This window comes from Calonectris borealis, chromosome 2 (genome assembly GCF_964195595.1).
Source record: "Calonectris borealis chromosome 2, bCalBor7.hap1.2, whole genome shotgun sequence".
NCBI classification, from domain to species: Eukaryota; Metazoa; Chordata; class Aves; order Procellariiformes; family Procellariidae; genus Calonectris; species Calonectris borealis.
The window spans coordinates 148,810,765-149,099,122 of record NC_134313.1 but is presented as its reverse complement, the minus strand read 5'-3'; the positions used below and the strand labels follow the sequence as shown (position 1 = coordinate 149,099,122).

The 288,358-nt window shown below is 38.8% G+C and overlaps 6 protein-coding genes and 1 long non-coding RNA gene across 12 annotated transcripts in view; 1 reads left to right on the top strand and 6 right to left on the bottom strand.

Moving 5' to 3' along the window:
• Positions 1-27,254, bottom strand: part of CACNB2 (calcium voltage-gated channel auxiliary subunit beta 2) — a 251,979-nt gene extending 224,725 nt beyond the window's left edge. The window contains exons 1-2 of the mRNA XM_075143896.1: positions 27,057-27,254; positions 15,376-15,468 (exon numbers count right to left, since the gene is read on the bottom strand). Of these exons, the coding sequence (XP_074999997.1) occupies positions 15,376-15,468; positions 27,057-27,155 (192 nt within the window). The 5' untranslated portion in view covers positions 27,156-27,254. The remainder of the gene's footprint in view (positions 1-15,375; positions 15,469-27,056) is intronic.
• Positions 27,255-56,521: 29,267 nt separating this feature from the next.
• SLC39A12 (solute carrier family 39 member 12) lies at positions 56,522-92,472 on the bottom strand. 6 transcript variants are annotated; one of them, XM_075140793.1, is made up of 13 exons: positions 92,296-92,472; positions 91,060-91,178; positions 90,826-90,935; positions 86,626-86,907; positions 83,910-84,117; positions 81,302-81,504; positions 76,682-76,853; positions 73,795-73,967; positions 72,358-72,510; positions 68,682-68,745; positions 64,815-64,973; positions 63,212-63,399; positions 56,522-58,032 (listed from the first exon to the last, which is right to left on the bottom strand). In XM_075140793.1, exons 3-13 carry the CDS (start codon positions 90,913-90,915, stop codon positions 57,904-57,906), a joined length of 1,821 nt encoding a protein of 606 aa, XP_074996894.1. In that variant the 5' UTR covers positions 90,916-90,935; positions 91,060-91,178; positions 92,296-92,472; the 3' UTR covers positions 56,522-57,903. The 6 variants fall into 6 exon arrangements, with proteins under 6 accessions (XP_074996894.1, XP_074996895.1, XP_074996896.1 ...); XM_075140794.1 differs by having other exon boundaries at positions 90,783-90,935; positions 92,296-92,411; XM_075140795.1 differs by lacking the exon at positions 90,826-90,935 and having other exon boundaries at positions 92,296-92,467.
• Positions 92,473-123,128: 30,656 nt separating this feature from the next.
• Positions 123,129-155,389, bottom strand: LOC142079535 (macrophage mannose receptor 1-like). Its single transcript, XM_075143894.1, has 29 exons — positions 155,044-155,389; positions 152,841-153,014; positions 150,376-150,534; positions 149,441-149,554; positions 147,003-147,149; positions 146,120-146,293; positions 145,416-145,573; positions 144,900-145,010; positions 143,704-143,819; positions 143,132-143,280; positions 142,434-142,633; positions 141,996-142,123; positions 141,315-141,402; positions 140,603-140,738; positions 138,504-138,542; positions 138,234-138,397; positions 137,049-137,116; positions 136,511-136,611; positions 135,715-135,857; positions 134,436-134,541; positions 133,425-133,621; positions 131,715-131,817; positions 130,822-131,054; positions 129,463-129,628; positions 127,738-127,890; positions 126,085-126,201; positions 125,614-125,781; positions 124,393-124,428; positions 123,129-124,037 (listed from the first exon to the last, which is right to left on the bottom strand). Exons 1-29 carry the CDS (start codon positions 155,303-155,305, stop codon positions 123,838-123,840), a joined length of 4,110 nt encoding a protein of 1,369 aa, XP_074999995.1. The 5' UTR covers positions 155,306-155,389; the 3' UTR covers positions 123,129-123,837.
• Positions 155,390-159,514: 4,125 nt separating this feature from the next.
• On the bottom strand, positions 159,515-194,749 carry LOC142079536 (macrophage mannose receptor 1-like). Its single transcript, XM_075143895.1, has 29 exons — positions 194,597-194,749; positions 193,212-193,385; positions 191,841-192,002; positions 190,793-190,906; positions 189,556-189,702; positions 188,133-188,315; positions 187,069-187,223; positions 185,706-185,819; positions 184,399-184,514; positions 183,367-183,515; positions 182,400-182,599; positions 180,984-181,111; positions 179,600-179,687; positions 178,859-179,003; positions 176,543-176,578; positions 176,279-176,442; positions 175,705-175,772; positions 174,707-174,807; positions 174,229-174,368; positions 172,913-173,027; positions 172,079-172,260; positions 171,313-171,415; positions 168,507-168,736; positions 167,438-167,603; positions 165,947-166,093; positions 164,996-165,112; positions 163,504-163,671; positions 161,667-161,696; positions 159,515-161,100 (listed from the first exon to the last, which is right to left on the bottom strand). The coding sequence occupies exons 1-29, from the start codon at positions 194,655-194,657 to the stop codon at positions 160,856-160,858; spliced, it is 3,948 nt and encodes a 1,315-aa protein (XP_074999996.1). The 5' UTR covers positions 194,658-194,749; the 3' UTR covers positions 159,515-160,855.
• LOC142079537 (uncharacterized) lies at positions 170,206-176,262 on the top strand. The gene is made up of 3 exons (XR_012672709.1): positions 170,206-170,504; positions 175,512-175,597; positions 175,892-176,262. It is a non-coding gene; the product is annotated as an uncharacterized LOC142079537 (long non-coding RNA).
• Positions 194,750-197,341: 2,592 nt separating the features above from the next.
• On the bottom strand, positions 197,342-231,944 carry LOC142079534 (macrophage mannose receptor 1-like). Its single transcript, XM_075143892.1, has 30 exons — positions 231,776-231,944; positions 229,513-229,914; positions 228,160-228,333; positions 226,478-226,636; positions 225,450-225,563; positions 224,833-224,967; positions 223,788-223,970; positions 222,026-222,183; positions 221,252-221,365; positions 220,801-220,916; positions 220,345-220,493; positions 217,821-218,020; positions 216,297-216,424; positions 215,590-215,677; positions 214,225-214,369; positions 213,187-213,222; positions 212,908-213,083; positions 212,243-212,310; positions 210,527-210,627; positions 208,351-208,487; positions 207,213-207,327; positions 206,431-206,627; positions 205,148-205,238; positions 203,565-203,797; positions 201,972-202,137; positions 200,664-200,816; positions 200,104-200,220; positions 199,733-199,894; positions 198,519-198,551; positions 197,342-197,877 (listed from the first exon to the last, which is right to left on the bottom strand). Exons 1-30 carry the CDS (start codon positions 231,831-231,833, stop codon positions 197,708-197,710), a joined length of 4,278 nt encoding a protein of 1,425 aa, XP_074999993.1. The 5' UTR covers positions 231,834-231,944; the 3' UTR covers positions 197,342-197,707.
• A 19,162-nt stretch (positions 231,945-251,106) lies between these two features.
• Positions 251,107-285,396, bottom strand: LOC142079533 (macrophage mannose receptor 1-like). The gene is made up of 30 exons (XM_075143891.1): positions 284,982-285,396; positions 282,861-283,259; positions 281,448-281,621; positions 280,309-280,473; positions 279,880-279,996; positions 278,802-278,945; positions 277,253-277,435; positions 276,928-277,082; positions 275,934-276,047; positions 275,096-275,211; positions 274,157-274,305; positions 273,530-273,729; positions 273,028-273,149; positions 272,179-272,266; positions 271,334-271,478; positions 270,820-270,855; positions 270,562-270,731; positions 269,125-269,192; positions 267,371-267,471; positions 266,005-266,147; positions 264,350-264,464; positions 263,026-263,174; positions 261,352-261,454; positions 260,308-260,540; positions 258,515-258,680; positions 256,160-256,312; positions 255,787-255,903; positions 254,181-254,348; positions 252,965-253,006; positions 251,107-252,539 (listed from the first exon to the last, which is right to left on the bottom strand). The coding sequence occupies exons 1-30, from the start codon at positions 285,040-285,042 to the stop codon at positions 252,295-252,297; spliced, it is 4,341 nt and encodes a 1,446-aa protein (XP_074999992.1). The 5' UTR covers positions 285,043-285,396; the 3' UTR covers positions 251,107-252,294.
• Between the last annotated feature and the right edge of the window lie 2,962 nt (positions 285,397-288,358).

Here is a 288,358-nt window from a genome sequence, read left to right as displayed (position 1 = left end):
ACCCTCATTTACGGTGCCTAGAGACCTAACAAACAACAGACTGCTAGCAATCAGATAAATCAGTTCTATTCAGAAATCCCTAGTATACTCCATACAGCAAATGGGCTGTATAAAATGTTTGTAGTCACAGTGGGAAAATTTCTCTTCATTCACCCTGGTATTCTGGGTTTTCTGCTTACAAAGGCTGGGAATTATTCTCTGCATTGATATATTAACTTCATTTCCATTTCTGTCCGTTTCCAGACCTATCTCATACTGAGCACCTGCTTACCTCATAATGCATTTTTTGTCAAAACACTCTTTCAAAAGAGGATTTGATCTCTCCTTTTAGTAGCTGGGGACACCCATGCCAACGAGACAGGTGTGAACCTGTGGGAGGAATGTCTTGCAGCCCCAAGGAGAGAATGGTCCAGCCGTTGCCCAAACTCAGAACCTTCTGGGAACACACAGCAGGTTTGGTCTCCTTGCAAACTCGTTTCTTTCCAGGGAAACTACGATGTAGGGATGAAGAATGGTGCCCACACACACCTCTGCTTGCTGGGGTGCAGGCAGAATGTGCTCCAAACCCAGAGCCTTCCCACAGTTTGGGCAAAACCAGAGGGACTAAGGTGTCCAAGTTCAACAGTTTTTGGCACGACAGGGTCTTCAGCCACACTCTTCAGCCCTGGGCTGTACTGTATATATTATACATCCAAGTGACTCCTCCTATGGTCCCCTGTGGCTGAGAAGCAGCATGCAGCACTTGACCTGAAACAGCATGCCAGCAACGCACAGGCCTCCTGACTGCTGGGCTGGCCACCTGGGGCCGGAGGGGAGACCCGCCGGGACGCGGCACCCAGACCCTTCCCCTTAGAGCAGGCCGAGTGCCTGTGCAGCCCCACTGCCCCAGCAAGCCAGCGCGAGCGCACGGTCTGGTAGCTGCCAGCGTTGGTAAATTAATCTTCAGCAGCTCACCCGCTTGTCTGAGGGTGTCTCCTTGCCCCGGTGGCTGGCAAACGCTCTCACCCGCCCAGTGCAAAAAAATGGAAAGCACTTTCCCAAGTTGGCAGTGATGGTTTTACACACATTTCAGATTTTGGTAGTGTTCTGCTTTGGGGATGACTTACGTAATAAAACCAATGATGTCTTTTGGGACAAATCCCGTCTTACTGGAAACATAAGGGCTATTGTATTTCCAACTCTTGAGTGACCATTAAAATACCACTTTCACAGAAAAATGTAATGATGCGTAGACAGTTAAACAGACTTCAAAGGAAGGCCCATTAGTACAAGTAACACCAAGTTAATGTCCTGTTCCATAGCTGGCAGAACCACGTTGGTGAGACCTTTCAAAAAGCCTTATAAAGAGCTAGTAGAGAAAAATCCCTGAGTGCTACTCAGAGTAAGCAGAGAGGTAAATGTTTGCCAGATTAACTGTAAATTGCAGCTGCTTGACTTTAGGTATGTGTTCTGAAAAACCATGAATAATACTAGTCTTATAAATACAGTGAACTTGTCTTACATGAAAAATAAAATCTTATGTGTGCTGCCAAGAAAGTCTGCCTAGAAACTTTCTGTTTAAGTTTTGTATAAACTAGGAGTAGAATTTCCCCCCCAAGCCCGATGTCTACCAAATAGTCAGGCAATAAGAGGAAGGAATTCAATGTCCAAATGAAGAACTCTCCTTTTCCGATGTGTAAATTGATCCAGAATTGTAAGCTGACTGACCACAAATTTCCCAACAATAGAAAATTAAAACTACCTTGGAAACAGCAGAGTTAGTAATTTCATCCAGCCAAGGTCTGTCTCTTCTTGTAAATGGCCTGAAGAACCAACATAACTGGCAAGCCTGAACAGGTTAGTATTTTACAGCACAAAAATTAGACAAACAGAGCAGATCAATGCCACCTTCTGAACAACATGCTTCAGTCTTTAGTCAGGAGTGCGGTACAAGCAGATCCAGTTCAAAGCAACGCCAAGGGAACCATCACAGAGGACTGACTCCCTTCCCGACTGGGGCCGGGGGGAAGCTGTGCACTTTTGTTCTGCAGAGGTGAGAAAAGCACAAATGAAGAAAAGATCTGCCGAAATTATAATACCTCAGACCCTACCTGTTCCCATGGATGAACTTCTCCTTTTTCATTTAATCAAGCAAATACTGCAGCAGTGGGTTTCACTATTATTTCATCTCTGTTTCCCCTGGTGATTACTAACTCCCAGCTAAATGTAAGTCACCTACAAGCGCTTCCACACAACAATGAAACATCCATATCTACAGTTACGAGCAGGAGATGAAGTACCAAAGACACAGATTTTTCTGTGTTTCTGGGCTCCATTTACCATTTCTGGAAGAACTAACAGGACGTTCTCCAAAGCAGATACAATGGATGCATGCTGGAAATAAGCCCTAGATTTAGCTGACCCTGCTTTGTGAGAAAGCACAGGGTGTAGCATAACAAAAAGTGCATGACATCACATGTCAAAGGAGACCAAAGGATTTTCTGAGTATGGTGTACGGATTTAGCTCTGGACTGACATGATGAATCTTGCCAAGGCAGAAAGCCAATTTCTGATAGAAAGAAGAATACCAGGTTAAATACCAAATTCTGAAGTTGCGTTGAACTGGATTTCACCACCGTTGACTTTCAGGCATATAACGGAGACCAGTTAAGTAAGTTCTGAGTTGCACTCTGAATAGCAAAAATTTGCAGGAAGGATAAAATGTGATACTGCTGTGTACCTGAGACTGCCAGGAGTTTGGTCATTATATATACAGAGAGAGATATAGATTTATAGATTCATGTAAAATATGTCTAAATTACATATTTTTTTATATATATATACATCCATAGCAAAAAACCTTTCTACTTAAAATGTTCATGATCAAACTGGAAATATGTAAGATTTCTAGAACTACCAACACTTGTAAGTACAGTCCTAACAGATTCAGAGGAAGTCTCCAGGTTCTGGAAAGAGAATTGTAAGTGCAAATGTAACCACAGAGTTTTATTTTGTCACAAAGTTTCAAAACTTCTTTGGTCCGAGATGAATGCTATTCATTTTTTTATTCTTTTGGAATGAATAAGTGTTTAAATTACAACTCTTTCGCTTGGTATCATAAAGTAATTATTTATGACACCAGTCTGTGAGATATGGGTCCTTCAAAATGCATGGAAGAAGACAGGTGGAAATAGGCAGGGTGTATGTGAAGTCTCCCAGTGTAATTATAACACATATCCATTGATCTGGGATGACAACAGTCTACAAGTACTTGAAGAAAGTTAACTAATTGCCAGAAATAAGGGACAGGGATCTCTGAAACAGCGATTAAATCTAAGTTGCGGACAACAAAGGAATTATTTCTATCTTTTCTAAATTTACTACTTCCTTCTAGAAAACTTTGCCAAGTTCCAAGAGGGTATTTAAAAAAAAAAAAAAAAAAAAAAGTGGCCTGCTAAGAGTGTATAACTATTGAGTAATACAACTCCATTCTTTTTAGAAATGGAGTTTAGACTTTGATGGAGTAAAGAATAGCTCATAAATCCTTACACTGACCTCACAGATTTGTGAGCACTCTGCATTCATTCACCTGCTGAGATGGCAAGTCCCTCACAGCGTCTTGAACCTGTTGGTCAGTACGACATCCATAAAGCCCACAAAACTTACCACACATCATGACCGTGAGTCCGTCAGTTAACATGGGACATGTACATCAAGCAGACTTACAGAAACCTTATATGTAAGTTTTAAAAGATATTTAAAAGATATTTTCCTCATTCAAGAACAGTCAACCAACAAAACTTCAACAAGTTATTGTAAATTAGGGAATATCTCTCATCAGAGGCTTATAATAAATGTGACTGTGTCTCATAAACAGTTAATGGGTATTATTTGCGTATAAAGGAAACTGCATTTAGGAGATATAATACAGGCAGTGTACGGAATATGCTTTGCTTCTCAATCCTTTGTTACATTTTTAAGTTGTGGCTTAGATATTGTTCATTTTCAAGTGTGCCACCAGAGATCCTAGCTGTGAGTGTGAATAAAAGAATCCAGTCCCACTGGAAGAAAGATGACATTTCTTGGCTCTTTTTCAAGACAGAGTAACTCACATAATCTATTCATAGGGTTTCTGCAGTATTTATGGTAGTTGTGTCAATTTGACAAGCTATTCAGGCAGATGCAAAAAAAACATACAGTTGAGCAAAGAGATGAAGAAACACAAAAGAATCTACTGGATTGAGATGAGACTCTTGAGCCGGACTGGAAAAGGAAAGCCACTGTCCTGTTGAAAAAAAAAAAAAGTCTTACTTTGGACTCCTCCTCTAAATTCATCTTCTTCACAGGTAGTCTCCTAACAAGACCTGCTGGTTCATGCAGTTGTTCAGGAGTTTGTAGACCTGGACCCGAGGGTAATACTTTTCATTACAAGTTACAGTTTAGTGCACATGGGAATTAGATACCTCAAAGTGCAGAGCAGATGGTCTGCATCTCTCAGTGAAAACCTTGGATGCAGGCCTGTATGAACCCCAAGCTTTGACACAGACCTGGTGATCACAGGTTTTCTGGATGTGTGGAGTTCCCCTGCACAGTTTCCCTTCACTAGCACTTCTCCCTTGCCTCCATCCAAGCCCAAGAGATTTAGAATTAGTCACTCGGGTTTAAGAAAGAGCATGTTTTGTGGTAAACAGAAAACTTTCAATACAAAAGCTTTAATACAGCATTAATAAATCATCTAGCTAGTTTAACTAGGGATTTTAGGAAACAGATGCAAAGAGAGGGAGGCATCGGACCATCACAAAATGGGTATTAGCGGATTTGCCTCAGAGCAGAGGAAGAGAGAAGGACCTAATCTGTGGCTGACTGGTTGGCGCAAGCCCACTGTCTATCACAAGGACACTCTGGCAGAGTGATTGGCTTCAACTGCTGTAGCTAGTCAGGGCTGCACTGCTGAGAGAATGGCAAAGCATGCACTTCGAAATAAGCGGTTGTTCAAATAAGAACTGCGTACTGCTAATGTACACTGGTGTTCTTTAAATTCAAACACTACCTATGGGAGGTAATCCCAAAATTTTCTGCAAAACTGCTGACAGAGCATTATAACCTTCAAGCAGTTTCTCTCTTCAAAACCTTCAGCAATATTTTACCTAGCAATGCAAATTCAAGTTATTTTAAATTGCATGCAGTCTTTCTAAAGTAAATAAATATCACACGTAGGCTGAACACCGTGCAAAAAATTTAAGTACTGGTCTAAGTAGCTCTTGCTTATAAGCAATTAATCAAATAAGATTAGAAAAATCTTAAACCTTCCACAGTTAAGTCATTTCCATAAAAAAAGCACACAGCACACTGCCAATTCTTCCAGACTATCTCCAGTGAATCACTGCTTCTTAGGCCTCAAACTGGTGCTGTCTCTGTTCCACTTGGCTGTGTCATTTCATTCGGAGGCTTTATCTCAACACCACACTTTATCACCACACTTATTTATTATGTAAGGTGTTGACTCATTTTCTACATTCAGATTTCAAAGTATAGTAACAGCATAGTTGGTCAAATCTATTAATGTGCTTTCATTTCTTTGTCATGTCCGTAACAGCATTTTAAATACTGCTCACTTTTCTCAGATAATAACAGAAACATGAAGATTTTGCAAATTTTACCCTTCGATATCTTCAAACTGCTGATGGAGTTTGAGCAAATGTTATTTCTCATAAGCATGAGAAATTTTATTTTAACATATTATTTTAGCGCGTTATTTAACAATACAAGCAGATTAGGAAAGCATCTTATTTCCATTTCACTTTAAATGGCAGATGATGGATAAATTGTAGCTAATGTTCGGAAGAGATGTGTAAAACCAACCAACTTCTGATTATACTCTATTACTAACTGGCAATTTCCTCGGCAATTATTTCAAGGACAAGGCTGAAATAATCTTTAATCTTTTCTTATTATAAGCAAATATTTCCTTGACACATTTCTCTTTCAAAAGAATTCCTAAAAAGTAAATAAGGTCAAAGAAGGTGGACAAAGAATGATTTATTTTTCAAAGAGTTATGCATGCAATAACATGTTTTTAGAAAAGTAGTAAGGGGAGATTACTGAATATATACTGTCATTTTCATAGTTTGTAGGAAAAATAAACCCAACTAGCCATGCTTTCTACAGGAACAACGGCACCTCCCTTCAACTCAGTTCCTCCAAAAGAAGCATCTGATAAGCCATTTGAGAGCCAACTGGTCAACTATGGCTTAAAACTGTATTTCTAACACAAAAGACATAGCATCTCAAGACTTCTGCTTTTATGCTGACTTAGCTAGTTTTCATCCTGTAACAGTCTTCCCAGATTTCAGAAATACTTTCCGGTTCAATCTGCAAAACAACTGAAAACTCAAAAATATCACTGGAGGCAATAGGAGGAAAGACATCAAAGGTATATATAGATATATTTCTCCTTTTTTCACTTCACCCATCCTGCCCTCTTTCAGCTCCTCACTCATTTTCAAGAATCAGTTCTCTTCCCTACCCAAGACTTGATTATCCTATGGGTAAACCATCTGATGACAATCATTTATCATATAGGAGGCTACAGGTTTATGCGGAGCTTAGAATTAACACTATGCATCTCAGCAGGATTATTAATTACCTCCTTTGGCAGAGGTGGAGGAATTCAGATATCCCACAATATCAGATTTTAAGGAAAGGTAGCTTTCCAGTTTTTCATATACCTAGGACTGTTTCAGGTCCTACTATTTTTCAGGCCAGTCATATTTGGGAACTAAAATGTTATGTGGCCATCAATGAAAAAAATGTGCACAATTGTGCTGACATGGATGTCACACTCTAATTCAATGACCAGAAAAAAGCTTTACTGTAAATTTGTTTGAAAATTTACAATTCATTTTAGAAGTAGTAGAGCATAAAGCTTTTCAATGAACCTGATATTCACATAAAAGTCTGAGTGAGATCAGGTGAAAAAAGCAACATTCAAATATACAGAAATATATAATCAGTGTTGGAAGTACTGTCTAAATACATAGCCCAAGAGAAGATAGCTCTCTGCTGCGACTGCCCATAAAACTGGCAACTTCATGACTAACTGGACAGAAATGGCACTTGTATATGTTGTAATATATCTACTTAGTGAGGTATGACACTCCTGAGTTTGAGCAGGAACGTACTGATGGGGTATCGTGAAAGACAAAAGATTCAGTAGATCCCTCTGGTTAATTGCAAAGTACCTTCCTTTACTCCCTGAGCCCTCCCAGTGACTAGGAGCAGCCCGGCTCCGCACCGAAGAGAAACTGAAGCAGCTTGCTGCCCATCGGCCAACCGGCGGTTATTTTTCCTTGAAACCGCTTGCATTTTGGAGTGGAAGATGACATTTGCTTTACAGAGGACCAAACTGTTCCCTTGTGTCTGACATTCATTCCCAATCAAAACCATACAGTATAAATGCAAGCCCTGAATGCAATATTTAAAATGACAAAAACCATTCCAGATTTAGTTTTCCTTAAAAGGAACTAAATCAGCAGCTATGTTTACGGTGCATTCACACATAATTATAAACTTGAACTTTGCAAGTGACTTAAACCACCTTATTTCTCAAAAAAAACCCCATATTTTAAGGCCTTGTTAAAAAAAATTTCCAATGGACTGCTCCATTTAAAAAAAAAAAATTTAAAAAACCAACCGCAAAACAAATCCATTCCAACTAAATAGGCCTGTAAGAAAAAGTTGTCAATATACTGCATTTATCTTCCTAAATTATTTTTGACATTTTTTTCATTAGCTATAATTAAATATATGCATCAGAACTCTTGTCCCATTGCAGATACTTTGTATGTCTGTGCTGACTATAACTAGAAGACATCTATGATAGCATATAATAAACCTTGCATCTCACCACGATTTTAAAATTATTATTTTGAGTAAGACAATGCTACACATGAGAACTAGAAACCGCAGTGAATTTCCTGGGAGAAGCAGGGGACAAAATAAAACAGAACACTTGATTCTCATTCAATTTTATTCCTAATTTTGTTCTTAACTGTTTACAACTGTGTAGTTTTTTCTTGCAGCTCTGGCTATACCCCACCCAGAAGACCAACAAATACTGGCAAGGAGGTTCTCGGCACAGCTGTAAGGCTTTGAGAGGTTCAGCTCATGCAAAGCACACTCTGATTAGCACAAAACTGCAAGACGGAGACTGCCAGAGGTCAATTGCCAGTCATGAAGATATTTGGCCAAAGAGAAAGCCTAAAAACACAGTTAGACTTAAGCCTTTCTGCTCATTCCCTATGCCATGCACTATGATGGAAGAGTCTCCAGCTGTATATTCAGCAAACTTGCAAAGATGATGCTTTACCTCCATCCGTTTGCTTAACTGCTAAAAAACCCCTCACATCTCTGACTGCCTGAGCAGCTGAGCCCTTGCCTCCTCCTCCTCCCCCACAGCACGGAGGCAGCCCTGTCACCTGCAGAAATCCCACATGGCTCAGGGATGCACAAGTCCTGTCGCGCCCTTCGAATGCTCCACTACAAAGGGACGCATCTGATGCTGCCAAACTTGAGTGCAGGCTGTGGTAGTTCCTGAGCAGCTGGAAAGCCCCATTTCTCCTCTCCCTGATAGACCCAGAGGAGAAGCCCATAGCCAGGAGGCACACGTGAGATGGCAGCAATAGGAATGCCAAAGGAGAAGGTCCAACAGCTGCCACCAGTGGGGATGCCACCTCCCACCTCAGGGCTCGCGTCTCCCTCCATCCTCTCGCAGGAGGCCACATATGTCCTCTCTAACACCTCACAACACCCACTCATCATCTTAGCAAGCTCAAAAGCAGTGCTGGCAACAATCTCAGCAGCCATTAGATATGAACCCCATCTTCAAAATTTCATAGTTCCCACACTGCTGCTCAGAAAAGGATGTGTTGACTTCAGCTGCATGCAAAGTAACTTCAAACAGGGCTCCTATCCTTCAGTTTTTAATAAAGTATTATATTTAGTTGTTCCCCCCTGTAATTTTCTCACACCCTGCTACAAGAAGAGTAAACGGAAGTATAAGAAGAGTTTTATGATGCTTTGCCTGTTTGTTTTGGTTAGAGGGTGTGTGGTTTTTTTAAACACATGGCAGCATTTTGATTTCTATTCTTAGAAACCATTTGAGGCAAAAAAGGGCCCATGAAAGAATTGAAGTCCGCAAATGAACTTCCTTTCCGCTGGGTTTTTCTCAGCCATCTCCCCTCCAGTCACGCATGCCAAAATCCCATGCTTTACAGGGGCATCTGTTCTCTTCTCTCCAGGCCAAAAAAGGAGACTTTTCAAACCCTTTCTACAGCTGAGGAAATCTATAGCTCAATGAGTCTAATGTGATTTTCCCATGTCTACAGAGCCTAAAGTGCAGCTTCACAACTGCCACTGGAAGGGAAAGACCCTTTCTCCTCCCTCCACCCCTCCTCCTTCCAGCCACACACTCCCAGTCCAGGCCTCTTCTAAAAGCTGTCCTCCTCCCACTCCTCCATCTAGCTGGTTTTTACCACACAGCTGACGAACGGAGATATCAGCCATGAATGAAACTCTACATCAACAGCTGAACTGACATATTCTTACGAATCCCTACACTGCTCTAAGCCTTTCACCCACTCTTCCGCTGGGAACTTGGTGTACTTCCTACAACAAGAAATACATAAAAAATAGTCGCTTTCGCATACTAGTACTGCTCCTAGAGACGTTACCTAATTTTCTATCATAACAGATACAGACTCACTGCATTTGACTAAAAAACAATTGACATTGCTTGATATAAACAGCACATCACCCCGAAACTACGTTGCCTGCCCATGATTTAAGGTCACACACTGGCCTTAATGGCAAAGTTTGGTGGCTCCCGCTAACGCCAGAAGAACACAGCAGTACAGACGTCATACTCCATATACCAACCCCAGTGTAAGGTGGCTTTATCCAAGTGCAATACATTTCCTTCAAAACCTTATAATTCACAGTGAAAAACACAGGATGCCACAATTCCATCAAATTAAAAACCCACGAAATAGGGGTTCTAATGTGTTTCAAATAAGCAGGTGTTCTAGCACATATCACTTGTGTAAGGCTTCAGTGCAACCACAGTAGCAAGCACAGGCCACAAGCATCACTGCTGTGGCTTTCAGTGAAATCAGCAGAATCAGAAAAAAACTGAACCTAACAAAATATGCCCAGACATTAGCATCAGAAATAACAGATGAGAAAATTAAGCCACGCAGCAGGTACATTTTCATGTATTACAATCAGTGTTTGCACAATACCTCTAAAAATTCCTGACATAACTCGTTTTATGTGTAAAAGCTAAAGGCAAGTCTGAAAAGCTCCTTTTTTCTCTACAAGCCAAACATGTCTCATAATTAGAGGCACATAAAGACTGTAAGAATATATTAATTTGCAAATGAGCTTTTTTTTAATTATTTATTTAGATTTTCTGGCTAGCCACAGTCTTGTTCACACATAGTCTTCAAGAAGCAGGAATAGCCCTAGCAGAGAAAGCATAAGCAGGTTTTCAGCATAAGATTGTTAGTACTGGGCATTAAGACCAAAGCTAATACCTGTGCCCACTCTACACCAGCTCTTCGCAGCTCAGCCTGTAAATGCATTGCCTCACTGGCAGGCTGCGTGTACAAGCTGAGTACCTAAGCTCTTCCCCTTATGAAAAGAAAAAAATCAAAGCTAAGCTCTATATCGGGGGGGGGGGGCGGGGGGGGAAGCAATTAAAAGAAGAGGAATACATTTCTGACATGGCCCAGTTCTCTGGTGAACTCAAGATTAAGAGGCATGTTTATGAGCAAAACTAAGTCAATATTTTCAAATCATTTTTAGTGCAAATCTTAGTTTTACCATTCATAAAATTCAATAGGTAATTACACAGCTAGGCGAACGTCCTTAGAGGAAAGTAGAAGAATAATGAATTCCCTACATAATTATTTATAGCTGTGTTTTTGAGTGAACACAGTGTAATAGGCATCAAGCCAATATTTAAAGGCAAAAAAACAGGTTTGTAAAACCTTAAATATTTCAGTAAGCAAGTTCATAGTCTACAGTCTATTTCACAATCTAATCTGCCTATGCAACTTAGATGCCTCTGTGATTAATCATTAGGATTTAAAATAAAACCTTGACAAAGACAGGTCCAGAAGTGCAACCGCAAAATATGTAATGCTATCAGAACATGCAATTTGCTTAAAATAATGTTGCTGGGAAGTGCCATAGTGTTGTCTGCAAAATATTTTGTCTGATCCATATTTTGAAAAAACCCTTGGGAACAAAATCATTACCACGCATCAGTCAAAATGGCAGCAAGTAGAGATCAGATCCAATTCAGTCTTTCCTAGGTAACCCTAAGAACAAGCTGCTTATCACTCCAAAGCTCAAAAAAGATGATGAAAACTACATAACACAATGTTCTTTAGCTCCCTAAAGACAACTGATTAAAGTTAGTTGGGAGCTGATTGGTGTGCAATGATGCTTCTGCTTTCCAAATACACTGCTTAATTGCCAATACAACTTCACAACACAACAGAGGGGAAAAAAATTCTTCCCTCTCCTGCTATTGAAAAGTCAAGCAGTAGCTGCTGGCAAGTGAAAGGAAGGCCAAGTTGTTGTTATTTTTTTAAGCTTCAATATCATCACTAATATTCTGGAGACAAAACTAAAGAAGCAATTTTTTAACAAACAAATAGAACATGATCCAAAACATTCTCCTAAAATCTCATAGATTTTACAGTGTCACAAGTAAAAAATAGAAATAAAAATCTATATCAATAGATAAAATTCACAGTACAGAGGAGGTTTAACTGGATTGAAAAGAATGGGGTTTAACTTTGTATTTTATATATATATAAAAATGCTCTTGCTTTAGTTTAATACTTCTTTTATGTACATTAGAAAAAATACTGGATAGATTGCTCTGCTCTATTTCAGCACTCTGAAAAACAGATTTAAATGGAAAAGATTATTGCATACAGGACTGTGCAGAGTGCATTTCATTCTCCTTATACAACAGCAGGAATTTTCAAGCAATTTGAATAAAATGTTACTTTGTTCTCTCTCATTCAAATAAAACTAAGTTGGCATTATTTTTAGTACTGTAGCATTTGGTATGCATTGCAGGAAACTTGCCAGGTACATATCGGAGCCAGAGGTGCATATGTCCTTAAGGAAATAGCAAAATGCAGACGCAATAAAGCTTTGTCAATGTAAGTAATAGATACTAACTCCCTCCCTCCCGCAGCAGCTTTAATTTAAATGGCCAGCAGCTCTGTGGATTCAAACGACAGAATCCTATATCCTTGCTCTTGCACAATACCTCCACTGCCTTCCACATGCATAACGTTCTTTAGGACTAGACATATTTGTCTTCTTTTATCCAGCACCAATATTTTTCTCTGTTAGGAAATGTCCACTTTCCATCGATGCTTACGACAAGAACCTGCACCCCTCTCGCAGCTCTCCCAGTTTAAGGACAGGCCAGCTAAATATGACGCAAAAGCACCTTCCAAACATTTTTTCTTCTTTACGAGGAACGTAGGCAGACCTCAGCAAATGTTCAGGACAATCCCAGGATTCCTTCTTGAGTGCAGAAGGGAGTACTTGTAGAGATGCACATAAAAGTTGCAGGACAAGTTAAGACGTAAATGTGAAAGGAGACAGGAAGCGAGGGGGGAAAAAAGGAAGTCGGAGGAAAAAAAAGGCAGCTATAGGCATCATAAGCATCGCTGAAACAAACAGGTTGTGTGTATCCCACGGCTAGATCAAAACCACTGCCAAAAAAACCCAAAACCTCTTTCCAAGCAAAAATTGACTTCCCAGTTTTAAGATAGCAGTAAAATAAAGTAACGGAAAATAAATGAGTACATCATTGATTCTACTGGGTTTGGATTCATTTGTCCACTCTGCTTTTCTGCAGCTTTCACCCATCTCAGGAGAAACACCAAATTTTTGGAGTCACCTTTTCTCCTACAAATGACTAATTCTGGCAAAACAATTATGTTCATTTATACTGTGTAAAATATCCTCCAAGAAAGACAGAGACAAGAAATACACAGCACTGAGGTAGTTTCTGGGAAGGACACAGCAGCTGAGCTAGCAGAAAGTGACTGCACCCGTTCTGTTTAATATCTGGGGCACTGGGCACCCTGGTCACACTGGTGGCAATTCTTCCATAATGCAGGAGAAAAACAAGCTGTCCCAGGAGGAGAATCAGAGCAGGAAAGCCTGTTGAAGATGCAGTCCAAGCTCTGAAGTAAACCTCTCAGCAGCAACTGTGAAGAGACACTTCTCTCATACATCTGCTACCACTCGAACAGCTCTGCCTGTATATTACTTACTAGGAATGTTTTGTGATGATCTTCTTTTCTAAAACTTATTTTGGACAATCTCACATAACATATTTATCGATTGACATCCCTTCATTATCTTCAGTGACAATACCGTTTCAAAACTGAGTTTTGCTTCAGCAATCTACTGCTGAATCTATTAAACCTGTTTTTTCGTAGAAGCCTATTTCACCTTTAAGTCATTTGACTTTAAGTCATATCACTTGAGTAACTACTAAATTTGGATTTATTTCAGGGAAAAATATAAATCTCTTCTGTAAAAATCTACACTTGAGGTAGTCACACTCTATGCTCCCTCTGCAGTCCTGGCAGAGATATAAACAGTTTTTGACTGTAGCTCACCAACCCTGTTTTATATGTCTGTTTTGAAGATTTGATAAATCATGCCCCACAGTCTATAGAGCCCAACAGATCTCCACTGACTACAGGAGTCCACCTCAACACCTATATTTAGTCTGATGATCCACCTCCTTGTGCTACATCCTCTTTTCCCTGCTTCCCCTCATGACAGCAAGAAGAGATACTAGAGACCAATTTCAGACTTCATTTAGGTAAACAAGAAAGGCAAAGCACTGTGTGCAGCCAGTGTAAAATAAACACTCATACTCTGCTAAAAATGTTCCAGACTGAATTCAACATCCACGAGGAGCTAAGGAAAACAGCAACACAGATTTTTTTTACAAAGATTCCTTGGAACTGGGAAATCCTGTTGCTGCTCCCAAACACTACTTGGACTGTTTTTTTCAGAGTATTTTTAAACAGGGCAAAATATCACAAATAAGTAATTTATTGATCCAGGGTTTCCACCTTCATATTGTTCACTGCCACTGAAAAAAAAAATCCCATGATTAATTAATATTTCATGCCTATGTCCAACAGACACTGAAATGTAATAGCGGCCTGACTTTATCAAATCCACAGCCTATTATAAAACCTGCTAACATGATCACAGCAGGACAAGGCAGAAGAATTTTGCAAACAAAAGATGTGTACTGATACAACCAATGCAACAGCAGTGGAGCCATTAAATGTTTTGAGATGGAGGAACGTGCAAGACAAGCCGGTAGAGAAGGAGGTCTGATGCCTGCTTATGGCAAAACCAAAAACTTTGCAAAGAAACCTCCCAAATTCCAGAATGCCTCCAAAAAAGATGGCAAAGTCTGCATTTGCAAAACCACAGCTTAAATCAGCAGGGCATGAAGAACTGTATTTCAGACTCTGCACAGGCGCAGTTACTGTGATGCCCTGGGTACCCTTCATGCTCTCCAAGTTGTGTCAACAATAAGCACACTGAAACTCACTCTCCTTCCACAAAAGCACAGCTTCAGTAGCACTGTTCTGCAGCCAAAGACCACACTGGGCTCTGGATACCCTTCCCTACATTTTTTGTCACCTCTGTTGGCCAGATTGAGCTGTCCTCCAAGCACCCAGACAGGTCTGGGATCCCCATGAGGCTCCACTTGGGTGTCCCCCTTCAAGGGAGAGACATGTAGGCGCAGGTCACGGGAGCCTACGGCACCGCTCCATCCTCTACAGGCCTTTCAGCATCAGTGCGATGGGGACAAATGCGGCCAGGGATTTCCCCTCCAACCCATGCCTTCCAATAACACTGGGATGTGGGAGGAAAGCATCTAAGTTAACACTGCCTCGCACAGCACTATTTTAAGCAGGAAAACCCTGAGGACTGGTAGGGTTTTGATGCTTTCTCCCAAATGTTGCCACTTTAGGTGCTCCCATCAGACTCCGCCTCCTCCTCCAGCTTTAATCACCTGATGGCAGTAGACTAACAAAAATAATGAAAACTACTATACATGGAAATGAATAAGAAATTTAAAAATATTTTTCTGCCAAGATCAAAACAATAGCAACCAAATATTTTTCATTGTTCCGGCAGAGACTTCTGCTATTTCTCACGCTACAGTATCACTCTTTGATTCGATAACTTACCAAGAAAAAATAATTACTTGAACATTAACATCAGCAAGCCATCCAGTCTTTTAAAAGCTGAAAAACATACCTGGCGTACGAAACTGTTAGAGGTAGTGTCAGAAGACGTACTCCCATCTGATCCTTTAAATCGGTTTTTTCTTCTTGCCCCTTTACCGTAAGACTGTAAAAAAAAAGATTAGAGGAAGAGCATTAGTTTGTGTTGCCCAGAAAGATTTTGGTGCAAGCATCACCAACGTCTTCTAGGCCAGCAGGGATTTAGACGATCAGCTTCGTGCCAATTAATAAGCACATATTGCATAAGTAACTGATGGGACTACGTGTGCAAGTGCTCACCAACGCAACTAGGCTTGGCCAATTGAGCCCTGAACATTTTGGGGTTTTTCTCAGATTCAGGTTTGGAGAAGCATTTATAGACCTGTATAGTTGTAGTATTATTCACGCAAGTCTCAATGATTAAAAACTACAGTTTGTTTTGCAGCTACTTTAAATAAACAAGCTAGGAAAGGAGATACTGGAGCATTCTCCAGTACGTCACAGCTATCAGCCAAGTCAGCTGAGGGAACATTACACAGCAAGAAGTGACCAGCAACTTGTTGATTCAGATACAATCTTACAACCGAGGAAGAATTTATAATAATAATTTTTTTTCAAAAAGTTGAAGTAAGTAAAAGCAGTATAACAATAAAAAAAAAGGACTAAACATGTAACTGGAAAAGGGATAATATACAACTAAAAAGCAAGGGATCATTTTTGTCTATTTGGAAATCAAAAAGACACCAGGAGAAAGCAATGGTTGGCTGAAGAAAAAATGATTAAATTATGGTTTAGAAACACAGCAAATGGCCCAACCCCCCCAAAAAAAGCTGTTTGTTCTGCGCGATGAATATGGACCATCAATAAATATCATAAAACAAATTTCAAAAAACATGAAAGTTTAAAACTATGCTATTTGCAACCACTTATTTTTGTGGTGACTGTAAATCATGCCATGACAACACCTCGGACCCTTCCCAGGGCGTCCCTCCCAGATATAGCAAAATCTTGCAGATTTGTTCTGCACAACTACATTAGGAGACAGTCCTTCCTATCTAGTCACATTGTTTAAATTAATCTAAACTTACATCAAACTCATGTCTTGACTACTTCAAACATTATTTTCCTTGAGGTTGATAAATGCAATTTTTTTCCTCACTCATCATGCTGCTGTAAAGGTCATTTTACTAATCCATCTCTCTGGATCACGTCTCCTGACTTTAAATACCTCCCACAGTTCCCTGAAATAAACAGGGTCTTTGTCTTCACGTTCAAGGTCTGCCTTGGCCTATTCCCAATCTTAGCTCTCATCTTGCATTCAGCACTGAACTTTCGAGTTCCACAATAACTCAGGGGAAAAAAAAACCAACACAAAACCAAACACCAGCCTCCATCACCTACATGCTAAATTTTCAGAGAGTAATTTCATATCCTCCCCCATACGATCTCACAATTCTTCTCCCAAGAATAAAAAATCCTTTACAGAAATCTCATTGTTCTCCTTAAAATATACAACAACCAAAAAAAAACCCTTTTGATAATAAGGCACTAGTGTGCTGATATCTCAAAACATTACACTAATAAATTATATTACTTATCCACTATTATTTCCTAGAATTCCAAGTCCATGCATCTGCATCCTGCTGTTGGTTTTGGCCCTGAGCCGCTGTCAGTCCTGGGGTTAGGCACGATGAGAAAATTATCATCAGCTTACTGGAGGACGTGGCTGGGCATGTGTTACAACACAACAACCTGGCCCTGATACAGCAAACCCGGGGATAAAACTCTGCTTGGGTGAATAAAGCGTGTCCTTCTCTGGGCTCGGGCGACCTTCAGAGCACCACGCTGAGCTTTGGGGCTGCGTCCCATCGGTTCTCATAGTAGGGAAGGGTGGGCTCCAGCGCAGGCTCGGAGGCCTGCTTAAAATCTCATACTGGCAGATTTTTAGGATCATGACTTCAAAATCTGAGCTGCAGCTCTTAGCATATGGTACCATCGTATGGTAAATATGACGGAATATTTTGCAATCTAAGAGCAATCGAGGAGGACGACAGATAACCACTACTAACTTCAGATCATTTGTCAAATTGACAAATCCAGGTAACTTGCCGCCACGAGATGCACGAGAACAATCTCAGGCTTTATCTGGACCATTAAGTGTTGGCTCTGGGGAAGTTTAAAGCACTGGTTGAAATCTAATATTATACCAATCTTTTAGAAAGAATGACTCAAGTAACAATAGATCTGTCAGCCTGACACTAATTCTCAGCAAAAATAATTTAATATCTGTTATGTCACTGAACTAACAATGACTTACAAGAAAAGCAATGACTTTCCCCCAAAATACAGATTTATGGGAAAGTTATTTTGCCAAATTCATATGATTTTTACAAAACTATAAAAAAGCCATGTAATAAGTTTCTGAAAGGCACATGAACTGATACTACACACGCTGGTTGGGCAGAACTATATAAAAATCAGCTACACATTATGGGGATGAAAATATGACCTTCTCCTGAGTCTAGAACCGTAACCCAGTATGTCACAAAATGTAAAATGAAAATTGAATGAGAAATTACTTTACATGGTTGCATTTCTAAAAGGGTCTTTGACAACAGAAGAACTTTTTGATAATAGAAGGGTCTTCATAGATCTATAAGAATAAAAAGTAGATCGGAACCACCGTTACCAGCAAATTATTCAAAACATTTTCCAGTTACTGTTAGAATAGACAGTTCTATGAGAACCATCTTTTTCCACCCAATATAATACAGTATTCCACTTAATATAATATAATATTAAGGTATGTAAAATACATAACAAGTATCTTTGACGTCAGTAGTCTTCAAATAAAACAACATCTTGAAATCAAAATTTACCTCTTAAAAATGGTTCTTACTGACATGACTGACTGTAGTTATCTGCCAACATTCTGACCCTCTTTTCTCCAATTTTTGTGGAAGAATATGGGAATATACTTACAAAAAAATAAAGAATCCAAAACATTCACATAGCAGCTCAAGAATATAAAGCATCTACATAAAGATCACACTATCTAGGCAATTTCATAAATAATGTACAGTATACTATTTTGTAATCCCCAAGGAGATACTAGAAAAAATGTACACATATTCTCTTTCACAAACATATTCTTGTATTTGTACCCAGTTTCTACAATATTTATTTTATTTACAGAATCATACTGTTCAGTTTTATAACACAAAAAATTACTACAAAGGCAGAAGAGGGACCGTGTCTAGAGTGATGAGGATAAAACAAATGAGCAGAATAAAAACGCGTTACAAGCACAGATAAAATGCACACTTCTCTACCTGCATAGCAACACCTAAAAGCATTTATTTGGGGCAACATCACATGGCAAATCCAGCTCAAACTGAAACTTACTTTGATTTTTCAGTTCTTTTTTTCTGTGTATGTGCATAGCAGCATGTACATTTTTGTTCAAAGTCTTATAAAAAGTGAAAACTATTCAGGAGCACAAGCTAAACACTAACTTTAAACACAAAAAAACAGTTGATGTGATGGCAGGCCATGGCTACACAATGTAGGGAAAGTCAGTTTTACCGCTGCTTTTGTGCACACAACAACTCTGAATTAGAGGAAAGGGGGACAATTTCAGCACATGGGAAAAGTGAGATTTGATGACTCTTCTCATTATTTTAAAGGATGCTAATCTAGGATTACATTTGTCTTCCAGGCCTTTCAAACTTATTCCCACAGTCAGAAATGCCTGAAACTTTCTTCTAAAAATGAGATGTCTTCCATAAACAAAACAGATTCTTACATATTTTAAAAAATGATTAAACATCTCTGTCACATGGAGAATCATGAATACTCATCCTGTCATATTCATTATGTTTTGCTTCTTTGAGTGTATTTTTTCCATAAGAGCTTAATGCGAGAACAAGACCTTTGTACAAAAAAAAAAAAGCCTACCAGTTACTTTCAATTCTGGAAAACAAAAAAGAAATTTTTTTCACAATGAACTCAATATGTTACTGTGATTTTCATATTAAAATTAGCTGCCTTATCTGTGTTCTGTGCAGCAGTTGGCTGCAATTAGGTAGCTAAAAATAAAGGGCTGAATCATGATGTGCGGACATTGGCCAGTAAAAGCAGCAACACGGGGCAGTCTTTCTCAACCTATACCTCTACCTAACAGAGGAACCATAGGGGACCAAAAGTCTCTGCACCCCTGTGCCCAATCGTAACAACCTCGAAACCTAGCATAACTGGCTGCCCATGGCATACCATCATTTGCCCCAGCTAACTGTAATACAACCGACTCTGGCACTGCGAACAAGCCTGTTTATATAAAAAGTTTGCCAACAGGAACATTCTGACTGGATTTCAGCAGAACATCTTACACAAGTAAAATTATGTATACATGTAAGTGTTTACAAGATCAAAGCTGTAGCTTGGTTTATTAGTCAGACATGTGAAGTTGTTTTAAAATCGGCTGAGTTGCCAGAGACAAGAAGCACAACACATGCCCTTATGTTCTACAGCTTCTTAAAATACCTGGCAGACAATGGTATTGTCTTAAAAAAACACAAAGAAAGCCCTACCAAAGTAATCTCATAAAAAACATTTCATCAAAAAAGTCTTAATAAAGCAAAGAAAGACTGTGCTTTCCAACTCTGATGTGAAAGTACATTGTGCAACCTTTATTCAGCCCATCTAATCAAACAAAATATGGGAATCATATGAAGCATTAGAGGCATGCATAGCACTTTCCTGATAATTAACAGTTTCATATACAATTACCCATTATTGCAAACAGATGAGATCAATGTTGCTCAGTAAAACCCTTTAATTTTAATGAGGTTCTGCCTCAACACATGAAAAGCATGCACCCGTAAGATTTAATCCTCTAACACACACGACAAGCAGAAGGCATGGTTTATCCCTGTAGGCAAAATACTATCATCTAGAAGAGGGATTATAAAACATTTAAAATGACCAACTACCTACAACCAGGGAACTGATCTTCAGTAAAAGTCTTAAAATGCCCTTCACCAGTAACCACTCCAATGGTATTTTACATCAAAGCAGAGAAAAACAGTATACACAGGGTTGAGTCTGAACATTTACTAATTTTAGTGGGTAAAATAGCATCAGTCATTGAGACTGATACCATAGTTAGTGGCAAACATGAACCCTTCAAAACTATCCTATTGGCCTCATTCAAAGAATAAAGGAAAGGTGCAGAAGATTTAAGCACTGATCTGGAGTCAGGTCTCAAAACAGAAATAATGATGCAGGAAAGGAACTGGAGAGAACAAAAACAGAAAATAAAAATTCAAAGCTGGAATGAGGCTTCACCATCTCAGATGAACAAATGACCAATTACAAGGATCAAAAGAATACCTAAAGGTAAAGGAAACAAGCAACCCCCTGAAGGATTAGAGAATTGCTAGAAAAGTCAGAAATGAAAGAGTGCACTAAGCATTTTTCTTTCCCATGCAAAAACTTTAAAAGATATTTCAAAATGCCCATGTCCCAGACAAAGAATAGCATGCCAGGATGGTGCAGAACATGTACATCCAGCTCCATCCACCTCTTAGAAAAACAAGTAGTTGCCACTTTAATCAATTCCTTACAACGAGGCAACAGAATGTTCCTGTAGGTCAGACCTCCTGAGCCCTCTCTGGGCAATGGCCAGGCTTGCCACCCCTCAGAAACGACACCCTCCAGCTAGCAGGTGGTGCAGCCTCCAGCATCAGCTGCGTAACTGTAAACCCCCATATCCACGCTCAAGCAACACAAACTGGATGTCTTTGGATATAAAGGGTCAGCTAGAGAAAGAGACATGAATATTTCTGATCTTTGCACCACAAATCACACTAATCTCATAACCGAGGGGTGGTCAGCCTTCTGACAGTACAAGCAAGGGCTGGAAGATGTACGCAGACCTTGGTGACGAGCTTCCCAGCACTCCACAGCTCCATTCCATGATGGGAACAGGGGCAACGGGGCAATATTGGACATAGCAATATATCCTGGCTTGCCTCTGTCTCAGGGCCAGGGTTTCAGGTAAGCCTACACGATCAACACCAGTGCAGCTCTGTGACAAGCGCTCAGCCCTGTGACATACCTTCAGTGAATAAATTGTCTGAGGAGCACAGACTCATGTCCCCATAGCAGAGAAGAATCCCAAGGTTAGGTCTCAAAACCTGAATTTCTTCAAACACACACCATTTGCTATCAGGACACAATTCAGAAAAGACAAGACTTCCTTTCAGGAATCCTGTCAAAGTGAGGATCTCCATGTACAGTCATGGAGTTCACACAAGCTACAATGCTGAGTCTGCTAAGTCCATTCCACAGTCCTTTTATAAAATCTTCCACCCAGTCCTTTTATAAAATCTTCCACCTACATCAAAAAAAAATCCATCCAAACAAAAAAACCACCTCCCTAACCCACAAATAATTTATTTATCCAAACTTGCATACATAATCCAAAAATAAGTATTTGACAGATGCTCCATTTTCCCCCATTAAAAAAGAAAACCCATTTCTGCTGAGAAATCTGTAACAGGGTTAAATCTTTGATGTTCTTTTCTGCTGGCCTGTGATAAAGCCTTGCCAGTACTGCAGCTAGAAACATCCCAGTTCTCACCAGTTCCTACACTTCTAAGCCATATCCCAGTACTCTTGCCCTGGCCTCAGACCAAGTCACCTGGCAGTTTCCACCCACCAGACAAGAAGTAGGGGATTTGGCCTGCTCTCCTTCTCCCCAGTGGCTTGGGAACCCACCTCAGTGCAAATCTGCTGCACATCTCCCTGTAACACCAGCGATGAAGATGTCTGCTCGCAACTCAGCAAAACAGGAGCACACAACAGCAGTAAGTGTTGAAGCTCATGCCCAAACCCCACTGTGCCTCCTGCAGCCTTTTAAGATTGGCAACTACAGTTGTAGGCCATGTGCCTGCTCCTCCCCACCTGCTCTCCACGGATTTCTGTATTTCTCTTAGACAAGCAAACAGAAAAAGAGATCTGACTCTATGACAGAAAGGTATTTGCAGAGAGCAACAGCCAACTATGGGGAAGCTTCCCTCTGCTAAGGGTCTGCTGCCCTGTCGACAGAGACCAAGGCAAGCCCTTGGAGGGCAGGAAGGCTGATTTTGGTTACTTTGTGTTATTTTGAATCTCTTCTACCTCAGCGCAGAAAAGAACTGAGTAAAAGAAGCAGAAGAAAAGTCACTGAGACTTCAGAAAAGCCAGCCTTGGAAGAGTACAGGAACTTTTCATCCATAACAGTTTGTAATGATAAACCGCGAGACAAAAACAGATCGTCTCTAGATTGTCTCTGTCGTTACCAGATACTCAGATAAGTTAGGACTGAAACTGCTGAATTGTTCCAGAGGGATTTTACACTCTAGGAAAATGTAAAATACAATGATCATAAACTATATATGCTGACGATGTGTAATACCCAAGCGGCAAATAAATGCCTCTGGAAGAGAAGAGCATGCAAGATCACCTATTACTGATAGAGTCAGGACAATGAAAAATAAACCCGAAGAGCAGAGAAGAACCACAAGAAAAGTAACAGCTGAAACTTGAAGGGCTTTCTTTAGTGAAGGACTATTAAAATTTATTTTTGTCGGTAAGGAGTACAACACTGAATCGAGGTTACCACATCAGGAGTGAAAATACGACCTCTTGCTGAGGACCATGAGAAAGTCCGATGAATGGAGTTTGATTTCATCTCATCTTCATTTGTATATGCTCCACCGAACTGCTGCCACATTGGATCTGCCTTCTAGGGATGCTGCCAGCAGAGAGTAAAACCTTCCATGCCTCTACAATGAATGGTTATTGTTACTATTTAAGTAAGCAAGGGATATAAATTTTGTTTGTTTATCGCTTACAAAGTATTCTTGCAAGCCAGTACTGGGAAATACGCTGTCGCAAAATGTTTATTTGAAGAACAGGTAAACACAGTATGAATTGTGACAAATCAGCTCAGCTGAAAGAGAGCAGCAGAGGGCAGTGTGATTAATCTGCTGAGAATAAATCTTTGGCTATTCTTTTCATTCCTCATTACCACAAGACAGGCAGTGAGGGGATGGTGCTATGCAACTGAAAAGATAGCTGGAGATCCAGAAAGGACAACAGTCAGTGCTAGGGCCAAATAACTAAGCTGATATTCTGGCGTCACCACATGCACATTACTCTAAAATTCACGTTAAAATCAACTGCAGTCAATACAGAAGGAAAACTGAACAAGCCTGTCCCTAACCCCACGCCTGCAGTTTTACCTTCAGCAATGCAACCCGACCAGCTGGAGCCAAGCACTCCTGAGATGATGAAGCCTTTAGATTTGGAAGGGGGGAGCACGTAACAGTACCAGGGCACAGAGGAAATCTAAATGCAAGTGAAAGAGACGAAGAAAAGAATCAAGAGGAGAACCGTTTTCATTTAAAATGTGTCAGGTTGTTAGGACCTGCATTGACAGATGATGCATAAGAAGGCAAGAACAGGAGGAAGATAATAATGGGGAATAGGGAAGAATTCATCCAGGGTAAGACATCTTCTCCCTCCACAAGGTAGTCTGTAGTTGCTTGATGCAAGGTTTCATTACATTTTCTTTGAAACATCTCGTATAATTTACTGATCTGATTTGCTATGACTGTTCCTATGACACAACACAGGAAGCTTTATGATGAGAAAATAGCAATAAAAATTGAATCTAATGATTTCTGGGGACTGAGGGACTTTGAAGTAGGATCAGAAAAGAATTACATGGGAGGGAGATAGAAGAAGAGAGGCCAAGAGTTACCATGAAAGGCATTAATATGCTATGCTATAATATATTATAAACAAATCAGCATAGCATCTGAGTTAATTAAAATGATTAATTTGAATATTCGAGTAATTCAACTTCCTAGAATTAGGGGGTTCTTGAAATAAAGAATTAAAAAGAGGACTGCAGTTGATTTTTTTAAAAAAAAACAGATACTGATCATCACACACTGATGCATTTGAACGGAGTTTGCTTGTTTCATGATTTCAGAAAATCCAATGCTGATTTTATTACAAAAGGGCCACACCTAAAACTACCACTTTGCACTGACATATACCTGGACGTCACAGTGTAACTGTTGGCATATGCATTCATCTGGATAAAACTGGACATCTGAAACTACACCACAACTCCATCTGGACTAGGATCACAGTGAGTACCTAGAACTATGTTTTTACAGTAATATGGACTTAAAAGCCACAGAATTTTAGGTAACACAGCATAACACACCAATACCTTGTCCCCATTGCAAAGAACTTCCCACGCAGAGCACCGTATAACTGTCACGATCAACACCTAAAGGGATTTTATTTTGTTTGCAGACCTTGTTAGGAAAATGCATTACGAAATAAAGGCTATCTAGGAATATTTCACATATTTAACCACCTTTTAAGAGTAATTACTTCCAGAGTGTTAACTACATTCACTCCTCTGGCAAGTGGTGACAAGTTTGGCCAAAATTGGTGGACAGGCACGATCAAAGACATCGACCATGATGTACAGCCAGGTTAAAAGAAATCCTCAGCTTTGCAAAAGTAAAATTCTTGGATAAGAGAAATTTTGAGGCTTGTTACAACTCTACAAAGACTCTTCAATTATATTTCGCTAAATCATAATTCCCAGAAGTAGCATTTCAGAGAGAATACTTTTAGGAGTGATATCACTCCATAAGCTCGAATGTTGGTGTTTGGTTTTTTTTTTCCTGATGCATTACTTGGCATGAAATGTTTCTAGGATTGATACTCAAGTACCTTAGTGAAAAATATAGCGGTGGGCATAACTTAGGTACCTGTAGGCAATCTACTTGATGATTCACATGTTCTCATTAAGCCTCTCCTTCTCACTGTGAGTATGTTCTAAAGCAGCAAGATCTTACAATATTGATTTTTTGGAAATCAGGTTAAATGGAGCAAAAATTCAAATCAGAATAATTGTCTCTCAACGCAGTGCATGCTAAGGAATTAACTAACATTATTATTCAGACAAAAGGCTCTTTTGCTTCCATAATCTTATTTCCTCTACACCAAAGGTTTATGTACGTCTAGGATATGTATATATGTAGAAGATATGATTCTTGTTTTGCCTATTGGCTTTGGTTCCAAAAACTGAAAAATCTTCCCTAAACTAAAAAGCTGCATTACTACTATCTTAAAAAGTGGATCGTTTTGTCTGTGAGTGTTCAGAAACCAATTCTACAAAACAGAATATAAGAACTTTACCTGAAACCTAAATATCGTGGGTGTTAGCAAACTATCCTTCCTCTCTAAACAGAGGTTCTTTATGCCTAGTTAAAAGGCAGGGTGAAAATCAATTTTACGATCAGTATTTGACATTTGTCCACAGCAGAGAAGCACCATATGATTTGACAGCTGCCGATTCTGTGCTTAGGGCTGAAAAAGATATAAAACGGGGGGAGATTTGGAGGTCAGAAATCAGTTCCCTGGCCACTGCTTCTGGAGAAGCTGGCAAAGCATATGGCCCTACTGAAATGTCTGTTCTGCACTTGAAGGCTGCAGTCAAATTCACATCCAAAGAGACACTTTTTCTTTTTTAGCTTAACCCAGTCTCTGTTTCAGTGCCTGGATTTTGTTCTGCTGTCGCTGGTCCCCAGTAAGTAAAGATCAATTAGCGAGACTTTTGACAGACTGACAGCATTTTCCTCTGGCAATTGAGCACTTCTGTGATGAAACTGGACCACCTTCTTAAAGAAAATAAAGCATCAGAGATAGCTTTGGCAACAGCAATAAAAACTGCCACCCCAAAAGGAAAAAAACTCTGTCCTAACAAGAACAAGCATGTTTGTAATTTAAAACGCACACAGTCAGATTTTACCACCCTTTTACTGAGTTTAAAAATAGCACCATAAGTCTTTGTAGCCAACTATTGCAAACTCGAAGATATTATGCAACGTTCATATATTAAACAGGAACCACCTTTCAAAATATAAAGTCTTTACCAAGTGTGCAAACATCCATACCCTGTCTCTTCATCCATCCACCTGAACACAGTGCACATGGACCGAGTTGTTAAAATTTCAGAGATGACTGTACAGCCACCTTCTGCACGGTAATCGAGCAGCTTAGATCTGCAGCGTGCCTAACACCTTCAGCCTCCCCAAAAATCCTGCTCAACAACCAGCGTGAATCGCCTTCCCCTATCAGCACAGACTGTTACCAGCCTCTGTAACAGATGAGGAAGGTTTCAACAGTGCGTGGTTAGCATCAGGTACAGATACAACAGGTTACTGGAGCAGGGAAAAATAGCCGTAACCTGTGAGTAATACAGGCACGGAAGAGCACCTTAATAGCAACGTATTCTTATATAGCCACCTTCCAGATAACTGCAAGGTTCTTTTGACTTACGAGGCTTCTACGGCACAGAGCATCCCATTGTGCGTGTTAATTAAAAGGCATTTGGGCGTAGGGCGGAGGACAGGGGTTTCAGGCGTCTTAGGAGAGCCGTCAAACTTTTCTGGCGGCGGGGAGCCGAAGTTGAGGGACGCGGAGCTGCGGCAGCCCCGTCGCTCCCCTCTCCGCCTCTCCCAGCCTGCCGCCCGCTGCCTCAGGGCGAAGCCCTCCGAGCACGGCCCGGCCCCGCCGCCCCCGCCCCGCTCCCCGCCGCAGCCCCGGGCCGCCGGCCGAGCCCTGCCGCCCCCGCGGTACCTGCGCTGCCGCCGCCGCGGGCAGGGGGTTGTCCAGCAGCTCCATCTGCAGCTCCTGCGCGGGGCTGGGAGGCGATTTGGACATGTCGCTCTGGACCATTGGCGAGGAGAGCGGGCGGCTGGGCGCCGAGCCCCGCGGCGGGGCAGAGCCGAGCCGAGCCGAGCCGGGGCGGCGGGGCGCCCCTCAGCGCCCGGCCATGCCGGGGGAGGGGGCGGGCGGGCGGACGCGGGCGGCGGCGCGGCCCTGCCTGCTGCCGGCGGGGAGCGGGCGGCGCGGCGCGGCGCCGGGGGACGGGGCACCGCCGCCGCCGGGCGCGGGGGGAGGGCAGGGGGCGGTGCGTGGGGAAGAGGGAAAGTGACAACGAGCATCTCCCTCCCGGCGGCTACCGGGCGGCGGGCGCGGGGCGGCGCCTGCCTCCCCGCCGGGCGCCGCGGGGCGGGGGTGGCGGGCGGCGCGGCCGCGGCGGAGGGGCGAGCGAGGAAGTTGGGGCTGGGGGTGCGGGGTGGGGTCAGGCCCTGCTTTTCCCCGCCACTCGGCCGGGCCGCGGGAGGGTGCGTCGGCCGGTGGGTGTGCGCCGGGCTGGGTCAGCCCCGGCGCCGCGGAGGCCGAAGGCGGGAGGGGCTCGCTCCCGTCTGCCGTCGGTAAGTTATTCGCAAACGACGCTTCCCGCCGGTCAGACCACTCCGGGGCCTGTGGAGTGCGGACTGCCGGGCGCAGTTTGGGTAGGAGCGGTGGGAGAGGCGCGCCGCTCCCGCCCAGCCAGCCCTCCCCGCCCGGCCAGGTGCGCCCGGGAGAGCGGGGGAGGCAGGGCGCGCCCCTCCCGCAGCCGTGCGGTGCTGCTCGTCCCCGACCCTGTGGCACCGCATGTCTCAGCCCGTATCGAAGCCCGAGTCATGGGGTATGGTTGGTTTTAGTGAACAAACCTGCGCTTTCCAAAGAGAAAGTTCCATAAGTCTGTCTTGTTGATACGGTTTCTTCCTGTACTTCTTGGAGATTCCCGTGCACATGTCAGCAAGGGATGAGTAACTCCTAGCTAGCAGGCGAGGCAAAGCCCGCTATCTAATTTTATATAACCTATAGCAGCACAGTTTCAGTCGTGTTATCAGGTACCCCACAGGAGGCTTTTGAAAGACCTGTTCAAAACCTCACCCGGGAAAATCACCCTCCACCCCTGAGATGATCCATCGTTCATTTCTTGGAAACGAAACCCAACTTTGAGACTGTCCCAACAGAGACTAAACCCTCTGACCACATAAGCACGCAATGGACGGATACTTGTAGTCAGAGAAGATTTTGTAGAGGAAGACTTGTTACCTCTTCTTGTCATCTTTGGGTTGGACCTAGCTGCGCTCCACGCAGCACGAGAGGGAAACTTGTGTGATTGTTTGTGAAATCTCTTATCAGTTGATTGTAAACAGTGAATAATCAGTACAGAAACTCTGAGTGGCCTAACGTCATATACTTAAAATCACAACCATTACTAAGAGATTATAATAGTCACATACAGGAAAAGAAGCCAGCGAACCAAAACCAGCACAAAAACCTGTTCGACTTCAAGAAGTACTTTCAAGCTTTCTCCCACTTGTGTGGTTGATTTATCTCATTTTTCATAACAGCTACAAATTTCCTCTCTGAATTAGTTTACCCCTATGGATTTTCTGATATGAATAGTGAAATCATCCTGCAGGAACTACCCTTTTTTTGTGAAGGAATTGACTTTCCCTGCAAGTGGAAGTGTTCCGAGGTTTGAAGGAGCTTGAGAACTTTCACTTGTCCAAGAACTTTCACATTTCATTTTGAAAAGTTGTCATAGTATTCTTCAAAAATAATTTCTAGAATTTTGTCCAAGTTGTTGTCTATGGCAAAACAGAACCTTAATTTTAAGTGAAAAGAATGTTTACATGCTTACATTTCATAGAATCATAGAATAATTTGGATTGGAAGGGACCTTTAAAGGTCATCTAGTCCAACCCCCCTGCCACGGGCAGGGACATCTTCAACTAGATCAGGTTGCTCAGAGCCCCGCCTAACCTGACCTTGAATGTTTCCAGGGATGGGGCATCTACCACCTCTCTGGGCAACCTGTTCCAGTGGTTCACCACCCTCATTATAAAAAAATTCTTCCTTATACCTAGTCTAAATCTACCCTCTTTTAGTTTAAAACCATTCCCCCTGTCACACCAGGCCCTGCTAAAAAGTTTTCGTCTATCTTTCTTATAAGCCTCCTTTAAGTACTGAAAGGCTGCAATAAGGTCTCCCCAAAGCCTTCTCTTCTCCAGGCTGAATAACCCCAACTCTCTCAGCCTTTCTTCATAGCAGAGGTGTTCCATCCCCTTGATCATCTTCATGGCCCTCCTCTGGACCCGCTCCAACTGGTCCATGTCTTTCTTGTGCTGAGGGTTCCAGAGCTGGACGCAGTGCTCCAGGTGGGGTCTCACCAGAGCAGAGTAGAGGGGCAGAATCACCTCCCTCGACCTGCTGGCCATGCTTCTTTTGATGCAGCCCAGGACGCGATTGGCCTTCTGGGCTGCGAGCGCACATTGCTGGCTCATGTCCAGCTTTTCATCCACCGGTACCCCCAAGTCCTTCTCGGCAGGGCTGCTCTCAATCCCTTCATCCCCCAGCCTGTATTGATACCAGGGGTTGCCCCGACCCAGGTGCAGGACCTTGCACTCGGCCTTGTTGAACCTCATTTCATTCAAACTGTTCAACGGAGATGCTGAATAATCTTGAAACTAGAAAGATGCTAAAGCCTGGACGGCTTCCAGATATTCTCTTAGTGGCTATAACCAAAAAGATACTTTCTCTTTACACATTTGGTGGGAAGAATGCCTATTTCACCTTCTGATAAGGCCTTGAAGTGGTTATTTCTTTGTCACTTCCAAATTAGATTGTTTTAATGGAATTACTTTTTCTGACCATCATAATAATTAAGGCAGGATAATACATAAATAAAGATTTACAAAATAACCTAAACACAATATTTCTGTTAATGATTGCTAAGGTGGGTGTTGTTATCGAAAGATGTTGGCTTTGACTTCTAACACCTTTACAGCTTTGGAACCATTTATCCTTCTGTTTCAAACCATTCTCTATGAAAGACACTTGATCCACTGTGATTCAGTACATTTACTTGGTAAATTTTCAGGCATCCATCAGAGATCGCCCATTCTCTCTCACGCGGAGAAGGGAGTGGAAGTTACTTAATCATGTAACAGTGGTCTTTCATATTGCCCTCTGAACTTTTCACTTTGTAAAGAGTATATAAATAATACAGCTTTTTTTTTCAAGTATACCATTCTTCTTTAAGAGTAGTAGAGATCATTTTGGAAGCATTACAGTTTCTAAAACCATAAATTTTGTATCTGTGTTGAAAGGGTATTTCTACTCCCTCATAAATTAGAGTTTGAATACATCAAACAAAGTTAATTTTTTGTTTGCTAAGTCTTATACCTTTTATGATTAAAATTATGATTTTTCTTTTCCTTCCTTTATAAAAAGATAAAGGTAATGATTTTGCTTATTTGCATACACACATACAAGGGCTGTAGAAAGCAGGGACTCAGGAAAGAAGTTTTTAAGGCACAAATAAACAAAATGGAAGTCACTGACTCAAAAAAAAATAGTTAAATATAAATAGTTGTGTTGTACAGTTTTCTCTCAAAAAAATCCACAACAACCCCCCCCACACTAATCACCTCAAAATTTCTAGGAAGTTTATTTCATTTTTCTTCCTGAGAAAAAATATTCTACCTAACTGTTCTTTAGTAGCAATTATCATTTGTTGCCTTGATGTAATGAGTGGCTAGAATATTAGCCTAGAAATATAATTGGAAGTATCTTACTCTGTTTCACTCCTTTCATTTAGCAGTTGAACAGAGTTCTCTAACCTTGAAATGTGCAGTGAAAATCCTTCAGCTAAACACATACGCATGCAGTCAGCCCTCTGCGTGCTGTTTTTGGCCACATCTGCTCCAGAAAAAAGGCCAATGTGTAAAAACAATATAGAGAGGTTCCAAATTGCTCCTTCTTTCTCAAGGGGAAAACAACCTGCTAGGTCTAACCCCTTCTCAGCAGAAAACCACTCTGCTGCATCTTTTTACGCTTTTATCTGCAATGGAGAGGTGTTGTGCATGCTTATTTGGATTTTTCTAAACATGTAAATGTTAGAAGACCAGAAGAAAAGATAAGCTGTTTTGTTTGGTTAGTTTTTTGGTTTTTTTTAAAAAAAAAACCAACCCCAAAACCCTAGACTGACAAAGAAGATAACCTGATTTGGGTGCCAAAAAATAGCTTTTTTTTGTTGTATGAGATATTAGATGTTCTTTTAGAGCAAGGAGCACTGTATTACTTTGCATGTTTAATTGTCCTTTACCACCAATATAAGAATGTGGTGTCAGCACCCAACCTTTGCACCCAGGTACAGTGAGTACAGGATTGATTTAGTCTATAACCATCACTTGAATGTTCAAGAACAGGCCTAGGATGGTTGGTTGATATTTGTGTAAATGCAGCTAAAAGCTAATAACTTAGGCCCAAGGGAGATCATTAAAAACTTGCATAAATACAGGCCGGTGAGCTTACAATGACTCTTATGAAACTACTAAAATGCTTCTAATTGAGCATATGTTTAAAGTCCTGATAAGAGCGAATTTCTTTAGGCATATCAGTTAAAAAGAAGTGCTGGCCGTCTATTACTCTGTGCCACATCCTGCTTAAAATACATTGTAGCTAGAGATTCAATATTGTGAAAACACGAATTCACTCGGTTGCCTGGATTTAATATCTCAGAGCAGACATAGTTCATCATCTTCTCCAGTGATAAACTGGAAGCTTGCTGTCACAAGTGCAAACTAAAGAGATTCTTCTTATTTTTGTACTTTATCTTTCACATGACAAGTCTGAACAAAACCACTCCAGACAGGCTCGCTTATGAATCTGTTATCAGTCTGTATCAGAGCACAACACCGCCTGGCTGGATTTAATGAACTGATCCGTTCTTCCAGCTCGTGTTTATTATGCTTTATTCTGTAGGATATAGGTGCCGTGCAGCAAAACCTTGATTGATATTGTTACGATATATTTGTCACAACACGAATTGGATTGGAAGGAGCAAGGTTTCTACCTGATAGAAGATATAAGCAAGATACAAACACTGGCAAAAATGCTCCTTTTGCACAGGAAGGCTCACAATACTTGCAAAAGTCACAACACCTACTAAGCACATATTTTCAGCCCTTTGCAAAACGAGACCAAAAAAGGCACGGTCCTGCTTGCAAGCTGTTCACTTTGCGAGAGACAATTTTGTTGTCGATGGGTTGTATACAAAGTTCATGTTTGATTAAGCACTTCTGCACAAGTTGCTGGTTTCAGTTGATACTTTCTTTCCTTTTTCTTTGCCCTCCGTCAAAAGTGAGACCACATATCTCCTTTTGTATCCCCAGTCCTTACCAACTATGGTGTTCCTATTTATAGCGTTATTACTCTCTTATTATTAAATACTTGAATCACAAGAGCACAAAAAGGCTTTATAGCACTCTCACCCACAAATATGCTCAGCCCATGTGAGTTACTGACATGGGAGACAGCTTTTAATAGACCGTGCGGCCTGTGCCCAAGGACGGCATCCGAGCTCTTCTCAGCTCCTTGAGGTTGGCCTTTCCTCTACCCTTCGTCAAGCCCTGTGCTCAGCTTGGGCTTTTCTGCTTTAGGGAGACATATTTTTTTTCCACCCAACAATCACTTATTTGTGGCAGTGAAGCAAAACTTCATTCACAATAAATGGTGTAAGAAAAGACAATGACAACCTCTAATCTGTATGAGGATTGCAAAACCATCAACATGGTTGACAGTTAACTCATCATTACCAAGGTTGTTGGCAGAGTTAATATGCCTAAGAGTTTACAGATTCTTTGCCAATTTATACGTGCACAGATCTGAAGCGCAGACCGCTGATGGCACAGCTCCACGTTACCATCAAGTCGATTTTAACAGCAAGCATTTGCCAGAAGTCGTTTCCCTCCCTCCTCGCTTTGGCTGCGCTAACCTGATCCTCCATTGCACAGCACTTGTGCTTCTCTGAGCATGAGGGACTCCATTCAAGAATTAAAAGCAAAATGTAGCAGAAAATTAATTACCTTTCCATAGGGTTAATTCTCTGCTGCTTTATCTCCATGAGCCATCTTACCAGGAAGAGCAATAAGTGCAACTGCCAGGGTGACAGGGGAAGGGGGGGACAGCAGGAATACGTAGCTTAGAGCAGGGTGGCAGGAATTCCTTCCTGGCAGCACACCAGCCCTTAGAGCAGCTTAGCTATAAACATCAAACTGCAACCACGGTCAGTTTGAAAACATTACTGCAGAATAACGTCGGTTTGGCTTCTGAAAAGTAATTTTTGGTAAGTACTTTGAGTTTATGCAGCAAAAGGAGGGCGAGGAAAGAGAAATCTTCAAGCTGTTGTTTGTTCATCCTTTTCCTCCCTTACTGCTAAGCCTCTTTTACTCAACTGCCCCCCAATCTTTACCAAAATTGAAGTTCTCCTTTTGTAAGAAAGCAATTTTCAATAAAGCTTTAGCAACCTTCAAGTTTCAGAAGAAAAATTATTCTGAAAAGTAAGATATCAGCAGTCACATTAATACCGTGATGTAAATTCTGTATTAGCTACAGACAATTAATTGCCATCAAAACCATCTTATCTATTTCCAGAGTAAAATTTTGAGAGGAACATTTGTCCACCTAAAACCTGAAACAGGAAACAGTGCATAAGACTTCACCATCTTCCCCTCTGATTCTGTGCTGCCCTACATTTTATTAAGATAACTGTCCTTGAAGTGTCCTTTCTAAGAACCAAGTTTGTGCTGAGTTGATGGTTTTTTATAGTAACATTGCAATGGTATCCCATATGACTTCTGTAGAAAAAAATGCCAGAAGCCTAATAGCAACATTTTGTTCCTAGTCGTGTGCAAAGAAGAAAACTGTGGCAAGCATCAATCAGATTTACTCTACATTTGTAGCTAAATATGTACTTTAATATTATTTTGAAACCATGTATTTTAAAATACACTCTCAAGTACTTTCTATGACATGTTTCTCAAATCTGGGTGGTTTCTTTATATCAGTAGATGCTAAGGAAACAAATTTCCCTTCAATTTTGCCCTAGTCTGTTTTATAGGAAAACTAGCTTGAAATAGACATAATACCTTTTTTGCATGATGGAATTATGCTAATAAAAATAATAGGAAGGATGAACTTTTAAAATGACGTATCTATTAAAAACCAACAGCTCGTGTATTGGTGTCCAAGCCTGTGACGCCCAGGTCATTAAAAATCCAGGCAATGCCGTACTACCCCTGCTGGGTAGCACAGGAGCTGCTGTCCTGGTTAAAGCCATGGTGAGACACATCCACATCTGCTCTTGGATTAGTTTCCTGAATGGATATTTCTGAAAAAGGCAACAAAGAACGATAATGCCGAAGCATTGTTCTTCCAAGGGGGGAATGTCAGGCCATCAATGATCTCACAAAGCAGCCGATGAAAAAATGAACCTTTAATTTTATTTAAAACAATCCCATAGTAGGAAATCTGAACAGGACTTGCTTTTCCTTATGGCCTTTATGAAATTCTGTGGTCACTGAAGACACGTGTTAGTGACAGACAGAATCAACTTCAGTGTGCCATCCGAAGTCCGCCCAGGTGAATTCAATAGGCAGAGGCAGCTCCATGGCAACAAATATTAAAGAAGCAGCCTGTTAGCCAGAGCCCTAATTCTACAAAGAAACATATGTGGAGCATTTTTGCTTTCATTCTAGCACAACAGGAAGGAAAATACATTTTGGGTAGTGATAATGAGCAAAGCCTTAAAAAGTTTCCTCCTCAAGAATGGAAGTGGATCATCGTCTTTGGTAATTAGTCATTTTTCTGTACATTACATGATTTTTCCTGAGAACAAAATAAATTCAGGATGAGATTTTACAGCCTTTGTTTGGGCAATATTCAAATCAATTTCACCCAGTTGTTTTGGTTTTTTTTGTTTGTTTGTTTGTTTGTTTGTTTTTAATATAGTCAGCGTGCATCTGTTTATTCACAGCTGAACCAGGAGTTACTATAAGAACAAGAATATTGAAGCCATTTATTGCTAGACTAATGTCTCTGGACTGTTTCTGTATAATGAGTCAATGAGGACAGAAAAATTATTTTTGAGTGCCATATTAACCAACACCAACATTAAAAAAGAATCTGTAAAATAAGACACATCTAAATTTTTTAAAGTTGATACTCAGTTTACCCCACCACACAAATAAATGTCTTCTAAATCCGTTGCTGCAGCTTTCACAGTAACACACATTAATCTATGTTTCCCCATGACTGAATCACTTAGAGCTCACAAAAACAGAGAAACTCCATCATCAAAGTCTCTTATTTTCTTCTAATAACATGGTATTGGTGAGCTGGATATATTTCTGACCCCAAAAATAACTAGTCAGAGACAATTTCAAAGCATAGCTTGCTTGCTTAAGTAGTGCTTGACATTGATATGTTAAATTAACTTAGTTTTAAAGTTACATAAAGACATATGTGAAGGTTGCTGAAGTCATATGGTATTTTCCAATAAATCCTTAATCTTGTTGGCTTCCTAGCTGAGCCATCTCTCAGCAGGATCACCTGTTCATTTGCTGACATCCAGATTTGGCTAGAGAAATTGGGGGACAATCTAGTCATGTTCTAATGGCTAAGAAAAGCAGATTTGGATGCAACCCTGAAGCCCAGCCCTCACAACTAGTCCTACTGACTGCAGTGCAATTTTTCATGCCCACCTGAAGACAGAAGCATCAGAAAGGAGAACAATTCATGTTCATCTACTACTTAAGCCCTAGTTTTCCTAGATTTGTGAATGAGTTGTATATAAAGACACCAAAAGGAGTCCTGCAAATCATTCAGGTAAGTAGCTTCATTAGCTTCATAGAACCTTTCATGAGTTACAAAGTGCTCTACACTAGTTCTTAACTGGATGCCAGAATCCCAAACAATAAGTTTTCTTTTGCATTGGATGTATTTCAGTATGGCTTATAAACACTAACACAATTCTTACTTCATGCAAGTATTCCACAACACTACACAAACTAATTCAATATTTACTGCAGTAAATATTTTGATATCTTCCAAATGCTCATCTACTATTCAACACATAGCAAAAAACATGTTTTCATTTCTACAGGCTGACACAAAACATTTAGAATAGATCAAACACACATGAAAAAAGCCAACACTGTGTATTAGAGTTAGTCTTCCAACAACAAAAGAATACATTGTTGAATGGCTACTTGCATAAATAATATGGCCAATGTCATAAGAATTACTTATCAGTGTGAATCTCATGATAAACTGCTCACGGATTTGCAGTTTGGTCCACTGTGAGGTTGTTTTCTTTGAGAAAAATCTCTACTGCATGCTTTTACCAAAAACAATACTGTTTTATTCAGTTTTGCTATATATGTCACCCAGCATAAAGGAAACAATGAGAGTAAACACAGTGAGATAGTCAGGACCAAAATTTTAGCTGTTTGCAGCCAAACTATTGTTCATGAATCAACTCCTGAACTCCTGCTGTTTCAAATCCAGTATGCTAATTTAAAACAAGATTAATTCTTGGTTCTCACTCATATGTTGAGCGCAATAGTTCTCCAACCCGTAAAATAGCCATGTGGCCATTCTTTTTGCTGAGGCAGCAATGTCCTAAAGCAGCAGAGTGGCCAGCTAAGGGTGGTCACCCATTCAGTGATTCCAACTTCAGTTGCTGTGTAGTTCCTTCTGGAAGAAGCATTAGTTTGACTGCAGTGTTTGTTCAGCCACTAGTGTAAACTAAAAGGGCTTTCACCAGGAACATTTGCCAGTGTAAGTATATCAGATAATCTTTCTTTCTTTGTTTCTATTTTTTTTTTCCCTAAAAAAACAAAGTTAAAGTTGCAATAAGGGCTTTTACATGCCTTTCTTACCAATTAGTAATGCAAACAGAGTGCACACCAAAGTATCAGGCAGAAGATCTTGCTCTGAGACTTAAGAAACAGATTAGGTGCTGCTCATAAGTGCTCCTCACAAAGTGTTGCTGTCAAAACGCGTGCTACTCCCCACTGCACCCTCAGTTCACTGCGTAGCTGAGTCTCTGCTCTGTTTTTCTTGGATTGCACATATGCTGTTGTGCAATAACAGTCTATAAACTCTACTTAATTAGCATTCCTGTTGCTGTTTGCAACTGCAATAAAAGTTTATTTACCACAATCTAGTATAGTGTTTATATATAATCTCTTCATTTGCATAGCTAAATTCTGTATGTTGGAAGAAAATTCACCAGTTTCTACATTTGCTACCATGCTTCAACTAGAAAGGGAAAACCAATTTCAAGATAGGTGTCTTTCATGCACAAGTATGTGTTCCAGTACATTTAATGCTTTCATTATTCTGAATGTCTGATAGAATGAGTAATTTTTCTAATTGTCTTGCACTGTATAATTTAAATGCAAACTTTTTTCAAACATTTTTATTTACAGTTTCTTTCACAGAAAGAAACCATCCACAGATCTCAAATGTTGATTAGAAATAATAGTATAATAAGCCAGTGAAATTATAACCCACAGATCAGGAAACAGAAGTACAGAACAGTTAAATGTTTCCAAAGTCCAAAGACTGTTCCAGCTTTTTAACCAAAATAGGCATTGGATAAATTAAAATGTCCTTTAAGAACAGGAATCAAATCTCAGGATTTTCCCATCTTCTTGGAATATTCAACCATTAGATTAAAAACTAATATTTACTCTCCCCCCCATTCTTAGTCCCAAGGAACATTGTTTTCAGAATAGACCATGCGCAATGGTTACAGGAACCTCCTGATAGATAAGTAATGATGTGGATCTAAGCATCCTTATAGGTGTTTCTTAGGGAAGAAAGTTACCTGGTCTTTGCTCACAGGTGCAACTCTAAAAAGAAATATGGTGTCCATTGAGTTGAGTGCCTCTGAGATCACCTGGTGCCCCAGCAGGGCTTTTCAGGTTTGCTTTTTACTACTGTGGAACCTCAGTTCAGATCACATTTTATGAGAGTAATCCCACTGTATTTTAGAAATAGCTTAAATTTCAGAGATACTACACAACATGTTTTAGAGGAAATCCAACCTGATTGTCAAATTGAACAAAAAAAATCCAACTTAAACCAGAAAAATATAACAAAAACTTCTGAAAATACAAGTGGTAAAGAAAGCTGATTATTACATGTCTAAAAATGTCCCTTTGTGGGTCTTGGGTAATAAAACAGGTATTGGATTAGAAACCAAAGTATCCTTAAAAACAGAAACCAAAACTCTTTCAGCAGTTACTATATGTCCAGTTTGTCTATGCACATACGTATTTTTACTTGTGATCATCACAAATATTAAAAAGATGGATTGCTTGTAAATGTTACATACAAGTACAAAAAACTATAAAATAGTTTGAAAAATAATTCCGTTTCCAAAAACAATTCTTAAAAAAAAATTCTTTGTCTAGGAGGTGAAACGATGTGTTGCAACCCATCAGTGCAAAGGAACATAGAGCGTTCACTAACATTTCCACATCTTCCTGGCTAAGGATATAGTTCAGTAAGGAAAGTACTTGAGAATAAACCTAAGTAACAGATACAATATTATGAAAGGGTGGCTTCATCAGATTTTCAGAGCTCAGGGAGGTAGAAGTAGCATTGCATTCCATTCAAAGTTAATGATCAGATTGGGAGCCATATGCAACAAGTGTATAGGATGAGTTTATTACAAAACCAACCAAACAAATCCCCCTCAAAACAAACCTCAAGGTCTTTCAAGGTTTAGCATCTTAAAATTGTTTGCTGCCTAACCACTGTCATCACCCAAACAACTGGAATCGAACATCTTTAGAGTAATTAGATGCAAGCACTTGATAACTGTGTTTATCATTTGTACAAAAAAGGAGGACTAGATTTGACTGGCCAACTTGACTGACAAAAACATATAGTAAACCCCGCTTGTAACCCTTAGCCTAGGTTGAGCTGTCTGTGATCCAAGGCCAAGTTTGGTGAAAAAAAGGGGAAAAAAAGAAAAAAAAAAGAAAATTACTGGTAGAGTAAAAATAAGAAAGGCCTGCAAGACTGGAAAAGTGAAAGCACAGACAGAAGTGTTATTTGATGAAAAGCTATTGTTTTCTATAGAACATAAAACTTTTTCCAAACAGTTTTAGTCTTCACTTATCCATCCAGGCTAGCAATAGGAAAATCACGTCATTAACATGTGAACCGACCCCACTCTAACAGGCTGCGGAGTCTGCCAAGTTGTCTCATTTCGCTGGTGCTGGAGCAGTACTATAAGTCTTCTGAAAGTGCGAAGCCCTGAGGCTGTGCTGCCGCAGAAGTACAATCAGCACCCTTCATTGTTTGTTAGGTGTTTCGGACAAGGACCGCATGATCTTTGAAACTTCTTCATATTTTTGTCAGTAAGAAATGACACTTCTCCGTGGGACCTATGATTAACAAGTATCAGCCTTGTCAAGAGACATTTTCATAATCTCTATATCAACTTACATTGCTCTCTGTAAAAATACCCCAAGATGTTATAAATATTATGAATAAGTTATATCTGCAGTTAGATTGCATCTTTGTATTTCTAGAAAAAAAAAAACATATAAATTGTTAAATATTTGTCAGTCAGTGGCTTTGCTGAGAGCGAATTGCTGCAAATTGGAAATCCAAATTATTTCATCACCTTCTCGCCTGCTTCAAAATGATTTTGAAACACCACTGCTGATCCACAAGGATTTATGAAGCCAAGGGTAAATGAAAGCCTGTTGCGGAACAACAATGGTCTGTGACAGCACGGTTTAGCGAAGTGTGTAAAGGTGTCTCACGGGCAGCCAGAAGTCTGTACTGCCAACGGCCGAAGTGAGCCGGCACGGATAACAGGAAAGCAGCGGGGTTCAGCGAGGGCTGTAAGTTCAGCCTGAGCAAGCTGGTAGTACTCAGGTAGCTGGCACGCACTGCACTCTGTCCCGCTGCAAGTACACTTCTTCTCTGCTGGCCAGCTATTGTAAAACTAGCTCTGATTTATGGCTGCAGCCTGTGTGGTCCTTGGCTGTAGTGGACACATGCTGAAACTCACAGGTAAGCTAAGCGCAGGGCTCTCAGAGCACCTCCAGCGTTTCTGGTGTTTATTTTCCTTATTGTTTTGGAAGGGAGATGGTTTAACTGGAGATTGCTTCATGTGGCTATGACTACATACATGGAAACTATGAGGCCAAAATGCCCTAAGATAAACACAGCAGGGTTTCATGAATGGGAAGTGATGCTTGGCTACTCTCTGGATACTGTGAGTCTGTCTCACATGCAATGTCTGTTAGCACTAATCCCCATGCATTTAGAGCAAAGACAGATTAGACTCCTGTGGTGGTACTTTCCAGATTGCACTATAATCAAGAGAAACCAAACAGACTTCTTATATTTCCTGTAGCCTAAAAACATGTGCAGTAAAATCAGTTCACGCAAAAAGCCATGTAACTGCAGCCCTTGAACCTCTCCAGGAAACAATATACAGTGCCAAAAAGGCAACTACCACATATACCACAAAGCAAGGACATCAGGACTGACTGGACTGATGATAAAATTCCTGGAACATCTGGTAATTAATCTTAGTTTGGAAGGATTTTTAAATGTTGGCTTATATGACTAATTCCCTTTCACTCTAGTAAGTATGTATACGCCAAGAGACCTTTGCTTCTACAGCTCCTCAGTTGCTTCTCATGAAGTTTAAAAGAAAAACATGTTTAGAGCTGTACATCCTACCTAGAGAAAAGTCAAAATGTCTAAAAGCTACACTGTGCTGATAGGTACCATGGAAAAAGTTTTAGCTATAAGGGGAGCAGAATCAAAAAACAAGGTTCATCGACGTAGATTAAGTATAATTCTCCGTTTCAGAGTTTGAAATTTAACTGACGGCTGCTTATACATACCTACCAGGTTGGCATATTGAGTACCAACCAATCAAGTATCTGCGGTTTTGAAACACTGTTTGATCCAATAGCCGTTGAAGCCATCATACAGAATGAAAATATAATTTGTTACCTAATAAATCTGATCACTTTCCTGAGGCTAAAATTCCACAGTCTGCTCTCTGGTAGTTCCTACCTTTTCATCAAAGCAGCAGTTGCTCTATTGTTCCATGTTGTTCCATGTTATCTATGCCCTTGTACTCTGGTTTATTCTATTTTAATTTGTGTTATCAATGCACTTCTACCTGAGGATTTTGTTACTAGAGCCTTACAGAACTTGCATCCTGGTTATTTTAAGCATATATGGGTTGTAGCAGTCATGGAAGCTTCTCAGATTAACAATGATGCTGTGAACACACTTCTAACAGCACTAGTCTCATGTGTGAGAATGCCACTAGTAAAAATGCTACGTACGATAACATTTCCAAAAATAACATTTCACCAGAGTTGCTTGTGAGCAACAAAACTCTCCTGAGAGGCTTGTAAACATCATACAGGTGTTACCAGTGGTGTGATGGACAATCACATCATGCTGCACCAGGTCTAGGCATAACTTTTTGAAAAGGCAGTATTTTATTTCAGCTCCATAAATGTAAATGAAGTCTAATTAAGGATATATCAAGTAGGCTAGTATAATAATAATAATAACAACAACAACAACAATAGTGATAACAACAACAATAATAATACCTCTCTATGACATTAGCTGCCCTAGAATGACTACGCCTTTACCAGTAGGCCAGCTGAAAAACATCCGGTTGGGATAACTTATATGTTATTTTGAAAGACAAACTCCTATAGGAGAGCTTTGAATTGAGGCAGAGACCATGCAAGCTCTAGTTATTTTAGTAATAAATTAAAACAATCCATTATTCTTGACAATTATATATTTTATATGGATTAACTATTTTGCAATAATTATCATAAATCTCTAAGAGAAAAGGAAAACATTAACAATATAAATATGCACACTTATTTATAAACAGTCATCTCCTTTACAGGCCATAGGGAATGTTTCAAGCTACTATAGAATGCATGCTTTAAATCTGTGCTAGCATCATAATTGTCTTTAAAGTGGTGAGTCACTTGGATTCCAGCTAAGGCAGCTCAGTTTGTATAGCTGCCTGCTGGGGTAATGAGATAGGATACAGACACAAGCCACCCTTTGCCCTGAGATTTTATAAGGAATAATTTTTAAGTGCTCTTGTCACATTTCATATTAGCATGAGTGCAAGAAGGGTTGCTGAAATTAGGTCAGGTTCCCCAAGCATTGCCAGATAAGTCACTCGAGAAAGGAGATCAGATTTTTCTAGTTTGATTGTTCCAGTGCTTTGGGCTTCTATCAAGTATTAAAACTGCCATAAGATGAAGCTGGTTTATTGCAGTTCTCTCAATTTGCTAGAACTATTGTTCTTCAGAGAATTTATGACACTGACAGCTATTAGATAGCCCTTTTTGCATAGTAAAAAACCAGGTTGGAATATTGAGTGTACATCTCTTCCCTATATGGTTGCAATAATGTCGTACTGTAATACTAAAGAATCAAAATTTGGCTCATAATCAACAAACCTGAGTGATACATTTATCTAATTCCCATCCTGACACAGCTCCCCTGTACAGTCACAACTGGTGGAAGTTTGAAACCTGGGGAAGTAAGGTGGCAGTGCTCTACCGAGCCCCGGGCTGGCACTGCAGGCGCTCCCACTGCTCTCGCCCTGATACTGTCTTACCCTACAGGCTGATGAAAGAAGCAGGAAACGCTGTAGCTACATCTACTGCCATCTTTTCCATTTCTCAGTAGTAACTTCATGTGAACGCAACTTAGCTTTACTTTGGTTGTGATCCTTTTTAATAAATAAATAAATAAATACAAATCTCACTTCAAGATTTCATACCAGCCACTGGTTAAAATACCCAAACCCTTAAAATGAGCTCTATTCAGATAGATGTTGTTATTTCCTTACAAAATATCCCCGCTGAAGAGACCTGAAACATCCACCTAAGCCTCTGAACCTCTGTAAAATCTTGGGTAGAAAACAAGTTCACAGGATAATAACCTGCTTTCCACAGCAGCTTCCAAATTTTCTCTTCCATTATGTTAAAAGCCTCAGACAATTTTATCTTGCTAGGAATTCCCAAATGAGAAGCATAAATACAGTTAAAAGAAAGGAAGGCTTTAAAATGAGAAAAGCTAAATCTTACTTCAACATTTTTGAAGGTTTAAAGCCTTTTTCTCATTTGGTCTTGGCACAGTGCTTTATATAAAAAAACAAATGTAAATATTTATTGCAAAGCCTGGTTTTGTATATCCAAAAATTTTAAGGATGACAGCCAAACATCTTGTCAATTCACTGGGAGAGCCCAAATACAAACAGCCCTTCTTTGTTGTGATATCCAGTGCATAGTAATGGAGTAAACCCTCCTGCCAGAAAATCGCTATTAATTTTCTTTTCTACTATCTTGGATCTGGCCCACACCATAAATAAGTGCTTAGTATGAAGTATACAGTATTCCTAAGAATGCGTTTACTACCACTTTCATTATCTCCAGATTTTCTTCAGACCAGAAATGTGTTCTGAGGGCAAACATGCAATATACAGGTAGGGGTCACATCACTAAAAATGTTAGTATTTTCATATGATTTATGATATCAACTGTTATTTGCTATGATTTTATGAGCAATACGTATCTGACCCAGAAAAAATTACAGCATTTAGAAAACAGAGACTAGTTTCTCTAGAGAAAACATTTCATCGACTTCTGTTTTATATTGTTTATAAATAAAAGATGTCAAGAAACAATGTCTAAAAAATCCCATGGTGAAATCAGACTGGATTACAAACCAATGAGATTATAATGGATTTTATGCTAAACCCACAAACCTGTGTGGATAGGATAGGAGTTATACTTCTTACGGAAACAGCATTTTTAAGATTTCACATTAAATAAATACCTTGATATATTTATTTGGGATTAAATATTATTGAAACATAGCATTCCTTGGGTGAATTGGAGTTGTTTGCAATTCCATAGCTGTTTACAGCACAAGAAAGAGATTGTCTTTCATTTTACCACAGTAAAATATGAGTCTTAAGGCAAATAAAAGATGTTGAACATTTTGGAAAAAAGCCAACAGAAGCAAATATTGCTCCAATAAACCCACTGAATATCCTCCACTTTACCTTGTAGCACCTTTGTGAAGTGTTAACTAGTTGTAGTCACCCGATAAACCTCTGAGAAAGCACGTGATCAAAGAACTAAAAGTACTTGAAACAGCACAAAAGAGTATGTTTGTGAATTTCCAAAGAACTCATTTCAATGTTAAAGAAATAAATTCATTTTGCTTTTTTTACAGAAGAAATGTTAAGCAAGTAACTACATTTACAACTATAAATGCAGATACATTTTTGATAGCAAGAAATAAGCAATTAAGTTTTTGTTCTGGAAGGATAAATATATGAACTGACTGCTAAACTTAGAAAGAGGCAACATTTTCTATTTATCTTTTAAAATTATCTTACCGTTTCATTAGTCTCATAATTTTCTAGACCAAAGCAAAACATCTTTTTCTTTTCCTGCCTGTATAATTATGAAGTTAACTAGAGACATACAACTCAGTTGAGAAGATGGGAGACTAGCAGCAGTCCATAAAGTAAAAGCAAACTAAACTTACTTAGTGTTTGTTCCTCAGTCTACAAAATGTAAACACTTACATCATCAATACAGCACAAATCTTCACCAGAGGTTCAGCAAAAACTTGATCTTGCTACCATATTTTAGATAGTATACCCCCTTTAGGCTTTAGCCAGTCTAGATGTGCCCAGTTTGATTTTTTTTTTAATTTTTATTTGAATTTTGAACTTGAATTTTGAGAATTGGAGTGTTGGTTTGGATACTGTCATGTTTGAATAGCGTTGTGGAAGCTTGACTTGCCTTTAAACAAACTTTGCCGAGTAGGAAGATAATAGCTTGGAGTTGCTTGTTGAAACTCAAACTGCTGTTAAAGCTTTGAACAGGAGGAACTACATCTTACAGTAATCCTTTTAGCTTACTTTTCGGAGGATGTAAAAGCTGTATGATCAAATGACGTATTAATCAGTCTGTCCCCTGCTTCCTCTCTCAACTAAATTTGCCAGAGTTAGAGATAACTAAGTTGTAACACCCCTTATGAAAAGACTAGACTAGATCGAGGAGCACCACCCCAATGACTGCCTTCACAGAGAAGAGCGGCCAAACGCAACTGTTACAACAAGGGCTGAAGAAGCCAGTGGGCGAAAACCCAACGACACTTTTCTCTCTCAGCTTGTGAGGTAAGAGAGTCATCATGTATTCAAGGGGACAAAGAAGCTGTTGTTTGTGGGACAATCATTTTCTTATGTACGGTCTGCCTTGTTTAACACCTTCTAGTCTTCTCATGTCCCATATTTTACCTGATTACTATTTATCTTCTGTTCTAATGAAATACTAAATCAGGCAAAAATCCTGCTTTCATTCTACCCACAAATATCTGTGGGTCTTCTGAAGAATCACAGTTCTGCATGTTATCAATTTGTACCACACCAATTCTCTTAGATGGGTACAGATTTTTCTTATATTTGGATCTCTGAGGACACCAGAGGAGCCCTGCAGTCTGTCGGATGGTATTTCTGTTAAAATGACCCCTTTGAGTCCCTGTAGGGGTGCAGAACTGTTTTGTGTAGATGAATTTCAATGCTTCATACAGAAGTCAGGCCTGAAACTGCTATAGAAATGAAGCAGGAGCTCTGAAAACTATTCTAATCAAAGGGTCTGTGATTTATAAAATTTGTATTAAACTAAATTATACAATTATAATGCATTGAGGTCACCTTTGAGATATATTCGGTTATTATTGTAGTTCACTACTCATGTTTATCTTCAATTTCTTCCTGGTTTCTTTCAAGGCAACCTCTAAAATATAAGGGAATATTGCTTAAATTGAGGATAAAGATAAAAATAAAGAGACATCTTAGTAACTTGGCATTTTAAAGCTTATGTCCAGAGTTATGAACAACTTCGGAAAGACAAGAAGTGCTATCCAAATAGAAAATTTTATCTGATGGGCACATTTTGGGATTAACAAAAGCATGGAAAGCTCATAATACAGTCGGAACTGTGCAGTGCAGGAAACTGAAAAAGTTTATTGACAGCAATTAAACTGCTAACTTATGAAAAGAAGACATTATTCTTTGAATTTCAGATTTCCAAACAAGCTTATTAATGCACTGATGATTGGTTACTTCACATATTTGCTTGGCTTTGGCAGAAATGGAGATGGCTGGAGATGATAGGTAATAAGTAGAGTTTGCAATTTTAATTTTTATTTTTCAAAAATGTTTACTTTTTAAACTTTTAAAGCTGTATCTCTAATACTCGTACAGCATAAACTGTACTAATTTGCAGGGATGTTGACTGGCTGGGAGTGTTAGACAGGATGAAATAACTATGCAATATGTGTCTCATCTCCCATGCTCCTCCCTTCTGTAGAGTCTGTAGCAGTAGTTTGACAATGAGTACTGTACACTGTGGGGGCTGTAAGGCTGGATGGAGAGGACAAAGTCAGGGTAAGGTCGCTATCTGTCATATCCTTGGACCAAAAGCTTGTGACATTTGCTTTCCCTCTGTAACTCTAGAGCACATAGACTACTAACAAGTTTGGAGCAGGAGTTAAGCAGAACCCAAGCACCTAGTTTAAAAGCTGCAATTCTGGAGCATCCACTCATTTGATGCATAATTTTTAGAGGTACATAAACACACTGACTAACTCCCATTTGACTTGTAAGCTCCCTAAAATTCTGTTTCTGTCACAGTCTGTACAGATCAGAAGGTCTCTCTCAAGGATTCAGGATCTAGAAACTAAGCATTTTCTAGGGCCCAGCCAAGACATGCTCAAAATTGCCTAATGTGTGAACTGGCCCCTGAAAAACAGTAAGAATAGTCACTGCCTTTCCAGGGATGGTTGTGAGAGAAACACAGATCCCTATCCTTATGCAAACTATCATCTAATGCATATAGAACTTTGCTGGGAATATTGGCTTGTTGTTTTCATCAGGAGGGGGTTGAATTCCAGTCTCCTACTCCCCAAAGGACTGTACTTACATCACACTTATTGGCCATTCTAAGGAGTGGCACTCCTCCATTCCCATTAGCACTCTATAAGAATTAATTTAAGGTAATAGGTTAGAGAGAAAGCAGAGAAGGAATATGACTTGCAGGTAGTACAAAACTGGGAGGAGTAGCTGACACACCTGGGGGTTGCGCTGCCATTCAGAGGGAGCTTGACAGGCTGGAGAAATGGGCAAATGGGAATCTCATGAAGTTGCATGAACAAATGTAAATGCCAAGTCCTGCCCCTGGGGAGGAATAACCCCTGCACCAGTACAGGCTGGGGACCAGCTGGAAAGCAGCTTTGCAGAAAAGGCTTTGGTGATGCTGGTGGACAAGTTGGATGTGAGCCAGCAATATGTCCTTGCAGCAAAGAAGGTCAAAAGCCTCCTGGGCTGCATTAGGCAGAGCATTGCCAGCAGGCTGAGAGAGGTGACCCTTCCCCTCTACTCGGCCCTAGTGAGAGACATCTGGAGTGCTGGGCTCCCCAGGACAAGAGAGACATGGACATACAAGGTCAGCGAAGATCCACAAAGATGGTTAAGGGCTTGGAGCATTTGCTGCATGAGGAGAAGCTGAGAGAGCTGGTACTGTTCAGCCTAGAGAAGAGAAGGCTTGGGGGGGGATCTTATCCATGAGTATGGATACCTGAAGTAAAAGAGTAAAGAAGATGGAGCTAGACTCTTCTCAGTGGTATCTAGTGATAGGACAAGAAGTGATGTGCACAAATTGAAATACAAGAAGTTCTACTTAAACATAAGGAAAAGCTTTTTTTACTGTGAGGGTGACTGAGCACTGGCACAGGTTGCCCGGAGAGGTTGTGCAGTTTCTATCCTTGGAGACTCTCAAAAACCTAGCTGGACATGGCCATGAGCAACCTTCTCTAGCTGAGCTTGCTCTGAGCCAGGATGGTTGGACTAGACAATCTCCAGAGGTGCCTTCCCATCTCAACTTTTCTGTGATTCTGTTACTCTCCAGCCTGGTGACAAGTTTATCATCTGTGGACTCTAGTCTTTGCTCCAAGGACTGTTTCTGTATTCACATTTCATAGGCCCTGGAGAAAAATGCATAAGCAGTCTCTGGAATTGGGACTAGCTAGTTTCGGACTAGCTCTTGAGTATTCTGATTTGCCATGCTCTTTTATAACATTTGGCAGAACAGCCTCCTTCAGGCAATCTCTAAAAGAGAAGAGTGACCATGTTCAGACCTTTGGAAGATAAGGTGTGTGTTCTCGGGAGAGGATTAGATCCAGTTCGCTAGATCCAGACTGATTAAAGGATTATCCCTGCAATTTCAAAGGCCTCTAAACTGTAGAGAGAAAGGCTGGATTAAGATATTTTGCTACCTTTTGCATTAGGCATCCCTAGAAATGGCTGGTTTCTGTACAGGATATTTGGGGCTTTTCACTGACAATTCTAATCTGTTCTACTGTCCTCATGCTCTCTTCCAAAGTCTAGTGAGAGATAAGACCATGCACGTAAGGAAGTGTCTTTTGTTGTATCTAACTACTGATAAACTGATGAATTTACTAAGCCCTAGGGGTTATTTGAAAGAATCACAGATGCTGCTTAAAACTGTTGGGAAATGCCTGGGTTTTGAATTTTCCATTGAACTCTTGTAGAAGTCTTTCCATTTTCTCACCTTTCTGCAGAGCTCAACTGATGGCATAATGTGATAGACGAGGCATTAAAAAATCTCATTTGGGAAGGAACTGTCTTCTTCATTGGATTTTCCCTGAGCGAGGCTTGATCAATTATTTTCTCATTTAAGTAGGTAATATGAAACACTGTATAATTAGAGCAAAAACAGTAGATGAGTGTGTAGCCAACAGGCAGAGTTAAAGAGAAGCAACCTAGTGCCAAAACTGTTACATTGTCATTGATGATTATTATCTAGCAGTCACAGAGATATCAGACTGCTTCTTCTCTATCACTGCATGGGGTTTTGTTCTGTCTTATTTGTCTTCTTTTCATAGAGCTTAAAATTGCAAGGACTCATTTACACTGTAAGGTGCAGTACCATGCCATTTAGAAGTTTACTTTCAACTCTTTTTTCTTTTTTTCCCCTTGGAGCAGATTAATTATGGTAGAAGTATTTGCAGCAGCCTATCTGTCACCAGAAAACAATAACATAAGGCAGCCAGAACCATAGTGGTAGACTTACTGGAAGGGTATTACATGATCAGGTTAAACTTAACAAATTGAATTTGCTTCTATTTTGCTAAAAATCAGTTCTACAATGGATTAGCTAATGAAATATCATTGCGGTGACTGAGGGATGTAAACCAGATATAGGTTTGTTGAGCATGTTTGTGGACGAGATGTTTATATCTCAGATTTTAAATAGACATAGGGGATAAATGAACACGCAATGTGTTTTTCATCAAACATACTGCCTAGGAACTTTCAGTACTTGAGAAACAGTGCTGGTTGCCGGCTGTATTTCAGATGATCTCCTTATCATGTAGATCTCGGCAACAGAGGCACTGTGCAGACTTGGTTTTTTTGTTACAAAGAACGCAAAAGCCTGTGTTTTCTTTTCTTTAAAATAGTATAATGCAGGGATTATTGCTTTTAGTAAAGTTTCACTGCTATAAAACTAACCCGAGAATTCAGAAGTGGTTTATGCATTTACACGCTACCAAGTAAGTCTCGCTGATTATAAGATTATTAGAGAGCAAAGTCTGAACCTGACGTCTGACGCTATTTTGTAAACATGAATATAGTGAACATGAATGTCTCTTCTGCCAAGACTGACTGTTTGTTACCACGTGAACCACCAACTTCACTGGGGAATAAGCTTGACAAAATTCTTTGTCAAAGGTGGCCATTTCTGAAATAAGTAGGACAAAAGCGCAGAAGAGAGGAAAGGGCCTTTTTACTATTCAAATAACCATTTTGAACAAACAAAAATGTAATTCTTGAGAAAGCTAGGGACCTGTAGGTTTGTTCTTACTGTCTTGAATCTGGGATACCTTGCATGTTGTGAATTCTGGAGGAAGAGGGAAAGGTATGAAATATCTCCTATATGACACACATAGAAGAGAATCAAAAGCAACTCTTGTTAAGGCTATGGTTTACATTCATACCAGAACTGTAAACTGCAAGAGCATATTGCAAGTTCATTAGTATCTGCTTCAAGTCATCAGGAATTTCCAGTTTATATTGGCTAAATCAAATAACTATCCATTATTAGTGTTTTTCTATGTCTTCATATGTAATACTAGTAGGCTGTAAAAGTGAAAGTGATGAGCAATTGTTTTACTGAGAATTTGCAAAAGATTAGGCACATGCCCAGTGTCAGCTAATATGTCTCAGCTGGGAAGAAATAACTTTAAAAAAGAGTGATTGAAGAAGTGCAGAAGATCTGATCACTTGCAGTCTGGTGTAAACTGACTGGTGAATACCGGGGATGGTATTTGCACCATGCCATTTAAATCTTTTGTCTGGGTTTTTTTTTTTTCCTTTAAAGCTGGAGTACGCCTTTTGATACCAGCCCAAAGTGGGTAGGAACTGCTCTTGCTCTAGTTATGCTTCCTTAGAATTCAGACCATCCTTTTTGAGGTCCCTCTTGTCCATGATCCAACATACGCTATAATTATGAATTGTCTGGAAAAAGATCTTCTGACAAATTAGTTTTTCTCCACCAATACTGAAACTTAACACATAGTGGAAATTATATTGGGGGCGAGAAATGAAATGAGAGGAAGGGAAAGAAACAAAAAACCCCACTTCACTCAAGTGAAGTACATTATAATTACTTTGAAAAAACACAGCTCTGTGAAAGAGAATCAAGGTTGAAAATGGAGGGTTAATAAAGTGCAATCCAACCTAGGAATTTTGGTGGCATATTAAAATATTACATGCTGGAAAAGAATTTACAACAAATAGTCATGTGCTTTCTTAGTCCACCCTAATAATGCCAGAAACGCTATGCCAGACAGTCAGCTACTCTGTTGTCTAGACAAATGGCATATTCTTGCTAATTGCAAGTACAAAAAGCCAAATTAAAAAGTAGGGTTTATGGTAGTAGGAAATGATAGAAAATGGACTATGCTCTAATAAGCTTTTTTCCTTCTTGTTACTTGAGATGGAATTGAAATCCTGCACACGAAATTGTACAGATTTCATCAACTATGAATATGTATTTTCCAAAATATATGGCTATGAACATATGGATCGTATTTTCAATGCATGTCTCAAGTTTAAGAGTTATTAAAAGTCATCTGTTTTGTAATATTTAAACTATTTCAGTGTTAAAGCTTGACTTCTTAGACACGATATTTTCCAGCAACATTTGCAGAGAATTGTGTGGGTTTTGTGTTTACCAATGAGAATGAACTACAATGAAGAGGGGGTAATATTCTTTGTATATTTGTTGTTTGTTTTGGCACTTACACAGTCATCTACAAGAACTTTCTCGTGGACACTTCTTTGTTCTGGCTTTCCTGTTATGTATCTGTTTTTCCCTGTTTTGAAGTAAAAAGAGAGATGCTTTGTATTTGTGCAGGATGATGAATCACTATGCAATTTAGAGTGCATTGCCACTTGTATTCTTTCTTTATCAAATTACAGAAGAGGTCTTATTCTCCTTTGCATCTTTTCCTCTGAAGCCTTGTGCAAAGTGCACAAAAAATTACCATCAGTGAGGTCCTGGAGTATGACGGAATGATTCTAATACTCGTGGGACTCCTCATGTGGATAGTACCTGGGAGAAGAATTGCATTCACGGCTATAGCTCATTTTCTGAATGCTGCTATGCTGTCCCAGGCATACTAAACCACCAGATGTATATTGTCCGCTTACACCTTTCTAAACTTGCTGATAATTACAGCTACTTGCGACTGAGTTGTTGTACCATTTATATAGATGACTTTTGTTTGTATACTTAAGTGCAATACCCACCCACTTCTGCCATAAAGTAGGTGTACTCTTGCTCCGGAGCTCATACTAAACGTTTGCACACGAATATGAAGATGGCCTTTGAAGTCCTGAAATTAGGACACACTACCAGTTGCTATTGATAAAACCACCCAAGACTGCTAAGACAACACCAACACACTTCAGCATGGAATACGAAAGAATGATTTACGTGTGTTTGTGCTCAGTACTCATAGCAGTGTCTCTTAAATAACAAGAGTCAAATTGCTGGTACCACGGTGTAGATAATAGTATCTGCTTCTGTTCTCGGTGAAATTTCCAATGCTCTGTTACCCTTTCTGAACATCAGAAGTCACAAACTGTTGCAATATGGATGGTGGAGGAGAACAGGTAAGAGCCCATAGCATATGGGTTATGGTATTTGCATAGCACAGACAAGCAGCTGGGAGGACAAATGCTAGAAAGTCCGTGCCAGAAAAGCCAAAAAGAGTTTTCGTGTGAGGTCGTGTGCTGGTGGATGCCATATCTGGTATGCAACGACAGGGACACCCGGGATACCCTGAAACAATTGTCAGGCCTGAGATATGGCTGTTGCTCGCCCACCATGTACCCTGGCAAGGACAGCCTGGGCAGCTACCCAACAGACCAGCGCAGACATTGTATTGCAGTGCGAGAGGCATGGAGAGACAGCAGAATTTGGTGGGGTCTTAAATTAAGACTGGTACGTGTCATAATAATTGACTAGTCTATTCCCCTATGCATATCTCTTGTCATCTGTCTGGGATAGGTCAAGTTAGTTTCTGCTGGCCCCTGGGAGAAGGATGAGGGAGGATTCCCCAGCCAGTTGCAGTGGGACAAAATGATGTCACATATAGACATGTCTATAGCCCTGGATTAGTGGTTGGTTGGCATTATCTTGGGCCAATATGTAAATGGTTGCTAGGCAGATTTATGTTGCCAGGTGATCCTGTGTTTAATGCTCTCTGGCAATGTCAGAGCTGAGACCCTGGGGAGGAGGGATTGCCACATCGCGCTCCGTTTGGGTGCCCTGCGGCTGTAATGTGGAGGTGGACCACCCTGGACATGACAACAGGCCTTGTCCTTTATTTTTGAGAGTACCGAGGGAGGTTCCTCTGCAGAGAAGTGGCATTCCCTCGGGTCACCCTGACTGCTGAGGTCCTGTGGATTGCACTGCAAGAGCCCGCACTCACAGGGTTATCAGCCAGATCGCTTTCACAATATCCTTCCTGTCCAAAGCCAAGACAACGTGCGCTCTCCGAGAATTTGCCCCGAACTGAGCTCCTGCAGGACGGTACAGAAACAGCTATAAAACCTTTGATCCTTCTGCTACAGCTGTTGAAGTGCTGCACTGACGTGTGCCCCCCTGGAGCCCCCCTGCCTGCTCTGCAAGGGGAAGCGGCACCAGCCCTCTGCGATCCCTGCACCCCCCCACCAGGGCGCGGGGCTGCACGGCCGCCGCCGGGAGCTTGGCAGCGACTCCAATGCAACCAGATGTCTACGCGGGGTCTCCCCTTGTGCTCGGTCCTGTTATCAGAGACATAAAAGGAAGAAGGCACTTCTTACATTCTCCTACGTGACCCAGAGCCACAGCTCCGCGTGTGGATTTTTTGTTCTTTTGGGGAGAAGGGAATGAAGGTGGGTCTAGTAAAATAAATTGCAGGACTTTTTGTTTTGATTAAAGCCATTGTGTAACTACCGCTTGTATTTTCTGTAGTCACATTCCTAAGGCTACACTCACAATAGAAGGCAGCTTATTTTTAAGATGAGAGGAAGACTTGACAAAAAGATACAGTAAAGTAAGAAAAACTAACAACATTGATAAAGTATGCCCTTATAAAATTATCAGCCCTAATCCTTACTTTGATACAGACCTGGTTTTGGTTTCCAGCTGCAGGCTAAAAATTGTTGCAATGATAATATGCTTTCTCAAAAACAATGGCAACGTGAAAGAAAAGCAATCCAAATATACATATCAAAACTAACCATGTTTTCTTATATTAAAAAGGCATTTTTTGTCTCTGGAGAAATGTCACATTCACGCCTAAAGCATAAAATACAGTGAAGGAATAGATGGCAGAATTTAAAACATGCAGATGAGCTCCAGAAACTTCTAAGGGCATTAGCGTAGCTGGCTGCAAAGAAGGTACTATTTATCTTAGGAGTCACTGGGTAATGTGTAACATATACAGAAAAGAGAGGTACAAGGTCAGCTCCCTTATGCTTAGGAGCCCTGGTAGTTTGGAATTGGAAGTATTTTTTATGAGGCGCACTCTGCCATTTCACTTCCAGGAAAAAATACTGTAGCGAACTAATTCTTTCAACCCTTCCTTTTCTCTCTCATTTTCTGTCTAGGAAAGCACGATATTTTCTATTTTTTTCATCTTGAGAGTGCCTGAAAACTAAGAATAGATGAAAGAGAGAAATACTAACCAGCTTCTTCCAGAAAAATTCCTGTGTCTATAGATTCATATATTTTAGGGTTTCAAAGGAACATTATGATTATCTAGTCAGAACTGCCTGACAGGCTGTAAAACCTCTCCAGGTAATCTCTCCATCAAGCACATAACATCTGTTTGAGTAATTGCATACCTCTGAGAGAGATATCCAGTCATGATTTAAGGGCTGCAAGTGATGAAGTTCTGCAGTCCTTACTCAGGATTTGACTCAATGAAAACATTGGCATATTATGTTCTCTGTCTGTTAGGTTTGGAGGAACAGAAAGAAATACCTGGCTTTAAATAGAGCCTTGTTTAAAATCTGTATGAATAAACTTTACAGAATCTAAAACAAACAAAAAGTGAATGCATCAAAAGAATACTTGTGCACCACCACCTCTTTTGCAAGGATGCAAAACCATGTTCTTCTACGCTTTTTCTTGGGCTTTTCAGAGAACATTGACAAAACAGATGAATCCTGCAGGTGGATCTCTTTGGGTTTAGGCCGATTTAGTTTTCTAACTCAGTGACCTATAGGAATAGTTTCCAGCCCTCTGTATGATGCATTGTTCCTAATGTACAGTCTAGTCTTGTTTTATGTGTGGTAATACTCCGCCTTCGGTATCTTTTTAAAGATACTAATGTCAAGAGAATTACAGCAGAGGCACCAACTTTAAGTAGTGAGATAAGTTCTCTCACAGGTGCCATAGAAATTCGATCTTCCGTATGCTAACGAGACTTCAGGCGTTCAGCCTTGACACCAGGGCAAAATGGTGACTGAACTGCTCACTCACTGACAAACACCACAAAGGCGTCCAAGCTCTGTGGCAGAAATAAGGACTAACTGCCATTCTGATCAACGTATCTGTGCCTGCGGCGGAAGCTGTATAAATATACTTGGTTGTTAAATGTGATCAAGAAACCTGATAAATACATATAGCCAAAAGATGGCATTTTCTGAACAGATGCGGATGCAATATGTTCACAGGTCATGTCAGGATGTGAATCTATGCTCGTATCCAACTTTAAAGTACACACTGCCAGAAATGACTTGCCCTCTTTCAGACACATTAATAAATAGTAGAAAAATATTTCAGAATACAATAGCATTGCCAAAACACGATCATATTGGTAACCTTGTTTTCTGTGGTAGTGAACATTATGCATACATAAACATTCAAACTATGGTAGTGCTGCTCTTTGAAATAACAATGTTTCCAGTATTCATTTGCAATATCTGATACAAGCATGGATTTTGCTTACATCCAGTGGTGTCCTGCTATTGCTTGAATTGACTGTCACAGCTGAAGGTCATGGAGTGACTCGGTGCCAATACAAACAGATGAAATACTGGGAAACCACTTTTAAAAAATCTTACCTTACTAAAAGCAAGCACAAACTCCTGAAAAATGTAAACTTTGAAAAGAGAAGCATCAGTCACGGCTTCTCAGCTCATCTTTCACAGTTAAATCAACAGAAAAAGCAGTCATAATATTTGCACACCTAAATAAAACAAGCTAGGATTTTACTTTGGGATTTAAAACAGCTCAGTTCATTTCCCTAGTCAGATAGAGACTTCCCGTGTGACCTTGGATAAATTGTTTGGGACACGGTTTTTGAAGTATGTAAATGCCTAGATGTACATTTAGATGAGCATTGGGGTATTTGCTACAGATTCTCATAACTAACAAGTGCTGTAAATGAATGCCTATCTACCTTTAAAATTATCTTTAAGTGTTTTTTCCAGGGGTAGACTGGACTAGGGGTCCACAAGCCCATGAATCTGGGCTATTACAAACAATGAAATTCAGAATTATTTTCACTTTAAGTGTTGATGATAAGGTAGCATGGTGCCCACGAAGCCTTTGAGAACTGACAGTGCTCTAGGAGAGTAGACTCTGTTCCCCTCTGTAATATGAGAATAATTGTACCTTCACTAGGAGCTGTCAAATAAACACAGGACACATTTTGAGACAGTCATATCATGTCATAATGTAGCCATATTTCAAGCTTGAGTTAAGACAAGGAAAAGAAAATATCCATTGGCTGCATAAGGAATATATGTTTGTCCTGTAACTTGCTCTCTATTTCCACAGTGCATCAGAGGAGGGAGAAAGATTGCATCTCAATTCTCATACAAAAATATAAATTAGGTAGGGGGGAGTCCTTACGCCAAAAACTGATAGCGTGTAAGTAGCAGAAATCACACCGTTGAGTGTTGCTCAGTACCCCCTGGAAGTTGCTCAGCACCTCAGAATCAGGGCAGAATTTGTTTCAGGCTTGGTTCTGCAATACTAAATTAAATGAGTCATCCTTAACTTATGCAGAATTCCCTTGAGATCAAGAGGACTAATTACACAAAAATCACTCAAGACAGAAGGAGTTGCAGTGAGGCCCTAAGAGAGCACAACTACATGCACTTTAGGCAATTGAAAAAGCTCTTTCCACAATGCGCGTCGCATTTGTATGAATAAGATAATTGCTGACTGGAAGGCACTATTGGTGTTTATTAAAAATGATGGCTCAGAAGCAACATCTGGCTCAAGGAATCCCTTGATTTGAGGAGCCTGGAAGGGATATCAGGGAAAAAGAATTTACACATATTTCTTATAATCATTCATAAGCATTTGCTATGAGCAACCATCAGAGGAGGGATAACGCAGAAGGCGATTACTCTGACAGTTACTATAGTCCAATGCTTGACTGTCACAGATTCCATCACACATATTACAGCAGAAAAGGACATTCACAGATTTCTAGATCATAAACTTCAACATTTACACTTGTCATTTTTTACCTGCCACAGTGGACCAGTAAGATATGACCACCAAGGATCTTTATGTTGACCAAGTAGATATAATGCAGATGATATGAGATTGCTGTATGCCATTTAACAGTTTAGTGTTGCTATACTTTCTAGTTTTGTAGAAATACATTTATTCTTTGTACTAAGAGGCAATAAACTTTTCTGCTTCAAATTATTCAACTATGGTTAGTCCACTTTAATTATTGCATATAAAAGTGTTTTATTCTTTTCTTCAATCAGACTGGCAGAGATCACTTAGAGCATTCAACTAGAACAGGCTCAATAAAAGCTAATCAAAAGCTCCTGTGAGTTTGAGCGTGGGATCTGGTAAACTCAGTAACAAATAAAACATAATTCTAAACATTCACGTTTACAAAAAAAATTACAAAATCTGAACAATAAGTTAATAAAGTCAAATAGTTATCTACTGTTCAGATATAAAAATCCGAGCAACTTAATTTATGTATCACTATAGCAGATGTGACAAAATTGTGAATAATGCTATCCACTGTCATAAGTGGTACTTCAAGATTTCCAACAGAAAACTTATATTTTAATTTTCTGTTCATATATAGCCAAAAGTAAGAGGCAAAGCCAGCCTAATAGTAATCCAAGGTTCTGTAGGAGAAACATCAACCAGGGTCGCCGTGTCTGAATATGAGTCATTTCAGGAAGCTAAAAAAAGAATAAGACACCAGAATGAGAGCCAGATATATTCATCTCTGGGGAAAAAAGTCTTATGGGAAAACAAGGCAAACTTCATTAAAAAAAACTTTCAAAATGCTGAGTTTCTGAATATAGCTATTAATCTGTAGCATGTTCTGTACGTTGTAACAACGCCGATCTTGACAGTGACATATTTAAATTAATCAAATTCTTCCCATTTTGGTTCTTTTACTAGCACCGACAAGAATTATAAATAAGATTCCAAAATTTGTTAACTTCTCAATAGTTTTTAGTAATGTTATACAGCTGTCTGTAAGGAAATGCTTATTTAGTAAAATTAGTGATTCCCATTTGTGGGAATAAACTAGTTTGAGTTTTTTTGTTTCAGTACTATATATAGGGTCAATCCTGCTCCTACTGAAATAACTGGCAACACTCCTATTTACTTGGGCTTTAGTAAACATACAAGTAGAAAACAGGATTTTTAAAATATGCTTGAAAAAATTACATTTAATATTTTTTTCTGTGAGTTTTAAATCAAGTAAAGGAGCAGCAGCTGTTTATAATCACATTAAAAGCTACTTACATTGACCTTCCACCTTACCTGGTGTCTTTTATCAAAGTTTTAAACAAAATGTGTATCTCAACAGAGCCTGTGAAAATGATGCCTCAGGCTCACACTCTTTTAGTATTTATGCTTTATGTATTATAGACACCGGGGGAGACACTAACGACTGCCGATACTTTCACATCAACTTTGGAAATAAATATAGAGCAATGGCCTGGTACTGACCTTTGGTTTTGGTTGGGGTTTTTTTGCCTATTTGTTGTGAACTTCAAAACAAGAGCGAGTGGTCCTGGCACTCTCTCATCACGTTGCCTTCCTGCACCACTCACAGCCTGTGCTCAAACGAAGCTACTTATTTCCTCTGCCCTTCAGAGCCTTCTCCCAGGAGCTGTAACAGCATCAGCCACTGGGAGACAGTGGCGTGGTGCTGACCAAGGAGGCTAACAGGGTATGTTTACATCTCTTTGCTATGCTTGTCCTTCCCTCGGTCAGAGGGGGGTCTCTGGGTCTGCTTCTCCTGCACTCTTCTTTCTCTGGAAGTTGGCACGGGCCCAAAAGAAAACTATAGTGAAAAATCTGCCTCTGCATAAAAATAACAGGCAAACCCAAAGGTCCTAGATCTTCGTAACAACTAGGCAGTGGTTTAAATTATGGTACAAATTCGTACCTTAGAAACTCATGTTATATTTAATTTGTATTTAAGGATCATCAGAAACATTTAATCTAAAGCCAATGTAAACACCTCAAAGTTCTGGTGTAAATAAAAATCTGAACTGACAGCTTGTAAGTGTTCAGAGCATGTGGGTTTTGTTTTGTATATAAGTAAAAACTGCTAATTAAGACCTAGGCCTGAATCCAGGGTTCCCGTCTAGACCTTTGTTCTTTCTATTTTATCCTTATAATCAGCCTATTTTGTCCTCTTCCCCAGTGCATGAGTGAACAAGTTCTCTAAATAAGAAACTTTTTCCCTCCCACTGCAAAAGCTAGTATTCTTATTGCTGTCAGTGCCAATTTATGAGTCGCACACATGCACAGTAGGTTCCTAAGAAAGTTTTAAAAAGGAATTCTCAGCAGGTAGTACCCTTCCATTGTCCAATGCAGATCTCTGCTCCCTCCACCTAGCCTATGTGCATGCTATCAAGCACACAGACCGTTTCTATAGCCTTACCGAGTGTGACATCCCTGCTTTGAAAATAAAAGCTCATTGCTGACACAATATCATCTATGGTTCCCCAACTCTCTCTGAACTCGCCTATACACAAATGTGTGCGGTACAGCAGAGAGATGTTGTTTGGGAAGCACAAGCCTATTCAACTGGCAGATGCAAAACACTTCACAAATTAAGGGAAGATAGCACCACATCCAAGCTGTTGGATGCCATCACACTTACTAATGCTTGACGTTTGTTGGAGGCAAAAGAGTTACTGTTAATCAAGAGACTACTCTATTCCCACTCCAGCTCATGTTTTCATCGAGATCACACAAAAGATATAAAGAATTAGGAAGCAGCATGCTGAAATAAGGCATGAGGGGCTCTCAACCAAGTGCTGGCTAAAGAAGAGTTCCACCAAGCTGGGGCATATATGGCACGACTGCTGCACTGCAGCAGCCCAATAAGTCACTTTAAAAATACTCCTTTTATCTCCAAAATCGGAATGATTTTTAAGGTTAGTCAGAGGAAACCTCAGTTAGTTGCCTCAGGGAGTGGTTGGCTAGCTCCTATTTCTTGATATCCTTATTATCTTTCTTGCTTCTCTCTCCCTCCTTTCAAATTAGTCAGTAAGTCTTTCTGGTCAGGAACCGTATAAACCAGTATGATGTACAATCACTCAGAAATGATGTCCCGGTCCTTGGGGTTTAATGCAATGCATGTGATTTCATAAATATTTATCCATAATGATTACTTCATAGATACTCATTTCAGAGGCTGATACAGGATTTTCAAGCTTGTTTCCCAAGAGGAAAAGGGGACATGTTTTGTCAAAGAAACAATTCATTACGAGTGAGTTGGTCTGTTCCATTCCATATATTGGTGTCTCAAGTTTCAATTCAGATTAAAGGTATGTTAAAGAAAAGGTATATTATTAATTAAAAGATCTTTGGAAATAGTGCAAAGTTATGATTATACTTATGACCTCTAAACAGATATTAAGCACAAAAAATCTCACTATACTGCTCATAAAAAAGCTGTTTTTCAGGGGATTTAATTTTGGTTAAACAACAACTAAACCCACAATATTACAGGTGTTTACTCACATGCATATGTTGAAGCAACAAACAATTTACGTTGCAATATTATACCTGTGCACACACATTTGCGAGACAAAACACTCCTCCCTTCCACCTTCCCCAATTACTGGGAAGATGAAGTTTTGCAGAATTCCTTGGTGAAAAATGATGAAGGATATAAATAATTTTCTCTTTTGTCCTTTTCCTCGGATTTCTAAAGTGATTAGTCTACCCTGCTTGTTAATGGAGCTAGAATGCCATTTGTAGAAATGAAAAACCTTTAATTAACCACAGAATTAGTTTTGTACAACCTTGACCGCAGCAGCAGTCTCACAGTGCTGAACCTCCACCCCATATCCCTCAATGTTCCTCAATGCGGAAACCAGTGAGGCTGTTCACTTTAATTTAACTGCTCCTCTGACAAGCACAAGAATATGTGAAAGCCCATAAAACAAATACTGAAAATTATAGTTAATCTTTGTACACCATTAAGTATTTGTACACCATTGGCAGCAACATTGATGATTGCTGTTTGTAGATGAGAATTTAGCAGAGAATACAAGTTATTTCTGTGAAGAAAGTTGAAAAATACATAAAGCATGGCTGATTTCCTTTTGAAATGTACTATACAAACATACAAAATTTTCCTGCAATGATTAAAAGATCTTAAAAGATTCCTACAGTGCTACAGGAATATTTTTTTAAATAAAATAATCCCTGTGATATTCAACACTTGCACTTCTGACAAACATAGGTGAGCAACCCAATGGCAGTTCTTTTGACAAGATGCCGAGAAAGGCTGATTGGAATCCTATTAATAAAAGGGAGGTGAGAGAAATAAGATCCTCCCCTCTTTCTCCCTTCTTTCTGCTCTTCACATCAAGAAGAAGATTATGGTGACAAGCTGAGAACAAGGGAAAACATGTCTCTGTCTCTGCCTGGAACTGTGTCATCTCTTGGGAATTACAGCTGGCGCATTGCTTTGAAGACTCGGGGAAAAACATGGTGTTGTTCTAGCAGCTTGTGGATCCCTGATGGATGCTGATCCTACACTGAATGAAAAATATGCCTAAATTGTTCTTAGCCACATTAGTAAAACCATGCCTATTGAGGAGGTAGGCAGCCTCACTTCCAAATTTCTCTGTGTCAGAACAAGATGCAACTTGGTACACAGTGTTCTTGCCTGTAATTTACCACCGCAGTCAGGATTGTTGACACATCCACAATCCTTAGGCAGTTCCCTCACAAGCTCTTAGGAGCACTTTATGTTCACTTTACTTTTGTTATAGTAGCAAAAATAGACTGAAATACACGCAAGGTCTTAGGTCAATTATTACAAATAGATTTTTAAATAGGTTATAATACTCGCATGGCATATCAGGTTTAAAGTATTATGCTTGAACCTGGTAAATGATATCTCAGGCATGAGGTGGGGGGCAGTAGTGAACACAACAGAGAGACAGCCAGGCTTGGGAAAAACATAGTAATAATTTATGAAGAGACAGACCTCTTTTTTTTCCCTCTTGATCTAATCACTCAAAATACCCCATCTTTGTTCAGAAACTTGCAAGCTACTTTACATTAACACACCTTGGTTAAAGAGCCATGTGACAAAGTTGGCAAGGTCCTGCATTGTTACAAGTGTAACAGTTAGCCATATCTTCAATAAATGATGTGGCCTGAGGCATCTGCATGAGTTATGATTCCACCACATTCTTCCACAGTCCTTAGACCTTCCTCCTACTGTATATCTTCACACTTTATTTTTCTAATAGGCAGATCATTGCTATTGAACCGGGAGTATGAAAAATGTTGGGCAAATATGAAAAAGTTGAGGTAATCTGATGGGTTCTTAATTGCTCAGGGGCTCATCTAAACCTCTCTGAGAGAGAAAGGCTGGCCAGGAAGAGCACAGGATAAGCATCTTGCATTTTAGTTCAGAAACAGCAAATTCATGTTGAAACAATGGATGAAAAATAAGTAAAGAAAAGGGCAGTAAAAAGAAAAAAAGTAACCAACTTCTTCAAGATTTTAAAAAACCCTGCAGCTTCAAATGTTTCTTTATGTTGTACGAAGTAGCTCTATCAGGCCTAAAAATATATTGTTTACCTTTCCCCCTTTAAAAGTTGTTTATGCCTTTCTCATGTATTACCCTCTTAATGGCCTTTATTTCACCTTTTTATTACTAATTACACCTAGCATGGCAGCGACAAGGAACAAAACCAGACTATTGTTCTAAGCACTGTACACACACAGGGCAGACAACATGCTCTTCCCAAGAAGCCTATGAACTATTTTTCATTCCAAGTTCATCCACCTGCGTTTGTCTGACACTCATCTGTGATGTGGCTATGTTAAAAGGAAAATATAAAAATAGACTGAAGTTCTCACCATTTCTGCTAAAGATAAATACAAGAACATTCCAGCTGTAACAGTAAAAATCCAGTTTTGAATGCATGGGTCAGTTGATACAGAAAGGCCAATATAAAGTCCTAAGAATGCTGTTAGCGCACTTAGAAAATTCATCAAAATGGCAGTCTTCGTGGGGAGCCCTGTACTTAGCAGCACAGCAAAATCTCCTGCATAGAGAAAAAGACAGAAAAATTATTATTTAGCTGATAAATGTATTTGTAAGACTCTTGGTAATAAAACATGAAGGAAAATAATTAAGATATGCACAAAGATAGTGAATGATGGAGGACTGCCCTTAGATTTCTGTAGAATGAGTTATAAACTCGTCCTGTGTGAAAAAACAAAACCGAAAAAACAAAACCAAAAAACCATATTGACTTGTATTTGTTTAGCTGCTCCTAAAGATAGCATACAGTATACAGGAGTGGCTTTCTGTTAGTTCTCGATGTTCTGTGACATTTCCAACTTGGATACACGCAAAAGTGAATTCACATGCTTTCCCAGAGTTTCTAAATCTTTCTCGACTGGGAACTTGCCAGTTCAAATCACGTGAGTATATTTGCAGCATGGTCTTTCAGTGTTTTACAGGTGCTGCAAGTCAGAAAAACTTATGCCAGTCTGATTTCAGTTTGAGTTTAATTCCACTGATTTCAGACTTAATTAACTTTGGTAAATTCTACATCAGAATCCCATCACAGATTTTTCTTCCAAAATAAATGATTTCATAACAGGTCCACAGTAAAAGATTTTAAAAATTCTTCTCTCTGAATGTAGAAATGCCACTTTGACACTGGGGTACTACTGCCCCAGAATTAAGAAGGTCTGTCTTCGGAGTTAACTGTTCAGTATTTTGGTAATATCTGTGCTATGCAAACATGAGTTAACAGTTTTACAGCAATTCCCCATCCCACCTTTTTATTTGGGGATGTTTTCTACATGGACAGTATATGAAATCTTCAGTCATTTAAGAACAGAAATGACAATCTGCAGGTCTCATCTCAAACTTGCCAGCTTATATATGTTCATCAACACAATGTCAGGAACAACTTCAGCCATACTGAAAGATTTACCACAAGGACATAATTGAGGTCAATGTTCAATAGAACGATCTTCCTGTCCTGTCCGCTAGTAAAATGGGTCATATATCTTCTTTTATTATCTTGTTATTCGTGATTAGCAGCAGGAATGAGGGTAGCATGAGGAATACATTATTAAATGGCTCTGCTGCATATTAAAATTCTTGGATAGCCCGATGTGTCAGGCATGCCCATTATGCACACATGGCTCTTGCTCACAGCTTACTATTTCTTGTGGCTGTACACATGAGAATAACGGGTCACTCTTGACCTGACGGCATTTACATTTGGAGAAGGTGAGATAAAATGGCAAAAGCCTCCCCTCCTTTTTGTGAAGGGGAAAGAGAAGAAAACTGCCTCTTTATATATCCATCTCACACATTAATTTTATAGTTCATCATGCTATAAGCAAGAAGAATTCCCACTGATGTCATACAGGAAAGAATTCTTTGGGAAACCTGGAACTACAAAGCCAATCAGGACAAATACACATGTGATTTTCTTACCCATTTCATGAGGAATTTCATGGCATAAAATAGCAATAGTCGTTGTCACACCTGTTTCTGTTGAGGACGAGAATGCAGCTCCTATTACCAAGCCATCAGCAAAATTGTGAAGACTGTCACCCACCAGAACCATTATTGCTAACAAACTAATTTTCTTACCTAGGAAAAAAAAAAAAAACAAACAAACAAACAACAAAAAAGCCCAGAAGTTTTAACACAAACAGATACTGTAATTTTTGCTATGTTACAAATTATTTGGGGTTTTTCACATACAACGTTATGAAAAGTCATAATAATCAGAGGACAACAGTGTTTATCTGTTTTGTCCTTGTTATTATGCTTCTTTCAATACACTTGAAATGAAAAGAATAATTCAGAGACGCAAATACCAGGAAGTAGCTTCTTTCTTTTTACTGGGTCAACTATTAGACAAAAACTTAAGAGTTCAGTTTGGCTCCAGTCTCATGATATGTCCTAAAGGTTTCCATTAATCTTTCCTTGGTTGCTGAAATTCACACAAGCTTCCTTGCATTCTAGATGTTTCTTTTTCCTTAAAAGGTGGGAGTTTTTCCACTGTCACTCACGGAAATCCACAGCTATAATGAATATGAATATTTAGTCTCATGCAGCTGATCATTTTTAATACTGTAAAGCATGTTACTACTGAGTAATAGTTTCAGGATCTGTTTTTTATGAGATTGTATTACAGTGAAAGATAGAGATGAAAGGCAACAAGCCTCAGAGTATCACTATTACTACAGCGTTACAGCATGCTCATTTCCAACTTTTGTTCCAATCAATTAATGGCCATTATGCTCATAGTACTCTGCCTGCAGCATCACTCATGGATGCAGACGTCTGTTTTTCTTTCCCATATTGTTCTGTGACCTTGCTTTAGTGCGGAACAGTACATTGGATGTTCATGATCAGGTATCTGACATGAGAGGAAAGGTGCTACTAGTGATAAAAGTACTGAAATCAAGCTAGGGAATTAGGGACAGTCTCTCCGTGCAGCCTGTAAGCCCGACAGCCATGTAGCATGCTGAATGGATTCACGTGGAGGGATTTTGTGTCTTCAAGTAGCAAGGAGGCTCCATACATAGGCTCAATGACTAGGCTTAGCAACATATAATTGGCTCCCCTATCCTGTACTTTGTTCCGTCCATTTTATCCACAACCTTACAAGCACGACCTTCTAATGCCTCTCAGGAAACTCATCCAGCTTCCCTCTACAAGTATGGACAGAACACTTAGCAAAGGGTTGCTTTTATGCCTGAAGAAGCAGAGTTGTATTTGGGCCCTAAATGTCACGTATTTTCCTGACTTTTGGTGGCCCCACACAGACATGATATGACAGTCTAAGGAGCTAACGTGGAGCTGCACAGAACTGTCTGAATATAGTTATTACAAGGTTTCATTTGTGTACTGTTTTTCCAGAGATGACCATTTTATGGTGATGGGGGAGATGTTTTTCTTACAGAAACTGGCTAGAACTGAAGTCTTCAGACTATTATTAAAAAAAACACACAGCACATAAAAGCCTAACAACTGTATTCAGAAAATCCTCCCTAGTTGCCTGGGAGCTCTGCGGGTTCAGAAGAATTGGCAGGCTTGTTAGATTTTCCTGCCAGCTTATGGAGCCAGACGTGGATGTCCCCAGTTTGCACAGTTCTTTCTAAACACTATGGGCAGTTTATAATCAATAGTGCAGAGCATGAATTACATAGAAATAATAGATTGCTGCATTACATTAAGTTTGTGATTTGCAATAAGCACTGGCGAGGACGAAATCATGGCCTGCCCTGAGACATTATTAGTCTGTTTTATTCAAGTATCTGATTTTGAAGAAGATATACCATGTTTACTGGAACTCACTCCAGCGTGTTGTCTATAATATAACGTCGGGATCAGGTTAACATTATGGAGCAATTGCAAATGTAAGCTTTGTGAACTTACTTGACAGATACATATATAAACAAATCTGAATGTTTATCTTAATTTACTTTCAGCCTATTTTAAACCAACTTTTTTACTAGCAATTATCTCACCGCATTATATTGCTGCAATGGTAACTATTAACTTATTACCCTAACTACTTCTACAAAGCCTCTTCTTCTTGAACAATCTTACATTTCTTTTTGATAATTTTCTCTGCTTAAGTAGGGGAGCAAAACTCATAGCAAATTCTATTCCATAATTTTCATAATGGGTGCAGGACTCCCATCATAGATTACGCTTTTTAAGCTTTGAATAAGAGTTTAAAGCAAACACTTATCCATAAACAGATCTTTTTTCCAATATTTTAATTACTCATAGAGCAAAAATATTTCTCATTAATGTAGAGTCTCACTGAGTATACCAAATATAAAATGCTCCTGTTGGATCTTTTCAGATATTGATAGAACAAGCATGGATAAATGAGGAGAGGGCCAGTGAGACATCCTTTTCTTCCAGTAGCTTCTTGCTTTCTGAGTTACTCACTGGCTACCTAAAGTGACTGACTCCTCTCACAGTCCTACTTGATGTGTGTTTGCAGTGTAGTCTGGCATTTCTGGAGATGTCAGGCTTCTGTCTTAGAGCTCCAGATTCCATTCCATTTTGGGAAAGAAATGCCTAGAAGTTCAGCTCGGTATCAAAGTACCCAGGTATGTTTATGCATTTAGCTATTCATAAGAACTGTAACAATAAAAACTTTTGAAAATAAGTATTCTCAAAAAAACCCTAAAACTAAACAACCCCCCTTCCCTACTATGGTTTCACTTACTGATTTCTAATATAGAGATAAAACTGAGGTATGAGGAAAAAATGGAACCAAACAAAGAACATTACTGAGAAACTATCCCAAATTTAGTTATACACCAAATTTAGTTATGTGGAACAGATAACATTGAAATCACTAGAAATTTGTTTGTGCTTAGCAGGTACTGATGACTGAACAGAATGGAAACATCTAGAGATGGACTAGAGAGTCACACCGAAATTGGCACTGGATTGTGTACTGCTGGGTAGGTGAGACTGAAGAAATGGAAATCCAGATTTCAAATGCCTCAGAAATGGAAATGAAGTCCACAAGAACAGAGAAGAATATTAAAAACCTAGAAGAAGATAGTGACATTGTTAAATAAATTAAACTGATGACCTGAGATCTGAGATCACAAAATAAAGGGGAGCTGATTATAGTAAATAAACTGATTTCAATTAAAATGTTATTCCCTCCGTTGGATGATTGCAACTCTACTAAATTCATCAAGGTCACACAAGTACAGTCAAGGGCAGAGTTTGGTTTATGCTCTATTTTCCCATTTTTTGGACTAAGCAGCAACAAAACAGAAAAGATAGACAGGAATTACTTTGAAGCTCTCTGAAGAAAACAGATTATCCTGAAACTGAGAGCCATCATGAGCCCATAATTCCATACATGTAATAAATCATTACTGGTTTAAAGAGGCTATTGCTTTACCGTGTAAGAGAAGAAGGAAGCAGAATTATATTACTAGAGTGAGCCAGCAAAACAATCATTTCACTACCTTCAGAAATAAAAGCCCAAGCAAAGTTTACAATTACAAAAATCTGTTTTGTATTAAATTTTAATATTTCCCTTTAAGCAAAGGCTTTCAAAAAATGGTTTGCAACAGTGAGTAAACAAACACTAAAGCATGGACAGTATAAGATTAATGAACTTTACAATTACAGTGTTGGCAACTGAAGAGGTCTTTAAGCAGAGATTAAATTATATAGCCAAGCACCATCAGATGTGGTGATGTAGCACATAGCAAAGGCAGAGCTAAGCCAGCTTCACACTTTCAATTCCATCTTAGGTCTGAAGGCTTTTCCTGTTACTTGTCTAGTCTTTTTATTGATACTAACTTTTTTTGTGGATCGCCTTACTCTCTGGAGGAACTTCAGCGGACTCAGAATCTTCTGGGCTTTTCTAGTTAAAAGCAAAGATAATGGATCAGTGTTAAGGGGCTCTTCCAGCTGCTGCTATAAATACAGGAAAATATCAAATAAGTTCAAGCTTTTTGAATTAAAGATAGTCGCTGTTATTTGCATAGATATCATGAGAATAATTTATTGAGCCCTGGCAGTGTGATTGGTACTGCAGAAACACATAAAAAAGAAATCTCCCTTGCCCAGAAAAGGTTACAGTCTAATTCACGTAGGAAGAAAGACACTCATAAGCACTGTTGTAACCCAAGAAAATCATGTTTCTGCTTGAATACACAAAAATCTGAGCCAAATGCAGAACTAAAAAGGACATTATAATTCAAATTGTATCTTTTGATTTTGTCGTGACTGGATGATTGTAGTTTCCTGCTGGATAAGGCGTCTATAGGATTTCCACAGAAAAATGCGTAGACACCAGAGTCTCTTTGGAGTTCATGTTCTTCACAGTTACTCTGTGAAAACACAAGGCTAAAAAAGATGATCATAGGTAGGTTTCACACCCTTTCAAAATATAGTTTTTTTTCTTCAGGGTGGTACAGCCTCCAGCGCCTTGCCTCTTGGCCTTTAGTTAGGGCTTTGTCTCGGCATCAGACATCACTGGCTGGTCATAGGAGCTCATTACTACACTCCACTGCAAGGAGTGAAATTTACCCGTATTTCAAGTGAAGAAAGAGACAGTATCTTTGTCCTCATCCTAGAGAGTTAATCATCTGATGCATCAGCCCTAATGTTTAATTAACAGAAACTGCAAGTGTGGGGTAAGAAGAGAGAACATCTCTCCCCCTACCTCATCGGGGCTTTTCTTTCTAACTAGAGAAATTAGAAATTTGTATGAGGGTAAGATAAGCCAAAGAACTTGTTTGCTTGAATTTATAATCACTATCTTTTCTTTTTTTGGCCAAAAAAGCATATTAAAGCTATTATGGCAGCCAGTGAAGAGTCAACAGCAGCACGGAAGAGTGCTTTGTTAGAGACAGCAGCCACCACTCCGAAAACTATAGCAGAGATGTGTACTGGCTGCAAAACAGGATATGTTTCTTGGCTGGTGTTAGCTTGGTTATAATGTGGGATATGAGCTGTAGAAGAATGAGGAGGGAAGGGAAAGGATTTGGTTTTTAAATTCTACATTTTAAAGGAAAAATAGAAGTCTTTAATTCCCATGATTGCAGCCAGTCATATGAATTCCAGTAATTGTTCCACTTCTCTTATAATATTTATTCACATGCCACTTCTTTGAACTCTGAGTCAAAACTGCAAGACTAATCACTGACCTGAAGGATTTATAAGCTTTTCTTAGTCAACCAGTGTTTGTCTTACTATTACTCACATGATTCTGAAAAATTGGCCGCTCTTGTACAAACTAGCTAAGCCAGGCTAGTTCATGTGATCTATACATAACTTTAGGGGAATCTTGCAGCTGACAAGGCCGTTTATTATCATAAACAGGAAGCTATGACGTGGCTCACAAATTAGTAAACATTCTTCACTTGTCTGTCTGCTCTGCATTCAGTTGGGAGTTTCCCAACTGTGTTTGAGAGGGATTAGCAGTGGCTCATGAGGCTTTTACCCATCACAACTGCTTTAGTAAAATGGAGTTCACATTACAGAAGATCTCTGGAGATTCTGATTTAAATAACCAGGAACCTATGTATCTAGATACTACATATAAACTGGAGAGATTTGTGGAAAAAGAGAAAACACGTTAAAAGGTATGAGTCAATTTAGTTTGCAAAAATATATCTGGCTGGATACTCTCCACAGACCAATAGAAAATTATGTAACTTCTTATAGGAAAGCACCATTCCCAGATATCCAGCTTATTTATATTACTCTTCAAATCTGTGGAAAAATGCCCAAGAACAGTCCAAGATTTCATCTGTTCATTAACTATGCACTTAACTCTCACTGCAGAAAATCCTGAAGTTTTTCCCATGGGAGAGTCTGCCCTTACATATGATAAATTTTTAAAAAGAAGGGAGGAGGAAAATCTTCAAGAATTTTATCAACAAAAGGTAGTACAGGAGATGTATTGTTAAATCCATCTGATTGATACACACTTAAGAAAAGTTATTGTAAAAATCTTTGATTGAAATCTCTGTAAAAGCTCATTATAAACTTGAAAATCTAGAGATTCCTGACAATCATGTCATGTAATAAAGGACAAATCAATGAAGACTGAAAAATACTACTGATTTATTACATTAATTTGGTTCATTTTTTTGAGGAGCAGAGAAAGAAGGATATAAAACCAGGGCAGTATGTCATATTGGTAACCTACCAACGGTATGGTTGAAGTAGATTTGCCTCTGCCTGAATGTTCATTTAATTCAGATTCCACTGGAAGATCATGGGAATGTCCCCAGTGCCCATTAACTAAAGAAAGGCCCTGCTGAATGAAGATGCTTTGCAATTAGTTCTGAAACCAAATGAACACAGGTGCAGTCTTTCTCAGCCTTTTGTGAAAGTTTAGCATTTATAAGAATTTTTTTTTTCAAAACAAAACCTATTGAAAAAGATTGTTGGCTGGCATCAACGTTTCCTAATGCTTATTTGATTAAAAAAAATCAGATAAATCAGTGACAACAATAATGGTTTGATAAAACTTATTTTGTTTTAAAACTGAAGATTAAAATTTGAAGCTGAGATGGATATAAAAATTAACTTTGAGAATTCATCTAGTTCTCAGCAGAACAAGTTTAACAATTTGTGGGATGATGATAAAGCCCTTCTCTCCAAATAAGTTACAAAAAGGACTACTTTTTACTAAACAAACAAAATATCACCATCATCAAAATATTCTCATTCTATTCATCTCACATAACATTCTTATGGCTGACTCAAAGATAGCGGGAACAGGGACTCGTTGCTATGTATCTAAATCAGGCCAGTCATTAACCATTCTCTGTAAAACAGAACAAGCAAAGGCTTAGCCTTCTTAAGTGACATTAAGATAGCCTTCCATGCTGAGAAACTTAATGAGCCATCACGCTTTGTGTTACATTATATCCTTGCGCATAATCATATTTTCAGGCACCAGCCACACTGAAATAAAATAATAGAATTACCATAAGCATGGCAGTGAGCAAGGAGATATTATTAATATAAGATTGGGTTCTACTGACCGCAACATACATACTAGATTTTCAAATCTATTGGGACAGGGGTCAAAAACAATTTGGAAATTTTAAGATATCATTCTTGAAAATATCTTGTGCTTACATCTATGTCTTCCTCCTCTTCAAACAGAGCCTAGAGTAAACAACTGCCATTGCTATTTCATATGGATGAGTATGGACACATACACTTCACCTGCTCCAGTGCTAGTCATGAAAGTATGCTTATGGAACACATTCAATTAACTGTTTCCTTCTTGAGTTATAAATATATGGAACACATTCATAAAGCATACAAAAACCCATAGAGCAAAGCAAAATAGAAATTGAAGGTCAATCTCCTAGGAGCACTTTGGAAAGCAATTTTTAATGGTTCATTTAACTCATACAAATTATTTTCCACAATCATGTTAACATTTTCTGCACTGTAAAATCTCAAAATAAAAGAGATTTTTTAAAGGATAAATTGTACAAAGCTTTACCTGGTCACGTAGTGTTACCAAAAGAAAGAAACATTTTTCTATCAGAAAAAATCCATGAATTCCTCCAATTATTCCCAAAAGTTTCCAAATATATTCTTTCCCCTCATAGAAATGTTCCACCTCTTGTGCTTCATGTTTATGTAAACCAAGAGTCTAAAAAAGAGATAGAGTAAAAAAAATTAAAATGGCAATGTTTTAATTTTTATGAGAGTAATCCATAATATATTAATTCAATTTATTATTAAATTTTTTTTGCCATCTCTTTCAAATTTAAATTGTGTTTTGAGCTAATCAGCTGAATAGTAGATGGATGAAATGAATTATTAGGAGCCTCTGCTACACTTCATCATCTCTCAATAGTGAAAGTAGCATTACTTTTAGAGACAGTTTTATGAAATTGCCCTTTATATATATATATATATATATATATTTGGTATATTTTGTTTGGAGTATATTGATCTTTAAAGTCTAAAAAGTTAATTGCATTATCTTCAAAAGTAAACTTCATATTAAAAACAATCCATAAAGCTTTCTGCTGGTGGGTGTGCTTCCATTTTTTTCCCCACTGGCACAGCATGGTAGCTCTCCTTTGCTCTGAAAGTGGGCACTTTAAAGGCTACTGGATACGTCACTTAAAACTGGTGAAGGAGAATACTTTCACACCCAAAAGGTATCTCTTAAAGAAGTGCATTTGTCTGACATTCACTGAGAATCGCCTTTGTTAAACCACTCTCCCAGTTCTGCTTCTGGAGATGATGTATTGAGTACAAACAACGTTTTGACCAGAATCTCAAGTGAAGGTGTGAAGATCTTTTTCAATGACCACTGGAAGTCTACTCATAACAGCTGTGTCATATCAGAGGAGACTGAGTCAAAAATAAATGAATACACAATGGAAAATTTGGTTCTGTTTTGCACGCTATCCTATTCTTAAAATTTATTTTATTAATTTAGGAAAAAATCATAGCACCCATTTTATTACAGTTCTAGGCAGCAGGATTAATTAGGCTGATAGCCCCTGGTTCTCTGGAATAATGTGTGGAGGGGACTGTGGATGCCTCATACAACCTTTGAACAATTTCTCCTAAAATGCGGTACAGAATCTACCTCATGAAAGAGTGTAATACACATCTAGAAGCCTGGCTTGCACAGAACTTGTGGGTTTTCTGAAAATTTTTTGTGAAAATAGGAACCTTATTTTCTCTGAATTCATCATTCATTGATTTCTGCTTCTTACTACTTGGAATCTCTGTCTGAACTACAAAGTGCAGATGTAATTGGAATGCTGGATAGCTGGTTCACAGATTTCATGGAAAGCTTTATTTTTAAACAGATGAACATTAGCCAGGTTTAAATGAAACTTTTCTCTATGTGTGTGTATGCATGCGCGCGTGTATGTGTCAACATTTTAAAAACACAAAAGTGTGTATTACCTACCTGAGGAATAAGGTGTAGTAATGCATCTCCAGAAAGGGTCCCAACAGCCAAACCGACAAACAGCTGTAAAATGAGTGTATAGATTTCTTGACAGGAGTTAAATAAAATGAGGGTTGTACCAAACATAGATCCAATAGTAATAAGTAAAACAGCAACAGTGCTGTAACCATATTCTGTAGGGAAAAACAAATGAAACAAAACAAGGGCACCTTTAATCATTCAGTATTTCTATTTGTGTTTGAGTATTTGTTTTGTATTTGTATTTGTTTTTGAGGCTATGTTTTGCCACCTCTCTGTACAAGCACACAGAGGAGAAGTGATTCACTGTGCCACATAGATTTTTCTAGTCATGTGTGATACAGATGACAGAATTGGAAGCTTAAAAAACATTCATCATTTCAGGCTTTGCAGGTAATGCAGTCTAATGCTTACAAATTTCAGACCTTAAAGAGCTAAATAGACTGTGAGTGTGCAGATCAGAGACACTCAGAGCAGCACAGTGAATGTTAGTCTGCATTTGTTTCCTCTCTTAACAGATTTATGCTTGTAATTGCATGTCCACACATGCCACACCTCTGTATCTTTAAAGTCAACACCACATTATTAACCAAATCATATTCGGTAAACAAACCAAGGCCTAAAACCTCAGATGAATGTAGTAGGCATCTCATTTAGGTTCTAAGCATAAACTTTTTGGTCCACATTATGTTTACAAATGTGCTGTGGACATACACTCCTTTAGTTACTACATCAGGACCACCAACCTGTTTTTCCCAGGTTACTGGGATTTTTGGAAGGTTACTCTTATAATTCTTCAGAATTACACACTGCTCACATTCCCAACCTTTTGCACAACATGAATCCTGATTAATCTGTGTGAAAGTCTTATGATGGAGGTAAAACACTGATGAGAAACAGACATAAAGGAACTAATGCCAAAATATTCAAAAGTGTCACTTAATGTTTCACACTTTAATAGCACTGCAAGTGCTCAGCACCTCATAAAATAGACAGTAAATTTCACAGACTGCACATCCAAATGCAAGGGTATAGTAGATACTTATGGAAGGTCAGGCCTTGGTGACTTAGCCAAAACAGCACAGCCTGTCAGTAAAATAGAACTGAGTATAAAATTAATGAGCCTATGCTCAGGTCACTAGGTCACACATAGGTCAAACATGAAGTCCTTTGTCTGTCTCAAGACAGCAGAATTGTCCCTGTGGTCATGGAAACCTTCCTTTGCCACAAAGCACAGGGAAAGGGCTGCAGAAGGGGCTCTTATTAATTCCATTCTATGTTTGAATAGTTCAGCTTTTCTCATCTACACAGATCTCTCACCTTTATGAGATCATTAAAATATCGTTGATTGGGCTGATGGCCTTAGACTTGGGAGAATCCCACTCAACTGTGGATTTGCCATGAACCTTGTATATGACCTGGGTAAGTTCCTTTCTTTCTTTGTCCCTTGATTCCCCATCTGAAAAATGGGCATATCCGTGTAACATAGAAAAGATAAAAGCAGTAAAGACTCCAAGGTGTTCAGGTAATGAGAAGAGAGATGACATAAGAAAAAAGGACTGCTGCCTTCTGGGGAGTGATAATGATTCTTCCTATTCTGTATGTTTCTTTCTATAACCATTCTTGGGATATCCACGAGTATCCTTCCATGCCGTTGTCTAACATGTTTTTTTAATTCACACTCATTGTCCAATTAACCTGTACACCATGGAATGATAGCTCAGCTCATTCCCACAAGCTGCTTAACGTGTGTAGCCTAAAGTACAGATAGAATTTAGAGATGGAAAGTGCTGTTCCATAAGGATCGTTGGCCAGCAGGATGTGGGGAAAGCTTACTAGCTCCTAAAAGATCTAGTCATCTAGAGCTGGCCATGTAGATATTAGGATAAAGGTATTGAAGGCATTGATTTGTAGCCTAAAAGTGCTGCTCTAGATGCAGGTGATTATGGTTAGATGCCCATTCCTTTTTGCTCATTCCTGGCTCTCAAATCCCCCACCAGAAATTAATGCCCCCTGTAATACACCAGCACACCTAGGTTTGTAACCACTTCCCAGATACTGCTGGTTTAAAGTAAAAACAAAACCAGGAAACATATTAAGAAGCCCTTAGGTCAGATCAGATTCAGATTTTTTTTGATAGGGTGGACTAGGGATTGGTTACAGGAGAAATTGAATCAGCAGAACAGATAGGGCAGAAATCCCTGGAAGCAATGGCATGTGAGGGCTATGACTGCAAAGGGAAACAACCTGATTATACTCTAACTCAGTTCTTGTTCCAGCTCTATCACACAAGTCCTGCTGCCCATGTGACTGGTTTTCTGGTTGTTTTTCTTCCCACAGTAATATCCCCAAAGCTTCTCTGCTCTAAAATATCACAACACAAAATAGCAACATTCACACAGAACTTATCTATATCAAGCAATTGCCACATCATGGTGTAAAATGCCAGCTAGCACAACCTTGAGGCTATATGTAAGAGCAATGTAATTATTCCAGTATATACCTGGTGGAAATTTCACCAAATAGGTCATTACCGCCTAGCAACCCACTGATAAGGACCTGCCATGGCTCACCTGCTGCCTACATCAAGCAGTCCTCTAAGAAATGAAGAAAATAAAGCTTAAAACCTTACACATTGAAACAGAATTCTGTCCAGTATAAAATTGAGACCATTGAATCCCCTCACTTCTCAATATAGTACTACTATCTGGCATGTATGCTATGAAATCATAGAGTGCATAAGAGAGTGCATAAATCTCATCATGTTTTGGTTTAAGTTTATTAATGAATGAAATGTCTCCAGAAGTTAAGCCCCTGCACCCCTTTATCTGAATTTTCACAATACTTTACTGATAACAACATAACTCACTTTCCAGAGTTGTTGGTGGAAGCTTTGTCTGCTTGGAGTCAGGAAGCTGACATGAACAACTTAATAGTTGCTGAATGATAGCTGGACTGATTTGCTTGAAGTGGTCCTTAGAAATGGAGGAAGAACTATTTTTTAAAAATATCTTCACAAGTTCATTGGCAGAGAAACAAACCTATGTAGAAAAGTATATACAGTTACTGAATATGTTGCATATACCTGCATTTAATGTTGAGGTTAAATATGGAATCTTAAAAGAACACAGGGTTATACAGCCTAGAAAAAACTTGTTTTCCATATACTCTTTTCTGGTTAAATTACTTTAATTACTTCAATTACTTCTAATTCTTTTTTGTTTTTCCAATTAAAACTTGATACTACTATATATTTCAGAAAGACCAGAATCTTTGGGATGAAGTAGTACAATTTCTATTGAAGCCTGTTAATATCATGAGGATCTGACACAATAATATCTCTAAATATTTTGTTATATGTGCTAACAAAAATATTTTAATGCTAACAGAAATCATATTCTTAGCTATTAATGTAAGACTGCATTAATAGCAATAATACTGCTATTAATGTAAGATACTGCCTGTATCAAGGAAGTACTGAAATTTGTCCTTGTGCTGTATCTTTAGTAAGATATGGAACTAAGTTGTTTTTTTAAATTCTGTTAACAATGGCATGTCACTTTAAGGTCAGCAAACTAGGTGTTACATAGTCTAAATTTGGTCTAAAGATTACTTAATAATTGTATTATTAGAGGTACTTAAGAATTTCAACTACTTTTTGTTCTTGTTAGAAATGTCTCTTTGTCCAAAAAAGGAACTTTTCTTGGGAACATTTATATTTTGAAAAATTTTCATGAATTGGTTTTTCATCTCCAGGATGAAACTTCTAGTAAAAACATGAGCAGTTAGCGTTAGAACAGTTCTAGTGCCAATTTCTGTAAGAACTGTTAAAAAGAAGAATTCTAGATCAAATATGCTATCTTACTTAAAGGAATAATCTTCATTTCTTAATCTCATCTGATTAGTTGTGGTTCAATTAAAAAATAGATATTTGTTTCTTTCATTTAAATTAGTCTGCATCTGAGAATCAAGGAATTCCTAAATATTCTTTTTCTAATCACTGCAGCTTAGGTTTCTTTTGAAAGAAAATTACTGTTTAAATAAAAAAGTTGTAATTATCGTTACTCTTAAATAACCCAATTAAAACCCAACACCATCCTGCCTTTGTTCATCCATTAGTAAACTAAAATATGCCTTGTAGCTCATTAAGAAACTGAATGAATTGAGCACTGATACATTTATTCTGAATACCACATTCAAGTTAGGATAACAGGTGATCTTGCCACCTGGATCTAGTCTGTTCTGCCTCCAAGCAGAAGGAGAGCACGAAGACAATTCAGGAGCTAGCGTGTTGGAAAAGACCTTCAGTTTGCCTGTTCTAGGCAGTGGTTTTGACTCTAGAAGTAGGGAACACCAACAAATGGTATCAAGTTGGAAGACTAGCTCGTGGCTGGTTATGAGCAGCATTCCTCACTGGTCAGTACAGGGACTGATATTATCTAACGCCTTCACCAATGACCTGATGATGGAACAAAGTGCACCATATTGCATCCACAGGTGAAATCCAACTAGGACAAGTAGTCAATATACTGACAGGCACAGTTGCTATTTAGAGGGATCTTGACAACCCAAAGAAATGAGCTGACAAGACCTTCATGAAGATCAGCAAAGACAAATTTATTGTGCTTCAAACAGAATAATCCCATGCATCAATAAAGGCTGGGAAAAACTGACTGGAAGGTAGCTTTACAGAAAAAGCCTTTGGGGTCCTGACAGACAACTTGAACATGAGTCACCAGTGTGCCCTTGTGGCAATGAAGGCTAACTGCATACTGGGCTGCATTAGCAAGAGTGTAGCCAACAAGTAGTGGAAAAAGGTTATTGCCCTCCACTCGGGACACGAGTCCACATCTGGACTATGTCCAGTTTAATAACCAGCAGTACCAGAAAGACATTGGCAAATTGGGGGAAGTCCAATGGAGGGCCACCAAGATGGCTAGGGAACCGCAGCACATGATGTGCAGGGAAAGGCTGAGGTATCTGGGTTTGTTCAGTTTGGAGAAGGGTTGGGGAGTATCTTAAGTCTTCAACTATCTAATGGGGGTTATAGGGAAAATAGAGCCAGAGTCTTCTCAGAGGTGTATATTAAAAGGATGAGAAGCAATAGGCATTAGTTACAGCAGGGAAAATTCCAATTTGCTATGATAAAAAAACCCATCAAAATGAGGGCAATAAAGCACTGGTACAGGTTTCCCAGAAAGACTGTATAATCTCCGTCTTTGGAGCCATTCAGAATTCAGCTGGACACGGCCCTGTGAAACTTGATCTGACTTTGATGTTGGATAGAAGTTTTGAGAAGTAGGATAGACAAGGTGAGGTCCAGGATTACTATGAACCTAAATTTTAATGTGATTTTATTATCAGGAATTTTAAATGAAAAAGCAAGATCTCATCTGGAAAATAAACTGTCCACCCACACATAAAAAAATAATTCTTAATGCTTATTTAGTAAAATGTTCTTGTAAGACTTGAGGCATGAGGACCTGCATCCGGTTGCAAGCCCTAGCCTTTTAAGCTTTTTAACATAGGGAGGCAGAGTACTAAGTCTCTATTAGTAAAGCAACTATGTGTGTACTCCTTGAGGATGATACTGAAGAAACAAGCAAATTGAATTTGCATATTCTCATATGGAAAACTGGATGGATGTATAAATGGATGGATGGATGATTTTGGTTTCCAAAATCCATGTTTCTTTAATGAGGAATAATAAATGAATACATAGATATTGTGACATAGTTTAATGGAACTTAATATTATTGCTCTTATTAGATCATCTGCTACTTACTTTTTTATGTTTTTTTTTATTTATATGTATTTATATGTATTTTTAAATCAGTAGAGACGATGATGACTTAAAAATAAAGCCGTGACCTCTTTTCTGTGACAATGTTTTAAAATATAATTCCTATCTAAAAATCAAATTACAGATCTTAATGTAGTTAGCAAACACAAGCCATAAACGAGTCAATGCCTCATATGTAGCAGCATCTGTTACTAATGGAGCACAATGGCTCTCATAGATACGTGCAGAAAGCAGGAGACAAAATTAGCAACACAACACTGAAACAGAAAGCCTTCTAATGGAATGATATGTTAAAGAAAATAGACGCAGCTAGAAAGGAGTGGAATAAAACCAAGAAACTAGGAATTAATACAGAAGAGAAATTATCTTGTCTCCAGATGTTTCTTTGTGATTTTTTTCATCTATACAGAATATTTGGCTCTCAGTTTGACTCCCAAGCCTCAAATAACTCCCCTGCACACTTCTCTTTTGAGTCACAGTCAGTCTCAGAAGTTCAAGAAATCAAAAACTGTGTTTTATAAATTCTCCTATTGCTGGAGAACAATTTTATTTATTGTATAGATAGTATCACTACTGATTTCTGTCCTTTATAATTGAAAATTAATATGAAACACATTCAAAATGACCTTCATTTAAAATTATTTTGAGATCCCATTAAATGTCTCATCATGCTGATCAGGATGATTCTCTTTTGTGGTCAGCTGGAAAGAAATAAACATATTGGCAGAGTATGTATTCCAAATGCAATAAAATTACACAGATGAATATCTATCAGAATGGCATTTAACCAGATGCCATTTGTCTCAGTTCCACATCATAAAATGACCACACAGCAAAAGTCAATTGCACACAGACGAAACATTGAGTTAACTTCAATTGTAAAGAACTGAAAACAATAGAAACATATTCTTTGAAGTATATATTTCAAATGTATTCATCAAAATATATACAAAGTATATACTTTGAAGTCTCCTTTCTTGTCTAAGGAATGTCTTCCAGTCTAAAGGATGGAAGTCAGCTACCATCTTAATCAATGTTATAAACAAAATTTATATATTTTCAAATATTTAGGATAAGGATAAAATCACCTGCAATGAGCCACTGTCGTTCAAAGCCCTCAAAGAGGACAATGGATAGTAGCTAAAGTTCTGTCTTACAGACTCTATACTTTCTAAAGGAGGCTTCTGGACATGGCTGGCTATTAAAAGTGTTTGGAAATGCCCAATCTTCCGTTTACAGAAGCCTTTTAAAAACAACTTGCACAGAAACCTTAGTTTACTTTTTTTCCTTAGTACAGAACAACCCTTCTTTCTACAAGGTCACTTAAGGGGCCCTAGAAGCTCTGCAACATAAGAGCACAAGAAATCTCTAATAAATGTGTGAAAACGTTGAAGCCATGGTACTACAGTCCTCTGTGTCTTGAAGAAACACCTGGTTCCGCGTAACACTAACCGTTCTATTAGCTTATCCCAGCTACTTTAATCACACATTCAACACCCATAAAGTTCTTCCCCCAACTAATATTTAAACAAATATAACTATATAAAAATATATTATCAGTATCTACATGACTTTTTGAAACTAATAAATTTTACCTCAGAAATAATGTAGTGTTTGCAAACCAATTTGAACTTTCACCACTGAAATTCTGTCACCAATACTATAATAACATAAAAATAAATTAACCTGGTCCCAATCTGTGTTCCTTTCATGATCTTCAAAATAAACTTTCAGATAGTCTCCTTTTATATGGTTTCCTTTGACTGGAATGTTTCTGGTTCCAATATCTCTGATTGCCATACTATAACGTCTTCTTTTGTGACTGTGGAATTGTCCATTTACAGTGCAGGTCTTTTTGGCTGTAAGCACATTTAGTAGTTCTTGCAGTTCTAGTAATTAATTAGAAAACAGATATGTTACCATGGGAAAATATACATATAAAAGATAAAACCAAAAGTAACTATTAAAATTCTGTTAGTTTTAACATTAATTCAACTCCTTTTTTTAATATTTTTTTCTCTCCTCCGTTTGGTACTGTAGGTAATTTCTGCTTAACACCTCTAGAAGGTCAAGACACCTATATACTCAGCCTTTCCTTCTTTACAGCACCGCACTCAGATGTTTTGCCTATGACTATCTCAGAGGAAAAGAGCTGTGACTGAAAGGCAATTCATCTTCCATTTAATCATCGATCTCTGACAAAGTTAGCTACAAATTACTGCTAAATAGCTTCATTGTTCTTCAAATGTTCCCATGTAAATGGAACACCATGGCCAGGTATCCGGATAGTCCAGAAAGATCAGGAAGGCAGATCTTTTATAGGGTGTCCTGAAAGCATCTTCAGGATGCTATGCTGCCCTTTGCACTTCAGAAGTGGAACACAGGGCAGCAGATTTTCTCTCTCCTTTGGTTAATCCGGACGCATGCCTGTTTACAGTACTGAAGTAGGAAGGAGGGAGCCAGGATCCCTAATCCAAACCTGAGACAGCACAAGGATGTATCCCATGACATAGCTTGAGTGCAATGGGTGTGCCTGCTGATGAAATGTTTGGTTATATGAAGGGGCATGCTCTATCCTATCTTACTTATCACCTTCCTTCAGCCCTGCATTTTCAAGATGAAGCCATAGTGATAGTTTCTGTAAACCTGAGTTTGTCCATTGGAAACAAAGGCAGTCCACAAATTAATTTCAAAGGAATTTAGATCAATGAGATTAAGAATGTTTCCATGTGATAATCCTTTATTTTTTAATGTTGTTATTCATAAAAAGCAAATTGTATAATCTTAAAAAAGGCTTGTGATGTTTATCTACTTTCTTTGTCTTGAGCAAACAGATCTGAACAGAGCTGAAGCTAGATCTTTTTTCTAAATGTAGTCAACTCTAATTTTCTTTTTTTCCATGCTGCCAGTTTCTTGCTCTTTCCTGCAGTTACTATTAAGAATTTAAATAAATTTAAAGGGACAATTTAATTAGCTGAGGCTTAAAATATACTTAAACTGTAACAAACTGGTTAAGAATATTTTTTGTTTCTCTGAATGACATCCTGCCTGACTCCACCAACCATAAAGTCTTGCTATTGTCTTCACTGGGGCCTGGATTTCACCATATATAGCTATTTAGTAGCACTGTGCCCAGATGGCTCCATCCATTCTTGTGAGTCAATTATTTTAGAAGATCTGGCTTGGCAATTTTAAAGGAAGGGTTTTGCTGCAAAACCAGTTTATGCAAGTACAATCTAGGAGTCCAAGTTCAGGGCTGAGGATTTTGTTCTTTTTTTTTATTAGTTACTTCTGTGATTCAATGTACCTCTGTGTAAGCTAAGAGTGGTAAAAATATTTTTACCTATGCTTAATTCAACTTTTTAAGCTGTTTTAACCCATACCTATTGTAACTTCTAAAAAGTGCTTGGAAAAGCTTGTAAAGTGTTGCTATAAGCAGTTACCACAAACTAGGAAAAGTAGATGTCTTACAATAACCTTCTAAATCCATACTAGGCCCCTGAGTTGATGGTTTAGCTTCTTTAACTGCTAAGCATGCAAAATCTTTTACAGCATTTAATAGCAGCTGCTGAGAGCTCAACACTTACATTTTCTTTTTTTTTTTCATTTTTGGACCACTTCAAACTCTCCTATACTTCTATTTATTTATGATTAAGTAGCATTTCTGATACGTCTAGCAACAGAGCTCCTGAAGAAAATGAACTTTGCATATTCCAGACTCACTGATTGGGTACTATGATCAGAAGGTGGGTAGAGAAGCACAAACCATAAAGATGTTTTCTGGTACATTAGGCAGATATCAGAGAGCGTTTGGCCTGTGTCTATTTTATCTCTTCTGGGGGTACGTCTACACTGAGGTGTGAGTGACTAAGGTGTCTAATCTGGCTACTGTACATGAACTATCCCACCTAAATGAGTCTTGCAATGTATCAAGATCTGCATAAATAAGCAATGTAAACGAGGCCCCAGTGAACTCTGCCCTCACAGCTAGATTGCCACTCTTAGAGCTCTCTTGGGTAGTTCAGACTGTGCTGAGCAATTAAGTCATAAATTAATGTGACAGCACACATTTAATAATCACAGTAACAATTTGTTTTATACCTCTCAGAGAATTATCAAAATAAGGAGTTTATTTTCCAACTTGTTTTTAAATTTAGAAAAGACTACTTAGCAGCTCTAAAATGAAATGAGATTTAAATCTAAAATGAAGTGCAAAAAGTCCTTTAGGCATTTAAAGATAGTTTACATCAAATGTGTGTTGCAAAAGGCAACTAGAGACAAATAAATTGCTTACCTGTCACTTCGAGCTCAGTGGTACCGTTTAGAGAATTGAAAATATATTTTATAAAGAATTCTGGGGAGGGTAAACTTGCTTTCCCCATACAGACTCCTTGGAGAGCCAGAGTAATGATTAAAGCAGCCAGGCGTGGAAGAGTGTTTTCATCAGCACCATCTCTGTCCATTATCTCAGCATTTTTTTCCAGAGTACTCACATCAACACACTGAAATCAGGAGAAAACAGCATGAAGACAGCCCTGGTCACCTCCATTTAAATAATTAGAGTGACAGGAGGAGAAACTGGAGACAACACTTTCACAGACAGCCAGGGTAGAAAAAATACTAAGATTAAAGCTGTAATTGACAGCAGGACGCAAATGTGAAACAGAGGACATTTTCAGGAGAACAGGCAGAGAATAAAAAAGCCTGAAATTTTACTCAGTGTCTGACAGGGAAGACATATAGTCCTTCATTCAGGTTATTTTTGCTTAGTGTTATTTTCATGCTGTTTCTATTATTCCTGTGTCCTCCTCAATTGCATCTACATCTACTTCCAGAAAGTGGCAGAAAAGGGAGGAATTTTTGTTAAGGCACAAGAAATTGACTTAAATAATACTGACTTTAACTCATTATCTCAAACTTCAGAGAGAGTTCTCTTAATGTTTTTAGTTCCCTATCTATTAAATGGAATCAATAATTTGTTATGGGGCAGTTATCTGGGGACAATATGGAAAGATATAATTCTGCAGATAAAGGGTGACTTCTCTGCTGGGTGACCAAACAGGAGCAGTAGACAGTCGTGTACACCCATGTGTGTGGATGTGTGCAGGTCTGAAGTGAGGGAGCAGGGTACAGCTCTCTCAGTTACCTGGAAACTTATCCCTGTTTTCTTCCATTTCTGCCTTTCTTGTTTATTTTCACTGCAAACAGTTGGGGTTTGAGAGAAACAAAAAAAAATTGGAGAAAATTATTTGAGTTCATTTGTCTCTAACCCATATTAACTATATTGAAAAGTCAACTAGATGAGCCAGTACAGTAATAATTTATTTTACACATACTCATGTCTCTCTACATATGCCTTAAACACTGCAGAGAGGAGGCTGGCATTTCTTTTCCCATCCATCCATTACATATTTGCATTTCCAAAACCTGAAATTTCACCTCTCATTTAAAAGAATACATTAGCTGCTATGACTAAGAAGAGGATATTTTCTATGAAACCAAAACATATAAAGAGCCACTAAAAATGCTATTCTTCTATTACTACCCTGCATCATTGGCCCTTCTCCATAACTCAAGTGTTGTGATTCTAAGCATTAGATAGTCTATAATGTTTTGAGTACTTTTCATAAAAAAACCCTCTTTTCCCTCTTGTCAGTGAGCGGTGAAGTCTCAGTTACTGAACAGGCTTGACAACCGATTATACTGCCAGCATAAACAAACAGACTGCACAGTAAAGCACTTTATGGATTGTTATTCTACCTTGACATGCCAAATACCCACTGATGCCTCTTTACAGTTGCCCAGATACCACTGGAGTTCTTGGAAATCGGCACGTTCACCAAGACTCAGAACCAAAAGTACTGCTCAATGAATAATTTATGATGGGAAACAATTACACAAAGAACATAGAAAGAGGAATGGAGGCCCTCAGCATTCTGCTGCACAGCCAGGACTCCTAGCCATCTTCTGTTTGCGTAGAAAATTCTACTACAGTATGGTGTAAATTAAAATCTAATTAAATGAAACAGAAAAGGGCAAATTCAAACATTGCAATAAACCAAATTTAACTGTATATTATGAATAGATCTATGGGGCTTCTCACAGCAGGTCAATCTGTACTTTAGGAGTTATCTAATCTGGCAAAACTTATTTTATTGCCCATTTCAAGGAAAACAGTTTTTCTTTAGATTGTAAACTCTAGAATATTATTCTATTATTTTATAGACCTTACTTGAGATAAGGAATAACAAACAGTGGTGAGAAAACTCGCTGCATGTTTTCTGACTTAAAAAGAATGTTTTTAGCTGAATATACTCAATACGCCTTTTTTTTTTTTAACTTTAAATTTAAGTTTACCTGTATCACTCTTTCTACAAGGCATATTCATGCTGGTAGGTAATTAGTCACAAATGTATGTGTCCCAACTGAAGGAAACCATCATACCTTTGGACAGATTCCTTATTCCACCCTGCTTTGGATGGACATGGAAGTGCAGGGCCTGTCAAGGATCTCATCAGAGCAAAATGTGATTTTGCTCATTTCTGCTATACAACCAGATCAGTTTTGGAGCCGTTCTGCTTTATACTATTTAAATACAATCACTGCTAGTATATCTATATGAATAAATACAAGTGATGAGAAAGTACTTTCTGTCCTTGAAGCCAAGTGCAAGATCTTGCACCTACACAGCTATGCTCTTTTCCATCTGCCCTAAGCAGGGCAACTGCATCTAAATTACCTATTGGGAATGGTCCCTAATACGCACGGTCTCCCCAACCATGTCTCAGCGGATTCTGTGGAAGCGCTAGGTAGCACATGCCAAAAGCAAGTCAAGGAGAAGGTTAGCATTAAACAGCATGTACAACAAAAGACCAATGTTCAGCCTTTGCTCTCACACTGTTATTTACCAGTTTTCTGGAGGACCATGATACTGACACAATGTCTGAACTAGCTTGAAGGCATTATATCAGTAACAAATATGAAGTTATTTTTACCTATGTTTTCTTTACCTGGGTTTCAGAAGTTTTAAAATGTTGCCTTACTGCAGCCAAAATATCTTCAGTTTCATTCCGTGAAAAATAATAACAGTCTTCATCATGTCTTAAACTAAGCATACTCTGTAAGTAAAATTTATAATCCTTATTATTCAAGCTGAGTTCTGGAGAACACACATCTCTATGATGAAGAATGTAGTAGAGAAGAATAAGAGAAATTCTCTCAAATACTTCTTCGCTGAGACGGTCTTCTAAATCTCCACCAGCTATTAGTAACAAAGCATCTGGTTCAAGGCACTGTGAAAAAATAAAAATAAATTGAAATTCAACTCAAGTAACACATTGCCAGTCATCTGCAAATACAATTAGAGAGGAGTACAGGAGAATTCAACTCATATTAAGGGACCGAACCTAAGCCTACAGAGATGCAGGCTGATGGAATGGCAGGAGGAGGGTGCAGGTAATTCATTGCAGTTCTATGGCTGCAAGATCACAACACGTTTTTTTCTGGAGCCCCCTTCTGTGTTTAAGAAATGTCAAGTATCCAAGGGATTTAAGATTTACTACAAAACAGGACTAACTCTAATAAATCACTGTAGAGAAACGAAAGTCTTCCGCTGGCTTCAAAAGATTGTATTTCTGGTTATAAATATATTAGATAAGGGCTAGGGCTATTCATATTTTCACCTGTGTATTCTACATGTGTTCATATGATAAGACAAAGACCTTATCTGGACTGTAGTTAATTCAGAGTCTGTAAACAGAAGTTATATCATATTCAATGCACTGTTAAGAGACATAATTGCCCCTGCAATCATACAGCTATTTTTATTTTTTCTCAATGAATTCTGTTAACTGGGACAATTCTGACAAGTGCAGAGAGCCAGCACAAGGTCTCAACACCATTTAGTCCTCCAAATGCATTTCAGGAGGGCCTGAAATGATATACTTGCCCTGTGCAGGCTTTCTATCTGAGTATAGATTTTTTTAATACATGTATATATATATAAATCCCTCAATTTTTCTTGATACAAAGACACTTTCCAGAAACTTCTGCCAGCTCAAGCAAAAGTTAGTCTTTAAAATTAGACCTGAAGACTGATAGAGCTCTATGTCAGGCTTTGGGAAATAAGATACTGAATTCCAGAACAAAGAATCTTTCTTGAAGAGATCCTGTAACTATTGTCATTCATTGTGTAGCTGTTTTTTTCCAACTGGTTCCTTTCCAAGCATGTTATAGGCATGTCAGCTAATCTCAACTATTATGGTAGAGCAGCTGGACTGTACATTTCAGAGAAGAAACTACAACACATGAAGGTACCATGGGAGAATCAAAATTGCACTCGAATAAATTCATGAATCCAGACTAGTTTGTCAGACTAAATTGTTTGTGGCTACAAGCATGATGTGTTGTTTGGTGTCGCTCACCTTGTATGTTAGTTCATTTTCCTACACAGAAGCTGGGTAGAATCAAACACATATTGTCATGTTCAGAAGCCAATGTTCCTTGAAGCAATTGAGAGAGCTGCTACTTTTTAATAGAAATAATTCTAACAAAAATTGTCACAAATACTCAATCTAAAAAAAAAGAGAACTGTGGATGGTAATTGCTAAATTAAATATTTATACTCGTAAATGAACTAAATTACAGTATGATCCACTGTGCCCTGCCTACATTGTCTATCAAGATCTATAATTCTAACTTTTTCTAATGCATGTCTCTGAGCATTAGTATTTGCTGTAGGAGGAATATAGACATTCTGTTTTCTGTCCCAAAAGACCTCAAGTTACTCAACCAGCCTTTCCAAACACTCAATAGTAATACAATAAATGTACTGCATGTAGTGGAAGATTTTCAAAGACTTCTATAACATTTCAAAACCCAGTGAGCATAAATTGTAATCGGTGGGGCTCTTGCAAGCACTTGCTTGCTCTTGCAAGGAAGATGATTGAAAAGGAAATTGCTAATTGGAAGGAAGCAGGTGCGTTGTAAAAAATGCAGCTACTCCATAGTATATGGGTAGCCCATAGAGAGTGTCCTTTGAGGAGATGTCAAGAGGATATAAATTGGTTCATCACTGGTTATTTTGCTGTTACTAATATTTTACAGGCATAACCATCTTTATGGCCTTGGTTTAGAAATGCTTATTTGATATAAAAAGAGGCCAACTTTGAACCTGGGCACTGAACCCTGAGTTTGTTTTGTTTAATAGACCAGAAGTTAGAAAAAATTCTCTTACCACTGCAAGAAATATATGACTTTTGTGTGCTTAAGAGATAAAGAAGTGTCAGATGCCATTCAACAGCTGCCAGTCCCTGCCCAAAGAGTCTTGGGGCCAATACGTAACAACAAACCAAAAAAGGGTCTAAAAAAGTGTTAAACTTCACTGCTTTTAAATACCCATTGGAGACATCATTAAAAATGAAAGTAAAAAATCTGAAAATAAAGTCATGTGGTATGACTGGAATCCTGGATTTAGAAGGGAAAGTTGAGTCTGAAATCAATTAATTATTCCCAAGAAGTATGGGAAAGAAAATGCCAAGCTAAGGTGGGGCATTCTGTTTCAAATTTTCATGATCTTGAAGGATAGTGCTTCTCGCACAGTTTTTGCTATCTCGGTTTGCCAAATCTTGTTAAATCATCTTGGAAGATTTCAGCACGGTGCCATGTCAGCTGTATATGACTGCAAACGCTGTCTCTTTCTCATGGATTTTCTATAGACAACTGTGGTCATGTGGCACTCGCAGTGCAGGATGTGTGCAGTGTTACTGAACACAGCCAACACTGAGAATTACTGGAAATGGTGAAAGTCCTCAAATTCTTCCCACAGGAAATTTCCAAGATGAAGCCTAAACAGAGTGGAATTCATGACCAAAGTAAGCCCCAGCTAAGTTTCACTTAAATTTCTTCCATCCAAGGACACAGTGGGCATGTTGTCTGCAAACACATCACAAATACAAGAAAAAATATGGCAATCCAGAGAAGCAAAACAAAGAGGGAGAACAAGAAGGCTTAGACCGCTGTTTTGTGAAGTTTAGGAGAACTCTATACTCTTTACTGTTTAATACATTCTCAGCTTTTGATCTGGGTCCGTATCTGCTATATATCCATTGTCCATATGTGCAAAGAGAAAAACTGCACAATCTCCTTCATAAAAATTATCCATTTAGGGAGTAACAGGCACCTACATTATTTATGTATGAAATTTCACATTGGCGCTCATATGAAACATGGGAGCATTTGCAAGAAAGGGCCAATTAAGTGAGCAGTTGTCTACTGCACAGGAGAAAAAGATCTCCATTTTATTGGCTTGGCACATTGCCAAGAAGACTATATTCTGAAAGCATTCACCTTTATGATGATCCTCATAATTCTGACAAAAAGTGACACTCTGCTGTATGTAGGTCACTGAACAATGCCAGAGCTAGAGTAACGCTAATCAAAGCCAAGATTGACCAAGCCCTTTGTAGTCCCTTTCAGCTAAGTTGCTCACTTATCACTGTCTCCATCCTACCAGAACCTACGATCTTATTACACTTGTTCCTTTCTTTGTCAAATCCGTAATCAGTTCTGAAAATATTCAACTCAAGTAGACAACAAAACCTTCTGTGAAGCTGTACCCTGGACTATTTCCAGCTTCAAGTTGGATTTGTAGATTCATTGTTCTGCCTTTGATTTTCTATGACCTGAACTTCTTACCAAAACCCTCCCCTAAATCTTGAGTATTTCAGTGAAGGGGCACATAAATCTGAGACAAATCTGTCTGGGTTTTATTTTTATGAAGTAAAATCGAGAACAAAAAAAATAAGTGTCAGAACCAGTCCCCAATTTTTACCTATGTCTTTCCACAGTGGAAATCCTCTGCGTCCCAAATTCAAGCTCATGCTTTTATAGATAGATCAGGGTAAAGTAGAAAAATCTTTGTTGGAAAATAAACACTTGACAACTTTTAAAGGAAAATTATTAGTGTTATGCGACTGAAGTGTGGAGTTTTTAAGGAACGCCTGTCATGTTTGGAATATCTTTCATGAGCTCAAACAATAAATATTAATAATTCAGAATGAAACGATTAAAACAGGGACAACTTTTTGCTGCCACAACAAGCCCTTTACATGTTTAGATTTTGCATTCAGGAGAGTATCATTCTAATATAAATAATTTTAGAACTCACTGATGATCCTGTAAAGATATCCCTCATTAATTGAAGCACTAACCAGATTACAATCCTCTTGCATGCCATAAATCCGCTGTGGGCACTCAGCTCTCTCCAGTAACATTTTGACCAGTTCTCGTGAGTGGTTCATGTGGAGCTCAGTGTTGTCAGCTGAAAGAACGCGTAAAACTTCCATCAGATAGCCTCGGCTGGGAGCATAGCTGCCATCCTGCCCATGCTCTTCCCCAGGCTGTCCTTCAGCAATGAGCACGCTGAATATGAAAGCAGAACATACCACCCCAAGAGCTGGATGCTTGGTCAGAAAACACATCTCCTCTTCCTGCAGTGCGTGATCTGCACTGAATGTTGGTTTGTTGTTTGCACTTCACAGCTTAAACTCGAAACCTGAGGAATCTGAATGGTAAAGGGGAAAAAAACCCCAACCCTTTAATTAGTGTGAATGCAATATGTTTGAAAGGATTTATTAATTGGTCGGCTAAGCTGATTTGCAGTGACAAGCTGTTTTTGAACAACAGGGAGCCTGTAAGGGCTTTACAGCCCAGAACAGCAGGAAACTAAGACAACCATGGCCTTAAAACTTCTGTAGAATTACCAACAAGAGGTTGACTCAAAGTGCCCTTCTCTCTTCATAAAAGTGTACAGTTTTCATTTCAGTGTTATGTTATTGCATTCACTAATAATCCTCTTCAGTAACAACAGGAAAATACCATAGCTTTCACTTTCATTCCATTATGAAACAGGTTTTTAGTAGTAAAAATAGCTGTAAATAAAGATTACAAGTCTAATTCTGATATGAATGTGCAGTAATTATGTTACACAGCAATGATATAGAGCAGGTTTTATTTTCAAAACACTTTACCAACATTACCAAACTCCAGCTATACAACACAAAACAAGAATGAACAGAATGTACTTAAAAATTAGTGATATTTTATGAGCAGATGAAAGAATTACAAAACTGAGGTCATAATTTCATTCATAGAACTCAGTGAATAAACAAGACAAACACACCAGAAGCAACAAGTTTAACTTGTTGACTCTAGATGCAAAAAACATTTTGTACTGTAAATCTACCATGTCACTATCCTTCCTAATATACCATCGCCTCTGCTTTAACAATAATCTATCTCAATATCAAAGCACAAGAAACATTAGAGAGTTTCACTTCTGTTTTCCACAAAGAGGTTTTCATTTTGTTGGTGGGCAGATGCTGGCAGTGACATACATTTTCAGATGATAATGCACATATGTTAAACAGCCACACATAAGTTCAGTTTCTTTTAACTGCAATATGATACGTGTGTGTCTTATTTTAAAGGAAATTCTGCTAAGAAATATTTAAAATGAAAAAAGAACTGCTGAATTCAAATTGGCATTCACTCAGATAAAGGTTAGGATGTTTTTAGATGTTAGGAAATCTTTTGGTGTTTAGACATATTTTACTGTTAGCAGTTAGGAATATGTATCATTGTTATGAGGATGCACTTATTTCTAAACATTATTTTCTTACCTTCTGAAGGGAAAAAGAATGCTTGTGTATCTAGCTTTGTGGCCTTCTGAATCCTCAGAAGTATTTAGCTGCTGGAAGTCCAATGTTTTTAAAATTCCTTGATGGTGCTCTGGAAGCTGGAGAGGATTAGTTTATTGCTGCCTTGCAAAGTTTTCAGTTGCTATGGAGAGAGCTGCTCTTAAGGTAACAATGGAGGTGGATAGGAATTAGTACATGTTCTTCTTGGCAAGTTCTAAGCATCACGTTATTGAATGTATTTCACATATTTTAGTAGTTATCATTTTATGTAAACAGTTCCTACTTTATTTTAGCAGTGCAAGATGTATAAAATCTACTGAAGAATGTATTTCATTACAATGGATAATACATGCAAGCACTCTAACAGTTCTCTACATTACTATATTATCTGAGCAATTTTACAACAAACCTGAGTATCTTTTTTTCATTGAAACATTACTTCTTTTTGCAAATATGAGAACAGAACAGAAATAGAAATCTTTTCAAGCAGCTCCATAGAAAAATGGTATTTTTCTTTGGGAAACACTGTCCATAGAGAACAGGCTCTTTCATCCCCACTTATTCTGTGCCACATTTGCATCAATTAAAAAAGCTGGGATAGCTCAGATCAGTCCTATTATTAGATACTCAAGTACAAAAAAAAACCCCTCTGATTTGTACCAAAATACCTTTCATTTTACTTCACAAATTACAAAACATATTTATCAAACATTGCCAAATATGCAACTTTATGCAAACAAGAATTACAGGAATTTTCATCCCAAAAAATTATTTTTATATGAATGACTGAAAAGCAGAAACACATGATAATACGCATGTCCTCTAGCTTTTATATAATTTGCTCTGTGAAACAAAGCTAACTACGTCCAGATTTGTTCCACTAATAAAAATAATTCCTCAGATAATGAGGGAATAGCTGCCAGCATTTAATTCTGGGGATTGCTCAATCTCCAAACAAACACAGAATAGGTTTATCTGTATATAATTTGGTGTTTTGTATATAATTACAAATTGAAACTAAGAATTCATTCTATCTAATTAATGTGTACAAACAGAGGGTGAATTGTTTCAATTTGTTGAGAGAAGCCAGCATTTAAAAACACATTCGATGATTTGTAAGTATTGAAAGCTGCTGAGAGAAGATTTATATAATACTGGCTATATCTTATATTACCATTTATATGACAGAGTGATGGTAACAAAAGGAAATGTTCAGTATATTAAAAAGCAACAGATAATAGTTGCTACAGGGTACTATGGCTGATTTCAAAGGAGAATCAGTTCCCTTCTTAAGACTAAGTGTTGCAAACCTCCTCTGGCTTGTAAATGAGTTTCTCAGTGGTGGCAACATCAGTGATGGGGACTCAAGCCTCAACCTCTGCTTTTACCCCTGACACCAGAGCACTACCTGTGCTTTCAGTCATGCCGCTGTCATCAAAGAATTTTTCTGTCTACACAGCACTTGGATTACTACTTTTGAAGCTAGCATCAATTGCTAAGTCCTTCTTTCAAACCCTTCTGTAGCAGCATTATTCCCCTACTACCTTCCCATCCTGATGCTGTGCCAACTGATAAAATGGGACAGTGATAACAGACCTTTGTAGTTAGATGCCTATTAGAAGTTTGCTGAGATACACAGACAGAAAGAAATCACTGGTACAGTTTAATGTCTTAAAAACTCCCGAAGCACCTATCACTATTATTATTCTCTCACCTGTTATAAGTCTCTGCCATTTTGGCTCAAATTCAATTGCATGTCTTTTGGTAATTTTTAATAAAGGGGAAAAAAGTCCATGCACAATGGTTGTAATCCAGTGACTCTCTGCTTACTGTAGAATGATAATATGCATGGAGGAAAGAGCCCTCAGAGTAATAGGAGAACGGGGTAACTCAAATTGAAGTCACTTACCATTCTAACACTACAACAGACTGTATATAGCAAAACCAGAGGCATGATGAACCTCCTGATTAAAAAGCAAATGAATTTTTTTTTTTTATTCCATTCTACACTTAGTTAAGGACCTTGGCAGATCAAGCAAGGATCTGAGCTCAAGAATTTGCAAAGATAATCAATCATTTTTAATCAGTTCGAACAGTTACCATGGAGGGATGCTTGCAAGAGAGTAACTACTTGCTGACAGGCATAGGTACATGTCCCAGGAAAATAAGTAAGAGAAGAAATAAGATAAAAAGAAGAGTGATAAAAATGGGAACTTCTCAAAACTCTTATTTTCATTTCATGATTGGATTCCTGATCTCAGACAACTGCATATCAAATTTTCTCCACACAAATGCAATCTTTTATGACTTAGAAAGCTCATATAGTAATATTCTAACTGCCATTCTTAGTGAATTGGAGTGAAGGCAATTTCCAAATGGCATAACCAGACACAGAACATGATAAGCACACGCAGCAAGCCCTCTTTGGTTACAGGATTTTTATTTATTTATTTGGTTTTAATTTTAAGTGAACCAGTAGGACTTACTGCAGCTTATCTTATTGTTTCTCCCACCTACGCTGCTGTGAGAACAAAAGCAAGTTGCCCATTCACAAATGCCATGAATAACTGCAGTCTGCAATTTACTGGTTTTCAAAGGAACAGTGAGTAAATTATGTTGGAATAGGAAAACTCTATAAAGAACTCGCTCTAAGATGACAAGGACATTCCTATGAGCTCTACTAACCTGACAAACGTCTTAATTTTATTTGTACAGCAGAATGGGAGAGGACGTAGGTATCATTTTAGAAAGAACCCTGCTGAACTTCACAGCTTACTGAGAAATGCAGCTATATAACTCTTATTCCTTAAATATTATATAACTCGTTTTGATGGACTAAGTAAATGCGGTTTTTGCCCTTTTACTAATCACAGCAATTATGGCAAATAGAAGAGAATCCTGTGGTACTGCAGATTTCCTCCATGTTATTAATGTGATGTGTGCACATTGCTATAATTACAGCCATAGGCAGCATATTGACATATGAAAGCACTATATTTTGCATGTAATTTGTATAGAATTTCAATATAGAAAGCATCTTTGCCAATGAATTAATGCGAGTGCTGTAATAAAAAATGTCAGTGCTTTAAAATTACCACAGTCTATTCAGCTTCATTGGCCTCACATGTCAATCCTAACAATATCACATATATTAAGATTGCCAATGAATTAAAATAAATGAATGCTATTGAAATTATCTGAGTTACATATATTAACGTAGAATTATATATATTAATATATGTCTTTGGAACAAGCCTTGTATTAGTTCAGGATTGCGAAATTCACCTGTTAGTCAGCAGGAAGTTTCCTAAGAAGACCTGGAAATCCAGTTACGTTAAAATAGAACAGAAAGAACTCATGGATTACTTCCACTCTAGGCCAGCAAAGCCTCTTATGTTTTGAGAAATGTACCCTCAGAAGTGCCTTCTCACATATTACAGAATTAATCTGTGACATTTATTGTCCTAAGATATTCCTGGCATGAAAGCTTACATTGGTTAACAAAAAAGAAAGTGTTCTTTTATATGGAAAGTGTGATCTAAAACCCCATTAATTGCCCCCATCTTACTACAGACTTCTTCCTCATGCAATCTCTCCATTGCTGATTATCTGGCTGTGTTTCCAAAAAAAAAATTGGAATGTAGGGGTAACCATCAAGACTATTCAACAGTAACGTTAATTATAATCAAGAACTTAGTCACAGTAGGAGATACGAGTATCTTGGGCAAGAAAAAGAGAGGGCTTCAGAAGGATGTATAAGATGTTGCTCATTTTTAAGTTAAAAAACCTATGGGGAAAAAATGCTCTTGTGTTCATCCTTAGGAACTTTAGCAGTCTAATTTTACTGAAGGTATCTAAACATTAAAGTATAGCTACTAGGCCATCAAGTCAGCTTCAGCTATCTTACCTCCTTTTACACTAAATAGATGCAAAAATCAGTTACTAAGCTTTTCACTGCCTGTTGTTTGGTTATGTCCTGGAGCGTTTCCAGGATTTATTATGTATATTGTTTATTTCTGCTCCTTTAGGTTTCCAAAGACACTGGGCTCAAAAAACATGAGCTGATTTTACTAACAATGTCTCACCCAGTCCAAAGCATTTACAGTCCAATAACATATGTTAAACTATAAATTTAAATATAAATTTAAATACCCCAAATGAAATATTATGTAGTATTACAGCATAGAACATATTTTAATGGAAAAAAATTAAGGTTTTTAAATTGAAAAATAACCTTTTGACAGTTGTGCTATTCACCTTGTAGGAAACTGACTTATGTATCGTATGTTGCTTTTTCAGCCATTGACTTCTGACACCAACATATTGGAATGTTCCTTTCCTGTTGGACAATCATCTTATGCTTGAAAACCACTCAAAAGTCCCTTTATGTAATTCATCTCACTTCATAAAATATTTATAAATAATTTTTACTATTACAGAAATTAAGATAACAAGTGTTTACTCACATTACTTTTTGTTTTTCAAACTATGACTCAGTGTTCAGTTGTTCTAAAGAAATTCTCCTCACAATAGGGAAGAGTCATTGCAAGCAAACACCGTGGTAATTGTTGTCTGAGAGAAGGCTGATGTTTCTCAAGGCCTTCTAGTCTACCTAAAAACAAATAAAAAATACAAGTTTCTGGGTCATGAATACAAGCCAGGGTGAGGGGAGGGAAGACAGTTTCTTTCACTCTCTTAAATTCAGGAAGTTTGTAGGTGGCACCAATAGCTTATGGAATAGTTGAGTGATTAGATGGGCTTTAAGTAATAGATGTTGAAGCAATAAAGGTGAAAAGAAAAAAGGAAAATTTGAGAATGGAAGGACAATGAAAGAAGCAGTATTGATAGAAAACAATTAAATTTAACCAAATACAAATGTCATTGCATTACAGTGAACTTAGTTCCCACCTTTATTAAAACTACTGACCAACTAGTATCTCCCCCATGTAACCCAGTATTATATCCACTGTTCGAAGGTTTGGTAACAAGGGCAGTGAGAGAGGAGTTTATTATCATAAGAAATGTTCGCACTTTATGAAAGAAAGTTTTTTACTTTTGAAAGTTGTTTATCTATATATAACCATAGATAACCTAAATACCAGTATTCATAACGAATGCACATATGTAACCCTTAGATTATAAAATAAATGCTACTTTTTCCAAGCCTATGAGAATACATACAGAAAATACAAAATCAACTACTATTTTAACTTTGCAAATACAGTTTGAGTTAATACACCATATATTCTTGTAGCATTGTTCTATCCAATTTAGGAACTATTCTTATTTTCTCATCAAGAGGACACACCGTTCATTCTGCTCAGTGTTGGCCACAGAATTATTTGTATCACTAGTTCTTGGAACAGAATTGCCATATTTTAATAATACTTCAGTGAATTTAGCATCTGTTTGCCATTGGTTGTGTGGTTTGTGTTGTTTAGTTGTGGAAGAAAAAAATTGTGGGTTCAGTGTATACTATACTAAGAAGCACCAGAATAACTCACAGTACTGAGGTGAGATATTGGTATCTTCATTGATTTCCTCTCCTGTAAATGAATATTCAAAGCAGTTTATGAAGTGTATAGGATTGTATTGGGCAACAATAGCGCTCATCTATATAATTCATTATGTCTGCATGTTCTCTGTACACAAACGTATATACAAGGAGTACGAAACAAATCCAAAGAATATGAAAGAACAATAAAAAACCCGAGGTCCAATTCAATATGATTATTCTATTTCTTATGTCAACACAGCAGGTTTTTCTCCACTTACTGAATTCACCTGATGAGTATGTGTGATTATAACCGTAATCATTACTCCCAATGAAGTATCTTTACAATAATGAATTTTCACATCTTTCCTCAAAATATTTGGCTGTGTGCATGCAAAGATTACATTTGCCTCTTTTATGATTGCACAGTCTACATGCCTCACAACTCCTGTGGATGAGTCATGCATGCAGGTCTTAACCCTCCATTATTTCCCAACCTAGAAATTCTTGTTATCACCCTGTAATACGTGCTTATTGTGTACTATTATGTTTCACGTTCATGTCTAAAACTCCAAGTCTCTAATTCTTTCTGCATGAAAACCTGAATATCATCTGTAGCCTCCTGAACCAATGTCATCAGCAAACTTCATGCCAAAATTATTTAAGAAAGTATAAGAAAAGTCTAAAGACTTGAATCTTGAAAGATCTCACTAGCAACCTCACGCCAGGTCAATCAATCCCTTTTCAAAGCAACCTATAACCTTCTAGATTTTTACCCACCTTCAATGTTTCCATCTCCTTCAGTTTAATAAGTAATTTCCTAGTTGGTACCACATCAAATAGTTATATACAATTGTTATAGTGAAGTCCTGACAGATCTGATCTACTGCATCTGCTTTATCCAGAAGATCAGTCATTTAAAAACAAACAAACAAACAATTTATCTTCCTAGCAGTTTATTAATTAGTTCCTCTCTACCAACTTTTGAGTGGAAACAATGACTTATTTTTAGCTATACACATTTATTTTTTATAAAAGTAGAAATTAACAAAATATAGAATTAGTTCTTTCTAGTTGTGTAGATGCATTGAATAAATTACAATATTGAAAATATTGAACTACTGAATGTTGAAAATATTGAACATATTGAAAATAAAACCAATGTATAGAGGTAGATTGTAAGACAAGCTTTAATTTAACATGCAATGATACTGCATCAAAACACTTGGCAGTAGAAACACTTTCTCAGATTTTTTCAATCTATTTTATTGTACTCGGGCTGTTTCTAGGTAAGTAAATATTTGTATTTGTTCTGGCAAATTCAGCTGGAAGTTACTGAAAATATATACATAATCAGCCAAGTCTGAAATTGAAGTTTGCTCCAATCCAAAACAAAGGCATAGAGTAGATAGGCTAATTATAAAGACAGTTTTACTCTTAATTCCCACTAGACTACTGTTTTTTAAGAACTAAAAAGCTGTTAACTTAATGTCCTTCAACTTTTGAAGTTAACAGCACTGGCATAACCAGGGCTCCATCCCATTCTCAAATGTCTTTTCTGGTTTCTACTTGTTTTATTGAAGTTAAATACAATGCTCATTGATCATACTTATAAATTATATAGATGGTATCAGTTAATATCAATGCGAACACCATGGAGGACTATGAATTGGAAAGCAGATTTCAAGCATGGATCTTGGACTCCTCCTTTGTTAATCATCTCAAAAACCTCAGCTCATTGCCTGAACACTTTCTGCCATCTCCAGAAAATGAATGCAGCTACAGTACAGTTTTTTGCATTAAGGCTGTTCTTATATCACAAACAATAATGGGGAGCTCACTTCACTTACTAGCGAAGACACATGTAGGCATCCTAGCCATGATGACAATGAGTAGGAATAAACAAATAAATAGTGGTAATGCAGATACATTTTGAAACTAATACAGAATGCTGGGTTTCAGGACTGACGCCCATCTCTGTCAGGTACCAGAAGAGAACTTTCTCTAAAGCACCTGGTAGTGGGATAGGTATAACACCAGTGGGCCCTGAATTTCATCAAGTATGGAAAGCCTTATAATACTCAGCTGCAAATGATCAAGCACAAGTCTTTGTAACAACATCACTCATTGTGATGTTGGTTGGTATTTTAAGCTTTAATTACCGATTTTGAACTGTTATCATCCAGACAATCTACGACTAATCAGTACCTGTAATCTCCCACACACTGTTCCAAGAACCACTTGCCTGAATTTTCTGTTTAGTTCTAATTATAACCTCCTATATAGGAAACAGTAACAGTCTGTATTAAAGTTGTCTTTTCATCAAGACAGCAATTGAAGATTTAAAGTAAATAACTCTTCCAATTTTTGAACATTTGTGCCCACAAACTACTAGTTTATCTTGAACATGCTCCATACTGTGTAACTTTCACTCTCCACTTACTGAAAACCACTCTTTGAAAACTTGTTTTACTGAAAATAATGTCTTTTAGAAAACTCAAGATAAGCTAGAAGTTTCCTTCATACAGTTCCAATAAGAAATTACTTCCTTCTTAGTTTTGCATATATATGAACTTCTGTTCAGTTACATGAAAGGATTTCAACCTATGTCTTCCAGTTCACAGTTTTTAAGGACAGAAGGGATCATTTAGGATCATTACACAGTTTTGCATTAAAGCAGGACAAAAAACTGTACCCAGGAATTTCTGAAATAAGCCCATTGTGTGTTTTCATTCTAAGATATATTTATGTACAAAATTCTGGCCTTACCAAAATCTTCATTTGAGGATCTAACTCATCATCAGGAAAGTTGTTTCAGAGCTTTGTTATCCTCACCTTTAACATGTACGTGTCTTACTTCCAGCGTGGATATGTTTAGCTTCAGGTACTATGTTTTTTCACTTTAACTTCAGCATGACTAAAAATTCAATACAGTAGAAAAACTGTTACAAATATAAGCATATGCTGACCATTATCTGACATAATAACTGACATTTTTCTATGTTAATAAGCTACTTTATTTCTTGGTGGGGTTTGTTGGGGCATAACGAACTCCAGCATGGACTGGTTTGCTAATGTATATCGTCCTTTTTAGTTCTATAGATACAGATGGTTTCTCAATACCACATGAAAGATCAATTTGACTAAGATATGGTATTTAATATTAGAATTTCTCATGCACATATTAAATAGTATTTTAAAGGTCATAGCAATTTCAGTTATGATCTGATGAACCTTGCAGTTTAGTGCATTATGCATTAGATGTAAGTATTTTCAGATTTTTAAGTCAACCTTTTCTTGGATAAAGTAAGGAGATTAATTTTAGATCTTATAATAAGACATATTTCTAAGGTGTTAACTGACTGTTATAACTTTTTTCTGAATATTATTACAAGTTTTCCACATGTCTTATTGACGCTTAGAATTTTTACACCAGTGATGGTTTACACTGAGATAATATATAAAGAAAACAGAATTTCCTACTTAGTACATCTCAGCCTTTGTATCTAAAACTGTGTTCACCATCTCACGCACAGTACTACATTGTGCACTCATTTTCAGTGAATTATCCACCATGTTATCAGGTTAGTGATCCAGGGCACCGTCCCTCGTCTTGTCAGTGTGACGCCAACATTTTTTTTTTGTGTGTTTGGAAGCCTTCCTTAGATTGCTAAAATTCTCACTGTTCAATGAATGCCCCTTATGGAGTATAATGTTTCCACCATTTTTTCTGGTGGAATTTCTACCTTATCTATAAATTTTGGCCTTGGTAGTTCCTTTTTTTTTTTTAGAGCCGAGAGAAATGTTGAATAGCATCTGATCAAAAACACCCTCCTGAAAGCCTGTTCTCCTAATTTAAGGTGACAACTCTCTTTCAAGTCCTTATATATTTGTAAACTTGCCATTCATGATTCATTTAATTGAATCAATATTGCTTTATGGGATCCCACAAAGTATTTTTTTTTAAATTGCAGAGTCGTTCAGGAATCAGGTGAAAGCTTCATGGAAGCCTAGGCTTCTGCACTGTTACCTCGGTCAGACAAGTTTATAGTCTTATGAAAAACCTACCAATCACAGTTGGTTTGTCCAGATCTGTTTCCCATATAATCATATTGATTAGTATTAACTGTGCTACTGCCTGCATTCTACAGTGCCTGCTGTTGGCTAGGGTTAATGTCTGGTGAAATGGCCTATAGATACCCAGTCATTCTGTTTACCCTTCTTAAAATATTGGAACAATTTAAGCTTTTCTACTACTCCATGAAATTTCACCATGCTTCAAAATGTGTTTTTTTTAAAAACAAACATTAATGGTTCACAATGCTCTGTGACCAATGCTTCTGGCTAAGTATATGCTGTCCTGTCTGGCAGATGTAAAAACATTTAACTGAAATAATTATTTGGTTATGACAGAGTAGAAAGTATCTTTGTATCAGAATAAGGCACGACACGCACTATTTCTTTCCAAAGCTAGAATATTAATATACTTATATGAACTTACACATACATACACTTTTAAACAGTCTTATCTAGACCTTGCACCACGGCTATAATTTACTTTGGTTTTGATATACCTTTTGATAGTTATTACTCAGTACCTTGGTTTCATACTGATTACTTTGTTTTGATATACTATCAAACTTTTTTTGACCTTAAACTTAGTATCTAATGGCCTCTTTTCTTTAATATTTGTGCTTTTATTTATTCTTTTTTTTCATAAATGTTGACTCTGTTTACATACTTGTTCTCATTGCCATCAGCCTTTTTTTGTTCCTTGTTATTTTATACATTATTTGATGGCATATTTATATTGCTCTATATAGAAGTACAATTGGAAGAAGAAGAGACATGACACAAATTAACAAATGGTGTTCAGAAAATTGATAATACAAAATACAGAATTTTTGACAAAAATTTTTGTTATTTTTATTGCGTCCTCTCTTAAAAATTACTTTTTCAGACAAAGTTGTGTTCTTTAATGAATGCAGAACTTGTGCTATTTCTGTTTAATAGGACATTCTTAGTTACCAATAATCTTTCTCACTTTATTTCTAAAAACCTGCACTCATCCAGTTTTGCTCATCATTATTTTCAGCTCTAAAGAAAGAGCCTTTTTCAAGCATCAGCCATGTATATTTCGCTTAGAACTATTCATATATACATACACCTATATGAAATCAAGAAATGAACAGATGCCTATAGGCATCAACTTTAGTTCAGTGACCAGTCCACCTCTATCAGTTGCAGGGATCTTTAATTTAGAACTAGGCTATACAGATTTTGGTGAGTCTGTTGTAATTATAATTTTAGAAAATTCTGAAATGCTAACTTGAAAGCACTGTGCTAAAGATACTATGATCAGTTTAAAGCTAACAAAAAGTATGTAAAAAGAACAAGAGTTAGAAATCCACCCAAGTAAGTCTATGTCTTAAAAAGCAAAACATAGCAATCTTCAGCATAGTGACAATTTGGTACCTATGGTTCCTCTGTTAAGATTTTTCAAGCCTTTCCCTCTGCTGAACAAAATCCTTCAACCATACAGAAAGAACTAAAGTCTTTTAGCTTCTCCTTTGCTCATGTCTCATCTGTACAGATGAGGACAAGAAAAGCATCTGTAACAAAAATAAAAAAGATTAAAAAAAAATAGAGAGATGATTGAAATTATTTTTATGAGGCAAATTCTTATTAGCTCCAATACCAGTAACTATTCAGGTAGTCTTGAACTGCACTCTCTTCTAAGCAAGTGCTTGTACTTTGATTTAGCAGCTGAGCAAGCTCTCACGCGTGCTGGGGATTTATACTGAAGTGCTCAATGTCAGAAGCTTGTGAACACCAGAGGCAGAAACTTTCTTGGAACTGAGGAAATTTGCTTCCGCTACAAGCAAATTGTCTGCTTAGTATGATACTAACCAAGCCTCCGCAGCTCTGCTCTTGCTGTGATTCTTGCTCCCGCACTGCCTTCTACATACTTGGAAATGGATTTTGGGATGTGCAAGAACCACCTTTATCCTAATCCCCCTTTTCCCCACTGCCCTTTTTAAACACACACACACACACACACACACACGAGTTTGCAAAATCATAAATGTAAAGTGTAATCTTATTTTTCACTATTTACTTAGATGAACTTAAAGTGAGTATCTATTAACAATTAGATACACTTGCTTACACCTAACAACATCATACGATCTGCAGCCCAGTGTAAGCTTCAAAGTAGCCAAGTAGAACAAGTCAATGGCTGGCACTCATAAGCTTGAAAAAGAAAGCCTAAGTGGATTAGTATGCAGAGCATTTGTGCATTGAGGTAATTTTTTAAATTAACTTGCTACAAGGAGGTTTGTGCGTTTTTTAACTAGAATTTTATTTCAAAAATTCTTTTTGGCAGAAATCCTGAAAAGAACTAAAGAGGAAGCTGAAGCAAATTTATACAAGAGGAAGAAAACTAAGATTCTTCATAAACTTGAAAAAAAGGGAAGTGTGAGTCTGTACGTACCTTCAGATGAAAGTCTGGAGAATGGATACATCCAACATACTGGATTTCCTCCCCATCTTCTGAGTGATGATTCTCATTGCATTGTTTCTGTGCCTCCTTTTGAGTGACACGGAACTCTTCTACAAGCAAATCTTGTCAATTAAAGGCAATAAACGACACAGGCATATTGACTGTCTGCACACTGTGCTAACTGGGTATGTATTAACTCCAGTTTGCTCTCTTACTGCAGAAAAAAATCTGAGATACACCTGCCAAAGACTATCTTTACTGCCACTTGGAAAGAGGGAAGTATATGTGCATGAGAGAGGGAAAAATACACCATGATCCCTTTTGGCATGCTCCTTTATCTCTTCTTTAACACATCTATAAAGTTGAATTAAATCTTTCAGAATGCAAATGTGTAGCCGTATGTTGATTGATCAATTCTTTAAAAAACTACAACGTTTACGGTAAAGCTGACACCCTTAACTTGCCTACAACTTTTTGGTCTTTGATCTGAATGTTTTCCATAAAAGCTAATACATAGTTCCACAGAAGCTTTTTAACACATGCATGAAGCCCATTAATTCTCTTTCACCTACATTTTTTAAAAAAAAAACCTTTCCTACTTTTATTATACATATATGAGTATAGTCTCAATTATTTACCCTTTCTCTTTATTTTCATTTTTTCCCTCATTTAAAGAGGGTTTGTTTTGCTTTTTTTCAGTGTGATCTCCTGAGAAAGCGAGGCTTAAGCAGTCAAGATCTGTGTATGTATTCAGGATTGATCTTATCTAAATTTGGTGTCTGTGGGAGTCTGTATCTGGGCGAGTCACCCTAGGGTCCCTGTATAGTCATTGGAAAGAAAGGCATTTTAAGAGGCAGTTTGTCTGGCCTATTCTAGAATGAACTTTTGGATGAGAGGAATTGCTCTCTAGCCTCTGTGATTATATTTATGATAACTTCCTTGACAGTTAAGAGAGCCTGGAGAGATCGTCTTTGTTGTAGACATCTGTACCATCAGCTACATTTTGTCAGTTAAATCCCTCCCCATCTCTGTATGTATTCCCCAACTCCTTCCACCCCAGTAAGTCTTTAACAATTTTGCCACTTTCAAATATATTTGACAGAGGAATAAAAATCTCAAAGGTATTTAATTCCTGCAAGTTCTGTGCAAAACAAGGGCTATAAGCAGCATTCTACTAGTATCTACCTGCAGGAAGGCTGCAGACATGAGACTCAGCTATAGACATGAAAGAAACTGTAAGAAAAACATTATGAATTCCATAAACCATCTTATTCAAAACGAAGAATCCAAAGAAAAGATGCAAAGCCATTGGACACAATCAGTCTTCATTAGATCTGCTACTTGTTTAATTTATAATGGCTTTCCAATAATTTTTATACTCATGAAAAAGAATTCACTGATTGAGAGGCAGTAGAACAGGATATTGACCACTAGAATGTAATGAAGCAATCCATAATAAAATGCATCTGTGGAACTAGCAATTTACGATCTCACGAAAAAATATGTCCATTTGCTAATTCAGAACCAGATTTTATTTCATTTGTTCAAAGAAAAAAACAAAGTTAATAGGGTAGGAGGTTCAGTGGCCTTTCTATGAAGTGAAAACCACAGTAATTCTAGCCCTGAATTTGGAAACTATGTATGAGAATAATTTTCTCTTATTAATAAAAATAAATGCTGACATGAACAGCATCAAGAAAACTGAAATAAAAGATTTAACCCTGGGTTTGTTTAATAGTTTTTATTTTTACTGTTTTAGTTACATTATGTTAAAGATTATAAAAGCAGACATACTGTAATCGTCTACTTGATATGCCATTTTACCACTGCTGCCCTCTGCTGTATGGAACAGTTTCCAAGTGTTTGTATTTCGTACTAAGCTGGTGAATGATTAGTTTTAGAGACAGATATTCAAGTGCATATGCCAAGACTGCTTTTGTTTATTCCTTTAACTTTCAAAGAAATTTATTTGGCAACAGAGGAATGTGAATTTTTCAGTATTACTTAAAATCATCAAAGGAAAGAAATTATTATAAAAGATGATATATGACATATATAAGAAATGTATTCTCAAATTTATTTTGTAAAGTAGAATGACTTACTTCAGGAGATATTTTGACTGAGTTAAATATGCTGCAATATCCATGGCATTAATGTTAATGCCTTGTTAAATTTCATCTCTCAATGAACACTATAAAGGAGGAGGCAATAAGAACAGAAGAAAATCCAACACGAACAGTCTATGAATTCATATCCTTCTCTCAGCACCGTTTGACTCCAATATTTCTCTCTTTCTCTCTTTTTTTTTTAATCCATCCATCCATCTGTCCATCTGTCCTACTTGTCAACCCTGGCTGATTCTGTTGGATAGGGTTGCTATATATAGAATATATTACTTCCACTATTAACATAGTTCAGAAAAGAGCTGCTCTGGAGTGAGCCAATGTGAGAGAAGACTAGCTAAATATACTAACTTCTTTTGTAGATTCAAGTTATACTTTATTTGTCAGCATGAATTCCAGCTGCTGTTTACTAGATATGGAATAGCTGAACTGACAGGCACCAAGACATTCACAGCTGCAGTGAGTGCTGTGACCCTCTGAAGCACTGCCGCACACAAGAGTGGACGTGCCTTGCCATGGGGATTTGCAAAAGCGTGACAGTAAACACTACGTGCTAGAATAGAGGAAATGCTAGCAGTACTAGGTAACACCTAGCTGCTTAAGGGTCATAAATTTGAGTGCATACATCAACATAGCCAACCTTTGTTCTGTTAGCCTGCCTAAAACATGATCTTTGCCTGTATGAAGGCATTGGCTGATAGTTTCCTTTAGCGTACCTATGTTCCCCATCATCTGCAAGGTAAAATACTCTGTTGTTTGACAGGGATGCACGGGGGTATCACGGATGTAATTTTTAAGGTTCCTTTTGTCAAGAAAATGGCCATTCATGCTTTTAATTCTGATGGTCCTCTTCCGGTGGCTATAATCTAGACCATATGTAATAGCACACAATCCCAGCAGCTCAAAGAGGAATCTGGCCTTATCCACAGATAGGAAACTGGAGAGAACAGTGGTACACCTGGACACTTGTCCCATGACATTTTCTTTAAATGATCGTATGAAATAAACATTTTTGAAATTCAATTTCCAGCCTTGGCTATAACTCAAATTGGGAACTCATCCAGGATAATATTACCCAAGACTAAGAATTTTAAACTGATATGTAAAACATCTTCATAAGTAGTCAGTTTAATAAAGAATCCATTTAATTTGATACGAATGGAGCTCTTAAATCATGTTTCACAGAGGACCATACATGAAACATTAAGGATGACAACAGCATAATAAAAAATATTATCAAGACAAAGAATGCATTTAGTTTGATTACATACCATTGTATAAATACGGAAGACAGCTGCAACGCTATCGCTAAAACCTACCAAGCTTTCATTTTTAATTTGCTAATTGAGCCAATGAATATCATTATCTCAAACTTGTAGCAATTCTGCAGTTCATTTCTCTGCTATTTGATTTGCAACATTGCCATAAAAATCCAGAAAACGTCAAAGAAAACTAGGAGACTGCAAATTTCCCTTCTTCACACATTGCCTCTTACTCCCCATGCAATAATACAACACTATACTGAAGACCCTGCTCAGACTTAAATTCATGTCCTTTTGAAAGGGAAAGCAACAGACCACAAAAGATGTTTATATTTAGAGCTCTATGTTAATTGTATCTTGCTTTGATTCACCATAGTTGAGAGAACTGGCTTTGTATTTTTTGCTTAAAAAGATGGCACTTGCAGTTGCCCACTATTTTTCTACTACAAACATAATATAAAGATAAAACAGTAAAATTACTGAACATACCAAGTACTGCAATGATAACTCCGCATAATGATTGCTTAAGGTTGGCAATAATTCTAGATTACTTTCTTAATGGTTTAATATAAAGCATTGGATTAATGTTTAATATAAAAAAAAATTCTAATAAAAATAAAAAAGTGTGACTAAATGATGACTGCTTTAAACTGTGTAATTTTAAAAGATTTCTCTGTCCATAAGTTATTCATCTGTCAAATATAAAGTTGTAATTATTTGACACGAAAGCTTTTTAACCATGTCTGTTTTGTTTAATAATACATTGTGGGCCATGCCCAAAAGATAGAATTACTGAAACCTCTGCTGAATTTGTAAGATCGTGATGAATTTCACTGACAAAAGTGTTTGTATAAGTGCAATTTATGCCATTCCAAAACCAATTTAAATATAAAAAATAACTCACTGGTCGGGACAACATTTGCCGTGCAAAATCCATCACAACAGATGTCTCAATTCCTGGAGACATTTTCTCAAGGAAAGACTGATAAAGTACATCAGCTAGATACTCACAAATCATTGGATTTGAATTCATCAATACACCTCATCTATCATATTTATATAAGGCTCCAGTCCTGCCAGTCACTGCAGGATGTGCAGCATAGAGCACTTGACTAGAGTGAGCAGAGTCTACACAGGAGCACAAATAAACCCAGCTTACATTAGGCAAGCCTCCATTTTTAATAGCAGTGAATTTCAAATAAATTTCTCAGGGACCAGTTGTACATGGTTACAGGCTTGTTTACACGTAGGTTTCCTATTTCAGTTTTGAATGTGGTATTTAAACTGGTTTTGCTAAACCGGGAAAAAAAGGTTAGAGTATCACTTAATGTGATATAAAGAAACTATGCGTTTTTTATTTTAAACTGACTAAAAGTCAAGCTACATTTCAGTGAATATGAGGACGTCTATGCAGTAGACCGAACCAAGGTAATGATTGATTCAATTTTGTGTACAAACAAGGATAAAACCTGAAACTAATTATGACTGGAAATAGTCATTATTCCTTGACTTTTTTAGGGAGGAAAAATACAGCAACAGAAGAGCAAGAGAGGATATCACTACAGGGATTTTTGTTTGGTCCAAAGATATTCTTTCTTTTGCATTTACAGACACAAAAAAACCCAACAGAAAACAAACTTTCCCTCCCCAAAAAAACACAAAAAACTGTCAATGGCTAGAATGCTCTTGACAATATAAGAAAATATATGCCCACAATAATATATTCATACCAAACAGAATCCTAAAATCTTACCCTGTTACTAGTATACTAGTATATTCATGTACAAACTGGTTACTAGTATATTCATGAACAAACATAATTTTCTTCAGCAATTTAACAACTGGGCTCAACTGTCTTTTAAACTGCATCATGACTTGGGTTTCACAGCCATACAGTTAACAGCACATCAGGAAACCAGCAATTATGGAAGTTGTCCTACAGCTCTCTCACTCCTGTTATTCTTAACCTTCTCTATCTTCCTGCAAAATCCTTTCTCTAGCTACTGTAATGATCTCCACAAGCCCAGCTGCCAATTTCTTCTCTTTCAGTTTATCTACTTACTTCATATCTAAAGACTGTCACAGATCAAACTGTTGTGCAATACAGCCAGTATTAAACACTTGGGACAATTTAACTATCTGACAATGAGAAATCCTGCAGTGCTGCCCCTGTAACACGCATAGTCCCATTGACACAACAAATCCCTGATTCCATCTGTCCTGAGCTCAAGCCTTTCCCCTAACTACTCTTCCTATTCCTATTTTTCCTTAGATACAACTCTCGTTTCTTTTGATGGCTACCCTCCAAGATGCTCCGTTTACTTAATTTCAGCTGTAATTTGCCCCAATACCAAGCTGCTACAACTATCCTCTTAGAATAGTTCTTGCATAACCTCCTGTACAAATCATCCATCTTCCCCTTCACCTAGACTTCGGGATTGCTCGGTCCTTTGTAGCTTCCTTCTACTTGCCCTTTGTTTAAGGCACGGTATATAGATTCAAAGTGGGTAGGCACAAATACAAGAACAGGTTATAAATAAGCAAATAGCGGAGGGGTTGCTTTAGTTTTCATAGAGACCAACATAACTGTTAGCTATTCAGCAAGCTGTAACTTTAGTTCTGCCTGCCTCAACACATGCAATTTTTTGGGATAATGCCCAGCTGAGAATTTTTTAGATCCTGATCATTTCAGAAAAAAAAACCCTTGATCTTGGACAAGATTCAACAAGAGATGAAATTTACAGCGGATTTATTGTTTGTCTGAAATAGAAGGATTAGAAGACCTTTGAAAGGGGAAAAAAATTACTTTTTGAAGTCAGTTTCTTCTCTCTGAAGATTTTTACCTGTTATTGTTAGAATAGACACTTTGGGGGGATTGTCTCGATTGAAGACCTATAGCATAGTATTGGGAGACCTGGACTCAGATCATGAGATTCTACATTCTTAGGATACAAGCAACACTGGAAATCATTCTTCTCTACTTTTTTGAATTTGAAATAACTTTCCCTGTGTAAACTTCCTATCTCATATTTTCCTTTTATAATAGTTTTTTTAATTTCCAAGTGTTCAACACAGAAGAAACATTCTTTAGAAAATTCAAAATATCATGAAATGATGCAGAATTTGCCACAGATGTATAGGAAAACTTGATTCTGATGCTAAAAAAGGAATCTAGCTATAACTTAAGATTGCAAATTCTCCCTGAAAGTTAGTGGAGTATTTTAGGCAGCAAAAGAAACATTTTGAAGGAAGCACACCAGTGGACACATGCAAGAGAGAGAAGCATGTTTTATAGCCCTCTGAGATACTCAATGTAAGGTATTTAATCTCTTCATGTCTCTGAAATGACACCACACCTGCTTTTGTGAAAGCACTGATGAAGACATAAGTCTGTTGCTCAAACGTCACCATTTCCAAACAGGGTAAATACATATGCAATAGCTGACAGAGTTGTGTACCTTTTGGAAATATTTCAGGCATCTGACATGTTTATTTAAAAGATATGTCATAGAGTCATACTGAAGATACCCAAGAATTTGAAGCTTATTCTTCAGCTGAGTGAAACTCACTTCTTTTCAATTTTGTCATTAATAACATCAAGAAATAGTAGAACAAGCACTACTACAGCAGCTCAGACCAGAAGTCCATCTAACAAATTGTCTTCTCTCTTACAGAGGCTAATAATGAAGCGTATCCTGCATAATTCTTCCTTGCTACATCATCCTGCTTTCTTTGAATTAAAGATTTAGGAACTTCCTCAGCCAGAAGTCACATTTGGATGATTGTATTCAACAGCCCCCATGGACCTATCCTCCAGAAACATGGCAAATCCATTTTTGACAACATGGCAATTAAAAAGCTCGTAATTTTATTGGTTTCCATAATATTTACCCTTAATCACTTTGTCTTGTAACTGAAAACTCCCAGTGCATTTAACCTCGTTTTGTCCAGTAACTCCATCACAATGTTGATCATTTTGGTAACTGTCTGCCACTGCACATGAATTTTTAGGGTTAATTTTCCCAAAGACATTACTTTGGCTTTCATAACACTAAATTTAGTTTCCATTTTATTATCTCATAACTCAGCAGTGGACAAATCTTCTACAGGTGTCCACAGTCAAGTTCTAATTTTGACAACCATGAATAATTATGAGAAATCATTAAACACTGTCATCAGTTCTTTCTTCCAGGTGACTCAGGGTTTTTTGAATAGCACATGACCTATATTCTCCACATGCTTATTGCGTCCCTTCTAGTAGAGTTTTTAGGCCTGATTTTCCAATACAAAACCCACATCTACCCTTCTATAAACTATGATATGTATTTCCTAATTCTTTCCTTATTACTGTTTTTACCAGTCTACCTTGGAGAAAATTAGATTAGCTGTATTATAGTGCCCAGGAAACAGTTTTACAGACTGATATGGTATTTGTGACCTGTTATTCCTTTGGTACTGGAGCTGTTTTCAAGAACAGATTACGTACTAGAGCAAACGGCAATTTTGAATTCTTATAGAACAACTTCTAGGATATTTTTCCATTTTTTTCTTAAAGTATGTCAAATTTGAGGAGAATGTGATCAGTATTACAGTGACCTTCACCCAGCATATTACGAACAAGGCCTTGTGTTCTTGGGATGGATTAAACTTCTGTTGTGAGTTTTCATTCCAAAAAGCAGTTATGTATGTGTACATGTACATGTGCTGTCTGCATGATAGCCCATATGATAAATACAAGTTACGTGCAGGTAACTGAAGTCTTCCATTATTACTGCTTTCTTTATTTGAAGTCTCTCAATCTGTTCTAGTCAATAGCATCAATTCCCTGCCCACGGCAGGGGGGCTGGACTAGATGACCTTTAAAGGTCCCTTCCAGTCCAAACTATTCTATGATATTCCATGATATCTCAGTGAACAGCTAAAAGTTAAAACAGTTAAAAAGACAACAAAAAGAGGAGAAATGGAGAGAAGTACTGTTAGCAATTACACCGATGCTCTCTGATGTGTCAAAGTCATATTGCTTCTAAGTGCAACTCCATTTCACTTCTTGAAAAATCTGTAAAGAAATGAATGTACCTCATTAAAGTCTGGAAAAACATGAAAACAACAAAATGGACATTTACTGAAAGACAGTAAATGGACATTTACAGAAAGACTAGTGATGCAGTGAGGTATCTTCATCCTGACAATAAGAAAAAAAAGTTGGAAATAAAAGTGGCCATATTTATATCCCCAAGAGGGGCAAGACTGGTGTGTAAACAAGTTTCTGAAATTGAGCCAGGAGAATTCCTGTCAGTTCTGTGTCACTAATGATAATAAGCTAATGTACTTTGCTTTTTTGTAGACTTTTCCGTTTTAAGATTTAAAAGCAATTAACTGATCTCGAGAATGCTTCTGTGAGATAAACACACATTATTATCCCTTTATTAGTGAGGGAGACGCTGAGGCACACAGTTTTTGATTTGTTACTTAATGAACTGATTACCAGAACCAACAGTGAATCACCCACATGTCCTCTGTTGCTAATATTGTACAAACTGACCCTAATAGCGTATATGATGACAAATGCCTACCTGGAACATTAAAGCGATGATCCCACAAGACTTGCGAGAAGAAGAAAAAAAAAAAAAGGGAAGCAAAAGAGAAACAGAATAAAATGACCAGCATTTTACTACTTCTGCTTCACTTACAAGTCAAACATAAGAACTATAAGAAAAAAATTATACATACCTCATTAGACTAGAAAAAGAGATAATTCTAACTGGAGAGGGAAGACCAGGGCATTATCTCATTCATCATCTAAAAAATTAATTATGAAAGCTGAATCACTTCCCTCTCATCTCCACTAGTTCATTTGTTTGCCCCCAGGTTCTGCCTGCCAGGTCTCACCTATTTTGTTTCAAGCAATCCCTGCACCTGCCGGGCTGGCAGTCCCTCACAGGAGAGCGCAGCCTGCCTGCCTCTGGAGGTATGTCCTGGACAACTCCAGCTGAGGTAATTCACATGGCGCCTCATTGCCCTGCAGAGAAGAAAGTCTCCTGTCACGCCACAGAGGTCGTCTTCGCCAGCGTTTGCTCCATTTAAAACAAAACCAAATCAAAGCAGAAAAACCCGCCCTGGGCTCGCTGCCCGCCCGCAGCCTGCCGCTGGCTCGCTAGATGGCGCCGCCGGCTTCGGCGGAAGATGGCGCTCCTCGCCGCGGCCGCCATCTCGGGCGCGAAGGCGCCGGAGCCCCCGCGCAGCGAGCCTAGCCGCACGGCGGCCGCTCCGCTCGGTCCGTCTTAGCTGCTCTAATCGCCCTCATCTGCCCCCCACCCATGAACGAAGAGAGACCCCCAGCCCCAGTGAGCCTGCAGAAGGAGGCTTCCCCATGGAAGGCTGCAGAAGAGGCTTCCCCACTCCCTGCCAGTGCGTGTAGGGCGGCGGGGACGGGAGGCCGGCGGCCGCGGGGCCTGTGCTGGCGGTGCGAGTGTGGGGGGAAGCGAGAGTGAGGGATGGGTGGGAGGGGTGCGGGCCGTGCAGCCCCCAGGCTGGGACGCAGGGCGCCGCGCTCCCTGGCATTGGGGAAGGCTGTGTGTCCTGCAGCCCAGGGGTGCACATTAGCAAGGTGTAGGGCAACAGGCGGCTGTGCACGGTGGAGAGGCGTGCAGGGCAGAAGAGGAATTTTGTAAGTCTCCCTTCACTTTGGGGCACCGTTGTTTGGTGAGGCTAGGCTCGCCATATTGAATGCCAGCATGGTTGCCCATTCAGTAGGGAGGATGGCCAGGCCATGGGGTTGAGGTTGGAAGGGAAATGACCTGGTTCAGCCGCTGGCACCAAGCAGGGCTGTGAATATCTCCGAGCCTGGAGACTCCACAACCTCTCTGGGCAGCCTGTGCCAGTCGTCAAGGCACACACCAAATCTGGGCTCTTTTGCTGTGCAGAACATACGCTCTCTGATGGTCACGCCTCAGCCCACTGGCCAGAGTTATGGGGAACATGTAGAAAGTGGTCCAGGAGGGGGAGGACCCTTCCCCAAGACTTTCAGTTGCGATGTTGTTCCAGGAGGTAGAAATAAAAGCTTACTTGTCAGCTGTGGCTGGTCTTTGGTGAAGCCCTGTCCTCAGTTCCCAGCTCATGCGGTGCTGGGATGCCACTGCAGACTTGTCACCTTGATGTCTGTGTGGTCTTGTAGGAAAAGTATTTCTCCATTTTGCAGCTTCTGCAAAAAACCCACAACTTGACTCAGCCAAAGTTCAGAATAATGTGAACCATGCAAGTTCTGTTTCTATTAAAGAAGCGATCAAATCAGGAAGTTGAACAATTTCCTCTGGATGTATAGCAGACATATGAACGAGGAATTATGAAGTTTGGAATTTCATCTGGGAACTGCTGAAACCCACTGGAGAAAACTAATGTTCAGTTAGGAAAAAGATCTTGTTTCATTGTGCTTGTGCACTAATGAACATAAAACTGTATCATTTGTGTTAGTTCCAGTATTTCTCAACTGTAAAACTTTGCAAATGATTCTTAAGTTAGGTAACTGTAGTAACCAGTCCACTCTTACTGGCATAATCTCTTAATATGGCATTGATTGAAAAATGGTGATGTAATACTTTACTTTGATCTCATTCTAACATTTAAATTTGGAACTTAACACCGAACTCACAACAGTGAAAGAAAATGAGGGGGAGAAGAGAGAGTGCTTCTTAAGGAGAGAGCAAGTAACTTACATATTGGGGTTCTTAACACTGCCAGTAACTGGAAGTAGTTAGCGGCTAGAAGTTCAACTGGATATATTTTGGAGGGTGAGAAGGGAGCAGCCAATATTTCGCTGACAATATTTGAAAAAATAATTGTTGAGACAAAGTTTACAAAAATGGCACTGATTTTCCATGAGTAGGGAAAATAAATGGATTCTCCAATTTACTGAATTGCGCTGAAGACTTGCCATTTTGGTCTCTTTCTTGCTTTCCTTGTTCAGCTGGATTGACATAGATAGTATCTTCCTAGGACTACAACTGAGTGGCTTCCACAAAAGACTTTTTACAAGTATCTGGAAGAAAAGAGGACTGACACTTTTTTGTTGGGAACAGTGCCAGGAGAAAACGATACCGCGCAAGTGTTGGCAAGCCAGGTTATCAGAGGTTTGGGACTCTGAAGAGCCAGTGCCAGGTGCACAGCAAGAATCGAACTTACTCTTCGCTGGGTAAAAAACTGGCTGGATGGCCAGGCCCGAAGACTTGTGGTGAATGGAGTTAAATCCAGTTGGCGGCCGGTCACAAGTGGTGTTCCCCAGGGCTCAGTATTGGGGCCAGCTCTGTTTAATGTCTTTATCAATTATCTGGATGAGGGGATCGAGTGCTCCCTCAGTAAATTTGCAGACAACACCAAGCTGGGCAGGAGTGTTGATCTGCTCGAGGGTAGGAAGGCTCTGCAGAGGGACCTGGACAGGCTGGATCGATGGGCCGAGGCCAACTGTATGAGGTTCAACAAGGCCAAGTGCCGGGTCCTGCACTTCGGCCACAACAACCCCAGGCAACGCTACAGGCTTGGGGAAGAGTGGCTGGAAAGCTGCCCAGAGGAAAAGGACCTGGGGGTGCTGGTTGACAGCCGGCTGAACATGAGCCGGACGTGTGCCCAGGTGGCCAAGAAGGCTAATGCCATCCTGGCTTGTATCAGAAACGGTGTGGCCAGCAGGACTGGGGAAGTGATCGTGCCCCTGTACTCAGCACTGGTGAGGCCACACCTCGAACACTGTGTTCAGTTTTGGGCCCCTCACTACAAGAAGGACATGGAGGTGCTGGAGCGTGTCCAGAGGAGGGCAACGAAGCTGGTGAAGGGCCTGGAGCACCAGTCCTATGAGGAACAGCTGAGGGAACTGGGGTTGTTTAGCCTGGAGAAAAGGAGGCTGAGGGGAGACCTTACTGCTCTCTACAACTACCTGACAGGAGGTTGTAGCGAGGTGGGTGTCAGTCTCTTCTCCCAAGTGGCAAGCAATAGGACAAGAGGCAATGGCCTCAAGTTGCACCAGGGCATGTTTAGATTGGATATTAGGAAAAATTTCTTCACCGAGAGGGTTGTCAAGCATTGGAACAGGCTGCCCAGGGAAGTGGTTGAGTCACCATCCCTGGAAGTATTGAAAAGACATGTAGATGAGGCGTTTAGGGACATGGTTTAGTGGTGGACTTGGCAGTATTAGGTTAACGGTTGGACTCTATGATCTTAGAGGTCTTTTCCAACCTAAATGATTCTATGGTTCTATTATTACTCAATGAGCAGTCGGAGGGCACCTTGTTATGTTAGGAGGCACCTTTGTGAAGTACACTGCCTTCGAAAGTCTCCATCAAACTCTTGCAACAATCTCCTGCACTCTTTGCATAAAAGGTAAAATGAAAACCAAAGATTCAGGGGAATGAAGTCATACAGCAGGGGAAAAAGGAGGAGAATGTAACTAGATGCAAAATAAGTTCATTTGAAAATGATTTATTAATGCAGTTCAAGTAATGAGCCATTTCTAAACACTTTTTACCAGTGGAACATGGCATCATTTGAAAGGATTAGGAAAATAATGCTACGTAATTCATGAATGTTTCATACATTGTATCAGGACAGTGTTGGGTGGAGTGGCTGAGATACGCCAGATCTTAATGTGTAATGATGATTAGGTGATATTGAAGATTTATCTATGACTAAAGCTATGATACTGTAAACAGAAATGGGGCTTACAGAAATTAAAAATAAATTCTGTCCAGATTTAGCAGAACCAAAAATTGAACAATTCTTAGTAAATAGAGATTATCCAGCCTGATGACCAAAAATACCAGTCTTCTATTCTAGCTTAGCATTAAGATCATGAAGATAATAGGAAATGGATGGGAGAAATATAAGCATAATGTAGCCAAAGTGGGTACAGTGGTTTTATGGCAATCTACTCAGAAGAGGAGAGGGAACTTTTAGCAGCAGCACTTGGTATGAGACTGAACAGGAATTTTATGCTCAGTTTTTTCTTCCTCAACTATGTGCATCAATGGCAGAGATAGAAGCGGCGAAGCCCTAATTTCTGATGCTTGGCACAACTTAACCTTTTCAGGGGTTCACTGGTGTACTGTACACATCAGCTGCTGCTCAGGAAAACAGAATTAGGAGTACTTTAAACAGAGAGATTGTATCAGGACTATAAGCAGACACACTTCGCTGATTTCTCACCCATCCTGGCACTGGGCTGGAAAGTGTTCATGAAAGTGCAAAGGCAAGTGGTTGCCCTGAGAGTTTATTTTAGACGTAGTTTCTTTGTAGTTAGGTCAATGATTTGTGGTTTCATAGGAGCTTCTGTCAATGTTCTTAACATTTTCTTAAGAAATGCTGCCTGCTCAGTTTCCATTCTGAATTAGTATGAAAAATAAAATCAAGAGAAATTTTTGAATTTAACAGAAGTTTTGTTTCCAAAAGTAATGCTTTTCAAACAGGAGCCGAGGGGCGAATCTACTGGGACTAGTTTTGGTTGTTGTTTTCTGAAATAGCCTGGAGCTATTGACGTTAAAGGTAATCAACAAAAAAACGATTAGTGTGTGCTGTGCCAGATTGCATAAGATATCAATTAAGAATTGGATTCTGCAGCACTCAATTACTGGGAGATAATTGGTTTAGGCTTTCTCTGTGTCAGTGAGAGTCTAGAGGTTCTCATCAGGCTGTAGAGTAGATCAAGTAATTGCACCCTAATGAAACCATTTCTCTGTGTTGACCACAGTGGGGACCTTGGGTGAGTAGTTTAGCTACATAAGTCTACATTTTACATATCTACCCTTCAGGTGTCTTAGATAGCTGAGTCTATGTATGAAAGAGATTATGTTGTCATTGCAAATGATTATGATGAAAAATGAGGAAAATATTATGTGAAAATGTGTCCAGAATTTTTCTTCATGTGACTGTTGAAACTAGCCTGAAACCATTTCCACAAAACTTGTCTTCTTCTTCCTAAGACACAGTAAGGTTATTTTTAAAAATGTAACGATTACAAGTTTATTGTAATAAGCAGTTTATGCTTTGTCCAAGTGTGAAGCTTTAAAATATATAAGTAATGAAAAAAACCTTAAAGTATAACAGGGTACACTTTACTACTGTTTTCCTGAATCTTCAAAGTGCTTAAAATACTCAAAAGGCTGAAAATTATTTTTATAATTGTAATGAATGAATTTGCATATTACATATTTGATGTATTTCATAAAGGGTATCTGTAAACCACATGGCCCAGATCTGGTCCAGTCTGTTACATACAGCAGTTTATAAAGGTCAGCAAAGAGAAAAGTAGGCCCACTGATACTTTCTAAAGACTTTAATAAACAAGCAAGTAGCACAATATAAATTAATTAATCAAAATTAGTGCATCATAATTGATGGACAGTAACAAGAAGATGAATTGTTTCATGACTCTTTTTAGGATCCATTGTTTAACAGATACCAGAAGGGTGGAGAGAGAGAGACAGCAGTAAGTTTTATCATCCTGGGTACTGCATTTACTGTCTCCAGTAATTCACTAATGATTCACTGTGTCGCTACCGCGGGTCTTTCTGTTGCAAGGCATTCTAATGTGACCATGACTGTCTGCATTGGCCTCAGCTAAATGCAACCAGGAAAGTTCACAGGTAAAACTAACCATGGCCAGCAACGCCAGTCCTGTTGTCTATACTAAAATCTTCCATTCTGTCAACAGTTTAGTCCGTTATGCATCAGTAGTATCAGATAAAAAATGTTCTAACATGCAAAACCAAACTAGCACTGAAAAGATTAGTTCTTGAAAGGCTTACTTCATAATTTTGAGACAAGAAATTAGTTGTAATTCCATACATGCCTGTGTTTTTACTGTGGTATTTCGAACGCTGTATCATACCAACTCTTCTGTGGCCACAGCTGTAAAACAGAACTTTTCCTTTAGCTGCAAGAAGACTAAGGATTCTATATTTCCATTACTGAATTGCATTTTCCTGTCACAAAATGATCACAGTCTAGCTACAGAGGAGGTGGTGTGTCCTTCAGAAACTGGTGAGGAAAATTGGGCATTATTTATTTATGAAAATGAGAGGAAAAATCCTACACAAATACACACATGCACACCAGTATAAATGCTTGTATTTGAGAGCAATTCTGGGACCTGGTCTTCTATTCTCCACTCTGAAGCTAATTTAAACGAAGGCATTCATAATAAGCAGTATTTTCTTATCCCAAGCGCTGAACTGACAGTGGTTTTAAGTAGAGAGGACTTTTGAAGATAAAAGAGAAACATGCAAACAACTGACTTGGGCAGAAACGCTGGGATTAAGCATTGAAAGGGGTAAGGGTCTGCCATGTGCAGTTTAACCAAGTGCAACCCAGTCCTCTTCTGTGTCAGAGCAATGCATGAGGTGTGTGGCCAATCTCTTGGTCATATCTATATCCAGTCCAAAAGACAAATACAGAGGAGTCAAAGAGGGTTCGGATGCATTGGTCTCTGCCCCAGTGGCTGTTCAGTTGTTTAAGACTCACTAGATTGAATGACCCATCCTTGCTGTGGCAATGCAGTCCCGCGCTGCAAGCAGCGGGTAATGACGACAGTGCCTGCCTGACGCGAGCAGGTCTGGTCAGGGCTGTGGCCCTCCTCTCAGCTCCCTCCCCAGGTATGAGCGCTGCTGCACTGGCTCTCTCTGCCCTCACCTGTTTCCACTGCTGTTCTCACCACAGTGCTCTCTGTCTTTCCTGTTTCCGTAAGAGGCACTTTGGATCAGCCTTTGCAGTGTCTCAGTGTCTTCCAGGAGGATCAGCAGCGTACCTTATGCCTAGCCTGTGATCGTGTCCATTTCTTGTTCAGGCATGATATTCAGTCTTAACTACAAAATAGCTGTACATAAAAATGTACGTCAAAAGATTTTCATATGATAACACAGATAACTGGCATGCAGAGCAGCCCGACTATTGAGCTCGCTGTGCTTCCCGCATGGTGGTGACACCAGCCAGGCTCCTCCTCTGGAGATCCTAGGCTGTGCTGACTTTGATCACCAGAACACCTCTCTTACGAGCTCCCAGTTTTTACAGTTAACTTACAAATAACTTTAAAAAATTTAGTCTCTTCTATTGTATGTTTCCTTTTTTCTTTTGGGAAAGGTGATTTTAATTTATTGGATTCACTAGGCATATATACAGTAGGATCTAGCAGCTATACTGTTTGTAAGTATAGAACTGAAAAAGCGCTTTCACTATTTACTCATCCAGAAGGCAAGCATAACTATGTATTCCCAGATTTCTGTAGCCCATACCAGGAAACAATTTTATCTCTAGTCATCTCCATGGGAAGCAGGTGGTGTTTTTCTCATTTGCACAGTTCTGTGCAAAGTTCTCTCAGCTATTTCCTATTTCCTCCTGAAAATAGCAGCAACTGTTTCTCTATCAAAGAAGTTGGTATTACGGGATTTATTATAGTAATTTAAGGAATTTCTTTTTATCTAAGGGCTTTTATCTCTGGGCTTTACAAAGTGTTCAAAGGACACTAATTATAGAATTTACTTTTGGTTTACTTAATTTTAAACTCTATTTTAAATAACCTGTAGGGGTTTTTTTGTTGGTTTTGGGTTTTTTTACCAGGTCTTTTGGTTAGATAATGTCATACAGACATACCAGAAAGGGAAAAGCCGTAAAATCTTTAGACGTCCTTCTGTGTCTGTGATTGGTGAAACTTCTTTACAAACTTAGCCAAAGGTGTAGAATAATGTGTGTCCGTCCAGCAAAGGAATGCAGCGGAAAAAAATGAAAGCTCAGGAGGAAACATGTTAGCAGGGGTGCTGCATGTTTTAAGATAGTTCTTGATAAAACAACTGAAGTAAGTATTCATAGAATCATAGAATCATTAAGGTTGGAAAAGACCTCTGTGAGTCCAACCGTCAACCCAACACGACCATGCCCAGTAAGCCATGTCCCTAAGCACCACATCTACACGTCTTTTCAATACTTCCAGGGATGATGACTCAACCACTTCCCTGGGCAGCCTGTTCCAATGCTTGACAACCCTTTCGGTGAAGAAATTTTTCCTAATATCCAATCTAAACATGCCCTGGTGCAACTTGAGGCCATTGCCTCTTGTCCTATTGCTTGCCACTTGGGAGAAGAGACTGACACCCACCTCGCTACAACCTCCTGTCAGGTAGTTGTAGAGAGCAGTAAGGTCTCCCCTCAGCCTCCTCTTCTCCAGGCTAAACAACCCCAGTTCCCTCAGCTGTTCCTCATAGGACTGGTGCTCCAGGCCCTTCACCAGCTTCGTTGCCCTCCTCTGGACACGCTCCAGCACCTCCATGTCCTTCTTGTAGTGAGGGGCCCAAAACTGAACACAGGATTTGAGGTGTGGCCTCACCAGTGCCGAGTACAGGGGCACGATCACCTCCCTACTCCTGCTGGCCACACTAGTTCTGATACAGGCCAGGATGCCGTTGGCCTTCTTGGCCACCTGGGCACACTGCCGGCTCATGTTCAGCCGGCTGTCAACCAGCACCCCCAGGTCCTTTTCCTCTGGGCAGCTTTCCAGCCACTCTTGCCCAAGCCTGTAGCGTTGCCTGGGGTTGTTGTGGCCGAAGTGCAGGACCCGGCACTTGGCCTTGTTGAACCTCATACAGTTGGCCTCAGCCCATTGATCCAGCCTGTCCAGGTCCCTCTGCAGAGCCTTCCTACCCTCGAGCAGATTCCCGCCCAACTTGGTGTCATCTGTCATATTCCTAAAGGAAGGAGGTACTTCCATTCTAAGTACCTATCAATAACATTTTTACTTAGGAGCCTTTATTGTTTACTGGATATCTAGAAAAAAGGTAAAGAGTAGAGGTAATACAAGTGTGTTCTTAAGCTGCTCAGGGATAGACACAGATGTCCTGCTGCAGAAACCTATTCTATATGTGCCACTTATTCCAGATATTCAGTTCTCTTTTAAAGAAATCTTTAGCATGACATCATCTTTTTGTCAGTCAGAAACCTTAAGCACAGGGAGACGGTGAGAAATTCTGACTACAGTTCTCACAGAAGGGCCAAAGATAGAATCTGTTTCCCGTTACAGAAGTTCCGCTGCTCTAGCCCTGCTCCTCTGTATGGTTCTTCACTGAGGCCTGGTAGCGCTAGTGGCTTGGAGAAAGATGTTTTTGTAACTCAGGAGGGATGATGCATGTCTTAAAAAACGCAGAATGATAAACTGCCCCCTGAGGCAAACACTGCCATTGTGTACAATTGAAGAAAATCTGAAAGGGCATCTAGGTGGTACATTATCAAATGAAATTACAACAAAAAAATGGAAGAGTTTATTTTCAAAAAGTACATCAATGATTTTATTTATCTAAACCGGGGAGTTTAAGATATATAAGTATATCTTAAGATATATAAGATAGCGATTTATTATACATGCTTGGATTTAAAAAGGGTCATCTCTGCATACTGAAAGCATCATTACTGAAATAAAACCCAATGGAAAGATCATCTACTGTTGTATTTTTATTATTAATTTGAACCTGGCAGAAAAATGTTGATATTTACAGAATAATAGAAAAGGCTGCAGGAAATGGCATAATTATTCCCAAAGTTCAGACCAGAAGTAGGAATAAAGGAGTCTTTTTCAATTTTTTTCCATCTTTCCATCTATTTTTTGGTAAGGAAATAATATTTAATTCACAGCTGCAGGTATTATAATAGGTTTTACATGAATGAAAAGATAGTATCATAAACTGTGAAGATGAAAATCTGAAATGAGCAGCTTTTCCCATCATAGTCTAGATAACACTGAAGCAATACAGCAGGAAAAAATAATTCAAAGTTATGAGCAACAAGGAGACACTCTACATTGAGTTAAATAAAACAATTCCACATAGTAAATATCTGTCAGAGTTTCCCCCTAACACCTCTGCAGCCAACTTTTCAGCCATGCTTATTTATGTGAAAAATGTGTGTGTACTCCCCAAACTAAAAAAACCAGAAGAAACCCTAACACTTTGGAGGGATTTTTGGAGGGAGTATGTATGTGTGTGTATGTATATAACTCCATGAACTTTATATTTGTGAAGAGAGAAGACTATTATCTGCATAGGAAAAAGCAAAGGTGGCGCAAGATTTCATGGATTCATGGACGCTTTTTTGTTAGTTGGAACATACGGGTATTTTGTCAGACTACAGGTCAGTATGTGCCTCTTTTTCTTGCAAAACCACAGTTGCTTCTGGTCCACTCATTCTGGTTGAAATATGTAGTTGGTTTTGTCTTTTCTTCCTCAAGTAGAAATAAACTATACTTCCAGCTCCAACTATAGAGAAGGCTAGAAGAACGAACAGCCAAATGATGCCATCGGAAGGTACTTTCTCCATTTCTCCTTCTGTAAGTGAATGAAATGGAATCAACACCTTTGATTGTAAGAGATTTCAGAATCCAGTAATAAATGGTATTTCTTCAACTAAAAGTCAGACAAATGCAATATATGTGTAGATTTTCAGTTCAACAAGTAGTTTTGTGGTTTTTTTACCAACAAAACTAAATAAAATATAATTAAATCTGATCAAAAAGCAGTTTACTTCAAAATTACCTCTATTTCCTATATCTAGATACAGATGATGTTTGTGGACTTTTTATTTTTAAATACTCTCAAAATTAATAGCTAGAAACTATGTAATTATATTCTTGTTGTATTTGAACATCTCCTTATAATTCTACTTAAAAGGAAGTATTCTTACCTGTATTTTCTGGTGACATCTCTGTATTTTCAGGAGCTTTCAGAAGGAGAAAAAAATGTTTATTCTGAGTGCTTTAAAAAAAATTAGGCATTTTAAAGTTCCTAAGTCCAGATGCTCCTGACAATTCCCCCTCAATCCACCTTCTGATGACAACTGCTCTCCTGGAAAGATGGAGCTAAGCGTGTGTAAATTTCTAGTAGAATGCTCTGCTCTTTCATTCCAAAAGCATCTGACCTCCTCGGTCGAGATACCCAACGAGACATGACATTAGAGCCAGATTTCTGTTACTTCTAAAAGTGCTTTTAAATATGTTCATTTCTAAGAAACTGCTTACAGGATCTTTAATAATTTTAAGGTGTTTTCTGAAACAGGAAAAATTTCCTGAATGGGTGTCTCAAGCGTTAGAAATATGTTGTGACCATTTTACTTGAGCTGAAAAGGATCTTCTGTGAGTTTAGCCCCTTCTGTCAGAGACAACCATTCTGTGTGGATGTGGTTCCTATGGTAATTGCACTTGCTAAACTTGTCAGGTAAGGGAAAGGTGAACAGAAATATGAAGTTTAACCAAACAAAATGTTCATGTTCTGGACCACTTTCATCTCGGTAATTGAACTCATGCATTTTCTAGCAGATGACAATTTTGCTATCAGGGGAGTAGCAGCATTTTATTAAACATGATTCTATCACACTGTAAATAAAGAGTGCCACGAGAATGTATGATATCGTATTCCTCTAATCCATCAGCTCAGAGGACAGTAATGAAAGGAATCACCAGTTCCAGCATTTCTATAAGACAGTGTTCATTGCACTCATCAGAACAAGATTTTTTTTTCTTTTTGAGAATATATTCAGCTGTAATTAAATAAAACATTGCTGTTGAACTTAGATTGTGTGATATTTCAGGGAAAATTCTACCGAAAACTGGCTTTTTATTAAAAATGAGTGGTCTTTGACCATTCTTTTGCCTGAACATAGCGGTCTGAAGTATTCATGATGGCTGCATGGGGCTGATGGTAATTTTACAGGACTTATGGAAGATGCAGCCTTCTGAGGAGGCAGTCGGAAGCCATGCAGAGCTCCTCAGTATTTAGGCAGCTGAATCCTGCTATTAGGGTCTATTGGTTTTGCACACAAACCTATAATGTTTCACATTTTTATGTTCTACAATGAAAATACATTATCAGGCATTATTAACCTTAATATATTAGAAATGTTACTTACTTTTTGGTTTTTTACAGATATATCCTTTTTTGAAAGAACAGACATTGGTGTTCCAGTAGCCAGACAATGCACATACTTCTCCACACTCTTTATGCCTTTTCTTTGAAGGTTCTCCCATTTGCCAGTTGACAAAATCCATTGCGGATTTGTCTGCCCATACCCACTGTCCTAATATTTAAAATGAATAAATATATAATATTTAATTATATAAATATATAATATTTATATATGTATAAAATACAGGGGTTCAGACAGAATAAGTTGTGATGGGGAAAACGAAAATTTATAACATGAATCGTTAGTTAAATGTTTCAGTTACATTTCTAAGCATATGTAAGCATGCTTTGAAATAAACTTTGTGTATTTTTTATATATGTGTACTTCCAAGTATACAAAGTTGCTTTCTTTTTAATATAAATATCATCCTATTGTATGATATGATAATGTATGATTAAATATTGAAGGTATTACCTCTGTCATTTTCCTTTAGCCCTATCCAAAAGTTCAGTGATTTTCCATGGAGTATCTTAATGGTGTCTGACAGAAAGTTTGCTTCAGTATAGTCCCCTACTGATACCAAATCAGCAGCTGAAAAAATATTAATGAACACATCACAATGTCTCATTTTCTTACAGCTTAAGTCAATAAACACATAAAAGATATGCAAAAAAATACAAAAGACACTGATTCTTGCACATAATATTCACTAGTCTCGGTCATGGTTATTATATCGCTATATTGTATTTCGAGCATGACAGTGAGCTGTATGGATACAAATCAGCACGAAGACATGGATTTCTGTTTAGCCTGTGGTATTTTAGAGAAGAAAAATTGCTCTCCTGCGATACTTTTTGGACAGGTCCAACCACACCCCATAATGTGATGCAAGTAGGCTGAAAGTGGTACATATGATGTAGTCAGCACCATGCATGTTGCCACTACAGCTCCGTCACCCACCAGTGGCTGGGCAGCATTTTTGGCAGTGCCTGATGCTATGTACTGCAAGGGTGGATAGGATGTGTAAGCAGCTAGAGATTGTGGTCCAGAAGATGTCCAGAAGTAGATTTATAATTGTCATATGCCCTGGCATTACAAATACACAAAGCTGTGTTGGGATCATCAGGAAATGACCACCTTCCTGGCCTGGCCAATGGGTAGCGTGTAGGCAAAAGTGTAGGAATTTAGAATATGGACCAATGTCCAAATGTGACCTTTTATTCTGGTTATTGGTGTAATGTTTACTTTTTCTGGTAATTATGTGATTTATCTTTCTACAGAACCATTTCAGGAATTCTGTTGTCACACAGCTGTAAAGCAAAATGCTTTTGCAAAGCTACTTTTTCTGTTAACTCAGTCATAGGTCAGTGTTTTCATACATATGAGGAAGTACTGCTAGAAATCCTTGTATTCTCTCTTACGATTAAAAGACTATCACTCAGACATATAGTACTAATGTGTAGGATGTTTCCTATTCTTACTCACACTGAAATGCATGCTGCATCACAGCAGTTCTCAGTGGACAGTGAGGAGAAATCAGAAATGTGGAGTAAAGTGTCTTTTCCTCTCCCCTGATCCACATACAACTCTTCCCTCCAGATCGTAGCCAGCAGTGGGGGCTGTTCCAGAGCAGGAGCTGCATGGCTGGATGTGTTTTACCGGTTCATGAAAGCTGGACGACTCCTCCATCTCGTTTGTTGTCCAGCCAGTGAGATCCAATTAATAAACTGTGCCCTGGAACTAACAAAGACAGCTGTCCTATGAGTTTGTGTCTGCTAGTTTACACTGTGTGTGGATTCCCTCTTGTTTAGGGAAGGGAAAGCTAATGCTGTAGTCTGTGCCTTAGTGGGACTCTAAAAGTGTTTATCTGCCTACCCAATTACTGTTTTCCATAAAATGGTATGGAATTTCATGTTTTTGAGATATTAATATTTCACCTGGTATTTGAGATATCAGATGCCTGTCTTTGACAAAGTTTCGTTTTAGTGTGAAAAAGCATGCTCAGAAAAGCAACGTAAAAAGCATTAAGTTTGAAGTTCTAAAGTCATTTAAGATTTGCTTAGCAATATCACCCATTATTTTATGTGTTTAATTACATCTTCAGTCTTTCTAAAACAAAACACTCACCTAGTCGGGCACATTCCTGATGAGCTTGAGACCAGCTTCTTTTTCGGGAGGCCTCAAAGTAATAGCAGTGACCGTGGAAAGGTATCCAAGATTTGTGTCCTCTTGATTCAGGGCATTTTCCAGGAAGTTGAGGGGGCTCAGTAGGGGCCATTACTGATAAGAGATCAGGTAGTTGGAATCCAGTTATTTTATAAAATTTCCCATTGTACTAGTAAAACAAAACTAACCAGACTATATTAGGTTTCTCATCATAGAAGAAATGAAGCATGTTCTAAAAAGAGCTTGAATATGGCTTTGATTTTGTGTTTGAGAGCATATTTTGCTTCATATTTATTTATCAAGGTGATTAGGAAGATACACTAGTCTATAAGAAATATAGATTCTGTCTAATGATGATTTTTGTAATTACTCTAGTCAATAAAATATCCAGCTAGTTTTCTGGCATAAATATCTGCCTAATTAGTTAAAACTGCTATTTTTAAAATGTCTTCTGACACATCAGTCTCATTTTTTGATAGGATCAAACCTTATAGCAGAAACTGTGATTATCAATGAAAGTATTGGTATAACTAAACATGGCTTGCATAATTTTTTATTAAACTGCATCTTGAATAAATCCCATAGTGATTGATATAATAGGAAGATTTTGGGTAAGAAGATAAATGCAGATGGAACGAAAATTAAATGTTCTGCCAAATTACATTTTCTTCCTGTGAGACTTCTACAGTCTATTTCTTTCCCTATTAAGGAACATTCAGCTCTCAAATTAGATTTCCAGAGTATTAAAGTGGAAAGAGACATTATATATCAAATCTGAGGATTTTTGTCAAATTACAACATCTTAGAATGTAATTTGGCATGCAATTTTAAATGTTCTAATGATTCAGGATCTTCCATAATGTTGACAAAAACGAGAATATAGCTGAATTATGAAATCATATTTATTCTTACTTCCATAGAAATTATAGGATTTTGTGCTTAGAAGGCTCCTCAAGACTTTTATTTACTTCATCCTTGTGCTCACAGGTGACATGAAATTGATATATAATTATATCATTTGTAACAGATGTTTGTTTGTCCTGTCTGTTTTTAGCAGCCTGTAGTGATGGAGATTCCCTGACCTGTCCAAAGTATTTATTAAAGGCTTCTGTACTGATAAAATTAGGTTTTCCTTGCCGTATTTAAGTCTGTTACTCCTTTCCAATTCATATCAGACGTAGAGAAGAATTTAATTCCATTCCTTAGGACTCATTTTTAGTATTTAAAATTGATAATCTGGTTTCTCTTAGTCTTTTGTTTCTTAGTCTTTTGTCCAACTCCAGTTATAATCTTTCCTTTTAGTTCTTGTTTCCTGGTCATCTGAAAACCCTAGCTGACTGAAAGTCTTTTCAAACTTTGGTACCCCAAACAGGATACAGAATTTCATCTGATGCCTCATCAAACCAGATCTCATAGCAAGTGAATGACTTCTCCTATTAGAATGAATAGTTAAGAACTTAATGAGTGTTCAATCCTTTGTTTCTTAGGCTTTTGGTAGTTATTATTATGAATTTATTTAATTCTGGGAAGAATTCATGTCAATATTTAGAGCTAGTTAGTTAAGCTCCTCATGTCTTCCTGTATACTAGTGTATAAAACAAGTATTTTTCCAGTGGCTTATTATATTTAGCACAGTTGATAAATCTACACACCCTCTAGTTAAAACACTTATATTCGATTGCTTACCATCTGATTTTTTACACACAGAAAAGAGTTTTTCCTTGCAAGAAGCTGTCTTCCAGGTGCCATCAGTGTCTAGGTAGACACATGCTAATGTCTGTTTTGGTTCTCTGCTGGACCACTTGCTGTAAACTAATCTCCATCTGTCAATCCATTGATACTTGCCATTGGTCTGGAAGCAAAATCTGTATGGTAATTTCAAGGTTGCTGAGAGTGATGTAGCTACTACACAGGATCCTCAAGAGGACTCTCATGTAACCAGTAGGGAATCATATGCTTCCTAATGCCCCCTTTTTGGGCTTGTAAATGTTAACTGTAACAAAATGTAGTGTTTGTTATCCACAAATGTGAATGCAGAATGATTTTTTTTTCTGCCCTCCAAAAAGTATCTAACATTAATTCAGAGCATTTTTCAAGCATTGGGAAATGGAAGGAAAAAAAGAAAGGGGGCATGAGAGAAGGCATAAAACTGGGAGTCAGATAAGACATCATGTTGGTACGACCACCCAAAGATCAGCATGGAAAATGGGAGTGTGGGTGGGAGTGTTCTTAATAAGCAGTACTGATTGCCATTGCTTTTGTTGTAGTTATCGTGACTGTGATTCATGGGGAAGAGTGCAGTATGTCAAAACACACCTACCATCCAAATGTTCACTCTCCCCTGGCATACAACTGATGTAGACATCTCAGAAACAGAAAGGATTTTTTTTCCATAATATTCTAACTTGTTAATGGAAGCAATTACACCAATTGTATTTTCAAACGAAAAAATATATCCATTGGTCAATATATACCCTATCATATAGCTTCCAGGTTCCTTTAACTAATTTTACCCCTGTTTCTGTCCACAACTGTATTTTGCTACTGCTACCATAAATGAGACTACTCTAGGAGAGTGTGTGAGCATAAACACACACGTAAAAACCATTCCTTGACAGGTCTCAGATGTGCAACCTGAGATATCATGTCACTGATCACTGAGGTACATAAACACATGGCAGGAGGGCAGGATGCATGTTGTTCCTGGAATATCTTTTAGATTCCAATAAACTCAAAATGCGGGAGATTTTACAATTTATATTCGAGACCCTTTAAATGACTCCAAACAACCCACAGCATTGTTACATACTGGTTTGCAGGAGCATTTCCTTCTGCTAAAGCATGTAAGAGTTCTTAGTTCATTAAAATCTCCACTGTATGAGTCTTATTTAAAGAACTCCAGCGTAAATGGGTACTGTACTGATGTAACATGCTGTTTTCAGCACTACACTGGCAGAAATTCCTATAGCTTACAAGATAAGAGCATAAAGTAAGATCAGGTCCAGTGTCAGCTTGACTACCTGTATGTAATGTATGTGTTCTTACCGCGTTGCTGTTAAGACCAATCCACAGAGGCTCTCCATATTCCTGTGCAAGTAAGAACAACAGTGCCTGGCTATATGGGTCTAAAATGCTGGCAAGTTCTGAGGCATTGTTATTGCAGTTTTTCTGTGCTTCCTCCCACTTCATTTTGGAATGGGTGACAGAATAGCTAATGCCACCAGAATGGTCAAAAGCAAAGTCCATCACTGTTGCTGATGACTTAAAGAGTTCAGGATCTGTAGGAATAAGGAAAAAAACCACCCCAAGAACAGTTAAATCTGGAGGCCACATGTTTGACTTGAGCAACTGAAGAACATTTTCATTATTTACAAACCTAGTAGAAATTGCTAATGGAATGGAACACCTTCTCATTAGTTGTTTATAAGTAACAGATAACTTCGAAACAGCAATGAACTTTCTGGATGAAAGAAATACATTTTCAGCCTGTGAGAATTTTGAATCAGTAAGTTCACAGTATCTTATATTGCAGAGGTAAATTCACCCCATTAGTCAAAAATAACACACTCTAATGTGTTTTCAAAATACTCTATACGGCTTTGCAACTTTATGACTATCAGGTTTATTTGAATAAATGTCAAACTTACCAGTTATGATAATCTATAGATCATTATGACCTTATGTGATTAAAATGTTTGTGGTTTTTAGCTATTTAATTACACTTTTAAAAATAAAATAAAATAAAATAATTTTGCTTTCCTAAATTCCCTTCTCCAAAACATTGCTAAGTTACACTGGGATGCAAGATGGGCTCTTAGGTTTTACTGATCCTTCTCCTAAAAAAAAAAAAAAAGATAAATGATCTAAAGCATGTTGAACAAGAAAAGTGATTTTAATCCTTGTGTTATAAATTTCAAGATTAGCGATCCAGAACTCACCACTATTCTTCTGGCATATATACCCTGTGGACTTATAACACTCCTCATTGTTCCATTTTCCTGTGTCATCAGCATGACCTCTCTTCAGAGAAACACAATCAAACTGTTGGAGTAAGGGAAAGAATATGAGTACATTGACATGAGAAGTTATAAAACAAAGTACTGTAACCCCCTGGGTAGTTTCACTCCTTTTTTCTTTGAATTCTGATATTGTAGGGTTTGTATTACAACTCTGGAAACCTTCCTTTTATCTTTTTCTGTCCTTTCTGGCCTTCTCTGTGGTGGCCAGCTCCACCTTAGTACTGTCCTGTAAATCTTTGTAATCTTCAGCTCAGCCTGCTTGTTCATTTGGTTATTTTTGAGGAGATGTACTTGAAAGGCACTATTATTTTCAAGAACTTTCTGTCACACCTTCTGTCTTGACTAATGAGCAATTATCAGTAAGGTTTTTGAGTAAGAATGAAATAAAAATAAATGGAGGTCATGCTTTGTATTTGGCTTGCAAAGCCAAATTCAAATAGTGATTATTCTTGACAGAATCATCTAAATGATGGTCTTTGACAGAGTTATCATCAGCTCTAGTTCTTAGAATTTCTCTTTCAGCTACACTAGATCAGGTGCTGAGTGCTTAAGAAGCTGGAACTTCAAGTTTATTACAACCTGCAACAGCCTGCTAAGCTGCCATACACAAATTTTAGGAACACCTGTTTTAGTAGCTCTTGACTCTAGTTTCTTAAGTTTGAGTAACTTTTTGATATTATTGTTGTTATTTCACTCTTTTGAAAAGGATCCTCTGAAGGAGATAGCTGTTAAAATCTTGAAGGTGAAAGAGAAAAGTAGAATGTACTTTTACAGTCTTTTTTTTTCCCTGCTTGATATTTCCCAGGGGCGTTATTAGAGCTGCAGTAAAGTAGCAACTAAGTTTTATGCTGTATGCTATATGTCTTCCTGCATGCCTTGGCCAATGGCTAGATGGGCAAGAGCAGAATGAATTGGCTCAGGTGCACATTAAGCTGGTTGTCTAGAGGTATGATTTCTGGGTTCTCTAGAGGTGTGGATACCAAAATGAAGGGAGGATGGACAGTGAGTGGAATGACATAGTGTGAAGGGCAAGTTCTGAAAGCAAGATATGGAAATAAATGGAAGAAAGGCAATGTGGGTGTGCAAATCAGTCTGTATTGGTCTGAATATGTACAACACTTTTATTTACAGCATTCTGAGGTTTAATTTCAGTGCTCGCAGTGGAGAGGGTTTGATTGCTTTAGAAAGTAGTTGACATATATTGGCTCTTAACAATTCAATTACAATTTTAAATAGGGAAGAAGTAGGAAAAAACTGAACTCCTTCCTCTTGCATCCTCTCCTCCTTCCTTTTCAAACATGAGTTAACTTGTCGAACGTGAAAATATTTCCAATGTGTGTTAACTTCTAAAATTCTAATGTTGCATTACATTTTCTCCAAAATTAATAGCAAATTACTACTTTATTCAATCCATCCAATCTTTATTCAATCTGGCAGCAATGCCATTTTGTGCTCTGATATAGCTAGAATAATCAACCATTGAAACTTTTAATCGCTAATCCCAGTGTAAAGATAGATGAACAACGTGGGGAGAAGGCTGAGGCAATGTCTGTAGCAAAGTGAGCTGTTTACTTGAAGTGATATTGCTCCTCATATTTGACTTGATGGTAAACGCTAAGCGGTATTTACCTGTTGCAGATTGTGGCCATCTTCTGGATGTAGACTGGGAAACAACATGGGTTCTACAAGTTTTGGGGAATCTGGAGCCCAGTTTGTATAGGAGATAGCACTTCCATCAGTCCAAACAAAGTTGAGTTCACTCAGTATATCATTCAAGCCAATCCAGGGATCATTTGAAACATCCTTCAAATGGTAAGTGAGAAAAGCTGGAAAAAAAGCCAACAGAAAAGAAGATGAACATGCCATGTCATCAGCCAAGACATCAGCTCATAAACAAATCCTTAAGTATTTTGTTTCTTAAAGTCTTGTAAACACATTTTCATTAGCATTTGATCAGAAATTTACCCAAGTTTATTATTTCAGGATTATGCCAAGCCTTTGCCTGTGAAAAGTCTCAAAGAGTGAAAGTATTTGGAACTATGAAGCAAGATTGGAAAGAGGAAAGATAACATTGTGCCTGACCACAATGTTATCTAATGAGTTCACTTATTTCAACACTCAGGATGAGCTGATTGACTGATGGAAATATGTAGCTGTATACAGCTGCAAATGGAAGCCGGGGAACATAGGCAAGGTGAAAATGCGCCTTCCTCTGATATTCTACTGCTGAATTAAGTTGCAGAATTTAGGCAGTCATTTCAGAGAGGTATAGTAATATATCCCTTTCTATTTCTGGCAGAAACAGACCATGGATTCCTTTTTTTTTCTCTGTGTCTAAAACTACAAATGCCAGCTCTGGATTTGTTATTTTATGCTAATTCATACCCTATAAATAATGTAAAGCAGTTTGCATGGAAGAGGAGGAAGCAACCCTTAGCATCACTAGCATGCCCTAGACAGATGGTTCCAGTTCTTCCAGAAAAGTTTCATGCCAAGGCCATATAACCCATGTTGAGCATACATATTATAAAATACATACATTTACGTACTATCTCTTTTTGCCATGTTCTTCTTTGCAGGAAATGACCACTGCATACAGAGTAAATGCTATCTATAACCTAAAGAGCTGTTACACTATACCTTGTACTTGTTCATTATGTATGCTTGCCAGGTTTCCTCCAAGGCTCATACAAGTTCTTCTTGCAGTACGCCAGTTTTCATAGGAAGAGCCAAAAAATTTGTAACACTAGGGAAAAATGAGTATAGACTATTAGCGAGTGACAGCAAAAGGAATCTAGGTTTGAATGACACTAGTTTAAGTAGAAATTAGCCCAGCTCACACCCACAAAATAATTTTCCAAAGTTAACAGGGACTCAGCTCTGGAACCAAGTCAAAACCATTCACAAACTTTAAATTTACTCTGTGTCTTCCTGTGAGGGACTGAGAAAGTCACAACAAAACTCAAACAACCATTTGTAAACCACAGTAGGAGTCTGATGAGAATCTAATGTGTTAACTAACTCAGAGATTTTGAGAAGCCATACTCCATCATTAGTAAAAGACAAAGAAGTGCTGACTCTGTAAGAAAAGCCCAGCCCAGGGTTTCATGTGGAATCATCTGAACTTTCTGAAAAATGTTTTTGACCTCGAGCCTATGGTCAGTGTCCTCTCGTGTGTATTCAGCTTTTTTTATTTTACAGCTCTTTTATTAATGGAAATATATAACTCATGATTTCTTAAAAAAGTGCGTAGTCATCATGTTACCAATACACATTCACCCTGAAATGGTTTTGGCAATTATGAGTGTGCCTAGTGTGCCCTCTCCATGTTTACAGCTCACCCTCGGCTCTGTGGCACGTCCAGTAGCACTGTCAGAGAATTATCTTGCACAATTTGTGGAAAATAACAACTCTGACGACTGTAACAAAAATGCAAAAAAAAGTGTACTGGTATAAACTCCACTGGTGTGAGTATCCACGGGTGCTTTCATAACAGTGTTGTGTATATTAGAAAACAGAACCCTCATTTAATAAGCACATCAAGTTTGTCCCTTTTGGGAAGAGGCAAGCATTACGTTGAAGGCTGTTTGGAAGAATTTGGCCTTATTTCTGATTTGTTCCAGCTCAGATGACTGATTTTATGCTATAGTTGGTGCTTTCAGTTGAATTCCATTCAATTTTTTTGAAAGTATATAAATGTAGCAGTTTTTCCAATGTATCTCAGAGGACCACTTCTCAGGAAAACAAGTAAAAATCTGTAAAACCACCATTTTGCAAGAATGAGGCAGCTCGTTCAATTTTTAATGGAACTTTGGATAATCACTGTCAGAAGATATCTGAAAGACAAAAGGCCTTTTGCATATCTTTAAGTACCTTCCCAAGGATTAATATCATTGTGCTTAGGTGGATGTTATCATACCTGATTTTTAAATAAAAGCCAGTCTTCAGGACATCCTCCAGGAGGTGAAGGTACCGCTGAAGGAAGTGTTGCGTTTATAAAACTTCTGTGCCTCTCACAGATATAGCCATTTGAAAAACCACAGCTGACATCATTCCATAAGCCTGAAATCAATTTAAATATAGATAGTAAGACACTGAATAAGATTAAAATTTGTGGGAAAGTGGCTTGTAGGTTCGAAAGCAGTCTGCCTGGGAATGTGAGCTAACATGCTTCAGCTCAACTCTACCTCCCACCATCACTGCTTACAGGAGGACTTTGGTCCTGCTGTGACTGTGGGAATAGTGGCCATACGAGATGGCTGATATGGCAGCTCTGTGAGCTCTGAGTAGAACCCACCCAAACAGCTTTGTTGCACTGAAACATGCAAGCGTAAAGTAACACTTTATCAGTGAAAACACTATAAAATATGAAAGTCCATATATGTTCTATTTCTTTGCTAACTATTCTCTAATTATTTTTTTGAAAGACCAGTTTGCTGTTGATTGAACGTATGATGTAGAACATACTGTTTGTGCAGCTGAAAAATCAGAGATCAAATTGTCCCTGCATTCCCCATTAAAATCAATTTCTTATATTCAACTTTTATGACTAGTATTGCCCCTGAAGAAACCTCAGATGTAATGACTATACTTTATTATGCATATTTTCCCAAATTGCTGGGAAAGAATGGATTAAAGTTGGCAAGATATTTTTAACAAACAGGGGAAGAGCAGTACCCATAAAAATACTTTTTAAAAAATGCTGTGTAACTCACCATCCTTTTTGTTTAAGACCACACAATTTTCTTGAGCATCTGCAAAGTTGGGCTCACCCTGTGCCCAAGCTGCATAGTGCACCAGGCTTCCATCCATCCAACTGAAAAACAACAACAACAAAACAGTAGTGGTTACTCAGACAATGTTCATGGAACAGTTCAGAAAAATTCTACCTTAACATGCTAAAAATATTTTTTAAAAAATTACAGCTGAGTCTGTCTGTAAATTGAATTTCCATTAGGATTAAAAGGCCTTAGATAATGAAATCCCTGCATGTCAAGTCAAAGAACAAAAATACCTTTAATTTTAACAGACATTATCTATGTATTCATAGCGTATATATTCCCTATAAAATGCCATTTAAAACAGTGTTTTTACAATGTAGTTAAAACAAGGGAGAGCACACATTTCAACATGCAATATAACTCTCTGAATCTGCATTTAACTCCCTTGCGGTGGTCCCTCCAGAAGGAACTCCGTCAGTACAAAACTTCTACAATTGCTTTTTATGAATCTTGATGTAGCTTTTTTACCTACCTAAACTGTTGATCAGCATTCTGAATTAATCCTATGAGATATGACTCCAATTTGCCATTTTTTAAGATCTAAACACAAAAATGTACTTTTAGTTAGTGCTTTCTAATATTTAGTAGTTATCTAATATGAAAAAGTGTAATTTTTGTGCTATGAAAGCAAATAGATAAATACACATTGTATAAACGGTCATGTGTAGTCACCAGAGAGGACCCCTGTTGAAGTAAACACCATACAACACATACTTTTGCTTTATTACCTTTATTGCTGCTTTCCCAGTTTTGGCTTCGTTACTGGTATGGTCAAAGCTTTCAAAGTTGTGTTCTCAATTTAAAAAGAAACAAGGAAGACTTGAGAAAAAATTTAGTATAAAATTTTGTGGTACTTTCCTGTTCTTAAGCAGCCACGCAATTCTTGCGTCTCAAGCTGTCTGTCCTCTCCGCCTTTCATATCCTTTCCCACATAATAAAAGCAAGCATCTAATAGTGTGAAACGGAAAGGAGGTTGTGTGGCTGCTTTGGCATTAGTAAACCGAACAGGATTATGGCAGAGGTTTGAGGCAACATGCGTGCTATTAAATTGTTCGCATGCCCCTGCCGCGGCTTTGGCCTGTGCCCGCCAGAAGCGTCTCAGGCAACGTGTAGGCAGCGGCCTTGAAATACATGAACAGTTTTGATAGGTGTTGCGGGAAGACTAACTCATGAAGGTCCAAGTTCATCAGTCCCTGACCTGGACCAGGCTAAACCTTTTTTTGAAAAGTTTTGTTCAGCAACATGATGTGGTATGTGACCATCAGAGCTACACTGGCAGTAGCCTCACATCTACACGTAACAGTGTATTCTAGAATATGATATTCAGATGAGAGGTAACCACACCGGCAAAAGGACAGTTTTCTCAGTATACACCTAATCTGCCTGTTCATTGTTCCTTATACACGCTTGGTCATGGGCAGAACTCTGTTTAGATTAGAATATACAAGAATATACCCATCCTAGTAAATGGTAAATTCTTTTGTATTTATTTTCCTAAAGAGAAGCTCTGTTCTGTAGAATAAATATTTTTTCATTGAACATTTAAATCTAATGCTAATAAAATGTAGCAATATTATGCAAGAAGCACATTTTCCTGTACTTCACAAGCATATGCAGCAGGGTATGTAGGCCATAACAGAGTCAAATTTCCTCTTACGCATTTCCACAAAAATTTTCTTTCACTATTGTTTCCAATGGTAGCAAGATCTCCATGATTGCTTTTGCAGAATGTTCTGGCTTTCTCCATAGAGGTCTTTTCTGTGCTGAAAAAATATTGTTTGTCCCCTTTTAAAATCCAGCCATCTTCTGTGACTTCATATGCTGCAACACAGAAGAGGAATCTCTGTATTCTTCATGGTCCTTACACAAAGCTGGTGTTGTTACATGATACCACCCTTTAGATAAGAGAAAATAAACAGAAGCTTACCGGCAGAAGGGCCCAGAGGTTCTGGTTTCAAGGGTGTCCCTGTAATGAAATGGGAAAAAAATGTTTCCCAAATGTTGAGCCAGCTTAAGTGTTCAATTAGTGGAAATGATCTTAACGTCTATCAATTTTCCATATTTTACATATTCAATGCAGAATATAGTTATATAGTTTCTTCGGTGCAGAGCAAAAATGGATGTTCAGAGAATAACAGATGTATTACAGACCTACAACTCTGTCTTGGTAGATTTTTGGTAAGTGCATCTTGTACGTCCTGAATGTTGCCTAAATTAGGTGACTGAAGTTAGTCTGAATGAGTACTTGTTTCTGAAAGAAAACTAAAGAGTGAAAATACTTTACTTCAATGTTGGTATGCTTCTGAATAAGAATAAGAGATTCTTTATGGACATTGTCTTGTATCTGAACAAGAAATTCAAATACTAAACAAATTTTTGCTTCAAAATATTTTAAATCTTAGTAGTATTCATTTGTTTCTGAAACTTTTTTTTTCCTGTGAAACTACTTTGTGCAGAATCACATTTGACTGAAAATCCACCAGCTCTTGAGAAATAATTTAAATGAAAAATTTCCACATCACATGGAGTGGGATATTGGAACAATGTATCTCTAAACATGCAAGACCAAGAGCTATAAAAATGTAAAACAGATGTCACCTTTATAATTTTTTTCCACAGGAATTCATCATAATGTTTGTGTTGCTATGTGTGTAATTACATTAAACAAAGTGTGTGACACACGTGCTTGGGGAAAAAAAAGTCACATCACCTTTTAAAAATAATGTCTTGTATGGTTCATTAAAAGATTTAAAAGAAAAAAAATATATGTCTGCTCTGGAAGTATTATGACTATTTCAGCATCTTTCAGTATGACATGATGCACTGCTGACTAATGATGGTAATTTCTTCAGGCTATAATTTCTGCCATTCATACACTAATAATAGTTAACAGTATACAACTACTATTGACACTTCTGCTAAAGATTTTTAGTTGTGCTGATCATGCAGGTGAGGAATTACAAAGGAAGTACCAGGAAAGGTATCTTCACAACATCTCTGTGAGATAGATGCCTATGACTATTACTTTTTAAGCTGAGAAGCTGAGACAATGATGTGCCTCGGTTAGAATCACCAGCGCAGAAATGATCTTGTTTAGAAAAGTATCACTTTAAACATTAACCCTTACCGCTTGTGTGAAGGAGCCTAGAGAGCCACCAAAGCAACACTCCTCTTAGTCTTGGAAGTAAAATGTGCAACTCAATACAAAGCTATAATTGATTCCTCTCTTATGTTGCTGGATATCTTTCTCAACAGTAGTTACATTTTGGAAAAAAAAAAAAAACACAGGTGTATAAACGTGGAAGATTTTGCTGCTGGTATGAGAGGAAGTTGTGAGCCTGCCTTAAAGTACATAAATTTTGAAGCTTGGATTACCATCTTTTCATTACAGCAAGCCTGTTGTTACAGGAGTTTCTTTACATGTCATCTTACAAAGAGGATAATTCTAGTATGCTGGTAGTCTTGTTTAAATTGGAGTGGGTGACTAACGTGTCCTTGTGTAGCATTCAAGCTACATGTGAGCAGAGCAGTGAAGTTTCACTTCACGAAGGATACAGAGATTTAAAGTAATCCTTTTTCTGCAACTTGCAATCCTCTCTTTCTCCCTCTCTGCCCCCTTAGCCCCCAACTTGGAAATTCCCTACAAGTAAAAGTTCCAAGAAACATACATTTTCATGTCAGTCAAAGCTTCTGTTTTGACAAAAATCTGCTTTTGAGCAGAGCGGTGGATTTTATCAGATAAGCCCTTGAGGTTGCTTTCACCTTATTTTCCACAATTCTATAATTACAAGTATATTTTCATTATATTATCATATAATTTTTTTTTACATAAAACAAACAAAAAAGTTTAACAGTTAAAACATTGTATTCTGAAAGTATTTATATGTCTTGACCTATTTTTCATTATGCAAAATTGCTGTGAATCAATCAAATTTTCTACAAGCATGTAACTTGCAGAACTTCCTGTTTTGATAGATGCAGCTTAAATTTCTTCCTAAAGTGAGTTTAGAGTAAAAAGTAACCTACCTTTCTTTATTTCACAAATCCAGTTATGACTGTATTCACAGTGCACGTTAATCCATGACGTGGAAAGATCTTCACCGATTGCTCCACAATATTCAAATGCAGTATTGTAAAAATAATTATTTTCCTTATAATTCACCTACAGCAGAAACACAACTTTGGTTTTTATTCTTATCATACAGGGAAAAATGTTGTACTCTGGAAGGAAAGAGAAGTAGCACTGAAGTTTCAACTCATTCCTTACTTTCCTCCTATGGCTGTGCAGCCTATGTGGGTTATTAAAGCAATATAGTCACTCTGCAAGAAAAAAGAAAGGCTCTGGGTTTACGCAGCATTTAACAGACTCCAGCAGTCCCATGAATACTCGAATCAAATGGTGTTATAAATCAAGAGCAGGGGAAAGGAACGTGGCAATATATCACTAGAGACTAATAAAAATCAGGAGAGACCTTTCTCATATATTTGCCACTTAAATGATTGTCTCTGTAGCTGCAACTAGTACTCCATGTTACCACTGTTGGGATGGTATAACTTCGGGGTTTATTGGCCTTTTTCTTTTCCAAACTGGTATGAAGAATAACGATTTAGAGTTACCCAGTGGCAAGGTGGACATTTTGGGGAATTCTTATACAACTTTCATCCACACCAGTCATGGAAACAGCTCCAACAGCAAAAAAGTCAGAACAGAAAGAAACTGGCAAGGTCAAACACTCACCGGGGATCCATCACTCCAGGAAAGCCCACCATCAGGATCTAAACACTGCAAACCTATCCAGAAAGGCTGAGATGATGGGGATTTTTTTCTAGAGTGTGAAAAAAATGTGTCAAACAAGAAGAAGAGGTATGTAGTTAGCTCTGTTAAATTTTGCAAGTTGCATGGGACAATAACTCTCACACGTATTGAAGACTTTAAATAGAGTAGAAATTTTAAAAAGAGCAAAATGCTGTTGATCAGCAAACTCCCATTAGCAAGTAAGTGAAGTTCATGCCTTAAAATTTTCTACTTTGCAAATGGTTGTCTTGAAAACACAGCACATCATTGATTTTCTTATTGATGTTGTTATTATAGTGTTCTTTGAGAAATAAAATGTTCAGGTTTGCTGGAATTCACAATTTATTTTCAAAATGATTCAGTGAATAAACTTAGAAATTAGTCTGAAGGAGAAGCATTCAAATGATTTGGTTGTTGGGTTGGGTTTTTTTTTAATTTAAAAGATTTGTGGATGATGACAAATTCTAGGAATTCCAAAAATGTCTTTGAAAATGGTACCCATATGAAATATTTTCTCAGTTCTTTTTCTTATGACTATGGTGATAAACAGGAATATTTTTATTAATTCCTGTATAAAGTATTGTTACACCAAAATATCGATTATTAGATATTTTGCTTACTTACATTATTAAGTTTTCTATCACTGTTTGCTCTTCTTCACTTCTAATGGCAGCCAGGTCTCCTCCTATTTCTCTGCAGAAATCTCGGGCTTCAAACCATGTTTTCTTTTGGTTTTCTTCTCTCACAAAAACCTATAGATAAATTTTAAGAGAGAACACTATGTTTACAGCATGTGAAAAACAAATCTACTGACTGCCTCGTATAAGCAAAATAGGAAAACATACCATTGCAATTATCATATATAATATGGATTAAAGAGTGTGCTACTTGGATAACCTTACGTATCACTGATAGAGTGATAACTGCAGTGATTTCCATGAATAGTTGTGTAAAAGCTTACTACATATGTGCAATAATGTGCCATTCTCTGAAGTTTAGATGCCTATCTATTTGGTGCTCTTCTGTCTTATGAGTAGGATGCTTGGAAAAATTAATACTTACTCTGAAGCATGAATTAGTGCTATTGCTTGTATCCCAACCCAAGGGACATTGGGAACCAGAAATGGTTTCAGGAACAAGAGGAAGAGTAATTTTTTCAGCTAGTTTTTTGCAGAGAAATTTTGCCTTTACTTCACAGTTCCGAACATCCCATAGTCCAGCTGCGCTTCCAGTCCTTAGGGCAACACAACCGGCTTCATTCCCTTTGTGAGATATAAAAGAAAATTGAAATGTGTTTTAAAGTGGTTCCCCTGACATTTTTACAGCTCATGTGATTAATTTACAAAAGACTGTTCGAAATACTAAGTATAGTTCTGCTCAAAGGAGAAGCTTTGTAAAAAGAGGAAACCAGTGAGTGGAATCCTTCATCACCTTCCCTCCCCTTTGAAAAGCTTTACAAGGACATGAACCCCCCCTTGCCCGCCTCTTTCCTATGCCACTCACTGCAAGGATTTGGCAGCCTGTCACCTGGGCTGGAAAGGATTTCTCCCTTTCCGTTCAATTTTATTTTGCTCTTGTAAGCAATGAGGAGCCAGCAAAGAAATATTTTCATGGCAGCTTATATCAAAGACACTCCTATTTCAAAGGCAGAATGTTCGTATGTGTCATCATGGATGTGTTTTAGCAAAGTTGGGAAACAGTTTAGAATTACAACACAGAAAGTTCCTTAGTAGCATAAATTTACGCCAATGGCAGAGTACCAGGCATTGCCGCGTTCCAGTTTGTGTATAGAACACCTTCACCAGTCACCCACTTGAACATCCCTTGCTCTTCCGTGTCTGAGAGACCAATCCAAAAATACTTCTCAGAGCTCAGACCAACGAGGCTGGTCAGGTAGGCTTGCTCATATCTGAAATGACAGGAGTCAGATGGGGATTAAGCCTAGCTTTCCCTTAGTCTGCCGTTTCTCAGCATCCTAAACTACGCAAGACTAGAATGAATGGAGTCTCCATTAGGTTTCCTTGAAAGTGGAAATACGTTGCTTAACTGGATAGCAGATGGACTAGCTTCAATAGCAGGTGAAGCCGTGCTATACTGAAAAACTGCTCCTTACAGAACAGAAGCAGCTGTGGGGTTTTTTTCAGAGTAAAGTACTGGAAAACATGAATTGTAAAATATATTTAGTTAGAAAAGACCTACTGTAATTACTGATTTTTTTTTTCCAGAAAAAGGATATTCTGGTTTCACACTTTTTTCCCAAAAAATTCTCAACTATTTTATAAAATTCCAAGATTATTCCATCAGATGTACAGTTTTTAAACTCTTTTCATACCTGTCTCCTACACTTGTTAAATAACCACTGCTTCTTTCACAGGTTTTCTTTGCTTCTGAAAAAGTTACAGAGGTATGTCCAACCAGGTAGCAGTAAAAACCATGTCTTTTCCAGCCCTGTCAAGAACATGTGGAATATATTTGCAGTAAAAAGAGCATGTTATATGTTATAGTGCTTGAATTTCAGTGTTTGCTCTTAAATCAACTTTTAATATAACCTAATGTGGTAATATATTAATTTGAATTCCAGTGGACTAGTGGAAATTAAGCTTAGTAAACATCCAGAAAGAAGAGATTTAATGCATATGAGTCCCCCTTTTTTGACAATTAGTAACTGATAAATTTTAACTAAAAAAGTCAGAGGCACACAGAATGGAGAGTATTCAGAAGCAGGTGAGTAAAATACTTCCTTGCACAGAACTGAAGAGAGTCATCTGTGTTATAGTGAGATGCTGACTGAAGTTTCCTGATGTTTCTAGGCTAAAAGAACAAGAACTAGACTAATTAACTGATTTAACTCATCAGCTCACCTAAAAAGTCTGACTGAAGAGGTAGCATAAAAACTATTGAAAAGCAAAATCCTCAAAATTCCAAGTCACTTTTCACTCTTGAGCTTCTATACCAGCTCAAGATTTGCTTGCTGCATCCAAGAAAGGTAAATAAAATCTGTGTTCAGTATTTGGCTGCTGCTTAGTTCCATCTAGCGCGATGAGTCTCAGCTCTGTTCCCCATATGGGGTTGTGGGAAATGCTACTAAATATAGAACAGTAGTAAATAGGAAAGTAAAAAGAGGGGAAAAGAGAAGAAAAAAAAGCAGTAGGATACAATAACTTGTTCAAAACAAATTCTCTCGTAAAAGCAATTTGATTGTTTTGATTTGGCTTCAATAGTGAGATTTGTCGTCATCTTGCATGATGTCACATAGTCCAGAAATGGTTCCCAGTTTCTACTGTGTCCTAGATAACCGCAGATGGTTGTAGAACAATATAACAAATATGCAGAAAACTGCAGTAATGCTTTAGCCTCTTTCACAGATAGTTCTGAGACATAATGGGCCTGACTCATATTGACTAAAAATTTTTCAAAATATCTTTATTTTAAATAAGGGAATGAAGTGAAAATTAGCACCCTGAATTTGATGTACAATCACGCTTGTTAAGGAAAAAAAAAAGATTCTTGGTTAAGCTTTCTTCTTACCTTCAGGCAAGCAGGATCCATCTTTACTGTCCCAGAAACTCCTTGTAGCGGGTCTCTTCTGCAGATGTAACCTAACTTTCTATCACAGGCACTGTCTGCCCAGTATCCATCCTAGGTGCAGTTTGGGAAGAGGTGAAAAATAGTGAGGCAGAACCTGTTTCCTTTAGAAACGTTATTGATTTTTTTTTTTAATATTGCTTTAATGGGGGAATAAAGATCTGTACTTTTTAATGAATTCCAAGTGTTTGTGCTTAATTGTGAGGTTATGTTAAGCTAGCTAAGTGTCATGGGCAGACTGTTAAGGTTTGCTTGGCATATAATGTACACTCACAATCAGATATGAACATTTATCTAGTTAACTCTAATTTAATTTTAAATTTAAATTAGAACAACCATCTTTCTGAGTGAATAAAGATACCATTCCTTGGTTTGTTTCTAAGTTGCATTCATAAAAAAAGTAGAAATAGAAACAAAAATCAGATAGTATAGTGCTACACAAATGTGGAATGATTCTACCTCTCCTGCCATAATGACACAATCTTCTTGCCCGTTGATTGCATGGGTTGGTTCTCCAGGCAACCATTTGGTGTATGTCACAGGAGTCCCATCACTCCACTCAAAGTACATTTGAGTGTTGAGGTCATTCAGACCAATCCACAGCTCATCTGCAGCTTCTAAGAACAGAAATTCACCTGTGTTAGCACCCGAGTTGAAACAGTCCGTAGGAGCAAGATTTTATGGAGATGGGCTGAAATTGCCATGTTACAGTACAAATTCATCTAGATTAAATGACAGTGGAGTTTATTTTAAGATCTAATTCACATTCTTCTTTCAAGAAGTTAAAAAATGAGATACCAGCAGGAAATGAGATTCCTCAGCTTTTTCAGTAAAAGTCCATTACTATATCTACAGCTACAAGGTGTCTGAGGCAGATAATCCACCCAAATACTGCAGTAACTAAAGCTGTTATTTCCTTCAAGTGATTTCATGCAGTGAAAAACAAATGAAAATCAAACTGAAAAGAATGAAAAAGAAAATGAAGACAGCACTAATGATTTCTCTCGTGTTTTTTTGGTGTTTGTTTTTTTTATTAACCTATATATCTGTGGGCTTCCCTATAACTATTCTAATGAAACAAAGAATTTTTTTTTAAATCCTGTAAGATTTCTAATAATATAATTCTCCATTTGTACCAAACACTGCCCTGTAGAAATACTCACTGTAGCCAAGCTGAGACAGTATGAAGCCATGCTCCTCAGGGTTGTGGATACTGGCCAGGTTGCCATGGCTCTCATTGCAGGAAATTAGGGCTTCTCTCCATACTCTGGGGTCTCTATGAACCATGAAACAGTGATCTCCGTAGGGCAACCATCCTTCTGGGCATTTAACAGGCTCTGCATCCCCACAAAATGAATAGATATTTCAAGTTTTTAAACAGTGCAAACTGAAGTCTAGAATAACTGCAATTACAATTTGGAATTCCATGTATAGTGTTTTCACACAATATACCCCACCCAATTGTGTTTTGCATATTTCATAAAGGCATTATTACTGCAGCACAAGTAATTCTCTGCACGCGTGGCTTTCCATACTAAGTCTCATTAAATAAATGGGAGAAAAGTGTAGCAGAAAAGTGGTCTGAAGGAACTTGCGCTTTTTTGCCACCTTTCTAGGTTACAGGCAATCCCACTGAGAAGGTGGTTTGAGCCTATTGGTGCCACCTTTCCAAGACTTCAGTGATAAGCTGCTGTGTTTTCATTAGAATGCACTGCAGGAAGGGTGAGGCATCTGTAACTTTGTTTTCACATCCATGCAGTCCATGATATTTTTGTGACAGTGCATGGCTTAGACCAGTGCCTCTGGAATCGTGAATAACATGAAATGAAAATTCCTTGTGTGGTTACTGGGTTCCAGGAACGTTTCCAGTATTTAAATATATTTGGTTAAAGAAATAACAGTATGCTCTGTTCTGTGCCACTCATCAAAGCAGAAGAACAAATGACAATGCTTTTTTTTATTATTATTATTTTAAATAACCATGAAAAATCATTTTAGTGACACAAATTCTATCTTTATCAAAGGGTTTTTATTTGCTTGACATACCTGATGGAGGAATGAACGGATCCAGTGTGGAGTTTTCCTTTTTACAGATATAGCCAACTTTCAGCTCACACGGCTGGTTTTCCCATTTAGCATCTCTTCTGGGATTTAGTACTGCACAGAGTTTCTCAGGCCCAGGCTCAGGGCTTCCTTCATAGAATAAAAACCAAAATATTTTTATGTAGCTCAGGTTTTATGTCAGCAGCTGAAAGAACAATTTGCTTCCAGCCTTTTCATGTGTCAGTTACGGATTCATGACTTCATTGCCACAGTTATTTTTCTACCGGAGATAAGAAAATGTAATTTAAAAGTACTCATCAAAACATTTCTTTAGATGCTTGTTGCATAATTCACACTTTCTGCCATATTTGATTGCAGAATAGCCGTCTCAAAAATAAGACATTCCTATAAGTCTTGTGAAAATTGTTGGCTTGCACAGAAGAGAGACTAAACTTTGAGCCCACGCTGATGGAAGGCTGCAGCAAGTCCTTTCCTTGCCCCTCCACCTGTTTAATCAGCCTGTGCACAGGGGTCAGCCATACATCTGCTGAGGAATACGTAGCTCACAACCAGTTGCAGAATAAATTATGTTGTTGCCCAGTCAGTAGATGCTGGACTGAAGAGTGCAGACATTGAAGGGGTACCTGGTGCTGCTACAGTTGCAATGCCATACACAGACTGTAGGAAATCAGAGTTCATAGTTTCACAGCTCATGAAACATCTACTTTTATACCCAATTTGTGGTTAGGAACCAGTTATGCTAATAGGACTAAGTAATGAGCTTAAAACACTCAGTTACATTCATGAAATCAGAGGACACATTTTGAGCTAATATCTTTGGGCAGGAACACAGTAAGGCAGCATCTTAACATCGTTCATATTCAGACAAGGAATTTTACAGATGTGAAGAGAGAAGAGCGTTCTTCAGAGTAAGAGCCATCAGCTGCTAACAATAAAAAGAAATTTCAAAACCTGAAAATTAGAGTGCTAGCTCTGCATTGTAGAGCTAAACCAAGCTCAGTGAGTGAATATTATTTGTTTAAAATATGAGACACAAGCAAAATGCCACAGATCTGTGGGATATGTTGTCTGGCAGTTGAGTAGGGAGTGGTAGGAACCTAGATTGGTCAAAGCCTGACAGGGTAGGCTTCCTCTTTATGGGAGCATGTTAGATGGCTTCTAGTTTCTAGAGCTGTGTTTAGCAGAGCACAAAAATAATACGATGGAATTCCTAAAATAAAATATAAGGCACACGTGAAAACAAATCTCAATTCCACAATGCCCTTGCAGGGGAGTATTTCCTTTCTATGTCAGGTTCTAGTCCAGCAGCTTTCAGTGGTGTGCTGGAACAAAAAAGTTATACTCAGGCCCTTTGGAAAGGTCCTTTCTGCATGTCTCTCTGGCAGCTTGGCTGCAGATTTTCTCCTTGCTGCAAGCTGAGCCCCCTCACATGCCCTCACACTTGCTGTGTGTCTCTCCCCTGCCCGCTTCTGCAACTGCCCTCCAGGAGGTTCTCCAGGACTACTGTCCTTGGGAAATGGGCACTGTTTTCCTCTTCTCAGAGAGGTCCACAGAGCAATGGCTTTTTTTTCCCCCTCCCCCCAAAAGATACAACCTATAATAATTTTGCAGTAAGCTGGAAATGTGTAGATTAACTCATCATAACAGCCATCATGTGGGGATACAGAACTCCAAGAGTGGGGGCTGCTTGACCTGAGAGCCAACGGCTCTTCTCCTCTGCAAGGCTTAAGGGAATTTGACCAGCTCAGCAGAAGGGAGAAAACCCTCTGCCAGACTCAGCAACTCTGGGCTTTCCCTTCATCTTCTGTGCCAGATAAAAACAGGTGGCACCTTTGAGACTTGGGGAAGGCCAAAAGATGGAATATGTGTGCATTTATTCAGCAAGCAAACATTCAGCATTTGCTGCAACCAGCTGTTGCCATGACAATCATTAAGTGACTTTCAAAGATAAACTGCCAATGCTGTGGACTCTACAGTCTCTCTTGAATGTGAAAGAGGAGAGAAGAAAAGAGGAAAAGCATAAAAAGTGAAGGGGAAGGCTTTGAAAGACTGATGCTTGCTGACAGCTGAGTCCTTGCAGGATGGAGGGTCTGATAACCCTTATGTGAGTTGAAGAGACACAGAGGTTTTAACTGACTTGAAGGCATTCCTAGCATGCTACAGCTCAACTAGTGCTTTTCACTTTATCTACCTTTGTCTGATAGGAGATGAGTTTATTTAACTCTTCTGCTTGAAACTCCTTGTGATATATCCAGTGAAGAAAAGCATCATTCTCAGCTTTTTAATCTCACATGTCTCATAAACCTTTCAACTCCGTTTCCTCATGTTCGTGGGGAATACTACAGGACAGTAGTTAATATGCATTCAGCATTCTGGTGGGAAAGATTCATTCCAAAAACTGTTAAAAAAAACATTACTACCTTGTGCCCAGTTAAAGTATCTGAAGGGAATGCCACCGCTCCACTGCCAGCCGCTGTTGAGATTCAAGCTGTTAAGCCCAATCCAGAGGGAGGATTTCTTGCTGTCAATCAGATCTAGGTAACAAAAAGAGTGGAATTCTAATGAGATTTGTTGGGAAATGCTCTGCATTTTCAAAGTTTGGAGGAAGATAATAAATGTCGGCTTAATGATTTCTAAGTTCAGTACAGAATCCATGTTTACTGGTAATAAACTCAGAGAGTTTATTCTGTAGTTAAAGGGTAGAGAATGGCAAAAGACTATTTTGCACATTAGTTTATCTGAATTTAATGCTATTCTACAGTTATATGTAAGTAATAAGTTTTGAAAACTGAAACACTAAATTGCTATTGTTAATATTTCTGTTACAAGTTTGCTTCAGTGTGATGTAACTGATACAGAGCCTTCATTCTACAGACTCTATGCATAAATCCAGAAAGTCTTTAGATTTTTAATAGTGTTTTGTATAAAATTTGTATGGTATTTCCAAAAATCTATTTCATTAGATATATGAGAAGAATACTGATTTCCTAACACAGAAGTCATATAATGACTGCCTCCTGTAATGACTTTCCTTCTTGTAAGGTCCCTTTCTTTGATCTTTCTGGTGTTTTCTGAGCTTGAGCCAACCTTTGCTTAATTAGCTGGAAATTCTTAACTTTCCTTGAAAAAATAATAATAATAATAGAAATAATTTCAAATGGCAATTCCACAATTTACAGAATTTCCACCTATAAAAAGCTTAATTTACAGTAATTGTGCTATTTCTCTAGCAGTACATATACTATTATTATATCAGCTATTCATTGTAATGCGATTAAAGCACTGAAATATTTGTAATCAGTCAAAAAAAAACCTATTAGACACTCTTTTTACAGAGTCTTGCTTATTAGTTCACCTCTTAGATACATTTGTTCATGTATCTCTGTGACACTTAATAATTCTGCATTCTGCTGCTGGCAGCTCTTCCTTGCTTGGTGCCATGTGAGAGCTGACTGGTAGTTTATCTGGTAGTAGGTTCCTGTCAAAGGATCTGTACTCCAAAATCTGTCATTGTCTGTGAAAGAAAGGAGATTTAGGATTGCAGTTTGTTATAAACATCTTACACAAAATGTTTTGAGAAAGTTTAACTGCAAGCTTACTTGTGAAATGAGATTCTGGAACAAATAAGGCTCAGACCCCCAAAACCCATACTTTTCTGTTAGCTTGCTCTTTGTTAAGTAAAAGAAGGTTTGCTATTGACATTAGCAGATATGAGCCTTTCATCCTTTATTTTCAGTTTCCCCTGTCAAATCTGATAATCTCCAGGTGAAAAAAATAGTGAAAAGAGATCAATAAAGTAAAACTGCACCTTGGTCATTATCTTCTCTGAAAACCTGTTCAGCAGCTCCTAGGCTACGTCCGAATTAATTCTTGGCTGAAATACAACTGAAATGCAAACATTTCCAATAATGGAAAGTTTGCTTTTCAAACTATGCCACCATTAATTACATTTGCAATGCTACAGGACTGGGGAAGAGCAGCTGGAAAGCTGCATGGCGGAAAAAGACCTGGGGGTGTTGGTCAACAGCCGGCTGAATATGAGCCGGCAGTGTGCCCAGGTGGCCAAGAAGGCCAACAGCATTCTGGCTTGTATCAGAAACAATGTGGCCAGCAGTACAGGCCACCAGTGCCTGTACTCAGCACTGGTAAGGCTGCACCTCAAATACTGTGTTCAGTTTTGGGCCCCTCACTACAAGAAGGACATTGAGGTGCTGGAGCGTGTCCAGAGAAGGGCAACGAAGCTGGTGAAGGGTCTAGAGAACAAGTCCTATGAGGAGCGGTTGAGGGAACTGGGGTTGTTTAGCCTGGAGAAGAGGAGGCTGAGGGGAGACCTTACTGCTCTCTACAACTACCTGACAGGAGGTTGTAGCGAGGTGGGTGTTGGCCTCTTTTCTCAAGTAACCAGTGATAGGACGAGAGGAAATGGCTTCAAGTTGCGCCAAGGGAGGTTTAGATTGGACATTAGGAGAAATTTCTTCACCGAAAGGGCTGTCAAGCCTTGGAACAGGCTGCCCAGGGAAGTGGTTGAGTCACCATCCCTGGAGGTATTGAAAAGACGTGTAGATGTGGTGCTTAGGGACATGGTTTAGTGGTGGACTTGGCAGTATTAGGTTAACGGTAGGACTCGATGATCTTAGAGGTCTTTTCCAACCTAAATGGTTCTATGATGATTCTATGATTTTTTAAAATGTATTCCTTATTTCTAGTCTGCATGTGTTTTAGGTAATTGGAATTTAGAAATTGTGTTCTGAGAGCTCATTTTTAGCAAAACTGTTCCCTGGGCAAGTGCTAATAAGCTGTGATTACATCTTCCCCTAACTTTCTCTTTGTTGAGGAAAAGATACTGAATTTTTTGAATGATTCATTAGACTAAATGTTTTCTATTTTTATTGTGTTTCTTTATTGCTGATTCAGTTCAGATTTTTAATATTCTTTTTTAATTGTAGACTCAGGTGTTAGTGATAGTGTCCCAACAATTTTATAATGCCAAATACTTCATGTTTGCCAGTTTATATAGTAAGGATATTCTGGGATTTTTCAAGCTACTGCATGCAATATTGCACCAGGAAATAATTTTCAGTAATATCAGTGAAAATGGTGGTGGTAGTTGGTGGTTGATAGAGTTGAACCTGGTTTCCCCGTGCAGTACTCCGATCAAAATGACAAATAGTGAGTCTGTTGTATAGCACTAAAAAATTAGGTCTGAGGCAGCATTTTTAATATCTTCATTAACACGGTATTTTGGTGTCCTTCATCCTGCGCTCAGATGCACATATCTGTTCAGATAATGTTATCTTGTCATGTTATCTGAAACATTGCAAGGGAAAGGCTGATGATGCTGCTATTTCAGTAAGACTTTTCAGCCAATGTTCTTATTTTAAGTCTTTCAGAAAACAAACTACATCCTCCCATGGACTATAGACCAATCTTGTGATACAGAACAGGGGTTTGCACGGGTAGAAAAGGTTATACTACTGTTACCACAAATAGCAATGGGGCAAGGAGAATTAGGCTGTGAGTAGCATCTCAATTTTCAGATTATTTTATGCTGAATGCAGTCATATTTAAAGCATACTGGTCTTTTCCTGGGTGCTAAGCTTTTCCTTAGCTACTGATGGACACAGAGACAACTTTCAGCCTGACTGTAGACTCATAGGAAACATTTTTGTTTCTTCTGTAAGGAATGTTATAGCATAGCAGAGACATTTTTGACTAAAATAAAGTCATTACAAGTTTTTTCCCTTCCATATTAGTCTCAGTACTGATATATTTACCTAACAATATTGTGTTATAGCATCTATGCCAGCATTTGGGACTTACTGCCAGTTGGACAGAAGCCATACAAATGGTCCGCGTCAAAGTCGGGGGTTGTTGCACACCAGAGCAAGCCGTCTGACCTGCCGGCAGCCGTGCACCCGGCGTGCCATTTACTGCTCAGCTGGAAGGGGAAGACACATGGAGCTCCATTGGCGTTTCCTAACAGTGTAAACAGATCTGAGGGGGCAAAAGAGAAATGATAATATAGGTACAGGAATCTGGGGAACCCAATTCTCTACATATCTGTACTCTCCATAAGGGTATGGGGAGAAAGTGTGTGGTGGTGCATCACACCCTCCCCCTCCCCCCCACCTTTTCCCTGGGCCGCTCGTTGATCTCAGAAATTCCCATGAAACCTCGGCTTTGGTGTACTGAGTCTGATGGTTGAGTGCTCCTTGACCATATCAGAAACTTTGCATGGCTGAGGCTGGGAATATACTCCCACTGCCTGGCCCGGGAGCCATCTTATGTGAGTTGTAGCTTAGTTGTAACAACACTGAAACCTTCAGAATTTTAGTCACTACTGCCTCGGACTGTGGCCAGGATGGAAATTTACAGATGACTAAGGTCAATCATCTTGTGCACCTGTAAATGGTATCCTACGTGAGACCCTTTGAGCCCTCCTGGACCGCAGCGGGCTGTGCCCATAATCTCCCTCTGAGATGAATGCTCCTCAGAGTTTGCAAACTCTCAAGTTTGCAATATTTGGAGGACTGTCGCCGGCTGGCATGGGACCTGGGCTGTAACACTCCTCGAGGCTCAACCCTTCGCCCATTGAGAAATGCCAAGACATTTTATGTGAATATTTCACTGAACTCAAGGGGGATTTTTAACAGGTATATCTTTGTATATTTATCCGTCTTTGCATCCGTGTGCGTGTGTGTGTGAATTGATGGAAGTAACTGCTAGTAAATATAGTCTGCTAAAATCTCATGATCTATCTTAAGATTGTAAATGAACCATAGACTGCTGCTAAACACATATAATCCCTTAGACATATACCGTTGACCAAGTCTGGGACTAGGGGTAGATCCAGCCGGGTCTACTCTGAACCTCGTGACTCAACGGGAGGGTTTTCCTTAACCTTTTCGTTCTCTGCCTCTGTATAAATCATCCCAACTCAGTTCTAACATGATACCCTGGTTTTGGCTAGGATAGAGTTGATTTTCTTGCTAATAGCTGGTATAGTGCTGTGTTTTGGATTTAGCATGAGAATAATGTTGATAACACGCTGATGTTTTAATTGTTGCTAAGTAGTGTTCACACCAGCCAAGGGCTCCTCAGCTTCCCGTGCTCTTTCCCTTTGTATGCTTCATCCGTGTAGTAAGTGATAGAGTGAACCTTGCCATCAAACTCTGCTAAGTCGTGCTTTTATAAATTTCTATTAAAATCACTTTCTGTTACTGCCATCAACAGAGATTCTTTAAGTGGCCTCTAAACCACTCATTTGTGACAAAGTGTTACAAGTGTTACACCAGGGTAACTGGGGACCTACTGTCACCAGCAGCGTCTTCCAAGGAAGTTCTGGGTAGGTCTTGCAATTTACCATTTACTTATATTGCCAGTTGTAATGGCTGGAAATAGAGCAGTTTCATACTGTAGTCAAAAACTATGAAAAAACTGTAGTGATTTTTAAAATCAGATATTTAAAAATAATTTTCTAAAAATAGCATTATTTATTTTCTTTTTCATGTAGCTTAACTTCCCGTCATCCACTAAAAATAAATCAATGATTTAACTGTTAAATGTTGTGGGGTATTTTGTCATCTGAAATCTTGTAGGGGAACCGAATGGTAGTGTTCATGGAATTATTTCCTTATATTTACTAATGGAGTATTAAACGTAAAGATTTTTGCCTTTCATCCAACAATGCTAATACAATTTCACTAGTACTAGTATACAGTTAAATAAAGCACTTTGATTAAAGCTAACAATTAAAAATAGCCTAGATCCACCTTTTGCTTTAAAAGTAAAGAAAAAAAATGCACATTTTGCACATACTACATTCTCTCTGAAACTAAGCATCTGTACGTTTCCAGGATGGAGGAACGCAGGCCTGAGTATGTGTACAAATCATCCTCCAGTCCAACATTGCCTGAGGTGGAACAGCTGATGTTAGTCTAAGGGGAGCAGAAATCAAAGGACCCTATCTGTAAGGCAAACAAGTGGGTTCAAGACATCTTCAAGATTAACCTTTAAACTTTACCTTCATGGCCTTTAGAACACAAATCATCCATGGTTCCATAGATCTTCCATTTATTCATCGCCACTGCTCCTGTGTTCAGCACGATATTGTCTTCTTTTCTTTTGCTAGCACTGAGAAATACATCTTCCCCTTGGATTGCCAACGTTGCATTTCTGCACTCCCATTTCTGGAATTCACTTTTCTTGTTGCAGGGGTACAAAGAAATTTTAGCCTGGTTTTGCTTGTAGGGCACTCCCAAACATTGTGCAAATGCCACGCTCATCACCTGGTGATCAGACACCCACCTGAATTTTTGTAATTCAGTGTTTTTGTTGCAAGCAGCTGTTCTGACTGTATGAGAACTCTGAGCAATTAAACAGAGCTTAGTATCCTCATTGTATATTAAAAATATTTCATTGTCTGTAAAACAAAATAATCAGAATTAATGTATTTATTGTGAGCACATGGTGAGGGGAGCTTGTGAGGAAAGAGATGTGCTGTTGATGTTATGCTGATCTGACTCATGTCAGAAGACTGTAAATCTGAGTCACTTTTGCAAAGATCAAACAGCGTTTTCAAGAATTTTATTTCCTTCTGGGAAGGAAAAATAAGTGCAGCTCATGTAAATACAATACAGAGGAATAAGAGCACGTAAAATACATTATGACAGCTTCAAAAATGTCATCACTATAATGGAATTTTCACGAGTATAATGGATTTTATTTTCCTAAATGCCTCCTGAAATACACATTTCTTTCAAGTTTTCCAAAAGAGACATTACTGAAGATTTGGAAGTTTGCCATCACTTCATGCACTATAGATTTAGCTCATGTTACATACATCTCCACAGGGTTGCATTTGTGCTTAATACAGTTAGTGAGTGAGCCTTCTGTGACTCTTGCTCCTTCTGTAATTGGCATGTTCTGTTATGGTTTGGGACTTTTTTTAGGATGAAAAACTGTGGAATAGTGATTTGTTATCTTGCCTTGTTCCAGTATCCTCTCATTAGTACATCTATCATAAGAAGTCAATATAATTCTCACAGTCAAATCACAAAGATTCTCACAAGAACCAACACCGAGCAGCATATAGAGGTAAAGATACTATAAGTGTGTGCCTGTGTGCCTATGCATTGTAGTGGAAAGTCAATATGTGAATGCTAAACAAGCTAGCTATCGCTCCCAAAGGGTTACAGGCAGCCTTATTTAGTAATCCACCAAGCCAAGTAGGCGCTGCTGGGGAGGGCTGCCCAGCACTGCAGTTGTACTGCCGACATGTAAAGCAGGTCGTTCCGCGCTGGGCATCGCTCTGTGAACACAGCTGCCTGCTTTTCAAAACGTCAAGTAGCATACAGCTCCCACTGGCTTTGGGCGGTGAGGGAGTGAAATTTGGACGACAGGGAATATTCTAGGACCTCTGGGAGAGGAGGGCAGGGCTTTGCCCTTCAGATCTTTATGCCAGATGTGGCATCACCCCCGTATCCATGGGACAGAATAACTGAATAAGGGACAGTGAGACACCCTTCCAAACACTAAAGTAAATTTGTAGGACAAGGGCAGGATCTTAGGGCACAGCCGATGCTGAGTAGTGAACAGAGCAGAAAGTGTCTGGGAAATTCTGGGAAGCTATGACAGGAAGCATAGTTCTTGTTAGGATATCTGTATTTAGTGCTTGAGCCCTCCCAAGAAGGCCCAGTATTACTTTGACCAGTGTAGTGATCTATGGAAGTTTCACTTCTTCAGCTCTAAATTTGGAGCTAAGACCTAGTTTCTTCTTTCCTTTTCCATTTAGACAGAAAGCTTTAAATATTATTAAATCTTTTCTTTCTTTCTGCTACCTAATTAAGTGCTTTGTGTAGTGCCCTAAGTTTCACCTATTGCCCCTCGTCGTATTTTGGGATCTAATAATAGGAGTTCTCACTGGAAACTGTGAGATAGCCCACTGCTTGGGCTACCACATGGGTTTGGGTCCCAGCTCGCAGAGCAGAGGGGAGACCCCCTTTTTGCACAGGCTAGTGCTGGCACAGCTCACACGGCACAGTGTCTGCTTTCAGAAGCTGTGATTTGTACCACACTCCTCCACAAATCTAATGAACTGAAGGTAAAGGAAAAATGTCCTTGAACCTTATCACCATCCTAACATCAAAAGGGAGATGTGATCTGTCCTTGGTCAACTTCAGAGCCTTAACTACGCCTCTCATCCTTACTCTGAAAGCCATAGTGGTTATTCCAGAGCTGTTCTTGACTCTGATCTTTTTAATTTTTTTTCACTGTCATCTACTCAGCCACAGATTACATCTCACATCAAGCCACGAGCTCCATCTCATCCCACAAAACCTCATCCTAAGGCTAGGAGATACTCATACAGCACCCTATTTAATTCCTTTCTCTTCTTCGTTTTTCGTAACTTGGTCACATATACAGACAAGGACTATGGAGCACACTGTGAAGTCCATCTACTTCACAGAGCAGACATAACCAATAATTAAGTGGTATCCAAAAGGAAATCTTTATCCGCGTACATGATTCTGTCCTGACTTCTGATTCCCAGCTTTACCCCATCTTGACTCTTCCCCTCTCTTTAAAAGTGAACCAACATCTCTGTATCTGCATCTTTTTTAAACTTCTGTGGACCACTCCTGTTAGGATGGATATGAAATGCAGGGCAGTCAAGCTGCATGAAAATCTTAAAGAGCCTGAGAAACAAGCAAGAAAACAAGAATGCCCACTTTCACATCCACTTTAGCAGGGGATAAAAAACAAAGACTCACCGAGTGTCTGAAAAGCCGTGTGAACAAAAGAGAGGAAAACTAAGACTGTAGAAAAAGTGATGTGTTTCATTTCTTTCTTCTTATTCACAAAGAGATGAGCTGAAATTAATTTCTGCAGTAGAAGTCCTTAAGGAACTAGCTGGCGCTGGCTTCTTCTCAGTTTTGGAGAGTTTTAGTTGAAAGAGAAAACTCTGGGCTCTAAATAAGGAAATATCCTGTCACATGTGGTATTCTGAAATCTATAAATAATTACAAAATTCAAACTTTGCATCTGAAAGTTAAGTTTCCTTCAATTCGAATGCAAGTGGCAAAGTTTGAACAGTTCAACATCATTCCGCTGAATTATTTTTAACTTTCTTGGTTCTGCTCTGGGATTGTAAAGTCCTGACAGACTTTACAGGACTTTGTAAAGTCTGTAACAGACTTTACAGACTGTTACTTTGTCAAAGACAAAGAAGCAGGGAGTGCACTTTAAATGGATGTACTTTAAATCTCATACATACATGCCTGGGAAACTCAGAAAAAAAAAAATCCAAATTTTTGGCTAAATAGGTCTTCACTGCTACAAAAGTTGTATTCATTTAATTTGATGCACCAAGTAATGTCGAATATTTCAGTGTGAAAAATTAACCCAGACGGGACAATTTAATTTTGCTCAGTAACTTGACAAACTGGGCCCTATGTATACACCTGGCTTTTATCTTCTCCTGTTGGTAAACTGGTAAAACTACTATGCTGTTATTTCATGTGAATTTATCTCAGGAGTACCAATACAAATTAGCCGAATCTTTACAAATCTTTCTGTTAACCAGTGATTTTGACCACAAAACTGTCTTTCACAATTATTTAATCCATAAAGTACAACTGAATTTTAATACTTAATAATTCTTTCTTTGTACCAAGTGTAAATGAGACAAGCAAAGAGGAATATTCTCAAACATTACAAATGAGCTGCAGCCCTTTATTAAGTGGAAATCAACTTCAGCTATGATGCAAAATCCCTTATTTGTTTTGAAGGAAAAGGAGGAAAGATATTCAGCAGAAATTGCCCTTAGAATTTTCTCTCATTTTTCATGTCTTTATTATGAAGACAAATTTCACAATATATTATGCAAGGGCAAAATGTCACTTAATGTGAGAGAAGAAACCCATTTAAGAGTATAGGGTCTTCAGAGCTGTGTTACCAATATCAACTATCAAAATATCAAAATTATAAATAATGATATTATTTTGGGTTTGGGGTTTTTTTCATACGTTTACTGTTTTCATTTGCCTTGCCTTTATCATTAGCCATCAACCACCACTGAATCCAATTCAGTGTCAGTATTTACAAAAAAGATAAATATGGGTATGTGTTGTAACTTACACGAAGGAAAAAAAAAGGTGTAAGATCAAGGGAACTGTCAGTAAAAATAGTTTGAGTACAGAATGCCATTCATTCCCTGCCCTCTGCAATATGTTTTGTTTGACTGCAATATCTACAAACTAGCAATCCAATGTCACATGAATCTCTCCTTCCCAATGACCTCTCCTATGCAGTTCTTATGTACTTTTTGTTGTTTAGTCTGGAGAAGAGGAGGTTGAGGGGAGACCTCATCGCGCTCTACAACTACCTGAAAGGAGGTTGTAGCGAGGTGGGTGTTGGTCTCTTCTCCCAAGTAACAAGCGATAGGACGGGAGGAAATGGCCTCAAGTTGCGCCAAGGGAGGTTTAGGTTGGACATTAGGAGAAATTTCTTTACTGAAAGAGTGGTCAGGCCTTGGAACAGGCTGCCCAAGGAAGTGGTTGAGTCACCATGCCTGGAAGTATTTAAAAGACGTGTAGATGAGGCGCTTAGGGACATGGTGTAGTGGGCATGGTGTGTTGGGTTAACGGTTGGACACGATGATCTTAGAGGTCTTTTCCAACCTTAATGATTCTATGATTCTATGATTTAAGGGTCTGTTTTTCCCAGAGATCCTTGAGATCTTTTTCTTTTTTTTTCTTCAGTCTGTCATAGACAACATAGAATTCATAGAAAAGTTAAAAAGGACAGTAAACCTCTAAAGCATTTCACTAGCAAGACACTCTGGTATGCCCCACTGCCTCACTGGCCTGTGGCATGGACACAGCGCCCAGTCGTCAGTCCATTTATCAGAGAGTTGGAGGATATAAGAGAAGTCATCCTAAAATGAGCAATCAAGTGAAATAAAAACAGGAATGGATTCTTCCAGCTTTATTTGGCATCCATTTTGTTTTATAGCTTATTTATGTTTCTTTTTAGTCATATGCTTTGTTCATGTTTCTGTGTTTCCTCCTGTTAGCCTCTCTCTTAAGGTAAATGACTCATTAGATCACCAAACCGTGTAACATCTCTGCATGCTAATTAAACAACACTGAAGTATTATTATGTAAGATATAGATCCTTTATTGATATAGTTTTATATTCATAACTGATACAAAACATTCAAACTCATAGAATATGACTGAGTGTTTGCAAAGATTTACTTGTTTTGCAAAATCAGTTGAAGCCATGAATGAAGGACAAGTATTTGCATTTGACTTAAAATACTATGGCAAGGAAGATACTTGTGTAAAGAGTGTAAAACAGGGGCAATAATGGGGAAAAACAATTCATGTAAATCTCTGTTTATTCCAAACACCATTTTACTTGAGTACCAGAATGCACTCTTCAGTACGCTGTGGTGAGATATATTCTCAAAGTGCAGGCTTTGGGGCTGGGTGCTCTGCAAAGAGAGTACTCGCTATATGGTGATGCTGCCACAAATCTCTAAAAAGAGAGAGCACTAGGGTATTAATCCATAACTTTTAAATCAAATTCACAGTAGTTCTGCTATTTGTCATGCTTATTTGATTAGCCATTTTATACAGTACTGAGTCTTAGTCCTGAGAGTATCTCTTGAAGAGCATAGAGCAATAGCTCTTAATCCATACGAAAGGAATAATTGCTAATTTTAGTTCATAGTGTCTGTTTGCTAGGTGCATGTAACTTTTACTAAGATTTCCTTTGTTCCAGCTAGTTTTTTTTTAAGCTTAAGCATATGTTTTGGCTGTGTTATCCCATTAGACGACGCTGTGTTCATTTTTTTCTTTGTCGCTGGTAGAATAATTTTCATTGTCCTTTCCAGTTAGGACACAGCTGTATTCTACCAGTGTGCTGTGCTGCCTTGCCTCTCTTTCAGTCTCACTTTGAGTTTTGATCTTGAATAAGAAATAAATCATGAAGCTCATCCCTAATAAAATGATGAGGAGCAGAGTAAGTAGCATCCACATATTCATGTGACCATGTGCTTTGTCCTTTTTGGCATCTGTAAATAAATACAAAGGAAATAGAAGTGGGTGTACTGTAGCCATAAATAAATATGAAGAATACTGAAAACTATTGGTCTAATTTCCCCCTTAATTACCAGGTTGTTAATCAGCAACCCACATTTATGAAGGAAATGGAATATAACGACAACATCTCCTGGCCTTCTTCCACTGTTCTCTTGGGACAAGGATAGGAGCGTGGGCAAAGAAGCTATGATACGTAAGGTGTAGATATTATTGTATGGTTTTTTTAGGATAAGAGTTATATTAAAAATCTATCGTAATGCCTCTGTGTCAGTCTCCCTCATAGATCTTAGCATGCAAAAGAAGGAGCAAAGAGGGCGTGATCAGTTTACCAAAGCACTTAGTTATCCTGGGATGCCCTAAGTGTCTTATAGGTAGTGCTGAATTATGCTGGGAATAAATTCAATGGCAATTAAGTAAATTAAGCTCATATAAATAAATATATAAAAGACAAATAAAAATAAATACCAATTCATAAAAACACCCAAGTATTTCTTTTCATGTCTCTTTGAAACTATTGGGAAGGAAAAATAAATCCTACCTTCCACGTTTGCAGCTACTTTAAGAATAGCTGTCAAAGATAAAGACAAATGTTTAGTCAAAATCTAAAAAGGACACATTTTCATCCTAACAGTTTCATGTTAGCAAAAGATCTGGTAACCTGTGCATCAAGGTTACCTCATCACTTCTCCTGGAAACATATTTGCTAAATTGACAGAGATGAAAAGGTGTGATTGATTTTTAACCTGATATTCACTGTAATAAAACTGCAGTGTTTTGCATATTAAAACCCCCTTCTTGCTTTTTTAATAACCAAAGAATTTCCAAGCACAGCTATTTTCTGACTGGTTTAGATGGACTCTCTCTTCTCCCCTGGATAATAAATCTTGCCCTCTTCACCGGGTCTGCATGCCTGCGGAGACTGCGAAAGACTTGATCAAATGCTGAGGATATTTGACAGTTTCCCTGTACTGTACACAATTCCTTTGAGACCCAGCAGATTTTAATTTACCATAATTCATTTACATCTATAATTACATTTATCATCTCGAGCTTTCTCACGCAGTTTTTCCCGGCCGTGCAAAGAGGGCGCCATCTGCAAGATTTTTCCCTGCGCTGGGTGGGAGCTGGGTGACGGCCGGTGCAAGAGCAGATCTTCCCCGTGGGCAGCGGGAGCTGCGGGGGGGCCGGAGCGCGCCCTCCAGCGTGGGAAGCGCCAGGAGCCGGGCTGCTGCAGTAGGAGCACAGCAGCGCATTAAGCTCTGGCGTGTTTGCGAGCCCAAAGGAAATGCAACTGTTAAATTGCCCCTTGGAAGGGTGCAGGGCTCACTGTAATGTAATATTTGCTTGTGCTGAAACCCCATGCTGCTGGAGAACCTGGTGTCAGGGAATAGTCTCTGTACTTTGGCCTTGCACATAGGGGCCTCTCACAGTCGAACCCAACAAATGAAGTATGCGTTGACACTGAGTTTCTGCTTTCTGATATCTCTGGTAACAACGAATTAGCTTTCTGTAGTATGTATTGCTCTGATGACCCAAAGAAATTTAGGAGTTGCCCTAAAAGGAGAATTTTCTTTTTCAGAAAACGCCCTGACACTGCTATGAACGTGTACGGCTGCTTTCCCCACCAGCTGCAGCTTTGCTCTGCAAGGGGAAAGGACAAAACCTCAGAAACATCCTGAACCTCGGGTTGTGAAACAGGGCAGGAAACCGTGCTTTTTTGCAGAATTAACAGCTAAACTCCAAAATACCACATGGCTGCTTGGCTCACGATATTCTGATATTTCTACTTCCTGACCAAAGCAGATGGTGCTCAGTTACACAGAAACACAGTATTAAAAAAAAAAATATGCTAACCAAAACACTTCTATTACTTTCAAGGGTCACTATATGCGCTCTGGATCATGCTTCCGTTCTGTTATTATTTAAATGGAATTGCTTCATCCATCTCTTACTGGAACAGCATGTGTCACAGTACAGCAAGAGGAAGAAAAGCAAATTATTGATGCAACCCTTGTTCCGTAAAAAGTGAATAGGAATGTTAACAGGAAAATACGTGTGTAAGTTGGAGGGGAGCAAAATGACAAAGGAGTTTAGGAATTTTTCAGAAAATATTGATCATCTGTAGTTATTAATTGAATATTCCTCACAGAATGCAAGAAAATCTGAAGTTATGAAGCAATAAACCATGAACAGGGCAGACAAAAAAAAGTATAAGTCTACATATCCATATTATTTTTGTCTGAATGCTGAAACAGGTGATAAGGAAGACTGGAAATACAGTGTTTTATGTTGGTCTTTTGTAATCACCATATGGTGCTATTACTACTGAAATAAAACCATAAACATCAAGAGCAAATACTAAAGAAGTCACTTACTCTTTGGTTTCTCACAAATATAACCCTTTTGGGAAGAGCAAGGAAGGATACTCCAGTAGCCGGAGAACGCAGACAACTGCACACAGTAATCAAGCTGGTCCTCCGAGGGCTGTCCTTCACCCCAGTTGACAAAGTCTAAGGCACTGTTGTCTTGCCAGAGCAGCTGCCCTAACATTGCAAATGTTAGTAGCAATACTAATAGTTCCACATCAAAGATCTTCACTAATATTAGTGAATATTAATATTAATATTATTACTTTATTCAGCCTAATAAAGCAATACTACTTTCTTCAAAAATACCATCTGTGGTTATTTTCTAACGCATTTTATTTCTTTTGATTCTCATCTTAAAAACAATATAATTGCTTTTCCAAATTATGATTTGCAGATTCGCCAGTCATAACTTAGTTTTAATTTACAGATCCTCATATTTTTGTCTAGGGTACTAAAATTTCAAACTGAAAAAAAATAAATCTAGGCTTTTTTTTTTTTAAATTTCTAAATTATCACTTCAGCAGCAATCACTGAAAATCAAGAAACTCTTACTGTAACACTTAAACATATGCTTAGTTAAAATTAAAACATTTCTTTTTTTGCATAAACTCTGAAAAATTTTGAAGTATCAATGAGTTAAAATGAATCTAAAAAAAAAATCCTTTCTGACTGATTGTGGATTAAAACTAGTGTTGTTTTCTTCCAGGTGCATGTTTTCCACTGCACTCTTTTTCTGGTAGCCAGCAGCCTAATTTTTTCCATTCAGAGATACAGAGAAGCTTGATGCTGTGGGGTCCAGCTGGACACCGCAACTCCCGCGCACGGCTGTGAGAAGATGCAAGCCAGCCGGGACATGTTTCCCACCGGGGCGCAGAGCAGACAGGGTGGGAAAGGCTTTCTCACAGACCAGGAATAGGAGACAGGTCCTCAGGGAGGGCTGAGGTCAGAGGGATGGATATATGTCATTGGCTGTGGTCTTCTGTGAAGGTCCTTGGTGACACTGCAACCGTAAGCAGCTGTGCAAAATTATCATCAGTTACAGCAATTCCTGGATCGTTCGAATTTAGAAATGAGGCACCGTGATTGCCTCAGGTATGGACAGCTGAAATTACATGTTATATCTCACTTCCTTAAAGAACAGTGTCTTCTGTGTTGTGCTTCTCAGAAGATATTCCTATCACCTCTCCACGTCTTTGCTACTGAAGCAGATACAGACAAGATATTTGAATTGAGGCAGTCCCACACGGTGGCATGGTGGACGCATGCAATATCCAAGACCCATAACTGAAGCCAAGCAAATTTCTTTTCTACAGCCTTTCACACCCATTGGGTAAAACCATCAACTTCCAAGAATTTTTAGATTATATGCTATCAATCTATCTTTTTGTCTTTAACTAGCTTCTCTTGTACTTCAGTTAGTTCCTTAAAAAAAACAATGTCTCTTATGCGTATTTCTGTCCATTTAATGAAGTCTATTCATAGAAGTTAAAATAGTTACCATTTACATTTCTGTATATTCCTATCCAAAAGCCACTTGTCTTGCTTGTGTGTAAGTTTGCATGCTCTACTAAAAAGTTTGATTCAGCCAGATCTTCTACAGAAGCCAACATACCACCTATAAGAAACCCAACAGAAGATGATTGCAGGTATCTCCTGCCTTAGAAGTCAGTGGTAGTTACAGCCTTTGGTATAAGATAAGGTTAATAAAATCTCTCCTGCTGGTAGGGAGTAAGCAAGGATTTAAATAGAGACCAGAAAGTAGCGTTCAGCTGTAGGGGAACAGCACAGACTGTGGTGGAGGAAGAGGGCTAAGAGGATCTAAAAAGACGTGAAACAAAAGGACCCATTTCTTTTGGGCGGTATGGTGCTTCTCTTTCTCTTTCACGGCCTCCTGAAGCATGGATGAGGTAGCTGATGATTCAGCAGCGGAGGTGGAAGAGGGCCAAGGAGCAGCTCATGGTCTTGGCCAGGACCAGATGCTTCCGAGATGGGGGAGGGAAGCGTTTGCCCTCCCCTGGCTCTGCAGGCTGCCAGGGAGCCCTGCTGGTAGAGCGAGCTACCCCTTTCGGATAACACACCCCATGTTAAAAATAAGTGGTTGTTACTATGGTATTTACTTCTGCTCTTGTATAGGGAGAGATATGGAAAAGAAGGGATAAGTCTGGAAAGAGGTTAACCCATTTAAAAAACTAACTAAAAAGAGAAATTTTGTGAATGAAGAAACATAACAAGAAACAATCACAGCTGGGAAAAAACCAAGGAAAATTGATCTCCTTAATTTCAACATAACTGAAAAACAAACAGCATCAATGGTGAAAAATAAATGAGACATTGATTTCCTTTTTTTAATATGTGTAGATTTTGCAGCATTAGTTTTCAAGACTTTTTTAAAGTGATTTTTTTTTATGTCAAGATCAAAATCCTATTTTTGGGCAAAAATAATAATTACCTGATTGAACGCACTGAGTCACAGACTGAGCCCAGCTCATTTCATTGGCATTGAAGTTATAGCAGTGGCTTCGGAAGGGAATCCAAGATATGTGATCAGATTCAGGACATTTTCCAATATCCTGTGGGGGATCAGAAGGAAGTACATCTAGAAGAAATGAGATCTTATGGATGCTTTCATTCAGTAGGGATTCCAGTTCTTCAGATATTAAATCAAGTTTAAAAAAAACCTTAAGGTACTTAAAATATTCTTACACACACAGTGCTAGAATTATCAGTGACTCTGTCAAGAGTGACAATGAAGAGCAGAACTGCTCAGTCACAGCTGAATGATTCAATCTGAGCCTGCGCTCTTCTGTGTCACCAATTAAATCAAACTTGGACTGTCTCAAAGATGTTTGAGTGTTCGGGGGTTTTTCGTTCTAGTTTATTTTGTTATAACCAACAAATTTGTATAAATAAAAGATACAGTAAAAAGCAGAAAAAGAAAAGGCAGAAAATTCCCAAACCCTCAAGAAGTTCAAATAACAATTTGATTTTAAGTGAAATATCATCTAAATCTTAGTTTACTGTGGAAATTTGCCATTTAATATTTTCCTCAATACAATAAAATTTCTGAACAGCTTTAACTCTGACAATGCATGGAATAATCTGAAGCTCATTGAATATTTATGTAGTAGCCCCTCATTAGCAATGTAGCAATGACATCATGGAATGAAACAGTAACACTGTCCGTTAGTACATGCATTTTTAAAATGACAGTTGCAGATGAATAGATAGGAAGCATGGCCTGGAAAAGAAATTAAAGAAAAACTACACAAAAGCAGATGAAAAGAAACTCAGAATTTCCATTAACTCTGTGTCACTAGAGCTAACAGTGGTTGCTCTAATACAAATGAGAAAGCAAAAAGGTTCAGTCCCATCCTAAGGTTTGCCTGTACCTTTTAATTTGTAATATTCCTCAGTGACACCCATAGAATCACTATGAAGTATGAACTTTTGTTTGGGCCAATAAGAGACTCTTTTTTTCCCCAGGTACAACTCTTCCTCCTTTCCCCAGGTTTTAGAATCTAATAACAGTGAAGCCGTAACCAGTGTATGAATGCTGCTTATGTTGAAGGAACAAAATTTATTTTATACTCAGTGGACTTTATTGATTACAATCCTTCCCACAAAATTCCTGTCAGCAAAAAGTTTCACATTCTAGACTCGAAGTGAAATGGTTAGTACTCCCACAATCTCTGTGTTCTGTCTGCCTGTGATGTAGGATAACTCCTACAGCAGTTATCACCCCAGTCCAGTAAAATGGCAGTATCTTGGCTGGTGAATGACAACTCCATCAATATAAAACATTGTTCATGCAAAATAAAGATATCGACATTACATACTCAGGCTTATTATTCCTTAATATATACTTAGAAACTTGTATTTCAGTCAAATCAGATCGAGCAAGGTTTCTGCCATGAAACCGAAAGTCATCACCATAGCTTACCCTCAGATTTTTTGCAGACAGGAAAATGTTTTTCATTACAAGGTGCTGTTTTCCAGGTCCCACGGAGCTCAAGATAGACACAGGCTATTTTCTGTTTTGGTTCTCCATAGTACCACTTAGAAAAATTTATTTTCCTTTTATCGGTCCATCTGTAATAGCCATAACTCTAAAATTGAAACAGACATTTGACATAATTTTATAGACTCTTATCTGCTGTTTCAGGTAAATGGATTTATATAAATGCACATTTTTGCAGTGGTATATAGAGCTCAGTTTGTATATCTGTGCTAGTACTGTTAAAATATTGATTGAATCAGGACTCAGCAACGTAAAAGTAAGACACAGCAGTATGCCTCCCATGCTGAAACAGCCCATGAAGGTGTTTTGAAGGCTAAATGCTGCTTCCCAGATGCTGCTGGTGCTCAGTCCCTTGTCGGGCAACATTGTGAGGTGGAATCACCAAGATAGTTAAGTGCATTGAGCAACTGCATATTCACTAGAGAAGCTGAAGCTCATTTTGGCACTCAGTGACAGAGCTAATAAGACTGATGCTCACTCGAGTGTTCCCTTATACAGTGGTGGACCTGGATCTCCGCATTCACTTCTTCTGGTACAGTATAGCTTTTACCGCTTTTAATCTTTGGGACTAGGCAGGCATAACAAGGAGGGTGTGCAGAGGCACATGGTATGTCCTGTGAACCCTTCTGAACCAAAAAGTAAAGAAAAAGCTATAGTTGCCAATGATCACGAAGCACTAGCCTTAATGACCCAGTTGGTCCCTTTGAGTAGAATTCACCTCTCCTAAAATGGCCATCTAAATGTTAACCAGGTAGTTTCACCTCCGTGTCTAAGATTCCCATAGAGTTAGTAAGGAGAGGCCCACACTGTCAGAGGTTCCCATCCTTCTCCATTGCCTAAGATGGAGTTTAATGATTTAAGATGGATGAAGTTAAATTAAGTGAGTGCTGACCACCAGTCCTAGTTCCTAAACCTGTTCATGCTACTATTCTCTCTGTTGATAGTGATCCAATCATAGCATTTAACTGCACCACCTATTTATTAATCTTACCACATTGCTGTTGAGCCCAATCCATAAGGGCTCTCCATATTGCACTGCCTGCAGCAGCAGGAATATATTACTGTAATAATCAAAAATGCTGGCAAGCTCTGAAGATTTCTCCTTGCAGGCTTTTCTTGCTTCTTCCCAATTCATTTTAGAAGGAATGATTAAATAGCTGCTGTTATCATAATGGATGAAATCAGAATCCGGAGCAGTTGTGGAATGAAACAGTTCAGGCCCTGTAGGAAAGAGGTACAAATTCAAAAGGAAGGGGAGAAAACAGTGAAAATTACTAGCTACCTGAATAGCAGTACTACTTTTGAGTAACAGATGAATGTAGTGTGGCAACACAAGCAGAAAGTAAAATAATTTCTTATTTAAAACACAGGAGACATATTTTAACGGTAACTTGGAATTATTTGTAACTATAGTGTAAAGGAGGATTAAGGAGAGGCAGAGGACAAGCTGTGCGTATCTATAGACATACACTGCACCAGATGAAATGACGTGCAGGATCTCCATACCACTTCAGTCTCAAAATAGGGGTGAATTTCATTCTAAGCAAAGTTTGTGGCTCTGCTGCTGCTTCTTTCCCATGTAGGATGAAGTGAAAAAGGAAACTGTAGCTGTACCTTAAATGATATATATGGAAGTAGAAGACAAAGACCTAGAGCAAGTGATAGGGACAGAAAAAAGGACAAAAACTGCCTTTGTGTTCAGTCAGTGTCAAGAACACCCTGGCAATTGTTTTTGCTAGTGATGCCCTCGTGCAGCTTTCTGCATTTGCACGGGACAGAGCTGTGAAGCATCTGGCCCAGCTGTGGCTTCTTCCTGTATTTTTACTTGCTGCTCAGCAGTTCCCTGTTTCTATTCCTGTGGACTCTGCTGTGTAGCTGTGCTCCGGATGTGTCTCCCACCCTGAGGATATACGAAGAAAACTAGAACTTTTGCCCTTTTGATTATTGCTGATCTTGTGATATAAAAGCATTGCTAGAGACTGACAAGCAAAATAACCAGTTTAACTGACCTTAGTTAACCCCTCAGTGGGATATGTGTGAGGTTTTTTAGTGAAGGGGCATAGGTCTGGGGGTGAGAGTGGGAAAGCTGCTTTTAGAGTATTATCTATCTAGCTAAGATAGCTGGTGGAGGTCACTGATGAATTTGTCTTTATGCTTTGTATTTGCATTTGCAAAATAACCTGATTCAGATACCTATATCTCTGCTAGTTGAGTAAAGCACATATGGCTAAACTTTTCTGTCAATAGAGAAAAAAGGCATTTTGACGGCATAGCTCTTCTAACCTGTTTTGGGCATTTGCCTCAGGATGAGGCAGGTGAATCCTGCCTTCAAAGTGTCTACTCGCCATGTTCAGGCAACTGATTTAAGTGTAGATGTCTGCAGGATAGGTGAAGTCAGCCTTTGTGAGTATTGGCCGGAGTGGTGGTGCATTCCCTCCCAACTCTCCTGGGCCACTTGCTGATCTCAGAAATTCCTGTGAAACCTTGGTCTTGGTGGTATTGAGTCTGGTGGTTGAGCGCTCCTTGACCGTATCAGAAGCTCTGCATAGCTGAGGCTGGGAATGTGCTCCTGCTGCCTGGCCCAGGTGTCAACCCCTGATACCCTTATCTTGCTCACAGCTCAAGTGAACAACACTGAAACCTTGAGAATTTTTAGTAACTACCACCTGGGTCTGTGGCCAGGATGGAAATTTAGGAACGACTAAAGCCAATCATCTTGCGAACCTATAAACGGTGGTTCTAAGTGAGACCCTCTGAGCTCTCCTGGACTGCAGCAGGCTGCACCTAGCATCTCCCTGAGTCAGACGCCCCTCAGAACTCGCGGCCTCTTGAGTCTGCGAAGTTCAGAGGACCGTTGCCAAAAGCTGATGACGGGACCTGGGCTGAAACCCTTCACTCCATGAGGCTCAACCCTCGCCCATTGAGAGAAATGCTGAGACATTTCACGTGAGTATTTCTTCTTCACTGAACTCGAGGGATTTTTTAATAGGTACCTTTTGTATAAAAATATATTTTTTTATATATATATATATTTCTGTCTGTGTGTATGTGTGTGAACTAATAATAAGCATAATTTGTAATTAAGTAATATTTTAGTAGACTGTATTAACTTACTTTGTAAATGTTAAATTACTTAATGATTAAGTGCTGCTAAATTTTATGATCTACCTTAAAACTGTGAATGAACCTTAGACTGCTGCTAAACACATGTAATCCCTTAGACATAAACCATCGACCAAGTCTGAGACTAGGGGCAGATCCAGCCGGGTCTACTCTGAACCTCGTGACTCAACGGGAGGGTCTCCTTACCCTTTTCGTATTAGACATAAACGGTTGTCCAAGTCTGAGACTAAGATTGGATCCAGCTGAGTCTTCTCTGAACCTTGTGACTCAATGGGAGGGTCTCCCTTACCCTCAATTATAACACGATTTTACTTTGTATGCTTCATCCCTGTAGTAAGTGATAGAGTGAACCTGGCCATTGAACTCTGTTAAGTCGCGCTTTTATAAATCTCTATTAAAATCACTTTCTGCTAATACTTTTGACGATGATTATTTAAGGGGCCCCTAAACCACTTATTTGTGACAGTGGATATGCTGGTAGGGGAGAGGCCATAAAGCCAAAACTTTTTTGTAATCCTTATCCCAGAACGGCTTTTGTGTCTGGAATTCCTGAGCTGGGAAAGTAGCCCTGCTTCCCTCACCCTGGCACAGCCGGGCAGTTACAACTGAGGACTCCTACGGTCGGATTGTTCAGTAAATGTCTTCCAACAAAGAAGGTGAAAAATAAAACTTACTGCTGTCCATCTGGCAAATATAGCTTTTGTTTTGCTGACAGTCAGTGTTTTCCCAGTACCCTGCTTCATCTACAGATCTTTTCGTCATTGCAATACAATCAGTCTAGGGAAAAATTAAAAAAGAAAATAATAGCTGATAAAGTGCAAAATGTCTGGCAAAACAATAGAAGTAGGTTTGAGGAGACAAAGTTAATAGCTTTCTTTTCTAATTTTCTGGCTCTTTTTTTCATTTATTGTTTCTTGGAAATTAAACATATTATATTATATATCTTAAGCAAATATACTTTCCTTGGCAGATTACTGCAAGAACTTCTGTCAGTTTATTAAAATTTCTTGGAGTGCACCAAAGCTATTTTTACTATGTAGTTTATGGTACTCTGTACTGAATTTGTTGAAGTTTCATTTGGATTCATGCCGTACAAGGAGAAACAATAAAACAAAGTAAAAATCCCAGCTAGTAATACTGAATATTTTCAGTAAAATCCAATAATTCTCATAATTTTAATTAATTCTAGCAGTAATTATAATACAGCATTCCTTTTCTGCAGTTCTAGACTTCTGCAAAGGAATGACAGTAAGTATAGACTCTAAACAGGCCTATTAATCTCTGGGTACAGCTTTAAACACTTGATCTCTGAAATATTCAGTTGCATTCTGCATTAAGCCATTAAAATATAGGATCCTAGCAGACACAGAAGTTAGGCTGGTTAGTCTAACCTTGAGTATGTTATCTAAGTTATGCATTTTCTGATTTTTTTCTGTTTACCTGTATTGTAATATAGTTCCAGTCAACTTTTATGTATTTATCTCTAAATGGGAATTGTCTTGCCCACTTTGAATAATCAAAAACGCTTCCGTCTGTCCAAAGATATATACCCTCACTGTTAATGTCATTCAGTCCGATCCACGTTTCATTGGCAACATCCTTTAGGTGGAAGGTGAAGAAGGCTATTAAAAAAAAAAAAAAAGATCAGACAAGGAGAGTAGCTGAAGAGTTGCCTTTCTTCAAATTCAGTGTAAACCAAATTCCAAATAAAACAACCAATCAACTTTTAAAAATATTGGAAATATCAAGTTCAGTATTGTTAAACTATGAATTAATGGTAAAAGAGAAAAATTACAATGGATAATTGAGCTGAAGCAGTTTGATTTCATTAAAAAAAAAAAAAAGGAAAAGATTTTAGATAAAAATTATATAAACTTCTTGGAAATATTATAAAAATTAGGGCTAGAAGGGACTTCAAAAGCATTAATCAGTATTTCCCAAGGTAGCATCAACTGCATATATGTCATTTCTGATGGATGTTTGTTTACTGTCTAACTTGAATATCTGTGGGCATTTCATTACTATGAACTATTACTATTTATCCCATCTTCCAAGGCCATGGGGAACAGATTATTCCATTCCCTCCACATGGCGCTTTTGCCAAGAGATGGGAAGTATCGTAATATCTCACTCCAGTCTTCTCTCTGGATCAAGCAGCTCCAGGTCTTCCTTCATAGGTTACGCTATTTAGATCTGGAGGCCAGTTCGGCCTTGTCATTAGGTGGTGAAATGTGCTGGCTTCATACTTAGTGCCAAAAGATTCGGATGCCATACCTTGCACTTGCTCATTGTGTATAGAGGCCAAATTTCCCCCTAATGCTATACAGGCACTTCTTGCAGAGTGCCAAGTCAGTCTCTCTTCTTCTCCGGATCCAAATATTTTATAACACTGCAGGGAGAGTAAAGGATTAGACAAAATTTCAGGTGTCAAAGAGTATTAAAACCATTGGTTTTGATTAATTCAGTTCTAGTCCCTGCATGTAAAGAGCAGCAGATGGGGGATCTGCTGAAATGTGAATACTTTCAGCCAGCAGAAAGGAGACCCAGCTAATCACAGCGATGCATGTGCAGCACTTACAAACCTGTGGGTGTCCAAGGTTGGTGCTGGGCAAGAGTGGGCAACTTCCAAAAGCTTTTGAGGAATTAAGTAGATTTCCAAGGTGCACGGGTAGAGATTTCGGGTCACATTACTGAAAAGTAGAATTTTGAGGGACTGAAACTGTTTCCTGATTGGGAACATAATTTGGGGCAAGTACCTCTCAGGTCAAGTTCTTTCAGTTATATACCAGATTTAATGCTAAAACCTGAGCTTGTATGAGCACTCAGCATGAGTAGAACAGCATTAGGAAGAAGTACTCTTTTGTACCGTATATTAGTATCTCATGGGGATTTTTCCTGAATACCAGTATAAAAAAAAGTTTTTGTGGTTGTGTATGTTCTGAGGGACAGAAGACATAGGTTTTTAACTGGCATATGCTGCTTCCCCTTTCTCATGTCCTTTGAATGCATAAGAACTTTTCCTGTTGATTGCACCATAGGTTTGATTTGTGGTTTTCATTTGTTGGTTGGGTTTTTTTAAGTTCATATGGCCAGGTGTACTTTTGCTTAACTTAGCAAAAACCAATGCTTGCTTGTTTTCTATATTTGATTTGACATTTATTGCTGTTTGTGTTACTCAACTTAAGATGAGTTGTGATAGCCGATTACATATGAAAATTGTGACTTTTCATTTTTTCATCTCAGTGTTACCCAAAAAAAGGGGCTTACACTTACAGGTAAGGATAATGGAACAGGATTTCCATGCAGTAAGTATGTCTAAAATAAACAGAAAATTCTAGAAACTGAAAAAGTAACTATGGCTAAAGGCACGTGGACATTTACAAAAATTATAACTTAAACATTCAAATTCACCTTTTTTTGAGATTTAGATATGGACTTGCCAACATGAAAATTGACTACACTGCTAATTAGAATACCGCTTAATAAACTGGTGTATAAAGTGAGAGAATTTATATAGCGACATAAAAGGGATAGTTGTTTTCTCTGCCTAGAGCAAATCTGCTAAATATGGCTGAGATTTGTTACTGCACCTTATTGTTAAACAAAAGCCAGGTTTCAGGACATCCTCCCAGAGATGGAAGTACAGTAGGAGCAAATCCTGAGTAAGTTGAATTGTGCCTTTCACAGATGAAGGCATTTTTCACAGCACAGCTTATATCTTTCCAAAAGCCTGTAAATAAATGGAATACAGAGAATCACTGTCTGAAACTCTCGTACCAGCAGTCAGCCCCAGGCAGTATTCATAAAGCACAAGTGAAACTTTCCGGAGGCAGGTGAAACAGTTGCCATGTACACATTTACCCAAATACACTCCTCCTTCCTCTGTGGTATATTCGTCTCCTAAGAGTGATGGCGTGGTTTTAAACCTCAGCATACTTGTTATGAAAATCTGTCAGTATTGTTCAGCTACTTATTTGTGGGGTAGCCTCAAATTTAAATACGTAGCAAACATTTTGGATTTTGATGCTAAATTTTCAACCAAATATTTCTTGTTTCTATTTTACTCACCAAAATCTTTTGACATTATCACACAGTTTTCATCATTATTCGCAAAATTGGGTTCTTTTGGAGCCCAGGCGACATAGTTCACTGGGGTCTGATCCAGCCAGCTGAAAGGAACAAGGGGACAGTGGCTGCCGGACAGACATCTCCAGCAGTCATTTAGTTACAAGGTCTGTTTAGGTAAAGGGCTAAGCAAGGTATTAGCAGTGACCAGAGGGCAAAGGCTCTACATATACTGGAGAGAAGATATCCACAGCGTTACTGCTGCTTCTCGTCTGTTTAGTGCTATCACATTCAAGTCCCATCAGCATCCCATTTTGCCAGAGGTTGGATAAACAATGTCATACTCGAAGGGAAGGCTTCTTATGGTCTGGACAAGACTGAAACCCCAAGATCTCATGGACTTCCCTTTCATCCCAGAAAGGTGTCCTCTTTCCAGCCTCCGACAAACAGATTTCTACAACAGGTTCCCTACCAGCAATTTCAGAAAGCTGTTGGGTGAGATGTTGCTTACACTTCTTGCTTCCAGCTCACATAACTTGAACCACTGGGATTAGTCTGATTAAACCCTTACAACCACATTTTATCAAAACCTCCTGGGCTTTCTCTGTAGCCATTGGAGAACTGGTTAGAGTTAATCTCATCCTAAGGTTGATGTCTAAAGAGGATCAGGTGAGTAACATCCTAAAATTAGCTGCTTCTCCTCACTACCTATGAAGGGTTGCTTGGGTGCTTAACTCAGTTCTCTTAGTGTAAGATATTAAGTGAAATTAATCTTAGCCATTAACTTCTATTGGTTTTGCTCTCCCAGATTTGGAAGGAAGACACATTGCTCTGCTTAAATATAGAAGAACTTAACACTTCTGATCTGAGACTTCTCCTGAAAACTATCCAGAGGTCAGTTGCACAACAGTTATTAACCTGTAAAATGAAAGCACACGCAAATGCTCCCATAGAGCGAGATGAAATTACCATCATCTGTTGTCCAGTTTTCCTTTACTCACCTGAATTTCTGATCAAAACTGACAACTAACCCAATGAAATATGATTCCACTCTCAGCTTTGTGTAAATCTAAAACAAAAGTGATTAACAGTTAAGCACTAAACAGTTCCTCAACATCAAGCAAAAATCTGGAAGCCCATTAACCATGCCTGTGATTTTTTTTTTCCTATTTCTTTTTTTTTTTCCAGGATTTGAGCCTCAGACAAGAACATTGTAGGTTTAGACCCCAGTTTCAAATAGGCAACAGGGATATGGGGATCATCCTGGAGTGAGGAACCCACTGGACAAGAAAGCAATAATCGCTGTGCTGAACACTACGTATCTTAGAAGAAATAAGCAACCTGGCCCTGAACTTCCTTTGCTGCGCCTTTAACATTTGCATGCCTTTTTCCTCTACCTGTGAAAACAATAGTAATTTCCTTACAGGTCCTGAATAAATATATTGTTATATAAATAAGTAATATGTAGGACAATAGCTCAGGACTCTAGCCGACCTAAATAAATAGGCTGTTCCCTTTATTTTATCAGCTGCTCTGCTTCAGAATTCAATTATAATTAATAGGCTCAGTGCTTACATATTTCCATAGAAATTGTCTTTTGCTTTCATTCTCAATGACAACAAGATCTGCAAAGTTCTTCTGACAAATTCTCCGTGCTTCTTCCATATGGACATGTTCTTTGCTGAAATAGTACTGCTTATTTTCATATATAATCCATCCATCATCGGTGGCTTGATATTCTGAAAGATAAAGAATCATATATATTACATTCATATCTGGTCTGTACAAAGTCTGAAAACTATACAGTAAACTTTTCTTTGAAAGAGGAAAAAATCCTACCAAGTTTGTAGTCCGGTTCAGGTTTTAGCAGCGTACCTGTAAAATAAAAGCTCATCATGAGCAACATTCCAAATACAAAAAAATCCAGAGAGATTTGCTTTATGTAGTTGCAAATGCTTTGTATAATAGAGAAAAAAAAAGCAAACTATGATCTAATGCATTTTCAAAATTTTAGAGCATATACCACTGGATTAAATTAGAAAATATATATAATTTAGAAACATTTATCCAGTGAAAAATGTGAATCTTTAAAGCATATATACGTATCTCCAAAAGCACTGTATTAAACAATCCAGGATGTGCAGTAAACACTTTGTAAATGAAACTTAAATCAGTTTGAAAATTTATTTAGTGTTTTTACTTGGCATGCTATTATTAATTTTTTTATATTCATGGGACTAGAACCAAACAACATAATCCAGCCAATGTATTAAGTTCTCAAGCTTATCTACATAGTAGTAAACTATTCACAAGTACTGAAAGCTTAATGCTGGTATTTTGTAATACCACACATCATTTCCAGTGTCTTGATGCATTCCTCCTATCCTGATGGCTTGGCTTTTACTAGGAAAGTCTGTTTTTAAGAGTCCTGGAGAGCCAGTAGATACCAAACCCAAGTTTCTGATTACAGGATGAACCAGGAGGAAGCAATTAATGTGTTGCTATTCCCAGAGCCAGCTATAGCCCCTCAAAGGTAGCTCTGCTTTCATTTGGGTGCCTGTTATTTTGTTCTTGAAAGGACTACCAGATCTGTTTTAGATTTCTCCATTTCTTCTCTGGTTTGATGGAGAGGAAGACATTATTAAAGAAATGACAGGAACAGGTTAGATGAGAAATAAGCAAACAAATGAAAAAGCAATTAAAATTCTTCTGCTGGGAGCTTTTAAACATTTTCTTCTTAAGTATTTAGTGAAGAACAGAACTAAAATTATTCAAATGTCTTCATGATGAATTTACATACTTCACCTCATTTTGATTTTATTTTTTAATCCTAACATAACTATAACATTCCTTGTTTTTCCAAAAAATGGAGTATCTTATGTATTTTAAGTGAGTATGAGGGAATTAACAGTTGAGCATCTCTCTTCTCACGTTGACCCTCATATAATCTAGATTCACAATAACAAGATCTAATTCTTTTTTTTTTTTTTTTACTTTTGAAAGGTCATCCAGGATCAAGATAAACTGATCAGAGTCTTTATGTCATGGTTTCTGAACTCCTCCTGAGTAATCTCACCAAGAGCAGAGAGCCACATCTGTACAAAGCAGCGTGCTCAGGGCACCAGAAGGGGTTGCACAGGATGTACTGCTTCAAGCTGGTATACGGAAATCAATGTTTTGATGGTGCATTTGTATGACTAATCTACCCACCAGGGAACAGTGATTCTTCCTTTTCGGTTAAGCAATTTTTCAGTGTTAGCATGGTGCCTTACTTGCTGTTCAAGAGTAACCGTTTGTTGGCAGTCATCAAATATTAGATATACTCAGTGCTTTTTATATAACTGCTTCTCCCTTCCCCTCCCTATTGTGCTTCCTACTAGTTCCTTGTGTGCATCCAACTTTCTTTTCATTTCAAGAAGCTTTTAAGAATCTCCTGCTCCATGGAGATGCACACAAGTACTCAGTTTACAACCAGGAAGCAGGGGTGTGAAAGTAGGACCAAGTAAGTAAAACAAGTTCTTCTACTATCAGTTGTCACTTGGGGTCCTCAGCCCATGAAGACCCCGTTTCCTACTGGTAGGCACCCCAATGCACGTCCATCAGGACTGTTTCATGCCCTGGCATCAGGTGCGGGAGGCCTGGCATTAGGGTCCTGTTTCCCAGGCAAAACTGGTGGATGCAGGAGTCCTTCAAGGCTACACCAGCCTCTGCTTTTGATCTCTTTTTCAGAGGTGCCGGTTCCTATAGCAACTGATCCCTCTCTTTGGTTCCCATTATTCGTTTCACAGTGGGAAGCAAAGCTTTTTTCTCTTTTGCACAGAGAACTCTAGTGTCCTGCATCTTTGGCTTTACTGGGTAAGCCTGAAGTAGATAGAAATACAGGGAGGCAATAAAAGGAGAGGTGATAAGTACCTTTGCCTTGCAAATTTATTCAACCCATGGCAGAAAGAGATAAAACCAGAGATAAAGTAATAGGGACATCTTTAACTTCCTGCATCTGAGTACAATTGAAATATCTTGATTCATTCCTCTTGCTTTATGTGTTGCCTTCACTGCAACTGGTTTTAAAATGAGCAATTCCCAGTATCTTTCTTCTTTTCAATTTGTTTTTGAACTTGGGTTTATTGCTTCAATTAAATGGGGAAGTAATCATACCTTTTTTTGTTTCACAAATCCAATTAAGTAAATGTTCACAGCGCAAGTCGTTCCAGCGCATTTGAGGTGATCTATTGAACATAACACAATGTTCAAGTTCTTCATGGTTGTTGGGTTCATCTTCATCCCAGTTCTCATAAATTATCTGTGTTGGAAATACATCTCAATTACTATGTGATTCGAGCTGAGTGGAAGTAATTGAGATTGCCATCGTAGCACAATTTCAGGATCTCATCATCTCAAGTACCTTGTTTATGGGATCATAGGAGTTCAGATAGGTCTGAGAGGGCTGTGAAAGTCATGCTGATCAGCTCACTTTCCCCATTGCTCCCCGGAGAAGGTGTAAAGATGACACGGTATAGAAAAAACATGTCTGATGGAGAAAAAACTGATGGGCGGAGGGAGTTGTGTTTATCTCGTTTTGTGAAAGATGGCAACCTGACTTCTCTGTACTGACATACAGCAGTGCCCGGTCTGGGATGCTGTGAGGATCTAAGAGTGTGGAGTACGGAAGATGGGATATAACATGGTACCAGGGATGAAACAGAGGCAATTTTGTACTTCCATTAGTGTGTTAAGACAATGCCATCACTGTGCACTACAGCTGTTCAGCTGATGGATAAAGGGCTGCCATGCACCTGCCGAAGGTTTAAAGAGATTGCAAAAAAGGCATAAAAAGATGAAAATCTATATATTCTAAAGGACAGAAAGTCAATTAATATCCAGCAAATAAGTACTCACAGGGGATCCATCAATCCAGGCAAATCCGTCATCAGGATTTAAGAGAAACAAACCGATCCAGAAAGCCTGAGTGTGCAGTCCTTTATCTCTAAAACAAATCATACAATATAGATACATAAGCGTAGAAAGAGGGGCCATGATATAAATGGTGCTTTCTGTCACATCTGAATTGGGAGCTGCTCCTTCACTGTGGGCCCATAGCCAGGCTCACTGCCTGCACTCTGTCAAAGGGTTTGACAGTGCTCTCTGTTGGGACAAGACTTGCCATATTTGAATGTAAGTTAATGGACAAGTGATGTGGCACAGGGCTAGCTCAGGGTCTCATCCTTGTGGCTGCAACACAGCTCTTGGCTTGGAGTTCACAGACAGAGGCTTTAGCAAAAGTAAAACATCAATAGAGAGCTATAATACAATTTAACAAATGAAAAATAGTGAAAATTGTTTTTCAACTGCTTTGATTTTCTTCTTGGCACTTCCTATGTAGTTTATTTAATAGTTCACGCTATTTATGTTGTTGTACCTATGGACCAGATAAAATAGACTCCTATTTCATTCACTACATACCACAAAGATTTCCCTCCACAAAGATTTCACGGTCTAAAGCAAAGAGACTTAACAGACAAGTAAAAACATTCAGCTTCTCACGGTACAGAGAAATAATAAAATGAAGAAGGGTGAGATCACGAAGACTTTTCTATATGACAGTTTTAAATCTATTTGAGAAATTAAACCTAGATTCACCACTATGTGAAACAGTTTTGGTTAAATAGCTATATGTTATGTGCCATTGAGATATCTTGACATTACGGAATACAATCAGAATGTAGTGGTCTAATTTTGGGGGAAAATAATGGCATAATTTCTACATTGTGGGCAAGACATGGCATCTACATTGCTAGCAAAAATTAATTAAAATGAATTCCTGTTTGATTTCGGGAGTCTTCAGTTTGTAGTCAGAAAATTTCCACATTGAGTCCTTGCATTTTGGTTTACATTACCCATTAACTCAAGGGTTTTTTTGAATGCGTTGATTAAAATATGACTTGCAGCCAGTTAGAAAAAGGCACAGTTAAAGCTGAACATTTTATTGTCTCCCTTTTGGAAGAGGGACTAACATGTACAAAGTTGATCAGATCTGGAGAACAGCCTTGGCAAAAACCTGTGATGAAAATTTCAAAAATATGAAAGCCTGTTTGAAATATTCAAGATTTTTTTTTTTGAAAAAGCAATGTTTCAGGATGATATTTCCAGATCAAAAATTTCCATTTTAACTTAAAGTTTGGTTGTGTTTATTCACTCACTTGCCCCGCTCCAGATATATTTTGAAGGAATTCTTGTGTAACACAGCATGGACATGAAAAAGTATCATTGTACAAGTACTCACGATGCTAATTGCCATAATAAAATTTGATCTTCTCTTGTATTGATTGTGACCAGATTTCCTCCTATTTCTCTACAGAATTCTTCAGCCTCAAACCAAGACTTCTTTTGGTTTCCCTCTCTCACAAAAAACTATTGAGAAAAAAAAAGTAAAAATAAATTACTAAATGTGCAAAGTTTGGCATATAAAAATATATAATTGCCTATGTAATTAAAATCAGTATCACTTTCGCACCCCTTTATTCTTGAGTGAGACAACATAATGTCTCTCAAGACCTATAATATTAAACAGTAATGTAAAGTGTCTATTTTAAAATAAGGCAAGAGTAGCATAGGCATCTGAGGAAAACAAAACGTATCACAACGTACAAAGAAGAAAAAAATAATTTATAACTTAATTGGAACTTTGACCACTGAAAGGCTCAAAGAAAGACAGAATAGCTCAGTTGTGGTATTTCACCATAGAAAGCAGGAGATTTTTGAGAAATGGAAGGTGGAGGGAAAACCAATAGGTTGGAATAGAAAAGATAGTATGGATGGAGAAAGCTGTTTTGCAAGGTGCTGACCCTGGCTGGGGAAGAGATTTTTGTATGGTGGTGCAAGCATACAAATAGCTCCACTTTCTAGTATGAAGTACGTACATTCTTGAAGTAAGGAACTGGATGCTTGACATTTTGGGAAAGGATAATCAACATTTTGGAAATTGGCAGAACCAATAATGTTAGCAACAATAATTAAGTGTGACATAGAAGTTAAGACCCTTATAAAATCATCTCTGGCCTCCCAACAGGCAGAGAGTCTCAAGAAAGAAAGTGAGAGGATACTTATGTAAAGACCTGGAAGAGCAATGTTGCGTATTTATTTTTACTTGATCTATTTTGCCTTTTCTTTACTTTTTTTTTCTTTTCAAAAAGGAGACTTTTTAAGGCATTTTTAGCTAAATCAAGAGAATGCCCAAAACCTTTACTTGCTGAAGAGTCACCAATGTCAAACTAAACCTGGATCTAAAAGTATCACATGCAGTGTGAGAAAAGGTTGGCAGAGGGCCAGGTTTCCATAAGTTTTCTCTTAGAAATGTTGTCTTATGCAAGTGACACTGCCAGCTCTGGACATGTGATACTATGTTTTTCTCAAGTCCCAAATTCCTGGAAGCAAATAAATTAGGTGAGGTTCTCACCTGGCATTTTAATAAAAGCAAGCACATTTGTAGCACTCTGTTTTCATTGTTTTAGGTTTTCCATTGTTGACTTTCATTATATTTGATGGATTTTCTCATGTTTTTTTGCCCTTGAATACCATGGAGAAGATCATTCCCAAAAAATGACCCAGCGCCTGGGTCCCTGAGTACCACGGTGACCAGGGCACGGACCCCCGGGCTGCCCCGTGCTCAGGCTCACAGTGAAGGTAGACACACACTTACTTTGAAGCACGAGTCTGCCCGGGAGGCTCCGTCCCAGCCTTCGGCACAGGCAGCTGCAGGGACCCGTACCGGAGGAGCAGGAGGCGGCACTCCCTCTGCCTGCTGTTTGCAAAGATAATTTGCTGTCTTCTCACAGCTAACAACATCCCATAATCCAGCTGCAATTCCAGTTCCCATGGCAACACAGCCTTGCTCTTTTCCTTTTTGATACGGAAAAGAAATGAGTAAAACCGAAGTCTTAATTGCTCTCTAAGAAATGAGACCTTTGCTTTTATTCACAGAAAATGATGAAAAGGAAGATGAAGATTATGCAGACTAAAAACCATCCTGGATATAAAATTATTTTTAACACCTCCTGCCAGAGCCCAGATACGGGCCAATGAGCCTCACAGACGCAGATGGCCTGACAATTACTTTGAGGTTCTCAATATCCAGGTAATTCAATTTCAAGAAGGCTGATATCAAGTACAAGAAGTTTGTTTTAAGGCATAACTAGCTAGCGTGAAGGCAAGAGTTCTCACATAGATGCTAATTTGTTTTGCTGAAATGCAAAACAGCTGGACATTCGCTGCTCGTTTCTCACATATACACCTTGTGGGTCAAAAAACTGTCCGTAATAATTTTTCTGAATCTGATGAGTTGTTGTTAACTGGTGTTAAAAAGTTGAAAGAGATGAGACCATGGACCTTGTTAACTCCTGCACAGTATTGCCTTTAGTCTAACCCATTACAAATCTGTTTCTGTACAGCTTCGCAGGAGATTGACTTACACAACTCCTGACACTCAGCTGTGACGGTGCTTGTTGCACTGGCGTCAAACACAAGGTCTGATGGTGTTGCCCACCTATAGCTACAAGCACAAAAGAAAGTGCCTACTCTAATTTCTAACACCAGGGGATGGAAAGCAGAAACCAGCATGAATTGCAGCTGCACTCCTATCACAAGGGTTGAGGCCGTGCAGAGCTTACCTGGCATTGCTGTGTTCCAGTGTGTGAAGAGAGGAGTTTCACCACTGGTCCACCTGAAACTCCCGTGTTCTTCTGTGTCGGAGAGACCGATCCAGAAATATTTTTCAGACCTCAGCCCCATCAGACTAATCAGAAAGGCTTGCTCATTTCTGAAGTGGAAAACAGTGTTCATTCACAACCTATTACCTTGCAATATTAATCTAAAAGTGGTACAAATAGAGGTATCACTATCATGCTAGCATGACCCCAAGGCAACAGCTCCTCAGTGAAATTGAGGCAAAACCTCATCAGGCTTTTAAGTGTGGTCAAAAGAATTTGGTGAGGGACAACCTTCTCCTTTCAGCGGAAGCATCTTCTTTCCACCCAGTTCTGTGAAATGTCGCAAATCACTGCTCACATGGCCTTCTAGTCGTATTTTACTGTTTTACTTGCCTTTCCAAATCTTTGACATGCCTCAAACAGACCACCAAGTCAGGACCAAACTGTCAGCTCTGCTAGCCATCACCTCTGAGGGTAGTCATGTTCCTCAGAGGCCATGAAGCCTGCAAAGCCTGACTGAGATATGGGTGCGTTGGAGATGATACATTCTGGCTGTGGTGGGGCAGGTCCTGGGGATGATTTCCTACATTTGTTCAGAATTTGGCTTAGAAGGTAGTTTAGGAAAATATTTTTGTTAAAGCTTTACTATCATAATGACATAACACCCATCAATAAATAGATGAAAATTGTAGTAACTACTTTCCAACAGAAAAAAAACCAAAAATAACATAGAAGTTGCTTTAATTAGGAATTGAAAGATAAGAGAAAACTGTTTAACTCAAGAACCCCCCAAATTTGAAAACTGTTATAATATATTGAGTAAAACATTGAGTCTTTTTTTTTCCTGCATGGACAATTTTACTTGGCTTACTGCTACAAATTTTTTGAAAAGTGCTGATAAAACACTTTGAAGAGTTCAACAAATTGACAAGTTTTGCAAGTTTCTCCACCAGAGGCACTGATTTAGAAGTATAAAAAAAGATATTTTCCTACCTGCTTTCCACCGTAGCTAGATAAGCTTTGCTCTGTTCACATGTCTTATTTGCTTCTGAGAACGTCAAAACTGCAGAGCCCACCAAGTAACAGTGAAAACCATATCTTTTCCAACCCTGTGACAAACATAAGGTTCTTAATGTGAAATTGGAAGAGAATTCAATATAGAAATTAGCTCTGCTCTTTTGTGTATAAATATTGGATGTTAAATTTGTTGCAGCTAAGCTTAAAACCAAGATGAGACTGGACCGATCTGTTAATAAACAAAAGCTGGGGTTTTTTTGTTGCTGTTTGCTCCTACAGAAGGCCTTTTTTGTTTAAAGGATGACATCAAGATCTTAATTTTCATCTCTTTTACATGTACATGACTTTTCAAAGAAAATTGTGACTATGCTATTTGCTATTGCTTTCCAGTGCCCTGTAAGGCTGGGATTATGCAAACTGCACCATATCGAGCCTGTGATTCATTCAGGGGGGAGCTGCAGCTCCAGCCTTCCAGAGCTGCGGGATCTGACATAATGAAATAAAAAATACTGCAATATGGAAATGAATTCACATACAAGCACAGCTCCCCAAAGCTGCCTCTGCCATCCATAAGTGCAATGGGTAAAGAGACTTTCTGAGCCAAGAGAAATCCAGTCAGTGCTTGTTTGTGGGGAGGGTAGAAAGGAGGAATATCAGTAAAACGCCTCTGCTTCTCCTGCTCTTAGAGAGATCTGTGCTGACCAATATAGATGTAATGGTTTTCTGAAAAGGTCAATTCTGGAAAAATTACTCGTTTGGAAAAATATAACCTGCTGTTATCACTCAAAGGCCAACTAAGTAGTCCATCGGTAGGAGCATGGTAAGAAAAGCTGATCCTTTTCTGTTTTGAAATTATTTTCTTTCTTTTATCGTTCGTATATAGTAAGGACTTTATAAAGACTTTAAATAGCAGATCTGAGAGAAGAGGCAAAGTGGCTTTTGGTAATTTTACATGTGTTGTTAGGCTAAGAGCATAAACAGAGAGAATAGTGGTGAAATTATGATTTAAAAGATATATGTAATTTTGTCACAGGGTGCCTGATCTGGGAATGGAAAGGCAGTATTCATGTACATGTAAATGAATCTTGACTTTCTTGAGTATTTTCGCAGCAAAAATGAAAAATGCACATATATTAGTAAATTGCTAGTAGGAAAAGACTAGGTTTCCTCAAGAGTAGATTTTCTAGAAGATATGAACACAAAGACTCTAAAAGATGCAAGAACCAGCAAATTAATTCCTGCTCATTTTTCCCAACATAATTAACTTATGAGAGAGCCTTTACTTTCGGGCAGCCTGGGTCCTCGATTGTCTCTTTTTCAGACGATTGTGATGAAGGCTTCTTTTTACAGATGTAACCAAGTTGCTTATCACAAACATCAGTTGCCCAGTATCCATCCTAGAATAGCAGGGAGAAGAAACAAATGTAAAAAAAGGGACATTCATAAACATAAGAAAACTAGTGGTTTCCTCTTTATTCACTACAAGGCCCACTGAAATATACTACCTAGGAAGGCAATAGGATCATTGCTGGAGATTTATTTAAAAAAAAAATAGACACATCTGTCAGGATTGGTTTAAGATCCATTTGATGCTGTTTTGAGATGAAAGAAGGAAATAAATAACATCTTGAAGTCTCAGCATTACTTGCTATCATAACTATGTTTGTAAAGATATATCTCATTTGGGGCTAATGGATCTGCATTTAGAGCAGGATTATTGCACTACACTTCTGGAACAAAGATCAATGAAACTGAACTAATGCACATCCGAGTGTGTTGCAGTAAATCTAACTATTTTATCCATCAAGGAGAAGACTCTGAAAATGACTGATTTCTTTTAAAAAAGGAATTACGTAAAAAATAAAAATTAAATAGGAGTTTTTTCCCCCCATAAAATCTGGTTTAGGATCAATTCTATTGATGCCTAATACTGGCAAACATCAATATTATTCTGTGATATAACAGTTCTTTCAATAACAGCATTTCTTTCATAACAGTATTTTCAATTTGTTTCTTTTAAAATTCATGACACTTTTTGTGTGTGTATGTGTGCGCACGCACGTGCATGTAAATGTGTCAAACAATGACTTGCAAGAAAATAAAGTTTGCGAACCAAGCAGTCAGAAGTACTATAGGTTTTAGGTTAGGTATTTGTCAGGTAGGTGTTAGTGCTCTCTTTATGTCACAGCTGAAGAAACATGCCCTAGTGCCAGGTCTCCATGCCTCAATGCCATGTCTCAATGAAGTGACATTTAGGGACATAATGGTCTATTGGATTGGAAAATGAGGTATGCAAATAGCATCTATGATAACCACACAATGTATTTACTAGTTCATCCCCATTCCTCTCCCAGAGCTATAACTTTTTTCATTGTTGCAGCCAAGAGAATGAATCTAATGTAAAATTTCTGATCAGGCTTTCCACCAGATAAGAAATCTCAAAAGGTAGCACTAGAAAAATGCTACCTCTCTGTTTCTGATCTCTCCTGTCCTCAGAACGTCTCTTCTGGTTGATGCCAAATTTATGGGGAAAGCTATTTTAAGCTAGGATATAGAATGACTCCTGAATAAGTATATAAAGGCAAGTGATTTCAGACTGATGTAGTTACTAGTTTGCATTACTATAAAACGACTGCATGGTTATACCTGCCCCTTCATAACAACACAGTCCTCCAGACCGTTTGTGTAGGTGGGATGCCTGCGCTGCCATTTGGTGAATGTCACAGGCGTCCCGTCACTCCACTCGAAATAGAAGTGAGCCTTCAGGTCATTCAGACCCAGCCACAGCTCTTCTGTTGGCTCTGAAGCATGAAAAGAAAAAGCGTTGCTTATGGTCTGCTACACAATACAGTGAACAAACAGGGACTGATAAATTTGGGATGTGGTACATGAGAGGTGGTCTTCATGCTTTAACAAAAATGCTGGTTTCCTCTCCGATCTGCAGTAAGAGATGCCTTGGTCTGTACTGAAAAGGCTCAGATTCTATCCAGAAATCCTGAGTTTAATAAACACAGGGCTTTTTATGGCTGGCATAAGATTTTTGCAAACTTTCCGAGTATCTGTGACTTAGAACAACAAAATGGCCCCTAGCATGGAGGGTAGGACAGTGAGTGGCTGTGAGTGTCCCCACCCGTCAGGAGATCACACTGAGCCCAAGCCACGAAGACATCTGCCAATACATCTCCTTAATGGGGAAGCATTAGAGGGCTTGTAATGGCCTGTCAAGGGTGTTCACCAAGTCCAGCATGTGCAGCAAGCGTCAGGACTGGTTGCTACAGATCCAAGGAAAATCAGAAGTTAAAAGATATTGTTTTCTTAGAAGGAGGTATAGCAAGACGTTAACCTCAGTAAGAGATTTTTATCTCAGCAAGAAGTTAAATTTCTTCTGGGTTTGGAGCTCAGTTCTGAAGATATTGAACACAGAATAAAGATGCCAGAAATACAATATTTAGAGATCTTTATGTGTCTCTGTTAGGAATACCATTTTTTTTTCTTTTCCCACTTTATAATGTTTTACAATGTAGATTATTTCTTGATAAATATAAATATACTTCTATGTTTATGCAACAGCAACAACATAAAAGACCACCATAATTCAGATTCAGCCTTCCACTTGTGACATTTCAGAGAAAGCATTAATATTTAATATGAAGCCCAGCTTTTACATTACAGATGGGGCAAACACAATACAGGCCTACATATATACTCACTGTAACCAAGCTGTGATACTAGAAAGCTGTATTCAGCAATGTTGTGGACACTTGCCAAATCTGCATCTTGCCTCTTACATGAAGTCAGAGCATCTTTCCATATTTTGGGTTCCCGTTGAATGCTGTAGCAGTGGCCTGCGTATGGCCACCAGCCATCTGGGCACTTAATAGGTCTCAATTCCTCTAAAATCAAAGCACAATTTTTCAGAGCAATTTTGTAAGAGGAAAATAAAGGACACTAGAATGAGGTCTCTCAAGCACTCTTTACAAAAGTGGGACTATATGAATAAACATAAAGCTGTAGTTAGAAATGCAAATACATTCAAATGAAAAACAAATATCGTTAAGGCACAGTATGCGAACTATGCAAATAGAATGGTGTCCCCTTAAGCAGAGAATCATTGAAAAATGCCCACATTGTGTCAGAAATACAATTTGAAATAATGCTCTGGGAGGAAAGAGAGACCAAAGCAGACATCAGCCTCTCCCCTCTTCACCCCCCAGAGCAGTTCAGTCAGTGTGTCATGGTCTCCCGTGCTGCATGCAGTGGCTGACATTAGGCTCTGCCTCCTGTTCCATGTCTTCTTGCAAACACACATAATTTTCGGATATGGAAAAGTGTGAAGTAGTTCTTTGATAAGTGCCAGTCGGTAAGCAGTGCAAATTAGTGCAGAGTTGGTCGTTTTCTCTTCATACTAATTCAGTGTCTTTTTTATTACTTAGATTCCTAAGTATCTTTAAAAGCTTACCTTTAAGCTTGCTTTAAAAAGAGAGTCCTGCATTTCTTTTTAAGGTTAATAGGGGAATAAGGATTCTCTGAAATTATTTCTCTACTTTCTTTAATATAACTACTTCTTTAAAAGTAGCTTTTATAACATTCCCAGATGACAGCCTCCAGCAGATCCCTCCTGCATGTGCCATGTTCATGGCCACGTTGTGTCATTGAAGCCCCAGGTCGGGGTGGCCCATGGATGAAATTAGCCTGTGTGAATACTGCTGCTCCTCCTGCTCTGCTCATTGCATACTGTTTCATCAGAAGAGGATTTTCTGCATTAATATTAGAATAACTGCAATTGCTCATTTGGAGCAAATGAGAAGAAAATGAGAAGCATAAAATTTCTACTGTGTTTATGCAAATTTGATTGCTGGCACTGGTTGCCAGCAGCTCTTATCTGTCTTGCAAGAATGAATGATAGAGTGATGGAACAAAATAATAATATTCTTCTCTGGATGGTTAATACACAATGGGAGGACAAAAGCAGTATCTAAAACGCTGTGTGCGCATGTATAGCTGTGTTTTTCAAAGGTTTCTAACATCTTGGTTGAAAAATAATGTTGCATACCTTTTATCATTTGCAGATCTTTATAGATTGGTCTTTCTAGAAGTCAAAGAAAAAGCTTTCTTTTTATTTGACTAACCTACCTTCGGGTATAATGTCAGACTTTAAAATGAAGTTTCCCTTTTTACAAATGTAGCCGAGTCTCTGGTTACATGCTTGGTTTTCCCATTTAGCATCTTTTCTGGGATTCATCACTCCACAGATTTTCCCAGGGAGCAAGAAAGGACTTCCTTTGAGTAAGAGAGGAAAACAGAATCTCACAGCAAAAATAAATAAAAAGATTAACAAAGCCATCATATTATCAGCAGAAACATCAACCTATTCTGATTTCTTCAATGTTTAATATGAAGAAGCCCTCTCCCATAGGATAACTGGTGGTGTAGTTTATAGGATGCTGCTTTTAGTCTATGCTTTGAGAGTGAAGTAATGACCCTCCATTGACTTTGTGTCATGACAGTACTGTGAAATTTCTGGTTCTTTTCCTGATATCCTGGTGCTCACAGACAGAACAGCTGAAGCTAGAGCACTATGCTGTGTCAAAAAATTCCAAACTTTAAAAATATTCAGTTTTAAATTACACCATCCTTCCAGTATATCTCAAGAATTTCACAATTCTACTTTCCTATAAAATGGCTTTTCTCTTTTCTGTTGCAGTGTGTAAAAACCTCTGTAAGCAGCAAAAGAAATTGCCTGATACAGAATTTTTGAAAACTTAGAGGAGAGTTTAATTATTCCTTTAGCACATTGTAACTTTTCCAAAACAGGAGGCAGCTTGAAATACTCATGGCACAAAGAAAACCAACAAGCAAATGGAAGAACTCCCCACGTGTGAGGAGCACCACAAACCCACCCCTGTCTCCTTTCTTTGAGGTGGCCCAGTGCAATTTTGCATAAACTGCTGAGGAATTATGAGCTGGCTCAATAAGCCTCTCAATAATATTGAAATTTCTCCAGACAACATAGCGCCATTATTTTCTAAATATTTTGCTACTTTGGAAGATTTGATTTATATTTATACTCTTGGGCAACACGTTATGGAAAAATTCTGATCTCTGGTCTGTAGGGTTGTATATCACTCCAAATGATACCCTGCTTTCATAAACAAGTTCTTTGCTTATATAAGAAAATAAAAGAACTTGCTATAGCTGTGAACTTTGTGATTTGTAATTTGGAAGTGTACTTCTTAAAATAAAAATCTGGATCTTCAGCTATTATAAATCAGAATGGTCTTTCCTGAAATGAAAGTAGCTAGGGCAGTTTTTATTAGTTGGTGTCTTACCAGAATCCATTCAAAGATAACAAAATAGATACAGTTCTTACCTGGAGCCCAATTTAAATATCTGAAAGGGCTGCCCCCAGCCCATTGCCATCCACTGTTGAAATTCAAAGTGTTCAATCCAATCCAGAATGCAAAACTGAATTTTTTAGTTAGCTCTAAATTAGAAAAAAAGTCAATTGTATCTCCCTATTCTCATTCTTAGCAAGTTCATCTAAAAGAAATAAAGTCAAAAGTAAGAAATTTATATTTCTTAGTTTAAACCAGCCCCAAACCGGTACTTTCTGCATTACTGAGGTACACAGATTAAAAAAGTAAAATGAATAAATATTGATTCAGCAGACATCTCAGTAGCTAAAAGGGCAAATGAACATCTTATTTCACTACTTAAATAAGAGTATACTTCTCTCACTTTGTTTCATTACAACGTAAGAGATGCAAAAAATACCTTATTTTCATCAGGGAATTGTGCTAAAATGTTTCTGTAACAGATTTCATGGAGTAAACACATCCAAAAGACAAAGGCAGTGTGCCAATTAGTTGCTTCCAGATTTTTTTCTATGTGAGTGGTTTCAAAGCCTCCTTCACACCATTTATAACCAAATTGATACCATGATACTTGTATCTGAAATCCAATGGAGTTATTTAGAGTTTATATATGCAAATGTACCCATATTAAGACCAATCTAGCCGTTATCATATGTTCTTCTAGAAAGATTAATAATGCTTGAAACACAGAAGAAAAAGGTAAATTTGGGGAGCAGACCATAGCCCTGCTCAGGAATGAGTGCACCAGCATGAAGGCAAGCGGAGCAAACCCTTCCCCTGGGACAGGCTGCAGAAGATGCCGTAGCTCCCACCTGGAGCACAAAGGTGGGATGGGGCCATTTCCCCCCCTACAGAGGTTTGGGACCAACCCTTCATAAAAAAGCACTCCAGTGGAAGGGCAGTTCAGATCATCTCCCTTTTGGCAGCTGCTGAACCACCCCTGACACCCTGTCTTCTTCACTGAGACAGAAGACAAGGCAGCCAACTTCATCCTCTAAAGCTCTGGGGCAATATATTTTAAGGTCTTGTTCTCTATCATTTTACCCCCTATATATGCTTGCTCATGAATCTCTGTGATGCTTAATAGATCTGCATTTTGCTGCCGACAGCTTTTCCTTGCTTGGTGCCATGTTAGAGCTGATTCTGAGTTTATCTGATAGTGAGTGCCAGTTGAAATATCTTCTGTCCAAAATCTTTCTGTGTCATCTGGAAGAAGAAGTGACACAGAGCAGTGCTGTTAGAGGCTTGACATTGCACCAACTACAAGCAAATGAAGTACATAACCATACAAAATCTGTAAAAATGCACATTATTAACTGTATGCTATCATCAATTTTAAAGCACCAGAAAAACTGAAATCAGATTAGGCATTAATTAAAAAAAAAAAGTGTAATTTTTTTGAATTTAAAAACATTATTTTAAATTTCTAAGTTTTTAGAAGGGAGTGAATGGGTTTCCAATATTTGCTTTTAAATTTTCTTTTACACAAAATGTAGTACTAGGTAAACTAGACATATTTGTTGATTGAAAAAAGAGATTCCAGGGTGAAGTCAGAGGAGGAAAGTAAGTGTGTAGGTGAAATCTGACCCTGGAGGCTCTTTGTCCCTGCGGGGCAGGAACTCTCTTCTAGCTCATCGTCAAGAGAAGCAGCTTTTTAAAAAATGGCAGAACCTGGCCCTTGACAGCCCGAGGAGCTATAAGAAGAGTCTGTGTAGCACCAACGTGCAGATCAGCTGCAGTCTTTTTTTTTTGCAGAACAACTCACAAAACCTTGTGAAACTGTTGTGTTACTGGGAAGGCAGTGGTGAGAAAAGTGATACAGTTTGTCCCCTGAGGTGGAGGGATCCAAACTTAAGTTCGGTGCAGAAGATAGATGGTACAAAGATGGGAGAGGAGTATAATTTTAACAGCAGCATTTTTGTGTAGGCTGGCAATAGGAGACAAGAACAAGATAGGAAATGGATGTTAAGGGGAAAAATCAGTATATAGCAGTTTAAGTGAAAATTGACCTACAGGACATGCCTGAGGGATAAAGAGCAATGGGAATTTTTTGAAAGGAAGATATCGGTCTAAATTCATGCTGGTCATGCCATGCACTTAAGTCACATAAAATGAGCTACCAAAGAGCCTCCTCACCTCTCTGGTCCACAAAGAGAAACAGCCACCTCCAGCAAGTGAGTCAGAACCTGGCTGGGCTGCACCACGCTCTGGAGGCACCTCTTCCTCTCCGCTCGCTATAGAAGGAGCACTTGGCTACTCAGGCTAAGGTTCAGTCAGATGATTTTAATTTGGGCTGCTCTGACAAGGTTTGTCATGAGGGTGCGCAGCTGGTACCTGATAATGAACCTGGTAGCTCAATAGGTAGCTCAACAATGTTTCATGACAACAAGCTGATAAATGAAATGCAGAACTTACTTATTAGTGGGCAAAATCCATACAGTTTATCAGCATCGAAGTCTGCAGTTGTCGCACACCAGAGCCAGCCATCTGACCTACCAGCAGCTGTGCATCCACTGTACTGTTTGCCTTCATATTTGAAAGGGAATACACATGGCTGTCCATTGGCGTTTCCTTGTAATGTAAAGGTATCTATGGGGAAGAAACAGCTAAGAGGACATATGAAAATAATCATAAAATCATAAATCTGACTTTCTGGTAATGGATCTATCTATCAGTATATTTGTCTATCTAAACTGAGGGGTCACACCATCTTTTTTAATTAGTTTTTATCATTTTTCCCCCTTGTGTAGCCAGAAATTTTAAATAAAATGTTGTTTTAGTAAAATTTGGGGTTTAAATACTGTGTTTAGAGTTTGAGATATATACCTTGTAGGAAAGTAAAATTCTGTGATGATAAGTTGCTGATAAGTTGTGGTTCCTGAAGACAGAAAAACCACAAGTAGATCTCTGACAACAATGAATTCACTGCATTGTTGTATTCCATACAGCTCAATAGGTTCACTTTATCACTCCATCTTTTCATTAATTGTTTTAAGAAAAAGGATAGCAGACCAGAGAGAATACAGATCAGGTTGTCATGAGCATATTTACACAGTAAAAATTTTAGGTTTCAATTGCACATTTCTGCACTTGGAGAGGTCTTGCAGATTCACCCTCAACTCAGATTCTTTAAGGTTAGCAATGCTTCATCTTTTTAAACTATCACAGTATTACGGGAGTGTTCTTTCATCTTGAAATTTCTGATATACACTCTCAGTCTCACATTCATGCAACACATTCATCCGCTCAGTTCTACATGCATTACTGCTTTACCGTTTCTCTCTATAGGTATACCCAATGAGTGATATACATCTTCAGACTAGAACTGCTCTTCTAATTTGGTCAGACTGGAGGGGAGGAGCCAGTTCTTCCTTCTCACACCTCATGTCTTGAAGCAGAAAAAGAAACTTGCACAGCTATCATGAAAATATGGCTCTAAAACCCTTTGACTGATCACTGCACCATGGGTGTGATGGGGAGGGTAAATGGAAAGAGCTCCATGCTTCCTCATCTCTCACTGCCCTCCCATGCAGTGCCATCTGATTTAATACTTCCACAGAAAGAAACTCCAGTTTAAAGATCCTGCTCTTATTACCTCCATTTTCCCCAACATCCCTACATCTCCCCTCTTTTATTCTGTGAATCAAGAACTGCCAGGATAATACCCAACATACTCTTTAGAACATGCATCAAATCTGATAACAAAAACAAAATAATCAGTCTATGCATTAAAACCATAAGGCTGCCCAAGGAAAAGCATTTTCATATCTAGTTTAACACAAAACCAAAAGGAAACTTACCCAGTGACTGTAACGAACCATGCACGAGGGAAAGAAAAACCAGGAACCTGGAGAAACTCATTGCAAATGAGTTTGCTTTTCATTCCTCCACCAAAAGTTGGACTATAAGATTGGCAGTGTATAAAATCCTTCTGAGTGAGGATACTAACAGGTCCTTCTCTGTGTCAAAGGGTTGATGGATAAAGCTCTCTGCTCTAAATAAGGAAATATCCTGTCACATGTTATTTTGAAATAAGTGCACATTGCAAACACTGCTCTCTTTGAAGAGCGAGTCACTTCCAAAACTGAAGTCTCCATCCTTGTAACTAGACGTAGTGACATTTGTCTTTTTCTGGCACTTTGCTAGTATTATATACAGGTCATTTGTTGGGGTGCTACACAGGATGGACCTCTAAAAAAGCAACTTGAGAATTGGTGGAAAGAAATCTGCAGTGAAATATCGTTGATTAAAAACTCAGTCTCTGCTTTAACCCTTATATCTCAGAAATAAAGGAAGACAAAACCATGTAGGTTCAGTACATCACTATAATGTCACAGTTCTACATATCTAGAAGAAAGAGAGCAAATTTTACAGGATCTGTAGTATTCAGTGCATTATGAATTATTGCTCACTTTGAGGGCTAAAATTGCTTTTTTTCTGCACTGTTACACTGCTTGCTTTGATCACAGTTTGAGGCTGGACTGTTTATAACTACTTGTAGAAGATCTGAAAGAAGTGATGTTCAATGCTATAGGCTTATGGCAAGCTTCCCTGTAACAAGAGGGAAACTCTTGCCTGGAATACTTTTGTCAAGCAAAAGGATGTGTTCTTCTATCTGAGAAATTCCTAATGAAGGTGTTCCAGGACAAAGCCAAATGTAAACTAAATTGGAAAAGCTCCTTTTAATCTGTGAGCAAAGTGCTCATCTGAAGACTTATATTGGCATGGCAATTCTTGTACAACTACACTGCAACTGTGCTGGCAAATTTTCACACGCAGACAAGTCCTACTGTTCCTTCTGTTTATTTACATCAGTGAAATTAAAAGAAGTTGTGATAGCGAAATTGAAGAAAGCAAGAAGTGAAATAGTCAGTAGTGAGATATATATAGAAGCTGAACAGAAGATGTCATATGAGGAACAACTATCTTTGCTTTTATTTATAAGGTGTTAGGGAAAATTATTGCAAGAACTGGCTAAACTTGTTGACTGTTAGTAAAGTACTAAGAGAGAAAAACATTTTCAGAAAAAAAATGGCTGGATTTCTGTAAAAGAGGAATTGAATAAATTGTTTAGTAATAGCTATTCTATTTGCAGGTGATATTCAGGGAAAGTTTAGTGTGAGGAAGGCTTGCAAGAGTAGCCAAAAGTCGTAAAGCTGAGTGGTGCCACAGACAACAATGGGGTGGGAGAGAAATAGAAGCTGAGTTTACTGAGTGAAACCATATTTCAGGTACATCTGAAATCACAAAATGAAACAGCTCCGACAGAGAGGATCCCAAGGGAAAATACCTGGAGGACACAATTCCTTCCTCATTCCCTCCTCTGCCTCACGAAGTGGACCTCAGCCACACTCCTGTCCAAATTGGGCTTTATTCCCCCTCTTGTGTACATGGATGCTTGTGAGGATTCAGCTCCCCAAGGCTGCAGAGTGATGGGGGCACATTAGTGCAGACACTGGGGTAGGCTAAAAGAAGAACTGAGAACTTCAGAGCTGCCCTTTTCACATGACCAATGAGCTTGGTGCTGGTACAAACTTTTTCGGGTCAGTGTCCTGCGTGCTGCATTTCACTTGTGCAATAACCTGTTCTTATGTATTTATGCCAAGAAAACAGGAGCCCAGTGCCTAGAAAAGAAAATTCATTATTTTTTATTATTATTTCTTTTAACTTTACAGCTTGCTCAGTAGACCATGTGCAGCCTGGAGAAGGCAGGGTGTTTGCTGAGGCAATTTGCTAAGCACTCTTCCTCATAAAGTGTTTAGTGTCTAAATTATATTGGCAGCTCACCTAGAAGCTATTTTGTACTGCTTTCCACTGTTTTTCTAATATCTTAAACTTAGTCTTCTTGCAGATTTGTAGTACAGTATCATCTGCTACATTCCTTAGTTTTCAGTTCCTTTTTCTCGCATTTAAAAATGGCAAGTTGGTATTTATTCAAGCTGAATTCGAAGTGGTGAGGAGAGCAGCTCTCCTTGTTGTTGACAAAAAAGTTATTGAGCAAACAGGAGCACCTCCCTTCCCCTTTCCTCTCACTTAATTCACAGGGAAGTCTGACGCTGAAAATTATACTAATAAAAACTTTATTTATTTCAAAGCATTAACAAAAAGAAGGAAGAATGCAAGAGTGAGAATATTTTAATTCATATTACAGTTAACAATCATGTTATCAGATTGAAAAAAGACCAAAACCTACAACTTAGCTTAATATCCTTTGCTAGTATGAACTGTATTTTCCATAGTCGAAAATGAAAATGGCAAGGTTTTCTATCCCAAAGTTACCTGAGATAAGTATATGAAGCACCATTTTATAAGAGTAATAGGATACAGATACAAGGAACAATAGAAGTGCTGGTCTGATGGAGTGAAGTTTGTGGAGCAAAACGAGTTCAAGATTGTAACAGAGTTGGGCAGATTTTATTTTTTGAGTTCTTTGCAGTATTTTAGGGACATGGTGTAGTGGGCATGGTGATGTTGGGTTGACGGTTGGACACGATGATCTTAGAGGTCTTTTCCAACCTGTATGATTCTATGATTCTATGATCCACGAAGTTCTCAATAGTAATTACACTTTATTGAATATTCATTCTCACTAGTTGACTTTTATAATCCTTTTTCAGTACATTTATTTATTCTTGACAAGTTATTTACACTAGTGTTTTTGCTAAGGCACTTGAGAACATCTTGACTGTTACAAAATTAAACTTCAATCTGTAATTCTGATTTTGTAAAATATGCATGATATAAAGGAGTCTGCTACTGCAAAAAGAGAAAAGGGATTTAATTTAAGATTACAGATATCCTCACTAGAGACTTTTAACAGATACATCCTTTCATTTCAGCAAGTAACTCGCTCCTCTGAGTTGGTACTTGCCACAGGACCCATTCTCACCAATTCTTCAGTCATCGACACATCATTTTAGAAGTGTTTCATTGCCAGAATCTGTTGATAGTTGGTTTTGCTTTTTTCTCTTGTAGAAATAGGCTGACATGCCAGCTCCAAGAAGAGTGAGAATAGCCAAGAAAATGAGTGGCCAAACGGAGACATGAACAGGTGGGTGAGTCTCTTCATTCTTTTCCTTGCCTGAAACGAATGCATATAACTGTGAGAAAACTTAATATTTTTTTATTCCACATATAACACGGAAAACATGCAGGAGATGTTCTCCCCTGCCTGAACTTGGAGTCTGTTCAGTGTAAATCTGAACCCTGAATTGCTGCTGATCAGTAGCCAGGTCTCTGTTGCTAAAGCTAACATGGTTTTAGTGGATCTGGATTACAGTGATAGACAGTGCATGCAGTGGATGCTTGTAAGAATTTAATGAAAATGCATGCTTTAGATATGGATATGGGATGCTAATTATTTGGGAATTAGTTTTACAATATTTTTATGTGACATTATTTACAATACCTTTGGAAGAAATTTGCCTATGCATCTACATAGGTTTTAACAGCCTAGTTAAAGCTCTCCATGCTTGTTCTCAAAGTGAGTCACAAGTTGGGTCACTGCTGAGCTTCTCAGCTCAGGGTTAGCCCTGCAGCAGTCCAGTTGACCAAGAACATGTGAGTGCTTGTGTGCACGTAAAAGGTACCAGAATGATTCATAACCATGCATCCCAGTAACCATCAGCAGCACTTCTTCTCTAAAAGGGGGTAATTTGGAAAACTCATTTTAAGTTCTTCTTGTATCTGGATTTTTGTTAATTTTCTTATGAAAACTCTTACCTTTTTGCTGTAGAGGACTCCCACTTGGCTCAACTTCAATGAATATCAGAGAGAAATAATATGACACTTCATTAGAATTCGTAAGTTTGACTGTTTTGCTAAAATTATACAGGAACAAAAAACCCTGTAGTATTATCATTGCATTAATAACATATGTCTGTGATAAAAGGCAACATAAATGAGGCAAAAAATACGTTACCAAGTTTTTACCTTCCTACTTAACTTTACCAAGCTATAATATTCATTCATTTAAAAATTTATATGTCTTTAGTATTGAAATCATGTTCTTTCAGCTTTCCATCTGAACAAAGAAATCTTAAAAATTGTTTTACACAGGTTTTCCACATAGGACAAAGATGTTTCCCATGATTTACTGGGGACAATGCACAATGCAAAAGCTGGAAGATTAAACCTGATCTCACAGCTACCACAAAAGAATGTACAAAGGTTTAAAGATGGCAACTACCATTTTTTAGGTAAGATTGATTTTAACACCTAAATTAAGAGAATGGAATGATAGTGCTTTCTTTCAGGCAATTATATCTTTTTTATCTCCACTTGGGAATAGTGCATGTGTTTTTTTACATCTGAACATTAGTCTGGCCTATACCCTATTGAACGAAATTTTCCAGAAATGCTGATAAGACAGCTTCTGTAATGACTTGAAGTTTTCATTTGATAGGGAAGTATTCCTTATATTATTATTGCAACACAAACCTTTTAGTATCCCTGAGGCATTACTGGCTTAAAGGTTGTTGAATCAGGCCCAATATGAAGCCAGTTTTTGACCTCGGGTAGTAATATATATTTTTTGAGTATAACAAGCTTGAAGACAAAGCTTGATTATTCACATTAATTCCTCCTTGCAAGGGTATAATAACTGTTACAATACTTAGTTCCTGGAAAAGTCGTAAGTTTGCACAAGTGTTTGACAGATGCCATACCAATGCCAGTGCTAGGTATTCAAAAGTTTTCTGAAAGTCTCATTCTCAACTGAGGGTGCATGCAGCACGTTCCCATGTTCTCATGTGAGCACAGACAGTGACGGGAAGAGCTCGCAGTCTGCAAAAACAGGCAGCTGCAAATGTTTAGAAAAGTGGGATATGCCAAACAAAACTGTCAGAAATTACTTCTAGACAGGTGGTGGAAGGCTGTAACAGTTACTAGTAAACAGATCTGCTCTGTCACTAAGGGCTGAGTCGCTAAGGACTTACCTTTGGGTTTTTTGCAGATAAATCCTTTTCCAGAAGAGCAATCACTGTTATCCCAATAGCCGGATGGTGCAGTCATTTCGACGCAGTGATGCTCCACACTGGACTCTTTCTCCTCCCAGTTGACAAAGTCCAGTGCAGCATTATCTAGCCACAACCACTGGCCTAAAGAGCAACATACAGAGTTAAAAAAATGTTAAATGTATCATCTCATGGATATTTTAACCCCTTAGCTCAACATATGACTTCAAAAATTTAATAGTAACCCATTTTTTAGCAGAAGACCATGTCATTTTTTGTAAAAATACAGTTATACTCAATTTCCTCATATTTGGAAAGCATTTTTCAATTAAATATTGAAAGTAAGATGTTACCATCCACATTTCTGTAAAGTCCTATCCAGAAGCCTCCTACTTTATTTCCAAGTGGTTGTATTGTATGGATCAGAAAGTCAGATTCATCCATGTTTTCTACCGAAACCAAGGTAGCACCTGAAAGGCATTAGCAAGCAAATAATCATAACCTACGTGAGCACTACTGGAATGGCCTCCCTTTCAAGTCTGTACAAGCAATAACTTTTGAAAGTATTATTCACGCTACTCTGTTGGCTTCCCCATTGCTTCTTGCAGAGGACAGAGCCCTGGAGGTACTTAGTGGCCATGACCCCCCACCATTGCCCCCAGGGTGGTGCCCCAGAAGCCAGGAGCTGATGGGGAGCTCTATGCCTGGGGAGGCTGCAGCCCCTGGGAGGACAGAAGGCTGCACAAAGTCACTTGTGTCAGTTTATTTTCATTGTGCCAGATTTAGAATAGCTTGGTAGGTAAATAAAGTATTTCTAATGATTTTTTTTAAAAAATCAATGTTTTTACATTTTTATATGAGTTTTGTATAAACTTTCGTACAAATCTCGTCAGTTGATAATGAAGGCTCTCACCTAACCGAGCACACTGGAGGGAGGCCAGCGCCCAGCTTGTCCCGGCTGATGCTTCAAGGTAGTAGCAGTGGCCACGGTAAGGGATCCAACCTCGCAGTTCGGCTGCTTCGGGGCAGTCTCCGGGCAGCTGAGCAGGGTCAGTAGGAGCTATAGCTAAAGAAGACATATGGTATGAAATTGGTATTGCATTATGAGTAACCTATGAGGTAGGATATGTGTCTAAATAGTATGCGATTTCTCTCACCCAGCTTTAACTATTCCTACAGGCCCCCAGCTCAGACGATGGGGAGAGCCAGGCAGTCAAGAGTGTGAAACATCTTATTTCTCCAATCACCTTTCTTAGGACAAGGAAACAAATCACACCCTGCAGCATCTAACTAACTGCCTTGGCAGTACTGTGAGGAAAGCAAACCCTGAGGGATGATCTAGATCTCAAATTTGCATTCTCACAACACAGCAAGCTGTTGTAGGCTAATGAATCATTGATACCACAGTCCCATATTGTATGGCTGCCCGGTCTCTGTACATTGTCACTTTATACAAAGGAGCCATCAGTGGAGCATGCCTATGTTTCTGATCATGTGTGCAACTCCGTTTCACTTCTACTGGTCTGCGGTTCTTGCACTGTTCACATGCAGACCAAATGTACAACTGGAAAGTTTAACTCGGAAGCCACCTTCAAGTGGCAAAATCTATCCTGAATCTCACATCAGGAACAGACTATATTATGTAGGCTTGAAAACTCAAGGAGGGAAAATGACACAATTCTACAAAATCTACAAGCAAACATGCCTCTGCATATCTCTACAGAGAGTTAAAGTATCATTCACATTCCCAAGGCTCTGACACCTACATCAGAACTGCTTTAGCTCTAGCAATAGTGAATGGGAGTGAAACTCTTGCCCGTATTTTGGCTCAGTGACACCTGTGTGTGAACTTATCCAGTTGCTGCAGTCCACACAGTCAGTGCACATTCCCAGCACTTACTTATATTACAATATGTCAAACGTGATTTATGCTCATGTCTCAGAAAGAGCAAAATACCTTCAAGATACAGCTTTATCTCATGCAAACAGTTATGACTACCATGAAAGCAGTGCAGCCATATCCGTTTGCACAAGAGGCTTTCATGTGCCTGAATTCATACATCATCCAATAGCAAACCTCCAAATTCTGCAGGGAAGTAGACGGTATCCTGAAGCATACTCCTCTGAGGGTTTTAGCCCAAGCCAGAGTGAAGTCTCTAGGGTTAGGCAGACTAATGGAATTAGGAATGTGTCGTTAAAATCATTACATTCATGTGCTTACCATCTGATGTCTTGCAAACTGAAAAGTAGCTTTTATTGCAGGATGCTGTTTTCCAAGTACCATCAAGATCTAGATAGACACAAGCATTTTTCTCCTTTGGTTCCCCTGCTGCCCATTTCGTGTACCTGGTTTTCCAGTTATCGGTCCATTTGTAATAGCTGCCAGTCTGAAAACAAAGAAGTTCTGGCAACAGAGTTTTTTACATAAAAAGCTCTGACACATAAATATAGTGTCCTATGTCTGTTTGAGTTTTTCAGAAAAAAAAGCCCTGTGCTGCTCTGTTTTTTTAAACACCATTCACTGTTCTAAGCAATGTCACTGGGTGCTCTGAGTTACAAAAGAACTACATAGGAACAGTGTTCAACAGTGCGTAACTTTTTTCTAAGTAACACAAACCTCTACAACATGGCAAGAAACTCAGAGGAGTCCATCTTAGGTAATTTAGTAAATCTCATATCAAGAGAACCAATTAGAGAGAATTTGTCCCCTTTGCTCTGCTTTATTTAAATTAAAACTGGGAACTATTTGGTGGGTAAAGATTACTTGACATTAAACAGTCAAAATAATCTTAAAATATCTCTAATACTCATAATAACTTTTATTAATATAATAATAGTTATAAGTAGCCCTCTATTTAGCAGGGAGTTAGACTTTCAGAACGGCTAACGGTTGCTTCACGGTAGCTGCACATCCTGGCTTGTGACTCTCAGTCTGCACCTTTATTTTTTTTACCTTTTCTAGAGCTTTCTACTTTCATCTGTTGCTTCCTGCTTAACCTTTTCTGTGACTCTTCACTCCATTTGGTGCATGAAAGTCTTTGAGTAACTAACAGGACCACTAGAAATCTATGCATATACACAGTAAAGTCATTCAGAGTACAGTTGTCCCATATGTCCAGCTGTCCTGGTTTCGGCTGGGATAAAGTTAAATTTCTTCCTAGTGCTGTGTTTTGGTTTTAGTATGAGAAGAATGTTATAGAATCATAGAATCATTAAGGTTGGAAAAGACCTCTAAGATCATCGAGTCCAACCATCAACTCAACACCACCATGCCCACTAAACCATGTCCCTAAGTGCCACATCTACACGTCTTTTAAATACTTCCAGGGATGGTGACTCTATGTTGATAACACACTGATGTTTTCAGTTGTTGCTAACTACCCTGTCAAGGACAGCTTCCATGCTACCAAGCAGAGGCTGGGAGGGAGCACAGCCAGGACAGCTAGCCCAGCTGGCCAACAGGGTATTCCATGCCATGTGACGTCATGCTCAGTATATGAACGGTAGGCGTGATCCAGAAAGTACCGATCGCTACTTGGTTATCGGTCAGCGCAGGTGGTGAGCAATTGCATTGTGCATCACTCATTTTGTATATTTTATCATTATCATTATTATTGTTATTATTATTATTATTTTCCCTTTTCTGTTCTATTAAACTGTCTTTATCTCAACCCAATAGTTTTTCTCACTCTTACCCTTCTGATTCTCTCCCTGTCCCACCGGGGGGGGGGGGGGGGGGGGGGGGAGGGGAGTGAGCGAGCAGCTGTGTGGTATTTGGCTGCCTGCCTTGTTAAACCACGACACCAGCACTTACCATATTGCTGTTAAGACCGATCCATACGGGTTTTCCATATTTTAACATCTGGATCCACAGGAATGAATGGATGTAGGCATCTGAAATGCTGGCAAGTTCTGCGGATTTGACTTGACAATTTTTTCTGGCCTCTTCCCATTGCATTTCAGATGAGATGATTGAATAGCTACTGTCACCATAATGGACAAAGCCAGAGGATGGATTTGTTGTTGGTACTTCAGACTGCGTGGTAACTATGGAGGAAAAAATGAATGCATGAATTTACAACATACCACTCATCTCTAGCATGGAAACTATAAAAAAAAAGGTCAAAAGGTCCAGTATTAACAATAAGTCAAAATCTTTATTTAAGCTCATGAACAATTTGTTAATGAACATCCCCCCCAAAAAACCAAACCAAACCAAACCAAAACAAAAAAACCAAAACAAACTTCTTGTAAAACAAGTTAATGTACATTTGTTAATGTAAAAAGCAGAGTGAAATCCTGGATGCCCTGAAGTAGAGAGCATACTTGCTAGAGGCCTGACTAGTGCAGACTAAGACTCATAAATTGGATATTTGAGTTCCTGTGCTTTAAAATATTTTTACTAAATCTGAATATACACCTATTTCAGATCACTGGTGGAAGAGGACTTAGGGCTAGATGTTTAAGGCATTTACTGTTGTACCCTGTTGTCACAACCTGAGACTTTGATACCTGATGTTAATTGATCACCACTTGCTGTTGACTCAAAGTTGTAGCCTTCTGTAAGGGCTGCCTGAATGTTGCCTCCACATTTGAGTCAGGCAGTGTATATTTCCACCCTTGAGATTGTAAATGTATTCAGAAGAGCTGTAACCAGGATGTTAAGCAAACTAAAAATGCCTCCCTAAAACTATATGTTTGCTGTGCAGGGAGAGGGGGTTCTTACAAGCAAGTTAGCTATGCTGAGAGTGAACAGGTTGCAGGAACTGATTGAAGTTTTTACTAATGCTGTAATAAAGATGAGGCAAAACTGTTTTGTTATCTGTGCTTTGCCTTCTCTACTCCCATTATGTGGCTGGGGAGCAGGGATTTGCATAATTACAGTTCTACAGCAGGAAAGTCAACATTCATTACTCATTTTGGTGTACAGAAAAATAATCAATATTCTACAATAAAGACACAGCCAATAGGCTGTACATTTTAATAGACATCATATGGCATTCAGTAGAAATGTTTAGAGAGGATTAAATGCTCTGCTCAGGGACAGCCAGGATTATGGGGAGATCACTGTAAGAGCATGGTTTTACACTGCACTTAAAGAAGATGCCTAAAAGCCTCATATTTCACTGAGAAGAAATCCATTTCCATTTATTATTCTCTAGTAGTATTCATGATTTAGGTACAAAATCCCAATTAAGATAGTGGTTCCTCTCCAGCAATTTCTGTGGAACAAATTGTACTTTGAAAATAGTACAGCCTTAAGACTGGTGGAGCTCTGAAAGCCTGAGAGACTCAGAATGAGACTCAAAGCTGAAACAAATCACATCAGTTTATATATTCAGCTTATCTAACCAAGATACTTCTTCTGTTTAGGAGACTGGGTTAAACAGAACTCACGTGAATTCATCTGGCATATATAGCCTCTCTCATTGTCACAGCTATCATCTCTCCATTTCCCATCTGACCTCACGATGAAGACACAATCTGTCTGAAGGAGAGGGGAAGATACACAGCCATTACAAAAGGCAATCAGGAGGTGGTGAGCTGAAGCTCCTATACTCCTAGTGCAAGCCTGATGGCAGAGAAAAGAGGAGAGGAGAGGAAGAGGAGAGGAAAGGAGAGGAGGGAAGAGGAGAGATGCTCATTAAGCACCTATGTAATTAGTTCAAATTTCCTAGGTTTCTAACAAACAGCTTGACCTGGTATTTATTAGTGACCCCTTAAATTTGAACCAGGCTTCCACTGGTGCCAGTCAAGGTCTGAAAGAAAGGTCTATAAAAAATAATCTCATCAGTTTGATTAAGAATCCTTTAATGACTACAGAAATGACTAGGTACCTATATGTGTTCTCAGTTCTGATTTACAATTATGTAAAACTGCTTCAAAACGTTTCCATCAATGAGAAAAACAATATAAGAACTGTTATTAAAAGCAGTAGTCCGGATTTATCTTAACTGAAGCAGGCTATCTTGCAGAAAGCAAGTTCTCTTTACCAGTTGTTTGTCATCATTATCAAGTTATCACTATCAGATGTGTTTTGTAACAACCAAATTTTCCCTTTACTTCCTTATGTTTAATTGCTTCAAGTTTTCCTTGATGGCTCCCCTGATTTCAAGACTGGTCATGATTATCTTTCAGCATTTCATCCGAGTTTCTCTTTTATGCTGATTTAAACAAGTTTTAGTCATAAGCAAGTTGACTGACGGTAGATGTTAAAAGTCTCCGGTGACTAGCTGCCTATCATTTCCTCAGAAACTACGTGTCTACCTCCTTTGGAAAAGAGATTGAATTTCAGCAGACAAATAGCCCTTTCATTGAAAATATCCTTTTGTACCATCAGAAACTAGTAAAACAGTGTGGGAGCACATTAGCCAGGAACGGGACATATACATAGACAAATTAATGTTGCACCAACAACTTTAATTTTGGTTTATCATAACTTTTCTATGTTTGGTGTTGCAACTTTAATGTTTGTTCTTCTTCAGAACCTCTGCTGAATATTTTTGGTGTATTTGGAATCATTATCTGGTGATTTGCTAAGCCCCATTCTGCTTGCAGAAGGACTTGTTTCAGCGTCTTGTTATTGCTGCTGTAACTTCCCTTTTAGGAAAGTCATCTAGCTGCCTGAGATAGATAGACATATATATATATATACAGATATATATAAAAAAATCCCGTACCTCCACAGTGGTGTCTGTCAACGTTTCAAAGTCATAATAGTCAAAGTAGCTTTGTTTCTGTTCTGGTGCACCATTAACCCAGTTGGTGTAGGAAACAGTGCTTCCATCTGTCCAAAGAAATGTGGACTCTTTGTTGATATCATTCATCCCAATCCAAACATTAGTCGTGGCATCTTTTAAATGATAGAAGAGGAAAGCTGGAGAGAAGCAAAGATTTCTCATCAAGGAAAGCTCATCATGACTTACCCAAAACAGGAAAAATGTTCAAAAGCCCAGAACTGGGGCCATATTAGAAGGATAACATTTCCCATTACAGAGCCCGTCTGCCTTTAACTAAATGTTTAGATAAGCATCTGTAGGAACATATGTTACACAGCCTTGAAAAGGTTGAAAAAATAGCCAAAAAGAAAGCTCTGGAGCAAATTAGAAAATGTCCCCTTCCCCACTGTGTATGCACACGTAGTGTTCCAGCAAATCATATTGCCAGTGAGAGACAGAAAATACAGAAGTGTCTCGGTTTGAGGGATCTGTGCAACCACACTCAAAACAGACTGGAAGTTTCATGAAAACTGAGCAACAGAAAGAACTAGAAACACACACCTTATTTCTTTTATGCAATAATTTAGCTATTGTTTCACATTTTGGAGTTAAAACGAAGCATGAAGTGACCTGGCTAATAAGCAATTTTCAGCAGATAATTCCATAATCTATTTTGGAAAGTATAGCAGTTTCTTTAGTGAGAGATTAATATTTTTTTCTATCAATAGAACCCATATATGTACCTTGCACTTGTTCATTTGGTATGGTAGCCAGGTTTCCTCCCAAATAGATACAAGCATCTCGTGCAGCATGCCACATGAGCTTTCTTGTTATATTGGAAGCAAATATTTTGAAACACTGGGAAAAAAGCAAGCACTTCATTCAAACCAGCAAAGATGGGAACTGTTGTATGTGACTAATACAATTAGCTGCTATAGGATGTACATTTCTCCAGAAAAAGAAATCAGGGCTAGAATAAGTGACAGAGCTCAAGAGCAGAAAGTATGTATGTCTACCCAGGTAGATACTTAGCCCCTCTCATTGCACAAGGCATAATCCAGGAGTCTAGTATCATCTGAACTGATTGTAATGATGTCAAGTACATAATCCCTTTTCACATTTTCATCTGCCTGCTTCCTGCAATAAGAGAGGGATCACAAGAAAATGTGGCTTTTGGTGACACAGCTGCAGGGAATGATCTCTACTGTGCCTTGTCCTGCTTCCAATGACTGTGGTTATGACTGTTCATCCTGCCAAAGTATATGAAATATCCTTTGACACATTGACCTAACATTCTGAGAATGCAGTAGTAGCGCAGTGTATATAAAGCAGACAAAACAACCTTTGGCAAATGGAGCTTCAACTCAAATTGGTACAAATTTGTCTGTTACAGCAATGAGGATTTCCAGACCATGTCTGAATGTAAAACAACTGTAGTTTGGCATCATCTTTTTGAACTCAAAGCTTTGGGAACCTTGTACAAGCCAAAGGGATTGCTCAAATACATGTTCTCTAAATCATTCCACCTGAAGGGCTTTTTTTTCAAGACTGACAGTAACAAATTTCAGTTTCTAACATAAATATGCAGAACAGGAGAGGAGGATGAGGAGGGGTTTTCTTAAACAGTAACAGTGTATTTTAAGCCTGCGCAAACTATGTTCTCTGAAATTTATTCAGCAAACATCTACTTTTCCTGTATTTCTCTGCAGAGTTAAATGTCTATAGTCACCTCCAAAAAAGCCCAGCCATCCAGCCAGCATGTTCTGACTGGATAATTACTCTCCAGATTTATTTTGTAATCATAAAAAAATATATTTTTTGCAGTGCTTTTTTTCAGTTCCACTGCTTTACACAATTTACTGAAGATACTCGTTGACATACCTTGTTGTTAAAGAAAAACCAACTTTCTGGACATCCTCCAGGAGGCAATGGAGAAGCAAATGTTGAATTAATAGAACTGTTATGTTTTTCACATACAAATTTATTAGAGGATCCACAGTTTACATCATTCCACAAGCCTAAAAATAATTAGATTGAATAAGCAAGTCAAGATATTACAGTATTTGTAACAATAATTTATCACTTCTTATTTTGAGTTAGAAAGAGGCTTATCTCTACTGTTCAGACCATAAAAGTGAGGAAAAGAGCCACACACTACATTTATGCACTCAACTATTTTTTACAAACAGGAGATGTTTATGGACTTTAGCTGCTCAGCACTGTTAGTTACAGGGCTACCATCTAGCAATTGAAAAAAGAATAAAGGACTGGAAAGAAAGGGCCAGTGACTCAGAAGAAATGCTCTGGTCATCAATTAACTTCATTCTACTTTTTCCACCATCCCCACCCCATCCAGTTTGAGTAGGAGAATTACAGGAGAAAGAGGATGAGAAAAAAATGAACTTTCTTTTCTTTTTAGCAGAACACAATGTTCTCTATTTTATATTTCAGGTTGCAGCTTGATCTGAAGGCAAAGTAACCATGGCAGCTTTGAATGAGCCAGTTGAAGCTCTAAGAGTAGCACAGCTGTAGCCCCTTGTGCTTAATTTGAACTGCCTGACCCTTCTGCTCCTCATCCAGGGCTCTCCACAGGGTGCGTATCTGTTTACGATTTGTTCAAGCTATGGCATCATCACATTGCAGGCAGCAGGGGAAATGTACCAGCAAGCAAATTTGAAAAGAAAATGGATCAGAAATGGATGAGGTAGGAAATACCAGATCAATCTAAGGGCACAATACAGTGTTAAAACATACATTATGGAATATGTGCTATGTCCTGGGGGCCAACATCTCAAGTTCATATAATGTTATCTAGGGATTCAGTTTGCAGATTAAAATATCTCATTTCAATTGTCCAGATATACACTAGGTTTCTAAGCTATTATTATATTCAATAGAGAGGTAGGCAGGATTCATTTTTCTGAACAGAGGTACTTAGTGCCATTTGAGAGGCTATGCAAGGTACCTGCAGAGAGCTGACAGATATGGCATGGTTTCTGTGGGAAACTTACAGTCAGGTGGGCTAACTCTAGGACATTGCAGGTGGCTACATGTAGGCACTGAATACTGCACTAGAGTAAACAGAATTGCTCTTCAGGCAGCACTGGCTGTGCAGGCGAGGTCTCCGTTTGACCATAACGAGACTTCAAAGGTCTGGCTCACATTAGCTACATTTTGTTGTCAACTCAAGCGTAATGCTTCCCTTATGGTCCAATTCAGTTGCTCACATGCAAACTTCTAGCATCATCTGAGACAAGCTCAGGAATCCTGAGCCATCTATGCAGAGCTGGTGGATATGGCAGGGACTGGTGGGATAGCTGCCCCTTTCTGGATCAACAACTAAAGAAGGAGGGGTGCATCTCAATCAGATCAGATGCCTATCTTTAGAAAAGTGAATCTTGTTCTTGGTGTCTTCATATAAAGGCAGAATTTCAGGTGGGATTGCTGAGTGAATTCTTTATAAAACATAAATTGAGAGATTGATTTCTTTATACATATATTACTGAATTCCCATTAACCTCAGCTAAGTTACAGAAATGCAACCAAGAGGAAAAATTAGCTCTAGGAGTTGCAAGATATTTACATTTAAGAGTACTTATAAGCATGCAAGACAGTCTTAGGTCATTAGATGTATTTGTCTCCTCTCCTCATTGGCTTGTACCTTCAACCCCCTATTTCCTGCAGCTGTTCTAAAGGTTTTCTTACATTCACAGGAGTGAAGACAGACCCCACTCAACTTTTTACTTAAAGTAGTGAAAAACCTTGTAAAAGGGTGTGATATAAATCTTATAAATCCAGACAGACAGACACATTGCATTAAATTACACATGGTACTGGAATCTCCCCATTCTAAGGACAGAGATTCTTCTCTCTTACAGAAGAGTCTGTAACTGCAGTTACACCAGTTACTGCATCTTGTTGGTTTGTCACTGGAAAGGAATTGCAGAAAACAGCCGTAAAAAGATTGTGTGACAGCTGGCAGCAGAAGTTCGACAGCATCAGTTATAATCCAAGCAGAGACAAGTAAAATCTAATCAAGTTTAGCCTTGTTACTTACCTTGCTCTGACAACATTACCACACAATTTTCCTCATTATTTGCAAAGTTGGGTTCATTAGGAGCCCAGGCCACATAGGTTACTGGAGTCCCATCTATCCAGCTTAAAGAAAAGATATACAAATAGTTATTAATTAATGCTCTTCAATTGTGAGATGAGAATCCTAATTAACATCTCACAACTAAGAAGGTCCATGAGCGTTAATGGGAACTGGCTAAAACTGGGAGAACTGTTACAGATTTTCCTCTCCTTATCTGATTATTCTAATTTGAAGAAATTTATGTAAAATATTACTGGTTGCAAAATAGAAAAAGAAAACACCAAGAGTATTTTCTGTTGATGGGCAGAAGTGATCAGACATCGTTTAATAACAGAAATTATTTTCAGTTAGCCGTAACATGTAATACAGAGAAGAATATTAAAAGTTTTATTTATCTTAACTGATTTCATTGTATCACCTAATTAATATTGTGCTTCTCAGTCTGAGCATTCCTGATGTTTTCATAGATGCAAACAAGGACAAAAATACTTTTCTGTGGATTTTACCCTGAAGAGAAATATCTCCATAGGTTATTTCTATGAAGTCTTTTGTCTGGAAACTAGTGGTCATTCTGTCAGCTTTAAAACCACCCTTTCTGAAATATCAAAATTGACATTTTTTGTTTATGCTTACATGCTTTTTACTTTAATACATTGCTATTGAAGGAACAAGAGGAGGTTGGCACTGCATTTTAATCAATATTTTAGAATTTGAATCACTCAGCCTGAAGTGTGAAACAAGTTCAGCTCCCTCATCTGTCTCTTGCTGAAGATGATACACTGGATCTAAATAAAGGAGATGCTCACTGGACCCAAGTAGTGCCCTATCATCTCCCTAATTTGTGTCCTAAATCAGGAGGTTAGAATCATGCACTAACTCAGTCACTAACAACTTGTCTCTCCCCACTCCTCTTCTTCCCTTTCCAAGGTTAGTGATTTACAGACACTCAACAGCGACATTAAAATAGAAAAGTTAAATTCAAGTCTCCTCTAAACCTGTTTCAGGTCAAGATTAGAAGCATGGTCCTTCACCTCCCAGATGTGTCCTAACTAGTAGATGGGAAGGTAGGCACTGCCACTATCATGCTCTTCAGTATCTTTTACTTTAGTTTTGAGTTTATTTGTGTGTTGGTCTTTTCGCAATACTTGTTAATTTTACTGTACTGTAAACTTCTGCTGACTTTTCTCCTGGAACGGGAGTTTGCAGAGGCGTCCTTAAAAATCTCGGTCAGAAGCAGCTTTTGTACTCATTGTCCACATCTTCCTAATTCTGGAGGACTTCTCTGAAGTTACGACATATAGATAACAAGCATAAGAAAGTGTAGGCTTTATGGTATGGAGCGTATTTTAAGAGTTTATAGGTATAAAATCCAGCATAGTAAAGTATCACTCCAATTTATGGGGCAAATCTTTGAGAGAAACTTGAGAAAGTGTGTATGGAGAGTACAGCTGCCAAGCCTTTCTTTGGGTAAGTGTTTACTCAAGAAACAAAATGTTCTTTTCCTATTTTTGGGAGGGGGAAACTGTTAGAATATTCTAGGACTATTCCATTCTGCTTTGTACTCGTTATGTGGAACTGCCTTCAGTCCTTGAAAACAACACATTTAGTACCTCCAGCTACATGAAATACTGTATTTGTTTCTACGTGTGAAGAGCTGCAGTTATCATCTTAACTTACCTAAACTTTTTATCAAGACTCACTTTTAGACCAATGAAGTATCCTCTTGACTGACTCCAGGATTCCTCCTAAAACAGAAAGATACTATTTTAATTTAAAAAAAGAAGTCTTTGAAGTAAAACAAGCAGAAATGGATGTGCCATTGATTAGGTTCCCAGAGCAGTCACTGAAGCTGAAGCAGTAAAGCATGTGCTTACAGTTAAGCACAGTGATGTGTTTACACACTCAGGCGCAGAAGCCAGGTTTTTATCTGGAGCATCAGAGCTGAGTCCTGCAGTGCTGAGGACCCTTAGGATGGGGTAGGAGAGAAGTAGATCTTGAGTCAGAAACTGGTACATGTCTTTCATTCTCCCTCCGCACCGTCTGATGCCGACCTCAAGTCTCCCTCTCACACCAGCTACTTGCCAAGCCAGCACAGCCGGCACCTTCCCACACTGCCCTTCCCACCAGCCTGCCTCACCGCCTCAGCATGGCTGGCGCAGAGCAGGAAAGACCAAATCCTATGGGACCAAAGGGTGCATTTGAGGGGAATTTCATAGATCTCCTCTCAGGCGGATTTTGTTAGTGAAAATATTGATGGCTCTACTTCTGAGGCAATTCAAGTTTTGCAAGCAGATTGTCAAAAGCATTTCTACTTTAGGCTGTCTATTTATAATGATTCTTACATTTTCTTTTAGCGCTCTTTGTAGGAACCTTCTCTCACTATTACTGTTAACAACAGCCAGGCCTGCAGAATTCATCCTGCAAAACTCTTGGGCTTTTTCCATGGAGACATATTCTTTGCTGATATAGTATAGCTTATCTTCATATATGACCCATCCATCTGCAGTGGTTTTATATGCTGGAAGATAAATAAGGTAGCTTTAAATTCTGTATCTGTAGAACACAAAAGCTCAGTTTAGAATAACAATTTTGATAAAAAGTAAATATATGCAAAAACCTACCATACGTATCAGTTGGTTCAGATTTTAATGGCACTCCTGCAAGACAAGAGAATAGAAGGCGTGACACATCTCCGTAGTGTGTTTTATGATGTAGCTTGTGGCTGACTGCAAGGAGCAGAGTGAGGAATAGCAGAATTCTGCACTCCTTTGCCATTGACTAAAAAGCAGGCTTAACCACACATTTCAGCTACACATTAAGCAATATGCATGGTCATCTACTTATAATTTTGTATTATAAGCTGTGCTTTACGTTAGTGAAGTCATAGCTTTGGCTGGATCGCATTCCTGTGCAGAGCAATATAAGAGAAAATTGCTCTTCCAGTCTGTAAGTCACAGTAGATTTATCTGAAACACTTTAAACTTTGGTTTTACAGCCCCTTTACTGATCCATCAGTAGACATTCCATAATCCTCCAGAGGGGTCTTCTTATCAAGAGGGAGAAAATTTCCACTAAATTTACTTTACTTTAGCTCTATCAAAAAATTCTCTCAGTCCCAAAAATTCATAAGCAAAAGGAAATATGCCTATATATACTGACTGAGTTATTTCTGGTTCTGACAGAAAAGAAATGCCACTGCTTTGAACCATTGCTTTTCCAAAAGCAATTGAATCCTGAATAATGTTAAAGGAGAACTTGGAGCACCACTAAATCTTTGGTGTACGAACATATTGTATTTGGTTTTTAGCTTTAGCTGTGTTAGTGTAGAAACCAGTATTGTAAGGAATTCACAACTCCTTACTTCCTACATTACAAAGATACAAGCAAAAACTTCTTAATATTAAAAAAGTTTGCAATATATGAAACCTCGCAAACACATGGATTATTTATACATCCTAATTTACATTAAAAAAAATGTATTTATTCTCATCATCTATAACTGAAAAATCCTGGCCTATGTTATGTTACCCAATGCTCTTGACCTCCATTTGGAAAAAGTAGTTCTCAACATTTTGTGTCTTCCTCCAGTGATTTATATTAGAAAACAACTACTTATAAAGTTATTTAAGCTTCTTGCTTAAAGAGAAGAATAAATCTACCTTTTTTTATTTGACAAACCCAGTCAAGCTGTATTTCACAGACCGAAAGAAACCATCGTTTAGAATAGCTTCCACCATTGACTACACCACAGAGCTTGTGTCCTCCTGAATTTCTTGGACTATCATCCCAGTTCGTGTACCTAACCTACAGAAGAAATCATCTTTGTTACTCTTTTCATCTGTTTCAGTAGTTGTACTCTCCATTGGCAAACTGGTTTTGTCTGAAAGATACTGTCTCACTAAAAAGAGGTACAAATATAGGAAAAGCAATAGTATAAGAATTTTTACAGTGGAGCAATGATGTCGGTGATCAGGAGACCAGGCTGTCTTGGCATGGAGGGCTTTTCCTCTTGTTTGCGCCTCAAACCCTAGACACAGCCAGAATAGACGCAAGCAAATGGACTGTTTCTAATGAACTTCACCTAGCTATGAACTTCACCCCCATTCCACTCATGCTAATCATGTTTAGACAAGGTAGTTTTCACCTCATCAACTGTGACTGGTTCAAAATCACATTGTCCAACAGCCATACGGTGGCAGTGACCATATTGTGCATCAATTCAACATTCACATCTTCCCTTCCCTGTGGTTAATGAGGATAGGAGTGTGGCTTTTGGGAGGGAAGTCATGTCCTACAAACCCAATGGAGTTACCTCTGATGAAATTAACATCCAAATGGGAAGGGACAACAATCTGATATACCTACTTGGGATTTTCAAAAAGTTCTTCATAAGATCGCTTCCCAAACTTTTATGGAAACTAATGTGTGACAGGATAAGAGGAAAGGTCCTTGCTTGAGTTAAAAAATAGGGAATAGAGAGTAGGAGTAAAGGGAGGGTCATAAGCAGTGGAATCGTGCAGGAACATTTCACACATGTGGATATTTACATGGGCTCAAGAAGTGACTGGATAAATTCATGGAATACATAAATTAAGGTTACAGATCTGAGCTCCGGTTCTGAAAGACCCTGAGCCATCACTTACTGGGGGATGCAGGAGTATACTGGGAAATATGCTTGCAGTTTCATTAGCTCTTAAGATGCTTCTGGCCGCTGCCAGAGACAGGATACAAGATGCGGTATGACAAATTTTTATGTTCTGACGTTATGTGTTCATATTATATTCTTGGAAAAGAAAATATGTTGGAGTGCTGTGCAGAAAGCTACAAACCGTGATGAGATACAGATGATTTTCATGTATTCAAATGTGTTGCTGTGATTTTACTCATGATAATAAAGGTTAACAGCCACGTGAATGTTTGCAGGATTAGTGTTTCCTTTGATGAGGATAACAGTAAATACCTGAAAAGTACAAACCCCAAAACATCTTAAGCAAACAAATTTGATGAAAAATTAAAATACTCACTGGAGAGCCATCACTCCAGGCAAATCCCTCATCTGGATTCAAGGAAAATATACCGAGCCAAACTCTTTGAAAGCTACAGCGAGCGGCACTAACAGAAATTACAAGGCAGAGCAGTGTGTAAACATCAACACAAAAAGCCATCCAAAAACACATCATTAAACTTTCTAGAGCACATTGTAAAGTGCAGTGAAGTTGTAATAATTACCCTATTACTTTTGGTGAAGGGCATACAGATGCATGTGTTCTTTATAGAAATATCTAATATTTCTGTAGCTCAGTGGCAGTGATAAGTCTATCAGACTTAGTAGTAGTATTGATCCTGTATTTCGTCTATGTTCTGTTTTCTTAAGAAAGGCCTCCACAGGTTCAGAAAATGGTCTCAGCATTGACTACTTTAAGGTGAGTCAAAAGTAAAGGTATTGGTCATGTTTTCTACCCTACTGAAAATACCACCCCCCACAATTTCATGTAGTTCTAAATTATATCTAGTAATCATGATACCATTTTTTTTAATTTCGTGGATATAAACAACTCTTTTTTTCATGAAACAGTTAAAAACATTCATGAGTAGATAAAATTTCAAAGTATCATGGGTTTTTTGGCTTTTGAGGAATCCCTATGTTTCAGAAATCATCTAAGAGCATTCATAACAGTTCATGTGAAATATCTCTTAAATCTGGTGAGATAAACATACAGCAGATACTCACTGTGTTGCTCTTCTTAATAATGGTATCTCCTCTTTGTTGTTAATGGTGACCATATCCCCTCCTATTTGTCTACAAAAATCTCGAGCTTCAAGCCATGATTTCTTTTTAGTATTTGATCTGCAAAAACACTATGGAGAAATTACTTTAAAACATATTATGTATGTTATAATAAAATAAAGAATCATAGTTTCACTCATCCATAAATGAGGTTTCATACAAGCCAAGTAAAAGTCTGTAAGAGAAAGAGCATTAATTACTCTGTTCATAAAATTTTTGCACTAGAGTTGTCTAGCTAGTTAGTGTAGTGGTGACAAACAAAAGGAAGGAATTGCTAGAAGAGAATACAATTCCCTTTAACTTGTTTTACCTGGAGGACGGCCCAGGCCACCTTCCATATGAAGGGAAAGGAGAGTGGTTGTGGTGGAGAGGCCTGGGAGGAGTCTGAAGATACAAGAATGACCTCATGGTGGTTTACAACTCTCACTTTATATTTGCAATATGTCTAACGTTTTGGTAGTTTAACAGAGAATAACACAAGTTTGACCAAAGCTAAAAATGATGATTTGGAGATAAAGGAGCCCAAGTAAATATCATTCCAGTTGAGTTTAAAAGAAATAAAAAAAAACATAATAAAAAGAGAAGGACTCATTAATTCAATAAAGTGATGAGAAATATTAACATCTCACACTTACTTATTACATTTCTTTTCTGCATAATCCCAAGTCAATGTTTGGACATTACTCTCATTTCTTGTTCGAAGTCCTTTTGTATACCTGCTCAGACATAACTGAGTGTACTTCAAATACGAGTTATCTGTAGCTTTGCATCAGAAACTCTCTGATAAATGTCCTTCATAAACACTGGTTTAATTAACCTTTCATGTGACTTCTTATGCTTTATTTTGGGGGGTAATGTGCTTATCTTCGCAAGGTCCAGCCTTAGGCATTGTGCTGCTTGTAGATACACTTCACTGTTTCTCTACTTTGTTCCCTGAACTCTCACGCACCTCAGATAAATATGGGATCTTTGCACAATCTTGTGACCACAACTGATATAAAAGGCCACGCTAACAGCCAAGCTTTGCTGTTTCTGCTGTTTAATACAGCATTTTGACATTGTTCTCTCAATAATTTTGCAAATATTAAGTTGTTTCTTTTTTCTTCTTTTTTCTCTTTTCTTTATGTCTTTCTAGGGATTTGATATTTATGCTTCTCTTCTTCCATTTTCTGCTCCAATTCATTCAACCCCTGGGGCACAAACTTCCTCATTGTCTTTCCTGTGTCCTTCTCCCTCCCCTTGTGTCCAGTGCCTTCAACCTCCTCTTTCTTCTTTAGTTTCTTGGCTCTTATGGATAATTCCCTGGGATATTTTTGGGGTTTTTTTTTTTCCACTATATTCCAATCTCAGATATTGCAAAATGAAGATGTCACTTCCTTTTTCTTCCCCTCCCTGGCCTGCCCCTCCCCCCCCCCTCCCCCAACCGAGCAGTTCAAAGCCTTTCTTCTTAACTATTTAGGCACTTACTTTAAAACAGGAACTACTATGATTGTTTGATACCCAACCTTCAGGGCATGTGGGGACCAGAGGAGTAGTTAGAATAGGTGGAGCTGTTGCACTCTTTGCCCACTGCTTACAGATGTATTTTTGCTTTGTCTCACAATCAAGAACATCCCATAATCCAGCTGCAGTCCCAGTTCTCATGGCTACACATCCTGGATTACTTCCTTTATGAGAAACAAAAAACATGTAGGATATTTTATACAGTCTGAATTGTTTAATTCTTACTTAAAATCTTTGAGCAGCGGCCATTCGCTTTTTGCCATACAATAACACTTGAATAGCAGTTGTATTTTAGGTGTTTTTCACGCAGGCAAAGAGTAGTATTTTGTGTTTGAGGAGGTCATGATCAGTTCCGGATCTTGCTTTTCTTATTTTGAATGTCCTGCATAATTAATTCTGTGGGTAGAAAGTAAGTGTTGTTTTTTTAACGGTGAAAATCTATGTTTTCAAGTGAGGACCTCACTCCTACTTACATTAAGCCTGTTTTATATCAGGTAGCATAAACTCGGTCACTAGTGATTTTCATATAGATGGAAACAAAACCCTCGGTGCATACATAGGGCAGGCATGCAAACCTCGACAGAGATGTGATGAAGGTTATCCGGTGAATTTTAGTATGTTGTCTCAGAGGGAACCAGAGGTGCATACATCATACAAGATACAGTCAAATGCACACAATGGGCTTATACAATGGCTTATTTGTGGTCTTTCTTCATTTCCTAAGTATTCTTAACATTTTATTTGCTTCTTGATTCCTGTTGAGCACAGACCTGATGTATTAATGGACCTGTCTACCATGGTGCCAAGAACTGACTCCTGAAATGAAATGGTCAGCTGTAAGTCCATCATCTTATGTCAATTCAAGACATATGTTTGTTCCTACAAGCATCACTTTACCTGCATCAAAGTTCACCTGCATTTTACTGATCATGCTCAGTCACTTATTCTCCTGAGATCATCCTGCATTTTCTCATAGGCTAATCTTCACTGTCAGAAATAACTTAGTATCATCAGCAAATCCTGTCACCTCACTATTTCACCTTTTCCAGATTGTCTGTAAATATGTTGAACAGTATGGGCTTTGGCACAGATCATTATGGGACTCTGTTGGTGAATGTTCTTCCCCAGTAAAAATTGGCCCCCATAAAAAAACCCCACCTTCTATTCCCTGCCTTTTGATCAAGATTTTTATTCATGTAAGAGCTTTTCTGCGTCAGGTCAGATTAGCTGAAAGGCTTTTGGTAATTAAGATAGACCACACTAACTAGATTTCCCTTATTCGTGTGCTTTTGGCTCCTGTGGGGAGCTCCAGATCTGTGAGCATGACCTCCCTTTACACAAGCGATTTTATAGATCTTTCCCACTATATCTTCTTTATTCTAGTCTTTATTACAGATTCAGTTAATCTACTAATGACTCATTGGTCTGTATTTCCCCACATCTCCCTGGAGCCATTTTAAATGTTGGCACCAAATTTGCCTTTATTCACCCCTTAGCTGTCAAGGCAGTTTTAGCAGGTAGTTACACATTAAAGTGAACAGTTCACTCAGTGTAACCTTTACTGCTTGTGGATGCTTTTGCAGCTGTGCTTAGTCCTTGCCTTGCTATTCTTCAGGTCATCTATTTGTTCCATAATCTATTCTCCTGGTATTTCAGCTTGAAATAGACTCTCCGATCATACCCTCACAAAAAAAAAAACTTTCCAGCACAGACAGCCCGTTTTGTTCCTCAGTGAACACAGATGCAAGGAAACTAATTTTTCTTCACTGTTCCAGACTGATCTCTGAGTGCTCCCTTTGTACTCTGATCATCTGCTGGCACCATAGACTCCCTGACAAGCTTTCTTCTCATGGCATTTACAGAAGTTTTATTACTCTATGTCTTTTGCAATTTTTTATTATTGTTATTTTATTTTACATTTTCTAACCTCACTGAAGGTTTTTGAGAGAATTTTCAGACAAATCATCACTAGGAGGGATGTAGTATATCTTGGGAGAGCAAAGTCCCTCATGGCATTTTGAAATCTCATTTTCTGTGCTTCTGCACAGTATGATCCCATAAATGCAGTTTTCTTAGCATCACAAGTAAAAAAAATAATGGTATGGTCATTTTTGATACTGTGATTTTGTAATTCTAACTTAAAATCCTTATTACAGTTGCTCTGTTTCAAGACTCTTCTCCCAGGCTAACTTTATCACTAGAGGGATGAGTGTGGAACAGTCTCAGGAACTGCCTGTAACTCCTGTTTATCTCTTTGTGAAGATGAGCCAAAAGGTTAATCTTATGGGTAAATATATCAGATGTCCTAATATAAAACTGCAGTTCAAGTTGTTCCCTTTGAAATTAAAAGATGGGGTTTGAGAACTGCCAGTTCTTCTAAAATATACTGAAAGCTTAAAGCATGAAACTCAGAGGACGTTGCCAATGCAAACCCAAATAGGGACCACGACCTCAGAGACCACCTACCATCCACTGTCATGGCACCTACCAGGCATTGCTGCATCCCAGTGCGTGAAGGAGACAGCTTCACCATTGGCCCACTTGAAAGTGCCTTGGTCCTCCACATCAGAGAGACCAAGCCAGAAATATTTCTCAGGTCTCAGCCCAACAAGGCTGATCAGATAGGCTTGTTCATACCTGTAGAAAGGATCACAAAGATGCAAGTGGAAACAAAGTCATTTACCCAAATCCTACTTGTCTAATCTGATGATTAAACCTTTTCTTCTTTTCCTTGCTTCAGACTGGGGGAGAGGACCTTACGATAGGATTCTGACTCTCTATACATCAACAAACAAAAGCGAGACTTTTTGTTGTTCAACTAGAGACCTCATCTGTAATTTAGATAATTTGCTGTTTGATGTTGTGTTAGAATTGTAGTTCCAGGAATATTTCAGAACATACAACCTTTACCTGTTTAAAAGGCCAGGAAAAATCATTATCATACCTACTTTCAACTGTGGCTAAGTAACCTTTTTCTCCTTCACAAGTGATGTTTGCCTCTGAAAATGTTGCTGGAACATGTCCAATAAAATAGCAGTAGGTCCCATATCTTCTCCAGCCCTGTAACATGATTTTAGGATTTCCATATGACTTTTAAATAATTGTGATACCATGTATTAAGTGTGCTATACCATTTCAAAATGAATGAAGCAAAATAATCATGAATATTATGAATTAGAAACCTTTTGCAGTGAAATTACAGATTCCTTCTAAGTGGTTTCTGTAAATGGCTTTCTGAAGTTTAAAGTAACAGAGAGAGAGAGAAACTTCATCATAAATAAAACCAAAAAAAATCTATATGCAAATAACATAAATAATTCAAATAATTCGAGATTATTTTCAGGCAAGGTACTTATTTGATCTGGGAAATTGATGTTCCATTCTTATATACTTACTTTTTTGCAACCTGCATCAGTAATTTCCTTTTCTCCAGCTATTTGTGATCTAGGTTTTCTTTTACAAATGTAGCCAGCTTTCTTCTCACAGACATAGTCTGCCCAATAGCCATCCTGTGGCAGGAAAAAGAATGAAATAACAATAAAAATAAGATGAATAATCTAAAGAAAATGAATACTTTCTTTATAATGAAAACTTCATTTTCTTTCTCCTTTCGTTTTAAAACAGAATTTTTTTTTCCTTATCCAATTCCCCTAGTTGAAAACAAAAATAAATCTGCTCACATTCAGTGAAATAGTAGACTGGGCTATAGTAGTACAGCTACATCTGGTAGTGATAAGAAGGGATGAGGGGTGCAGAGAGCTGGTCCCCGACCTGTTCTGCAGGCCCTGCACAGGCAGTTGTGCCATGCAGGCACGGGCAAATGAGCAGGCACAAAGGAGACAGCAGGGATCCCCACATGCCACCATTACCACCAGAGGAAAAGGAGCAGGAGAATGTACTCAAACTACATTCAGAGACCTGTTTTATAGCCTTAATAATTTCATTGGTGACTTTCAGATGAACTTAAAGACAAAATTTCATCAGTGATGCAGTAATGCCTTCATTTTATTTTTTCTTTCTTTTTAATGAAAGGTCACATTTAATCTCATCCTTTGTCCCCACATCCCTTTTTCTGGCCCTAGCCAGTTGCTGAAATAGCAGGGCACATTATTCTTTTATTAAGAAGTTAGTTTCAATATTAAAGTAAAATATATATTGAATAATGTTACCTGGCCCTTGATCAGTACACAATCTTCTGGCCTGTTGTTTGTGGTGGATGGCTCTCCCAGGTGCCATTTTGTGTATGTCACTGGCGTACCATCACTCCATTCAAAATACATTTGAACCTTATGATCATTCAGCCCAATCCATAGCTTGTCTGTTGGCTCTAAAACATGGAAACACAGAACTAGAAAAGACCTCTTAAGTCACTGCATCCTTTTCACAGCACCCTCAAGCTCTAGAACATATAATCGCTTTCATAAATTTATGAAACATAAAATTATTTAGTGTTGCATGATAATTTTATAAATTAATATTTTCACATACATATTAGAATAAAGACAGTATGCTTTGGAAAATTAGGCTGTAATGGAATCCCTGCACTGGATCAAAAAATTTTACTTCTCTTCCTAATAGCAGTGGGAGAAGAGTAAATTACCAGCCTAATGCTAATACACTATGGTGGTATGATAGAACTCTGTAAATAGTTACTTTTTAGGTTCTGTTGCACTGGTCAGATTTTAAAATACTGTTTCTATGTAACTTGAAGCATGAATGTTTTAAGCTTCTTTCAACAAAATGAAAAAAGCAGAGAAACCCCCTAAGCCCAGCCCCCCAGCCCTAGATCAATTGTTTAGGCAGTAAGTAAAATCAGAGTTTTGACAACATCCAAAACTCAGCAGGGGAAAGCTGTCAGCAACCGCATCTAACTTTGAGGCTGGCCCTGCTCCAAGCCGAGGCTGGACCAAATGATCTCTGGGGTTCCTTCTGGCCTACACGGGTGAATGATCCTATGGTTTTAGGCATTCTTAATGAAAGGAAAGCAAGGAAAATGAGAGGTAAATTTAGGCAACATTCACAAAAATGAGAAAGAAAGAAAGATACTAAACTGGAGTATGATACCAGAATCAAAAAGTATAAGAAACCAAAAATATCTCTTTGTATGGTTGGACACTAAGCAGACAAATTACTCTTTTGCAGAAAGAATTTTTTCTGTCTTGAATATCTTTCACTTTTTCAATAGTTAACTAAGGCTTTCACTACCTCTAAGCATGAAAAAAGGAAAGCAAATAGTTTACAGGGGCAAAAAGTAGCAACATGTCTACAGACTCCTCACTGTTCTGCCGGGTATATTAAAAAGGCCATGGCGAGACCACACTGACATGTTAGATCCAGTGACCTGAGTATGGTTCTTTAGGCAGTCCAGGCAATTCCACAGCTTGCTGCCTGGAAACCACCTTGGCTAGCTGTGCTGATCTTTTCCATCTGGCGGTGTAGAGAGCTAAACTTTTCCTTAGCAGGTTTCTTCGATCACTTCTACAGAGACCTGTGAACTTGCTGATCTGGGTGCTGGTTGACCACAAGATGTGGAGAATGACTTAGAGCCACACTGTAAGTTCCCCAAATGCACAGAAAGCAGTACAAATATGTGGTTTTTCCACAAAAAGCACTCTTTCAAAGTGGAAGTTATATTTCATAATCCTTTCACTAAGAAACCTTCTCACTGGGATGACTGATGTCCTTCTACCCTCACGCAAAGCAAAGCACAATTCAATACAGTTGAGTAAGTCTGCAAGTTGCAGCACGGAAGACAGCATCCGTTTCAAAGCAGAAAGAAAAGCACTGCACCAGCCTAACACTGCTGGACCTCTGGCTCCTTGCATGTCTTTGGTGCAGTGTTTCATGTTAATACAATTCCTGCATCTCAATTCAACTAGCCGGTGCTTCTTACATGCAGACAAAGGCAAAAGCCCCCCCAGAAACACTCACTGTACCCAAGGCGAGACACTATAAAGCTGTGTTCCTCAAGGCTTTGGATGCTGGCCAGGTGACTCCCTTCCTTCTGACAAGAGGTCAAAGCTTCTTCCCATGCTTTGGTCTCCCTGAAGAGCTTGTAACAGTGATCTATATACGGTACCCATCCATCAGGGCAAGTAACAGGCCCAATGTCACCTAGGAACAAATATCAGTGTTTTAAAGGAGTTCAAATGCCATGCAAGGGACATGACACTGAAAATATTTTCACTTATTCTGTGCAAAGGTTCTAAACTAAGGATTTTCTTTGGAAATTCTCATTATAAGGAAATGATGGACACAAAACATAGTAAATATAAATATGATTCTAAATCTGGTATTTTTTAACTTGGAAAATGAAAGCTTTTTAATATAAATATTATTTAATACAAATTTTAAGGTTCTTGTATAGTCAAATGTCTGTAACAAATACACTAATATATTAATTTTAACAGCTTCTGTATTACTTAGTTCTTATTTGTCAGATAAGAGAAATCAGAAATTATCTGCACCTGACATAGAATGCTTATGAGTTTTTAAAGGATTAAGTATATTGATAGAATAAAAGTAATCTAGACAGATTTACAACTAGACATGTACATAGGGAAACACCCACAGGGAAATCTTCATACGCTAAAATATCTTTTATCTTTGCAATGTGTTGATCTTTCTTCCTTTTGCTTATTTTTAGTAACATCCCTCTTCTGAAAAATAATTTTTGGTTTGTTCTCCCTTTTCACGCTCAGTAGTGTGTGTATTCAAAGGGGAGACCTGACTACCAAAACATGGCCAGATGGGACAAGTTGGACGTTCTTTGCTTTTATCTGTTTCATTCTGTTTGTTGTAGGACTGTTGTGGGACACCAGCTTAGAAAGGGTGCAATGGTTGGAAAAAGCAAACCAGATAAACAAGCAATAGTTTCTATTTCTAATAAAATTCCCCTGCTCATCTTCGTCAATGTGAATGCCGAGCAATTCAGCTAACAGCTTCTACTTTTAATTATCAACACATATCAACATACCTGAGGGAACGAAGGTAAAGTTTGTTTTCTTACAAATATAACCAAGTTTCTGACCACATTCCCAATTTTGCCATTTAGCTTTTGTTTCAGGATTCAAAACCACACAGAGTTTTCCAGATTCTGGAGAAGGGCTTCCTTTGGGAAAGGTACAGAAAAAGAAAGTGAACTTTTCTGAAAGGCAAATAGAGCTCAAAGCTCTAAAATGCACAGGAGAAATCACCCCTGGCTGAAGTGAGACCGCCAAAGATCACATCTCTCCCAGCTTTGGCAAGAACTGAGGTAGGTCTCTGGTAGTGGCAATGTCTGTATGAAATGTAGTATCATTTAAGTGGATATGAACATGTAACCACCTCATAGTTTTGTTGCTAGAGACAAGAAATGGAAGACCGTATATTTTTGGGAAAGACAGTATTGCTTTCAGAGCTAAAATATTTTTGCAATACGTAAAAGTTTCTGGCTTATATTGCTATAGAAAAAAAGCTTTTTCTAAAGCTAAAGCAAGAAAAGCTAAAATATGTATCTCATGGCATATCTATCTGATAATAGAATTTAAAGCAGTATCTGAGGTATATATATTTTTTCTTTGGAAATACGGAATCAAACAAAGTCACAGCTACCTGGAGCCCAGTTTAAGTACTGGAAAGGGCTGCCTCCAATCCACTCCCATCCACTCCTCAAGTCCAGTCTGTTGAGTCCAATCCACAGTGCAGAATCTGTACCTTCTGTTAACTCTAAGTAACAAAAAGAAGATAAATGATTTTATAAATCTCATTTTTATTAACAATAGTCACTAATAATGTCTCTAGGAAGACGTACAATTCTTAAATATCTAACTACAAATATCTTTAGATACTGAGATACCTGATAAATTGAAATATGCCGAAGCTTTGATTACTGTAAAAGGCAAACAAACAAAAAAACCCCCTCTCCTATTCTATCACCTAATGCAAAATGAGCACAGATGAGATGCCACGGAGTCTATCCAAAATGAAAGTGTTTCTGTAGAATAGGCCAAATTCTGTACAACATTGGATTTATTTAAGTAGAAATATTGGTACAGTATAAGAATAAACAATAATAATAAAGCTCTTAGAAGTTAAATTCATTATTTATTAAAAACAACAAGAGAGAGTTTCTTCCATACCATTCCTCCAGCAATACATGGGTAGATAGAGACACGATTTGGATCTATGAATAACTGATATTTTTCAGTTTGTCAAATGAATGAAAAGATCAGATGTTGAACTGCATTTGACACAAAACATACCTTTCTTTTGGCACAAATATATCTCTTTTCTTTTATTTTCTATTTATTTTAAAGGTTCCTTTTGACCAAAAATAAAACTTTCATTTACTTTTCAGAATTTTTTTTTCCTCTTCAGAAAAAAAATCAACGAAGTTTTAATATAACATTTTTAAATAGAAAGTCAAACTGTTACACTTGCAGGATGCTGGAATACTTTGAATTCTGTTTAAACTCGGCAGTGATTTTGATATGAACTTGCAAATTCTAAAAGATTTTGTTTACTTACTCATGCATATTTAGGTCCATAGACATTAGCCAAAACCATACTAAATAGTCCTTACCTTGATGACGGACTGAACAGACCCTGAATGTAAGTCAGGGTTTGCTTTACTTCCTTACCTTTAAGGTATGTTTGTTCATGAATGTCTGTGATACTCAATAATTCTGCATTTTGCTGCTGACAGCTCTTCCTGGCTTGGTGCCATGTCAGAGCCGATTCAGAGTTTATTTGGTAGTGGACATTTGTTAACAGATCTCTAGTCCAGCTGGTGTCTTTATCTGTGGAGAAAATAATTCTTTTGGGCGTGATAGTAACTCACCCACAGAAAAATGAGTTGCAGGTTCTCGTTATGCATGGCATTATCATCAAATGTCATCTGTGCTGTTCTTTCAAGAGCACTGAAAATGTTACGAGCGGAATAGGGAAGGATGAAGTTAAGGCCTGTGAACTGACAGGTAGAGCTGGCAAATATTGCCTCCTGTTCCATGAAAACACATAATTCAGGAATTACTACAAGGGAATTGATTGCATAGAAAAATATATTGATGGAGTGCTGTGGCAGAAATCCTAGGTGAAATCTATAAAAAGATATGCAACATCTCCTCCTTCTCTTTCTGGACAGCAGTTCCCACTGAGCGCTGTGAGAACCAGCTCTAGACGTGCATTTAGCATCAAAACAGTTCTTAGATAAATCCCCCCTTTGCAAGGGGCTTCTGGCCGCGCTGTCACACAGCTTCAGAGGCCAGGCGCTGCAATGGCACTGAGCTGCATTGTGCTCCTCTTCTGATTACCTTTGAGTCTTTGGTCTGTTGAAGATCTATACATGCTCAATCAAGCACAATACAAAATTGAATCAGATATTTGATTATTCCCAAAAGTCAGTATGAAGTTGAATTAAAAAATGAACTGAGAGCTGGGACTGGCTTTCAAAAGCTTTGAAAATTATTCATTGACCCTATGTCACGTGCTTTTTGGGCTCAGTGTCCTAGGTATCTTTGCAGGGACCTGGAAAGCGTATTTGACAATGGATTTGAACCACACCAAGAGGACATTTTGAATCAACTGGAGTAAAGGGATATTTTAATAATAAAAGACATAATGTTGAACAGGAGCAATGGGGAGGAATATAGGGAAAAGCTGAGAAGTGTCAGGAGGAGTCTTCATTGCCTTGAATGCAAAGCTCCCCTGTCAAGAACGAGGCCATAAAGGGAGATGGAGGGGGAAGTGACCACAGAAATGGAAGGCAGTTTTCAGAAAGTAATTGAAGTTGTAGAGAAATGCCAGGGATGGGAGACAGTTGTCAGAAGGGGTGGAAAGACTGCTTCCCAGGCAATACGAATAGGGCTTAACAGCACGGATAAAAAGACACATTCCACTTAAGTAAAAAAATATTCACATGAGAATCATGCAGACTGAAACGTTAACTTCATTAATCTTCCTACAGCACTCATTTTTGTGCCCACATACATCGCAGTGGGGGTCCTCACAGAACGGTTGTGCAACGGTGACAGCACACATCCTGGCTGGGAACCAGTGAGGAGCTCAAAATTATCGTGCTGCTCAGCAACACCCCCACAATTAGTGGGAACTACATGCTGTTTTACTCTTCAATCACACTTTTCTCCACATCTTTATGCAACATGTTATTTCCTTGAGAAGAGAGATGCAGGATGTCACAATACATCACATACTAAAATACGTTCTTGTAAACGATGCGTGATGATAAAGATATTCATATTCTGCTAGTGCTGGTTTGCCAATACCACAATTGAGGGGAGCCACATGGGAACAGGTAACTTACCTTTCGATGGGCAAAATCCATATCGCTGGTCTGTGTCATAGTCCGCAGTGGTTGCACACCAGAGCCAGCCATCTGACCGGCCAGCGTCTGTGCACTCGGCGTACCATTGCTTATTGTACATGAAAGGGAATACACAGGGTGCCCCGAAAGCATTTCCTAGCAGTGTAAAGGTCTCTGAGAAGACAAAATGCTAAAGATAGTATGGAAAATAAGAAATGAATGTAAATTGTAAAAAAATGTGAAGCCTATGCTAATGGCTGAATTGCATCCCAAAGTGCTTTCCATGTTACCTTTCCTATAACCATAACAAAATTGCTTTCAACTCTTTTTCAGACTTAAGCTACTGACATATGTTTTAGAGAAGTGCTATTCTGATGTGAAGTAATATTTCATAGAGGAGGTCTACAACTAGATTTTTGTTCTCACCAAGATGCTTTTCCAAACTTAAAAAGGCTCCAGAGCTCTACTCTAAGATACTACTATTTTAAATAATGTTAAGATTTATATAAAATGTGCAAGAGGAGGAACTAATATTTAGAAGTCCTACTTCCTGGAAAAAGTAAACATCAGCTTAGACAATCTGTCTCTGTTTTTATTCCAGTGACCATTTAAGTATCTCACATACAGTGGAGCAGCTCCCACATGCAAGGCTAAGAGTTTAATACTTCAAATATCCTGTGGGGTGGTTTTTAGAACATTAATTCTGGATGTGGGAAAGCCATTCAGAACAATCAGACTTCAGCTAATCACAAAGAGTAATTGCACTGGTAATTATAATTATTCCATGAGCATCCTCATCTGCTGAGTCACAAAAGCCACACTTCCTCTCCTACACTGGTACTTCCAGCCCTTTCTTAGCTCACCCATATTGTGCTTCTTTCTTGAGGATGTAATTTCATTTCCTTGTTGCTGTATAAGAAACCTATCAGTATTTATACTCTCTATTAACAATGTAGTGACAAAGTATGGTGAGCAATAGTGACTTTAGAGAATATTTATATATAGTATAAGAGTAAGTAAGTATTACATATGCATATACTAATATACAATATATATTTAGAGAATATATAGTGAGTATATGTAATACTTATACTTTTAATACTAATATACTATAATACATATACTAAAATAGTGTGTATATTGTCTAATATATAAATATATATAAAATATGTATATAATACATACTTGGCCATAAATATGACATTAAATTAAAGGCTAAGTCCCTCAGTACACTGATTTTCTAAAACTCTGATGGTCACTGAAGGAATCGGAATAGTCAGAGCCAAAGATCCAAAATACTCTAATACTCACGAATAAGTTAGTGCAAAGGATGAAAGAATCAATTTTCTGTACCTTCATATCCCTGGGAACATAAAACATCCATGGCCCCATAGATCTTCCACTTATTCTTTGCACTTAGCCCCTTCTTTAACAAAACATTATCATGTTCTTCATTGCCAGGAGTGAAAAACAAATCTTCTCCTTGGATTGCAAGGAGGCTTTCATTTCTGCATTCCCACCACTGGAGCTCACTTGTTCGATTACATGGATACAGGGTGATCATAGCCTGATCCTCCTTTGACAGCACCCCCAGGCACAGGTTCAGTCTCACACTCATAAGCTGATGATCAGTGATCCACCTGAATTTTTGTGATTCATTGTCTTGATGGCAAGTGGCAGTCCTAACTGACTGCGCGATAGATGCCTGAAGGCAGAGCTTGTTTACATTATTATATATTAAAAATGTTTCAATGTCTGTAAAACAAAACAATACATAGTAAATGGTTAATATAGAATATACGTATAGTGGATATGTGACATGATTCTGCTTCCCATTCACAGGAACAAGGAGTCATTGAATTCATATCAGATAAAGACGTTATGTTTTTGAACAGAGTCCAGTGCAACAGCACTTTTACTGATTAAAAAGCAATAAGGTAGAAAATTGGATCTGTATTTCATTCATTGGATACGTCACCATACTGTGGATCAGTGGCAGTCAGCAGCATCAGCGGAGCTGAGCACAGATTGTTGGATTGATTTACATCAGTCACCCAAATTCCCGCAACCACACTGCTATTACCATTACCCTGTTTCCATCTCTCCTCAAATGCATGGCCTTGTAGACCTCTGACCTCTACAAACTTTCCTCACCCTGCCAGATCTTACAGGTCTCCTAGTGGGGTCACAGCCGTCTTTGCTGAGCCATTTGTCTCCCCACTCCCAAATCCACATTTCCTTTCCTTTTCACTGAATAAACGTGGGTGAACACCTCTGGGCCTCATAGGGGGTACTCCGGGCTCATTGGCCTTGCTGACTTACAAGACCTGCAGTACCTACTATGAGCCATTGCAACGTAAAACTAGGAATGACATTGGGAAACCAATCGCAGTCTGAGAAAGTAACAAGGACTGGGTAGTAGTGGCATCTGACCACCCCTTGGCAATGTGGAAAGGCTGGTGGAAGTTAGAAGGTCCACGTGTACCAGAAATTGGGTCCCTAGCTCTCCAGGTAGTTTCTCTGATAGTGTTGCCTCCCATGTAAAGTAGAAGTAGCTGAGCTAATTTCAGTCCTACAGTGAGTTTATAAGTAGCAGTAGTGAATCATGCCTATGAATTTGCTCTGCTGCTTTGTGGTGTGCTTTGTGACCTACCTGGTTGCATTTCCCTCCCAGGCTTGTGGGATTCATAACCAGTTTTGGTCCCTGATACATCTCTTGATCACTGGCCATCATATTTAATTAAAATGTATTTAAAAAGCTAAAGAAATTTCATTAAAAAACCTGCAAATGTTGAAATTAATTTAGTTGATAATATACAGTACACTGAAAATAATTATTCTGGCCTGCAGTGATACCATGGGTAATTAAAAAAACCACCACATACTTGTAACAGTTTTACTCAGGAGTTACAAAGCTAAAAGGATTTAACCTTAAACATTCAGGTCTCCAGAATCCATCTGTTTCACACCTACAATAGAAGTGCAGCTAAAGGGATGGCAGTAATATTGTCACTGCAATTCTACAATAACTTTCCTAAACTTAATCCAATTTTATTTCACAAAAATTTTACTTCATCTGCTTTATCAATGCAAGTGAATTCAGTGAGTCTGTTCAAAACAGTGTATGAAAATAATCCTCTTTATAAGTACTAAGTCTCTCTGGATTGCACAGCCATCACCTGTGAACATCTTAATGTCCTACAAATAATTCCACATTTCACCACTCCTGAAGTTTTTCCTGCCTGATTTTGCTAACCATTACCCAGACATGAACAGCTCAAAAATCAGAACATAGAAGTAAAGAATAAAAAAAAATAGGCATTTAAACATATCTTATGATTTTCTTAGGTCTGATCTTCCACAGTTATTGAAATGATAGTGCCACTATATATGAATAAAGCCATTAAGAATTCAGTCTTTCCTTCCTTCTCTATCCATTTCTTTTTTCTGTTAAATCCTGCTCTTGCCTCTTGCCTGCCATTAAGAGGCTCCCCATCTGTATGTCCCAAACTAATAATGTGCATATAGGCACTGCCACAGAATCACCCAGAAATGCCAGAGGACGTGGAAGCACTTTCACAGACACTTTTACAGGAGGCAAACGGGAGGCACTTACCCGCCAGCTGCAAAGCACTGTGGACGAGAGAAAGAGCAAGCAAGAACCCGGAGAACATAATTGTAAATGCTGTTTTCTTTTCTTCCCTTCACCAACAGCTGGATGATGAGAGTTGCTGGCAATAAAGTCCTGCTGAAGAGAGGACGGTCACCAGTCCTCCTCAGTTTCAAAGGCTGGATAGAAAGCTCTGAGTGCTAAATAAGGAAATATTCTGTCACATGCCACATTTCAAAAAAACAGGACTACACAGCACAAATTTTGCCTTCAAAAAATAATGACTTCTCACTGAGGGCAAACCATGCTGCCTTGGGAAAGCAGGTGATAGACAGAAGGTTGTATCTCAATACTTTCCTGCTATCTCTCCTGAAGAGAGGGGGGGGTCAAGGATCATTTGATCATGGGATCAAATCAACAGTGAAATACCGAAGACACAAATTCAGCCTCAGCTTTTAAATCTTACACTTTAATTACACAATGAAAAAATACTATCAAGAAAACATGTCAGTCTCATATTTTCATGTGTGAGATGAGAGGATTTAAGTGAAATTCACTCTGCAGGACATTATAAAAATTTCTTCCCTTCTAAATGAAACTGCCATTGTCCTACTGACCTTCATTTCTGCATAACTGCAACTAGGAGACCAGCACCCAAAGCTACCTGAAAAATGGCGCATTTTAAAAACAATCCCCATTTTTCTTGTGACATACGTCAATCTTGTCAAACAGTCATACCAAGAGCCAGCCACAATTTCAGGAAATGCCACGTATCTCTTCTTGCCCAGATCACAGAGCAAGCACTCAGGAGTTTGGTTTCCAAACATATAGGTGGAAACCTGAAAGAAAGAGCACTCCTCTCCTGACCACTATAGACTGTCCCTATAACTGCATAAAGGCCTCACTTTATCACAGTAAATTTTTACCATGGAAATATTTTGTTTTGTTTAGAAAAACTGCTAAATGGAAAAAACAATCTGTGGTGTGAAAATAATAGTTGAAGTGTAGTAACATATTTGTTCAGCACCTGTAGCAAAAATGTGATAGCAAGGAAATTTGGCATCATCTCCTGTTTGTTGCCAAGATGATTGCATTTCCTAAGTACAGGATTTATTCCTACTTGGCTGCTCAGCAGAAAGACAGTGCAAGAGAGTTAGTTCCCTGAGAAAGTCTGCAGGATTAAAATAAAAAGGAGAAATTGAATTGTGAAATAAAAAATTACAAGGAAATGCTAGGTACAGATGTTAGGAAGTTACGGGCAAAGTTAATTAAATATTCTTTTTCAGATGATGAAAAAAAAATACTAACAGCAATGATAAAGTCAACAGATTTTTCTGGAAAAGGCATTTCTAGACCTTTTTTTTTAAAACACAAGTCTCTTAATCAAATACCAAAGACCTTGCTTAGAAAGAGTGAAAGCTGGCTTTGGCCTGAACTGATTTTTCTTAGACTGACAGCATTTCCTTACAGCATGTGGCCTATTTATATAAAAGATACATTGTCATTTATATTATCAGGAGTTTTAACAGCCTTGTTTTATTCTGAAGCTCGTACGACACAAGGCCAAGAGGAATTCCTCTTTCTTCTCAGTTGGACATTGTGCAATAACGAAGAAGCAAAAAGGGAATGGTCCCTTTTCTTCACCCTCCTCTGCTCCTCAAGCCACACAAGAAGCAACTGCAACCTTGCAGGAAACCAAACATTGGTTCATTAGAAAAAAACAAGCACTTGATAGGAATCCCTTCAGCCAGGTTGCAGACCAGCTTTAGGGTTAAAAATCTGAACAATTTGTGCTGCGTACTTGGTACTCCAAACACATCTTGTGCACTTGCACCTTTCCTTGTATCGTCAGTACGGTGAATTACAGGGTGCTGTGCTGGTTCCTGGAAAGGGGCGGCTGCTCGAGGCTGTCGAAATCCCTGAGGCCAACCTCCCAGGAAGAGCAAAGCCAGAAGAGCAACCTCACTACGTCACCTGCACCTAACACCTCCTGATCACTGTGAGCCACCAGACACGTATCTCGGGGAGCACCAGGCAGGAGGTGGCACTGCCTTTTGCTCTTTTGCACTTGAGAAATCTGGCAATGTCAGGCACCTTCATCTCACCACTGCTCACGGATGTAGCCCCAGCACAAGCTGCATCCAGCCATGAAGTGCAGATTGGCCAGTCCTGATCTGGAAAATTAGAAGCTGGGCTAAAAGCAAAGTTGTAGTCCCTGGCATGGATTTAGTCAATTCTCTGTTACTTCAAATATAATTGCTAGACCTACAGCCTAGATGCTAATCTCATAAAGAGATTACCAACAGTGTAAAAGTTAATTTGCTAAGGATTCCCTGGAAATCCTACCGAGTTCATTAAACTTCTACTCACTCAAAGATTAAAGGAAAAAGAGCAGCACAATATCAACAGCACCCTATACCTCAGCCTATCTGATGAATCTAAATGAATAACAGGTGGGAGATAACATGCAATGGTTGCTTTGCAGGTGATAATTTGCCAATTACTTATGCCAGGTGTTCACAGACAGCTACAGTGACATAAAAAGACCCATAAAGTGCTTTGGGATCCTTCAAGAGCAAAAATCCTTTAGGATCTGCTCTGCTGAAAGAGCAATCCCTGCCAGGGTAAGTCTCCCCATGCACTCAGCTGCAGTGGTTGAGAGCAACTGATGAACTCCTGCACTTGCAGACCAGCCCCAGCCATCAGTGACTGATTGCAAGGGGATTGCTCTTGTGGGTTATAGCATTAATTGGTCTTGCCGTGCCAAATTTAGCTGAATATTCTGATACAGAGGTGAGATGAACCTGCTATTTTTCTGGTCAGATTCTAGCCAGGGGGATAGGTACTGTCTACCATCCTTCGTAACCCTTCTCATTCAGGCTGATAAAGGCATCAGTTTAAAGCTGCTCTGTTTATCAAAAGTTCAGACAATAAAATCCACACAGGTCAAAATAAGAACTAACCTAGGGAAACATACCTTGGACGGAAAATACTGTGGTTATTGTGTTAATTTGCTTGACTTTTGTACATACCTAGTGAAAGCAACTGCAAAACATGGAGTAATTAAGCAGAAAGACAACTTCATCATGAAAGGGAGAATGGAAAGATTTCCCTAGGGAAAACCAAGTTTGAACATTGTTTGAGGAAGGATATTGTTCCTTTATTAATGTTTTCTAAAGAATGAGGATTTATATGCATTCCTTGTGAATAAATAGTATTGCATAAATAAGTAGTTACCAAAGAGTCTCAGAAGAGCACAATTATGATGTCCTCACACCTTAAGTCTGTTATGCACTGCTAGAGACTACATGTATGGGTACTACTGCACTGGGTTTGCATGGCAAGGTTTTGGTAGCGGGGGCAGGGGGGCTATAGGGTGGCTTTTGTGAGAAGCTGCTAGAAGTTTCCCTGTGTCTGATAGAGTCAATGCCAGCCAGCTCCGGACATACCACTGTTCAAGGCCGAGCCCATCAGCAACAGTGGTAGCACCTCCGGGATAACATAGTTAAGAAGGGGAAAAAAACCTGCTGCGAAACAACAGCAGTGGAGAGAGGAGTGGGAATATGTGAGAGAGACAACTCTGCAGACACCCAGTTCAGAGAAGGAGGGGTGGGGGGAGGAGGTGCTCCAGGTGCCAGAGCAGAGATTCCCCTGCAGCCCGTGGTGAAGACCATGGTGAGGCAGGCTGTCCCCCTGCAGCCCATGGAGGTTGATGGTGGAGCAGATATCCACCTGCAGCCTGTGGAGGCTCCCACGCTGGAGCAGGTGGATGCACCTGAAGAAGGCTGTGACCTCATGGGAAGCCTGCGCTGGAGCAGGCTCCTGGCAGGACCCACGGACAGAGGAGCCTACGCTGGAGCAGGTTTGCTGGCAGGACTTGTGACCCCGTGGGGGACCCACGCTGGAGCAGTCTGTTCCTGAAGGACTGCACCCCGTGGGAGGGACCCCACGCTGGAGCAGGGGAAGAGTGTGAGGAGTCCTCCCCCCAAGGAAGAAGGTGTGGCAGAGACAACATGTGATGAACTGACCCCAACCCCATTCCCCGTCCCCCTGTGCCGCTGGTGGGGAGGAGGTAGAGAAAATCGGGAGTGAAGTTGAGCTGGGGAAGAAGGGAGGGGTGGGGGGAAGGTGTTTTAATTATTTCTCGTTACTTTACTCTGATTTGATTGGTAATAAATTAAATCAGTTTCCCCAAGTCGAGTCTGTTTTGCCCGCGGTGGTAATTGGCGAGTGATCTCTCCAGTCCTTATCTCGACCCACGAGCCTTTCATTACATTTTCTCTTCCCTGTCCTGCTGAGGAGGGGAGTGACAGAGCGGCTTTGGTGGGCACCTGGTGTCCAGCCAGGGTCAATCCATCACAACTATACATACAATAGATTCTTTAAAAGCACATTTAGTGACAAACAAATGTAAAATGAAACTTTAAATCAAAAAACATCTCCCTAATATGGAATTACAAAGTTAATCTTCACTAGTTCTCAAGGGAATGCATTAAAGGTCTGCACTTTATTTTTATCCAGAGTAGGAAGTATTAAATTAACTAAACTAAAATTTTAAAATGTCAGCAAGTTTTTTGGGGGTAATGAAAAGCCAATTGTCATGTTGTCATAAAATTGGCTTACATTTTCTGCAAAAGATGTTGTGAATATTTGTGATGGGATGAATAATTTGGTACATATGATCTAGCCTATATCATGCTAGCAGCAATAAAATACAATTAGTAATAAAAAATGGCCATATTGTTTTTGCATCTAGAAAAAGTCATGTACCCTATAAAAATACTAGAACAAAAAGGAAAACAATGCAAAGAAAGCATAGCTCCATGAAGTACTGGGATAACATAAAGAAGACAGAAATACATCAATTTTTTGTTATTTTAATCTTCACAAAATAACTTAATTGTGGTAGAATGGTCAACAGTGTTAACTACATGAGAAAGAACAGAAAATAGAGCAAGGAAAGGATGCAAACTGAAATCAAATCAGCTTTGTCTTGTGTGCTTATATTGAGGCTGAAGGACTGAAAAATTTCATGTAGCAATGCTAAATTATTAACGGTAATCTCCTAGAAATTATGCAAGATGCATAACATCTTAGAATATTGGAGAAGAGAGTTACACATACTTAAATCAGATTTAACAATAAATTTAATTTGGTTTAAGAGGGGAAAACTGTGGTTCACATACTTCAATAAAAAGATAATGAGAAATAGCATCGAATTTTGACTGATATGAAGAGATGTTCCTTTAATACCTACTTTGCTAATGGTCTTATTTTTTAGCAGTTACCAGAAAGTTATTAGACTCATTATACATTTTATGCTTGCACAGCAAGAACAAATGTAAATGTAACACTGTCGCTCAATTCAAGAAAACATTTTGCTAAAGTAAAAATCCTGACAATCTTCTTATCTTTCATCTAACTCTGAGATTTGTCAGGTGCAATTAACAAATATCAGTGATCTCATCTTGAGCAGAAGTGGGGGAAACCTGTTTCAGACCAAAAAATTCTCTTTATCTGATAGGACCATCTAATTTATATATTCCCTTTTGAACTCTGTAAGGTGATATACCCCAAAACATGCTTTGAGTAACATATTCTGTTGACTGAGATGTACATTTACACATTTAACACAGGAAGCCAGTGGATCATTATCAGACCATCACTTCTTGAAGTGTTCAGTATCAGCCCAGCCTCATTTCATAAACAATTTGTAGAGACAGCTGAGACTAAAACATCTTTAGGCCTTGCCTAAACATACTCCGAATTAACACCTCAATTCATTATGTTGCCACTTTATTATTCCATCCGTCAAGTCATATGTTGTCCTCTGAGTGTAAGGCTCCTCTCTCATTTCTGCTATACAAACTAAAAAGTCTCTTTACTATCTGTGCCTTTTAGTAATTTGCTTTCTTTTTGTAACAAAAAAAAAAAGAAATAGAGGTTGAAGACTTTTCAAGTGCAAATAATGTCAAACCTACTAATTTTTCTCCTTTAAAGGAATACCATAATCCCAGAAAGATGCAGAAGAATTACACGACCTCTGAAGAGATGCTGGAAGAACTTAGTCCACTGGAGGGAAGACTGGAGCAGGACATGATAACAGTCTGCAAAGATCTAAAATGCTGCTGCATGAAGGAAGGTCATAAATTATCTTACATATCTACTTGGAAAAGGACAAGAGATACAGGAAAAGAAACAATGGAATCAGTTTAGCAAGGGAGAATTAGGTACCAGGAAAAAACTTCTTAATAGTAGAATTAAGTACTTGGGCAGATAATTTAGAGAGAGACTTTTAAAAAAAAAAAAATAAAAGTAGTTGTCAGAAATCAACCAGACTCATTTGTCTCTCCTTCACCAAGAGTAGTCTTCAGGGTTTCCCAGTTTACCTTTCTATCTCTAGAAATTAAGAAATATTTTCCAGGTTTCAGGTCAACATTCACATATGCTCGTGAAAAGAAATATAATTGTGACATTGATTTGCAATCTTAAATTGATGTAACCCTTAACTTCCATGTTAATACAGTTCAATACAAGCAAGTCTTGGGCACTTGTGGGACACTGGGGAAAAGCATGACAAGGGATGAGTGACTGCCACTGAGAAGTTGTCACAGGTGGCCCGTCCACTTCGATAGCTTCTCAGCTGCTTTACCAGCCCCATGAGGCACTAATGCTACTCTAGTTTAGGGGCGGGGGGCAAAGGGTCTGAAGCTCCTCAGCCCAATCAAATAACGAAAGGGACACAGGCTCAATTTAAAAAGCAAGCAAATTTGGTGAAAAATAAAACTCAATCACCCTTTGCAATATGAGCAAGAGAAAAGTGATGGGTGAAGGAGAGGAGATTTCAGGCTGAGCTTCACCGACAGCCTGAATCAGTTCCCCTAGGGCCTGCGATGGCTTCTCTGTGGCCTGTGCCCAGATGGGCAGGGCCATCCTCAACTTGGAGCTGGCACTGGGTCTGCCTGTTTCTATACTGAGCCGTGTCAGCACACTAAGACAGCAGAGATGTCTCCTGTTTTTCCTTAATGTGCTGAAGCAGCTCATAACAAGGTCAAACTAGACCCAGAGCCGGGGGGAGACAGGGGTGAGGGCTGAAAAGCTCTGGTGTGAAAGGCAAATCTCTAGGTCTGCCATGCAACATCAACCTTGGACTCACAAGGGGTGGTGAGACCTAGACAAGCTTTCCTTGGAGAGAAGCAGCAGCTGACTGCTTGAAAATTTCTCTTATTTTCCGCAATAAGAGAATGGGGTGTTAAAATGAGAATAGCGTGCTAAAATGAGGGAGTAAACTGCAGAGCCAGAGTCATCACCAACCACCCTGATAGGTGTGAGTGAGCACCAGGAGCTAAGGAGGTCTCAGCCCTTGTTTCCAGTGACGGGGCCACAGGTGCCACATTTGAGGGAAGGAAGGCCCCCATCTGGGATATTGCACCCAAGGGTGCATGTCACAGCTGCAGACGTTGCCTAGCCCTGCCTCGTGACCTAAGAGCATTTGAACCTCAATATTTTGGCTGAGGTACAGCAGACCAATGTATGCTCCATAACTGCTGATATACAGATACACTCATCAACCTTTTGTACTACCCTTTAACTGCTTCTCATTAACTGAGCTACAGTAATCATTGGAAATAATCAACATGCATCTTTGGACTATTGTTTAAATAATGGATTGTGTAAGAAAAAAATGAAAAGTCCAGCCATACTTCCTGGATAACAGTGTATAGTTATAAAAATAACAGGAAAAATGCCTGTTCTTTATATTATCTCTATGACGAGTCATTGTTTTCTTCCTTTGCTTTATCACTGTTTCCTTCCTTATAAAAAAAATATATACCACTTTCCAGAAAGAAACACTTCAAAATATTTTCCATGGGCTAATACTTCAAGGAGTGTCTGGATGATGCTCTTAGTCATATGGTTTAGTGTTAGGTAGTCCTGAGAGGAGCAGGGAGTTGGACTCGATGATCCTTATGGGTCCATTCCAATTCGAGATATTCTATGATTCTATGATAATTTTCTACACCTTTTAATCCCTTTCTTTATGTTAATTCCCTACCACATGTAAATGCAGCATTTGACTTGAATATTTAAGAGAAGCATATGGAAGCCAAAAGGTTGGCAGAAAATGTATTTAAGACTGTTCTCTTCCCTCGCTACCCGTGGATTAGTGAAGTTCAGAACATGATTTTAAATATGGGTAACAAGGGTGTGTGAAAAATGTCACATCTGAAAAATGTCCTAATGACAGCTCCCCAACACCGATTCATGGCCTGACCTACCCGTCAGTTTCTATGGGGGTGGGAGGTATGTAGTAACTGAATTTTCCCTACATCAACTGGCAAGGAAGACACTGTAGTTCTTCCCTCCTGCAACACCTTCCAGCTACAATTGTATCAAACCTATTTTCTGAAAGAGGAAGGAAATTTCATAATTAACAGCACAGAAGGAGATATAGAGAGCAGACATTCACATGGACTGTTACCAAAGGAATCTCTTAACTACAAAACTATAAAAAGATCGGTAGGGCTCGGTTTCTTTTTTTTGTGGGAAGTTATACACAGTAGTTCAAATAAAGAGTAAAAGGAGCTCTATGAACAGCTCTAAGGGCTGGCTTTAATCTCAAATAGTTTCCAGATATCTTTGTTATGAAGGGCATCTAAATCTATCACAGCTCTTCCAGGCATAGTCTGAGCATTGTAATATCACTGCAATGCAATTTGTTCTTCTTTTATTTCTTTTTGGGGGTTGAATTTATAACTCTATGGGAGCAGAAAGTGGTTTGCCTAAGGTTCAGTCATCAGTTCAGTTTACCTGCTTCTCAGGACCGCCTAATCCTGAAGCTATCACCTTACTTAGCCTGAACATGCTTTGGGCATACTACTTTGGTCACACCATTTGTGCAGAATTGCCTGTTTTGGAGAGAAAGGCACCTATACCTTGCCTAAAGCAGTCCATATTTAAGTAGACAGTCACCTGAGCTCCACTAACGAGCTTGAAAAGAGCTACAAGGGTGATGGTCATGGTTGGGATTTATGGTTCAGATCCCGTTCGCAGGACAAGTTTTTTTTTGTCTAGTTTGTGCTGACAATGCAAACCACACAAGCCACAGGGAGCTGAGGCCAGGGCTCCAGGTCTGCTTTAGCCCAGCCACCAGCCATGGGCATGCAGTTATACTGGCCTCCTTCTTGCCTCTTCTCTCTCTGACTCACCTAATCCTTGCTGCATGAACACAAAAAGAGGGGTGGATAGTGTCCTCGCCTAAAGTAACCCAGGCACCATATTTAGGGAACTTTGAAGGGTTTAGATTCAACTCCTTTTACCCACTGCTGGTCTTCCACAAACACCTTGACTGTTACAAACAAGATGGTCAGTAATCTGCAGCCACTGCTAGCACCATGTAACCATCTTTAAAAAGACTTCAGCAGACCAGAGCACAAAATGCTGAAGGCATCTAGTGCTTCTTGTTGAGTCCTGCCTTCTCAGGGAAGAGGAAAAACCTAGCATAAACGTACCAAACTGTTTTCTGGGGATATATATCCCAAGCAAAATACACAGAGAGGGAGAAGCACACAATATACTACTTAGCTCTCTGCTAAAAAAAAATCTGAGAAAAAGTGAGAAAATTGAGAAAAAAGTGCTCAACCTGGGCATTTCAGACAGAGAAACTGGATTATACCCACCGGTGTCAATAGCCCGGGAAATGCAGAACAAAATTGCCAGGTGCTCCTTTGCATCACTAACCAAAAACTAGCAATTTCTTCACTAAAGCATAGACAGAGAAAGAGGAAGCTTAGGAACTTGCAAAGCTAAATCTTGCCATTCCTATCTCTGCAACTAATGAATGTTAAGAAGATGTAAGAGGAAGTGAAAAATAATAAAGAATGTAGGAACAAGCTATATGTAGAAACATCCATTTGACTGTGAAATGAGCTGGTCATCTCCAGCCAGATTTCCATGGACAAAACCAGAATCTCTATGGTGAGTAAGAAAATTTTACACTGCCCAAACCTGCCCTGATTTTCAACATATCTGGAAACAGAAAAAGGTTAGTGGTTCTGTTCCCAGCTCTGCCCTTGTGCAACCTATCAGGCCCTCCTCCTTTCCAATTAAATCATACATCCTCTAATTTTTACATCTGCACGAAATGATGGTGGTGTGAAGTCTAACTGACACCTAGAAAAATGTTTTCAGCTCCTCAGATACAAGACCTTGTGTCATGATACACAGCATTAAAAACTGCTAGGATGATCTGAACTACCTCCAGAAAGCTGGTAAGCATTGGTCAAAACTTCAAATTCAAGTCACAGCCAGTTCCCACTAAAGGATTATCCAAGGCCACATTCTCTGCAGCCAATGTCACGCTTTTTTCAGTTAACACTCATCTTCAAACATTTGTCTAAACAGGAACATCATCCATCAAAGTACACTTTTGTGCATGCTGTTCATATCACTGCATGTACAGAGTGCTCTTAACTTAGCTGAATTTCTATATTTATGAAGCCAATGTGCATTTAAAATGAGTTTGGGCTCCTGCCCACATTTTTAGTAATCTCGCTCTTTTTCTTGGCAGCATCACAGTCTATCAAACTTAAGTCTGTTCTGGAAAACTTCAGTGCAGAATACATTTTCCTTGTTATTTTACATGAGGCATTCATGAGCTTAATTCTTTATACCGAGACATATGCATGCACTATTTAAAGTATGCTCTTCATTTCAGTAACATTTTGTCAGACTCTTCATTAGGAGGCATGTAAACAATGAAAGATGAGCAAATGTTTGCAAGATCATTTCCTATACCATGAACATGGATTAATTCTGCACAAGTTCTGCCCAACTTTGTATAAAACAACAGTATGCATTAAAGAGCAAAACCAAATGTGATGTTTGGGCTGCAGGACAACCCCATACATGATTTTCATCTACTATATATAGCTTTTTTTAAAAAAGAAGATGAATTTGATTAGTCTTAACATTTAGAGACTGGCTGGAGTACTTGGAGAGATTTACCATTCTGAGCCAACTGATGAAAGCTAAAGAGGGTTTGAGCATATTAGAAAACAACAAACAGTATGGGCAAAAGGAGGAACCAGGCAGACTAACTTGAATTCCTGGAAAGGTAATAGAAAAAATGGTACTATTTGTTAATCTTGAAAGAATAACTAGATAGTAAGGAATCATAGTCAAAAAGGTAACCCTGTTTTTGTGGTACCCTGTCGATGAGCCCTGCATTCACCCATGCCCTGGACCATCTGGCTGTGATGCCAGGCACAGCTTCACTGCCAAGCTGGTCTGAGGAAAATGTCGTGCAGCAGATTGGGGAATCAAGCCTTGCACATCTGCAGTCTTGATAAGGACTCCACTCAGTGGTAAATAAAAGATGCTGCAGCTCTTAAGGACGGCAGCACGTCAGGGAAGCCGCTTGCGATCCACGAGCCAGAGTCAGTGATCCAAGTTGGCCTGGCATCACCTCGCTCCTGTCTGCAAGCCAAAACCTCGTGCCCGGGCTGATCTGCTTTAAACAGCGAGAAAGGTGCCAGAGAGCCACGTGAGCCATGCCTCGCACCCGCTCTGCGTCTGAAGGGGCTGTGAATGTCCGTGCCTGGTCTCGTCGGCAGACTCAGAGCTACAGCAAAGTCATTCACTCACGAACCAAGAGCAGACCATGACTTAAACAGACAGACAGCTTTCCCTGAAACACAGTAAAAATCATAAGACTATTTTAAAGCATGGGTTAAGGAATTACTTTCTTTCACCACTGTCTCTGGCCCTTTTTCAGCAGGACTTTTCCTAAAGCATTACCAGTGGTATGAGATCTCTAGCTCATGTTATCTACAGACAAATTCACAAAATAGGCTGGCTCTTCTAGGTATGATTCCAGATTTCTGCCATTCTTATTCTTCATCAGTAACTGCATTGTTTACTCACACTGGCATGAATGTGGCTGTTTCATTTCAGGTATTTTTACATATAAAAATGTATGAGGACTATTTTCACCAATATTTAGAAGAGGTCCAGTCCTGCACTTTCTGGGCACGCACATTTCCAGCCCAAGCACTGGGGCACAGAGGGACGGCAGGAAACATCCATAAACTAAAATGCAGGATAAGCTTCATAAAGAATATGCAGGAACTGGCTTGTGAAATGAAAGGTAAAATTGAAGATTCTTATGCAAGGAAAGACTGACCAGAGACAGTTTCCGTTAATGAAAACAATAGGAAAGCATAATACACACACAGAGCTGCCACTGTTCTTCATGGAAAGGTGTGAATCAATGTTTTAGTTCTCTGAACTAAACCAGAATAGTCTACCATTGGGCTACTTACAAAAAGAGAAGTATATTTTTCTTCAAAGATGCTTTCTTTTAGAAGTCATCAACTGAAAAACTATGAGTCAAGCTGTGTTGGCATGAGAATAGGAATTAAGCAGGGTTATAGAATGTCTTTAACTCTGAGGAAAAAAAACATTATGTCTCTTCAAGGACACCGGATCTCTGCCCTCTGATGTACCACTAGAAAATCTTTTCATATTTTGACACTCTGTAGATTATGCTACACTGCCCTAAGCTGATAACTCTGTGGGGCATTTGATAGGATGAATTTGTCAGAAAAGAAATTAAAAATTTGAAACAGTAAGAAAAACACAGTGAAGAGGACTGCTGTCAGAAATTGTCTTGATACATGTGAAATATCAGAACATCCAAAGGGATTCAACAGGAAGAAAAAATAAGTAAGCATTCTGAAGAAACACTAAATACTTTACTCTTTCCAAGAAGTATTGCAATGCTATATTTTTTCTCTGCTGGCTTTCCGGGGGCTTATTTATACAGGAAAAATTTGTAACAGTATACACTGAGTGTATTAGCTAGCCTGTTGACAAGTGTCTATGTGGATTTTTTTTCCTATTCCATGCAAATCAGAGTAAATCACCTCACATTTATTGCACGTTAAAATTTATCTGTTTGAGGACTTACTGTGGAGTTGCTAGAGTACTGTAAAATTCAAACCCAAGGTTAATTGCATACTAATTTCTAGATACAGATGAATGCAAAAACACCACTTCTGGCTCAGGAAATCCCTGAGCTGCAAATGTTGAGGCCAAGAGACACAAATAAGGAGCTACCACTTGATGTTTGCCAACTCTTGTGCTCTTCATTAAGCACCTGCTTTTGGACACCATCAGGGACAGATGCTAGGCTAAACAAACCTTTGATATGACCCAGTAGAGCTGTTCTTAAGTTGTGATAAAAGCCAAATTTACTGGCTTAATTCAAGTAGACATCCCTGTCAATTCTGTTTTGTAGGCCTGATAGGGCTCTATAGGGATCCATGTTGCCACAGCTGGAGGAAACATCTCACAGAAGACGGGTCATATACACACTTTCAATCAGCCCTTTCTGCTGTTCTTTGTCACTTCAGGACACTCTACAGATGCCAGTCTGTAGACCATTTCAAGCAGACTTGGATAAAGTTTAGAAATCTATTCAGGATAATAGAATTTTTACAAGTGTGTTTAAAAAAAATAATGGATAGAACTGCTGGGTTTTGACAATAAGTAGGACTCTATACCTGAGTTTCAACTGTATAAAAGTATTCTGTATTAAAACTAATTTCAGTGTATATTGCTTTCTAAATAGCAATTATCCCCCAACTTCTCCAATTACTGACTTAATATGGGCTTTAAAGGATATTGACAGGTACCAAGGAATACTTAGAAATAGTATTCAGGCAGGACTTAGAAATATGAAGTTTTTGGTCATAACTGACCACTTCCCTTTGCTTTGGGCATTGTAATTAGCCCCTAAGGTAAAAGTCAAGGTTTTTGATTAGCCAAAACCACCTCATCAGCTAAGCTAGGCACACAAAACCAAGGCAGAAGCCATCATCCTCAAAGGGCAGGGCATAAGACTGAACTTGTTGCTGGGACTTGCCATTCCCAACAATGTCTTGAGCAGCCAGGGATACATTATCATCCATTCCCTAACGCTATTTGCAGTAGGTTATTGGCCTCTCTCCCAGGCAGCTGGTTTACTGGCCTGTCTACCCCCATAGGAGCTCCTCTGGCCCAGGTCTTGTGCCATATATCAAATGCCTACCAAGAAGGAGAACCAAATAGCCTCGCTGGTTTTCTTGGATCCAAGAGCCTATTTTGTGGTCACCTTCAGCTAGGAGGGAAAGCCTATCCCTTTGTCTTCTCTAATTTGGCATGGCATGGCATGGGGGGCTGCAACAGGGACATGATGGCTGTGACTGAGTAGTCTTGGAGCATGTCTTCTTCTTGCTTCCTTTGCTACAGTCCGTGCTACTGCTCTGTGCAAGGCTTTCAGGGACAGTGAGTGACGTCGGTCCACCCCTGCTCAAAGGGACCTCAAAGATATATACAAAGGTTGTTCAGGACCTTTTCCAGCTAAGTTCTGAGTATTTCCACAACGAAGAATGACATTTCCATAGAAAAATTTATATATGTTGACACACTAAGTGTGAGAACAGGCAGAAACTGTTTACAAAATTCACTCTGAATGACACTTTAATTGTTTGAGCTATCAAACACCATATGAACAATTGAGCAAAAATCCACCTTATGAATATTTGGAGAGTTATGATAAAATATTGAACTTCTGGAACTGAAATGATTCTAGTATTCAGTGCAATTTCAGTCAAATTATAAAATTTCACAAGAAGCAATAGAAAATAAAGGAAGACAATTCACAGAATGTACTTCTCTCTTGTGATTCTTTAGCTGAATGCAAATAGCTTTCGTGCAAAATTTAAGGATTTCCTTCCTTTTTATCTTATTTCTAGCTTCCTCATTTATTTAAAATCCCTTCCCTATTTTGTGTCACTATGCTAAGTTTTTATATAATTAAATTTCACATCTTCAGTAAAGTAATTATAATGCAGCCAGTTTTTAGTGGCATAATCAATTCCCTTTCATTTTTAATCCAACTAAGAATTAACAGCTTCATTCTTATGCGCTCTAAATGTAGCTGCTTTGACAAATAATCAGTCAAGAAGCGAAATGGTCTCTTTTTTCCCAGACATTTGTTATCTTTGCAATGTGTGGAGATTGCACATTTTTATTTTCCTATTTCTACTTTCCCATTTCCTGTTAAAAATTTGTTGTAAACAGATTTAACTCTGAATAGATCCTAAATTTTGCTTAGTTTTAAATGCACCATTAAGTCAGAGTACGCAGCAAACTGTGCCTTTAACAGAAGCTTACTTTCTTATAGCAGCCTAACAACCATCACAATCCCATGTGGTGGCTCTGAAATTAAAAGTACTATCACCGGGAGAAAAGTCTGCTGTTCGCATTGCCCAGTAATAAAAAATCTTTTTCTTGCAACATGGGGTGCAGGAGAAATCTTTGGGTGGATGGGAGATGTGTAACCAAGCCTCATTGCTATTCCACCTGCCTTTTGACAGCTGATTCATCCCCCTCACTGGTCACAGGCGTTGTACACCCAATATACCTTTTCTTCTTCCTGTTTTTCTTGCTTTCTGCCACTCCCCCGAGAGTAGACCCCAAGCTGGCCAGATCCAGCAGGTGGAATTATCGGCACCTTTTCTTCAAACTGAACATGTCCCAGGACACCAGAGGGGGTTCTGTTCTTTAACAGGTTGTTTAAAAACAAATGTCTCCACTTTCCACAGTATCTTTGCAGAGAAAGTGCTTGCCTGTAAGCTTTCTCTCAGTGGCTTCTTGGGTTGCAAAACAGCCCATACAGTTCCTCTGTAGCTGTCTAGGAGAAACCCCTTCCTTTTCATCACCCCACAGGCTTCCCCACGAGTCCACTTTCTGTTCCTCTTAGGAAAACCCTGGTTTCCTTCCCAACCTCTGCACTCCAGCACGATGCTCCAAAGCATCCCCCCCCACGCTGTGTGCATTCGCCACTCTCAAGGAAGAAACCATTTCCTCATCTTTCTAGATGGCTCTGCCCTGCAAAAGGCATCAGGAGCCAGGGCAAGCAGAGAGGCAGCCTGCCTTCTTCCCTGATCCCCAGCTGTGGCCTTTCCAAAGAACACAGAGTACCCAGGCAAATAGGAACAAACATACAAATACCTTAGACCCTCCACCCCCACCCCGTCCACACACGTGCCCTCTTCCCCAGTCTGAACAGCAGAGCTGGGCTCATGGGGCAACAGTTCACTTCATCCGTCTTTTTCTCTTGGCTCTCTCCTATGCAAAGCACGCTCACTCCCCCGTTGCTTCCCCATAACCAGGAGTCACATCCTCCTGCAGGAACCACCGTCCCTTGAAGCCCCTGCACTTCTCCCAGCAGCATCTGCATTTCCCACATCTCTGCCTTGCCGAGCTATTGCCGACCAGCCCAGCCTTCCCTGACTCTCTCAGGGATGGTCAGCACTTCTGGCCCAATTCAAACTCCTTCATTTCTACTTTGGCCTTTCCCTTCAACCTCCTTTTGTTTGGACACCTCACACTGTATTTTTGTACCATCCTCTTACCAACCTCAGCCTATGTTTCTCACTGCACAAGCCCCTGTTCCTCCCGTTACTGAATATTATTTCCTCCTATCTCCAGAACCTCTGTCCCATCATTAGCCTCTTCTGGTGGACCATGGAACAACTGTAAGTCCTACATGTATATTCCTAACTATTGACTGTAAAGGAGAATTATGTTAACTATTTCTAAAAGTAGGTGAGACAAATTTCATCTAACTGTCTAGAACAAGAGTCTGGATAAAAAGGCAGTATAATGGTTGCACTGTGTGCATTCTCCTGAAATGAGAGCAAATATTTCCTCAGAGGGATCAGAACTGCTGGTTCCTTAAAATACTTTAGATATCATTATTGAACAGATAGTGAATTAAAAGTTGTGCCCTGCAGAATGTCATAGAAGGGAGAAAGCTGGATATGTCAGATAAGGATACAGCTGAGAAGAGACAAAATGAACCCAAACTGTTCCTGTGTCCGGATACGGTGACATCAGGACAACTTTATGCTTATGGAGCAGTTCAAACCTTTCCTATTGACCCCGGAAAATCTGGCTCTTGCCCATTGGAATCTGGCCCGAAGGCACTAGTTCATTTCACAACTCTCTATCTATTCTGTTTGTATTTATAGATCTTTCTTACATTTTGTTCCAAATTACTCTTCACTTCCTGTTTCAGTCTCCTGGTTTCAGAAACGTAAATGACAAAATTAAACACTTTCAGTTCATAGACTTCTTTTTAGATCCCTGCTTTAGCCAAGGAACTGCAGCTAATATTTTCTTGTCTGTTCCAAGATACTGGCACCGATATTAGCAAATAGTTTCTCTGTAAATTGGTATTCTTTTGGAGAAGGAGGATGTTCCATTCTTCTTTGTACATCTGTCTGCCATGGCTGTGTCCCCGTCTGACATTACAGAAAGTTACAATGGTGAATTATTCCACAGCTTTTCCTTCCCTAAAGGCAGTTACTACTTCTTACATTGTAGTAAGTTCAAGTTGAGAATCAATTACTTTTTCAGCCACGTTATAGTTACAATTTAGGGATATAATGAAAATAGTGAGAAAAGGCAGGACATTCTCTCTAAAATACCACTCTAATATAGAGAAAGAAAGGGCAAGCAACTGAGAAAGTAGGTCTCCACATCTTGTCTGTGTGGAGAGGCATTTTATAAATGCTATTATGTTGCACGTAAGCCCAAATCCAGAATCTATGTTGAGGCTGGACAAATTGACAAATTGTGGTCCCCCAAACCTCTGTTTACAGCAGCTTAACCCTGAAGGTTCTTAGGCCCAGTAACTAAATTGGCACTAAATTTCCGCCATATCTGTTCCTGGGTATGTGTCTAAGCACCTCGATGAGCACCTATTTTATACGTCCATATAAGTGTTTTTAAACTAGGTACTAGATTTGTCTCATCTGAGGAGCATTCTTGGAGCAGGTCTGTTAGCTAGGATTTGGTATGAAATAGTGACAGACACAGCTTTCCTTCGGAAATCTAGCTGCAGGAGAGGAATTTGGAATCAAAAACCTGAGAGGAAACATAAACTTTGAGGAAAAAAAAGCATCATACTTGGATCTACAAACCAAAGTTTCATGTAAATTCCCTTTTCACTGATAGGGGATCAAGATGGGGGGAAATGCAGATCATAACCAGTATTCCTTAGAACAAGGTTTTTTTTTCACTAAGCTGTTACTACTAATAGAATCAAGCTATTATAATAACTAGCAAATAACTATTCACACAACACATTCAGTTCTTCACTTGCAGACTTCACTCACAGACAGTCACTCACAGCTACCTGGTGTGAGCAATATTTGGAAACCAATCCCAGCTGTATACTCAGTTGCAGAGACCCATACTGGCACTCCAGGAAATTCTTGGGAGACATCTGGAAAGTCCCTCAGAGGGTCATACTCTTCATTTTCAGATAGCAGCCACTGCTGCTGTCTTGGATGTGGTCCAGGTTATACAATCCTCTGCTGATGCTTGTGTGCACCAGTAGCCTTGTACAGTCCCAGCAAACTCTTGGTTCAGTTCTCACAGTTGCAACAGGACTACTAGTCTATAAAGCTTATCAGTCCTTGGAAACCTTCACAAACTAACTTCTCATTAGGCACCTTTCCTGTCTTTGGCCCATTGTTTTCTGGTAACCATTTCTCTATCCAGACCTATAGATCCTGTAGAATCAATTCAGACAGAAGCATCCTTTATGGCAACTGTTACAATGTTGGATTAATCTTTTTGATCTGCTCAGTGTTGTTAGGATTTCACCTGAAACACCTTATCCACTGGTGCATTGTACTGTCAGCAGGACCTACATACCATAGAGCAGGGTCTAGAAGGGAACAGCAAAAAGAATTAGAGAGCTAGAAGACATAGTCAGTGAGGTAAAAAGGGAAGAACTAGTGTCGCTATCAGAAAATATGGAGAGGAGACATGACAAGAGCTATCAAATATATAAGAATCTGTCTCAGAAACTGCTAAAGCAGTACAGCACATAAGTAGTCTTAAATTACAACACTTTCATTAGACATTTATTAAGGTAAACTTTCAAATGTCAGGGATAAAGAAGCAATGAGACACACTGTTTCACAGGATGGTAAAGACAAATCGCTACTGCCATTTAAGAACATGCTAGACTAGGAAAAGTGGATGCTCATTTGTGTATAGAAATTTGAGAATCCCATCCCTCCTTCATGTTATTTTTACTTTTACAATAAATTGTTCTCTTTAAGAAGACACACAAACTTTTACTTAGAACCAGCCTTTTAATGCCCATTTAGTGAACCAACGTAGAATAAAAACTTATTTACATGTATTTCATACACACGCAAAATATTTTAATTTAAACACAATTAAAATCTGTCAAAAGATTAAAATATCAAAAAATATCAAATTAAATAAGGACCTTCTCTAAACTAAGAGCTTTGAGTCATTTGATTGTTTACATTTGGCATAAAATACACTTGAAAAGTAAAAAAAAACCTATATGTGACCCTACTGTATATTTTCAGGGTTTATGAACCCAGGGAACATATCAGTAGACTACTATGACATGCGATGTTATCAGCTCCATCATGATGGAAGTCTGGAATGGTACTCAAAGAATTAAACCAGACTTGGACAGGGGGAATTTGGCTAGAAATTAGAAAAGACTTTCTAATGGTAAGTTTCATTAGGCTTTGAAAAAGTGGCCTAAAAAGTTATGAAATCTTCACAGGTATTGGAGATTTCAAGGATAAATTTTATGTAATTTTTTCAGCTATGAATTAAGTGTAATTCATCCTGCTTATTCCCCGTATTTCGCAGCATCTTTTCAGATCCCTGTTCTATTATTTAAATGATAAAGTATTTCTATTCACAATACATTCTAACCTCTTATTATAGTTGGTCTTTCAATGCTTATGTTACAGAATTATAGCAGAAGAAAAACAATTTACACTTCCCTTTCTATCAGTCATATACAGAGGAGGAAAATGTGTTAATTCAGATACTACAGTCACACAAAGGGTTTCTGTGGGTACCTTGGTAGCAAAAGGAGGATGTGGACGCACAGCACTGGAGCAGGCTGCCTGGCTGAGGCACGGAGCTGGTCCTGCTTCGAGCAGGGACCTGCACCAGGTGAGCTTGGAGGTCCCGTCCAACCTGTGCAATTCTGCCAGTCTGTGCTGGAGATTGGGGTGGCATTTTCAGGATACCTACAGATCTGGATATATGTTTTTGGAGCGTGCTAAGGAGCATATTCTTACAGTTGCCTGTGGTGAACATGGTTCTTCTTGTGCCTAAAGGTGATGCTAGACCCATGCAGAGGCTGGAACTGCCTGAGTGTTCACTTACACCGCGTAGCTCCAGGTATATGTGTATGCTCAACAGTCCTCCCAGGTACTACCGTTTGTGAGCAGACCTCTGGATCTGCCTTGCAAGATTGCTTGTTCCTGCTAGTACAGAAAGCAAGAAGCATCCTGTGCAAAATAAACTGGAATTTCCATAAGAGAAAATTGCTTTGCCTTAAGAATTATTGTATTCCGGCGCTTTAATTCCTTTCAAAATCAGGCCCAAGGTTACCCTGCTTATTAAACTGTTGCCTGCTCATTTTGTTCAATATTGGTTACAAGACAATTTGATTCATGAGTTCCAGGGTCAGCATCACCACAGTATATGGCATTGTCAAAACTGGCTGTCATTGTTTGTTGATCACGTCTTTTTTTATAGAAGAAATAGAATGTAAGGCCAGTTCCTGTTAGCAGAAGGAAGATCAGTATAACAATCATCCCACCTAAACTATTCGCAGATGAAGCAGCAGCTTTATTTTTTGATGCTGTGAAAGACAAAACAGAAGAATTACTACAAATGGCCAGAGACTGCTATTGCATACAACATCTCCCTAAGTAAACTGTGAGTGGAGTGAACTGTAAAAGTACTGAACAACCGTAACAGCCGTTAAAACTGATGCATGTTCCGGATGGACAACGCAAAATTGGGTTCAATTTCTTCTATGTTCCTTTTAAAAAGAACATTACATTGTACTACAGTATACCATTTGTAAAGCAAAAAAATATATCAATAAGACATCCAGTTTGAGAGAAGAGCTCTCCTTTTAAACAGATTTAAAATAAAATCATCTGAGACAGTTAAATGGGTATTTAAATGAAACTTTTCTGGAGGCAATTTTACTTGTAAATAATAGATGCGTATAAACTTATTGAAATTTCTGTTTAATGGGCTTATAGGAAACCAACTTACCTTTATTGACAGGTGAATCATGGGTTGGCTCAACTTCAATAACTTTAAAATTAAAAAATATATATTATATAATGTTTGCTAACAACCATTCAAAGATTAAATAGATACTGAATACATAATTTTGACTTTGCATTACTACCAAATTTTAAACAATCATAGAATCATAGAATGGTTTGGGTTGGAACCCTCTATTACTCGGGGAGTATGATTCAGTTAATTGCTTGCAGGACTGGCTGGGTGGGCCCTACAAACCTCATGGATGACTCCATTGCCAACCTGCCAACATGTGGAGATCCACAAGCAGGAGACTCAATTGGTTCCACATTGTGTCTATTATATTTGTGCAGTGGATCTGTTTGCCCATGGCAAATCTGGCCTATTTCATACTGTCTCCTAGTTGATGTGTGCAAACACAGCTGAATCCGTGTATATACAGTGACTCATGCTAGCTGCATGTGAATCCGTGCGTATATGGTGACTCACGCCAGCTGCATGTGTGCAGATTTAGATCCTTCATGCTTTATACAACACTGCTGTGCACGCAAGGGGGACTCAACCCAGCCTGTGACACATTCAGGTTTCTCATGGGTTGACATCCAAAAAACCACAGGGCCACAAGTAACCATTAAAAATGAAATGTACTGTGCTGTTTGATTGTCTTGGCATGTCTCCCTATGCCTGTGTCAGCAGAGAAATGAATTGGACCCCACCGCCCATCCTCACTTGACACTTTCTGCTTGGTCATCCAGCAGATCCCAGCACACTTTACTGGTACCGACCCCACCGGCAGCACCTACCTTGTTTCTGCAGGAGCTCAGTGACTTTGTATTGCTGCCCCTCAGCTTAGCTATCAGGAGAGTGTCTGCCTTTCTTCTCAGCACTAGTTTAGTCATCTATTCATCATCTACTGCCCCTTGCACTCTAACCATAATGACTATGAATTTTTACCACACTCTCACCAGGTCATATGTTCTCTGCTACCCCAGGGTGCAGCAAATGCAGAATCAATGCTTTTAAACTGAGAGGAGGAAGCAGTGACTCACGTTCTTCAACATTATTTCTAATTGTCCTTTACAGAAGTTACTCTTGGCTTTGATGCAGATGCACATGCATCAACATCAATGCATAAAGCGTACCCAGTGCATAAGCAGTTTGGCTTGATGTATATTAACTGCTACTTTTAAAATAGCCCCATGCACAGAAATTCAGAACTTACTTTTGGGGATTTTGCAAATAAAATTCTGGTCAACAGAGCAGTAATAGTTCCTCCAGGTTCCACTTGAGACATCCATGTCAACACAGTGTTCGTCAAAAATTACTGTAGGCTCTCCTTTCTCCCAGTTGACAAATTCTACCGCACTTCTGTCTGTCCATATCCATTCCCCTAAAATTAGAAGTATTACCTAGTGAGTGAATGAAGTGGGGAATCATTTCTAGTCTACCAGGCACAACAACATCAGATATAGAGTTTATTAGTTGATTAAGTTAGCATCATAGAGGGCTCACTTTTCACTCTTTTAACAGCCAGAGATATTCAGGTGGGAGTGTACCAAATGTAAATGCTCACAGACAAAGTTAACTAACTCCATTAGCCTTCAGGGCCACGGCTGTCAGTGATGTAAGGAAGACATACCCAGGCTACCCAAGGACTTTTAGCTGAAGCCTGTACCCAGAACTCACCTGTGCCTGGGAGCCTTAAGAAAAGCAGATCACCTGTGCGAGCCACGCTCTGCAGTTCAAGGATCCAGATTGCTCAGGAGATTTTCTTTATGTGTGTATCCAAGATCAGTGAATAGCTGCTTTATTAGAGCCGGTTTAATCAATTATCTTTGCAGACTGAAATCAGCTGTCTTTAATAATAACTCCCTGCTCATCTCCTGCTGAGGCCCATCAAGTAGAAATAATTGCCATCTCTGCTCCTTCAGGGTGTGCTTTCGTGGCAGCATATCCTGATATGACTTGCAACTGCCTCAATGCCACCTCCTCCACCCCCCCATCTGCAGCTGCACTTCCCTCTTGCCTCTGCTTGCACTGCACGTAGCAGTGTGGCAGCGTAGTGGGCCAGGTCAGGAACAAATCACTGCTTTTGTACTGTTAGTTTTCAGCTAGAACAGATGAACCTGGCCCACCATGCAACAAGGTGCCTGCCATTGCTGGTGGTGAGAGGGACTTGGGTAGCCATTGCCAAGGCCACTCACTGCAGCCCAGTCTAGACTCGCTCTGGAGATGTACCCTCAAAGTCTGCCATGAAAAACAGGCTTCAGAATTACAGTGATATAGAAAACAGGATCAAATTTGCAGTTAAAAAAAAAAAAAAGGTGAAATATTTTTGGATGAAAATAAAAAGCTCCATCAAAAAATTTATGAAAAAACCCCGAAATTTAGATTAAGAAATGTTGCTAGGCAGCTCGTATAAGCTGCTATCCCTTGTGTTGTTTAGAAATAAATTTCAATTTAAGACTGCCTCAGCTTTTAATTACAAGACAACATTTTTCTTAAAAGACTAACACTAGTTAAATGTCAAGCAATTTGAGTAAAAAAAAGTGACAGGAAACATTTTAATCAACTGCTGCAGTGCTAAGCTAGAACCTTTTACAGACTCTAATTACAGTAAGGGTACAAAAAACATAGATCTCTTCGTGGTTTATGTTTTAAGTATTTTAGCAGAAAAGCTATAAAACATTTAACAGTTGTTTTCTCTCTGATTATTTATTTAATATTTAGTATATTAGTATTAGCATTTAGTATGTTAGCGTTATTTAGTATTCTCTCTGTTTATTTAGTATTTATTTTCATCTCAGTATACACTCTGAAATAATTACCATCAATATTTTTGAACAATCCTATCCAAAACCTTCTGAAGTCACTTGCAAGTGGAGACAAATAAAGTAAGAGAAAGTTCATTTCAGCTGAATCTTCTATGGAAACCAGAGAAGCACCTAAAAATATCAGTTAAATATTACATATAATTTCAGCAAGATTTTCCATTAGAAATTAATTATCTCAGTAAACAATCATGACATGTTTCATGATCAGCTTTTTCATATAGTAGAAAAGCTTGATAATATATTTAAATTAGCTGTAGCTTATAATCGATATACATACACACACATCTATGTATTATCTCTTGGTTCTGGATTAAAAAACCAAACACACAAACAATCTGTAAAATATCCTAATAAAAAAGGCACTTACCCATTTGAATACACGTCATTGAAGCATCAGGCCAGCTTTCCTCAGAAGTGGTGTGAACATAGTAGCAATGACCACGGAAAGGAATCCAAGATCTACCACGCTTCGGTTCAGGACACCTTCCAGGAAGCTGTGGTGGTTCACTAGGGATTAACTCTATTAAGAAGACACACAGGTTTCAGCAAGGTCTTAAAAGCCAAAGGAAACATGTACTCCTGCACCATGCATCAGCCCTACCAATTTGACAACGTTTCCGGGAAAAGGAATATCCCATAGACTTAACTAATGATAAAAGATTGAACTAAACATGGTAAACTAGTAATAAACTATACTGGTTGGAGCTGGTTCTCCAATCTGCTAAAGAAGGCTTACACCCGTCTAACTGCAATTGTCTTCAGCAAGGCAATTTTTACTTAAAACTTGTGAAACAGAATGAGGAATGAGCCAGTACACATAAAGGATCTCGACACCACCACCATGAGCCAGTGGCTTGTGTCCTGCCAGTTTGTAGCAAGGTCAGTCAGAGAAGCTGTCTGTAACTGCCCTTGTACACACATTCAAAACTATGTAAAAGTAGAATTAGTAGCTTATTGCATCACCTGATTAAAGCCAAAGCAGAGCTTAAATGAATATAAAATTTTCTGTGAAATATCGTGCAGAGATCATAAATTTCATATATTATTTAAAATATGTTTGAAAATCAGGTGCAATATTTGAGCTCTAAAGTATCTCAGCAGAAGCTTCCCAGGATCTTATACTTTTAACAAATATAAATTAATCAATTCGGTTGCTACACTGACAGAACTTTCTTATCTCCCAACATAACAAAAGATACTTTTAAATGTAAAAATATATCACTATATTTATAGTTAGGCTAAAGTTGATCAATTCTGCAGTTCTTGACAAACAATGATGCAGAAAAGAACTATTAGATGTGGCACAAAATATTGCAGTTGTCTTTATGATGTGCCTGTGTTGACTGGCCTGTGAAATGAAATGTCTGGAAATCACTCAAGACAGACTGGATCTGGGAGTTCTTCCTTAAGAAAAGCAATAGTTTATCACAAAGCATACACCATTTATCACGATCTTTGCATATGTGTGTCGTGGTTTAACCCCAGTCAGCAACCAAGCACCACACAGCCACTTGCTCACCTTCCCTGCCCCAGTGGGATGGGAGAGAGAATCGAAGAGCAAAAGTAAGAAAACTCATGGGTTGAGATAAGAACAGTTTAATAATTTAATAATAATAATAATAATAATAATAATAATAATAATAATAATAATAATAATAATAAAATTCAATGAAAGCAAAAAAGAGAGAGAGAGGAACAAAACCCAGGAAAAACAAGTGATGTAACTGCTCACCACGCACCCACCGATGCCCAGCCAGTCCCCAAGCAGCAATCGCTGCCCCCCGGCCAACTGCCCCCTGCTTATATGCTGAGCATGACATCATATAGCATGGAATATACCATTGGCCAGTTGGGTTAGCTGTCTTGGCTATGGTCCCTCCCAGCTTCTTGTGCACCTCCTCGCTTGCAGAGCATGGGAGGCTGAAAAGTCGTTGACCTAGTATGAACACTGCTTAGCAACAACTAAAACATCAGTGTGTTATCACATTATTCTCATGCTAAATCCAAAACACAGCCCTGTACCAACTACTAGGAAGAAAATTAACTCTATCCCAGCCGAAACCAGGACAATGTGGAAAAGCTAAATTCATAAATAAATTCATAAATAAAGTCATTAATTTGAATTCCAGTGTCCTGGTTTTGACTGGGATAGAGTTGAATTTCTTTCTAGTGCTGTGTTTTGGCTTTAATATGAGGAGAATGTTGATAACACACTGATGTTTTCAGTTGTTGCTAAGTATCTTGTCAAGGACAACTACCCTCTGGGAAGCTACCAAGCTAGACTGGGAGGAGGGAATACAGCCAGGACAGCTAGCCCAGCTGGCCAATGGGGTATTCCATACCATGTGACGTCATGCTCAGTATATGAATGATAGGTGTGATCCAGGAAGTACCGATCGCTACTTGGTTATTGGTCAGCTCAGGTGGTGAGCAATTGCATTGTGCATCGCTCATTTTATATATATTATTATTATTATTATTATTATTATTATTATTATTATTATTATTATTATTATTATTATTATTTTCTCTTTTCTGTTCTATTAAACTATCTTTATCTCAACCCATGAGTTTTTTTCTCCCTCTCACCCTTCCGATTCTCTCCCCGCCCTGCCGGGGAGTGGGGGGGAGTGAGCAAGCGGCTGCGTGGTATTTGGCTGCCTGCCAGGTTAAGCCACGACATCCAGCATAACAGATCACATTTCTCCCATTCACAACTTACCATCAGACTGTTTACAGAGAGATAAAAATGTTTCGTTGCAAGGTGCTGTCTTCCAAAAACCATCCAAATCTAAATAGACACAGGCTGTGTTCTTATTTGGTTCTCCACTGGCCCAGTTATGATACCTGCTCCTCCTTCTATCTGACCATATGTAATGGCCACGAGTCTAAAAGTAAATGACAGGAAAGATTATGTCACATACAAGAATTAGACTGAAAGAACCGTAAGATTGCACTTGAAGGTATGTAAAAATTAGGAAAAATCAGAATCACGGTTTCTTGCACAAAATTAATTCATCCTCTGTCATGAATACATAACAGTCTGGTCCAGACTTTCACTCTCCACAGCAGTTAGAGCAGTGGTCCTACGGATGTTTATTTAGCACGCAACCTATATTACTCAATTCACACCATCCGTCTCATGCACTAAATGGGCAAAGGGCTTTGCGGTAACAAAAGTGAACATACAGTTGAAGATTTTATTAAAGGAGTCCACATATACACGCAGATCAAATAAAGATTGCAGAGAAAGTACTGCTAACAACCCTCTAACACAGGCTTCTCTATATATTTAGAAAGCAAATAGAAAAAGCAGAAGTTCCACTGGAGAGAGGTATACTGACAACGTTTTTCATGGGTCACGCATCACAGACCTCTGTCACCTATGCTAACAGGGCTTGTGATACATTTCTAGTTCTTGCAAGGACCAGATACTAGAGATGAGCTAAGCATGTATTTTTTCAGTGGATTTCACCATTATTTGCAGAGGATGACCAACATTAATCACATCCATGGCTCCTGTCATCCCGTCCTGCGCAGCCTAGCCCCTTCTTCCTGCCATCTTTGGAGGCAGGCTCCCATCCAATTCTTTGTGCCAGTTCCTTTCCTGTCCTTTTTCCTTTGAAGTCCTTGGCCACATTTCATCCCAGATTCCTTTCTAATCCTGGTTTCCCAGTGCCTGCTCTCACTGAAGTGTGGCTCCCGTTCCTCTCACCTCAGCGCCTGTGCCCTCTCTCAGTCCTGTGACCCACCAAGCCCCCGCTCTACCTCTCTCCTCTTGATTTCCTCACAACTCCGGTTCCACAAATATCCAGCTACATCATCTTTTTTCATGTCCTTTTTACATGCCTCTGATAGATGCTTCCCCTTTCAGACCGTTCTACTCTTCGCTGACTGAGTTTGTTGGCGGTTTTTCACAAGGCACTGGCTTCGGCTCCAAAAACCAGCCTAAGGTGTCCCCATTGCCAGAGGCCTGCTCCCGCCTCTATGCTGCACCATGCCATTTCCCCTATTGCCCAGCACAAGCTCTTGTAGCATGGGGCTGTGAATTAAAACAAAACTTAAAATAACCTCACGAGGAAAGAACTATTTTTAACCCAAGTTGCTTCTGTGGTGTGCTCCACTTTGTGTCTTCAGAAACAGCAATGGTCCCCCACATGAGCGTGTAGTAGACCGTGGCATAGGAAGTGGAAACTCCATAGCCACTTTTACCGCTGAAGCCACTGTCCACTGCAGCTACATCCTTGGTGGCCTTTGAAATGCAGGCTGTGGCAGTTCTCACTTACATTATGGCCAAACATTTAGATGTGTAAAACCCCTGAAGCAGAGGGAAGTCAGGTACCTCAGCAAGGTTTTGATACGTGCCACGCATTCACAGACCTGACTGATAGCACTCACGTGGGAGCAAACAGCGCCCACAGCAGCGGATCCCGTCAACCTCTAAGTAAGAAATATGGCTGATCTATGCTGATCGAGGGTAGCGGTACGATTGTCACAAGCATTTGATGGACTCACCGTGTTGCTGTTAAGACCAATCCATACTGGGTCCCCATGCTTTAATATTTGTAACCACAGGTAAGATTCAACATAAGGATCCAAAACGCTGGCGAGTTCTGCAGACTGGTCTCTGCAGTTCTTCTGTGCTTCTTCCCAACCCATTTTGTAGTTAATGACTGCGTAACGGTCATCACCATAATTGTTAAAGCCAAACATCGGAACTATGGGTTGGGAGTTTTGCAGTTTGGGGTCTGTAACGAGCAAACAAACACAAAGAAAAGTCAAACGCTTTATATTGTCTAGACATGAGAGAAGATCTAGTGTACTGGAGTAGTCAAGTAATCAAGAGAGGCTGGAATAACAAATTAAGATTTGTCCCAACTATCACTGCAGTGATGAAAGCCAAGTTTTCATGTTCTGTGACAAAATTTTCTAATTCTTGTCAGAATGACCTTTTAGCATAAATATCTGTACCACCTCCAGAAACATGCCTTGTAAGCTCTAGACCTTCCCAAAGCATACTGTAATGATGTAAGGCATTAAAGGGAACAATTCGTCCACTTTTTCCATGATATAGTAACATTTATTGTGTTTCTAACAAGGAACAGGGTATGGTAAGCACACCAGAAACAAGCAGAGGCATTGTTGTTGATGAAATTGCCTAAGAAAGACTGTAAAGGAAGTCAAGCAGGGCAGTTTTTCAAAATAAAGAAGTTGCAGTGCTTTTAAGTATAACAGTAGAATTTCAGTTTTGAAGAATTTACCCATATAAAGACAAAGTACTGTTCTCGCTCTCTCCCACCTGATCGCCAAAAATAGTAAAATATGTAATGATCCATACATTTTTTATTTTTTTTATTTACCTTAAAATAGGAGGAGTTAAGAGTTTTTCTCCAAAAAATAAAATGTGTGCTCATTTTGTTAAAATGGTCCGTAGTGCATGTGATACTGTCAGATTAGTTCAGTTAAAATAGGGTTGAATATGGGAAAGTCACTTTTAACACCAGTTTGACATAACCACAATAAATCAGCTGTACTAGAAAGTGGTGAAAGAAAACTCACCAGAATTTTTCTGGCATATGTAGCTTTTGCTTGTTTTACATTCTTCATCTTTCCACTTCCCTGCCTGTTCAATAGGGTTCTTCATCATAAAGATACAGTCATCCTACAGGGGAAATGAGATTAACAAGAAAAACGTGTATAGATAGGAAACTTTCCTACTCCTGTTGGATATACAGGCTCACCTATCACACACAGGCGCACACAGAGGAATAATATGAAGGTCATATATATGAACTCATACAAGCAATGGTCAGGCACAGTAATATGACAATAAACATTTACAACTCAGCCCTAGGAAAGTTTGTACTTGGATGATGGAGGGAGTTGCAAAGCACAGCACAGAGGCAGGAAGAAGCATCTGGGACTATCTGTATGTATATAATCTCTGTGCATGCACGTGCGTGTATATGTGTCTGTGTGCAGGTAGACATGCGTGTGCTAGGTCTGGCCCACAGGACATTTCAGCTCTGTTACTGTTTTCGTGGAGGTTATGGGGAAACTCTCCTCAGCACTGAAGCTTGCCTGGAGAGCTGAAATCCTCTTCCTGCCCCGACCCGGCACTAGGATCCAAAGCTGTCACCACAGTGCAGTAACGTAGAGGTAGTGATCAGAAACAACCTTCTGTGGGGCACACGTCCCAAACCCTTTCCACTGCAATTTGGGCTCTTTACCTTCCTCCTTTTCCTCCCACACGGTGAGAAGCTTGGCTTTCTGCAGCGGGAGGCAGCAGCTCTTCCCACCATATCAGCCTAACCTCATGCTACCTCCAAACCCCCCCAGGGGCAGTAGCCCAGGTCTTGGCTGCAAGTGAAGGAAAGTGTATGAGGAGCAACTTGTGTAGGGAAATAGGCATAGCCTTCTACAGAAAATGTACGCTTGTGTGAGATGGGGAAGTCCCAGAGATCCCAAAACCCAGGTCTAGCCTGGATGGCAGCAGACATCAGACCTCACATAACTTTTTCCTATTTTACCTGGACTCAAAACAATTTTGTTATGAAAAAGAGAGAAACTCGGTAAAGTTAGCACAGGAGTACAGAAGTAGTACTATCAAGTACAGTATTCTACATTAGCCATTTTGCAGTTATTGAATAACACTCAGTTTTATCTTGCAATTAAACACAAAATGTTATAGCAATGCTGAAAGTTTCAAAGCACGCAGAAGAAATATTTCAGAAGGAAGATTTTGTAGAATGTATAGAGGGAGAAGATAAAAATGAGAAAGGAAGATCCAGAGCCTCCTTTTTTGAGGATTTTGTTCAATGCATTTATCTTAATAAGCTCAGTGCCAAGGAATGTAAATATACAGAGTTATCTGAGTATTTTCATCAAGTCTAAATAACATTCACTGTATCCCAAAATTATATAGTTACTGCTATGCTATGGTTTATTTGAGTCTCCTGATCAGTCATGGCAAAGTGAGGGATTCACTTGCCTGAGTTTTGCATAATGTTTCCAAACATCTGTCTGGATTCCTAACAAAAAATTCATAACAAAACACAGAAGTTGGAAAAAATGTGTGAAGGTAGATCTCCCACATGATTACTCTGCTTTCAAAAGCAACAAGCTCACTAAAAATCTTCATAACGGAAATTTTACAGAAAATACAGTTGTAGCTATATACATTCATCTACCAAAGTTATAATGTTTGAGTGATAACCAGAAATTAATGTTTACCTGACTATAATAACTTCTTGAACCTTTTGCCCAATTTGTGTAGTAAACCGGGCTTCCATCTGTCCATAAGTATGTGTGCTCCTGATTTATGTCATTCAGTCCAACCCAAGCATCTGTTGCAGCATCTTTTAAGAGGGACATGAGGAAAGCTGAAGGAAAAAAGAAAAATTGTACGAGGAGGGAAACTGAATGCACCTTTCCCCAACAGTGCAGAGTCTAGAGTGCCTGGAATCAGTTTTGGTTTTGGTTTTCTCTTTTTTAATAAGGTGGTAAACTTATGATAAAAATAAAAAGAATAGATAGTCATCTGACACTAAAGTCCAAAAAAGTATTTACAAACTCAAAGATGGGCAAATTTTGACACATAAAATTTTTTTCAACATTTTTAAAGGAATTTATGCTTATACTCTTCTGTGTTGTTGAGCATCTGAGGAAGCAGGGAAAATGTTTTAATGATATTACAGAAATTAACATGAGTACTCTACACCTTGGCACATAGAAAATGAGTCTGCAGACTGTGCACTCCAGCAACAACTTTGTTAACCAGACTTAATATCTTGGTTTCTAAACAGGCATAACACAAATAAAACTACCTGTTAACCAAGTATACATATACTGAGACCTCAGCTTTTTGGAAGGCCAGATGCTGTTTCCCTTAGCTCCTGCCTAGACTGACTTTCCACTAAAAGACTGTTCTTCGACTGTCCTTGCTCTGCTACAGAAAAAAGCATAAACCACAAGCACTGGTGGAGTGAGCTAGGAGATGGTCTGTGTGCAGCCCTCAGGACCATTACATTTCCTGAGCAAACTTAAGGCCTCACTGAAAACCCTGCAACATGCTGAGCAGCAAGACCAGCAGGCTGAGGTCCAGCAGAGCAAGGGGAACAGGGGGAATTTGGGACTCCAGCATTGGAGCCTCCACCGCCTGAGGATGCACCCTCCACTGACACCCACAGCGTTTGGCTCAGCAGCTAGGTGCAAGGTGATTTGTTTTGAATGTTACTCCTTTTATGTGCTATTTTTACATGTACACTTAAAAAAATCAAAATATGGACATTTTATTATACGACAAGCCCCTAATACAAAATCTTAATATTTGAACAGTATGAATTCCTATATTAGCCCCAGAGCTATGATTTTAAAAGTTAATCAAGACACTAAAATCTATGCAAGCATTTTTCAAAAGTTGCAACTTCTCATCCAACATAACTTGATATTAATATGGCATAAATAATAGCATATATTGCAGAAGCTATCTGTTTTAGTCTGTTTATCAGGAATTACTTGATGTCTCATCCAGCATCAAAACATTAGTACTTCATACCTTGCATTTCCTTTTTTGATATAGTAGCCAGGTTTCCTCCAAAATTAATACAATTGTTCCGCGCAGCGTGCCATGTCAACGTATCATTTTCATTAAGGCCAAACACTTTGAAACACTGAAAAAGAGAAGAGTGCCAAATCGGTAACTGGATCGTGTTTTAATTTCCAGTGAAAGCATCTCTGTTTGGAACAAACGAGATAAGCTGGATATTTTAAGCAAAAAGGGAGATTAGCTGATTTAACAGTCCTTTCTAGCTTGTCTTTAGGTCTTTATGAAAGAGAAGATCTATACTAGAAAGCCAGCGTATACCCCAATATTTTAGCATACGCTTAGAAGAAGGAATATGTCAGTCTAATGGTTTCAGTAGAAATTACGTTAAAGTTTCTGAGCACACTTGTGAGGTGTTACTTTGTGGGAGGAATGCCTAAGAAGACCTCAGAAAACAAGCAAGGATAAGACATGTTATTGAAGCTAAACATCTCAGCTTCTGTTGCCCTGTTTCTCATACCAGGTTTGGTTCTCACAGGATAATCACAGAAAGAGAATGATTCTGACGTTACAAAGAAAACCAGGAATGTACCATTTCTTGTAGTATGATGATTCAACCAAGATGTCATTAGACAGCTTTGCCAGAGTCAAGCAACCTAAATGTGCTGATTAAAGCATCCAACTGAAAAGTTAATCAGGTAATTTGGGGAAAAAGTTGGGCAAAAGGGAGGTAGCTCCATGACAGTCAGAAGTAGTGTCTAAACGCTCGGAGAGGAGTCAAGGATGGAACCTCTGGAAACAACTTTTCCAGGAGGTGAGGGAGACATTTTAGCTTGAGAGAGCACTATGAAATGGAACAAACTCTGAGTTTGTGACTTTTTTCCCCAGGGCTGAGAGAGGGAAGGAAAGAGGAGACAGCAGCCGGTGTGTCTCAAACAAAGGAGCTCTATCAAACTGAAGTCATATTTTGACTTAGCCAAAAGAAAGAGAGATGGAGCTAGATGAGGCAATGTAATCAAGGATTATCTTCATTGCTAGGTGTATTCTCAACAGTGTACACTGTTGTTTTATAGCTTTTATAGCTTCACTGATGACAATCTATGGATTTTAAATACATACACTCTCTTATCCTGAAATCTTGTCTTTTGAGAGGGCTAAGAGTGATCTTACATAATAAAGTGTGGTGAAGCTTATAACTGAATTTTACTTAAAAACCTTAACAGGTATTTGGTTATATAAAAAACCTGATAAGCTTTCCTCAAGGGAAGGTGCCTTGGTGGCTTAAGAGCTGGTGCATAGTAGGCAAGGGATGAGTAAGTGTCCAGGCAACCTATGACAGCCAGATAAGCTCAGCACAGTCAATGAGAACATACAACAGCTCCACACGAGGAAGGTTGTTCAGCCATCCTTGGCAACACTAAACACTAGCAAAAATATAAGACGAGGCCTTCTTCTTATATGTCTCATGACCCCTCTCATAACTACTGTGATTGCAATAGCGGCTATAATTTCTATTTCAGGAATCATATTTTTAGATTCTTTAAATATGCACAATCAGAACATATTTTGTCATAACCGAAAACCCTGCTACAACTGAAAAACTGGACCAAAGATGGTTGTTACTCTGCTTTTCTTAAAATAAAATATACTGACATTTCATACTGCACCTTGTTATCAAAGAGGAGCCAGTCTTCTGGACACCCGCCCTTTGGGGGTGGTGAAGTGGGAGCAACTGTTGGACGAACAGTATTGTTAAGCCTTTCACAGATGAATAACTCAACGCTGCCGCAGTTGAGATCATTCCATGTACCTGAAAGCAAATGAGAATAAAAGAAAAACTAAATGCAACTGAGACTGGGATAAAAACTGTCCTTTTCTAAAGCAAATCTATCACAGGAAGTAGAACTAATAACCGTATTTGTATTTATCTCCCGTAGAAATAATGAGTATTTTTTATGTATGCTCCTTAGAAATATTCAGGTTTCCAGCAAAATTCAGAATACTCATATTTTGTCTGAAAGCAGAAATATTTCAATATTGAAAACCTATAGCATTGCCACAAGGGTGTTTTAGTTCAAATGCTTAATTCACCTCTTTAAGATCTGTAAGATCTCTAGAATCACTCTGTCTATATAAGGTACTTGGTCTTTGTTACCTTACTACCTGAGTCTGGGTATTTTTTCTCCTGATAGGAGTGTGATGTAAGAATATAACATTAACATCACCATCCCTATTTTACAGATCAGCAATGAATAAGAAAATGGCATTCACTTCATTAGCTGCAGACAGTTACAAGGTAACTAATCACACCTTATGTTTAATGGAGATATTGTCATTATAATTCAGTGAAGTTAAGGACGTCATTCATCTTGTCTTAAAGAAAATCTCTGAAATAGGACATAGTATTTACTCCCCAAAAGTGTTCACTTCCTTCCGTTGACCTCTAACAGAGCCTAGGAAGATTACCTCAGTTATAGATTTTGAGACTAAAAAAGTTTAAAGTGGAAGAGATTAACTGCTCCGAAGGAGACTAAGTGCTTGGCTAGTGTAAGCACAGTTATTTCCAGCTCTCTGTATTAAAGGATATTTGTATTTATTTTAATTAAAACAGTGTATAGCATTGTTTAGTAATAATCAAAGCCATGCCCAAGCCCTAGATTTTTAGGAACTGCACAAGCAATAACAGACAGCTGATATCCTCGAGAGGCAGTCATAAAATGGACAGAGCTTAGAGGAAAAACCATACTGACTGTATCTGCAGATGGTCTGATACTTAACTGATTTGTTCACGTTGAAATTTTCTGACAAAGCTAGGAATCAAATTGCAGATATAATCCAAAGTGTTAGCTACATAGAGTTGAATTTTTAAAAAGTGCATAAATGGAAGAAGACAACATGATTTATTTTCCTGTGCTTTTTAAACACTCTGTCAAACATCAGCCTGCTCGGTATTATAACTTACCAACCCTTGCACATGCAGCCCTCCCAAGCCTATGCCACACCGTGCAGACGGAATGTTGTTACAGCACCCACCTGTTTGGCTATACATGACCACACAGTTTTCATCATTATTTGCAAAATTGGGTTCATTTGGAGCCCAGGCAACATAGTTCACTGGAGTTCCATCCATCCATCTGAAAGAAGTCATTTGGGGGAATAATAATTCTCAATTGAATTAGTCAATATTTCTTTACAAAGGACATATTAGAGTTTCCTATATCCTAGCTTACAAACACATGTTGTTCTCTGGTAAAAGAAAAACAAGACCTTCCACTTGGAATTAGTAAAAAATATCTGTATGTCAGCTGCTCTCTCTGTTGACCTGGACTAGGTCTGAGCTAATCATTTCAACGGGTGGTCCCAGCCTTTCTTGGTCTCTGAGCATTGATAGCCTACAGGAAACACACCAGTGTAGCACTGGGCCTGGCTTTCCCTGGAGCACAGAAACAGAAATCTGAGCCTAGTTTAGTAATTTCCTGGGTCAAAAAGCAATAATATAAGATCTCGTAGGGTAAGAGAGAGCCTTGAACCACCTACTGGGGACTACTGGGAACCATTTTGTTAAACAGAGGAAATTTTTAATATTATACAGCTATTTCAGTTGTGCAACAATCATTTCCCAGTTTGGTGATTCACAAATTTATTCTCAAGAAGTACCCAAAACAAAAAAGTAAAAAAGCCTCAGTGTTCTGGAAGGGGGAGAGTCAAGTGGGGAATCTGCCAAGACTGAGCCTTCAGACATCAGCTCCAGGGCAATTTAGTGTTTTGGAGACTAAGCAACTGTATGTGTGCTTTTGCAACTAAACTACAAATAAGGAATTCAGCGAGGATGCCTAGCTGCTCCCACCTGCATTTTCCTGAGCCACATAGGAAAAAACAGTACATTATAAACCGGGAGGAATAATATAAAGACAAATAGTGGCACCATCATCAACAGGGAGGAGGATGAAACTAGTAAGGAGCAAGGGAGAATTGGAAAAACAACAGTGTTTTCTGAGCAGTAGATGTGATGTAGAAAGCAGAAGCTCCAGGACATGAGACTATCCCGTCTCTGTAGCTTGTGGCCAAGAAAGACATCCTGAGGTAACAGAAGAAAGACTGAAATGAAGAAGCTGAGACTCATCTGACCAAGCTTCAAATCCCAGGAGAAGGCACTAGAAAGAAGAGGTGGGGGGTGGAGGTGGGGGTGGGGAGGGGAAAGGAGAGCCACAGGATAAATATGTCTGTAACTCATCTAAGGCTCCAGGGAAGGTTTAGGACATTCCCAGGCACTTTGTTTCCGAAGACATTTGTAGAAGAGTAGTGACTCCATATAGTCTGAAGCTGTCCTGCCCTGGGCTCTGACAGTACAACCATCTGGAAATTACCTTCCAGACAAGGGCTCTCCAGTATTGCTATTTCACCTCTAAAAACCACCATGATGCCTCTCACTGCAGGTTTTGAGGGTTCTTTTTCTTTGATCATTTGAATATTCAGTAATGTCTGCAAGTACCATCTGGAACATCCTAGAGACCTCCAACCAATTTTATCTTTCATCTAACAAGGAAAAGGGGATGACACTGCACTGACGATACAAAAGCAGAGTATAGAATCAAAAGAAGGGGAAATAGATAGTGCAAATATTATGGAAGAAGTGCTCCCCTGATGAGAATCGTGTTTTAAAACTTTATGTCAAGACATTGCTGTAGACAGGTTTTGTCAGTCATTGAACTTCAACAGTTTCTTACAGACAGCCATGCCAAATGTTCACATCATGAGTCTGACAAACTTAATTTGTTTTTACTTACCGGAATGTCTTGTCAAGGCTCACACTTAAGCCAATATAAAAGTTATTTCCCCAGTCTTTATAGAAAGTCTAAAACACAAAACATAAAAATTTTAATGAGCTGTAAGAAAACAGATTTCAAATAAAATAAGCAAGCTCTCAAAAACCGCTTTAGTTTCAGTTGTACAATTACATAGTATGCAACGTGCAGGGACTTTCTGGGATTATGTGCCTGAACTGCAAAGTGCGAAATTTTCCTCCAATTTCCAGTATTTAAATAAAAAAAAAAAAAAGAGAATGGCATGAAAAAGAAATGGAGCAAAAAGCTCTGTTAAGAAGATAAGGACGACCTCTTAAGCAGGCTATAAAAAAAAGCAATATTTTTAAAATTTTTAGGAAATCATAGTGAGAATTTGCCAAAAGGTTACAAGTAAATGATAGGGTTTAGTACTTAGTCATGTGGAGGTGTCGTGGTTTAACCTGGCAGGCAGCCAAACACTATGCAGCCGCTCGCTCGCTCCTCCCACCCCCAATGGGATGGGGAGAGAATAGAAAGGGTAAGAGTGAGAAAACTCAAGGGTTGAGATAAAGACAGTTTAATAGAACAGAAAAGGAAGGTAAAATAATTTAAAAAAAAAAAAAAAGAATATACAAAATGAGTGATGCACAGTGCAATTGCTCATCACCCGCACTGACTGACAACCAAATAGTGATCACTACTTCCTGGAACATGCCTACCATTCATATACTGAGCATGACGTCACATGGTATGGAATACCCCGTTGGCCAGCTGGGCCAGCTGTCCCGTCTATGCTCCCTCCCAGCTTCTTGTGCACTTGGCAGAGCATGGAAGCTGAAAGTCCTTGACCAGTAGGGTACTTAACAACAACTGAAAACATCAGTGTGTTATCAACATTCTTCTCATACTAAATCCAAAACACAGCACTAGGAAAAAATTTAACTCTATCCCAGCTGAAACCAGGACAGGAGGAAAGGATGGAATCATGTTTGGTTTTAATAGTATGAAACTATTTCCAAAATAGTATATCATCATCAGGATATTCTCTTCCTATTAGAAAATATTCTGGCTTAAACCTTTTACTGAAAAGCTGAAGTCTGTTTCAACAAAAAAAGGGAAAAAACTTTTCTTGAATTCTGTGAAGAGAATGAGTTGGAAAACAAAACATACTCAGTAACAGTAGCTTTCAGCTAAACACAGCAAGGTTTTTGAAAGTTGCACCCTGAGAGTGTTCTTGAAAAGAAGCTGAGGATTTGTCTACATGTAGCAATTTATCAAAACTATGATTATGGTAAAGCTCCTAAGTAGATAAGCCCATGAAAGGTGGCACAGATTTTTTTTATGATGGGGACCACTTTCTAATATTTCACAAGCCAGCTGAAAAAGGTGCCTCAGCGCAGGACAGAACGGTGCATTTCTGAAGTAAAACATGTTTCTTACGTATTTCCAAAGAAAATTTTTTTCACTTTCACTCTCAATGACAGCAAGATCACCACCATTCTTCTTGCAAAAGTCCCTGGCTTTTTCCATAGGCATTGGTTCCTTGCTGAAGTAGTATTCCTTGTGCCTATATATTATCCAGTTATCTTCACTAACAATATATTCATAATCTGCAAGGTAAAACATTAAGCAGTCTGTAATAGAAATTAATATCATTATATGTTAATTTATTTCTATTATTGGAAGTACAAGACTTACTGAATGTGAAAGTAGGCTCTGGTTTCAGTGATGCTCCTGCAATGTAAATAAATATCTGAGTATATTAAGTTTCTCAGACATCTCTCAATTAAATATATTTATATAGTTTTATTTATACAGCATTTTAATTCCAATTAATAAAATTAATCTTAAGATTTACTCAATATGCTTATTTTTGTCACAGAATTTCTCAGAATAACTGAAAAAAAGGTGTTACACTCAGCAAAATACCATGCTAGAGCTGATCACAAGTTAAGCTTACAGAAACTATGCACAATTTTAGGCTGCTGTATTTCACTTAGTCAACATGCTGCATATACATCCCAAACTTACACGTGTATCTCATGGATGAATTCGTAGTTTTCAATTGCTTTTATTTAAATGAAAATGTATTAAGAGTTTCATTGTGCTTGCTGGCACAGCTGGCTCTAATACAGGCAGACAGTGTGATCTGACCTGGAAAGGATGTTCTTATCTGTCTCTAAAAGTGGCTCAAGGAAGAAAGTCATCCTACCTTTTTTTATTTGGCAAACATAGTCCTGCATATGTTCACAAAATAAATCATTCCAGTTCATATTAGTGTAGCCATTAAACACGCCACATTTTTCATTTCCATCATAATTGTTTGGTTCTCCATTTGCCCATTTTTCAAAATTTACCTATAGTAGAAACACAGCTTTGTTACTATTTTCCTTTTAAAGTGAAAAAATTGTCTTACATCATCCTGTTAAAGAAGAATTTACTTAATTTGATTTCATGGTCCATCTTGTACTTTGGTGCCAGACCTTGTAAGGAGAAGGACATGATCCTTGCATAGCATAATGATTTGTCTATGTATTTATAAGCCATGTTAGTAAGCCAAGAAGTTGTTGCCCTCTTTGTTATCAGGAGAGATTAAGTTCTCCTATCAAGCTCTAGAAAGTATCTAAGTACCTTCCTCTCGCCCCTCGGTTGGTTATCCTGCTCTGATGTTTCAACCTGAGACAATCCATCAGGACTTGGGCCTTGCAGACCTTGATCTGCTTAAGGCAGCGAGGGCAACAAAACCTAGCTTGTGTAGACATACAAAATTACTTCTAACAGTAAATGACAAATGGGAACATAGGGATTAGTACAACCAGATTTGCCTAGATCAAGAGAGATAGTCCATCACTTTTGGTGTTATTTCATTACTCTAAATGTCATGCTGTTATCTATAACTATGAACTATCAAAAGATAAAAACTAATTCCTAGGGTGGAATCAGGTAATAAAGACTTAAGGTCACTTGCGGCTTGCATAGGAGGAGCTGAGAGAGCTGTCTGCCAAGATATACATGGAAAATTAGACAAAAAGCTGGAACAATACATTATTTACTCACTGGTGAGCCATCACTCCATATAAATCCGCTGTCAGAGTCCAAGGCACTTAAACCCATCCAGTAAGACAAGTGAAGATAATCTCTCTTTCTGAATGATTACAAATATAGACAATCAGACACGGTGTGACATAGAGAAGGAGACTATATATCATTACATTATTCTCAGTGTTTTGATGCTTGAAGTATCATTTGAGACAGTCATACAAAGTAATCATTCCATTGCCATGTGGGGAAAAACACCCTGGCACTGCATGTGGCAGGAAGCAGTGAAACACAGAGCGTCATGGGAAGGATCACAGATGTCATGGGTCCACAGCTACTGAGTTAAATGAAAATATATTTTAAGGTCTTGGTTTGACCAAGGAGCTCAGGCATCCAAATTCAGACCTGTCTGTACTCATAGGCTTGATTTAAACATTTATATAAGCACATCAATAGGTCAGACTTTCCTTAGCCTCCCAATTTTTCCCCTGAAATAGGGAAAGAAAGCAGCACAAACTACACCTTTAATAAAGAGTATTTCATCTACTGATCAACTAAAAATGAGCTAAAAAGATCAGTTTTATCCCTTTGAACTAAACTCGGTTGAAACCAATTTTGATGATCCTTCTTTCATTTTTGTGTATGTTCAGGCTACTTCAATGCATAGCACCACCTTCCCAGAGGCCTGCCAAGAAACCCTTTTGTCCACCTCTTTCTACCCTTTTCCTTCTACCCCTTTGCAAGATATACACTGTCTTTGCAAAGTAGAAATTGATCACCAGAAATCCTTTATGTCTTTCAGAAAGGTCATTTTTTAAATGGTTCTTTTTTTTTTTTTAACAAACGATGGACTGTGCAGATACTTACAAGCCAGCTATTAGGTTTTGTTCTTCTTCACTGTGGATACATGCCAGATCTCCTCCGATGGCTCTGCAAAAATCTCTTGCACCAAACCATGTTTGCATTTTCTCCCTTCCTCCCTGAAAAATCTATAAAAAGTGGACAATTAAATATTGTGCTGGGTATTACAGAAATTTAGGGAGAGCATTCTGGGCTTCTATCTTTCTTCTGGTCTCCTGGTCTCTAGTTTTATCACTTACTATTTAATTGTGTAACCATAAGTCTGTGGTCACCTATCAAATGTTATTATTGCAACTTTGCTTTTCCTTTGCATCTCAGAGTCCCTGTGACTCCAATCAGCACACAGCACTTTCCAGCACTTCCCCGACACGCCACCTGGGGATGGCTGCAGACATGTTACCACAGACTACCTATCAGGTAAGCAGGCTGAAATCCACCTTCCATGCATACACGAAACATATTCTCATTTGACATGACAAGCATTTGCATTCAGAAGCTGAACACCTACTTTGAAACAGGAGCTGCTCTGAGGTATGGATTGCCATCCCTCTGGGCACGATGGGAGAGGGGTCGTCGTTGGAGGAGGAGGTGGGGTCACTCCCTCCACCAGCTGCTTGCAGAGAAACATGTTTGTTTCTTCACAGTTCAAAATATCCCATAATCCAGCTGAAGTTCCTGTTACCATGGCCACGCAGCCTGACTCCCTTCCTTCATGAAACATAAAATTTTTAAACCTTATTGATAAACAGCTGTATCTTCTCAAAGCATATGCTGCTTAACTAAATGTAACCTGTCCCCACTGTGTTTGGATGCCAATAGCTCACAGTAGCTCACATGCATTTCAATTAAATCATAAATAAATTTTATCAAATTCTTTTTACATTACACTATGAATCACCTATCAAAACCATCAAACAACACAGAGTGAATGATACCAACAGACACATGCAGTCCCAGGTGGTCTACTGGAAGGAGCTACCATGATCTCTGATTTAATCCCTTTAGCACAAACGGAAAGTTGCAATGTCGTTTTTGCCACTTTATGCCAGCAGAGTTTCAAAAGGACTATTTAGCTTCCAAACCCTCACTTCTCGGGCCCCCAGAGCAGAAACTCGGTGGTCCCTGTGGCACGTACCAGGCATTCCTGCATTCCAGTGAGTGAAGGTGACCGCGTCCCCGCCAGCCCACCTGAACGTCCCCTGCTCCTCCGTGTCTGAGAGACCAATCCAGAAATACTTTGCTGGATTAAATCCAATTACAGAAGTCAAAAAAGCTTGTTCATATCTGTGAAGAATAAGTACCACACTGATGTATCACATTTTATCGTAATTTGTTCATTTTTTCAAACAGTTCTTTGCAGCAAATCTGGTAAAGGTGATGTGGGAAAAGATATGTACGGATTGAAGCAAGGGTAATGATCTTACTTTTATAGTTCTGATTGTCATACAAATTAATTTTTATTTTATATTTTGGTAATGTAAATCATGTTTAGAATTTAGAGTAATTCTATTCTCCTTTTGTACTGCACAATGAACAACACAAGCCAAACAATACTCATGTTAATGCATTTATGTTATTCATTCTCTATAAATAAGTGCTACAATGTTTTACTGAGCTTCACGATAAGATCTAGATCTTTAAATCTTGTTACTCTGGGGAAAAAAATCTACCTTTATTCTAAAAAGGGTAAGTTTCCAGATCTGCCTGTTGCAAAGAAAAGGCTGAAAAGCTCAAATCCAGAAGAATTAAGTAGTTCCATGTTTATCTGTTTATTTTTAGTTCAAGAAGTTTTAAAACAATCTGGCAATTCAGAGCTGTTGAGGGGTTGACTCAATTTTTTAATTCCTGGGGTCAACAATAGTGTAGATGTGTAGTAGCAATGGCTTAAATGTTTGTATTGATGACATACAAGCCCCTGATGTATTTTGTATTTCTTCAGTTCTGCCATAAATTTTCCAGCAAAGGAGTGGTGTCACATGAGACACTACGAAAAACTGCAAAGTAGGAAGAGATTTCTGTTTGGCCCTTCCATCCTGGTTACACGTATGAAAGGACAAGAATTATGTTTCCATACCTGTCTGTCACAGTAGCCAGGTAACCTTTGTTTTCTTCACAGATTTGTTTTGCTTCTGAAAATGTCGCTGGTAACTGCCCGACGGAGTAGCAGTAAAAGCCGTGCTTCATCCAGCCCTGTCAGTGTCCACAGCAGAGATGCACGGAGGGGCTGTCAGATTGCGCAGCACAGTACACTTCCAAAAGCCACATTAATACCACACCCCAAGTCAAAATTAATTTCAGAAGCCACGAGAAGAAACGAAGAGGATAACCAAACATATCTTTTGTGACCGCAGCTCTGTGTCTTGCTCCTTGATAAAGGACACACAAGGGGTCTTTGCGAGCGGTGAGCCGCGGTTATGACTTGGAGCTGGCAAGCATGCTCACAGCCGCTTTGCAGCTCCTTGTGTAAAGCCTGCTCTGCCTTCTCATTCTGTAAGTGTAGCTGTTGCAAGAGGCTACGAACAATCTGCAAAACAGTCAGCTCAAATATTCCTGCCTCCTGTGGCAGATTGATTGAACTGAGAAGGCTGTGTGCAACCCAAGACCAGTGAGAATACTGAGATGGGTGAAAAAATACTGGCATGCTCTGCAGAGAGCAGCTTTTAGGGGTGAAGAGACCAGTTCTGCACTAGGAGAGAGCTGAGTGAAGTGCGTATGTAAGGGAGGGGAAAAAATAAGTCGACCTACATTTTGGTTAAATAAATAAAATTTTCCCCCGTTAGTCTGAGAAGTATCCATCCATCCGAATTAACGGTATTCTAGGGCTCCACCAAGAATAGTTGAAATAATTGACTTCTGTGATACTCGCCATCATGGGAGTGAAAGTAAGATGCAATGACCTTCTTTACACTTACTTTCTGGCAGCCTGGGTAAGTAACCTCGGCTTCCCCTGATTCTTCTGCCAAAGGTTTCCTTTTACAGATGTAACCGAGTTTTGTTTCACAAGCACTGTCAGCCCAGGATCCATCCTGAGCACGGTAAGAAGAAATGACAAAAAGAAGTGAAATCTAGAGAAAATCCAGACCCAACAGGAATATTCACCATCCTCAGAGAGGACCCTTCTCCCTTCATGTGGCTGAGGCTGTTTCAGCTCTCTTCCTTGCCCTGAGGCTTTCTCCAAAACTCCCACATAGGGAACACAATAAAGACAGTGAGGGCCACATTTCCTCAGAGGTGTAAGAATGAGGGTTGCATGTATTAAAGGTTCAGTGGCTGGTGAAAGGAGGAAGGAAATATGCTGTTCCACTCTATTCTCACCAGCATGGTATTTATTATGTTCATATAACCAGATGACAACAGCAAGGAAATTCTGGATAAACTAAACATAAAATATGAAAAATGCATTGTTTAAGTCTTTTTCCATAGTATTATGATATGTCATTTTATGCTGAGTATAAAACAAGATAGAATTTTTTGTACCTAACTTTTTGTGCCTCCAGTAATATGAGCCTTCAAAGTAGCTCTAATAAATGAATATTTTAGGTGTTTTAGGGGAAACATAAGCAAGTCCCTGCTCTAAGAATTGTACTATGCAGCTATGATCAGTCATGTTGAAAGCAGATGACGTGTTACTTCAACCAGTTTCAGCCAGGAGATTCGTTGTAACTGTTGCAGAGCAGACCAAGTCTCAGCACAGTGCACTGCTCCTGGAGCTCCCCCATACACCTTCCTAGATCTGGCCTCCAGTCTCCCTTCACACTAAGATATTCTGAATTAAAGCAAGTTCATGAAAACCTTTAAAACCTCTGTCCCTTTTTCTTTTTTTTTTTTTTTTTTTGTCACAGATGTTTTCCTTTTTGGGGGCACAAAGGACATAAGAAAGTATGAAAGTGGGACAGTGTTTTTTACCTCTCCCTTCATAACGATGCAGTCTGCCTTATTCCGTGTGTGGGTTGGCTCTCCATGATGCCACTTGGTATAAGTCACAGGTGTCCCATCACTCCATTCAAAATACATTTGAACCCTGAAGTCATTTAGACCAATCCACAGCTCATCATCTGGCTCTGGGAACACAAATGTAATTGTAGGTATGGGTATGTCTTAAAATGGAACAATCACATCTCACACCCACTTTCGACTGAAGAAAGACTTTTTAAAAAACATTTAAGATCATTAAATGAATAATAGCAACACTATAATTCCAGATAAAAAAGTGACCTGCAGGAATACTCACTGTACCCAAGCTGAGACACTGTAAAACTGTACTCTTCAATATTATGAATACTCGCCAGCTCTCCATCCTCTTTTCTACAGGAAGACTGGGCTTCTTTCCATATTTTGGATGTTCTGTAAATTCTATAGCAGTGACCTGCATAGGCCACCCATTCCCTGGGGCACTTAAAAGGCTTTAAGTCACCTAAAAAAATTATTTCAAACAATTAATGAGCAGTTCTGTTCAGTGCTTTCTTTTAATCAAAAAGAAAATTACCTGTACTGACACGAATTTGAAATATTGGAGCACATACTGGCAGAGGAGAGAAGCAAAAGTCTGAGGATCACAAAGAATACAAAACAGATTTTTCCATCCTAATTGTGCTGGGAGCTACCAAAAAACCCTTTTACAGGATTAAATAAATACTAACTAATTTGGCATGCAAACTTGCAGGGCACAACTCCGTGTTAAATCCCCCTCAGTGAAGCTCTGCTTACAGCCACGTTTTACAGAATAGGGCGGGCTTCTTTTCCTACACAGGGACTTTTATCTTGGTGAATTTTGGGGATATTGTACAGTTTTTCCCTGGAAACACCAGGTGCTCGGGAGCCAGTTGGAGCCCCTGCACAGCCCAAATCATATATCAGGGAGCCCAGCCACATTTATGTTATACCAGACATCAGAAATCCTAGCTGCACAGAAATGCCACAACTTTGTTCGTTATTTCTTGGTGTGAATTTAGTATGGCCAACCATTTTCCACTGCTTTGAAGGTTCACATGATCTGCACCTATAAAGTAAACTGAAGAGGGCAGGATGTGCGCCCAACGTTGGCGTGTGATCAACCACATTGCCCTGGACAATGGGTTTTGACCTGTGCAAATTTGCATTCCCCTAGGCAACATCCAGACATAGTTTGGAGGTTGGAATGGGTCAGAAACCGTTCCCAGTAAGCTGTCTGGATGCAGCCAGGATGTACAGGATGCCAGTTATGATGTGCCATTCATCCCCCGAGCCAGAGAACCATCTTATATACTAGTATATATGTAGTTGAGGGAGTCACTGTAGAGTTAGTAGCATGCTGGGAATTCCCAAGTGAAGTAACTGCACACATTTTCTTTACGTAGACAAGAGCTAGTTTGCCTCAGGTGGAAAGGGAACTCAATTGGGAAAAGGTGGCAGCCCCATATTCTGAATTTTTTGTTTTAGAATAGAGCAAAAAGGGTGAGAGAGAGCAGGGGGAACATGAACTCTGGCTCACAGATTTTTGCAGAACACATCTTTAGTGTATTTTTCAGAGCACAGGATATTCATCGGTATTTTGTGCTCTGGATAACATGACTAAACACATAATCCTGCCTTCTTTAGTACTCTGGGATCTTTTCAAAATGATGAACAACATCTAGACATCATCTTTAAAATAAGCCAGAAAATTAAAGTGTTCCCAGTGTTTGACCCAGGTCAAAAAGTATAACCCTTTTGCTTTGACAACATACTGTCATTTCATATACAGCATCCTCCCAGTATTTCCCACTCACTGCAAAAAGAGCCCTATTTTTTGACCAACTTACCTGAGGCAATAGTGGAGGAATCTGAGGAGGAGTTTCTCTTTTGGCAGATATATCCCAGTTTCCGATCACATACCTGGTTTTCCCATTTGCCGTTCCTACCTTGGAAGGTCCCACATATTTTTCCAGATTCCACAGAGGGATTTCCTTTGGGAAAGAGGCACAACATACAGAAAATCCCTCTATTAACACTGAAAATTTTCACTTCATTGCAGGGAGGAACACACAAGTCTTTTGCAGCTGCAAAGCGACTTGTGTATTATTCTTTAGAGTGATAATTCCCAAGAGAGGAGATGAGGGAGCACTACTGGGATGGCCGAGAGGGCCGACATGTCAGACATGAGTCTTGCTCTTCTCCCATGCACTGCTTAAGAAGAAATTCAGTGTGTTTTGAAGTACTGCAACATAAGAAAAAAGCTTTATACAAATAAAGCTTTTATATAAATGCCTTGTGGGATGGTAGCATTGCAAACAACTCAACATCCTTTACTGTTAAACACTGGACATGAAATGCATATTTAATTCCATGGGAGTGCTCGCCCTTTGGATTTCCCTGAGGTTACAACAGCTATTATGAAAATATGTAATACGGCAACATGCAAGATGGTGACTTAGATCCTAAGATAAGAGTGGAAACTTACTAAGATAATATACATCAGATAAATGTCATAAGCAGTAACTGAGAAGAACAATTGAAAATATTTTTTATGCAATGTTTCTCTTCAGTTTTTTTTCTCCTTTCTTTACATTCTCTTTAGATGATTTTTCATGGGTTTTTTGTTTGGTTTGAATAATATGCCTGATGAGAAAATTGTGGATGGAAAAAAAATATAGAATGAGCTGTAGATATTTGTTTTTAACTGTTTTCTCAGATGAGTTGTCTGCTTTTTCTGGGAAATTCAGAATTAATGGCGATCCATCTCTGGTGTGATCCCTATTACTGTAATATCCTACCTTTCCCATAATCCCCTGTTATCTGTGAAAACTCCATGAAACCAAAGGAATTAGCTAACAGGAATTTGGGGAAGAGAAGAGAATTTTGGCCCAGATGCTGATCGTCATTTCAGAAAAGTGCACTTACCTGGAGCCCAGTTTAGGTATCTGAAAGGACTGCCCCCAATCCACTGCCAGCCACTGTCAAGTGCCCTGAAAAGACCAGTCCAGAGCTTCGCATTGACACCCAGGTCACTAGTGAGCCCTAAATGGCCAAAAGAAACGAACAGACAAGTTATCAAATGTCTCTGATTTTGTAAGTTATTCAATAAACTTGAAATAAAATTTTAAAACGTGGAAAAAGAAAAAGTGTCATAGTAGATTTTTTTTTTAATATAGGTTAGATTTTTTCCACTGTTCTAAAAGGGTTTTTTGTGAGAAAGTGACAAACTTTTTTAAGAATGTCATTAAGACCTGTTTTCACAACATATATATAAGTATCCATGTTAAAGCTCTTGGAGCTGACCTTCATTTTAACCATATGCATTAGTTTGTTTGTTGGTTTTTTTTACTTTACCTAATAAATACATTTCTTCATGAAGGTCTGTGACACTTAATAACTCTGCATTCTGCTGCTGGCAGCTTTTTCTTGCTTGGTGCCATGTCAAAAGTGACTCTGGGTTTATCTGATAGTGGGTTTCTGTCACAGGATTTGTTTTCCAAAGGTCATTGTGGATGGTGTCTATAAAACATGATAACAGCAACTTGACAAGATAATCATACTTGCTAATGCAGAAAATAAAATCTTCATTGCAGATTAAAACTATGTAACTGTATGTTTTGCTAAGTTTTTACACATAGTTTGCCTCATATATATACTTTGTCCATTCAATATGAATAACACATCAATAACATGAGGAATTATTTCTCCTTACAAACCTTATTTTTCTACATTCACCCTGTTCTTTTTTATTTATATAACTCGTCTACTTCTCTCAAATTCAGTCCACATTAACCCACTCACTGATATATTCTAACTGTACAAACACATTTCCCTATTCCCTATACAGAAAATCTTGGTCTCCATATCCATTTCGTACCTTGGGACCCCTCTTACGCTCTCCCAGACCTCCCAACATGACAGAAACGATCATTTCCAATCAGATGTGAAGCAGGGGTGAAGGGGTAGGGTATTTGTGCTGGGGTTATTGGAAAGCTGCATTGGGTGGTTTGTGGGTGTAAGGAGCACTGGAGCACCGAAGGCAGGTGAAGGTCACTGCCTGTCTCCTGCACCCTTCCATTTGCGCCAGCCCTCCTGCTCTTTGCTCCATCCTGTGATACACCACTGTCTCCTGCTTCCCTATATCTCACCTTCCTCGTCCATGGCACTTCTTTCTGACTTTCATTTGCCCTGACTTTCTTCTCACCTACTCCTAGGGGTTTTCTCTTCCTTTTTCCATCAGTCCCAGTCACCACCCTCACAATACTCCCCGAATCCACCACTCTCGAGAGTACTGTAGGACTACTCATCTCTGCTGGATAAACAGTGAGAGAGAAGAGCAGACACCTCATTTTATTATTGCATAGCTCACCAGTGAACTAGGCTAGCCAGAATCCAGCTCACAGTCCAACGTTACTTCCACATCCCAAGGAGATTTTGACCATGAGAGTGGATTTTGCTTAAGGCCTTTCCTGAAATCTTTATAAATAAATTACCTTTTAGCGGACAATTTCCAAAAAATTGATCTTCATCAAAATCTGAAGAAGTTGCACACCAGAGAGAGCCTGCATCGTTATTCCGAGGGATGCACTCAGCATACCATTTACCATTGAACTTAAAAGGGAACACGCAGGGTGCACCAAAGGCATTTCCTCCCAGTGTATAGATATCTACGGAGAGAAACATAGAGCAATAGTAGTCAGTTGGTATCAAATGATCACCACAGTGTCTGCTCACAGGCAGCTCTCCATGGACACAGTTGAGTTGTGCAAGACCTCAACACATCAGTACTTCAATATTACAAAGCTTTCCAAGGCTGTTGTGCCAATTAGATATGACTATGGCAAGATATTCAGAATTAAGACTCTCAAACAACCCTTATTTGGCCCTCAGACTAATTTCTGTCTAATTTTTTCTTTTCATTGTTATCTGGGCTACTGTGTCAGAAGTGTTCATGACTCAGCTTCTCCTATTACGTACATACTTCTGTCTCGGATGATGTTTAGGAACGTTTTTTTTCCTGTATGGTTGAAGAGGCTTGGAAAGGAGATATATTATTATCAGAATAATATCAGAATATTTTATTAGTTTTCATAAAAGGAAATTTTATCTTAAATTTGCTGGGAAGTGCCCCTCCCATCTCTATGCAGTCTAATTTGCTATTATCTGAACAAAATTATTACAAACTTCATTCCAGCTGGAACAGTTGTAGGACACGGCAAGAATTTCATCCCTTGTTATTTAAATTCCCACCCTACCGGTGTCAAGGTAGAAAGGAGGTTGAACACTTGAGCCTGGATGCCCACTCTACATAGCCCATGAGGGATAATAATGCAGGAAAAGGAGATCTGACTCTCCAGTGTTCCTTTGTCAGGGTGTTAGGCCTTATTGCATCCTAAACTATTAAAGCACTGTTTTTCTTTTTGCTTTTTCCTACTTTTTCTTCTTGCTGGGCCTGGGAAACACCAGGTAAACACTGTTAAAAGTGGATCACATCTATGTTAACTAGAAATTAACTTCTTAGAGACAGTACATGGTCAAACCAAGTAATAGCAACAATAAATATTTAAATATAACACAATCACCACTTCTACAAGTTGATCGCATTTTGAAACAGTCATAGATTTCCTCATACTGTTGCTGTACAAACAGAATTCCCATTCTCCCTTATGATTACATCATAGGCCTTTGTCATTTTATTCTATCATTTGACAGAATTGCACTTTCGGAATTATGCAGAAATGTATACAGTCATATTTGCTTTGCATTTCTACTCCCTATTTGTAGTCAGCTCTGCTACTGATGTCACTGTAAGAAAAGGGTTGCTGCATGACAAGCAGGCAGTGGAATGCTTTGTAAATAGGGGCAGCCAAGTTACCTAGAAATAGAGATTAATTTTCAGTACTCACCCTCATAGCGCTGGGAGCACACGCTGTCTGCAGTTCCATGGATTTTCCACCTGCTCCCTTTGCCCGATCCTTTGGACAACCTGATTTTCTTCCCCTTCCCTTTGCCATAGTTGAAAAATAAATCCTTGCCGTGGGTTGCAAGCATCTCATTACTACATTCCCACCACTGGAGCTCATTCGTCCTGTTACAGGATTCCAGCGTGACGGCAGCCTCGTCGTCCTTGGTGAGCACTCCCAGGCACAGCTTGAGTGCCACGCTCAGCAGCTGCGTGGCAGAGACCCACCTGAACCTTTGAAACTCGTTGTGCTCATCACAAGCAGTAGTTATGACCGAGCTAGAGTTTTGAGCTTGAGCGCAGAGTTTGCTATCTTCATTGTAGATTGAAAATATTCCGCTATCTATAAAATAAAATGAGAATGCAAACATCTGAGGAGACATTTCGTAGGAGATAAGTCAGTTACTTGCTATTTGACAGTCTGCTACAACAAAGAATTGAATAGATAGAGTCCATAAAGAAAGAAATCAAGGGAGGTTAATCATCAGTATGAAGGTTATTCATCAAAATATTCTTAAATATTCTTAAGATGCAAGCAACACAGAAGCTGAAAATAGAGCTCTTTCAAGAGAAATTGCTCTCTTCACATCCGTCCTTAAAGCACACTGTTCTCAAAATGCCATTCAAAAATGACCTTTATTAAATTCATGAGTTCTTCGAAGTTCCACCACCACACTTTAGGCTTTAATTTTGCAAGTAAAAGGACTTTTTGCTTTAGAGCTATGAGTATATTGAGTTTACATACTCAAAATTAAACCATTTTTATATTTGGCCCAGAAAGACGTTGTGGTTTTCAGCTCATCAAGCAAGTGGGGTACTTTTCATTTTTGATTAATTATTTTGGAAATTTTTGGCAACTGTCCAAAAAGTCGTTTCTTCATAGAGTTCAACTTGTGAGTTTCTCAGGAGGGAAGCCACAACTTGCAGCATCATCATTTCAATTCTGAGCACAGTTAAGCTAAGTAAGTATCCTAAGTGCCATTAATAGCTACACTTGTAAATAGAAATGTGAGACACTGCACAACAGGATTTTTTTTCTTAAGACCAGCTTCAAAAAAGGGACACAACTTCAGCCTGCTCCAAACCTTGACCATTTTTGCAGCTCACCTTGCATCCCTTAGCTCCCCTCTAAGTGACAGCATCATCCAACTCACCCTGCTGTGCCATTGAGCTTTACAGCCACCCAAGGTTTCTTTGCCAGGGGTGGAATAGTTAAATGGGGCTTCATAACCCCCCACATCCCAGAGCTGCCAGGGAGCGATCGAGCAGCCTCGGTGGTGTTTCTCTGAAAGGCTGCACACCTGAACAAGCCAGATGGCATTTCCCCTGGCACAGCTCTCCTGCTGCAGTGGTTCTTGAGAAGGTTAGCAGAGGATGGGTTAGAGCCAGCTTGGTCTCACCCAAAAACATGCACAGAAGAAATTCTCCTGTAGTGGATTAGATCAGCGTTGGCTAGTCCCTGCTGCCATTCAAGTGATAGCACTGGACTCCCGCAGTTCTCTGGCTGGGAGCTTCCTGGGGGAAAGAGCTGCAGACACAGCATCATTTGTTTTCCTCTCAGCAGTAGGGGTGTCTGAAATCTAACAGACAGAAGCTTTTAAGGTCCTTCCTAAAAGCCATCAGCTTGGAAACAGGATTCCAATATGCAACACACAGTATTCCATAGTCTATATGAGCAGTCTAAGAAACTCAAAGCACACATCAGCCAGTGGTTGTACGCGTGCTGAGAAGACACTGCCCCGTACATCTGAGTTGTTCTAACCTCTAATAGAGTAATTTCAGATCAGCTTTTGTCTGCATTCAGCTGGCTGATTTTCAAGAATCAGGACTGTCTAGGTTATGCCCACATCTGTTGGCATATTTCTTTCACTCATACACCACCTTAAAAACTGGGTTAAGGAAACAGAATACCTATACAGATACCACCAAATTTAAGAGTTGAATAAAACAGTTTCAAATTATATGCTGTGACTAGATGTAAACTCACTGTCCACCAAGGAGGACACCAGGAAAGCATGAGAAAGAACTTGCAAACCTCCATACTCAGCAGAGGACAAAGACTTACCAGACATTTGAAGAGGTGTGCTAAAGGAAAAGAGAAAAATCAGGAGCAGGTAGACAGCCATGGCCAGATGTTTCACTCCCTTCTCCCCTTCACCTCAAATTGATGCTGAAGACCAAATCTGTGCCTTGCAAGAAAGCCCTTCTGCACTGAACTGGATTAACAAATCCTTTCCCTGGCAGATACAGGGAAGTTCTGAGCAGCAAATAAGGAACTGTATCATGTCACATGAGTAATTTTGAAATAATACATTAATGAATAAACTTTGCTTTCTAAGCTAGTTTCTCTACTGTATAGACGTTTTCTCTTCCATGGAAACATGACATGTAAGAGGTAACATTTTAGTGAGGATTTTTGGAAACATACCTTACAATTCAGAATCATTATTTTTATAAAGAAGGTGACATGAATATCTCTTTACCGGAAATAAAGGAAAAAGGTAAAAAAAGAAGAGGAAGATATGTCTCTATCAATAAATGATGAAAAACGCCAGACTGCAATACAGTACTGTGAAAAATGGGTTGGGACACCATGCAAATCAAGTAACTATGACCTTGGAATCAAAGAGAACCAGAATTTCCCCATATCTGCTGTTCCACAGAAAAGAGAAAAGCTGTAGAAAATAGGACCAGTGTTCTTCAGGAGGCACCTCTCCCTTTTGCTCCATTCCCGACTATATGCAGGAGCAATGTACCCAAACTGAGAGCAACAACTGAAGAAATTCTGAAAAGAAACCACACAGTTCTAGGAAGAAGATAATCTGTAACTGGTGGATTTTCAATTATTGCTAGAGATGAAAATTAAACTGATAAGGAATACTGCCACATTTTTCAAACTGGTAGTCTGTGAAAGTTTGCACCCCCTAAAGTGTACACTCTTCAGGCATTCTGACAAGATTCTGATTTTTACTTTGAAAAACCTCTCTCCTTTATGATAGGTAAAAGAATTAGAAACACGCAGAGAGTAGGGAAGATAAAACACATTCCCAGGGAAGGTTAACATCCCTTTTTGCATACGGCCTTTGAAAAATCCCAGTTCCCATATCTTCCGGAGAGGCTGGTTTGGGATAACTTCCCCAATACTGTATTTGCAGCAAGCCTTTCCTTGAGAATTGCTGCTGTTGTAGGCAATGAAAACGCTAGACACCTACATGAAGATGTGGGATCCTGCTTCTATTCTGACTCAGATACAGATGGACGACTCACTGGGTCTAAAAAGGTACACAAGGAATTAGAGCAGAAAAAGAATTACAACAGTGAGAGAAAATGGTGTGATCTGAAGGCCAGCAGGTACAGCTAGACCAAAAACATGGAAAGAATGGGAGCCTGAGAAGGACACTGAGACCTGAGGAATGTGGGAGAACAGAGAGGGCTGCCTCAACAAAGCAGCAGATGGATTATGAGTTATGATGCATATGCAAAGATGGCTGCACTGAGTCTGGAGTAAAGCATTCTGGTACTCCCCAACACGGGAATGGTCGACTCTGCAACCTCAACTTTCCAACTTTCCTCGCTTCCTTGTTCAGGAGCTCCAGATGTGCAGATGGAAAAAATACTTATTATTTTGGCAGGAGAAATGTAATGCCTCGTGGTTCTGCTGTATACAACAACTCAGCACCTCCAAAGCTACGGGGAGGCAACAGGTACAATTACAACAGGGAAAAAGAAACTAGTTCTGTCCTGAAGAAAGATCGGTGTTTGGTGAAGGACTGTTATCGATGATCTGCTGAGAGAGGCTGAAAAAGAGTAAAGCATAGTAAGGTCAGCCACACCTCAGTGTTTGTATGTGTGTCTGAGCAGACCCCATCACAGCCCACAAAGTGGGAAAGAAAATCAGAAGGTTGCAAAGATGCACTCCAGCATCTTCCACTTGGCAAGGCACAGCCTGAAATTTTAGAAGTGGCGAGGAAGAAAGGCTGCTGGGTTTTGTGTTGAGTCAGCATTGTTCCTTCGGCAATCTCTGCTCCCAGGCAGGAAGTTACACTCACAGTGTGCAGATTCACCACCTTTTCTCTGAAGTCTGAATTCTTCTGGAGAAAAGGGGAAACAAAAATTAAGCACAATGGTATCAAGAAATGTAGCATTGTGCAAAGAGTCAAACCTTTACACGTTATCGAATATTGCCATCAAGTCATTCCTCAGCTGCCCACAGAAACGCATGGGTGAATCCATCCAGGTTCAGCCAGATGCTTCCCTACAGAAGTTAAGGAATTCATTTTCAAAAAACGATGGTATTAAAATCTGAAAGGAATTTTGTGATCATTTAGCCTGCTATAACTTGATATAAGATTTCAATCCAGAATCCCCACGTATAGCACGATCGCAGTTTGCAAGTGATTTTTTCTTTTTTTTTTTTAAAAGACATGGTTTTTTTATTAAAAAGACATGCTCTAAACCTCAGTAGAAACATTCTAGCCTAAAAAAAACCCAGAGAGTGAACAACCTTTCCATTTCTCTAGACAGGCTCAAAACACACTGAAAGAGAAACATAAGGCACTTTCACGCTATATTTTCATGCTACATAATCAATGTTTTTTTTCTTTCCTTTATCTAAACTGCCAGGATCAAACATAAGAAATCTTGGCAGAATCACAGGATTATGGATATGAATTATTAGTGATCAGTTAAAAATTTCCATTGTGTTTCTATGCATCACTTATGCTTCATCTTGTTTACCGATAAATTATTTTCCTTGTTTTTACAGCAAGAATATTTCAGAAAAGCAAGATCCCAATTCCTCTGTGAATGTATATTTATGCCACATACAGCCCGAAACTTCCGCTAAGTAGTGGCATCTACTCAGGAAACAAAATAAGAGATCACAAGAGCAACAGGGCGGTTCTAAGGCAACTGGCTGATCCCAACAGGACTAGCAGCCGGCAGTAGAGAATGGCTGAAAGCATTGGTGATGAATCAGAATACATCAAGTAACAAATTATATTGCATCCATATGATTATGAATCATTTCCAAGAAGACACACTACTTTTTTTCTGCCAAACAGAGCAACATGGATAATTTCCCCAGCCCAATCTTCGAAACTTTTTTTATGTAGTCTATCACTTGTCAGGAATATTGCAGCTTAGCAGCAAGAAAAGAGGACGTAATGCCAGATGACCAAGTGATGTTTGTAAAACCATTACACGACAACTCACTCCAGGGAAGATGGAAATAAGATGAGGGTGTGGAAAGAGAACAGCAGTTTGGAAACTTCTCTCTCAATTTTTCTTGAAATTGTATGATCAGTTTTGTCACAAGTATGACCAAAGGAATGATAATGTTAAAAGCCCAGGACTGGACTCTGTATTCAGACAGTCTAATAAATGAGTTGCCATCACTGAAAGGTACTAGCTGGGAAAAAAAAAAGAAGGGAAAAAAAAAAA

Bases quoted from the DNA above. Each gene is read 5' to 3' on its own strand.
- SLC39A12 (XM_075140798.1), bottom strand. From the start codon at position 91,095: ATGTGTTTTCTGACCAAGCATCCAGCTCTTGGGGTGGTATGTTCTGCT. The intron at 76,854-81,301 runs GTTAATTTATTT...TTTTCTACATAG, and splicing joins GGAACACAGATTGGGACCAG to GTTTGTTTCTCTGCCAATGA. The intron at 72,511-73,794 runs GTAGGTAATACA...TCTCTTTTTTAG, and splicing joins TACTACACCTTATTCCTCAG to ACTCTTGGTTTACATAAACA.
- LOC142079535 (XM_075143894.1), bottom strand. From the start codon at position 155,305: ATGAGCGTGGCATTTGCACAATGTTTGGGAGTGCCCTACAAGCAAAAC. The intron at 143,820-144,899 runs GTAAGAAGAAAG...TGTTCTTGACAG, and splicing joins TGGATCCTGCTTGCCTGAAG to GGCTGGAAAAGACATGGTTT. The intron at 129,629-130,821 runs GTAAGAACACAT...TTTTGCTTCCAG, and splicing joins TTGGTCTTAACAGCAACGCG to ACCAATGGCAAGTATCAATG.
- LOC142079536 (XM_075143895.1), bottom strand. From the start codon at position 194,657: ATGAGTTTCTCCAGGTTCCTGGTTTTTCTTTCCCTCGTGCATGGTTCG. The intron at 190,907-191,840 runs GTAAAATGATAG...TTTCTAATTTAG, and splicing joins TGAGCAAGCATATATAGGGG to AGCTAACTAAAAAATTCAGT. The intron at 168,737-171,312 runs GTAAGTTTTATT...TCTTTCCTACAG, and splicing joins TATTTGCCAGATGGACAGCA to GGCCTGAACTGTTTCATTCC.
- LOC142079534 (XM_075143892.1), bottom strand. From the start codon at position 231,833: ATGTTCTCCGGGTTCTTGCTTGCTCTTTCTCTCGTCCACAGTGCTTTG. The intron at 229,915-231,775 runs GTAAGTGCCTCC...TTTGTTTTACAG, and splicing joins CAGTGCTTTGCAGCTGGCGG to ACATTGAAACATTTTTAATA. The intron at 225,564-226,477 runs GTAAGGAAGTAA...TTTGTTACTTAG, and splicing joins TGAACAAACATACCTTAAAG to AGTTAACAGAAGGTACAGAT.
- LOC142079533 (XM_075143891.1), bottom strand. From the start codon at position 285,042: ATGGCTGTCTACCTGCTCCTGATTTTTCTCTTTTCCTTTAGCACACCT. The intron at 280,474-281,447 runs GTAATTTATTTA...CATGTTTTATAG, and splicing joins TGGAAATTGTCCGCTAAAAG to ACACCATCCACAATGACCTT. The intron at 252,540-252,964 runs GTAAGTTGGTTT...TGTCTTTCACAG, and splicing joins TGATTCACCTGTCAATAAAG to CATCAAAAAATAAAGCTGCT.